At 33.4% G+C, this 203190-nt stretch overlaps 7 protein-coding genes and 1 long non-coding RNA gene across 12 annotated transcripts in view; 3 read left to right on the top strand and 5 right to left on the bottom strand.

Annotated features, from left to right (window-relative positions):
* The first annotated feature begins 3087 nt into the window (after window positions 1-3087).
* LOC115884042 (chitinase-like protein Idgf4) lies at window positions 3088-46064 on the top strand. 2 transcript variants are annotated; one of them, XM_030902486.1, is made up of 9 exons: window positions 3088-3271; window positions 4240-4251; window positions 28444-28703; window positions 33867-33999; window positions 35717-35887; window positions 37152-37320; window positions 40856-41106; window positions 42714-42824; window positions 45882-46064. In XM_030902486.1, exons 1-9 carry the CDS (start codon window positions 3136-3138, stop codon window positions 45992-45994), a joined length of 1356 nt encoding a protein of 451 aa, XP_030758346.1. In that variant the 5' UTR covers window positions 3088-3135; the 3' UTR covers window positions 45995-46064. The 2 variants fall into 2 exon arrangements, with proteins under 2 accessions (XP_030758346.1, XP_030758347.1); XM_030902487.1 differs by lacking the exon at window positions 4240-4251 and having other exon boundaries at window positions 3091-3271.
* Window positions 46051-80104, bottom strand: LOC115884041 (exosome component 10). Its single transcript, XM_030902485.1, has 13 exons — window positions 79930-80104; window positions 79456-79857; window positions 79200-79387; window positions 70667-70997; window positions 65913-66260; window positions 64044-64192; window positions 61727-61889; window positions 61425-61664; window positions 61143-61370; window positions 60374-60672; window positions 60265-60311; window positions 52697-52884; window positions 46051-46249 (listed from the first exon to the last, which is right to left on the bottom strand). Exons 1-13 carry the CDS (start codon window positions 80020-80022, stop codon window positions 46181-46183), a joined length of 2745 nt encoding a protein of 914 aa, XP_030758345.1. The 5' UTR covers window positions 80023-80104; the 3' UTR covers window positions 46051-46180.
* On the bottom strand, window positions 56777-58628 carry LOC115884044. Its single transcript, XR_004050489.1, has 2 exons — window positions 58462-58628; window positions 56777-56903 (listed from the first exon to the last, which is right to left on the bottom strand). It is a non-coding gene; the product is annotated as an uncharacterized LOC115884044 (long non-coding RNA).
* A 2364-nt stretch (window positions 80105-82468) lies between the features above and the next one.
* LOC115883998 (ATP-binding cassette sub-family F member 2) lies at window positions 82469-116528 on the top strand. Its single transcript, XM_030902426.1, has 11 exons — window positions 82469-82612; window positions 82841-83003; window positions 83092-83332; window positions 85148-85302; window positions 93285-93552; window positions 93619-93817; window positions 94419-94612; window positions 97977-98103; window positions 98160-98351; window positions 112889-113092; window positions 116269-116528. The coding sequence occupies exons 2-11, from the start codon at window positions 82844-82846 to the stop codon at window positions 116392-116394; spliced, it is 1866 nt and encodes a 621-aa protein (XP_030758286.1). The 5' UTR covers window positions 82469-82612; window positions 82841-82843; the 3' UTR covers window positions 116395-116528.
* LOC115883999 (transmembrane protein 98-like) lies at window positions 116525-117651 on the bottom strand. The gene is made up of 3 exons (XM_030902427.1): window positions 117280-117651; window positions 116794-117229; window positions 116525-116736 (listed from the first exon to the last, which is right to left on the bottom strand). Exons 1-3 carry the CDS (start codon window positions 117432-117434, stop codon window positions 116668-116670), a joined length of 660 nt encoding a protein of 219 aa, XP_030758287.1. The 5' UTR covers window positions 117435-117651; the 3' UTR covers window positions 116525-116667.
* A 289-nt stretch (window positions 117652-117940) lies between these two features.
* LOC115884032 (uncharacterized protein C18orf19 homolog A-like) lies at window positions 117941-119431 on the bottom strand. The gene is made up of 2 exons (XM_030902471.1): window positions 118730-119431; window positions 117941-118672 (listed from the first exon to the last, which is right to left on the bottom strand). The coding sequence occupies exons 1-2, from the start codon at window positions 119119-119121 to the stop codon at window positions 118243-118245; spliced, it is 822 nt and encodes a 273-aa protein (XP_030758331.1). The 5' UTR covers window positions 119122-119431; the 3' UTR covers window positions 117941-118242.
* A 2137-nt stretch (window positions 119432-121568) lies between these two features.
* LOC115883988 (GATOR complex protein WDR59) lies at window positions 121569-178838 on the top strand. Of its 3 annotated transcripts, XM_030902412.1 has the most exons (14): window positions 121569-121819; window positions 121936-122072; window positions 122278-122413; window positions 122469-122736; window positions 126283-126496; window positions 128330-128628; window positions 132240-132876; window positions 134811-134946; window positions 136251-136396; window positions 142995-143115; window positions 143242-143271; window positions 156560-156781; window positions 167857-168137; window positions 178655-178838. In XM_030902412.1, exons 2-14 carry the CDS (start codon window positions 121966-121968, stop codon window positions 178683-178685), a joined length of 2628 nt encoding a protein of 875 aa, XP_030758272.1. In that variant the 5' UTR covers window positions 121569-121819; window positions 121936-121965; the 3' UTR covers window positions 178686-178838. The 3 variants fall into 3 exon arrangements, with proteins under 3 accessions (XP_030758272.1, XP_030758273.1, XP_030758274.1); XM_030902413.1 differs by lacking the exon at window positions 143242-143271; XM_030902414.1 differs by lacking the exons at window positions 156560-156781; window positions 167857-168137; window positions 178655-178838 and adding an exon at window positions 144844-144972.
* Window positions 178839-192252: 13414 nt separating this feature from the next.
* Window positions 192253-203190, bottom strand: part of LOC115884028 (kelch-like protein diablo) — a 25639-nt gene continuing 14701 nt past the window's right edge. For both annotated transcript variants that reach the window (XM_030902468.1, XM_030902466.1), the window contains exons 6-8: window positions 202174-202314; window positions 197351-197552; window positions 192253-192816 (exon numbers count right to left, since the gene is read on the bottom strand). In XM_030902468.1, coding sequence (XP_030758328.1) covers window positions 192625-192816; window positions 197351-197552; window positions 202174-202314 — 535 coding nt within the window. In that variant the 3' untranslated portion in view covers window positions 192253-192624. The remainder of the gene's footprint in view (window positions 192817-197350; window positions 197553-202173; window positions 202315-203190) is intronic.

Genomic DNA, 203190 nt, shown 5'->3' with positions numbered 1-203190 from the left:
TTCCGAATTTTTCCGAAAAGTTTTTTTTTTGCGAAAAAAAAAACCTCATAGGCGTGTTTCTGGGGATCAACTATACTACCAGTTAAAATACTAGCACTTATTTCTGGGACACCTTGTATTAATAAATAAAATATGTTTTTTCGTTATGGTCATTTTGTTTTTGTGGATTTGGGCCGGTTGTCTGTTTTTCCCGGGCCGGTTTCAACTTCCCCATCCACCCCTGGCTACACACATAGATTTATTGCATTATTGCTAAGAAAATACATAATAGGTACCTAAGTGGTATGTAATTACGCATTTATGTTCATCTTGTAGATAATTAATGTAGGCTAATAATAGATAATATTTCAATAATCATAATTTACCTTGTATAACTTGCTTTCAATTGCTCAAAATCACCGATCAGTCTTTAAAATAGAGATACGGAAAAATTCTTGGCAAAGCATATCCCAAAATCCTTGGGTCTAAACCTAAAAATGTATAAATACAGTTAATATCTATATTACCTATTTTTACATATAATATGGCCCATACTTACTACACGCAGACACGTCGATTTCATCATTTTCTTCATGTAATTAATATGATATATACTTTATTAAAGTGTTAGCGAGGAACTTTAAATCAAAAAACATCTTTGTACTTCTATCTTCTATCAATCAAATCTAAACGACAAAGATTAAAATGGCGCCCGACCTTGCCAGAGACCTCGGGAGCAGATACACAGACAAAAGAAGAGGACGCCGACGTGCATAAAAATGTTCCGTAACAGAAATCATAAGAAATATTAAGATTTTTGTCTAGGACAGTCTAGACCATAGAGAAATATAAAATAAAATTTATTTTAGTTACTTTATGGTCTAGACCATGCTTTCTGCTTGGGTAGGACAGCGCCAGAACTGCTTCCAATTTTCCCAACGACTTCCAATTTTCCCGATTCCCCTTTTTTCAACTTTCAAAGTCAAAACACACTTGTTAATAAAACTTTTAGGTCGTATTTTCAGGGCTGGTAGATCTCGATAAAAGACACATATTTTCTCTTTACCGTTTTTCAAATAAGTCCAAAATAACCGAGTAATTTTACTTTGAAATGATTTTTTGCTTAATTTTTGAGAACCACTGAATCTTTTGTGGGTTTTCTTTCTTGTAAATTTAGTCTATGTAGCCATATTATCAAGAAGTTATGTTTTTTAACTAAAAAAAAATCCAAAAAATTATTCAAAAGATTCCAAATTATGAATTTTTTCGCAAAAAAGCCTCATAAATAATCGTGTTTCTGGGGTCGAAATATACTACCCCTCAAAATATATTTGCACTTATTTAAGACTCACCCTGTATAGTTATAATGCATTTCTGAATAGGATGGATGCATTTCCTTAAGCCCACTCAAAACAATAAACATTTTAATGGTGTAATAGGATTGAAGTTATTTATCTATTTAATTAGAATTCATAACACAATACGAAAATAACACTATAAGACGGTACTATATAAAGTCTATTAAAATTAAAATTTTCAAGAAAGGTATAGTAAAAAGCGATTCTTCTTTTTTCCTTATTGTTTTATTTATTGTTAATTCGGTTTTAACTAACTCACTGTCTTGGTATATAGACCTTCAAATTAATTGTATGTGCAGTCTCATTTTAATTAAGTTGATCGACTAAATTTGGAATATGTATGTAATAACCTGGTACATAATCTCAATTTTTGTCTTAATAGGTGTATTCATTTTCATTCAAATATATTCTAACCATTTGCTTGTTATTACAAACCAACATGAATAATCAACATATCAAATTCCTGTACTAACAACAAAAAAAGATGAATTTCATGAGAATAACAGTTATTATCATGAAAATATTATTGTTAATATAATAATTTTAAGGGTAGTGTAGTCAGTTTTCCAGCAAATCGATATTTTAACTGAGAGTCTAAACGACCCTTAAGATGAAAGAAAATATACTTAGGTATAATATACTAAAGAATGAATAAATACTAGAAAAATGGTAATATATTATACAAGAATTGAATGAAAGGGGACAAGAGAGCGACATGCTCCCTAGACCCAGCCAAAATGCCAGAGGGGTTTCCCCCTGGCACCGGACTAGGAGCTTCCCCACCAGCGACAAGGTCTCGCATCTCTTAAAGAAAAAGGGAAGTAAAAGAGAAGTAAAACGACTCTAAGAAGCGTCTTAACAAAAACAAAACCGGAAACTATTCAGAAATTATTACGATTCTATATAATCAAACAATGCGTCAAGCTACATTCGCAATCAATTCGCTGGCCGAGTGGTACTTTGGCACGCAAGCTTATCATATGTACTTCAGTGTAATCATTCACAACAAAATTCGACGCCAGAGTGCAAGTTGAAGTTGGATTGAAAGCTTGCAAGCTGCAAACTTCCACTTCAGCACGGAATTTTCGTTTGACAATTATGACAATTTTGACATTTAAATTTTAATAATTATTTTGTTTGTGTTGTTGTTACAAGCCATTTTCCTGTGGAAAGTAAATATTTATTATTAAAAGAAAAATGAGTGAAGTGGACGCTATTCCTATTTTATCAGGACTTGTGGCTTTGCTGTTAAAAAAACGGCAATTATTGTTGCAGCTCAATAATTCGCTTGATCGTAAACCAAGGGGTTTACCAAAATCTAAAAAATGGGGCGTCCGACCCATATTAATGGCGAGAAAAAGTTTTGGGTGCTACGAAAATCTTTTACTAGAAGTTCGCTTAAGCAATCCCATAGTTGAGACACATTTTAGAAAAAAATCATCACTAAATGACGTTCTTGTTTCCATTTTTCTAAACATAAAAACTTGGAAAACTTAATTAACAACTGTTCCGGATTTTGCCTCTTCCATATGCTCTTCCAAAATAAAAACAAACAACTGACCTAAAAAAATGTGAGGAGACGTTTAAACACGCGTGCGCAAAATTCGACTTGAAATTTGTTGTGAATGGTTAATTTCGTGCCGACTTTAATGTCGAATTGCCACTTGGCCAGCGAATTGATTTCGAATGTAGCTTTACGTGTGCGATCTCCTTTATGTTGCCCGTGGCAGCGTCTCCACATAACAAGAATTGGTTTTGTTTGTTGACCGTTCATTGTTGATTCAGAATTCGTCCGAAAATGATACCGCTCGCGTCGGTGTTTTTGTCCGTCGCGATTTCGGCAGCGCTGGGTGCCATCTCACCACCGCCGTTACCCCTACCCAATAGCAAAGTGGTCTTTTGCAATTATGAGACCAAATCCCATTTAAGAGAAGGTAAATGAATGGCTTATATTATGATTTTATTGTCAATAATTAATAGTATTATTTTTCAAAATTTAATGTAATACCAATAGTAATGTTAAACCAGTGACCACTATCAAAAAATCTTTATTTGTTACCGGTTTCGGCTATTCAGCCATATTGTTCATTTTATTATTTTAATAGAAACGTTTTAAACAAAGCTTTAAAAAAATTCACTAAATAAGAAATAGAATTGCAACACTGCAAAATATACTACTCAAAACAATTATCGCATATTTTCTAAAAAAAATATTAATTTGAAAAACAAGACACTTTAAATTCCCTGAGGGTGCAGCCACACTATCCTAAAAACGGCGTATCGGCGTAACGGCGTAATGACCTTGAATAGATTTCCAGTAATTCTATTGGCTAAAACATTCATCTGTCAGAAATTTTATCTGTCAAATTCATCTGTCAAAAATTTCAGCCAATAGAATTACTGGAAATCGATTCAAGGTCGTTACGCCGTTACGTCGATACGCCGTTTTTAGGATAGTGTGGCTGCACCCTGACTTACAAGTTTAAATACACACACCGGAAAAGTCTAGGGATATTACAATTTTATCTAGCCATCGTCAGTAATTTTATTATTTGCATTTCTGATATAATAAAATTAAAATAAACAAATAGTTTACAGGACGTATTGCAAATAAAAATGCGAAATTTACCGAATTTTTCAAATTTACCTTGATTTTTATTGAACTCAAAAAAATACACACATTTTTTTTTATTCTAAACTGTGAATTAAAAAAAAATTCACAGATTTTGCAACATGCGCAACCATCATAGGCGTATTGAAAATACCAGATACAAGTCGGCGGTTGTCGAAGAAAAAAACTTTTTTTTACACACCCCTTAATTTTAAATGAACTTATTCGATACTTTACGGTCACCCTTATAATGTTTACTACTGAACTGTGATATTTATTTCTTGGTTACAGAAACCATGCAATGTAAGGTCGTGGCGGTAAGCAGCAAAAATAAATTACATTAATAAAAATTAATGTAAAAAGTTTTTATTATTTTTCTAAAGTAATAACCATAAATATAAAATCTTGACACTTAGTGATGATGGTTTCATTATGTTGTTTTTTGCATTGGACTTTATTAATTAAATATAAATCTGAAACAAAATTTCAGATTTTAACGGTAGGTACCTATAATTTTTTAATATTAATTCTGAAAAATAAGAAAGTAAACGTAATAATAATTAATATCGGTTTAAAGGTCGAAACTACCAGTTTGATTAGATTATCGATGTATACTCTGTTTTTTTTTCTCAGGTAAGACAGACGATGACAAGAAAAGCAGATGACATGCCATACCAACCTATTTATTTTACTAAAAAAAGTTTCCAATATTTTTTAAGTTAGCTATGGATGGGTTTAAATATAAATCCGTCATGCGTCGTCTCTTGTTGTTTTTAACCAGTTTTATTGGTTTATTTCAAAAATGACAGATAATATTTCAATTTTACTGGTTTGACCAGGTTTGACGGAACGATGAACGACAAACGGACGCCGGATTAGGATTCTAAGTCCCTCAATTTTAATATCTTTGACATGTGTGCCTGTCCAGAGGCCTGTCAAAATATTTTTGAAATGCTGTGAATAAGAAACTTCTTATTTCTTATGAAAATCATTTTTTATTATCTTGGCTCTCCGAGACGTTTTCCATATCCGTACATACACCAGTGGTAAGTCACGATAATATTTATTAACCATATTCATATTAGGTATTATTACTTACCTTCCTGATTTATATTTCCTTTTGTCTCTGATGGTCCTTCAAAATCTTCCAAGGTCGAAGAAGTACCGATTGTAGTTACTGATAAAACTTTAGCAATTTCTTGCGATTTCTATAGGCTCGACAACGTTCGACGTTTAATTTAAGTTTTCTAGCTTTTTTTTCATCTTCTGTAGTATTTAAGATTTTTTTTAACGAACATTCAGTTAATGAACGATGAACCGTTTCGCTTATCCGGCATTTTTAAAAAGGTACCACAGACCACTTGATTCGAGTCATCACGTGAACTATTGGATTTTATATTCATATATTATATTTGCATTTTATATCCGATTCAACTTATGACTTCCGATCTGATTACTCCTACACTGATATAATCTGTATTACGACTTATGCTAGGTTAATTAAGGAAATTTGCGACCAATTTTGAATTAAGTTATACTGCAAAGACTAGCATAGGCTATGATTTGTCGTTGTCAATTATAATTTAAAAGTAAAAATACGTAAAAATATTATTTTTATAAAGCCACAAAGGAGAACAACAAATTCATAATGATTAAATAGACCATCCAAGAGATAATGAAATAAAACAAAATAATTAAGTAGTGGTAATAATTTACAAGGAAAAAGCAATTCTAGCATAATTCAATAGGTTCAAAATTTACACGATCATTAGTTTTTACCTTTTCGATAAGTTATGAGATCGTTGGGATACGAGAGGTACTTAGACATTTTCATTTTCAAAAACGTCTTGTATTTCGAAAATGAATTTTACTTCGAAGTGCAAGTAAATTAGTGGATATACCTAAATAAGCCAAATAGGTATCTTTTTTTCAAGTAATTATGTTTATGAAATAGGCGAGTATTGTTTTAACAAATACTTATACGTATATTACGTCAAAGTGCAGAGGCAACAGTTGATGTCGACTGTAAAATAATGTAGAAATTACGGGAGATATAAAAAATGATATACAAATACATAAAACATGATAGAAAGTTTAGCAAATATTATATTACAATCAAGAATAACATACATGCATACATATAAATTTAAAATGTGGTAAAATACAAATATGAGGTATGGGTGCAAAATATGATATGTGCATTGGTGGCTTACACACTGGATAAAATCAAAGAAATTGCTAATCAATTCAAAAATGCAATAAAGAAATTAGCGTCTTTTTAACTTATATTAATAACAACTAAAGTATACTGAAATCAATAAATTTTACAACTAGACAATTCCATAATTTCGGAGAAAAAAGAATATTATCATATGTATCGATTTAGAGTCTAAAGCACTTCGCTATTAAACTCTTAAGAAAATCAAGAAATCAAATTTAATTAACTAACCCAATCCCGTAAGGACGCAACTGAAATAAAAATTACAGAACTGTTTTTATATGAAAAAATACATCTTGATACATGGAAGACGTGTACTAAATTTTATAAAGATATTTAAAATAGTATCAGTGTTATTATAAAACAAACTGATTTCCTGAAAACTTTACCGCCCTGTATAAAAATGGGAGGCAACATTACTTTTGATACTGTTAAATAATATGATAATTAAGAAATATATAAAAAAATTGTTTACAAATACATTAAACAGAGAATACAAAATTATACATATACATACATATAAAATTAAGCGTAAGTACCATACTAAGGATAATACCTTATTGTTTACGAATAGAGTGCGAGCTTACAAGACTCACAGTTACGAAAAAAATAAAATGAAATATTCATGAAATATAATACACACCCTATTAGCTTCACGGCTTATACAATCGAATAAATCAAATAATTCTCTCACCTACATACTTGACTTAAAACTCAAAAAGTACACACCAATATCTTAAACCTAACAGATTTTAATCAATTTTCAACACTTTTAACACTTCGAAGCATATTTTAACACTATGGATCATTTTATTTACGACCTCTACCTTATTTCGGCCTTCGGACGACCTTGCCCTATTCCATATTCCTATAACGCCGGCTAAACTATCGACGTGTTGACAGGCAGGTTATCGAACCCATGCGGCTCAGCATGTCGTTTTTTCAAAGATGGGTCCCATATAAACGAGGCTAGAAGTATTTTCAATACTAAAAGATAAAACCATTTTTACTTACTGTTCATTACAGCCCTCCTCTACTGTTCATTACAGCCCTACATCGTCTCTCCATGCTCCTGATCAGGTTGTCGATCTCTTCTTGAGGTACAGCCTGCCACGCTGCATTCACGGCCCGAACCAGATCCCTACGAGTTTCACGAGGCATACCCATTCTCAAAATTCTTTTTTGGACCGCGTCCTATACGTGCTCGATGGGGTTGAGGTCAGGAGATTGTGCCGGCCAGGGTAAGATGTTTAATTGATGAGCATTGATAAACTCACTTACCACTCTGGCTGTATGAGGCCGTGCATTGTCATGCATGAGAATGAAGTTTCTCCCAAAATCATTGGTATATGGTAACACGACAGGCTCAAGAATTAAATCAAGATATGTGATTCCTGTTAGAAACCTTTCAAGAAAAACGAGATCGGTTTTCGGCCTAACTGGACTCCTCCCCAGACCATAACTGATAAGGGTGCACTTCCTGAACATGATCCAACCGAATAAGATTTCCCGGTTCTCTCCATACCCTAAGCTTTCTCGAATCCGGATGAATTCCAAAGCGTGACTCATCCGTGAAGAGAACATTGGCCCATTGTTCATTCGACCACTGAACATGATCTTGAGCCCACAAATATCGTACCTCTCGATTTCCTCTCGTTAAGGGTTGAGCTCTCCAGGGGCGTCTGCTTCTTAAGTTGACCTCTCTTAATCTATTGCGAACAGTGTCAGGACTAACGGTTACATTATGTGTTTCCTGGAGAATTAAACTAAGCTCTGGTGCTGTAAGAGTCGGTCGGCGTCGAGCATTTAATTGTAAAAAATGATCTTGCTGAGGGGTAGTAATGCGGTTTCGCCCTGTGTGCCTTTCAGCAACATCACCACTTTCACGGTAGCGTGCACTTAATCGCGATATTACACTTTGCGTTGTATTTAATACTCTAGCTACGTCGATTTGGCGCATTCCAGGTTCGAGCATACCCTTGGCCCTTAGCATTTCGTCTCTGTTAAGATGTCTACGCTCCATAATGTCGTTTAATACTAAACAGAGTTATTTGAATGAATTCTGGCCAGTTATCATAAAAACAACCAGTACAGGTTAAATTCGAACAATTGATGCTAGGTGCTTTTTATACATTTGACAAAAAATGCACAAACACTTCTACAAATATCCCAAATTTAGAAATAACTAGTGTGACCACTTCGTTTCAATCGAAGTAGAAAGAATCGGCCTACAAATATGTGGTTGTTTATTCAAAACATTTATTTTTAACTTTAATAAAATGATATCCCTAAATTTTTCCGGTGTGTGTAGTATGGATACTGTGAAGGGGAAATTCGATACAATAAGCCTACGCGCTGACCTGTAATTTTTAATCGGCCGACTTAGTTGCAAAAGTGAAAACAATACATACTTATGAAGTCGTTCAACCGACTATTTGATTGCATGTGAGCGCGGCTCCATAAGGATATATTGGTTACAAATATACAACATACAACTATATTATAGTCAGCTGACTAAAAATTGCCTGTCAGCGCATAGCCTAAACCTACGCAATGTAATCAAATATTGGGCCGATTGGCTCCATAAGAATTTATTGTTTTCACTTTTGCAACTAGAAAAGGAAAACCTTTTCCTAACCTTGGAAAAATAGATTTGATCGTCTAATGTTTTAGTGTCTTGTCCTGGGCGGTTAAAAGATGCCCAAATCGTAATAAATCGTTTTAATCATATCTCATTTTTTTCAAATGGAATGAGGGTGGCTCATTATCATATTTAGAAAAAGGATTATTTTGCGAATAATTTAATACCACACACTTGGTATTTCGAGTCAAATTTTTGTGACGAACCGCATGTTATAATTTCAAATAAACAATATGCGAAAATGTCAAAAGTTGACATATGACATTCTATTCAGAGTGTTATTTTCTATCAAATAAATTAAAAAAATACCAAGGGTGCCATTTAAAAATCAAAAGTTGTAGTCATTTCCGGTGAAACAGGAAGTGACTGAAAACAATTGAATACGTCAATCAATCCTAATTTATGTCATATACTAACATACCAAATCTCGTTTTTTTTAACTGAAAAAATAAAAAAGTTATAGGGGGTGAGCCACTTTTGAGACGCTCCGGTATATACTTTTAATAATTCTTTAATTTCTTTTATTATCAATCATGGCCTACTAATAAATATGAACTTTTAATAAAAACTTTTAAATTAATATTGAAGTAAATAGTGAAAATAAATATAGAGTGATATATATATATATATTATTAAGAAGTTTATGGCAAGCCAGATCATACAATTTTAATGTCATAACAACATACTTTATTTTGCTAATAAAATATTTATCAGTAATTGTCTCATAAATAACAAACTTTTTATTATACAAGAATTGGTTCAAAGAACTTATTCAAAGGTCCCAATTGGTCATCAGTAAACAACATATGATAATATGTGATAATAATTTACAAATTACCACAATATTACTTAATAAACAATTTCTGGAAATATATGTTTATAATTTTATAAAATAATAATTTCAAAATAAACCAAAAAATACATAATAAGATTAGAATAAGTATTTAAAAAACTGGTTATCTTGATATTGTTTTATTTATTGTTAGCACTAACATTTATTTAGCTGTAATATACAGGGTGAGTGTTATGTTGAAATAACAACCAGAAACAAGTCTATAAGGTTGATTTTCGAGAAAAAAAAATTGAGAATTTTGTTATTTTTTATAGTTAGAAATCGTAATATGTATCTTGATAATATGGCAACATAAATATAATATGCTTGCTTCATCTACGTTACCGTAGATGGAGCTGAAGGCTTGGTAGGGTTTATATAAATAAACACACAATTTTTGCTTCTTGTACTTTGTTTTATATAAATATAATAGTAGATTAAATTTAGGAGAACGAAACGCCAGAAAAGATCCAGTGGTTCTCAAAATTTAAGCAAAAAAATATTTTTTTTTAATTAATTTTCAAAGTCAAATTAACTCGATTATTTTGGACTTATTTGAAAAACTGTAAAGAGAAAATACACTACTCAAAACAATTATCGTATATTTGATAAAAAGTAATTCTTACATATTTCTAAATGAACCGTGTCTCTTCTGAGTTTTTTCAGTCGGCCGACTATTAAGTTGGAAAAGCGCAAACTCTACATTCTTATGGAGCCGATTGTCCCATTATTTTATTGCATTGCGTAGTTGGGTTATTGTTTCGAATATTCCCTTTCAGTATTCAAACTATTTAAAAACGTGATTCAGGGTGTCTTGTTTTTCAAATTATTTTTTTTAAATATGCGATAATTGTTTTGAGTAGTTTATACCGGGTGCGTCTCAAAAGTGGCTCACCCCTATAACTTTTTTATTTTTTCAGATAAAAAATCGAGATTTGGTATGTTAGTATATGACATAAAAAAAATTGACGTATTCAATTGTTTCTGGTCACTTCCTATTTCACCGGAAATGACTACAACTTTTGATTTTTAAATGACACCATCGGTATTTTTTTACTTTATTCGATTAAATCAAAGTCATTCTATTTAGTAGTCAAAGTCATTCTATTCAAAATGTCATTTCAAATGTCAACTTTTTTATGTCGACATTTTCGAATATGATTTATTTGAAATTGCAACATGCGATTCATAACGACAATTTGAGTCGAAATACCAAGTATGTGGAAGAACCGAAATATGCATAATATACATACAATATCCCCAAATTGAAATGTTGCTTAAGGTATATTTCCAATTTATATTCATTTTAAATTTATCCTTCTAAAAGTTTTGTTGATGTACAAAATTGTTTTTTCCTTTGCCTAGTAATCCTCTTATCTTTCGTTTTTGGCATCGTGTAGAATACTGAAAATTAGAAACTTGAATAATTTGCACTAAACGGCTTAAATAATTAAATTAACGAGACGTAGGATGGGATCATATGATTACCAACTAAAAATAAACAAACAATGACTAACAAGGTATAAAAGCTAATGGTTTCCTTCACTTTGTCTAATTTTTTACACGCAAACCGGCCTAATTTGCGCCTTTAATTCATCTGTTCAAGTTTATTACGGTTTCGTAATTTTTTGCTTATTCTCATGTTAATTTGTATAATTTATATTTATAAGTTTAAAGCTTCAATAGTTCCTCCCTATATTTTTGAAATGAAACTTCTTTACGCGCGTTGAGGGTAATTCAAGGTTGTGACACTCGACCTTGAATGACAGCCGCGAGACGGCCGTGACATGCGAGAGGAAAAGTGATAACGGCAGTGTTGCCACAGCGACCCCATTCAGGGTGGGTCTACCCTTTTGTAAAACAATTTAACCCCGCTATCTCGTGATAATCTACCCCGATGAAAAATAAGCTTGTGGCAATACTGGGATGGAACTCTGTAACAAAATCGCGATCGGTAGCGATAAAGAATACTGTCGCTTGCCGTTTAGTTTGTACGGCCAAGGTCAGTATTCTTCATCGCTACCGATCGTTATTTAGTTACAGAGTTCCAGCCCTGGGTAACGATCTGTCTACTCTTTGGATCTGTGCCATACGCGGCTAAGAAAATCACTATTGTTACGTTTTTTTGGTTCCGTGTGGATAGAAAGTCACAATTTATTTAAACACTATTTATTTAACACTAATTAACAAAAACAATAACGATAAAAGACTTATAGAACTATTTACAAACGATTTATAACTAAGAATTTATTTTGAATTTTAGCGCGTCAACTGCACTGGTATATTTATAACTGCCCCCTGTAGGCTGCTAATTTTTTGTGTGAAGTATCCTTTTGTGTAGTCATTGTGAAATAGTCATGTCTGCCAGCGCGATCCCGGGGCTTAAAGCGGAGGCGGCCAATCGAAAGGGTGAAATTTTGACACTAAAAATATTATATGGTACACGAGTTGTAATTGCCACATAGCTTTTATTTATTATGAGGAAACGTGTAAAATTGTTGACAGACATTTTTCTCGTGGCTGAAATGCCGACAGACAACGCGAAAGAGGCATAGAATTTTGACAAAAGAAAATCATCGCATACATGCATGTCGGTTGGTGGAATGTTATGTTTATTGTTAATTATTTTAAAAAGCCAGTGCAATTTTCCATGTTTCTTAATAATAAATAAAAGCTATTTTCGCAATTATAACTCATGTATCTTTTTGGTGTCAAAATTTCACATTTTTTCGATTGGCCGCCCCCGCTTTAAGCCCCGGGATCGCGCTGGCAGACATGACTATAGTACATCTGTCCGTTCTATAGCTACGGGGTATCCGTGAGAGGGGAAAAGATATTCTCTCGATGTTTTTCGTAAAAAATTAGACGACGCGTCCCATCAATAAAAATTCGACAAATTTGCACGTAGCCAATAAAATGAGTGGGCGGAGCGATTTGTGGTGACGTACTCGTCAAGTCGACGTATAAAATATATTGCTATTTATTTAAATGTTTTTTGTCCGCATTCCTTTCATAGACACAGATCCAGCAGACGGACTTTATTTCATAATGGCTACACAAAAGGATACTTCACACAAAAAATTAGCCATGTAACGATGATAAGGTTTTTTATGTAGCAAGCTCTTAGACTATAAAGTATCTAGCTCATTTGCCAGCTCAGAATTAGAATTTAGAGTTAGTAACTTGCATTTTCATTGGAGGACACTGTCATATTTATTTCAAACCAATAATCAAGGAGAATATTCGTATAATTTAATAAAATTACTGTAAATCACTATAAATAATTAATTGTTTTTAATTGAACTGTAATTTCTGTATTATTAATCCGGTAAATGATGGAGATAAACAACTGAGATTGATTAAAATTTTATTTTAAGATGAAACTTTTGTTAACAACATTCTGAAAATTCGAATAATGAATTGAGTAATGACAAGTGACAACTGTCTAAAAAAGACAGCGATTTAGAGTGGCGATTTGGTTATGTAAAATTTAGAGTGACAATTTTGATTATGCAAAAGAAATACATATTCTGAGTTAACGATTTACATTAATTTAAAAATATATCCCCAACATGAATAATGAACAAAACATTTAAACTAAAACAGACCACAAACCACACAAAACAAATTGTTGGTTAGTAGCAGTTAGTAGTAGTCAGAAATATAATATTAACTACCAATGTATTCACTAGGGACGTGCATATGGGTTATCACTGGAATAGTTTTCTATACATGTGCACCACTGACTTTTTTCTCTTGTTAACAAAATTGTGTAGGCCGTTTAATGCCGATGAAAAGTCGTATCTTGATAAATATCAAGAAGAGATTAAAATCTTCAAAATTGAATATTCAATCTCTTTTAGATAAAAGTAATTATACACTTTTAATGACATTAAAAATTTTTAAAGGTAACTTGGATTAGGGTAAATTAATAAAATTGCGTTTATCTCATCAAGGACACCGAAATCGACAAAATGTCAAGAGACATCTTTTAGCCTGCATTAAACGGCCTATACAGGTCCGGTAATAGGATATCTAGGCATAGGAATTACATGCATTGGAATGAAACGCCTATAAAAAGTCGAAGCTTAAACAGAGATGGACAACAACTTCCCCGTTTCCACTTCCACTACGACTGTCGAGTTAGACAAACTCCAATAAGATAACAAATTTTGGAAATTCCGCTGCCTCCCATCCACCCATGATACCCATCCACCTGCCCTTTATCGCCTCCGCAAAACGCCATCATCTCAGACCATCACAGAGTTGCCAGGTCTACCGGTTTCGTCTGTAAGCTACCGATCTACCGATTTAAACAAAAATCTAACGATATGTTCAACTGCGTCTTTAGTCTAATCTGACTTTATTATTGTTTATTAAATTTTATTTAGTAATCATAGGTCATCGTTCTGTCTAGTTGCAGAGTGACAAATATATTCCTACAAATCCTTATTACTCTTTATTAGGCGCGGTATTGGCGATATGCCAGAAGAAGTTGATATCTCTTGAAAAGATTTTGTTTCAATCATCTACTAAAGTTAAACCCATATTTTCCCCAAAAAAAATATAAACAAAAAACAAAATCTAAGTTAAGAAACAAACTGAATACGGATAAATATTTTAGTGCTTTTCCTGTCAAGAAATATATTAATATGAAAAAAGAGTTGAGAGTTGCTACAGCTTTCGCATTGAAATGAAATTAAGTTTAGATATCACTGATCAAAATTTGTACAAAGGTAAAAAGTGACTGCTATCCCTACTTGTTATAGTTTTTATTAATAAATTAATATTGTTTAATTCAATATATATTTTTTTAATATTAAATAATATACCTCTACCTCAACCCGGATTCATCCACTCCTGGATATAGGTCTCTCCAATCCTTTTCCATGACTCCCTGTTTTGTGCTATATTTAACCACCGTTTACCTGCCACTTCCTTAATGTCACGCAGGGACGTGCCCCTGCCCACGCGAGCCTTATAGCTTATCTCCCAAGACCATACTGGGGAAATCACTGTCCCATCCCATTCTCATATCCAAACCTCAAATTTTTCTAATCAAAAGCGTGGCCTTGAAATTACCAAACCTCTAAACCACGAAATGTCGAACCTTAAAACAAAACTACCCCAGGCGAGTATAACGTATGATTCAGAATCTCGCACTGAATATAATATACCTACCTATTTCTAATTCTTGTTGTATTTACTACATTTGTATTTTATTTGAGTGATCTAGTATTACGACACATAGGAATGCTAATTTTGGACTTACATATTATATTTTATTTTGTTTCTGTACTTTTGATTTTTGTTGAAGATCTACCGAGAATTTTGTTCTCGTATGGAATTATAATCTAATAAACCTGGCAACCCTGTTCGGCTACTCCTTTATAAAGTTTTTTCGGCCTTCTTCCTTTGTCGCCGCCGCCGACCGACCGGTCGGTGTGGGGCGACTGGAAGGAAGATCGTACAGTATTGCCATTTCATAGAATTGCACTTGCTATTTTAGAAATGATTTCAAAGTTCTGCATGTTACTTTTTGTTTTAGAAAGAAGTTGTTATGTGCCTAGAGAAAACATTCTTAAAATTGTTTTGTACTTTATTTAATATTTCATTAAGTAGGCAAGATATTGGGATTAGAAGATTCGGGATTTAGGATATGCCAACATAATTTTGATTTAACAGAATGGCAACACTGTCCTTCGTCTTTCTATTTTTCCATTCTATTCTATTAGTAGCCGGTAGCCCCCACACAAGCGTCTTAAAGGCCCGCCTCCTCACGCAGAAACTCTCTCGTCGTATCACTTCTATGATCACTTCCCCTATACAATGGTAGGGAAAAGACACTTTATCCGTCTCTGTTGTACTGCAGTGTATTTTGCAGCCTTACCATCTTTTTTTATCGCATTGAAAAGCTCCTATTGCTAATGAAATTTTGCCACACGTGTATAATTTTGCTAACAAGAGAAAAAAAGTCAGTGGCCTACTTCTTTTTTTTTAGAAAAATATTCCATTGATAACCTATGTGCACGTCCCTGGTGAATATGTCGACACAATTTTAGCATTAAAATATGTGGCACTTATAACAATTTTTACACAAAATTTCATTCGAATCGCTAAAAGCACTTAAATTATAATAAATCGACTTTAACTCCCTGTAACTACTAAACAAAGCAGAATCGGACCTATGTTGATATAAAAAAATCTAATTTTTACATGAAGAATCTCCCTACGAGAGATAGCACATGTTTTTCGAAACACCCTGCATAGTCACCTACAAAGCTTTTAGTAAATGGCGAATGTATAGTATTTGCTTTATATTTTTAATTTTTTGCAAATTTATTTTTATTTTTGAATTATAATTTTATTTTTATTTTTATTTATTATTTTTTTTTGAATTATGCAAAAATTAAAAATCTGTAACCAATCACACAGGGTATTGTTTTCTTTGCAAAATTAATTTATTAATTCATTTTTACTCTCAAAAGATAAAATTAAAATTAAATCTATCATTTGAATTGATCCTGTGTTTTATTTATTATATCTTTTATTATTATTTAATAGAAAGCTAAAAATTATGGAAATTTTCTAAAGTCTAGACTTAAAGTTGCGAAAAAAGCGCCACAATAAGAACACAATAATCAAATTGGTTGAAAATATCGCCTTGTTTACATTGGTATATTGTTGCTATTTTTCTTGCTGACCTCATATGTAAAGTGGTATTGTCCTGAATTTCAATATGGATTAGTTGTCAAATGATGTAACCTCGGTTAATGAACAACAACTTATGTTTATTTATTCGAATAATAAATAAAATCAAATAATAATAAATAGGAATAAAGTGCAAATTATTTAAAGTAGTTCATAAATAATCTAAACTCGTACAAGTCTGGGTTATTGATTATTTTCGTAGAAAACCTTGGTAAAAATGAAAAGCCTTGAAAAACTATTATTTATTTTAATCTTGCTACTTTTTTATTATCTATCTATACTAATATATAAGTGACTTAAGTGACTGACATACTGATTAATCACGATCCTGCTCAAACCACTCGACTTAAGAAGCCCAATTTTGGCATACAGATTGATTCTAGGGTGTAGAGGTTCGATAAGAAGGGATTTTTCGAAATTCCAGTTCCAAGGCGGTGAAACCACCCCTCAAATATTACAGTATTTTTTATTTAAAAAACGGCCTAGTTTCCGAAAAAAACGCGTAAACACGTATATTTTATTTTGTTTTTTTACACATTTTAGGATTTTTTAAAAATGTATACAGGGTGTTTCGAAAAATCTGGTCATTGATTAATCACGATCCTGCTTAAAGCGCTTGACGTAAAAATTGATTAAAAAACTAAAACTGATTTTTGGAAAACAGATTGACTTTAGGGTGTAGAGGTTCGATAAGAAGGGATTTTTCGAAACTCGAATTCTAAGGGGGTGAAAGTATCCCTCAAATATTAAAACATTTTTTATTTAAAAACCGGTGAGTTTTTCGGAAAAACTCTTAAACACCTATATTTTATTTTGTTGTTTTACATATTTTAAGATTTTTTATAAATTTATACAGGGTGTTTTGTAAAATATGACCATTGAGTAATCACGATTCTGCTTAAACTGCTTGACGTTTAAAGCTGATTTTTAGCAAACGGATTAACTGTGGGGTGTAGAGGTTCGCTAAGGAGGGGTTTTTCGAATCTCAAATTCCAAGAGGGTAAAAACGCCCCTCAAATATTACAATATTTGTATATATGTTAAAACTGAGTTATATTAGCCCCAAAATGAAACAATAAACCACCCTAGTTAACAACTTTTATTATTACGTCATACAACTTGTATGTTAAATAGAGACGAGTACGGTCGTACTGCTGTTCTCGTACTGCCGGAGTTGACGCCGTCGCGACACCTCTTCCTGCAGTGTGTAGCTCGTAGCTTCGTAGCCTCCTGATCCACGCATACGCGGAGCAGTTACTTTGGCTCTGGATCGCTTCGGTCTTCCTGATATCGACTGATATCTAACATATATATTTAAAAAACAGTTAGTCTTTCGGGAAAACGCTTGGACAAGCAATAATTTATTTGTTTTTAGTATTGAAAATACTTCTGGCCGCGTTTATATGGGACCCATCTTTGAAAAAACGACATGCTAGAGCCGCATGGGTTCGATAACCTGCCTGTCAACATGTCGATAGTTTAGCCGGCGTTATAGGAATATGGAATAGGGCAAGGTCGTCCGAAGGCCGAAATAAGGTAGAGGTCGTAAATAAAATGATCCATAATGTTAAAATACGCTTCGAAGTGTTAAAAGTGTTGAAAATTGATTAAAATCTGTTAGGTTTAAGGTATTGGTGAGTACTTTTTGAGTTTTAAGTCAAGTATGTTGGTGAGAGAAATATTATGTGATTTATTCGATTGTATAAGCCGTGAAGCTAATAGGGTGTGTGTTATATTTCATGAATATTTCATTTTATTTTTTTCGTAACTGTGAGTCTTGTAAGCTCACACTCTATTCGTAAACAATAAGGTATTATCCTTATTATGGTACTTACGCTTAATTTTATATGTATGTATATAATTTTGTATTCTCTGTTTAATGTATTTGTACACATTTTTTTTATTTATTTCTTAATTATCATATTATTTAACAGTATCAAAAGTAATGTTGCCTCCCATTTTTATACAGGGCGGTAAAGTTTTCAGGAAAATCAGTTTTTTTTATAATAACACTGATACTATTTTAAATATCTTTATAAAATTTAGTACACGTCTTCCATATATCAAGATGTATTTTTTCATATAAAAACAATTCTGTAATTTTTATTTATTTCAGTTGCGTTAAATCGATACATATGATAATATTCTTTTTTCTCCAAAATTATGGAATTGTCTAGTTGTAAAATTTATTGATTTCAGTATACTTTAATTGTTATTAATATAAGTTAAAAAGACGCTAACTTCTTTATTGCATTTTTTAATTGATTAGCAATTTTTTTGATTTTATCCAGTGTGTAAGCCACCAATGCACATGTCATATTTTGCACCTATACCTCATATTTGTATTTTACCACATTTTAAATTTATATGTATGCATGTATGTTATTTTTGATTGTACAGTACGTCTGTCCGTTCTATAGCTACGGGGTATCGGTGAGAGGGGAAACGATATTCTCTCGATGTTTTTCGTAAAAAATTAGATGACGCCTCTCATCAATAAAAATTCGACAAATTTGCAAGTAGCCAATAAAATGAGTGGGCGGAGCGATTTGCGGTGACGTACTCGTCAAGTCGACCAATAAAATATATTGTTGTTTATTTAAATGTTTTTTGTCCGCATTCCTTTCATAGACACAGATCCAGCAGATGTACTATAATATAATATTTGCTAAACTTTTTACTATGTTTTATGTATTTGTATATCATTTTTTATATGTAATATTGGTAATTACATAGTAATTTTCACATTATTTTACAGTCGACATCAAAAATAATGTTGCCTCTGCACTTTGACGTAATATACGTATAAGTATTTGTTAAAACAATACTAGCCTATTTTATAAACATAATTACTTGAAAAAAAGATACCTATTTGGCTTATTTAGGTATATCCACTAATTTACTTACACTTCGAAGTAAAATTCATTTTCGAAATACAAGACGTTTTTGAAAATGAAAATGTCTAAGCACCTCTCGTATCCCAACGATCTCATAACTTATCGAAAAGGTAAAAACTAATGGTCGAGTAAATTTTGAACCTATTGAATTATGCTAGAACTGCTTTTTCTTAGTAAATTATGACAGTTAAAACTTAATTTTTTTTTTTAATTTCATTATCTCTTGGATGGTCTATTTAATCATTATCAATTTGTTATTCTCCTTTGTGGCTTTATAAAAATAATATTTTTACATATTTTTACTTTTAAATTATAATTGACAACGACAAATCATAGGCTATGCTAGTCTTTGCAGTATAACTTAATTCAAAATTGGTCGCAAATTTCCTTAATTAACCTAGCATAAGTCGTAATACAGATTATATCAGTGTAGGAGTAATCAGATCGGAAGTCATAAGTTGAATCGGATATAAAATGCAAATATAATATATAAATATAAAATCCAATAGTTCACGTGATGACTCGAATCAAGTGGTCTGTGGTACCTTTTAAAAAATGGCGGATAAGCGAAACGGTTCATCGTTCATTAACTGAATCTTCGTTAAAAAAAATCTTGAATACTACAGAAGATGAAAAAAAAAGCTAGAAAACTTAAATTAAACGTCGAACGTTGTCGAGCCTACACAAATCGCAAGAGAATTGCTAAAGCTTTATCAGTAACTACAATAGGGTTCCCAACTTGAGCATCGGCGATTCCGGGACAATTATTTTTAAGTTTTTAAATAATTGAAACAAAACATTAAATAATAGAAATTCAAATATATTATATGTAAATGTGATTTTTTTGGTCCCGGCCAAGGCAAAATTTTCGCCGGGACAAACTTTCTGATTCCTGGTTAATCCCGATCAAATCGGGACGGTTGGGAACCCTAAACTACAATCGGTACTTCTTCTTCGACCTTGGAAGATATTGAAGGACCATCAGAGACAAAAGGAAATATAAATCAGGAAGGTAAGTAATAATACCTAATGTGAATATGGTTAATAAATATTACCGTGACTTACCACTGGTGTATGTACGGATATGAAAAACGTCTCGGAGAGCCAAGATAATAAAAAAATGATTTTCATAAGAAATAAGAAGTTTCTTATTCGCAGCATTTCAAAAATATTTTGACAGGCTTCTAGACAGGCACACATGTCAAAGATATTGTTACGTTTTTCTTCGGTTCCGTGTGGATAGAAAGTCACAATTTATTTAAACACTATTTATTTAACACTAATGAACAAAAATAATAACGATAAAAGACTTATAGAACTATTTACAAACGATTTATAACTAAAATTTATTTTGAATTTTAGCGCGTCAACTGTATATTTATAACTGCCTCTCTAGGCCACTGCCGCCGGCTTTTATACCGACAGGTAAAAGAAATCTAAGAATAGTCCAAAGATCGTTAGGCGCATAGAGAAGGTTTTCGAATGTTCTCGTATGTACGAGTCCATTCTAGTGGGTCTCGATTCTTCTCGAACGAATGAATCATTGCGGTGTCTGTGCGATGTTAAGGTCATCCGAGGGCGGGCCATATTGTGAGGTTAGGTCGAGTCCACACCGGCTCCGCAACACTGCCCCTTCTTAGGCACATGCTCGTCCCGAGATGTATACGGTGAATGAAGGTATTTGCAAAGCTGGCCCCTGGTACATTGCGAAGTCTGGTAGAAATAGCAGTCTACAGTTTTCTCTCCCGATCTCAGCTTTGGGTTGTAGCAGCAAACGAGGATCTCGATTCCCGTAAATCTGAACAAGACTTCAATCATGTTCCGGATTGTACGCCAACTCAAACCATCGAGTCCACACGCCAGCTTCGGAATGGCTAATCGTGCAATGTTGTTGTTTAGCAGGGCTTCTCTCAGTTCAATCAGGGTCTTCCATAGATTGAGATAAGTCGGCTTACTCGGGGACCATTCCTTGGTGACCAGGTAGAAGATGTGCCTTGCTTGACCATGTGCATTGTCGGTTAGCCTCAAGACGCTTCCAACCTCTGGATCCTGTCGGCGTAGTTCTCCGACACGCCCAAACTTCTCATTGAACGTCGCAGCGATTCCTCTGGACATCCGCAAATCTCGAGCCACACAATGAGCGAGCGAATAATCAGGAGGCACGGAAAAGAGGTCTCGTTGATCTTCTTTGGTTACACCATAGCGAGCCTTCTCACTGCTGTTGTATCGGGCCATGAAATCGTCAAAGGACATCTCCGAATCAGGGGGATCAAAGCTGCAGGTTCTCACGGTCCCAGCACGATCTTCTATTTCGCCTTGGTAGGGGCTCAAACGGTTGAAATGGACTACCCTCGGTTTTCCTTTTGGCAATTTTCTGATACGGTATACGACGTCATTAATTCTATCCATGACTTCGTATGGCCCTTCCCACGAGGATTGTAGCTTCGGAGATAACCCACGACGTCTCTGCGGGTTATATAGCCACACCAACTTCCCTGGTTGGTATCCTCCATGCTCAGCTTGAATGTCGTAGTGTTCCTTCATTCGGTCACTAGCACTTTGAATATTTAGGCGGACTCTCTGATGAATGTCGTCCATCCTTTGACGTAGTGTGTGGACATAATCTTCTCCGGCGACTTCTTCTCCCGGTCGGCAACCAAATTTCAGATCACAGGGTAGGCGCACTTCCCGTCCCATAACGATGCTGGCTGGAGTTTGCCCTGTAGATTCTTGGACGGATGAACGGTAGGCCAACAGGAACAGGTGAAGAAATTTGTCCCAGTCTCTTTGGTGGTCAGAGACTACTTTGGCCAGATAACGGTTGATAGTTCTGTTCATGCGTTCAACCATCCCATCGGATTGTGGATGTAGAGCAGTCGTCCTGGTCTTGCGGATGTTCAGGACTTCACAGACGCCTTGGAACAGATTGGACTCAAAGTTTCTTCCCTGATCTGAATGAAGCTCCATGGGAACACCAAACCTGCAGATCCATTCTTTAACAAGGGCATCAGCAATCGTGGACGCTTCTTGATTTGGCAACGCGTAGGCCTCGACCCATTTGCTGAAGTAATCCATTACTACCACAATGTATTTGTTGCCATCGTTCGTCTCCGGGAAAGGACCAGCCACGTCGATCGCTATTCGTTCGAAGGGACTACCAACATTGTACTGGCGCATAGGGGCTTTACCACGCTTTTGTGGCCCATTAATGGCTGCGCAAATGTCACATTTCTTACACCAGGCCCTCACATCTTCTTTGCAGTTCACCCAGTAGAACCGTTCACGCAGCTTGCCAAGTGTCTTGGTAACACCAAGATGTCTCCGCTGGTTCCATTGTGAACTTCCTCCAAGACTTCTGGGACCTCTTCTTTGGAATGACGATCTGCCTTCTCTTCTTGTCCCTCCGGTCTCTCGATCACACGGCGAAGTAATCCGTTATCTATTACCAAGGAATTCCACTGGGCCCAGTACGACTTTACGTTCGGCGAATATCTGCAAACTTCTTCCCACGTTGGTCTTTGGCCTGTGTTTTTCCAGTTAATTACTAAACCTAATTCTGGGTCACTGGTTTGGTCATTTGCAAGATCTTCGGGTTGCCAACTATCATTAACCACAGTTGTTCTTAGGAGTTTCACTTCTTTCTCTTCTGCTCGGGAACAATGCTTACAGTCCTTAGCGCAAGGTCTTCTGGAAAGTGCGTCGGCATTTCGATGGATTGCCCCAGCTCGATGTTCTGTGTCGAAGTCAAATTCTTGTAATCGTTCAATCCATCTAGCTACCTGCCCTTCAGGATTCTTAAACTGCAACAGCCATTTCAAAGCAGCATGGTCTGTTCTTAACAAGAACTTTCTTCCATAGAGATACTTGTAGAAGTGTTCCACTGCTTTAACTACTGCTAGTAATTCTCGTCTGGTTACACAGTAGTTCCTTTCCGGTTTTGACAAGGTCTTACTAAAATAACCAATGACTTTTTCTTGACCATCCTGGATCTGAGACAGAACAGCCCTAACGCAACATTGCTAGCGTCGGTATCCAATATAAAGTTTCCGTTGCCAAGAGGGTAGCTAAGTATGGGCGCACTAGTCAGGGCCTTCTTCAATTTTCGGAATGCCTCGTCAGAATCTGAGTCCCAAGAGAAACGCCTCTCGCCTTCGGTAAGTCTGGTCAATGGTTTTGCGATGGTGGCAAAACCCTGTACATAGCGGCGATAGTATGTGCATAGTCCCAAAAAGCTTCGTAGTTCATGTTTATCTTTAGGTATCGGCCACTCTTCCACTGTCTTGGTCTTCTGTGGATCTACCGCAACTCCTTGGGAGGAGACTACATGGCCCAAGTAGTGTACCTTTTCTTGACACAGATGACATTTCTTGGGGCTAGTTTCAAACCAGAGCCCTAGTCGCTTGAAAACTTCTTCCAAATTCTTCAGATGATCGTCAAGCGATTTCCCCAACCACTATGATGTCATCCAGGTACACTAAACAGGTAGTCCAGGATAGTCCCTTTAACACAGACTCCATTAGTCTCTCAAAGGTAGCTGGCGCGTTGCACAATCCAAAAGGCATGACGGTAAATTGCCACAGTCCGGAGCCCACCGAGAACGCTGTCTTCTCTCTGTCTTTCGGCGCCATGTCGACTTGCCAATATCCACTCTTCAGATCTAAGGTAGAGAATATAGTCGATCCCGCCAGCCTGTCTAGAGTATCGTCTATCCTCGGCAGGGGATAGCTATCCTTCTTGGTAACATTATTAAGTTGCCGATAATCAACACAGAACCTGGTGGTACCGTCTTTCTTCTTTACTAGTACTACCGGCGATGTCCACGGGCTGTTAGATGGTTCGATGACACCCTCTTCTTTCATTTCTCGAAGGATTTTGTCAGCTTCTTCACGTTTGGCGAGCGGCAGTCTACTCGGATTTTGTTTGATTGGTCGTGCATCTCCGGTGTCAATTTTATGTTGTACTAAATTGGTACGACCTCTATGTCCTGCTTCTCCTTTATCAAACACATCTTGATACTTGATTATCAGGTTTCTCAATTTTCTACTATCTTCGGGAAATAATCCCTTAACGTTTACTAACTCCTTAACCATTTTGTCCGGAATTTTTGAAATCGAAACTTTGGAGGCTTCCACGCTTCGAATGACTGAGGAGGCCGAACAACAGTACCCTAACAGGGTTCCCTTCTTCAAGGATACAGAATGATAATTCGTGTTCATTACTCTTACCGGTACAGACTTCTTCGCTCGTAGCAGGGGTTTTCCAACAGCGACCCCTCGTCCTATTTCGCTGTCATGGTTCCTTGGCTCCAACAGAATAATACTCCCATTATTCGTTTTACCTTCCAGGCGACCATCCAAAAATATCTCACAGCGCTCAGGGATCGAAACATCTTCTGCTACTACCACGCGAAGCGTCTCCTCACATTTTCGATGTAGAACCACTTCTTCTTCATTTATTTTCAAAATTTCTTGTTTGAGGTTTAGTTCAAAACCTCTAGTGGTCACGATGTCCATTCCGAGAATAAGTTCATCTTCGATGTCTGCTACTAACACTCGATGATTAAAACAGGTGCTTCCGATAACAAAATTAAGATCTACCTCTCCATGGATGAGAGCGCAGCTTCCTGTAGCTGTACGTAGTCGCCATTGTGTTGTTTTAATCCTTTTTGATGTTTTAAGGATATCCGGCCTGATGATCGTTTTGGTCGCACCCGTATCCAACAGCATGGTCCGTAACTCTCCATCCACGAAACTAGCCACAAAAATGCTGTTGAACTTGTGTTGTAGCGATGCGACTTGAACAGTTTTCGTTGGAACCTGTTGGGTACTGCTCCATATGTGTCCCTTTGATTCGACACTTGGCGAAACCGAGTCCACGTCTTTTTCTTGACAGTGACTTCTTACGTGTCCTGCCTGGCCGCAATTCCAGCAACAAGTCGGTCCTTTCTTGCCCATGTACTCCTCCATGACTTTCCGTACAATGCTTTCCACGGATTTGTCGGAACATTGGTTGACCGCCCGTACTCTCACTAGAGACCGAGAACTGTTTCGCGGCCTCAAATTCTAGGGCACGTGCTAAAGCATCCACCAAGCGCGTTGGGTGGGCTAGAAGAAGCGCTTGCCTTGTCTCCCTGTCACGTAAGCCATCGGAGAATGTCTGTACTGCCAACCGCTCCATAACATTCTCGGGCGTAGCAGGATACGCAAGGCGAACCAGGCGGGCTACGTCGGCTTCAAACTCCTGCAGAGACTCATTTGACTTTTGAATGCGATTTTTTAGCTGTGAATGATAGACATGTTCCAAATGAGCTTGGCCGTACCTCATTTCTAAATGTCGTACCAATTGCTGATAATCTCCCTGTTCCGATGGTGACAGTGTCTGCAGGATATCAGTGCATCTCTCGCAGTGCGACAGTCAAAGCGGTAACCTTTTCAGCGATTGTCCATCCGTTCGCTCTCGCAGCGGCCTCACACTGGCAAAAAATAATTGGCCCAAGCGGTTTTTCCGTCAAACGGTGGAGGTTTTATAACTGATTTTGAGGCATACCTATTTTCTGACTAGTTTCGGTCCTCCGATGTTTCTTGACATTTTGGTGAATTTGACTTCGCTATTTCTTCTTTTAAAATTTCGATTTTTCTGTTAACATCGTCCTCAATCTGTGCTATTTTGTCTTGTGTATCTATTATCTTTTTCTTCTAATTCCTTGGAGTTTTCTGTTATCTTGTTGTATAAACTTTGTTCTAAATTCAATATTTTATTATTGAAGCTGGCCTGTATGTCTTTAGAATTTTCTGAGATCTTATCTTCTAAATTAACTTCCAAGTCAGTTATTTTACTATTCAAATTGTTGAAGTTGTCGTCTAATTTTTGTAAGGACGAGTCAAGGTCACCTTCCAGCTCAAAAGCAAAATGTGTCAGGATCCTCACCTTCCTCAATCAAAAACGTCTCTCAGTCTGGCTTGTAAAATGCTTTTCTTTCCATCTGTTTCGCATTCCCTCTCTTCCAATACGCATTTTAATTCCGACACTTTCAAGTCTTTCAACAATTTTTTCGGAGCCATTGTCTGTCTTTTTATTTTCCTAGTCTATCACACACGCCACACTTGACACCAATTGTTACGTTTTTCGTCGGTTCCGTGTGGATAGAAAGTCACAATTTATTTAAACACTATTTATTTAACACTAATTAACAAAAACAATAACGATAAAAGACTTATAGAACTATTTACAAACGATTTATAACTAAGAATTTATTTTGAATTTTAGCGCGTCAACTGCACTGGTATATTTATAACTGCCCTCTCTAGGCCACAGCCGCCGGCTTTTATACCTACAGTTAAAGTTTACTAGAATAGTCCATAGATCGTTAGGTGCATAGAGAAGGTTTTCGAATGTTCTCGTATGTACGAGTCCATTCTAGTGGGTCTCGATTCTTCTCGAACGAATGAATCATTGCGGTGTCTGTGCGATGTTAAGGTCATCCGAGGGCGGGCCATATTGTGAGGTTAGGTCGAGTCCACACCGGCTCGCAACAATATTAAAATTGAGGGACTTAGAATCCTAATCCGGCGTCCGTTTGTCGTTCATCGTTCCGTCAAACCAGTAAAATTGAAATATTATCTGTCATTTTTGAAATAAACCAATACTGGTTAAAATCAACAAGAGACGACGTATGACGGATTTATGTTTAAACCCATCCATAGCTAACTTAAAAAATATTGGAAACTTTTTTTAGTAAAATAAATAGATTGGTATGGGATGTCATCTGATTTTCTGGTCATCGTCTGTCTTACCTGATAAAAAAACAGAGTATACATCGATAATCTAATCAAACTGGTAGTTTCGACCTTTAAACCGATATTAATTATTATTACGTTTACTTTCTTAGTTTTCAGAATTAATATTAAGAAATTATAGGTACTTACCGTTAAAATCTGAAATTTTGTTTCAGATTTATATTTAATTAAGAAAGTCCAATGCAAGAAACAACATAATGAAACCACCATCACTAAGTGTCAAGATTTTATATTTATGGTTATTACTTTAGAAAAATAATAAAAACTTTTTACATTAATTTTTTTTAATGTAATTTATTTTTGCTGCTTACCGCCACGACCTTACATTGCATGGTTTCTGTAACCAAGAAATAAATATCACAGTTCAGTAGTAAACATTATAAGGGTGACCGTAAAGTATCGAATAAGTTCATTTAAAATTAAGGGGTGTGTAAAAAAAGTTTTTTTCTTCGACAACCGCCGACTTGTGTCTGGTATTTTCAATACGCCTATGATGGTTGCGCATGTTGCAAAATCTGTGAATTTTTTTTACATATTTTGAAATTTTTTAAAAATCATACAGGGTGTTCCAAAAAGTTGGGTAATTTCTTAACCACGATTCTGCTTAAACTGCTTGACGTAAAAAGCTTATTTTTGGCAAACGGATTTTTCGAAAGTCAAATTCCAACGAGATGAAACTACCTCTCAAATATTACCAAGTTATATAATAATATCGCCATATTGTTTTTTCTCATGCTGACATAAATGTGAGAAAATTTTATCCAGTTTGTATGTTAATGGAAATTCTTGCTTTCCTTTATCATCACCATTACAAATAATTAATTCGACGCGAACGAAGGCGCTGGTACACGCTAGTAAATCATAACAGAATAAGAATACCATACCAACTAAGTGAAATTAGTCAAGAAAAATAAAAATTGGCTATAACTCAGTAATTTTTCGAAAAAAAACATATTATAGCTTACATCGCTGAAAAGCTTTAAAAATGGCGCTTTTTATGAAGTAATGGCCAAATATGGTTTCCATTTAAAAAAACATATGTTTGTGTACGTCAAAAATTACAGGCTTTAGAAAAAATCGGAGAACACAAACTCATTAGGGATGTGATTATCTGCAACTTTTATCTGAAAACTTTTTGTCTAAAATAGATTATAATGGAATTATGGACAATTTTTAAAATATCCGAAATTTGTTTTTTTTTTTAAATATCTAGTAAGCCATAACCTTTCTCAAAGATCTGAAAGGCGCATATTTATGACCCCACAAAATTGCAATTCTTTCCCCATTTAACCGACTCTCTATCTTCAGTAGTTTCCGAGATACCCACAGAGAACATCGTAGGAAACTCAACCTGTATATAACTTTTCTGTATACAAAGTTTACACATTTTATTGTTGCAGGTCAGGGAAAATTCGAACTGTCCTTTTTAGAACCGGCCTTACAGTATTGTACTCATCTTGTATACGGTTATGCAGCTATAAACGATGAAAGCTTAAAACTTGTACCTCTGAACGAGCAATTCGACGTTATCAAAGATAACTACAGACACGTAACCAGTTTGAAGAGCAGACATCCACAACTCAAAGTCCTTCTTTCCGTTGGAGGTAACGACGACATTAGTGGAGAAGGCCAAGAGAAGAATTTAAAATACAGAGAAGTAGTAAGTTGTAATAGTATAGGTTATTATACAAGGTGTTTCAAAAAACATGTGCCATCTCTCATTGAGAGTATATTCTCATTCTCCCTCACTCATTCTCGTAAAAATAGGTTTTACTTTTCATATTAACATAGATCCGATTCTGCTTAAATGTATTATAAATTTTAATAAAATTTAGTAATTAATTAGGTACATTAATAGCTAATAAAATAGCGTTTATCTCATCGAGGAGATCGAAATGGACAAAATATCAAGATACAAAAAAATATCTATACCTATGTAGCGGATTCATCTCTCCAAAAAATCGTATATGGGTATTTTGCCACTGCAAGAAAATCTACAAAATAAAATAGTTATTCTTTGTAAACCCTTCTGATTTAATTCCAAACGGAAACTACTAGCACAGCTACTAGTCAGAAGTTCGGTTTACAGATATACAAATTTTCCTAACGAACAAAAAAATGCTTAACGTTTCGGAAAGTTTATCATATTGTTACGGATTCCGTGGGTCTACTAATTTAAACTCACGATAAAAATACTTAACGAATTTGATTTCTCACTTTATAATACACACAATTTATACTGATTATAAAACACAATTTATGCAACTACTATTACTCTAACTTTCCTGGCACCTTTGCCAATTAATTCACAATTTAAAACGCGGTATTATCGAACTTCAAACTGTCTTCAACTACCGAGCGCTTTATATACTCTACTGACTGTTTCTCGAACCTTCTGTAATTTTCGATACTTTTCTGCCATCTACTAGTAAATTCTATTGTCTGATTTGCTTACTTGTCGACTTCATTAAGAGATGGCGCCTAAAATGTCTTTTGCTTTCTGGTGAATGTAGGCAACCAGCAATACACGTGTTAGTTACTTGCTTCTCCGACAGGTGGCGCCTATCATATAAACTTTTTATAACACCTTTTTTACATTTATACGAGATTAGATGTGAAACTTAAGTATCTGCTATCTGTGTTTGTGGGTTTTCTGTAAACATCTAAGATTAGTTTATTTTAAAACTTTGACACTAAAACATCAAGAAATGCAAACCCCAAATTATAGACACAATGATACACACAATATAATATATACAACTTACAATTCCATATATACGAAGCGTTTTGAAAAAAATAAGAAGGATAGGAAAACAATATAACATACGAACATCTTTCAAAATACAAAATACACTTAGATCCATTTTATCACATACTAAACCAATGAATACAGAACAACAAACAAAAAATGTAATATACCAAATACCATGTGAATACGATAAATTTTACATTGGTGAAACATCTAAACCCCTAAATGTTCGAATTAAAGAACATAAAGATTATTTAAGAAAGGGAGATTTTCACAAATCTAAGATTTGTCAGCATACATGGGATACAGGGCACAGAATAAATTTTAATAAAGCCAAAATTATAATGAAAGAAGCGATAGTCTCTAAAAGAAAAATAAAAGAGGCTTTTTAATACAATCTAATAAAAATAAATGTATTGATCATGCATCTGTAGATGTTAGTAATGTAGGGCAATCGTTATTTTTTATTTTAAAGAACATAACACACTTAAAAATTAAAAATAATCATACAGAAAGTTTGGGGCTTTTTGGTTTTACCTTATTAAGTAATTGTTATCAGGTAGTAATTATTAATTTTGAAGTTTAACTTGATATAATGTCATTTTAACAGAACGTCAATGGTTTTTGTAGACGTATCTGTTTTAAAAAAACTAAAGTGTTTTCGAATAGTTGAATTTAAATATTTTAAATAGCTGTTTTCTATATTCTTTGTATTTTTTTTTTGCTTCCGATGACGGAAAGAGATAAACTTTCCGAAACGTTAAGCATTTTTTTGTGGGTTAGGCAAATTTCTATATCTGTAAACCGAACTTCTGACAAGTAGTTTCCGTTTGGGATTAACGCAGAAGTGTTTACAAAAGATAACTATTTTATTTTGAAGATTTTCTTGCAGTCGCAACCCATATAGGATTTTTGGAGAGATCAAGATACAACTTTTAATCGACATTAAACTGGCCTACACACTTTTGCTAATAAGAGGAAAAAAAGTCAGAGGTGCACATGTTTTTTAGAAAAATATTCAAGTGATAAGTCCTATGCATGTCCCTGGTGAATCTGTCGACACTTTTATAGAATTATATCTATATCACTAATTTATATCACTAACTATCATAATTATATCACTCATAGTAACTTTTACCGTCCAAATTTCATTCGAATAGCTAAAAGTACTTGGAAGAAAATTATAATACATCCAAAAAAGATGAAGACTTTAACCCCCTGTAGCTACTAAACAAAGCAGAATCGGACCCATGTTGATATGAAAAATAAATCTTATTCTTAGGTGAAGAATCTCCCCATGACAGATGGCACATGTTTTTTGAAACACCCTGTATACAGAATACGGGGTTCTTCACACAACCCGTTCTTTAAAAGCTTTTTAGAATCTAATTTAGATAAAAGTTTGGATGATTTAGCTTTATAAAATATTAATCCATTGTTTGGTTTTCCAAGTGAGTGTTATTTCACTTTCTCACTTGGAACACAGAGAAGTAAAGATAAAATATTAAGGTGGGTATTCACTTGCAACAAAACACTCCGAACGAACCAAACGCGCCGCGCGCACTGTGACAAGTTTGTGTAGTCAGTACGTTGCGCCGCGCCGAACCGAACCAAACGCGCCAAACATTTTCCGAAGCTTGTCGGTAAACGGGATTTGCTCAAAAGAATTTATTCGTTGGCCGGTGTTCGGTGGATACGACAGTTTTGAACGTTCGTTGTGTTTGTGGTGTTTCTAAACTGTACCTAGCTATATATGGAGTGGAACAGAGAAAAGTGTTTAGAGTTAGTTGATGAGTTTGAAAGGCAGCCTATTTTATTAAATTAATTAAATTTTTAATATGCACATAATCTAGGTCACTAAGTAAGGCCATATTTTGACGGCGCAAAGAGAGGCGTCTTGCTCATATTTTTCGTATTTTCCTTTTTTGTTACCCGCTAATGCCTCTATAATTAAAAAAAACACCAGCGGCTATGGTAATATCAGATGCATCCATGTCGACAAACACACTAACACTGATTACTGGTGGGAATGCAGCGAACACAGCAAACAGGCGGAACGCTCCGCGCAAAATGTTTTGTTGCAGGTCGTTCGGAGCGCGCCCTGAAAATGTTTTGTTGCAGATTGATTGGAGTGCGCGGCGCGTTTGGTTCGTTCAGAGTGTTTTGTTGCAAGTGAATACCCACCTTTAGATAGAGAGCGTTTATTTTCTTGCGAACCCAAGCTGCTTTTTTTGTGAAACTGTGATACTAAATATTTCACAAAACAAAATCATCTTGGTTTCCTTTTTGTTGTATACAGGGTAGGGGCGGATACAGGAATTTATTTTAGGGGGGGGGCCAAAGAAAAAAAATAATGTAGAATATGCTTTTTAGGTCGCCATTTTTAACCCAAAAGCCTAATATTTAACCCAATTTATAGATTTTATGGGGGCCGGGGCCCCATGGGCCCCCCCTGTATCCGCCACTGGTACAGGGTGTAACCAACCCAAAAAAAGTTATGATAAGGTTTAATTTTTTTTTAAATGAGTTGAGTCACCCTTCATTTTTCTATACAGATTTGGATTCAGCATAAAATTCTGCATATAGTACGCTATTTTTATTTCCAGCACTCTGCTCTGTTGCCATTCTATTTCACATTTATTGAAAGTTTCTTTAAAAACACTATATCCGAAAAGTGGTTACAAACTAGAGTAAATTCGATTTTATTAATACTTAGCCATATTTTTTTTAAACAGCAAGGATAACAGAATAAACCTGCGAAGGAAAATTTACATTATCTAATACAAAGTAATTTTTATGGCGTCCCCAACATCGCAATGTTTAAAATGCTATTTCTCAATTTCTTTAACCCAACACCCTGTATATTATTTTACTTTTAAATGGAGAATTATAAAATGAACATTTTGTGTATTTAAAGTATTTTAAACTGTTTAGCGGTTTCGCAGATATTCGGGGTATTATATTACATATGGCTCTTTCAACTTCAACAGTAAATTTTTATCAAAACCACCTAAAAATCTTTATCTAGTATTTTACTGTTGAAAACCCCATATGTAATATTTATAACACAAAAAATATCTGTGAAACCGCTAGACATTTTAAAATACTTTAAAATAAATAATAATATTTTTTTTATACTTAAAGGAAAAATTATATACAGAGTATTGCATTTAAAAAATAGAGGTATAACATTTTAATTATTGCGACGGGCAACGGCCCAGCTACGTCGAAACACCGGTTCCCATTAGAACACCGAAGTTAAGCGAGGTAAGACGATGCTAGTGGATGGACGGGTGACCAGTTCGAAACTTTGCATCGTGATGTTGTCCAAGGGAAAAGTGTAAAATCTATTGATACACACTGCTCATTCACGCCGGTTCGAGGCCGGATGAGATCGGATATCTCGTGAGTAAGAGTTAATTTAGACACTTCCCAAGTCGGTAGGCCATTGACCATGATATGGCCGAGGACCGCGGTTCGGATTCCGCGTAAACAAAATAGGTCCCGTCCAGTTTAGCCATTGCAGCAGAAAGGAGACGATAACTTGAACCTCACAGACACAACTATTGCGATATTGGCGACCGACGCCATAAAAAATATCCTATATAGGATAATGCAAATTTTCTTGTGTGGATTTATTCTGTTATTCTTGGTGTTTAGAAAAATATAACTAGGTATTAATCAAGTTATATTCACTTCAGTTTTTAACCACTTTTCGGATATAGTGTTTTTAACTAAAGTTAAAGTTAGTAAATAAAAAATAGAATATAGCGACACCGCATACTGATTCAAACAAAAATAGTGTACTATATGCAGAATTATTTTATACTGAATCCAAATATGTACAGAAAAAGGGGAGTGCAATTTAAAAAAACTTAAAACTTCATCATAATCATCTTTTTTGCACACTCTGTATACAACTAAATATTTTTAGGATATGCACCATTATAGACCATTCAACATCTATATAAAACTGTTTTTCATATATTTGTCAACAACGACAATATTAGACTTCTAGCACTAATGGGCCACCCTGTATACGTAAATATGTGAACAATTACATTTAAATTTCAGGTTGAATCTTCAGCCCATCGTTTGGCCTTTATAAACTCTGCTCACACATTAGTTAAAAGTTTCGGATTTGACGGTATCGACCTTGCTTGGGAGTTCCCAGAAACCAAACCGAAAAAAATCAAAAGCGGATTTGGTGAGTACAGTAAATAAACGGAGTAGGTATTATTAGCATAGTAGAAGGAAAAGAGTAGTTGCACTCTCCCAAATATTTTTTGAAAGTTTTTACAATCTGTCGAATATCGGCAGATTGCAGAGCGTTTCAGTTGAGGTCCGTCCGTCGACCTGCGAGGTTCGAGCGTTGCGTCCCAGCACAGAGACGGATTGACAAAAAATGAGTGCCTTACTGTTGAGACCTACACGGGCCGAATTATTGACCGAGGCCCGGGTTCGGGCCTGAGGCCCGTTCGGGCTACCCGGCCCGTGCAGATCTCTACCTTACCTTGTGACCTGGCCTTGTGTGCTGCTATTGGTTGTAGTAATTTGTGCTTTGAGTTTTTTTGAGAGTCATTTGTGATCATGTTTGTGTTCAGCTTAATTTTCTCATGACTGATTAGGCTTGTTCCAAAGACCGGAATACCGTTTTAACACCGGTGTTGGGCTGACACCGGTGGCCAAATATGGGCTATCCGGTGTTCCGGTGTCGACACCGACACCGGTGTTCATTTCGATAGCGGTGTTCATCTACAACACCGGTGTTCATCTCGACACCGGTGTTGGTCTGGATACCGGTATTCATCTCGATATCGGTTTTGACTACAACACCGGTTTTGGTATCGACACTGGTGTTTGGTAAACGGGTTAAAGAAGAAATAATGTTAATTAAGAAGTTCAAAATAAACCTGATAATAATAATGTCGTATCGGTGCTTATTTTTATCGTTTATTAAAGCGCACCGACTTTAATTTGAAGCTTTCAAATTTAAATATAATTTTTTTGCCAGACTAATCACTAAAATAAAGTGGAAACGTCTGATAAACAACTATACAGTAAAAAATTGTTTAATCAAAAACAAATAGAAAACAAAACAAAACATAAAGAAACAAAAATTCGTAGCTGTAAAATTAACTAAAAATATTCCATTAAAAAAAAAACAAACGACACCATCGACATCGACACTGGTGTTGATCTCGACACCGGTGTTCATCTCGATACCGGTGTTGAGAGAAACACCGGTGTCGAGATAAACACCGGTTTTGTAGATGAACACCGGTGCTGAAATGAACACCGGTGTTGAGATAAAGACCGAACAGGTCTATACTGATTACTACTTAATAATTTGGTATTATTTTCATTTAAACCTCAATATTTTATCGATTTTACTTTTGACAACCATCCCTTGCTTGCTGTTTAACTGCACCATCATTGAACAAAAATTTGCTAGTACCGAAAAAAAACTGGAAATCCCGGTTCCTTAGAGGCATGGTACCGAAATTACCGGTCCCGAAAAACAGCTCCGGTTCCGGAAACGCTATAACGTACCATAACCGTGAATCGCCCTATACAGGGTGAGTCTTAAATAAGTGCAAATATTTTTAGGGGTAGTATAATTTGGCCCCAGAAATATGAGGATTTTTCCGTGCAATTTTTTTTGAAAAAAAAAAATCTGGATATTTTTTTTAGTTTTTAGTTAAAAAACATAATTTCTTGATAATATGGTAACTAGGGTTCAGAACCGGAAATTCCCGGTTCTTTTGGGATATCAAGGAACCGGGACTCGAAATTATTAATTCCCGGTTCTTTCGGTACCTTCGTGACTCGATAACAATGACTAAAAAATTATTCTTTTATTGCATAAGAAAGGAGTGATGCTATTTCTCATTACTTATAATTGCTTTTTTTTTAAATTTCAGGAAAATTCTGGTCGGCCGTCAAAAAAACTTTCACTGGTGAAACCGTAATCGACGAAGATGCCGAAAAACACAGGGAACAATTTACGTCTCTTGTTAAAGAACTAAAAAACACTTTTAAAGCCGATAATTTACTGGTTACCTTAACCGTATTACCAAACATAAACAGCACAGGTACGTATAGATTTAAAAACCTATGGTAATCGAAAACAATTTCCGATGCACGTGATCAACTTTGAGTGACAAACGATGGCGACAGCGCTGCCAGATTGTGATGGATTTATGAGATAAATTTTTATTTAAAAGTGACAAACAATATATTTATTATATCATTTTTTTAAAGATTTTTACGCTTTATGTTTAATTTAATAACTAATATTTTAATAATTAATTGATTTATTTGTTTTATACCGTATGATCGAATAAAAACGGCGTCAGCGATAGCTATGAAATGAAGATCGCTGTCATTTTATACGTAAAATTATATGGGAAATGTCATCGATCGTCATTTCTAAGCCAACTGGACGCCGTTTTTTTTCAATCATACGGTAGCTTATTTTACTTATTACATATTGGCAAAAAATAGTCCATTATGAAGATTATTCTAAGCGTTATTATGGGTTATTTATTTATTTATTGATGTATATCTTACAACACCATAAGTGGTAATAACAAGTAAGAGGGTGCTATTAATGCACAAACTAATAATAACAGAATTTAATAAAAACTAACGTAGAAATAACTTTGAAAGTGGTGTAATGTGCTTATTAATCAAACTTACTTCGCTGACTGCAGTCAAGGGTAATAAAGGATCTTTATTGTCACGTTCTCGTTCAAAATAGTTTATCAGGGAAGCTATAAGCTCTTTGCTTCGACTGTTTAAATGCTTCGGCATATTTTCAACACACAATTTCAAGAAATGCAATACAAAAACTCGAAAATGTAGTTCTTAAAAGAACTGTTTGTGCTTAAAAGTACAATTTAAAAAAAAGACTATGAAAATAGGCAAAAACGAGAATTACTCGCTGAGATTTAACAACAACACGATATTATACAAAATAATGACTGACATTAGGATAATTGTCAAATAATAAACGACAACCTTGCTGAAAACGGCGCAATGTGGCCAACATAGCGATAATAAAAAATTCGGTTTAAACTAATTTTTGCAGCTTTAATCTAAATAAAATATCTGTTACAATCATTTTTCAAGAGCTGCTCGGTATCTTAATTAACATTTTTGCCAAAATTTTATTTAGTCGGGTTTATAGACTTTAGTGTCAGTGTTGATATGATTGATGACGTGCATCGGAAAATGTTTTGCTATTACAATATTTCAACTTCCCTGTAAAATCAACAGGGAAGCCAAAATTTGTATGGGATTTCTTAAGTTTCCAACACCGATGCACCACCCGGTATAATATAATTTTTTTCGCAGTTTACTATGATCCTAGGGCCTTAGCCCCCCATGTCGATTTTGTCAGTCTACACGCCTTTGACTTCTACACACCACAACGGAATCCTAAACTCGCTGATTTTCCAGCGCCATTGTATGACCTCATTGACAGAAGACCTGATGAAAATGTCGATGCTTGGGTCAAATACTGGTAAGTACCGTATGATCGAATAAAAATGGCGTCAGCGATGGCTATGAAATGAAGATCGCTGTCATTTTATATGTAAATTTATATGGGAAATGTCATCGATCGTCATTTCCCAGCCAACTGGACGCCGTTTTTATTCGATCATACGGTATTAGTTTTTCATGAAAATGTTGTTGGCATTTTATCTTAAAAATATTTATTTTGCGTTCCAAATACAGGGTGGCGCACCTCATTCGCCTCGGCTGACTATACGAAAACGGAATGATGTAGAAACAAAATATTTAATGGGTGTATGTGGGGAGGCAATGTGCACAATTTAAAATTATTTTGAACTATACAGGGTGTTTCAGAACTAAGATCCATACCAAAGTTATATTTTTTCTTATGGAACACCCGGTATTTTATTTCATTTGGATTCTTGTGCCCAAAAAAAGGTATTTATTTAGTAAGGGTTAAATATTATTGATAGGGTATTTATAATAGGGGTTAAATATGTTTAAAAATCTTTGGTTTTTGAGATACCTATTTAAAGATATTTAAATATGCATGCTACAATAGAATAGATTATCAACACCCTGTACATTACTTTTCAGAATTAATTCGTGTGCTGAGTTTAAAGGTAGAGAAATAAACTTTACTGAAAAATGTTATTGCTTCCTTATACAAGGGTACCAGAAATTGCTGATCTATACACAACCAAACTTATATGGAATCATCTATTATTTTTCATAATTTTTGAGAAAATTTTCTGTTTATGAATAAAACTCAGTCCTTACCAATGACTTTTAATGAAAAATAATCCATATAGCAATTAAAAAAATAATAATTTCCCAAAATAAACAAAATTGCATTTTTTGGTTTCTGAAACGAAATTAAGATTTAAATTTTTAATGGCCAAAAAGCATAAGTAAAAAGAAAATTGATAATTTTAATATTCCTTGTTGCCACCTCTAGCACTTATGCAAGCTTCTATCCGCGTTGGCATACTTCTTATTAAATTATCCACGTTGTCTTGGGGTATGTTTTTCCATTCTGCTAATGCTGCATCAATAAGCTGTGCGAGATTTCCTGGATTGTTTCGACGAGCTCTAACCCTTCTTTTGAGCTAGTCCCACAAGTATTCGATAGAGTTTAGATCTGGTAAATAGACAGGCCAGTCCAAAACTATGACACCTTCCGTTTCAAGCCATTCTCTAGTCACTCTGCTGGTATAGGCAGCAATTGCAGCTCTCCAAAGACTAACGAGTGGTTCTAGCACCAAATCAACATATCTCCGACCCGTTAAAATTTGTTGAAGTGGTAACAATGGAGTTTTTGCTCCTAGTATAATACCTCCCCAGAACATTACAGTTCCTCCTTTATATCTCGGTACAGATTTGGCAGCCTGGAGTCTCGCTTGTCTTCCTGGAGCTCTGAGAACCCGAATTCGATAGTTATCTGATCTTAGGCCAATTCTGGTCTCATCCGAAAAAAAGAACATTTTGCCAATTCTCAGTTGTCCAGTTTTGATGTTGAAGGCAAAGCAAATCAATTTATGTTATATCAATTTTTTCTGTGGGATCCGTAACTCTCTCCTGCTGTAAAACCCTTGTACACGCCTTTTTCTTATGGTTTCAACTGAAACGTTCACACTTGTAGCTGCCAGAAGTTGTCTTTGTAGCTCTGGATGGGAAACATTGAGATTTATTCTAGCAATTTGGCACACAAGGCGGTCTTGTGGTTCACTTGTGACTCTGACGACTTTGTCTGGGCCTATCCTTGTGTGTTCCTAATTCCAAGTATCTTGCATATGTTTTCGCTACAACACCCTGGGTAACGCGTACTATCTCTGCTACGTCTCTCTGGAGCATTCCTTGTTCGGTTAGAACAATAATTCTTCCCCTCTGTACATCTGTTAATCCAAAATAAGGCATTTTTAATTTTTTTTTGGATTGAATGAAAATTACCGGACAATCGTGATTTTTACTACTGAACATAAAATTCAAAAGAAAATAAATCGCAGCAGTCGTTTATTCTTTATTATCATGTTTATTTACAGCAAAAAGTTCTATCTTAAAGTTGTATACCAATTTTTATCCTTGCAAGAAATTTAGTCAGAAATAAAGAGTGATTCCATATAAGTTTGATTGTGTGTATTTTAAATATTTATTTTACATAAAAACTTTGTTATTTCAAATGCGACACCCTGTATTTTTTTAAATAAATCGAAGCAGATTTAAATGATCTTTCAAACTAACTGTACGGTTTCCTATACTTATAGCTCAGATGTTGAATAAAAAGCGATTTTTCAATAAAATGGCAATCAAGATGGCTGGTGTCGCCATGGCAATTTTCTAGTGACAGTCTGGTGACAGTAACTATTTTCAAAATGGACATTAATGTATGGACATTATTATTTAGATTTATATTTTATCAAGAAAAATAGAGCAGTATCTGCTGGCGGAACGAATGGGTATGTTACTAGTGATTTTATTTTGTGAGAAAAATTGCTTCTTGGCCTCAAGAGCTTATGCTCAAAGATATCCAAACAGAAATCTTCCTGATAAGTGTTCCTTTGAAAAACTACTTGTCTTATTTCACAGAGCTATGGTAGTGTGGTTTATAAAAAACCTATTAGGCAGAAACCTGTCGTTGGAAATAAATAAAATGAATTTGCCGTAATTGGCTCTTTTATAGAAAATGCATATATCTACAAGTCATCGTAAAATAAATCAAAAAACTACTTCTTCGTTTTTCTTCCTAGAAGTAAGTAAACTGCTATAAATAATTTAAATAAAGTCCATAAACTAATTTCGATTTTGAGAAAATAGCTACTAACTGTCACTAGAAACTTGTCATGACAACATCAGCCATCTTGGTTGCCATTTTATTGAAAAATGACTCTTTATTAAAATTCTGAGCTAGATAAGTATAGGAAACCCTAATATAGTTTGAAAGAGCATTTGAATCTGCTTCGATTTATTTTAAAAAGTACACGGTGTTGTATTTGAAATATCGAAGTTTTTATGTAAAATAGATATTTAAAATAGACCAGCAATTTTTGATACCCTGGTATACATTAAACGAAGCTATCAAATTTTTCAGTAAAGTTTATTTCTTGGTTGGGTTGGCTTAAAAGTCAACACAAAAATTAAATAAAATATGCGGGTGTTCTATAAGAAATAAACTTTGGTATGTATCTTCGTTCTGAAACACCCTGTACATACAAAATAATTTTAAATTGTGCACATTGCCTTTTACGAAATTTTACACTATTCGCTTTGGCTTTAAAATGTGTGTAAGAGTGCCAAATTTCAAGAGAAACGGTCTACCAATGTTCTTAAAAATAAACAAAATATATTATTTTGATTTTACCTTTCCGTAGGGCCGTAATTTATTCGCGAAGCATTTTAGGGCACATGTTTATAGAAACTTTTTGTTTGTGGAACTTTTGCGAAGTTCGATAAACTATTTTTTGACACCTTATAAGTATATCGTAGTGCCGTAAGATATAATAGTGTCGAATAGCATGAATAACGCCGTATATTGATCATTGCAGGTTGAGCAACGGTTTTCCAGCAAACAAATTGATCCTGGGCATCCCCACCTACGGACGTACCTGGAAACTGGACGACGACGCCAAAGTCGATAACGTACCACCGGAAGGTTTAGACGGGGCCGGTGATCCGGGCCCGTTAACCAAAGACGCCGGAATTTTGAGTTATCCAGAAATATGCGTCAGAGTACAGGGAGCCGGAAACGTTTCTCCTCAAGGATATAGGAAAATTGTTGATGTTACTAAAAGAAGAGGTACGTATACAGTGTTTTGCAACCATTAGATTAGATTGGATTCTACGAGGTGGCTATCGGCCTGATCCACTGCGACCTTTCCAAAACTATTATGGTCCTCTTCTGATCCTTAGGACACACCTTTTCTCCAGGCCTCCCTTCCTGGTATAGATATCAAAATAAAATAAAACACTAAATTACCACAATACGCCAAAATTTTACTTTTACACCGGACGCGCGTTTCGCTAACCATGTTAGCATCATCAGCAGATGATTAAAAACTAAACTAATATCTACAATTTGAGCGTTTATATACTCGCTCAGTGGGCACCGAGTTCAAATAACTACTAAGAGAACTAATTTTAAATAATTAATATCTGTACAACGTTCTTTATCAACAATATGTTGTAACGCAAGATTTATCCGGTCTACCATATCTTATATCTGAGCTATATATGTACTTTAAATCTAGTTAACATTAATCTTCTAGTTGGCCCAACATATTTCTGATTACAATCTTTAGATGAAATTTCATCAATACCCGACCTTTCTAGTGGAGGTATTTTATCTTTAGGATTGCCTAATAGTTGTTATAATTTATTATTAGCACTATATTATAGAAGTTTATAATTGACATTCTTAAAAATTCTTTTTAAATCACTGGATAACTCTTTATTAAACGGTATTAAAAATATTTTGACGTATCTTTCTCCACTTGAAAAGTCGAATTTTCAGCAATCGCAAACTTATACCTACGTTTTCTAATTATTTTATCCACTGATGAAGGAGCATTTCCATTTCACTCAGCTACATTCCTAATGTATTTTTTTTCTATTTCATATCTTTCGTTGGTAAGTGGAAAACTAAGTAATTTATGAACTAAGAAATTTAAAGCCATCGTATGTTCAACACTAAGAAATTACTCATTAGAAAGGTATCTGCATATGGTGGTATTTTTTCTAAAGATATCAAATTTCAGGCAATTAGTAGTATTTCTAATAACTAATACATCTAGAAATGGTAATCTATCGTTCTCAAATTGAGCAGTAAATGCGAAACGCGCGTCCAGTGTAAAAGTAAAAGTGTTTTGGTGTATTGTGGTGATTTAGTTTTTATTTTGCTGTGTAACACCAAAAGCTCCATCCCCCAACTGTAATGGTTGTTGACATGTTAAATTTGTTGATAAAGCTATACCAATACCTTGTAGCTGTTGCACCTAGCGGTAATGCCAATACCTTAATTATATTATATATAATCCTAATACCAGGGCTTATGTGCTGCTGACTGTGAATTCACCTGTGCATGCAGATCTGACTTCGCCTTGTATGAAAATATGTAGTGGTGTTAAGTTCAACAAAACTTCCAGCGCTTATGGGAGTGGTTAAGCTCTGCAACCATGGGCGGATCTAGACAATTTTTAGGGAGCCCAAGTTCGCAAGAAATGGAATTATTATTATTGACTAATAGACATGTACTTAATACTTCTTTTAAAAGAACTAGTTCGCGCAAAGGTTCAATGAACTAGTTCGTTTAGTAAACTTGTTTGTACAATATCGGTATTTTTATGCTTACCATAATAGAATCATCTACAAAGTCTGAATATTAAAATTAAACATATTTCGTTACAGGATCGTACGCTTACAAATTACCAGACGAAGAAAAGGACGAAGATGGAATATGGATTGGATACGAAGATCCTGAATCGGCAGCTAGTAAAGCAGCTTACGTTAAAAATAAAGGTATAATTTACAGTTTAAAATACCAGAAAGTCCCAGCTTATTCACTGTCTAGTCGGTCAGCTTCAATAATTTTTGAGTACCCCTGCTTCACCTGCCGTGTGCCTGTTGTCGTACACATGCAGGAAATCAGAGTAGTACCAGTCTTAGTACAGTACGTCTGTCCGTTCTGTAGCTACGGGGTATCCGTGAGAGGGGAAACGATATTCTCTCGATGTTTTTCGTAAAAAAATATTATCTTTTTTGTCCGCATTCCTTTCATAGACACAGATCTAGCAGATGTACAGTACATCTGCTGGATCTGTGTCTATGAAAGGAATGCGGACAAAAAACATTTAAATAAACAGCAATATATTTTATACGTCGATTTGACGAGTGCGTCACCGCAAATCGCTCCGCCCACTCATTTTATTGGCTACTTGCAAATTTGTTGAATTTTTATTGATGGGACGCGTCGTCTATTTTTTTACGAAAAACATCGAGAGAATATCGTTTCCCCTCTCACGGATACCCCGTAGCTACAGAACGGACAGACGTACTGTACTGTACGCAGAGTTCTACGGCGTTGATATGGAGTGTAGAGATGAGGAGAAATAGTTCTTATAGGACTTTATTTGAAAAAGTGGTCACAAAAATGGGAAGAATCAGGGTTCACGAAATGACAACAGTGGCGCTAATGACATACAAATCTAAAAAATGAAAAGTAACCATAGATAAGAGAATAAAAGTAACATAACCAAACATTACCCAAAAAAGTTTTGTTTTTATTTTTTAGAATATAAAACAATTATTTTCATATATAGAGGCCCAGCATATTGTTGCTGAATAAAAATCGATAATTTATTTCATGTGACATGAAAATAAAATTTGTATTTTTTTGAAACCCGCGCCTTCGCGTCAAATATGTATCTCTTTTAAAGCATTTCCTGTTCTAAAAATTTTCGGCGCACATTGTAAATTTTAGGTTTTTGTTACAGCAGCCATCTTAAATCTTCCCTTTTTTATGACCTTTTGTTAGTGTACGAAGATATTTCTCTTTACCCCTACACTACGTAGGCATTGGGAAGGCTTGATCTTGTGTCGGTATTTACATGTGTGGGAGTGAATTGCTTGGGGATCGGAGAGAAAAAATCGACGGTGTGCTATTGCGGCGTTGTCCCATTTACCGGAGATACAAGTGCGCTTTTTCCTGTCTAGTGGAGAGAAATCGAGTTATAATAATATCGTTTGGGCGTCTATTTCTTTTATAATGAAAAAACTTCATTAATCGCGGTAATTTGAAAACTCAACTTTTTAACACATAACACGTGATAACTCAAGAACCACTTTAGATATTGACACTTCTTTTTTATTTTGAAGTTCGGTTCTTCGCCAAAATGTTTAAATGATAAACTTATAGGCTTGTTTTTGTTTTCATTCAAAAGATTAAAAAACGCATCCTTCCACTTTTAGTGTATGGCAATTTTCAGCTATTGTGTTACTTTTTTGTTTGTAAAAATGTTGACATCTAAGGTTTACACACTGTACGCGAAGAAAGTATAGCAAAAACATTAAAAAATTTGAAAAAACACAATCAATTATTTCAAGATATCGATTTTTGAATTCAGAGTTTTAATAGCGCGACCACTTTCGAGCACCAACTCTTTGAGGACTTTAGAGCTGTTGTTTAATTTCTAACTTGCATTTAATAATATATAAGGAAAATTAAAACGAGTTGTCAATAATTAAACAAATAAAGTATAATGATACGTAATTAAATCGTGAAGCTAAACGCATGATGTACTAAAGGTGTGTAGTTCGTAAACGAATTAGTTCCAATGAACTATTCCGACCCCGGAATGAAAGGAACTAATTCCTTGTTTCTCAAAGAACTAGTTCCTCAGGACCTATTCCGGGATCGAGACTGTAACAACCGATATATAATAATATGCGACGGCGACGGATCAGCCAGCGCGATCGTAGCCCGATACTAGGCAGGAGTGAGGACATTAGCGTAACTAGCAATTTATCCTGGCCGGGGCCTGGGGGGGCCTGATGTTGAGCCCGGGAGAGGCCTGATGTTGGGCCCAGGGGGGCCTAGGGCTTTTGTTTTTTTAAAAATGAAAAATAATTTTAAAAAACACATTTTTTGAATAAAATGTTTACATGAATTTCTCTATCAATAAATTTCATAGACTTGGTTATCAAACCGTGTTCCCGTAGATTACTTAAATACCTACAAATTTTCTAAAACAAAACTAGAAAACGTCATTTTTACTACATCACAAGCAAATAAAAATTAATACGTAGCCAAGAGTCATAATTCAGGATTTCTCTGGGGGGTGCCCAGCAGTACCTGGGAGTGGGAGGCTCCCCTGGGCTCCCCTGTAGTTACGCCAATGAGTGGGGAGTGCCAGCCGTATGTTATCGGATCCGGACCTACAGGAACTAAATAAAAGACTAGTTTATGTACGGATCTGAACTAACCTAACTGAATTTTTAGACAAAAACAAAAAGCTTGAATGAGGAAAAAGACAATTTTTCGTATTATTTGCTCCAATTGATTGATGATAGAGTTTTTTAAACTCTGATTTGAGTTGCTATTTTATTTTTTTATCTGCAAGAAAACTTAGCTATATGTTTTTAACATACGCAAATGTCTCGTTGCGTACAATGTTTGACGGGAACTATTGTGAACTAAAGACCTAGTTCAAGGAACTAGAGGAGGAACTAGAAGGAGGAACTAGAATTTCCACCTCTATGATGTACTCTTCCCAAGAATTCTAAAGTACAGGATTTCAATTTCATGATTTTTGTGGCGCGACCATGTCGACCGCGACGAAGCTGCTATATCCCATTCCACGTCTCTTAGCGATGTGCAGTTTCTCGGTTTATTTCATGCCTTTGGCAACGTTTTCTCTTCTCTCTTTGTTCAGTAACATTTAATGGACTCTTGTTACATACGGAAATCGGGACCAAAAGCCGAACGTTGCTAGTAGGCTATGTAAATGACCGTAAGCCGACTGACTGTCTACTAAATAGGCTGTGCCAGAACTTAGATTAAATTATCTATTTTTTCAGGACTGGGAGGAATTGCAATTGACGACTTGACCTTGGATGATTTCAGAGGAACGTGCAGCAGGGACAGATTTGATAAATATGCCATCCTTAAGGCTGCAGTCGCTGGATTATAATTTTTGAAACAAACCCCCTAGTGTTACAAAACGTTATTATAATTAAATAAAACAACTTATATAAACAATCTTTTCAATCTTTTATTTCTAGAAAAAAAAACAAGATGTGTCTTTATAAACAAAAAATAAATTTTAAATCTTAATATATGCATTCAACAATTAATACAGGAAAGTAAAGCCATTTTCTTATATTCCAACCTTTTTTCCAAACACAGCTGATTTGTTATTTCCACGTTTATTTAATCTTATCTTGTTCTAAAAAAAACATATTAATTTAATATAATTAGCCAAATGAGCTTCAAGAAGATAAAAAATATAATACAGGACATCCGCGCCGAATGTTTTTAAAATATCAATATAAGCAATATAAAAACCGTATGATCGAAAAAAAACGGCGTCAGAGACGGCTGGAGAATGACAATCGATGATAATATTGGCGCGGTCAATCTCTACACGTCGTTTACTAAACATTTTGATACAAAACTTACCAAAAACTAACATTAGTTATAGAAAGATTAAAAAGAGATAGAAGGTTTCCAGGCACACGAATCTATCTCCAAAAAATTATTATAGTGGAGTGCTTTAAGCCTTTATGGGATACAAACCTCGGAATTCATTTACTGTGAACGAATTTTTATAAAACTTTTTGCATTGTATTGTTAATAAGATATATTATAAAGTTTACCCATTTTAAATGGGTAAATTTAATTAACAGATGGGGAATTTAATTCGTTGCTTTCACTTTAGTACTTAGAAAAAACACACATATACAAATGCATACATACAAGATGGCTCCGTATTCCGGAAAAGCTCTGTATCAGGATTCCTATTTGAAATTTTCACTCCAAACCTTTTACAAAATATGTGTTTAATGGTAGTCACATTTCAAAGATATTTTTTATAGATATACAGGGTAAGTCAAATATATATCTATATTATATATATATATATATATATATATATATATATATATATATATATATATATATATATATATATATATATATATATATATATATATATATATTTGTTTAGAAAGAAGAAAGCATTTATTGGGCAAACCCACAGCAAGATTAGTCATGAGACATGACTAAAACATGACTAATCTTGCTGTGGGTTTGCCCAATAAATTCTTTCTTGTTTTTTATTACAGTCCCCACGATAACATAGATCTTTTGTTTATATTTGTTTAGCTTAGTGAATTTGCTATAAAACTCCGGTTCCAAAAATACCTTAATACCATACTAAGTATGAGTATACTAAGTGACATACATACTGAGTATACTAAGTGATTTTTGAATTATAACCACGTCTATATATGAGGATGTCAATCTAGATGTCCAGTAACCTTCGTATGAGAACTTCTAATCGAGATGATCGACTTATTGTAAGTTAATCGCTAAGAAACCGCCGTTTGCCAGCTTTTCAAATTAATAATGAATTGCGCTTAAGGAACGTACATATTAACTAACGGACTATAAGAAGATTAAATGAAGCAAATCTTATGTCAAGAAGGCCTGCTTCGGGACCAGAACTTACTAGATGTGTTGACTAGGCCCAAAAGCAAAGGCATGGTCTTAATGTAAAAATTACGAAAAAATGTTAGTGTCTTCTTCAAAAGCGAATATATCCACCAAAAATGAGATGAACCAAAAAACAAACCATCGAGAAAGGATGTATCTAGATGATAAAATTATTTTTAAATTTTTTGCTGTTTTAACATATTCCACAGGATTTTTCAAACTTTCAACAAAATATCAACATTTTATTTTCCCTTGTATAATTAACAGATGGGGAGTTTCATTTTTAATTTAGAAAAAGATACTAAAAAGTCAAATAATTTGGCTACACACTGCTTAAAAAAATCATCAAAATCGGCCCATTAAAACAAAATATATATTAGCCTTTAAAATACATCAAAGTTTTAAGGTGCCCATTTTTCGTGCCGGTGATTGGAGTATTTCAAAAACTATACATTTTAGTCATATACTTTTCTAATGAAACAAACCTTTATTTTTTACCAGAATCCAAAAATCAATTAATATATAGGGTGTTCCGTTACAAAAAACATAACTTTGATGTGTAACTTTTTTTGGAGACACCCTGTAGAACTCTACATAATTTTAGAAAATGCTTTAAACAGACTTCCTACGTCCTCGAAGGCTCATGAGAGCCGCGTGACCACTGGTACTGTATGGCATCCAATGGATGGGTGTTATGCAGCTAACAGGAATAGGGCGAAGGCGAGATTCCGGCGCCTCAAAACCGGTTCTCTCGGCTAAGGATGGGCATCCCTACAGAAAGGCCCCTGGTCCTCCAGGTTGGGGGTTGAGGCAACGGGCTAGCGACCTGTTACTCGGAAAAAAACTTAATTGCTCAAAGAACCCTAAACACGCCTCGGAATTCGGACAGATATTCTTTACGACGACAACTGGCTACGAAACGGACTATGCGAATAGGAACTTGGAATGTCAACAGCTTTGTCAACAAGACCTCGGAAGTTACATCAGAGATGGCTAGGTTCAACCTAGATATAGTTGTTCTTTCTGAAACGAAGAAGAAAGGGAGAGGAAGTGAACATCTCGACAACTTCCTTCACTTCTGGTCTGGGATAGATAAGGCAAAACGAGCTCAAGCTGGAGTATCGGTACTGATTGCGAAAAAATTATCTAAATTTTACAAGAATTACAACGCTGTCAACGAAAGAATAGTAACTGTCACCTTGACCATTTTCGGATTGGAAACCGTAATAATAGGTACTTATGCGCCCACAGATGATTCAAACCAAGCGGAAAAAGACTCTTATTATGCTGCACTCTCAAAAGTCCTCACAGAAATAAAACCGAGCCAGGAAGTCTTAATCATGGGAGACCTTAACGCAAGAATTGGTAAGAAAGAAGATAGTAAAGTGGTTGGAAAACACGGTGAGGACGTCCTTAATGATTCTGGAGAGAGGTTAATTGACTTTTGCGAACTGAATGGTCTACGTATACTTAACGGCTTCTTCCCACACAAATTGATTCATCGATACACCCGAGAAAGGCCCTTTCTGCAACAAAAATCTATAATTGATTATATGATTGCTAAACAAATATCGAAACTCAAATTCAAAGACTGCAGAGTTAAGAGAGGAGCAAATTGTGGATCCGACCACCGTCTGGTCGTTGCAGAATTAGTAGTACCTTTCCAGAGCAGAGCCAAAAGTATAGAATACACAACATCACAAGAACTTGAAACTGAAGAATCTGAGCATATTAAGTACAAGCTTCATTTACTACACAATGCCAGTATTAAATGGTTATACCAGAGAAGATTAGATGTAGCCCTAGAGGAAGTGAAAGCCTGTAACGATGTAGAACTAGAGTATACCAACCTAAAAACCATAATTAAAAAAGTAGCTTTCGAAGTTTTAGGTGAACTGAACATGCAGAAAAAAAAAGATGAACCAGCTTGGATAACTGACAGCATAAAGGCCTTAATCAATGACAAACAAAAATTCTATCAAAGATGGCTCTCAGACCGAACAGATACTAACTGGAGTTATTACAAGCAAAAAATAGAGAGGTACGAGCCGCCATTAAGGTAGGAAAAACAGATATTTGGGAAAGAAGGTGCCAGCAAGTGGAAAGCCTAATAGGGGGCGCACGGAGTACTGAGGTATGGAGAACAATCCGACAAATGAAAACCAATCAAACGGACAAGCTCTTGAATAGAATGGATATAGAAAAATGGCGCAACTACTATGCAGAATTACTGACAGAAAACCGACCAGAATTCCAAGCAGTAGAAGATGAGAACAACCTTGCAGGCACTTTAATGATAAGCGAAAGAGAAATACATCAAAGTCTCAAAAGAATGAAAAATGGACGGCCACCAGGTCCTGGTAATATTGTAGCGGAATTGTTAAAGTGTGGAACCCAAAGACTGCGCTGGCGTCTGGCAGAGCTATTTAACCAGTGCTGCCTGCAAAGCAAACTACCCCGAGAATGGCGAGTGGCTCACATAGTGTCCATCTTTAAAAAGGGAAATCGTAACGACCCCACTTGTTATAGAGGCCTAAGCATTAACAGTTCGGTCAGCAGACTTTTTGGAAAGGTGCTACAGGGTAGGCTCAGGGACAGTATTGGTGACAAAATCTCGGAAGACCAAAGCGGAATCGCACCGGGGAAATCTTGCACAGATAACCTTTTTGTCCTGCAGCAGGTGATGGAAAAAAAGATAGCAGTAGATCAAGAAGTCCATCTAGCATTTATTGATTTGGAGAAAGCGTACGACTCTATTCCCCGCAGCAAGATATGGGAAGTCTTGAATATCTTAGAAGTAGATAGATCTTTGCTTAAGATAATAAAAGAGCTATATAAAGAAAATGAATCGTACGTTAAGATGGGACACAGGCTATCTAATCCAATTAACACCACAAAAGGGTTGCGACAAGGATGCAGCTTATCTCCCCTGATCTTCAACGCTTACGTCGAAGTAGCCCTTAAGGAATGGAAGACGAAATGTCAAGGTATGGGAATACCCATTGGGGACAACACACTATTTACCCTGAGCTTTGCAGACGATCAGGTCGTGATTGCGCAAGACTCATACGATCTAGAGTTCATGACTAAGAGGCTTTATCAAGAATACAACAAATGGGGACTTCAGGTTAGTCTAAAGAAGACCGAATACTTGGCTGTCAATTCCAACGCTTGTTTTGAAGTCTTCATTAATGATAACGTCCAGATTCAACAAGTAGACAAATTTAAATACCTGGGTGCTACTATCAACAACGAGGGTTTGGGCAAAGAAGAAATACAAACCCGAATTCAGAAGAGCAAAACAAGTTATTGGATGTCTTAACAGCCTCTGGTGGGACCGAAACTTATCTGCAACAACTAAAAAGAGACTTGGAAGAACATTGGTGGAGTCAGTTCTTTGCTATGGTTCAGAGCTATGGACTCTGAGTGCAGACGCGAAGCGCAAAATCCAAGTTGTTGAAATGGACTACCTTAGAAGAAGTGCAGGTATATCTAGGATGGAAAAAAAGACAAACATCGAGGTCAGGCGTATCATGAATGCATCGGAGGAGACAGTACTGGATCGAATCGAAAAATCCAGCAAAATGGTTTGGACATGTTCTGCGTATGCCGGAGAACAGGTGGCCAAAAAGAGTTTTTCAATGGGCTCCCCAGGGCAGAAGAAAGAGAGGTAGACCTAGAAAATCCTGGAACGGAACGGTTACGGAAGCAATGGAAGCTCGTAACCTAGAAGCTGATGACGCTCTAAATCGAAATGTGTGGCGTAGGGTAACGGGAAGGCAGCAATAGGCTGTAGTTGGAAATGAGTATTAAATATTTAAACCAAATCCCGTTTATATATATATATATATATATATATATATATATATATATATATATACATTCACAGTAATTGAATTCCGAGGTAAAAGTCTCTGGGCACTCCACTATTAATAAACTTCCAACTATACAATTTTAAAATCATTTGTATCCAATATAAAAATACATTAGCACCTTTTTAAGGCCAACTGGCAGTAAGCGCCATTAAAAAATAAAGAAGAGTACAGGCAAAGTAATGACGTCAAAATTATCATCGATTGTCATTCCCCAGCCATCTTTGATGGTTTTTTTTATCGTACGGTTCAATACGTTGTCCAACGTTGAATTAATAGAGAACAACGGCATACGGTCGAGTCGGCCGCTGCTGGCACGTATACGTAGAAAATAAAAAATATAAGAAATGCGCATGCGTACGTAAACGTTTACGTGTTTGTAGGCCGACTCGACCGTCTGCCGTTGTTCTCTAATATTGTTCAGCCCGGGTGTTTTTCAGTGTAACAACATTGTAAACGTACTGAATATTATGTGATAGCAATTTTTTTAGTGCACACTGCTGCCTTTAGTTCTTTTTTTTAATTTGCAATAAAAAGGATAATAAATAATTAGAGTAGTAAGGCAATGTCATAGATAATAAAAACATAAAACTTATATAAAGGAAATACAAATTAAAAACCGTTGCACGTCATCGAGCACATGCGTACATTTTAGACAGCATTGTTGCCAGATTGTAATAGAAAGAAAAATATTTTTGAAAAATGTATATCTAGATCTATTAAAAATTCTAAAATAAACTTTAAATTGTTAACAGTTTTAAATAGTTTAAGGCAGTGCTGCAATGAAATATTTTTAAACAAAACATGTTTTTTATTGTTTAAAACAATTTTTAGGCTAATTTCTACCAAACTCTTTATTTTTATGTTTTACCGAGTGTTTTACTTACTTCTCGAACCACCTGTAAGGGTAACAGTGATGACATTAATTCTTGGCACCGACTATTTAACTGCTTGGGAATTTTGCAAAGAAAAAACTAACTACTACTACAGAAAATATTCTGAAAACAACAGTTTCCAATCGCTAGATAAAGGTATTAAAAGCTGTAAAAAACACAAAACACACGAGACACAATTCTCAATTAACGTTCAGAAAATTCTGATAAATGTCAAATAAACGTGGCACCTCTGCAACCGCAGAGGTGCCTACTCCTTACTTGGCGTTGCCAACACAATATCGAGAGGGAAATTTAAAACTCATTAAAAACGTCCCATTAAGGCTATATTTGCGTAGTGGCAGCACTGCACACACTTATTAGCCTAATCGATAGCGGTTTTTATTTTGTACATCCTTTAAAAATAATATTTACCCTTGCTTTATATTTTGATTTAATCTGTCCTTTTGGTTCAATTCGGCCGGCACCTCCTCTAAACTGTCTGAAGTCGACCATAGAATAATCGTAAGAGCTTAAACCAGGACTATTAACATTTCCTTTTTTATTTGACTGTTGCTGATTTTGATTAGAGGCTAAATGTTGACCGCTAAAACTTGCTTCGCCTAAAAACAATAAATAGAAATAATTATTTTCTTGATCGAATTTATGTAAAACTTAGTACGTTCCACCGAGATTCGAACTCGAGACGTGTCAGCCAAGAGCCGATATATACAGTACGTCTGTCCGTTCTAGAGCTACGGGGTATCCGTGAGAGGGGAAACGATATTCTCTCGATGTTTTTCGTAAAAAATTAGAGGACGCGTCCCATCAATAAAAATTCGACAAATTTGCAAGTAGCCAATAAAATAAGTGGGCGGAGCGATTTGCGGTGACATACTCGTCAAGTCGACGTATAAAATACACTGCTGTTTATTTAAATGTTTTTTGTCCGCATTCCTTTCATAGACACAGATCCAGCAGACGCACTTTACCTATTGTTTTTCAAAAGTGGCTCACCCCCTATAACTTTTTTATTCTTTCAGATAAAAAAACGATATTTGGTATGTTAGTATACACTGAAAAAACGCATGTAAAAATACATGGAAAATTAATGTAAAAATACATTGATTTATCATGGAATATTACATAAATATTTAATAGTACTGAAGCTGTGGTTGGTTCCTTGTGAAACATCGTTAAAATATTAGTATTTTAATAAAACACGCTTTTAGATGTATCAAAAAACTTTTAATAAGAGTAACTTTAACTCTACATATATGTTTCGGCTTGTTAGGCCTTTTTCAAGAGTTTTTTAAGAACTAATCGTCTAACTATACTGTAACTATATATATATTTGCTATGGGGGTGGGTTCAGAGAATTTACAATAGGGGTAATAAAAAATGTGTTTAGAAATCCTTGTTGGTCATTAACATTATTTTCGTTTTTAACAGATTTTAGTATTTCTAACTGTTCAATGTAATTTAAACGTCTGCCTTTTGTTTCTCTGTGTAGTAACTTAATTGAGCTTTCATTAATTTTGTGATTATTTACTATACAATGAGTTGCAAGACCAGAACTATGCTGGAGATTATTAATAGACTTTACATGTTCTTTAATCCTTATATCTAAATTTCTACCTGTTTGGCCTATGTACACGGCATCACAATCATTGCAATCCACCCTATATACACCCGACTTATTTTTGACATTAGTTTTGTCTTTATTATGTAATAAAATTTGACCTAAATTTATTTTATTTACGTTAATAGTTTTACATCCTATTTTATTGAGATTATTTGATATTTTGTTAGTTAAATTAGGAATGTAGTTTAAATGTCGATAATTGCTATTGTCTTTAGAATTAGCGAAATAAAAATTTTTCATTAATATTTTCTTTTGTTTTTTCTTTAGCATATTATCAATAACGGAACACTTATATCCATTGTTGATGGCGATTTGTTTAGTAATATCCTTGTTTATATATTAATAGTTAGTCAATGTGCCTGTATAAGTCGATGCTGCCAACTGGTGGCAGAAATTAAAACGTAAAATGGGGCGGAGACTATTGAATTTGGCAAAGAAGTAGGGACTAGGAATTCTTCGAATTTAATTCTCGGTAAAGAATAAAATATCTTATCTGCTTTGAACCGAATTTTACCTCAAAGCGTTATTTACATTTTTATTTTTGGATATGGATTTATATTTATTTTGATTTTCATGGCCCCTTGTTAAAATACTAAATTATTATATTAGGTATATATGTATATATTTTATTTCTAGATGGATAATTAAAAAATATATGAAACTATACCTACCTACCTCTGTAACTTTGAAAAGTATGACGGATTTAACATAATGTTTTTTTTTAAATGTAACATCCTATTTTATTTTAGATCCTGCGTAAAATTATTACTTTTTTATGTATAATCCTTGTATAATGGTGTAACCTAAAACTAGTTTTCTAATATTTCAATTTGTTGATGAAGAAAAAATATTAGATACTATGTAGATATTTAAGGCAGATGCTACAGGGTGTTCAACATATATTAATGGTTAATTCTACGTATTTAAAATTAAAAAAATATCTGCAGACTCTTTCAATGACACAGCCTATACTGAGTGTTTTTTTTTAAAGTGGTTCACCTCTATAACTTTTTTATTTTTTCAGATTCCGAGAAAAAAACTAAATTGGGAATGTTAGTAGGTATATGACATAAATCGAGATTGATTCGTATTCAGTTAGTTTCGGTCACTTCCTGTTTCACCGGAAATGTATACATTTGATTTTTAAATGGTACCCTCGGTATTTTTTATACCGTAAGATCGAATAAAAACGGCGTCAGCGATGGCTATGAAATGAACATCGATGACATTTCTCATATAAATTTACATATAAAATGACAGCGCTTTTCATTTCATAGCCATTGCTGACGCCGTTTTTATTCGATCATACGGTACTTTATTTGATAGAAAATGACATTCTGAATAGAATGACAACTTTTGACATCAACAATCATATGTCAACTTTTGACATTTTCAATTAAATCAAAAATAGCATTTTAAAATTCAATCTAGTGTCATGGCTGTGTTAAAACCATTATTTTTTAATCAAGGATTAATCAAGGAGCTTTGGAAAAATTGATTTGGTCGTCTAATATTTTTTGTGTCTTTTCCTGGTCAGTTGAAATATGCCCATTTCGTATTTTAATCATAACTCAATTTTTTTTAATGAAACGAGAGTGGCTCATTAGCATATTTGGAAAAGCATTTTTTGATACCTAATAAATTTTGGTACCTAATTTTGGTAAATAATTTGGTACCACACACTCCGTATGTCGAGTCAAACTGTCGTTATCTTTACGACCGGTTACATGTTGTTTATTATCATGGCACTCTACTAGATTGAACTTTAAAATACTATTTTTTAAGTAAAAGAGTCAAAAGTTGACATTGAATTATTCTATTGAGAATGCCATATTCTGCAAAATAAAGTAAAAAAATACCGACGGTACCATTTAAAAACCAAAAGTTGTAGTCATTTCCGGTGAAACAAGAAATGACCGAAACTAATTGAATACATCAATCAAGCTACTTTTGAAAAACACCCGATATATTATAATTCTTTCTGATAGATTTTACAAAATCCTTCAACTTCTATTAAGAATGTCATATAACTAAATAAATCACTTTACTTAATGTTTAATAATAAATAATTTTTGTTTTGTCATATGGCAACTTGTTATAATGTAAATGAATTAAAAGAAGGATAAAATTCAGAACAGATTGCAAGCTGTTGAGTATAGGTGTACTTAATATACTTTCTTAACAAATGTTGAAAGGTTTTGTAAAATCACTAGAAAAAATAATAATATATATATCGGATCAGCCAAAAAAAATGTTTGAACACAGTGTAGCATCTAACTGCAAGTATTTTTACATATAAATATATTTTTTTTTCATCTCTGTAAAACACTCCTACCAAATTTGTGTAGTCCAACTTCGGAAACAACTGACAGTTAAGTAACATAGGAATAAAATTTTACTTTTTTTTTAAATTGTAAATACTTACTAACGTTATTTATAAAAAAAAGTTATAGAATTTTAGGCAGAATCGAAAATAAAATAAAAATGGAGTTTTGCATTAAAAAACATGTATCCGCCACATTTTTTGAAGCAACCAGTATACTCAAAAATAACATTTGAACTGTGTCTCTAAAGATTCTCTATACCCTTTTTTTTATTTTTTTGGAATTCCCAAAACAAACGAGATAATTAACTTTATTTCTTTCGTGATATCTCATTTTATAATATTTCGGAAGAATTAATCAGGTATCTTATTTTTATAATTATTAGAAATAAATCGGAATTAAAGGATAAGGGATATGTAAATATATACCATACGATAAAAAAAAACGGCCTCAGAGGTGGTTTGGAAATGAATATCGATGTCATTTGTACGTAAACAAATAGACGCCGTTTTTTTTCGCTCATACCGTATAAGAAAAAAAATTTAATAAAGCAAACGCATTTATTAATACATGTATATAGATTTACATGGTATGAAGAAATTCGCATTATGATCTCTGAAGGTCCCACCAATGCTTGGTTAAAGTGGCGAGTACGACCACTTAGCAGTCACACCTATAATAATTTAATAAAATATGAATATAATAAACAAACTTATTTCTTTTAGATTTTTTAAAAGCGAGTTATATGTGTTAAGTGGTTTTTGATTATTTTAGACTAATTTTTTAGACATATGATTATTTTAGACCAAATTGTCTGCCCACTCAAACGTCTTTCAAAATTATAATGTAGGAAATTCTTAATATGTTTTAATTGGGAATACTTTTAGAAAGTTTCATTTTCACCAAACAAAACTACGTGTGTATAATAAATTGCAGTATAATCAACTATAATGCACGATATATACTGGGGGCGTCAAAACTAGATGTTGGGTTTTTCTCAATTATTTCGAACAGAAGTCCAATTTTTGTCCAACTTTGTTTTGAAAAATAATTTTTAAATCCATAATCGATGTTTATACAGCAATGTCCTCTTTTAGAATAGATAATTATTTTCAGCTGCATCGATAAAATAAATCATATTTACTGATGCCAAGTAAAAAAATAATTAGGAAATTATTTTAGACATCTAATTCTTAATTTTTGTCGCTGATAAATAGATACATCACTTTTGACGACAAATCTACTAATAAAAATTGCGTAAAACAAATCATGTTTATTCGCAAAGAGACAATTGAAAACAATTTAATAACTATTAATTTGGGATATAGATCTTAATAAAACAAAAGTTGCATAAAAAGCTTTGTTGATTTATGATATAAAATACAGTGTTTCATTTGAAATAGCAAAGAAAAATATAATATCTAGTTTTGACTCATCCTGTATATAATAAACAATTTAGTCTATTTTAATATTATTATATGAATTATATAATTATTAATTATTAACTTAAATTAGTTCCAGTAAAAAACGTCGATATTACCTATTTTTAACTTAACTTAGAAAGAGAGGGCTTTAAATATATATTTTATTATATAAACAATAAAATTCAATCCAAAAAGGGTCAAAATATATTCTTTGGTCAAAATGAACTCTATACGACTACGACATTATGGTATTTTTTGGAATGACAATTTAATAACAAATCCACCAAGCAAAAATACAAAATATAGCCTTTCTTTTCACAAACTCATAACCTTTGCTCATAACTAATAACTTTAAAAGTAAATATATATTTGAATCATCCTGTATATCTATAAAAATACCTCCCTGTCAAATTTACGCTACTTTTGCAAGCATATTTTACAAAAAAATATGATTTGAGTGAAAATATAAAATAGGAAATCTGATATGAAGCTTTATCTAAACACAGGGTTGACTGTAGATAAAAATATTTTACGTTATCAAGTTATTAAGAAAATTCTCGGAAAAATTATAAAATACACAATATATCTGACAATTCCAAAAAAGCAAAGTGAGAAATGAAACAATTTATAGCATAAAATCAGTATTTTTTAACTTTTAAGCAAACTGGGCATTATCGTTTAATCTATCTATCAATCTATCAAATGTTTATTATTAAACTTATCTCAGACTCTATAACATTTTTCCCAAGAGTGATTTAAAACAAATTTATATGAATTTAGAAATAAATATGAACAGTATTTACTTACCTGTAAAACAGATGCTTTTTGCTTAATTAAATATGTTGGAAAATATTATCCAGTAGGTACAAATACACAACACTTAAACACAACAAAATAAACTAATAAAATAATAGTTTCTAATCCAAATTTCACAAATACTGTTTATGTTTCTTCGCGAGGGACGAAAAAACTGAATTTTTAATTACTCAGATATGCATTAAGGTATATTTCAATTCAAAAGCTTATAAATATTTATTTTTATAAGACATAACCTAAACGAAACGAAATTACAAGTCGAGAAAGATCAACAAAACTGCCGAATTTAGAAGCGAATATAACTTTTTTCCTTTTTTCTTGTCACAGTTGAAACAAACAAGGATAAAGCTATTTTCGTAAAACATGGGTGAAACGTGCTAATAAGTGGCCCAATAGATGTGACCTCGCGCCCTTCCATTTTTGAACGATGGGCGGGTTTAACGGATTCCCCTCAAAGAAAATCGTAGGGGAATACAAAAATTCAGAACGGGCAAGGCGCCACCTAGAAGACGGGCTTGTACTAAGCCCTCATTGTACATCTATTTATACATAATCAAGGGTAATATTTAACTCTTTTTTAAAATTCTCTGGGCTCAGTGGAAACATTACTAATCTATGAAAGGGTGACATTTTGATTTGCCAGGATTGGTGTGATTGACTATGTATTACAGTATCTGTGGTAGTGGGTTTTCTGTAAATATCAAATTGTAATCTATTAGACTGTTTTATAATTGTAATGTCAAGAAAATTGATGGTATTAATACCGTTTTCAATAGTAAATTGTATTCTCGGGTTAATTGAATTTAATAATGTTAAAAAACTGTTTAAATTTCTCTCGGTGCCTGACCAAATACAAAAAATGTCATCTACATATCTTGCCCAATTATTTATTTTTGATATTAAACTACCCTTGTTTTTAAATAGCTTCTTTTCAAAGTCTGCCATACCTTCTCGATGTATTTCGACAATGCCATCGACAGCCAAACGTTCACCAAAAGTGTCGCGTGTCAACTAGTAACTGCTCCTTTGTTCTTTGAGAAAAAAGTGAGAAAGTGCCGAGTTTGCGTCATGCAACGATTAAGCGAGGTTGCCATTGTATCAACAATTTCAAATTCAAGACACTCGAAGCAATCAAATTCTTATTAAATTTCAAAAATAAAACGGAGAAACATGAAAGGAAACAAACAAAACAAAAATGAATCGATTATTCGTTGGGCTGTTTTCGATATATTGAATTCTGAATTGCGACAAACATTTTAGGAATTTCTTTTTTGTGACCTGATTGTGAATAATATGATGAATCATTTTATTAAATTTATTCCAAAATAAAGTTACTCTGCAGCATAACAAAGATTTTCGTAAACGTTATAAACGTAATGTTTTTGGTGGTTTTTCTTAAGTTTTCATTGAAAGCGTAAGTACTAAAAATAATTAATGAGTTTTTTTTCTAGAATTATTAATAATGAGCACTGATAAAAGATTAAATTTAACATTCCTAATTTTTGGGTAGAAATTTGTCTGTCAAATTTATAAATATAGAACTATGTAGAATGTGAAACACTGCAAGGTTTAGATACTCCACAGAGAAATATCAGGTGAATAAACAAGTGGCACTAAAAAGTTTTTTCAAATTTCCCTGAAAATGTCAATGAAAAAATTAAATTTTCAACAATTTTTTTCCGCAAAAAAAACTCGTAGGCGTGTTTATAAGGTCGAAATATACTACCAAGTTAAAATACTTGCACTTATTTCTGATACACCCTGTATAAACATTCCAATTTACAAATATCTTACCTATGTCGGCACCTGAAAGAAGAGCCTCTCTTACGTCTATATTATTCCTAAAAAATATTTAAAATTAATTAAACAATTATATGGAATAAAAATAAATGGTTTTTAATACTTTGCTCGATTCTTTTTCTTCTTTTTTTGATTCAAATTCTTCTGTTCATTGTTTAGTTTCTGTTGTTTTCTATTTGGTTCGTTATTATGTTCTACATTAATAGGAATCAATCTGCTTGTATTGAGATTTGGTATAGGGCTTTGATAAGAAGTGGCCTGCGACTGAGATGGGGAATAAGTGACACCTGACATAAATTCTTCACGTTTCCTTTTTTTACTACCGCCCATTTCAAGCAGCGATTGCACTTTTGCTTTTTTGGAATTTGAATCTCGAGCTAGATTCATATAATGTGACCTTATCTGAAAAAAATACAGATTTAAGTTTAATACAAAACTAAAGTGTCAAAACGAATGGCAATGTCAGGAAATAAATAAATAAATGCGGCAACTTGGCATTTTTTACAGCAGAGCTACCACCTAAATCCCCAGCGCGAAATTTAAATTCCAGTTAGTCAGCACGGCGCCGAATATGTCCATGGTTGGCAACAATGAATTTAAAAATCGCGCCCTCGATTACGTAACCAAAAGTTTTTTTTGATATGAAATATATGTCAAATAAAATATTATTTCGAATTCTTAATACACCTAGTTTTGAGCATGCGCAAATCAATTTTGAAGTAGCATTAGCCCTAAGAATATAAAATATCCTATATTTCTTTGGACCTGTTAGAAATAAAGCTAATATTACTGTAAGGTTAAGATCGGAAGCATGAACCCACCATAACAGTTAAATTTTCATGGTCAAAAGGAAAAACAAAAAGTCTACTCACAGATTCAATTCTCTCCTCATCTGTACGTTCGACATTCTTCTCTAAAGGAACCAATACCTCTGTTTCTAAGTGGTTTGGAACTTTTTCTTCTGTTTCCTTTTCTTTCTCTTCAGTAACTTTTTTCTCTCTGGCTTCTATAAATGGTTTAACAAGCTGGTATCGATCAAAAGGACTTAAAAACTTGAAGTTTTCGCGAAATCTAAGTAATTTTGTACACGTACTTCTTTCCTAAAAAAACGACCTTACACGTTGTTCTAAAAGATTAAAAACATCTTTTTTTACTTGAGTTTTAAGACTGTTATTAAAAACGCTACAGACTGACTCTGACCGTTCAATATTTTCATACCCATCATTTTGAATTTCTAATTTTTTATTATTTACATCTCCTAACATTGTTGGTAGATCATCACGAAATTCTTCAGATTTTGATAAGTCATGAGGACAGTACAAAGGGCTGTCGACATTAATTTTAGAAACTTTCTTGGTCGTTCCTCTTGCACGCGTATCTTCTTTTAAAATAGGCTAAAACAATATTTAAATATAAAGGTAGTAATTATATTATTAAATAAAATATTCATTTGTACCTCTTCAAAAGGTTTTTCTAAGGCTTTTAATATAATTTTATGAAGGTCAAGTAAATTGGCGCGAACAAGTGGAGGAACAGGCCTACAACAAGCCAAAATGCCTTGCATTTCTCTTGGCAACCTCTCTGCTATTTCTAGTAACATATTATTGGGTAACACATACCTAGAAATTATATTAAAATTACTTATTGTAAGTATATCTATATATTTAATATATCTTTGGATCAATCAGTCGGGGTGTTTAGTTATCTCGATTCCCCGTATTCTCAATTACAATAAATAGAACCATTTTTTAAAATGCAATTTTAAATACATAATGTAATTTTGCGAACTGTTAATCCGATTTGAATCAGATTTTGTGTGTCTATGTTTTGCTAAGTGCTCTAACATTTAACTTTCACAAAAATCAAGAATATGTACGGGAAGGGAACTACCCCCACCCCTACATAAATTTTAGTATAAATATTTTCCACCTCCACCGACAGCCGATTTTCTTTTCGTAAAATGGTCCTTCTAGTATTTACTACACTTTTTGTCTCTTGCAAAAAAACGCCACCGTTCATAGTTTTTGAGGAAAAAACATTTTTCCAAAGCTGACTTCCAAAAAATGTTTTTGTCACATCAAGCTATGGAGACGCATAAAATCTATTATGCTCTAATAATCTACTTGGCGAAAATATGAAATTTTTTGTTAGTATCGCAAATTATATTTGACAATAATCTTCATGAAAAGCTTAAAAAAATTACGGTCGGGTTTATTTTTGATTAATGCCCTCTAACGGACATACAAAGCACTTTTGTATAAAGATAAATTATGCGCAATTAGTTTATTTATTATTTATTTGTTCCAAAAAATACGTAGTGTTTCTTTGTCCACGGAATATTGGAACTCCCTGTACATTTGATAGGTCTGCTTTAGAAAAATAAATTCTCTAATTTGTATGGTTCAAACAATCACATTTGAAGCAACTAATAAAAACGGTGATGGTCCACTTTATGTACGTCGTCAATCTTGAAGTTATTGATGTAAATTTGATATTAATATATTCTCCAATTAATGTTTTAACGTTAGCTTACTTCGGGTTTCCCCTAATACGTTTAAATAAAATATACGACGGCCTCCCCATAAGAGCAATGAGAGGATTTACGTCCCAGTATTGAAGGAGGACAGAAAATCGAGTCAAATGGTTTCACGACATAGGTTCATCCTTGTTTAGTCAAACCTCCTACAACACAAGGATAGACTTATGTAGGAAATGCATTGAAATTCTATAGTCATCCTTAAATATCGGGACAGGAATTTAAGCGGTACCCTCCGTATACTTTATTTTAAACGTATTTGGGTTTCTCTTATTATCGATTCTGAACCGTCCTAGAACTTTGATGCGTATGCGCAGAAGGAAATATGAAGACATTATTTCATTTGCGCATGCGCTGCAGAGTTCTAGGACGGTTCAGAATCGGTAATAACAAGAACCCGAACAAAGCTGTTTTAAGTACGGATACTCGGCTAAATGTTTGAGATTTCTGCAATAAAATTATTTATTTTTTGAGGTTAGAATTTAGCTTTCCTTATTAAGTTTAATAAGAGTGACAAGGAAGACCCAGATTTAGGTTTATTTGTCTTTTGTTCGCGTCTGCGTATATCGCTGGCGGTAACAATGAGATATTGAAAATCCGAATTTTGTTTTATTTATAACAGGTGGATGACACTTCTTATGGGAGAACTGGCAATGGTTCAAAACTTGGCTACAAGATGGCTACAAGCGATTTTCTAGGAATCTTCCATACCGATAAATTATTGACAAGAGTGACAGATAAAACCTTGACGTTCTTTCAGTAATTAAGTTCATCTCTTTTTCTTTCTAAAGCGTGCGTTGAAAGGAGACTTGTCACATTATTCTTTTAATTTTATTAATTTATTGTGGTGAAATTAATTTCTGTTGTATATTTGATATTGATATTAAACATATTTTTAAAAAAATGGTGTATTTTTTTGTGTTTTTATGTTGGTTTTTATGTATGTCATAATTAAAAATAAATAAAGAATTATTTTTTTTTATTTTTTTAAACATCCCGCCATACGTGACAATCTAGTCCGTAGTTCCTACAAGCGATATTGGGGGCGCTAGTAGCAGTAGACTTGTCAACAGTGTCAAATTTAAACGTCACTTTCCAATATTTAGCAAGGCGCTAGCACTTCTTCTAAGAAAATGTCATTATAAGTGTTCCTCTTCTCAATTCTGTATAGAAGATTTTGAAATTTTGACGTATCTAAAGTGGACCAGACCCATAAAAACTATTAAAATCTACTCACCCAGTGCTTTCATCCTCCTGCCTTGAAATGTTATCTCTCCATTTATAAAGTTCTTTCAAAGCAAACATTTGACGATTGTCAAACATTCTATTACATCTTCTATAAAATTCAAGGTGGATTTCCTCATGCCAAATTGGTTTAAAATATCTCTAAAAGCAGATTCGCTATTATAATATCAATATCTATACATATATTATTTTAAAATATAATAAAAAATGTCTATACCTATGTGGCGGATTCATCTCTCCAAAAAATCATATATGGGTACTTGGCCACTGCAAGAAAATCTACAAAATAAAATAGTTCTTTTTTGTAAACACTGCCGCGTTAATCCAACGGAAACTACTTATCAGCAGTTTTACAGGTAAACAAATTTGCCTAACGAACAAAAAAATGCTTAACGTTTCGGAAAATTTATCTCTTTCCGTCGTCGGAAGCAAAAAAAATACAAAGAATATATATATATACAAATACAGATAGATACTTAAATTTCACATCTAATCACAGTATAAGTGTAAAAAAGGTGTTATAAAAAGTTTATATGATAGGGCAAAAATAATATGTTCAGACGATATTTCACTAAACAGAGATATAAACCACATAAAAAATACGTTAATAAAAAATGACTATCCACCATACTTTACTGACAAAACATTAAACGAAATACAAACCCCAAATCATAGACACAATGATAACAATACACAATATATACAACTTACAATTCCATACATACGAGGCGTTTCAGAAAAAAAAAGAAGGATAGGAAAACAATATAACATACGAACATCTTTCAAAACACAAAATACAATTAAATCCATTTTATCACACACTAAACCAATGAATACATTGAATACAGAACAAACAAAAAATGTAATATACAAAATACCATGTGAATGCAATAATTTTTACATTGGTAAAACATCTAGACCCTTAAATGTTCAAATTTAAGGGTCTACAACATAAAAATTATTTAGAAAGGGAGATTTTCACAAATCTAAGGTTTGTCAGCATGCATGGGACACAGGGCATAAATTTTAATAACGCCAAAATTATAATGAAAGAAGCGATAGCCTCTAAAAGAAAAATAAAAGAGGCTTTTTTAATACAATCTAATAAAAATAAATGTATTGCTCATGCATCTGTAGATGTTAGTGTTTCTTTGATTTTAAAGAACATAACATAAATAAACATAACATATGTAAAAATTAATAGTAATCATACAGAAAGTTTGGGGCTTTTTGCTTTTACTGTATTAAGAAATTGTTATCAGGTAGTAATTGTTAATTTTGAAGTTTAACTTGATATAATGTCATTTTAACAGAACGTCAACGGTTTTTGTAGACGTATCTGTTTTAAAAAACTAAAGTGTTCTCGGATAGTTGAATTTAATTTAATTTAATAATAAATTTTAAATTGTTTTTTTCTTTATTCTTTGTATTTTTTTTGCTTCCGACGACGGAAAGAGATAAACTTTCTGAAACGTTAAGCATTTGTTTGTTCGTTAGGCAAATTTGTTTAACTGTAAACCTAGCTGCTGACAAGTAGTTTCCGTTGGATTAATGCATCAGTGTTTACAAAAAATAACTATTTTATTTTGTAGATTTTCTTGCAGTGGCGAAATACCCATATAGGATTTTTAAAATATAATCTATAATAGTGAAACCATTTAGGTAAAGGAGCCAAAGATTTTTTATCATGTATAAATAATTAAATATCAGTTCCAATATCAGATTTTAACAATAATGATTAAAGTCAATAATTAAAAAAAAAATCGGCACCAAAAGTATTTAATAATAAAAATACACTTTCAACACTAGAACATGACATCGCTAGTTGAGACCTTTTAATAATTTTAGGAATAAATTCTACCTTTTTACATAATTCCGTGCTTTCCTGGAAAACAGCTTGAATCAAATTCTTGTTTCCGTTTGCTTTGGCTATCAGTTCATTCTTCATGTTGTGATAGATGAAGGCTAAGTAATGTGTATCTTCTCTAGCATAGTTTTTTAGTTCCTGCGGTAACGGCCTGATTCTCCAATCCGCCAATTGGAATTGTTTGTTGGGAACAAAGTTACAAAACCTTTGCATTAAACTGGCTAGGGATAGGGACGAGTATCCTAATTGTTTTGCCGCAAAGTACGTATCAAACATATTAACAACATAAAGTGATAAGTCCCTTTGTAACCATAATATATCTGAATGAGCACCGTGGAAAATCTGAAATAAAAATTATTAATATGTCAGCGTCAAACAGAGAAATTTGTCATTTCCTGAAATGCCTAGTCAATTCAGGCAACGATTCAGGTATTGCCTACAAACAACGTAACTCTTTAATTGGTGGTACATCGTTTGACTGTAGATCTCAGTTGTTCCCTGTAATGACGGTATATACACAACCAAACTTATGTGGAATCACTCTTTACTTCTGACTAAATTTCTTGCAAGGATAAAAATTGGTATACAACTTTAAGATAAGGCTTTTTGCTGTAAATAAACATGATAATAAAGAATAAACGACTGCTGCGTTTTTTTTTGAATTTTGTATTCAGTAGTAAAATTACGATTGTCCGGTAATTTTCATTCAATCCAAAAAAATTAAAAATGCCTTATGTTGAATTAACAGATGTATAGAGGGGAAGAATTATTGCTCTCGCCGGAGAAGGAATGCTCCAAAGAGACGTAGCAGAGATAGTAGACGTTACCCAGGGTGTTGTATCGAAAACATATGCAAGGTACTTGGATTTAGGAACACACAAGGATAGGCCCAGACAAAGTCGCCAAAGAGTCACAACAAGACCGTCTTGTGTGCTAAATTGCTAGAATAAATCCCAATGTTTCTCATCCAGAGCTACAAAGACAACTTCTGGCAGCTACAAGTGTGAACGTTTCAGTTGAAACCATAAAAAAAGGCTTCGTGCACGAGGGTTTTACAGTAGCAAGGAGTTACGGATCTCACAGTTATCTCGGCAAAATAAAATTGACCGGCTAAATTGATGCCTTCAGCATCAAAACTGGACAACTGAGAATTGGCAAAATGTTCCTTTTTCAGATGAGACCAGAATTGGCCTAAGATTAGATAACCATCGAATTCGGGTTCTCAGAGCTCCAGGAAGACGAGCGAGACTTCATGCTGCCAAATCTGTACCAAGATATAAAGGAGGAACTGTAATGTTCTGGGGACGTATTATACTAGCAAAGACTCCATTGTTACCACTTCAACAAATTTTAACGGGTCGGAGATATGTTGATTTGGTGCTAGAACCAATCCTTAGTCTTTGGAGAGCTGCAATTGGGGATAATTTTAACTTCATGCACGATAGTGCACCTCCCCATACCAGAAGAGTGACTAGCGAATGTCTTGAAACGGAAGGTGTCATAGTTTTGGACTGGCCTGCCCATTTACCAGATCTAAACCCTATCGAACACTTGTGGGACTAGCTTAAAAGAAGGGTTAGAGCTCGTCGAAACAATCCAGAAAATCTCGTACAGCTTATAGATGCAGCATTAGCAGAATGGGAAAACATACCCCAAGACAACGTGGATAATTTAATAAGAAGCATGCCAGCGCGGATAAAAGCTTGCATAAGGGCTAGAGGTGGCAACAAGGAATATTAAAATTATCAATTTTCTTTTTGTTTATGCTTTTTGGCCATTAAAAATTTAAATCGTAATTTCGTTTCAGAAACCAAATGTTTATTTTGGGAACTGATTAATTTTTTTTAATTGCTATATGGATTATTTTTCATTAAAAGTCATTGGTAAGGACTGAGTTTTATTCATAAAAAACAGACAACACAAACAGACAATTTTCATACATCTCAAAAATTATGAAAAATAATAGATAGATAGTTTGGTTGTGTATATATTTCAGTGAACCATCGTAATTAACTAAATTATTTAAGTTGTCCTGTTGAGATTGTCATTGAATTTAAGACAGTGGGACAACGGCCCAGTTACGTCGTATCATGTTCCCGATAGATCACCGAAGTTAAGTGACGTTAGACCATGCGATCAGATGGACGTGTGATCGTGCTGTTGTTCCATGGCAATAGTGTAAAATCTATTGACACACATTGCTTATTCACGTCGCATAGTGGTTTTTTTTCAAAAAATTAGCTAGAAGTTATCGCGAAAACAGGTATCCCTTAATCCCCGAAATACTCTTACGGCCGTATTCATACTCGAGCGCCAGCCGCCCGCCGAAAAGAAGCGCTCGCCGGAGATTTCTCCGGCGAGCGCTTCGATATCGGGAGAGAAAAAAAAGCTCTTTCATAGTCGGCCGCCAGCGCACCGCTGGCTGGCTAAAATGACGGCGCGTCGCCGACAAAATTTCACTTCGGGTGGAGGGTTTTAACAACAGGGAACATGTTTTCTTCCTTTTTCTACACGAAATCGGTTATACGAACTTTAACATTCTCTAAATATTTAAATATTAATAATTTAAATATTTTATTGATATTGGGTAATTTAAATATTTTATTGATGTGTCCATTATTTTGTTATAATTGGTTTTAAAGTAATGAATAATATCTTCGTAATCCTTCACTTATAGTAAAAAGATTTACAATTTTTTATATACATATTTTTTTGGCTAGGTGTATTTTTGGGTCATAATAAAAAGGATATTAAGTTAATAATTTATATAATGGGGAATTCCGTAGGTCTGTTCGGTTATTTGAAAGTTTTATGAATTCGTTTTTATTATGTTTATAAATTTTTATAGACCTTAACCTTAACCTATTGGTGCTGTGTTAAGGATTTTAAAATTATCTTAAGGAAAAATATGACCAGTGTAGAAGTAATTTATATTTTTAAATTGGCTATATTTTTGTTTTGTGAATTTGGTATATTTTTTCCAGTTTGTGTAAATTACAAAGAGAATTAATGTAATAAATGTAAAAACCATAGGAAAAATAAAAAGTTATAAACATAACAAAAACAAAACAATAAAACATTTAAATGGTCAAATAGACGGACGGAATTCATATGCCTCAAATGTAATGAATAATGGCCTCAAAAATACGAATGTCATCGTTCCCGTCAATTTCTGCATTTAATTGTACATTTAATCGTCACGATATTATAAATATCCATAATTAATTCAGTTTGCTTGGTGCTTCTTTCAACTAGAGAAATAAACCAAACTAAACTGGCGAGCCGCCTGGAGATGGTAAGGACATGCTCCAGTCGCCGACCGAAAATCACCGGATGGGGTTTAAACTGCGCAAGTGTTCTTCGCCTGGAGATCGACTATGAAACGGAAAAAAAAAGTTTATCCAACCGCCCGCCGGCGAGAGAGCGGTTACTCTATATGACGGATGTGCGCACGCGTTACTCGGAGAGCGCTCGACTCTGAAATAAAAACGAAGAATTTCGGGAAAGCTCCGGCCAGCGGGCGGCTGGCGATCGACTATGAATGCGACTGTTAGCATTGCCTAAAGGATTATATAACCAAGTGTAATAAAAATATAGTTCTAACAAGGATAAACATAGCGGGGACGAGAGGATTATAAATAAAAACAGACTTGTTGAAACGGACTCGGATAACTCATATGAGTTCAGTTTTGATACTTATGTAATAATATTATTCTATTAATACGTGTGGTGTTTAGCTACCGCAGCTGACGTGGATGATTTAGTAGAAGGTGTGCCTTTTATTTTAAAAATATTTATTATTGAATATATTAAAAATTAGGGTAACCGCATGTTCTCAAACTTTCTGCATTTTTTTCACTAAAATTATAGGTATTCCCAAACTTATTAGACTGTCAAAGTTACGAATCACCTGGAATTATAATTTAATATTTATTTTTGTATACATTCACTTATCCTAAAAAATATAAAATTTATGAGATTTGTAAAGTGTCAAACCTTCATATTATTATTTTTAAACACCCTGTACACTGTATATTTGACCTAAAAATCGATACTGCCAAAATTGGTACTGCTTAATGCAGTAAGTTTTATTAAGAATACAATTTTCTGTAAAATCAGTAATAAAAAGTTTCCCATATATAGAGAGTTTAAGCATACACACTGTGTATGTATTGTTTTCTATATGTATTTTGTTCTGAACATCAATTAAAAAATTATTTGTTAATATAATAGTAACTTCCATCTAGTTTACCAAAACAAACCACTGTGCGCCGGGTCGAAGCCGGATGGGATCGCATATCTCGTGATTAACAGTCGATTTAGACACTCGCCAAGTCGGTAGGCCATTGACAATGATGTGGGCGAGGACCGCGGTTCGGATTCTGCGTAATCAAAGTAGGCCCCGTCCAGATTAGCCTAAGCAGCAAAAAGGAGGCGTTAACTTAAAATACATTTTTTAAGACAGTGTTGCCGGCAATACGTGAAACAACTAGGCACTTCAGGAAACGACGGATTGCAGTATATAACATCAACAAATTTACTACTTAATACTCATAAATATGTCATTAGTAACTATAAAATCAGTATTTAATGAAGAACGAAAATTAAAAAAATATATTACACATAATTTCAATTCTTGAACTACATTCTAACAAAAACCTTTGTTTTGCTTAAGACATTTTATTTTCAGATGCATTCATTATTCATAAAATGCTGATTTTTTTCACACTCACATAAAAAATTCATACCTTAAGAATATTTGGTTTAGTGAATACTTCATTTAAAATGTAAAGATCGCTTCTTAATGCTAAAGTGTCTATTAAATAATCAGTATCATACGTGGAAATCTGCATTAAACAAGTTATGCCCATAAATGTCCTATATGAATGATGTTCTAAATCGACTGCAATTGTATCATATTTATGTAAATCTTCTACTAAGGATGGTAGTTGTTCAGGATTATTTATTTCTATAAGGGGTGTATCGCTTATCAACTTGGGACGAACTATAGAGCCCTTAGTTAACAAATTTTCGGGCAAGTTAAATCTTTCCAGTTCGTATAAATATGGATGAGAAAACCTAAAATATAAATATTAATTATGATAATATAAATTATATAAAGATATTTTTCCTCTTAAGGTAAAAACGTAAAAACATAGTGGGGCAGTTCATGCAGTGGTGGTCTAGGGGGTGGAAGGGGCGGTCCGCTCCGTGCCCCCTCTTTTAGGGAGCCTCTGAATCTTAATAAGTAATTTTTTATTTAACTGGCAAACAAGGCCAATATGTGTTCAGTAGTTATAAAGCACTTTGTAGGTGGAGTATGCAAACCATATACATATATATATATACGTATACGCCAACTATAAACAGTATAAATGGAAGCAGATATTTACTTAATTATCAATTATGAGGCCCCAGTAATTGTCAATGGCATTTTCTATTTAGGCCAATAAAGCCAAACTAAACCAATGCACAGCATAACTTGTATTCTAGCTTCATTACTGATGATGAGCAGTGAAGTAGTATAACGGGGGTCACGGGCCTGAGACAGCGAAGGGGCCCCTCGGATCTTGGAGGACTTACAAAATCGCGATATTTTGTCGCGGTATTTCCCTGCAAGCATTTTTACGAAAAAAATTGTTAAAATTTTTGGACGAAAAAAACGACCTGTCAAAAAAATTTGTAGAGCCTAAAAGTCAAATTTAGTGATTATCACAGCCCCTGTGACATAAAGAAAAGACATGTGGCTATCGATTTCAAAAATTAAATTGTTCAAATGTCATATAATAATGGCGGTAGCTGTCATGGAATTGAGCCATTGAAAAATTATCATAAATATTTTTTTTTCAAATAGAAACCCACTTTTTTATTTCACTAGTGAAAATGTTTTCCAATTCGTTACGTTTTAACTAGACATATTCCTATACCTAAAATAAATCGTTTTTAAATTATTTAAGATTTAGTTTGAAAACGTATATTTTTCTTGATTTTATCTAGCTTCCTTTGACATTAAGTGTCAAACAGTCAGACAATTTATTTCCATCTGCTGATTAAAAGTTTAAAAAGTGTATTTATATAAATATATCTCCGTATTTTTGTTCTTTAGTGATCTAGTTGATATTTTAATAATATACCGTACGATCAAAAAAAAAAACAGCGCAAAGTTAGCTTGGAAATAATGATCGACAATATACTGTCATAGGCTACTGGTTAAAATCAAGAAAAATATACGCTCTAAAGCTAAATCTTAAATAACTTAAACGATTTATTTTAGGTACAGGAACATGTATAGTCAAAAAGTAACAAGTTTTAAAAACGAAAGTAACAAAAGGGCGATTCCACAAACAATACATATTTTTGTTAATTTTAAAATGAGACATTTTTTAAAATATTTGTACTTTTATTTGTAGTATAATGTCTATAGTACAAAACAAAACTAGAATAACTTAACTTTCTAATCTAGTGCTCCTTGAAAATAGTCAGAACAAATTAGTTTTGGTTTTCAAAGTGAAATTCCAGAATATCGCTTTGTTTTATCAAGGTGGCTATGTATAAAAAAGCTGAGCAATGCGCTAACGCTGTCAGTTTTGTTTGCGCTTCTGTTTGAGTGATAGAATTATTGTGTTGTTACTCTTTCCAAGTAAGTATATTTTGTGATAAAATATTATAACTATATCTAAATTTTAAGTCCCGTTAGTAAACAAAATATACAATAAATTGATATATAGCGATACATCAAGCCAAGAGATTTTTTCATAAGATAAAAAATATAAGTTTTGTGTGAACAAATTCTAATGTTTTAACTGTTTCTTTTTTAAAGGTTCTAGCTTTGTTGTTTTTTTGAATTAATTTTTGACCCGTTAGTAAACAAAAATTATATTTTAGGATGGGAAAAACTAGTTTCGAACGCAAACAAAAAATCAAAGCCTGTGTTTCGAATTACAGAAAAAAGATTTATGAAAATGAAAATTTAAAACAAAATTATTTGAAAAATTGTGCTAAAAATCAGAAAAAATACAGGGAAAACTAAAAGATTTGACCAAAAATAATATCGCATTGAAAGTGGAACTGAACATTAAAGAAAAAGAAAGAAAGAGGCGCTATAGGGAAAGAAAATGAGAACGGATTTTACAGAACAAAGAAAACATATTACCCTATAAAACGGCTCAAAGCCTTGGAAAAGCTGTAAGAGCGGCAAATAAATCACTTCCTTTAGATAAAAATAAGAAAGTGGCCGTTTTAAGAAAAATTCTGGAAAAAATTGAACCAAATTTAAAAATGCAAAATATTACAAGTTTACCAGTCCGTCAATTGATAACAAACGCAAATTATCACAGGAGACAATTGAAAAAATTCAAAAATTTTATTTACGAGAGGATATTAGCAGGGTGTCTCCTGGAATGAAAGACCGGGTGAAAATAAAAAGAGGCGATCATGTCGAATACGTTCCAAAAAGATACATGTATCTTACTATAAAAGAAGCCTTCCAGATTTTTACAGAAGAGAATCCAAATACTAAAATAAAACTAAGTAAATTTTATGAGGTCAGACCATCATGCATCCTGCTTAGCAGCGCAATGCCACATAATGTTTGTGTGTGCAAATATCACGCAAACGTTTTTTACATTTTGGAAGTTCTTCAGAAAAACATCACAACTTTTCCTAAAGACCACAAAAGTTTGATTTCTGAAATATCCTGGAATTGTACACAGGGATTGTGCATGTTGAACAAATGCAGTAAATGTAAGGAAATTGATTTAACCTTTTCCTGTTTACCACTGGTATTTGATGGAGAAAGTTCTGTATCAGTTAAACAGTGGATTACTATTGAGGGCCAAACAAAGCTTGTAATTCAATGTGAAACACTAAATTCCACAATTATGATGCTGGAAAATCAATTACCAGCGTTTAGAAGACACCATTTTATCAAAAATGTACAACAAACATTTTTTGATCTTAAGAGAGTTAATATCCCTGAAGATGAGGTTATTTTGCAAATCGATTTTGCGGAAAATTTTGCCCTGACTGCACAGGATGAAATTCAAAGTGCACATTGGCATCATGAACAAGTTACCGTCTTTACCGGGGTGGCCTGGCTATCTGACAAGCAAGTGTACTCATTCACAATAATCAGCAACTATTTAAGCCACGATAAATATTCCGTATTCGTCTTCATAAAAAATATTGTTTCTTGGATTGGCCAAAAACATGTTTTAAAAAGCTTGGTTATATTCAGTGACGGCTGTGCGGGACAATTCAAGAATCGATACACTTTATCCACGTTATGTTTTCTGCCTGAAGAATTGGACATACCTGAAATTACATGGAGTTTTTTCGCAACATCTCACGGAAAGGGTGCAGTGGATGGAGTCGGTGCAAATGTTAAGAGAAAGGTAGGGCCTACAATTAGATACATAAATAGATCTATAGAGCTTCATGGTCGGTGTTCTCGTCGAGAACCTATATTATGTAGCTAATTTAAAGTCTAGAGACCGTCGAGGTTTTTTTCCGATGCCAATGTGTAATAATCTGTCTACTTTTTACTAAGATCAACAAAATAATATTTTAGGTCTGGAATGATGTTAAAAGCAGGAAGGTTATAGTTAATTCTGCTAAAGAATTCTTCGAGTGCGCCAAACAGTTGGAAAACATAAGATGTATATATGTGACAGAGGATGAAATCAACGAAGTTAAGCCTTTTTTGGACGGAAAATGGCCTTGCGGAAAACCATTGCCAGGGATAGCAAGCTCACATTATTTCAGATCCGTTGATCAGCACCATATATTGATTAAAAAATACCGAGAATCAGAAAAAAATACAATTTTCAAGTGCTTTTAGGTTAAGGATTAGGTTTTGACAGTTTTTCATATATGTCGATATTATTTGGTCGCGTTAAATTAGGTAATTTTTGAACTTATTGTTTTAAAAATAATAATATATCCTGTTGGAAAAAACCGTCCCGTTAGTAATGTCCCGTTAGTAAATATAAATTACCACCAAGAACCTATACACCTGATAAGTAAATGAGAGTAATATGCTTAAATATTTTTAGATGGGACCTTTACTATCCTATATTTTTACATTTTGTGTAAGGCGTTCAAATTCACAGGTCTGTCTCTCTGAATTATTTGAAAAAATGTCTGAAGTTTTTTTTGTCCCGTTAGTAAACACATTTTTTTGTAATATTTCCGCCAAGCTAATAAATATTCAAGTAATATTTTTTTGGCAAATTATTACTTAAAATCATTGCTAACAAATATTATAAGGTCATTGTTGTATGAACGATATAAGTTATAAATATTTTTCGAAAACATTCTATTTTTCGTTCAGTTTGTCCCGTTAGTAATCATGGAATCGCCCAAAAGCCTTTTCACGAGTGAAATAAAAAAAGTGGATTTTCATTTGAAAAAAAATGTTTTATGTTAATTTTTTAATCGCTCAATTCCATGACAGTTGCGGCCATTATATGACATTCGGACAATTTAATTTTTGACATAGATAGCCACATGTCTTCTCTTTATGGTACAGTGGCTGTGGCAATCACTAAATTTGACATTTAGGCTATATACATATTTTTGACAGGCAGTTTTTTTCCTCCAAAAATTATAATTTTTTTTCTCTCAAAAACGGTTACCTTTAGGTATACGAGCCCTAACAACTATATGTTGGGACAAGGTCATATTTTGGAATTATTGCCCTGGTTTTTCAAAATGACTGAAAAATATATGTTTAATTTTTTAAATATAAAAATAGCCATATATCCTAAACAACTTGACAATATTTTTATGAATTTGTAATCAATCCATATTTACAGTAGCGGATTTTGTTCATAAAAGGACAAATTTGCTGACAACTAAATGTTGGAACAAGTATTTTTAAATAATTAATATCATCATAGGCGGCTTTGCTATAACCGTCATAAATGTCGCAAAGTGTTTACTTCAGCATTGACAGCTTGTAAGTGACTCGATACTTTGAGTAGTGAGATTTACTGTAAGTAATTTGAATTTTTTTAATTTTCAATTTTGTTAATTATTTAATTCAATGTAATGATCCGTGGAAAAGCTACAAATCAAAAACTACGCGAAATTATCATTCGTCAATACAGTACGGGAAAAACAATTCGAAAGTAGTATTCCAAAAACCACGGTCTTTAATATAATAAAAAAAATACGACGAATCTGCCAATGTAGACGTTAGAGGTAAAAGTTCGGGAAGGCAAAAATTGTATCTCAGAGAGATTTACGAAATTTAGTAAAAATTTGCAAGTCTGCGAGAAGTACTCTTCGCGAAGTAACAGTTAAATGGAATACTGTAACTGGTTTATATATCAAGAGAATGTTGCCGAAAATATATCCATAAATGAGGTCTGGGGTTTTACAAGGTAAACTTTATTTTGTGTGGATAATCAATTACCTGAAGATTATTGATACAAATTCTTATTTAGGCCAAAGAAAAACCGCTACTGACAGAAATTCAAAAGAAAAATCGTTACAATTGGGCAAAATCTAAATTATCGTGAACACAAAATGATTGGAATAAGGTCATATTTAGCGATGAATCTAAATTTGATGTTTGTGTTGGAGATCATCGAAAACGAATAATACGAAATAAAGTAGAAGCCTTTCATAAAGATTGCTTAAAAAGGGTTGTTAAATTTCCTAAGGGGATTATGGTTTAGGGTTGCATGTCAGCAAGAGGTTTGGGCAAATTAAATTTTATAGATGGCACTGTTAACGCCCAAAAATATCAACATATACTTGAGACCTCACTTTTGCCTAGTGCTCAAGAATTGTTTCCAAACCAAGACTATATTTTTCAACAAGATGGAACATCGTGCCATTCAGCAAAATCAACTAAAAATTGGTTCGGGAATAATAATATAAAAGTTCTATCCCATCCTGCAAGTAGTCCGGACCTCAATGTTATATAAACTGTGTGGCTTAAGATGAAGCAATATTTAAGAAACCACCTTCAACGAACAATTTTTGATTTGCGGACAAAATTGCAGGAAATTTGGTATAATTTTTCTCCTCAAATGTGCCAATCTTTGGTAAATACAATGCCATTAAGAGTTCAGGCAGTTGTTAAGGCGAAAGGTGATGTAACTCCGTATTAAACAAATTTCTTGTTATGTTGTCCCAATATATAGTTGTCAGCAAATTTGGCTTGATTTTGGCAAAATAAGCTATTATCAAAAGTGATTTGTCTGCAAAGTTATAAAAATATAGTAAAATTGTCTAGATCATATTGTAATATTTGAATTTAGAATAATAAACAAAATAAATTGAGTCGTTTTAACAAAAATTACTACTTTTATTGCAAAAAAGGCCTTGTTCCAACATATAGTTGTTAGGGCTCGTAGAGTGTTTAATATCAAAATTCTTAAATTTTACAGTGAATTTAAGTATGTAATAAAAAATGGGATCACCCATTTAAAATATGAAAGTTGCTGTCAACTTCCGGTATTTCCGAAAGTGCCGCCATTTTGAAAATATTTTTAATTGATAGATATCATTGTGAAACAATGATATGCACAAAATCTCGTATCTAGATATTGTAGTTCTCTAGAAACTTCTAACGCCGGCTCAGCCTGCTACACCCTGTATAAATACTTGAATTTTGTCAACCATTATACATACGTCATTCAATTTTTACAAAATGTACATTAGAAGTATATCATTATCTAAACAGACCGGGGGCCACATTTAGCTTCGTCGCCCCGGGCCCCCGACAGGCTTAGTCCGCCACTGAGTTCATGTTGCCGTAGCGACGATACCTTTTATACAGGGTGGCACCACCCTGTATAAAAGGAGAACGTGAGTTTATATTGAAATAAAATTTTGGGAGCATAATATGTAGGTTAATCGAAAGCATTTTATAAAAATATATAGAGTTCTAGAGCGTGTCACCAAAAAATGTTCAATGTCAAAGTTGGATTTTTTGTAATGGAACACATTAATTGATTTTCGGATTCTAGGCAAAAATAAAGGTGAATTTCAATAAAGAAGCATATGTCTAAATTGTAAGGATTTTGACATATTTCACATTTTGTGAAAATAAAGAATAAATTTTAAATTTCAATAACAGCTACCTAAATTGTAATTTACCCTGTATAGCCTGATATTTAATTACAATAACAATTGTATGTTAAACCAAATTAAAATTTGTCCCAAAAAGTTATACAGGGTCAGACAAAATTAATACTGAACATTGGCCACTTTTAAAAGCAAGTTACTCCTTTATTTTAAATCGAACACCCAGTATATTATGCTGGTATTCAAACAAATGACACTAAAAAGGTTTTTAAAATTTCCCAGAAATGATCAAGAAAAAAAAATGATCAAGAGATCACGATCCTACTTAAAGCGCTTGACGTAAAAAGCTGATTTTTGGAAAACAGGTTGACTTTAGGGTGTAGAGGTTCGATAAGAAGGGATTTTTCGAAACTCGAATTCTAAGGGGGTGAAACTATCCCTCAAATATTAAAATATTTTTTATTTAAAAACCGGTGAGTTTTTCGGAAAAACTCTTAAACACGTATATTTTATTTTGTTGTTTTACATATGTTAAGATTTTTTATAAATTTATACAGGGTGTTTCATAAAATATGACCATTGAGTAATCACAATTCTGCTTAAACTGCTCGACGTTTAAAGCTGATTTTTGGCAAACGGATTGACTGTGGGGTGTAGAGGTTCGATAAGGAAGGGTTTCTCGAATCTCAAATTCCAAGAGGGTGAAAACGCCCCTCAAATATTACAATATTAGTTATTTAAAAAACCGTTAGTCTTTCGGGAAAACGCTTGGAGAAGCATAATTTATTTGATTTTTTTACATATTTTGAAATTTTTTAAAAAATCATACAGGGTGTTCCAAAAAGTTGGGTAATTTCTTAACCACGATCCTGCTTAAACTGCTTGACTTAAAAAGCTTATTTTTGGCATACGGGTTTTTCGAAAGTAAAATTCCAACGAGATGAAACTACTCCTCAAATATTACCAAGTTATATAATAATATCGCCATATTGGTTTTTCTCATGCTGACATAAATGTAAGAAAATTTTATCCAGTTTGTATGTTAATGGAAATTCTTGCTTTGCTTTATCATCACCATTACAAATGATTAACTCGACGCGAACAAAGTCGCTGGTACACGATAGTATACCAGATATTTATGTTTTTACTTTAGAAATACCCATTTTTATATATAAAAACTATATAACAAAATTTTATTGTAAATTACAGGCTTAAATATTTTTTTTAATTATTTTTACTCACTGTCTGCCATTATCAGATTCCTCTAAAAATATTGCAAGAGGCTTCAAGGAATTCGGCTTTTCTTTTATCCTAGGTTCCCAGGGGTTGTCATTGCTATTGTCTATTTTATCTCTAAATAATTTTTGGGGCCTGATGATATTCTCTCCTGCTAGTAATCGAATTGTTTGAGCTTTGACTTGGTAGTTACCCTATAAAATAAAAGTTTTAACTAATGTAAAACTCGATTCTCAGAAAAATCTGTCTAAATAAAAGATACCTTTTCAGTAGTGTATGAACCCACTGAGAATGTAGGATTACTGTTTCTATTCCATGAACCATTAATATTAACAGGTACTTCTACACTAACTGTCTGTAATTTTACAGGATCGATCTCAACGTTTCTGATCCCATTCATCTCATCGATACTATTTGCAACTCGTTCCAAGATAATATCGTTGGCATCAATTAATCTTTCCGTTTTTGCTTCTAGATTTAAATTACGCATAGTACCTCCAGCCTCATTTTTATGCAATATACTATCAATGTTATCAATAATTTGATTCGCCTCTTTGTTAATTACACTTTTGAATGAATTAAAAGTGGTATAAAAATTCCAATCTCTTCCTGCAGGTAAAGAATTAGCTTGCTTTATACCATCCATTAGAATTTTATATCCATCCTTAAAAAATAAAAAACAGATGCAATTGCAAGACAGAAAGGCCTAATCAAACCTGAGTAAATAAAATATTACCTTTGTAAAATCTGCCAGAGAACTATAACCTGGGAAGAGAATAGTTTCTTCTATACTCGAAAATTCCATACTGTCTGTATTTTTGTCAGACATTATAAAAATTATAAAATATTCATAAAGTTCATCAAATATTTTTATTTCAACCACGTTCTAACCTAAAAATACTAAAAAATATATTTGTTACCACAGATCAATAATAATTGATAAAACACAGAGATATAGATGTAGGGTAAATGAGCATAAAGACAGAATAAAGATCAGATCCTTGGATCAGATCAGAGAATAGGTACATTCAGAGATCAGATTATGGGATCAGACCATAAATCACACAAAGATAAACAATGAAACTCGGTCGCCCAATCTCTATATCTCTGTATAGTGGTAAGTTTTCCTTAGTTAATTTATATGTTTAATATTTGTCGCCCTGGCTGCCATATATCTGTAGGCGTTTACGAAAATTATACCTTCGGTATTTACCGTTACCCAGCGGTAAACATATGTTTTATGTCAAATATGAATCTGGTAGAATATTTTTAAAACGAACTGGTTAATATCTTAAGATTAAATTTATTATACTAATTAATATAATAATAACATACAATTAATATAATAATAACAAGATTTTGTGCCACAACCTCTAAGCCTATAAGATGAATGAAAAGATGAATGAAGTAGATTCTTCATCCAATTCTCCAGTTAAATCTCTGCTGATATGTTCTTCAAAATGATTTTGAATTTCAGTCAAATCTCCCTCAAGACCACATACAGAGCATTTCCCCTGCTCAATTTCAAATACATCCATGTCCATGGCGATTTTCAATAATAGGTTTCTGATCTCTGATTTTTTAAACGCGTTTTAAACTCTTATAGGTTCGGTTTTCTCTCATAACGGTCATTTACCGAGACCTTACCCCGATCCATAATCTATAAACCGAATACATGCACCGGTAAATGTGTGATAAAATTAGAACAAGGAACAAAAATACCGTTATCAATTTCGAACGTAAAAAAGTTACCCGGTACCTACCGGTGCAATTTTCGTAAACGCCTTGTGATGTTATTCCACCACCACCTCCATACAAGGCCTTTCAACCTTTTCCAATATGGCGTAGATAGAAGTGCTTTATTAGGCGCGTATTTTAAACCCTGTTTTATTAAAGAAAACACTTACCTACCATAGTTTATAATTTACTGAACGTTTGATAAATATATACAGTATAGGTTTGAAGTCACTTGTCTTAGTAAAAGCCTTTGGTAAATGCTCTTGTAATTATAAACTACATTGGTTTGGGTCAAGAACAGTTAACCTAAAAAAAAACGACCAGTTTACCGTTCTTGGGTTTGGGTCAAAAAATATGGAATATTTTTTCTATGTTTTGCAGCATTACACAAATGGGAATAAATTTAAAATAATAGGTGAGGATAACTAAAAAATATATGTGTTTCAAGATTATATATAGAAAAAAAAACTAAATACCTTTTTCTAATAGTTTTCTTTGCTCTTTCTCTTTATTGGGTCTTTGTCATGTCTTTGTGGTAAAGACGTCATTCCTTTCTTTTGCATAGTTCTTCAATAAAATATTGGATATTCTGAACAAGATTTAAATAATAAATTCTGACATATGTGAGGGGCAATTGTGACCTAAAAAAAGACTTACATCCAAGCCATTTATATTTTCAAATCTCAATGTTGTCAATATCTTTCTGTAATCTTTTTGATGTAAAAAGCTTGATTCTTCTTCCAATATTTTACTTATAGTGAGGTAAGTGTAAGCAGTAGCCATAACTACATCCCCACTAGGGTAACAGAGGCTTTGACCTTTTTGAGACATATTTAATGCACTTCTTACCCGAGAACTACTAGTAGGAGTGAAATTATCTCTTTTAATAGCTGTCAACCATTTTTTACGAAGCTCGTCATTTTTTAGGGAATATAAAAGCAGAAACCTTGGGACCCCATCTATAATTCCCGAGACAATTTGGAACAGAGCATGTAAAAGGCATGCTACAATAAAATGTTAACCCTTTAATACCAATGTTTTGATTATTGTAAGTAACCATTATAAAGTACTATGCAGACTGGTGGTTTACTCATTTAGGTGTAATATCTTGATAAATACTTCTAGTTCTTACCTTAAAATAATTAATAATACAGGAGTAGGTACGACAAGCACAAAAGTTTGAAATTCCCTATGTGGAATGTCTGGTTTGGATTTTTATTACACTCTTATTTTATCACAATTTTCTGATCACGCATTGATACATCAACGCACTGAACACTAAGAACTAAACAAACGTGTTGCAGAAGCACAACAAACTAGAGACAATTAATTATTTCTGGTATGCAATCGGAACGAGAAACCACTACCAGCTTTTCAGGTTAAAGATAAACAATTATTTAAAAGCAATTTAATAATGCGCTGCCTTTGCCGCCATATTTGCCTTGTCCATATCATGTTGATTAGCCTTGAGTAGAGGTGGTGCTGGTTATTCCCGTGTGTTATTCTCAAATAATATCCCTAGATAATGACAGATAAATTCACTAGTCCACTGACAAATTCTAAAATTTCTCTCAAATTTTATCGGCTTCGTTAAAGATTTTTGCAATAAAAAGCTTTATAAACTTTATGATTTGTATTAATAAAAGTATATTTTAGCAGTATTCTTGATCTAGCAATATTTAGTGAGTAGTTTATAGTTATTATTGTGTTTAATTATTTATATTTGTTCTGCCTTTAAAAACATCTTGTGAAACTTAGGTTAAATTTCAGTGACCTTTTTTAAGATTTGCGGAAATTTCCCAAGTTGGACACAAAAAGCGTGAAAGTATTAGTTTACGTTTTAGCAATTATTTTAAAGTTTCTTAAGCACTAGTGAGAAATTAAATTAATTCGAAATACACTGTTATTAGAAAATGCCTTCTGATGCCAAGAAACGTGAACAGCAGCGTAAGAAAGACGCTGCAAAGGCTAGACAAACGGGAAAAAAGCAACAGAAAGGTGAAGAGCAGAATGATAAATCAACCACAATAACTAATGGGAGTCAAAATGGTACAACGGAACTTAGTGTTGAAGGTAAAATATGTTTTCTAGACTGTCCTAATTCAAAAGTTTTTAACATCAGTGTTTTATACATTGAAAACTATCTAATTATAATTTTCAGAGGCACTTTGTGCAAAACTGGAAGCCGATGCAAAACTAAATGCCGAAGCAAGAGCATGTACTGGTTCCCTTGCTGTGCATCCAAAATCGAGGGATGTTAAAATTGAAAATTTTTCTATTACTTTTCATGGTTCTGAAATGTTGCAAGATGCTATGCTTGAATTGAATTGTGGCAGAAGATATGGACTTATCGGCTTGAACGGTTGTGGAAAATCAACTCTTTTAGCTGTTCTTGGTAACAGGTAAAATATTGCTTTCGGAAATATTTGATTTTATCTATTAATACTTTATTTTTATTTTTGGACTGACATTATCTTGATTAAGTAATGTAGAGGATAATTTAGCAGGAACTTTTCTTTCATTTAGAAGTTAAAAATAATTGAAAAAAAAACAAATATATTGGAGTAAAATAATTTTTAAACAGTAATTTTTATTGTGTTACTTATTTGCATTTAAGAATGGTGTGATATTTAGATGAAAAGGGGCTAATTAAGATATTGCACAAAAAATATACTTACATTAATGTTAAGCTTGACTTGGTGGTAAAGGTTTAAAAAAAATTGTAACATTTATGGACTTTGTAACAGTATAAAACATTGAAAATATAAAAAAATGGTTATGAAATAAAATGTATGCGAACTTGTCTTTTTTGTTTAAATAAGGATTTGTCAATAAACAAAATAACATTTTGTTATATGTTATTTTTAACACAATATCTCATATACACATACATATTTTTAGTAATTACAGCTATTGTTAATCATTGCAAATAGTCAATTAATGTTTGGGCACAAATGGCATCATATGAATTGGTTCTCTTACAAATATATTAATATTATTTTTAGCCGACCATACCAACAGGTATGGTAGGCTATTAAGATCGGCAAAAAAAGTTTTTGTAATTTCACTCAAAATGAGTTATTTGGGTCATAAATGACCGAAATACAAAATATTTTCATGGTGTCTGTCTGTCTGTCCGTCTGTAACACGATAACTCAAAAACCGCTAAACTGATTTTCACGAAATTTGGCACAAAAATACTGTGGCACCTGAGAATCTGGCCATTAGTTTTTGGTGGGGGTGGGGGGTTGGTAAGGGGGTATGGGAGGGGGTTAAAAATTTAAAAAAAATCGTAACTCCAAAATTTCAGTAGCTAGCGAAACGCGGTTTTCAATTTAAGATTAGGAATAATATTTGCAACAAAATTTGTAATAACATCAAAATCAGTCAAAGTCGCAGTTTTTGAGATAAAAAAAATTGGGAAAATTCCTTTACTTTGAAACTAAAAGAAGTGCCTACCAACTTTTTATTAACATATTTTAGTATTGGCGGCTATACGTCAGCATTTTTTTAAGTTCATAGCCAACTATGATTTCTATTTGAAAAAATTATCTTTTATTATTCTGACAAAAAGAGCAAGCGTAGAAAAAAACTGACTACGCCATTGGATTGTGCTTAAAAAGTGCCTTAAGAAGGTTTTTACAGAATTTTATTATTCCGCAAAATACAAAAGTTAAGCACAATTTTCCAAATGGTAAAAAATTCAAAAAGACCCCGTATCTCAGTTGGAAGTGAAAATATCAACAGGTTGTTTATGTCATTAAACGTGTCTCAGAAATCGAGCCCATGACATCTATGTCGGTTTTGCTCTATCTAGTCAGGAAATAGGTTTGCCCTGTTAAAACAGACCAATTTCGACCACCCGGTACAGTAATTTCGTTAAATTATACTAATATTCTTGTTGATTATTGGTTTGAAATAAATATGATGATGTCCTGCATTATGCGAGTTGCTTAACTCTGAAAATTCTAATTCTGAGCAAATGAGCTAGATGCTTAACGTTATTCAGAAGCTACACACCTATAGATTAAAATATGCATGTGAAAATGCATATTTTAATTGTGAAAATCCAATGTTTTTATGTGCAAATCCAAATTTTCATAAAATTCCCTTTCACTAGTTCTCCATAAACTTCTAACCTACCATTGCCGTGAATCATCCTGTAAAAATTAGCTGTATGCTAGTTTTACAATAATTATTAAAATATTTTTTTTTAGAGAAGTTCCTATACCGGATCATATCGATATTTTCCATTTGACAAGGGAAATGCCGGCCTCCGATAAATCTGCTCTGCAGTGTGTTATGGAAGTCGACGAGGAGAGGGTACGTCTCGAGAAGCTGGCCGAATCTTTGGTAGCCTGTGAAGATGATGGTAAGAAAATAATATAACTGAATAAGTATTATATAATATATAATATATAACTAATTCAAAGGAGCTTGATCACACTGCAAAAACAAACAAAAAAAAAATCCGAACTTTTGCAACCATTTGTGCTGATTCTTATGTAAAATGATGTCTGGAATCCAAATATGGATCCCGTTTTCAAATATCACCCACCTTTTTTATTTTTATCATTTTTTAATCACTGTTTGATGATAGTAATTATTTGTTCGATAATAGCATTTAAAAAAATCATCTCGATCCACTCATACTTTTTTGAGCCACCCTGTAGAAGTTAAAATATTTTCCTGAAATAGATCCTAGTATATACTTTACTTTGGCACTTATACAAAATTTCTAAGTTTTTTATTGTAGGAGCTAAAGATGCCCGACGCACTGTTGCCGGGCTTGTAGGTAAAACTTTGCAACGTGGCAACACCTAGTTGCGGCAGTAGTTGCTATTAGCGGCAGGTTTTTGACAGACACCCTGTGAATAGTGTATTTTCCTATTCATAAATATACGTAAAAATTAGGTTTTGATTAAAAATACGATGAGCGTAATAATCATGCAGCCAAGTACTTTAAATTCGAAAAATATTCATTTTTTAATTCTCCATCTAACAAAGGAATAATATACAGGGTGTTCTATTTAAGAAAATAAACGAAGAAAAATGATTTTATATTTTAGTAAGTTTGGCATAGAATTTTGAACACCCTGTATAGTTTTAAGATTACGATATTTATAGCAAAGTAAGTTTAAACTATCTAAAGTAAATACCTAATATGGGACCAAGTTTTGTGACCTTCAAATTGGCGTACGTGACAGATCGCATGTTTATAGTAGTTTATAGTTATACTGAGAGAAATTCAATGAAGGCAAAAGAAATAAGAAAAGCCGTACACTGAAAAAAACATGTGTTCAGTAAAAAGTATATTAGAAATATTTAGGAATCATATTGAATAGTAACTATCTTTTAAGATTTAACACGGGTTTCCGCGATTCTAACCATTTTCAAACCTTCCTTTTAGAGGGACATTTTCAAATCGTATCTTATAATATTGTTTGCTTCGAAATTAATATTTGAAAGTGTTTTTTTTAATCAAAATGATAAATTAAACAATTTTAAGAAAAATTCGATTATTTACCAGGTGTTAACACAAGCGTTACAACAAACCAAAAAGTAAATAACATGATTAGAGTTGAGGGTTGGAACCGGGGTGTTACAACAGCAAAATAAAACACTAATTCACCACAATACATCAAAACACTTTAAAAAACATAATATCTTTATAATATGAGAACATAGATGGGGTAGATTAAATTTACAAGAAAGAAACCCCAGAAAATGTAAGCAATTTTTTTTTTAATTTTCAAAGAATCTCGGTTATTCTGGACTTTTTTGAAAAAACGGTAAAGAGAAAATGGTTTCATTTATCGATATCTACCAGCCCTCAAAATATTTACACTTATTTAAGACTCACTCTGTATATTAAAAAATCATATTTTACATAAAAAAAAACAAAAAATATATTATATATGCAATTTTCTAATAGTTTTAATTTTCTAAGTATTTTTTATTAAACCCTAACAAACCTGCATCTATTTTAAGTTTTAATAATATTTAGTTCTGAAAGTTAGTTCTTTCTTTAAGTACTATTATAAGGTAAGGATAAAATATAGAAAAAATAATTCAAAAAGATTAATTATGTATAGTACTAATCTTTTAAAGTTCCTCAATATGGCCGACCTAGTTACGAAAATTGGTAATTTTTTTTAATGAAAAATAAGTTGGCGTTAGCGAATTCAGAAATTGATTTACTCTTTGGTTAACAATAATATTTTTTAGGTTTGTCAAGTTGACGTTAAAGTTAGGTTATTAGGTGGTTGTCATAAATAAAAACATAGATTATTGAAATTATTTAATAAGAATAAAGGTATTTTACCGCAGATCTGAAGAGATTTTACTTAAAGGTATTTTACAAACTTTCTCAGTGAGAATATTAACTCCCCTGTTTCTAAAATTCCAGTTAAAGGGACGTAAGAACTATAGGAAGTAAATTTTTCTTTTCATGTTTTGACGATATCTGAGAGTTCCTAGAATTATCAAGATTATTGAATAATTATAGTTGTTTAATAAGTGAAATTAATAGAAGAGTGTTGGAAATAGGATGATGCTTTTCATGTTATAGTTGATAGATCACCCCATTTCTCTTAATTTGTTTTTATTTCAGTACAGTTAATCACAAATTGAATTGATGTATGCAAAACAGCTATATATTTTCAAACATCTTATTTAAATAGTTCTTTTATATATACAAAAACATCCATGCAAACTGTAATAATCAGAACATTATCCACATTATACCTTTATTAAATTTGTGTCCACACTCCTGTCAGGAAAGCCAGAAATGTTTGTTTAAATATTAACTTATTTTAAATTGCCCTTTGAATAAGAAGACTAACGAAGGAGCATATCAAAAATCTTAGATACACCGCGATGGGCCTCAAATATGGCCGACTTAAATTCCGGTTTATCAGTGTCGTTCTAATTTTATTTAAAAAATGTAAAACTATGATGTAGGGTAGACGTGGGGTAGACTCAATAATTTGTTGTTTTATTTTACGCTGTGAATAAATGTTGGTAGTTATTAAAATTGTTATAAAAATATATAATTCTAATAAAAATAGATAAGTTATAATAAGTATTTATTAACACAAACATCCGATACGCTACTGAAGCAGGTAAGTCAAATTAACGTATCTAAATTCTTTTGACATCTAATCTTTGACAAGTAATAAATAAAAGCTAAAATGCAAGAAAAATATATAATTTAGTTAATTTAAGTGAATTTCATAAATGATCGGTTTACTACACACGTATGTATATTATATAGTCACTTACTAGCGAAAAGTTGTTCCGTTATTTCACTCAATTTTTGCCGAGATCTACCGCACGCTACACAATGAGTCTTTTTCGATAAATCGCGATAGTGTCACTGTTAATTTAAGTTCTGCCACAATTTCCATCTAGATTTACTACCTTTATACTACTATCAGTAGTAGAATAAATAATGAAGAACATAAAATAAGCTCCGTAAAGACTGACAAATCCACAAAATTTCAAATCAAATTCAACTGTGTCAAATGAATCGTCAAACAGAACTGTCAAGGATCCCCACCCTAGAGAGCTTTTATGGTGGCTTTTCCGCCCACCATGCATGAATACATGGATAGCATTATGCTCCTTCCTTAGTCTTCTTATTCAAAGAAATTGCCAGAAACACATCAGAATATATCACAACCACAACTATAGGTTAATCAGTACTAAATTTTATACCTAGTAAGTGATGCGTTAACTAACAAGTATAGGATAAAAAACAATTATTAATATAGAGTGTACTATACAATGTCCTGCTTATTTATGAAATGACTTTCCCTTCAAATGTGAGGAATACCAGTAAAATAAAACAATTTTTGGTTTGGTTTCGTGTTTGATATTCTAACTACATCTATTACAAACCTTAAGTGCTTTTAGTGAGTAACTGTATTTTTTATTATTCTTTGTGTATCCTGTAAAGTAAAAAAAATATATATTTCAAGAAATATAAAAAAATGCAATAGATATCAAACAGATTCATAAAAACTACTTGCAATTATTGTACATAATTATATATTTCAAGTGTTATTTGATGTTTGGTCCCATTACCAACATTACCTTATTTAGGTCTTCTCTACTAACTCAACTTTTAAACCCGTTTTAAACCTTATTTATATTTTAAAACTGATTTACAATATTCTGTATTGCCCGCGCTGTTTCCTGAAATATAAGTTTTAATCTATTTATTATCATATAGTACATATTACAAACCTGAAAATTACTGATACGAGGAAACTTCTCAAAATAATTAGAGACCTTTTTACAAACATCTGGACTAATTTATTTTCATGAATTTGTGAACGAGTCAATGTTTTCTAATACGTTTTTAAGCGTTTTACACATTTTAAATATCTTCTAACCTATTTGTCAATTCTTGATCGGTGAAAAGATTATTTATAACTATATAATTAGTACTGCAGGTTGCAGGTTAAATAAAAGAACAAAATCAAGTAGAATTTGTGAATAAAAACTCAAAAAATAATGAAAATATTTAGAAAAAGGAACCGCAAACGTCAATGTCAGCCAAGTGTCAGAGTTCAATTGGATTTACCACAGATTATCAATTTGAACGATTTGAAGTACAGTCGATTCCAGTTTAGAGATTTTCGTTTTTTAAGCCTCCCATACTGAAGTCCGCCATATTGGGAAGTTTTAAATGAATACAAGTATACACAAATAAAAAAATAGTAAGATTTCAGGACTTTATATTAACAATGACAACGCTGGCCGTATTCCGAAAACACGTTGAGATGACAGTTAGCAGGTTTACCTACCCACTTTTTGGCGGGATTCGTTTTGTCGCTTCTCTACGATTGTTCTTCTCTGGCTGTACTTCCCCCTCCTGAAAAAGTTACCGCCTTACTACAAAGGTTCATGTTTTCAGAACACTTAATATCTCAAGTACCCAAGAAATGACAATGTAGAGGCCAAAATAATCCTTTTTCCTCCCACCAAACTATCGAAAAGCAGTAAAAATAGGTAGAGGATTTCCCTAAAAAAATAGGTGGTGATGGACAAAAGCGGAGGTCATATTTGGATTCGGGAGGTCATTTTACATAAGAATCGGCAAGACCAGTGTCATTTATTCGCATACATTCTATAATTCTATTTTTTGGTTTATTAAAAAAATAAATATTTATGTTCTGGTTTTGGGATTCATTGCTAAAAATTAATTTGTTGAATAGAAAATCCTAATCATGGTAATTGTAACATGAATAAATTATTATTAAAAAGGTAGGTACTGCTATGATGCGTGTAGAAAGAAGAAATTGACGATGCGCGTTTTATTAGCGTTCTGATCTTTTTAAATTTCTATAATACAGGGTGGTCCGAATTGTATTCGGGAAATTTCGGCAGCATAATCTGCAATAAGTAAAATTGTTTGTATAAATTTGTGTCCCAAAATGCTTCGTTTCGGAGAAAGAGGGTGTAGAAGTTTCATTTTTATTTCGGTTTTTTCTAAATAATTTTTTTGACATGAGAAATTCGATTTTGATGTCACTTCTACTTGTAGGGGGCGCCACCAACATATTTTTTTAGTGTTTTGAAGAGTAATAACTTTTCGTCTGTACCTGTATTAAACTACTGAGTGAAAAAATATATATTGCCGTCGTTTTTTTACGTTTAAAGGTTTCTTGGTAAAAATCGCTATGGTTTATTAATATATTTGGAATTGGAATAGTCAATACGACATAATCGACAAAAATTAACATGTTGACTAATGTAATCGGAAAACATTTTCCGATGCACGTCATCAATCATATCGAAATTGACACTAAAGCATATAAACCTGACTGAATGAAATTTTGGTAAAAATGTTTGAATTTTTTGTATAATTTAAGATACCCAGCAGCTCTTCATTTAACTTTATAGAGCAAATGATTGTAACAGATATTTTATTTAGATTAAATCTGCAAAATTAGTTTAAACAGAATTTTATTATCGCTATGTTGGTCACATTGCGCCGTGTTCAGCAACGTTGTCGTTTATTATTTAACAATTATCATAGTGTCAGTCATTATCTTGTTTAATATCGTGTTGTTGTTTAATCTTTGTGAGTAATTTTCTTGTTTTTTGCCTATTTTCATAGTCTTCTTTAAAAATTGCACTTTTAAGCACAAACAGTTGTTTTAAAAACAAAAATTTGGAGTTTTTGTATTGCATTTCTTGAAATTGTATGTTGAAAATATGCCGAAGAAATTAAACAGTGGAAGCAAAGAGCTCGTAGCTTCCCTGCTAAACTATTTTGAACGAGAACGTGACAATAAAGGTTCTTTATTACTCTTGACTGCAGTCATTACACTACCTTCAAAGATATTTCTACGTTAGTTATTAGTAAATTCTGTGATTATTAGTTTGTGCATTAATGGCACCCTCTTACTTGTTATTACCATTTATAGTGTTGTAAGATGTACATCAATAAATAAATAAATAACATATAATAATGCTTAGAATAATCTTCATAATGGACTATTTTTTGCCAATATTTAATAAGTAAAATAAGCTATAAAACAATTAAATCAATTAATTACTAAATTAAAAATAAAAAGCAAAAATCTTAAAAAAATGATATAATAAATACATATATTATTTGTCACTTTTAAATTAAGATTGATCTCATAAATCCATCACAATCTGGCAGCGCTGTCGCCATCGCTTGTCACTCAAAGTTGATCACGTCCATCGAAAATTGTTTTGCGATTACCGTATATAGTTATTAGATTGAAATAATAAATTTGAAATCTTTTTGTGCCAAAGATGTAACGGAAACTGTGTTATAATTTGTTCTTGCTATATTTATCATTTCAGTCGAATACCCATTTAGTCCATATCTAGTCAACATATGTATATTTATTTATTTTTTTTTTTTCATTAATGACATGTATTGACTATTTCCATTCCAAATATCTCGAGAACCATTACTCGTAGCGATTTTTACCAAGAGATCTTTTTTACGTAAAAAACGATGGAAATATATATTTTTTTATTTAGTAGTTTTATCAACCAAACCAACTCTCTCCAGTGGATGATATACCAAGAATTTACAACTTTGAGAAACACCTCACTGTAGTATTGAGTAATAAAAAGGATTGGGAAGGAAGAAACGCTTACTCAGCATATAAAAGACCATACCATAACGTGGTATACTGAAGCTTCCAAAACCAAACCAATGGGCACCTACCCCAGTATCCTTCAGGCAGAAATTTACGCTATCGAAAGATGTGTACAATTTATCTTAGATAGGAACTATCGAAAACAGGAAATTGCCATCCTATCCGATAGTCATGCAGCACTAAACGCGATCAACTCTGTAACCATCAATTCGAAGTTGGTCAAAGAATGCCTAAAGAAGCTCAACGAGTTGGGCAAAGAAAATAAAATCCTCCTACTCTGGGTGCCTGCTCACCAAGGGATAGAAGGCAATGAAAAAGCAAATGATCTAGCTAGGAAAGGAGCGAAGACTCCACTAACTGGACCAGAACCGTTCTGTTTTTCAAGCGGAAACCAACTGAAAGCGGAACTGAAGAATCGGGAAGACTCCAACCGCAACTTGGAATGGGTGTCCTCCAACGGTCTAAGACACTCGAAAAAGTTCCTCAGAACCTACGACCGAGAAAAATCAAAGGTTTTCCTTGATTTAAGTAAAAACAATCTTCGGATTGTCACGGGGTTTCTAACAGGACACTGTCTCCTCAACGAACACCTCAGTAGGCTGAAGCTGAGAAACAACGGCGAATGCAGATTCTGTGGGGAATATGGGGAAACACCAGAACACCTCATCACTGAGTGCGCCGAGACGACGACCATCCGTGCCATGAACTTTGGTACGGCTGATGTCAAGGATGGAGAGCTGCCCTCTGTGGAGCCGTCTCAGATACTGGCTTTTGTTAAAGTCTTGAGACTGTATGATGAGTTATAACTCGTTATAACTCAAGAAAGGGGAACACACAATAGATCTTTAAGGTCGCGGTGACTAACTCTCCTCCTAAATATTCTACAGGTACGGACGAAAAGTTATTTCTCTCCAAACCAGTTAAAAATATGTATGTGGTGCTCTTTACAAGTAAGAGGCATAAGACACAAAAATCACATTTATCATGTCAAAAAACTCCCAGACACCAATTTTCATCCAAATATCGACGTTAGTTGAAAAAATCGAAATAAAAATAAAAATTCGACACCCTATATCTCCGAATCGAAGCATTTTAGGGAATAAATTTATTCGAACTTTTATATTTATTTTTATCTGCAGAATATGTTGCTGAACTTTCCCGAATAGAACTGGAACCGCCCTGTATATGAATGCAATTTTAGAGTCACAAGAACAACTTATGGACATTTATGATCGACTCGATGAAATCTCTGCGGATACGGCCGAGGCCCGGGCCGCGAATATATTGCACGGTTTAGGTTTTACAAAGGAAATGCAACAAAAGAAAACTAGAGATTTTAGTGGAGGATGGAGAATGCGTATTGCCTTAGCTAGAGCCTTATATGTTAAGCCCCATTTGCTGTTACTTGACGAGCCGACGAACCATCTGGATTTGGACGCATGCGTATGGCTTGAAGAGGAATTGAAACAGTAAGAGCGTTTAAAGACTAGTAATATTAGATTATGTAATTGTCTGAAAATTATTTTCTCTTATAGCTATAAAAGGATTTTGGTGCTAATATCTCATTCCCAGGACTTCTTAAATGGTGTTTGTACTAACATCATTCACGTGGACAAGAAACGGCTTAAATATTACACCGGAAACTACGACGCTTTTGTCAGAACTCGAATGGAATTGTTGGAAAACCAGATGAAACAGTATAATTGGGAGCAAGATCAAATCAACCATATGAAGGTACCCTTCTTTGTTAATGCCTGTGAAATTTCATATAACGTAACATGTACCGAGTGACCAACTAAGAATGGACTCCGGCTGTATATCGCGCGCGGACTGGCACTGCGTATATTAGTATAAAAAGATACTAACTACCCTAAACGATGTGCAAACGTACACTTCTCATAAAATATGTAGAGACAGGAAGATACTAAGCTGCGCAGCATCTGATGTTTCCAGATTTTCGAATTATCGGGAAAAATAGGTACCAGCGGACTGTGAGTCCGCGCGCGACCTCCGTAGGGTTAAGATGTCAAACAGCGCCCTCTAGTTACCATGAACCAAATTTATATAGCAGATTATTAAGAAAGAAAAACTCTTTTAAACGAGCACCAGTTTGTTTAACCCTTTAACTCAAACCAGAGTTGTCCTTATTTTAATAAAAGCAAATTTAGCGTTTCCACACTTTATTTTATGAGATAGAGCAAAATTCGCTACACTACAAAAATTACAAATTTTCCATTGATTACTAAAGTAATATTTAAAATATGAATTTTGATATTAAATTAAAATATTTATTTATACAAAGTTATATTAAAATATTTATTTTTTTCTTCTATAGAACTATATTGCCCGGTTTGGACATGGTTCGGCAAAGTTAGCTAGACAAGCACAATCTAAAGAAAAAACTCTCGCCAAAATGGTCGCTCAAGGTTTAACAGAAAAAGTAGTCAGTGATAAAATTGTTACGTTTTATTTTCCAAGCTGTGGTACCATTCCACCTCCAGTTATTATGGTCCAGAATGTTAGTTTTAGGTAAGTTTCACCTTTTTTTTAATATGTCTTTAAAAATAATTGACTTTTTATATTATCAAGAATTTTCAATTTGGCGTTTTTGTATAAAATTATTTTCTTATTTGTGGCAAACCAAAATCCTAATCTTTATCTCAATCTCTGTACAAACGCGTTTACCAAGCAAAGATTAGAAAATAAAGATTGTAATATTATACAGAGTGTCCCAATGTTCCTTGGACATAGAACTACTACGTATTTTTGGAGTAAAAATGACTATTAGGCAGAATTTACCTCTGTACAAACCAAACACATTTTTTCAGAAATCTTAAGAACCGTTATTCCGATTTGACTGAAATTTTGGATGTCTAAATCTATGTTTTGCTAAGTGTTTTAACATTTGACTTTCACAAAAATGAAGAAAAGGAAAAAGTGAAAACTACCCCCACCCCTACATAAATTTTAGTATAAATAATTTCCAGTAGTATAAATATTTCCTTCTAGTATTAACTACATTTTTTGTCTCTTGTAAAAAACGTCATCGCGCATACTTTTTGATGAAAAAATTTTTTTTTCAGAAGCTGATTTCCAAAAATTGTTTTTTGTCCCATAAAGCTATGGAGGCGCATAAAATCTATTATGCTTTAATACTCTAGTTGGAAAAAATATGGAATTTTATCACAAATTATATTTGACAATTGGCTTTATAAAAAGCTTAAAAAAAATAATAAATTTTAAATTAATTAATGTTCGGATTTATTTTTTATTGATGCCCTATAACGGACAAACGAAGCACTTTTGTATAAAGGCGAATAATTAACTTATTTTGATTTAAAAAATACGTTGTTCTTCTATGTTCACGGAATATTGGAACTTCCTGTAGATTTTGTAGGTCTGCTTGGAAAAATAAATTCTCCAAAAATGTTTTTCTCAAAAACTATGCGATGTGGCGCTTTTTACAAGAGACAAAACATGTAGTAAATACTAGACGGGACCATTTTACGAAAAAAAATCTGTCATCGGTGGAGTTGAAAAATATTTACACTAAAATATATGTAGCGATGGGGGTAGTTTTCGTCCTTTCCGTACTTTTCCTTGATATTTGTAAATGCTATCACATCATGAAATGAAACATAGTTACCCAAAATCGCAACTTACTAATACTGATTTTTTTATTGTAAACAATTTTTGAAAAAATATAGTGTTATCTTGGCTCACACTGCATAAGCTAATAACTTTGTATGGAAACACCAAATAGAAAATTATATACAGAGAAGACCAGGCTACTAGTAACATAGCAGGTTGCCGGACGAATTTGCGTTTATCCGATTACGTATTACGTTCGTACTCGAACTCGAGATTCACTGCCGGCTGGTCAGGCAGTAAGCAGTTGCAGTTGTGCTTGGATGACCGGTCGTGACAGACTAGGAATACGACGCGAGGAGTGCCGTGTATTTATTATTTTCATTTTAAGTGTTGACCTTCACTTTCTTCTTCTTCTTCTTCTTCTAGTATGGCACTGTACATACTCTATATAGAGCGTCGGCTACCTCTCGCATGTACTTGTGATGTGTGTCATCAGTGTTTCATAAGTACACGGGACCTACAGTTTATTGCCGAATCCGAACGGCATATTTGAGAGGCTGTACAAGGCAAATATACTCAAGGTGGTTTGCCATTGCCTTCCTTGAGGTGGCGGCTTGTTGGTCGCTCTATTTAGATAAATAAATATTTTTATTTAAATAAATAAAGCGACCGTACTGGCTGGGGATCGAACCCAGTACCTTCCGCTCCACAGATCGACACACTAACGCTGGAGCTACGGCCGGCCACTACCTTCACTTAAGGTAACATTTAAAATGAAAATACTTAAATATATATTATTTGAATGTGTTTACAAGCCAAAACTTAAAATAAATAACTTCTTTAAACCCAAAACTGATTTCCAAAATTAAAAAATACATCAATAAAATAAAAAAAACTAAAATATTAATCTAAATAAAAAAAGTTATAACAAGTGTTCAAAAAGACCACCTTCTTGTGCTAGACAGAAGCCTAGGTGGTCGTAAAATCCCCGTCTGACATTGACTAATATATTAGGGCTAATAGTTTGGAAAGCGTCTCGTATTTTTACTTGAAGCTCGTCCAGATTATTAGCCCTATTATGACCATACACTTTGGATTTTCCATAACCCCACAAAAAGAAATCATTGGGAGAAAGATCTGGTGATCTAGCGGGACACAAAATAGTTCCATATCCACTAATTAAACGGTTGGGAAAAGTATTGTTCAAATATTCTTGAAAAATAGGGGCATTGTGGGGGGCAACCATCTTGTTGAAACCAGATATCGTAGAATCTTTCTCCCAATAACTCACGAATTCTAGGGACAATCTGCTGCTGTAACAAGTCCAAATACTTTGCAACAGTTAAATTGCCCTTTATAAAAAATGGACCAATCATATGCTCCCCTACAAAACCACCCCAAACATTTAGCTTTTGAGGATATTGCGTGCGTACCTCAAAATATCCGTGCAAATTTTCCCGAGACCAATATCGTACTTGTGTAGGGTTATGACGACTTAATAAAGGAAAACTTGATTCGTCGGTGAAAACTATACTCCGAATAAAGTTTTCATCTAAATTTGGTTTTTCTATTGGTCTTGGTTTCCATTGGAAATTGGTCTTTATGGAAAATTTCTTGAGTTTTGCGCGCTTTATACGATCTGTATCCATTCTTTTTAAGGACACTTGTAACCGTGCTAGGTGAAGAATCTGTTACTCAGCAATTTGATTACTTGAAAACGTGGGATTTTGATCCGCGGTAGCACAAATGAACACTTGCTTTAACTCCCGTTCTTCATTAATCAACACATCAGGCTTTTTGTGTTTTTGTGGGGACACGCACACATGTGTTTCAAAATTATTATTAGTAGGTAAAGATGGAATTGGCCTGTTTACAAAAGTTTGTGGAAAAATTGTTTGTATATCCCGATAAGACCTATTTTGGAAATACCATTTTACAATTTGAATTTTCTCACGAACTTCGTAAACATCCATTATTTTACTTAAAAAATAAATTTTACACGAGAGCTATCGCAAGAATCTATGTATTCGTTTTGGCTATTAAAACACGAATAAATACAAATTCTGAAACATTTTTATCACATATCTACCTATTTTTATTTTATCGCATTTTTTCGCCTGCTTTTTATCCGGCGGACCGGTATACGCTAATTCGTCCGAGTTCTTCTATGTTACTACTACAGTGGTCCAGTCTGTATAGAACAACTTACTTTTAAATAAGACCTCAATTTTCGTTCACACCATTTCCTCAATTTTTTCACACTTATTCATTTACACCCTGTGTTTAAACTCTAATTTTGCAGGTACAATGACAGCACACCATATATTTATAAAAATCTAGAATTTGGAATTGACTTAGATACTAGGCTGGCTTTAGTAGGCCCCAACGGTGCGGGCAAAAGTACGTTGCTTAAATTACTTTATGGAGATGTAAGCATATCTGTCACATTTTAAATTTCAAACCTTAACTAACATTTTTTTCGAAGCTTCATCCCACAGAAGGCATGATTAGGAAAAATTCTCATTTAAGGATCGCTAGGTATCACCAACATTTGCACGAATTATTGGACTTGGACTTGTCTCCTTTGGAATATATGATGAAGTGCTTCCCAGATGTCAAGGAAAAAGAGGAGATGAGAAAAATCATTGGTCGATATGGGCTAACGGGAAGACAACAGGTATGGCTGTTTTTGTTGACTACATTAAGTCTTTGTTCAAAGGGCTGGCAAAGGTTAGTTTTGGGTCGAGATTTCCATATGTAAGAAGAGTACAATGCGTTTATAATCTACTGAACAAAGAGAAAACAGTAAAAACGTTGCCAAACGTATGAAATAAACCGAGAATTGCTGTCCTCCTTTCACGCAGTTGAGCAGCTCTGAACTGTTCAAGAACAAGATACTCTCACTCCATTTAATTGAGTCATAAAGTTTCAGAACTGTTCCGCGCCATATGGAGGCACCAGGCTATCGCGCACCGCTCCTTTCAGAACCGTTCTCGAGTAGACCTCGTTCTCGAGTAGGCGTAAAGCCCGGAACTCGAACTTCGCGAATGGAGGACAGCAAATATGTGCACATTGTTAAGAGACGTGGAAGGGGATACAGCAGATTCGTCGCGGTCGACCTAATTAGTACTGAAAATTCTGGAGAAGGGTGTATATCATGCGTTTAGCTTTACGATTTAATTACGTGTCGTGATACTTTATTTGTATATTTATTAACGAGTCGTTGTAATTTTCCCTGTTCATTAAAATATTGTATCCTATGTTATAGGACTTGTTTCTCTCTACAATTTCCTGTCTCACAATGTACCATTTGTGTCGGGGAAGGGTTCATAATTTCATAGTTGTCGATTTTCGAAAGAAATCAGTGTACATATTGTTACGTTTTTCGTCGGTTCCGTGTGGATAGAAAGTCACAATTTATTTAAACACTATTTATTTAACACTAATTAACAAAACTAATAACGATAAACGACTTATAGAACTATTTACAAACGATTTATAACTAAGAATTTATTTTGAATTTTAGCGCGTCAACTGTATATTTATAACTGCCCTCTCTAGGCCACTGCCGCCGGCTTTATACCTACAGCAAAGAAATCTAGAATAGTCCATAGATCGTTAGGCGCATAGAGAAGGTTTTCGAATGTTCTCGTATGTACTAGTCCATTCTAGTGGGTCTCGATTCTTCTCGAACGAATGAATCATTGCGGTGTCTATGCGATGTTAAGGTCATCCGAGAGCGGGCCATATTGTGAGGTTAGGTCGAGTCCACACCGGCTCGCAACACCGCCCCCTTCTTAGTGTGCGAACACAGTGCAAGCAGGTTTGCCGCTTACTGGTAGTCAGCGCCAATCTGGGCACCTATTCTTGACATCGTTCGCAACTTTGCGTATACGCATCACGTGTATTGTTATAAACAGGGTATCCCAGAAATAAGTGCAAGTATTTTAAAGGCTGGTAGATCTCGATAAAAGAAACATATTTTCTCTTTATCGTTTTTCAAATAAGTCCAAAATAACGGAGTTATTTTACTTTGAAAATTTCCAAAAAAAAAATATTTTCTGCTAAAATTTTGAGAACCTTCTTCTTCATGTGCCTTCTCCTCATCGGAGGTTGGCGACCATCAATTGGAATTCCTTCCTGTCTTGAGCCAAACGGATAATTGCACCTCTCCTATATTAAACCACTGGCGCAAATTCCGCAACTAAGAAAACCGTTTACGCCCGATGCCTCGTCGTCCTTCAATCTTTCCCTCAACGATCAGCTGTAGGAAACTATATTTGTTATTTCGAAAAATATGACCAAAATATGCTGCTTTCAGTTGTTTTATTGTAGTCGATAGTTCTTGGTCCACACATTCTTTCCAATACTTCGAGATTTGTTTGAGAACCACTGGATCTTTTCTGGATTTTCTTTCTTGTAAATTTAATCTACTACCTATGTTGCCATATTATCAAGAAATTATTTTTTAATAAAAACTAAAAAATTGCAAAAAATTCCAAAAATATTTTCAAAAATCCCGAATTTTCAAAAAAATTATTTAGAAAAACCTCATAGGCGTGTTTCTGGGGTTGAACTATACTACCAGTTAAGTTAAAATACTTGCACTTATTTCTGGGACACCCTGTATATGGTTACATAGTAGCGCCGCGCCGCGCCGCCTCGCGCTTATAACCTTGAAAAATTAAAGCGTGTTATCAAATCGGCTAGTTCACAGTGAAAGCAGGCAGGCACCGTCAACCAGCGTTCATCGGCGTTCTCGCTTTTACCGGAACGAAAATTTATTTATTTCTGCTTTTGCACGCGCCGACGGCGCACAGGGGGTATTAAGAACTAAAAGTTGGCCAAAATTATGTTTTATGATTTTTTTGCTTTTTTGCTAGTAATATTAATTATTAATTAGAGGAGAGGTTGCTAATATGGAACCCCATTTTGTTTTTCCTACACAATATTTTTTCCTCTACTCTGAAACCCTTTCCACCGATCAAATAGGGCCATTCTGTGCAAAACCAAGCAATTGGATGAGGATGCTAGAACAAGAAAGTAATTTGTATATTATAGACGATATTTGAGCGAGGATGGGTGTTAATAGGGTAAAGACTATTTCCTTTAAGAATCTATTTAAATCAATGTTTTTTTTGGCAGTGGCAAATATTGGCAAGATTTTTGTGCATATTCCAATGCTGGAGACTTTAAGCATTGAACGGATACTAATTTCCATGCGGAATATTGCCGAATAGTCTTACACCTTATAAAAATGCCACTGATTTTTTAAATATAAAACATTATAAAAAAATAGAATAGAAGGAAACGTTTCAAAATAAAAATATGGCATAAAACAGAACAGAGCCAACAAACAAAGCTGGCTCTGTATCCATCATGACAGTTATTATGAACAATTTGCAAAAAAAGCACTACAAACAATTCCACTATTTTTATAATCTTAGAAATATTCAGAATACACTCAAGATAATTCATACTTTTAACTGAAATATATTATTTATTTGATAGTCAACTTACGACTTAAAAAAGCTAATAACTAATAAACGTGCTTACATTTAGTATTTATAGATTTGTATTCAGTTAAGATAAAAAATGAAAATAAAAAAATATCACTTTTGGCCAGGTTTATAGACCAAATACACCTATGTGCGACCCCGGCGAGGCGGGCGCGGCGTTTGAATATAGTTTGGTTAGGTTAGGTTAGTTAATCAGGTAAATTTCCTCTTAATTATCTACTTCCGAATCCTTCTCGCATCTCCGAAATAGCCATATACAATACATGTGATGCATATACGCAAAGTTACGCATCTGTGTATTGTTATATGGCTTTTTAGGAGATGCGAGCGATATTTGAAGATGCGAGTGGTCAAGAATAGGTCCCCAGAGACGGCGCTGGCTGCCGGAAAGCAGAAACCTGCCTCCACTATGTTCGTACCCTTAGGCACATGCTCGTCCCGAGATGTATACGGTGAATGAAGGTATTTGCAAAGCTGGCCCCTGGTACATTGCGAAGTCTGGTAGAAATAGCAGTCTACAGTTTTCTCTCCCGATCTCAGCTTTGGGTTGTAGCAGCAAACGAGGATCTCGATTCCCGTAAATCTGAACAAGACTTCAATCATGTTCCGGATTGTACGCCAACTCAAACCATCGAGTCCACACGCCAGCTTCGGAATGGCTAATCGTGCAATGTTGTTGTTTAGCAGGGCTTCTCTCAGTTCAATCAGGGTCTTCCATAGATTGAGATAAGTCGGCTTACTCGGGGACCATTCCTTGGTGACCAGGTAGAAGATGTGCCTTGCTTGACCATGTGCATTGTCGGTTAGCCTCAAGACGCTTCCAACCTCTGGATCCTGTCGGCGTAGTTCTCCGACACGCCCAAACTTCTCATTGAACGTCGCAGCGATTCCTCTGGACATCCGCAAATCTCGAGCCACACAATGAGCGAGCGAATAATCAGGAGGCACGGAAAAGAGGTCTCGTTGATCTTCTTTGGTTACACCATAGCGAGCCTTCTCACTGCTGTTGTATCGGGCCATGAAATCGTCAAAGGACATCTCCGAATCAGGGGGATCAAAGCTGCAGGTTCTCACGGTCCCAGCACGATCTTCTATTTCGCCTTGGTAGGGGCTCAAACGGTTGAAATGGACTACCCTCGGTTTTCCTTTTGGCAATTTTCTGATACGGTATACGACGTCATTAATTCTATCCATGACTTCGTATGGCCCTTCCCACGAGGATTGTAGCTTCGGAGATAACCCACGACGTCTCTGCGGGTTATATAGCCACACCAACTTCCCTGGTTGGTATCCTCCATGCTCAGCTTGAATGTCGTAGTGTTCCTTCATTCGGTCACTAGCACTTTGAATATTTAGGCGGACTCTCTGATGAATGTCGTCCATCCTTTGACGTAGTGTGTGGACATAATCTTCTCCGGCGACTTCTTCTCCCGGTCGGCAACCAAATTTCAGATCACAGGGTAGGCGCACTTCCCGTCCCATAACGATGCTGGCTGGAGTTTGCCCTGTAGATTCTTGGACGGATGAACGGTAGGCCAACAGGAACAGGTGAAGAAATTTGTCCCAGTCTCTTTGGTGGTCAGAGACTACTTTGGCCAGATAACGGTTGATAGTTCTGTTCATGCGTTCAACCATCCCATCGGATTGTGGATGTAGAGCAGTCGTCCTGGTCTTGCGGATGTTCAGGACTTCACAGACGCCTTGGAACAGATTGGACTCAAAGTTTCTTCCCTGATCTGAATGAAGCTCCATGGGAACACCAAACCTGCAGATCCATTCTTTAACAAGGGCATCAGCAATCGTGGACGCTTCTTGATTTGGCAACGCGTAGGCCTCGACCCATTTGCTGAAGTAATCCATTACTACCACAATGTATTTGTTGCCATCGTTCGTCTCCGGGAAAGGACCAGCCACGTCGATCGCTATTCGTTCGAAGGGACTACCAACATTGTACTGGCGCATAGGGGCTTTACCACGCTTTTGTGGCCCATTAATGGCTGCGCAAATGTCACATTTCTTACACCAGGCCCTCACATCTTCTTTGCAGTTCACCCAGTAGAACCGTTCACGCAGCTTGCCAAGTGTCTTGGTAACACCAAGATGTCTCCGCTGGTTCCATTGTGAACTTCCTCCAAGACTTCTTGGACCCTCTTCTTTGGAATGACGATCTGTCTTCTCTCTTCTTGTCCCTCCGGTCTCTCGATCACACGGCGAAGTAGTCCGTTATCTATTACCAAGGAATTCCACTGGGCCCAGTACGACTTTACGTTCGGCGAATATCTGCAAACTTCTTCCCACGTTGGTCTTTGGCCTGTGTTTTTCCAGTTAATTACTAAACCTAATTCTGGGTCACTGGTTTGGTCATTTGCAAGATCTTCGGGTTGCCAACTATCATTAACCACAGTTGTTCTTAGGAGTTTCACTTCTTTTCTCTTCTACTCGGGAACAATGCTTACAGTCCTTAGCGCAAGGTCTTCTGGAAAGTGCGTCGGCATTTCGATGGATTGCCCCAGCTCGATGTTCTGTGTCGAAGTCAAATTCTTGTAATCGTTCAATCCATCTAGCTACCTGCCCTTCAGGATTCTTAAACTGCAACAGCCATTTCAAAGCAGCATGGTCTGTTCTTAACAAGAACTTTCTTCCATAGAGATACTTGTAGAAGTGTTCCACTGCTTTAACTACTGCTAGTAATTCTCGTCTGGTTACACAGTAGTTCCTTTCCGGTTTTGACAAGGTCTTACTAAAATAACCAATGACTTTTCTTGACCATCCTGGATCTGAGACAGAACAGCGCCTAATGCAACATTGCTAGCGTCGGTATCCAATATAAAGTTTCCGTTGCCAAGAGGGTAGCTAAGTATGGGCGCACTAGTCAGGGCCTTCTTCAAATTTCGGAATGCCTCGTCAGAATCTGAGTCCCAAGAGAAACGCCTCTCGCCTTCGGTAAGTCTGGTCAATGGTTTTGCGATGGTGGCGAAACCCTGTACATAGCGTCGATAGTATGTGCATAGTCCCAAAAAGCTTCGTAGTTCATGTTTATCTTTAGGTATCGGCCACTCTTCCACTGTCTTGGTCTCCTGTGGATCTACCGCAACTCCTTGGGAGGAGACTACATGGCCCAAGTAGTTTACCTTTTCTTGACACAGATGACATTTCTTGGGGCTAAGTTTCAAACCAGAGCTCCCTAGTCGCTTGAAAACTTCTTCCAAATTCTTCAGATGATGGTCAAAGGGTTTCCCAACCACTATGATGTCATCCAGGTACACTAAACAGGTAGTCCAGGATAGTCCCTTTAACACAGACTCCATTAGTCTCTCAAAGGTAGCTGGCGCGTTGCACAATCCAAAAGGCATGACGGTAAATTGCCACAGTCCGGAGCCCACCGAGAACGCTGTCTTCTCTCTGTCTTTCGGCGCCATGTCGACTTGCCAATATCCACTCTTCAGATCTAACGTAGAGAATATCGTTGACCCCGCCAGCCTGTCTAGAGTATCGTCTATCCTCGGCAGGGGATAGCTATCCTTCTTGGTAACATTATTAAGTTGCCGATAATCAACACAGAACCTGGTGGTACCGTCTTTCTTCTTTACTAGTACTACCGGCGATGTCCACGGGCTGTTAGATGGTTCGATGACACCCTCTTCTTTCATTTCTCGAAGGATTTTGTCAGCTTCTTCACGTTTGGCGAGCGGCAGTCTACTCGGATTTTGTTTGATTGGTCGTGCATCTCCGGTGTCAATTTTATGTTGTACTAAATTGGTACGACCTCTATGTCCTGCTTCTCCTTTATCAAACACATCTTGATACTTGATTATCAGGTTTCTCAATTTTCTACTATCTTCGGGAAATAATCCCTTAACGTTTACTAACTCCTTAACCATTTTGTCCGGAATTTTTGAAATCGAAACTTTGGAGGCTTCCACGCTTCGAATGACTGAGGAGGCCGAACAACAGTACCCTAACAGGGTTCCCTTCTTCAAGGATACAGAATGATAATTCGTGTTCATTACTCTTACCGGTACAGACTTCTTCGCTCGTAGCAGGGGTTTTCCAACAGCGACCCCTCGTCCTATTTCGCTGTCATGGTTCCTTGGCTCCAACAGAATAATACTCCCATTATTCGTTTTACCTTCCAGGCGACCATCCAAAAATATCTCACAGCGCTCAGGGATCGAAACATCTTCTGCTACTACCACGCGAAGCGTCTCCTCACATTTTCGATGTAGAACCACTTCTTCTTCATTTATTTTCAAAATTTCTTGTTTGAGGTTTAGTTCAAAACCTCTAGTGGTCACGATGTCCATTCCGAGAATAAGTTCATCTTCGATGTCTGCTACTAACACTCGATGATTAAAACAGGTGCTTCCGATAACAAAATTAAGATCTACCTCTCCATGGATGAGAGCGCAGCTTCCTGTAGCTGTACGTAGTCGCCATTGTGTTGTTTTAATCCTTTTTGATGTTTTAAGGATATCCGGCCTGATGATCGTTTTGGTCGCACCCGTATCCAACAGCATGGTCCGTAACTCTCCATCCACGAAACTAGCCACAAAAATGCTGTTGAACTTGTGTTGTAGCGATGCGACTTGAACAGTTTTCGTTGGAACCTGTTGGGTACTGCTCCATATGTGTCCCTTTGATTCGACACTTGGCGAAACCGAGTCCACGTCTTTTTCTTGACAGTGACTTCTTACGTGTCCTGCCTGGCCGCAATTCCAGCAACAAGTCGGTCCTTTCTTGCCCATGTACTCCTCCATGACTTTCCGTACAATGCTTTCCACGGATTTGTCGGAACATTGGTTGACCGCCCGTACTCTCACTAGAGACCGAGAACTGTTTCGCGGCCTCAAATTCTAGGGCACGTGCTAAAGCATCCACCAAGCGCGTTGGGTGGGCTAGAAGAAGCGCTTGCCTTGTCTCCCTGTCACGTAAGCCATCGGAGAATGTCTGTACTGCCAACCGCTCCATAACATTCTCGGGCGTAGCAGGATACGCAAGGCGAACCAGGCGGGCTACGTCGGCTTCAAACTCCTGCAGAGACTCATTTGACTTTTGAATGCGATTTTTTAGCTGTGAATGATAGACATGTTCCAAATGAGCTTGGCCGTACCTCATTTCTAAATGTCGTACCAATTGCTGATAATCTCCCTGTTCCGATGGTGACAGTGTCTGCAGGATATCAGTCGCATCTCCTCGCAGTCGACAGTCAAAGCGGTAGCCTTTTCAGCGATTGTCCATCCGTTCGCTCTCGCAGCGGCCTCAAACTGTCAAAAATAATTGGCCCAAGCGGTTTTTCCGTCAAACTGTGGAGGCTTAATAACTGACTTTGAGATATACTTATTTTCGACTAGTTTCGGTGCCTCCGATGTTTCTTGACATTTTGGTGAATTGGCCTTTTCTATTTCTTGTTTTAAAATTTCGATTTTTCTATTTACATCTTCCTCAATCTCCGTTATTTTGTCTTGTAGTTCCGTAGAATTCTCTATAATCTTATTGTTTAAACTTTCTTCTAAATTAAGTATTTTGTCATTGAAACTGGCTTGTAGATCTTTAGAATTTTCTATGATTTTATCCTCTAAAATATTAATTAAATCCTGGGAATTTTCCATAATTTTATCTTTCAAACTGTCTTCTAATTTTTGAGAATTCTCTGTGATTTTATCACTGATTTTATCTTCTAAATTAACTTCCAAGTCAATTATTTTACTATTCAAATTGTCGTTTAAATTGTCTTGTAAATTTTTCAATGACGAGTCAAGGTCACCTTCCAGCTCGAAGTAAAATGTGTCAGGATCCTCACCTTCTTCCACCAAAACGTCTCTCAGTCTAGCTTGCAAAATGCTTTTCTTTCCATCTGTCTCGCACTCTCTCTCTCTTCCAATATGCATTTCAGTTCGGACACTTTCAAGTCTTTCAACAATTTTTTCAGAGCCATGGTCAGTCTTTTTATTCTTCTAGTCTATCACACACGCCACACTTGACACCAATTGTTACGTTTTTCGTCGGTTCCGTGTGGATAGAAAGTCACAATTTATTTAAACACTATTTATTTAACACTAATTAACAAAACTAATAACGATAAACGACTTATAGAACTATTTACAAACGATTTATAACTAAGAATTTATTTTGAATTTTAGCGCGTCAACTGTATATTTATAACTGCCCTCTCTAGGCCACTGCCGCCGGCTTTTATACCTACAGCAAAAGAAATCTAGAATAGTCCATAGATCGTTAGGCGCATAGAGAAGGTTTTCGAATGTTCTCGTATGTACTAGTCCATTCTAGTGGGTCTCGATTCTTCTCGAACGAATGAATCATTGCGGTGTCTATGCGATGTTAAGGTCATCCGAGAGCGGGCCATATTGTGAGGTTAGGTCGAGTCCACACCGGCTCGCAACAATATATATTATTTCGTATATTTTTTATTTTATTGATTTTATGCAAAGCACTGTTCATTAAAATGTTGTATCCTGTGTTATAGGGCCTCTTTCTCTCTACAATTTCCTGTCTCACAATGTACCGTTTGTGTCCTGGAAGAGTTCATAATTTCATAGTTGTCGGTTTTCGAAAGAAATCAGTACATGTATATTATTTCGTATATTTTTCATTTTATTGACTTTGTGGAAAGCACTGTTCATTAAAATGTTGTATCCTATGTTATAGGGCTTGTTTCTCTCTACAATTTCCTGTCTCACAATGTACCGTTTGTGTCCGGGAAGGGTTCTTAATTTTCCCTATATCTTGTAAATTTTTAAGTGCAAGTTAGAAACACTTGCACTTTTGGTCAAAATAAGTGGAATTGAGTTAGTGTTCGACAGTGGTCGCCTTATTTATATTTATATATTAACTCTGAATTCAAAAATCGATATCTTGAAATCCATGAGATATAATTGATTGTGGTTTTTTTCAAAAACTTTCTTAATATTTCTATTATATTTTCTTCGCCGGCAAATCTTTACGCCGGAAAATCTTTACAAATAAAAAAGTTACATGATTGCTGAAAATTGCTATGCACTAAAAGTAAATGGACGTTTTTTTTTAATTTTTGCATGGAAAAAAACAAGCCTATCGATTTTTTCGCATACATTTCTCTTAAACATTTTGTAAAAGATCTGAACTTCAAAATAAAAAAAGTCAATATCTAAAGCGGTTATTGAGTTATAACGTGTTATGTGTTAAAAAGTTGAGTTTTTAAATTATCGCGATTACTGACGTTTTCTCGTTATAAAAAATATGGACACCCTAACAATATCCTTATAATTCCATTACAAATGCTTAGAAACATATCTAATGATTTAAATTGTAGGGGGCACCACCTACATGTGTTTTAACCTTTATTAAAAGTAATAACTTTTCGTCCGTACCTGTATAAAACTACTGGGTAAAAAAATATACATTTCCGTGACTTTTTACGCAAAAAATATCTCTAGGTAAAAATGGCTATGATCAACCGTTCTCAAGATATTTAGAAAAAGTCAATACATGTCATTATTGACAAAAAATAAACAATGCCGAGTAGATAGTTTTTTATATTTATAAATTAATCATAAATTTTTCTTTGAAAAAATGATGATAAAAAAGTTTCTGTTGAACTTTTGGCACAAACACATTTCAAATTTATGATTTCAGTTTAATAACTATTTAGTCATCATGTTTAATTAATGTCAATGACGAGAGGTATTAATAATTTCGATTCTAAATATCTGGAGAACCATTACTCGTAGCGATTTTTACCAAGAGATCTTATTTACGTAAAAAAACTCGTGAATGTATATTTTTTCACTCAGTAGTTTTATACAGGTACGGACGAAAAGTTATTACTCTTCAAAACACTTAAAACACATATAGGTGGCGCTCCATACAAACAGCAGTCATATTGACATCAAATTCAAATTTCTCATGTCAATAAACTCCCACATTGTTAAGAAAGACAATCAAAAGATTCTAGTATCGCTGTGTCTAGTTATTTTGATAGTCTAAGGTTAATATGGAGATAAGTTAAGTCTGTAGTCTGTAGTTGTCAAGAAGTGAAGTGCGTTGCTTGTTGCTTGAAGGCTTCGTTTTTTGTTCTTAGCAGTTCTTAGAGTTAATTAGTTTGTTAGAAGTTAAGAAACAACATTGTATATTGTATGTTCAGTTTATTAATAAAGAATATACACACTGCTCAACAGGTTATGGGCCCAGTCCATGCCTAGATATAAGAGTTGGAAAATAAAGTAAACCTATTCGAAGATTAACACAGTAACACAGTTTTCAAAATGGCGAGCCAGAAATTTGACTATTCAGTTGAGAAATTTGGAATCACGCAATTTGACGGAAAGAATTTTGATCACTGGAAATTTAGGGTTGAAACTGTTCTTGATCATTATGGAGTCAAGAAGTGCATAACTGAACAAATAACTTCTCCTACAGAAGAACAAATTAAGCTAGATAAAAAATGTAAATCAGTCATTGTACAGTGTGTTGCAACATATTTGGAATATATAAAGGACAAAAATACTTCGTATGACATGTGGAAGGCACTGAAAAAAGTGTCCTTAAAGAAAAGGAGTGGCAAGCTAACTTTTATTTAAGAAGAAAATTGCTTTTTCAATGAAATTTAATGCAAATGAAACTAGAAACTCATTTCACCAAGTTTGAAGAAACAATTAGAGAACTAAAGTCAGTAGGTGCTACGCTTGAAGAAGTAGGATATTGTCTGTCATTACTTTTAACATTACCGGGAAGAGTTATGATACTATAGTTACAGCACTGGAAACGTTAGAAACAAATAAACACTTGAGTTTGAAAGGAAAATGGTTTGACCATGAAGTTAAAAGAAAGAACTTTGAGGAGAGGAATGACTCTGATCTTGCAGCATTTAGTGGCTATCAAAGGAACATGAATACAAGAAATGCTGGTACAAGTAACAAGCACTATCAGAAGGAAAATAAAAGTGATACAAATTACACAAGACAAAAGGACAGCAAAGGAATAAAATGTCATAACTGTGGCAAGGTAGGACATTTCAGAAAACAATGCTGGTTCATATCCAAAAGGCAAGCAAATCAAGGTTTTACACAGAGTCAATTTGTAATGTTTGAAGACAATCAGTCCTGTATAAGGTTAACAAAACGTTGGTATCATAAAAGACTAAAACATATTGATGTTAAATATAATTTTATTAAAGATCTAGTTATTGAAAAGATGGTTTTAGTTGAATATGTGAGGTCTAATGAACAAATTGCTGATATTTTAACAAAGAATTTGCCAGGTGATTTGTTTATTAGACACAGATTTAACTTAGGATTGTTCCTATGTTAAAATTGTTCTATGTATTAGTATTAGATATTTTTGTACAAAAAGAAACTGTAGATATTGTGTACATGGTAGAATGTTTTGATTAAGAAGGGGTGTTAAGAAAGACAATCAAAAGATTCTAGTATCGCTGTCTAGTTATTTTGATAGTCTAAGGTTAATATGGAGATAAGTTAAGTCTGTGGTTGTCAAGAAGTGAAGTGCGTTGCTTGTTGCTTCAAGGCTTCGTTTTTTGTTCTTAGCAGTTCTTAGAGTTAATTAGTTTGTTAGAAGTTAAGAAACAATATTGTATATTGTATGTTCAGTTTATTAATAAAGAATATACACACTGCTCAACACATACCAATTTTCATCCAAATATTGACGTTACTTCAGAAATTATTTGGAAAAAATAGAAATAAAAATGAATCTTGTACACCCTGTATCTCCGAAACTAACCATTTTAGGACATACATTTATACGAACGTTTTTACATATTTTTATCTGCAGAATATGCTGCCGAAGTTTCCGGAATACAGTTCGGACCACCCTGTATAGTGAGTGTGATCTTTTGCAGGTTCTCTTTATTTTTGTTGGTGCAAGTGAATTTTTGCCTCCCCCAGAATCGTCGAGGCCGACTTTTTTCAAAGTGTGGGAGTTGACATTCATTCTACCCACCTGGGGTACACTTTCCTTTTCTGTTTTAGAATTCGCCATGTCTTTGGGGTTTTGATCCATAATCTTCCACTTTGGCCAAACGTATTGGAAGATTGGATTTGATACGAACTGGGATATTTTTAGGTTTGGACAAGGACCGAGGATAGGACGATGGTTTCCCCTGTATGGAATTAGGAGATAAACCAAGGCTCACGTAGGCAGGGGTGCATCCCTGAAGTAGATCTGTCACCTATCGGAATCATAAATGAGTATCTACTCGCTGCCTCTACCGCAACATCACACTACCGCTGTGTCTTGCCTGTCTTCACGTATGGAGCTGAAACACTTACTTTGACAAAAAAGAACATACATAGAATACAAGTCATGCAACGGAAAATGGAAAGGTCCATGTTGGGAGTTACACTTAGAGATAAAATACCCCATCATACCATACGAAATCCAACAAGAGTAAGAGATGCGGTGATGTCTGTCTTACATCTTAAATGGAATTGGGCAGGACATGTGGCTAGGATAACAGATGGACGGTGGATAAAGAGATTTGTGGAATGGAGACCAAGGCACGAGGCCTATAGAAGCAGAGGACGGCCTCCTAGTCGATGGACAGATGATGTTAAGAGAGTGGAAATTCAAGTGGCACAAAATAGAAAGAAATGGCTAGAGTTAAGGGAGGCTTTTGTTCAGCAATGGACGTAATAAGCTAAATGATGATGATGATGATTAAAGTACCAACGCTGTTGCGCTAATTTTGTTGATATGCTCCTTCCTTAGTTTTTTTACGTTGTACTTAAACTTCCGTTAAACGGTAGCTTACTAAAATGCTGTTAATAGGTATGACGTCGTTGATGTGACGCACTTGACGGCTTTATGAAATATAGGAATTTTATAAGGACTAACCAACGCTATCCACCCCGCCAAATAACCAACTTAACCAACACAACTAACCTCGACACTGGTAAAAAAATATAAAAAACAAATATAAATTAGTAAAAACCAACCAACCCCACCAAATAACCAACTAACCAATGAATTAACACCCTCCAAATAACCACGCTAACCAAGCCGCCAAATAACTAAACCAATCCAACCAAAAAGAGTGAAAGCAATGCAATCAAATCACGCTCTAAGCAAAAAAAAATATAAAAAAGTCTTGGTCCGGCGTAAGATTTGAACCACGGACCATTCGCTCACGAAGCGATAGCCTCAGTCACGGAGCCACAGGTGCTCTTGCAAAACTGCCGATAACCGGGCGTTACTTTCCGCCGATATCAACGACGTCATAATATCTATTAACGGCATTTTAGTAGGCTACCGTTTAACGGCAGTTTAAGTACATTGTTTTTTTTTATTCAATGTTATGTATTAATAACTTGAATTATTTTTTTCTTTTGTTTTGTATTTTTTTGTCTGTAGAAATAATGTTTCTAATTTGTTGGCATATTTAGGCAACTATTTCTGTTATACCGTATAATCGAAAAAAACGGCGTCTAGTTGGCTTGGAAATGAGGATTGATGACATTTCCCATATAAAATGACAACGGTCTTCAATTCATAGTCATCGCTGACGTCGTTTTTATTCAATCGTACGGTATAATGACACAAATAAATACCGTATGCTCGAAAAAAAATCGGCATCCGGTTGGTTTGAAAATGACAATCGATGAAAACTACTGTGATTTCTTCAGCCACGATAATTACCTTTATTTCTAACAACTTAACTAACAACAATGTTGTTTTGTAGGTCTGTCCTATTCGTCAGTTGTCGGACGGACAAAGATGTCGAGTGGTGTTTGCGTGGTTGGCTTGGCAAGCTCCCCATTTACTGCTACTTGACGAACCCACTAATCATTTAGATATGGAGACTATCGATGCTTTGGCCGAGGCTGTAAATGACTTTGAAGGAGGACTGGTACTCGTCAGTCACGACTTTAGGCTTATTAGTCAGGTAAACTTGATTTTGTTGATGCTTTGGGTATCATTGAAAATTCGTACTTTACAAATTTCATCTAATTTGGTGATTTTTTTAATGGTAGTACAATATTACAGTTGGGGATTGGAACCTTTGGTGTTACACAGCAAAATAAAACACTAAATCACCACAATACACCAAAACACTTTTACTTTTACAGTGGACGCGCGTTTGGCTAACCATGTTAGCATCATCAGCAGATGATTATACTAAACTACAATTGTCAAGATCTAGCCAACCGAGTCAGAACCCACCGAGCATAACAGTTAGATTTCCGCCACTAGAGTAGTAGGAACAAAGAACTTGAAGGAATTAGACCGTTGTCTCTGTTCATACTATCTTTACATTTATTAAGCACCAGAATTAACCCTGTGTGTCTGTTCATACTATCTTTACATTTATTAAGCATCAGAATGAATAAATGTAAAGATAGTATGAACAGAGACATCGGTCCCATTCCTTCAAGTTCTTTGTTCCCACTAGTCTAGTGGCGGAAATCTAACTGTTACGCTCGGTGGGCTCTGACTCGGTTGGCTAGATCTTGCCACGCCCACTCGGTACCCGGTACCCACTGAGCGAGTATATAAACGCTTAAATTGTACTTTTTAGATTAGTATTGATCATCTGCTGATGATGCTAACTTGGTTAGCGAAACGCGCGTCCAGTGTAAAAGTAAAAGTGTTTTGGTGTATTGTGGTGATTTAGTGTTAATAATACTAGTAATTGAAGGGTCCAGGGGAAAAACGTGTTTCCTTAAATTTATTTATAGTTATCGGTAATAGGCGTCAAATTTGGTATTGGCTATTCCATGCTAGTTTCTGTGTGTGTGTGTGAAATTATTGCAAAAGTGCATCAAGAATATCAATAACTCTAATAAAAGCTAAAAGCTGCATAAGTTTATTTTCAGTGCAGTTTGTTAAGATAACACGATGAAAGCAAAATTATCTGGTTAAAATAATGCTCCTGGTCGTAGTTCTCACCTTTTCAAAGTTATAAGATAACCAAGATACAGGGTGGCGCCTCTCATACGCCACGGAGGCTCCAAGGTTTATATTGAAATGAAATTTAGTGAGCGTGTGTAGGTTAATTCAGAGCACTTTTTAAAAATATAGAGAGTTCTTCAGGGTGTCCCCAAAAAAAGTTACATATCAAAGTTGTGTTTTTTGTAATGGAACACCCATATATTAATTGATTTTCGGATTCTGGGGGAAAAATAAAGGTGAGTTCTATATGACTAAATTGCTAGAATATGACTAAATTTTCTAGAAATAAAGAACAATTTTTAAATTGCCATAAAAGCTACCTAAATTGGGATTTACCTGGTATAGCCTAATATGTAGTTAATAAAAAAAATTATAAATAAATTTTATTTCAAATAAGATTAAAACTTGATCCAAAAAGTTATACAGGGTGAGACAAAATTAATATTGAACATTGGTCACCTTTAAAAGCATGTTACTCTTTTATTTTAAATGGAACACCCAGTATATTATTCCGATATTCAATGGAGAATTCATGTCTCTTCAAAATACAATTAAGGTGCCTACCCCTCAAACAAAGATTTTCCTAGATATTTTCATTTACACGATTTGATCTGAGTAGATCTCTATTATTTGATAAAATCTAGGTGGCTGTGATATGTTTGACGTTACTTCAACATAGCTGTCTAATTAGTCCAACTTTAACAACTAGTTATAATTTTGTGTCAGTTAAAACGAAAAGAAGAAAAAAATTCTTGAAAATGCAAACTTATCCTACATCAGAGAGAATAATTAATATAGAATACTTAAATGCTCATGATTTTATCTAGTCTGAGTTTTTTTATGGGGATAAAGACAGTGTTTACAAAACTCGACCAACTATTGTCGACAACATGAGAAAAATTATTGTAGCTGCTTTTCGAGGTAGAACTCTACATACGCCTTTTAAAATGAAAAGATCGTTTTGAAAAGACAATCATTTTATGCAGTTAACAGGAAAGGAAGCATTTTGAGCATATGATTTCATCTAGCTAATTTTTGTCACATAATTATAGGTTTATATCTAGTTTTAATTCTGTAATAATTGAAATATATTTTAAACGTGTATCTTTTTATTACCGAGTACCTGAGTATTTTACTCTACAATCTTTGTTAAATTGACAAAAGTTAAATCACAGCCATAGACATAGCCGTAGATTTTATCAAATAATAAAGATCTACTGACGCAAAATCATAAAAATTAAAATATCTAGGAAAATCTTTGTCTGACGGGTAAGCAACCTTAATAATATTTTAAAGATATATACATTTGCCATTGAACACCGGAATAATATACTGGGTGTTCCATTTAAAATAAAGGAGTAATTTACTTTTAAAAGTGACTAATGTTCCATATTAATTTTATCTCACCCTGTATAACTTTTCGGGTCAAATTTCAATTTGGTTTTAGTTCAACTAAAATTTAGGTAGCTGTTATCGAAATTTAAAATTAACTTTTCATTTTCACAAAATGTGAAATATGTCAAAATCTTTAGATTTTAGGTATATTCTTCTTTAATAAAACTTACCTTTATTTTTTTCCTAGAATCCGAAAATCAGTTAATATATAGGGTGTTCCATTAGAAAAAACGCAACTTTGATGTGTAACTTTTTTGGGGACACCCTGTATAATTCTATATATTTTTATAAAATGCTTATTTCAGTTAGGTTAGATTAATATGTAGGTTATATGCTGCCAAAATTTCATTTGGACATAAACTACCGTTCTCCTTGGAGCTTCCGCGGCGTATGAGAGGCGCCACCCTGTACAAAGAGGGTCGAAAAACGCAACATTTTAAAATTCGTCCTGTATTTCAGGATCTAAGAAGGCTAGGAGAAATCTGCATGTAGCATATTTAGTTTCATAAAAAAGTAGCGCAGTGATGTGAAAACCGCGTCTTTGTATCTCTACTCCATAAAACACGAAAATGGGACACCCTGTATAATAACCATGTAATTATATGGCAATATCTTCCTACTCTCTCTGTTTAGTGTTGTTATAAGCTGTTAATATTACAGGGTGTCCCATATTTCTATGTATACCTAGAAAAATATATAGGTTTATTATTAATAATTATCCTGTGTATGGGTTAAAGAAATATCAATATTATGATTAAAAATTTAACTTTTCAGGTTGCAGAGGAAATTTGGGTATGTGAGAAAGGAACTGTGACTAAATGGAAAGGAGATATCTTATCATACAAGGAGCACTTGAAAAGCAAAGTTTTAAAGGAAAATGAGAAAAATGCTAAAAAATAATTTATTGCACCATACAAAAACGGCAATTTCTCTAGACCTAACATGAAATGTCCATACACCATTTTAAGAAAAGAAAAATCCATTTTATAACTAATTTATTTTGCTTTTTAATAAATAAATGGTGTTCATATTTATCTTAAAAAGATTTTTATTTAACAAGAGTCATATACAAAATGTCATTAAAATATATTGTCAATATACAGTTCATTATAATTAATAGCTCATTATATCATTAATTTTGGGATTAACATACATTACACATTAAATACCATCTCACAATCCATTGGCAGTAACTGGAAACTTATTAAAGTTCTCTTGACAAAGAGATGCCTCTCTTAAAAACTAAAAAAAAATAATATTGTGGTACATACATGCTATGAATAAAAGTTAAATTATTACCATAACATGCCCATCCATTTCCTCTAACAATTTATCAATCCAAATTAATCCATATCTGTCTTTCTGACCACATTCATATTTAGCAAGAAGGGCAAGGTGAGTGACTGCCAAAGTTAAAGCAGCTGCTCTAGCTTCGAGAAGCCTAGGATCTAGAGGAGGATACATACTTCTTACCATATCATCTACTCTACTGGAGATTCTTTTAGCACTTTCCACAATTTGTGAAAAATTGCCCGATAGCGGAGTCGAGTTCATTGCTAATGTGGTCAAACGTTCTGTTAAAAACCTGCAGGTTTTTAATATTGCCAAACAGTGAGGTATTAATCCAGTTGCATCATCTATCCATTGTTCGTCTGTTAAAATCCCATCAAAATTGAGATTTACCTCTCCTAATTCGAGTTCTGGTCTTTCAGGTTCGATAAGCTGCTTTTCAGGCCTAACGTTAAAATATTGAGAAAAAAACAATTTCATCTCATAATAGCATACCTGGTAACATCATGGTGAGCATCTAGATACGTTCCTTTATAGACTAACCTTTGTCTTCGACATATTACGATGAGAATAACAAAGGCACTTACAAAAATAGCAGATAGTACGCCAAAGGCGATGGCTGCTACCATTTCTGCATATTCAGGGGACATAATGATTATTTCGGGATTTAAATATGAACTAAAAATAATAAAGATGCAAATATCTTCCTCTTTTCTACTGGTGTTAAGTATTTAAAATGTAAATAAACTTCATTTTGTTTGGTAAAAACTATAAATTTAAAAAATATCTAAACAAAAAAGACAGAAACACCCCCAAAAATACACTTTTATGACACTATCTGTCACAATCACCTGTTGCGTCTTGACCATAGATCTATTTTAACATTTTAAATAAATAAAAGATAGGGATGTATTTTTAAGAAACATCGATATCGATATTTATGATTTAATATTTATTCATTAACCGTTAATACCGTATGTTCGAAAAAAACCGGCTTCCAGTTGGCTTGGAAATGACGACTCCATATAATTTTACGGTAAAATTTTCGATCATATTGTAGATATTACCTGATATTACTTTTTTATCTATGAATGTAATCTAGCGATATAGATACTCTTTTTATTATTTTATGTGTTAATCAAAATAAATAAAAACAATGAAGTCCGAAATCCTTTTATTTTCAAATATGTTATGTATATAGATAACTTATATTTCTTAATAAATATAAATAAGTCATGCTATTTATAACAAGAAATATGTTGTAAATATACCTACATGCATAAAGCTCCATTAAATTCAAAACATCACCATACTTCTTTAAAAAAAATTTATACTTAAAACAAATTAACTCTTAATAATTTGAAAACAAAATCCATTATATACCTATTTACAAAACCTAAAATATTATTTGTCTGACGATGTTTCCTTTAAAAAAAAATGACTGAAAGTCCTACTATATTATGGCTTGCTACTTCTATCTGTACTCGAATGACTGATAACTTTATCCTTCATAGATTTTATGCTTGTACTTGATTTTTGTACACTGCTAACTATACTATCTCTCTTCTCTTGGATTCCTTCTTTTGTCTCCTTTACACTTTCTTTTACACTCACCATTAAATTTTCCTTTTTTCCTTTAATACCCTCCTTAGTATCCGAATACATTTTCTTTAAACGATCTGTCGGCATAGGTTTAATGTATCCCAGCTTTTTCAAGTACTGAATGGTGACTGTTGTTCCACCCAATGTAACTGCATATCTTAAGGGTGTTACAATTTTATAAAGAGCATATGCGATAGCAACATAGCCCATACTTGAATTTCGCATAGAATTAACTATTTTCTCACTGAAATTCATAAGTTCCAACAGTGCTGGAATATCAACACCACTAAAAGATAAAAGATATTTAGACTCTCTCTTTTGAATAAAATTATAATAAACATACCTATAGGCAAGATAGTAAAATCCACCAAACCATGCAACTGATGTTACTATGTGCACGGGTACAAGTACATACCAATAATCTTTATACATTTGCTTAAATCGTTGGAAAAGGGATAACTTTTTCTTATCTTCAGTGTCTTCATTATCATTCTTCTTTCCATCATCAACATTACTTGAAAATTGCCTTACTTTTGGGCTAATTGGGCTACACGTACTGTGTAGTTTACTTAGGCATGGTTTTGGTACATATCTAATAGAGGAATATGCATTTTCATTAAAATTCACTTTAAAATTGGGAAAAAGTAAAGCACAATACGGCTTCTTAATTCCATTAGTAAAAAGTTGAGCGCGAAATGTCCCTTTAAACAGTATTCTTGTTACAACTAAAGACATCTTTATTTTTAAACAATCACACTTAAAACCCCAACTTGGAAAAATATGTGTTACAAACGATTAAGCTCGTAGTTTATATCGAGTTAAAAACAAATTTAAATATGCAATGCCTATTATAAAATAAAATTGATCCCATATTACAGGATACCGCTATTATGACTATTATGTTTTGATATGACTTTACAGATTTTAACTTTAACTGATTTTAAATAAACTATTGAAATTAAATAATGACTGTGATAATGATCTGCCAACCGCATTGACATTATGTAGCAGTAGGTTATGTGTGATGTTTATATATACAGGGCGAAACAAAACTGCCTTTTATATTTTCAAATTTTCAAATAAGATCAATGAATAATGATGTCTGTGACTGAGTGTGGCTTGATATCAGTGTCGTCACTGTCTTCTGTAGTCTCTAGCATAGGATGAGATAGAAGAAGTTACTATAAAAAGAAGGACATCACAGAACCTGCACAGAACATAAATGATGACGCATCTATTACCCTGCTATTATCTATGAACTTATGAACACATGAACAGAGCAACGACTTTGTCAACGAGCAACAGATGAGCAACTTTTATTTTTAACTTCTATGTGAGCAACAGAGCTAAATGAAATGACATTTTTGTCCTTTGCATTTATATCTGATAATCCCAGAGATAATCTGATGTGTCTGTGTTCTGAGCCCACCAATAAGAACGATCTGTGTTGTGTGTTGATGGATGGTTTATGGTTTATGTATGGCACAAGTTTATGGTGTGTTGTGGTCAGCTCATGGTCAGCTCAGTCAGCCAGCAGTCAGCTGTGTGCTTTCGGGTAGTATTATCTCATTATTATCTTTTTACAAAGTACAGAGTCTGGTTCCAGTCAATATTACGGACAAGTTTTACTTTTCTATAGTTTTTCGTAATTTTTAACTCTATACTCTATGGTCTGTTGTCTACATGCTTCACATTAGTCCTATTCAGGGTGCAGCAGGGTTCGGAAAACTACACGTTACTTTTAAAAACTACATAAACTACATTACATGTAGTTAATGTAGTTTATGTAGAGGGTGTAGTTTATGTAACCTATGTATGTAACTTTCAAATGTCAAAGGTTTGAGGTGAGGTTATAATAAGTTGAAGCTTTAAAAACACATAATGTATTTAAGAAAACAGGAGAAATATGGCTTTAAAATATAATATTTACATCATATTATCTCTATTACACCTCATACAAAGGAAAATTATTCATAATATCAATACATAGTTTATTAACGTAGTTTTCATGTAGTTAATGAATGGGAAAAGACGTAGTTTTTGAAGAAAAACTACACGTAGTTAATCAGGTAAATTACGTCTTAATTAACTACTTCCGAACCCTGGGGTGCAGCCACACTATCCTAAACAGTGTTGCCGATAGACAATTTTTTTCCGAGCCACACAATATTGAAAAAACGAGCCACATTTGCATGCAAGTGAGGCACATTATTAATCAAGTTAAAATTTAATAAATAAAACAAAAATATACAAAATAATAAATATAACACAATAATATACACAATAATAAAACAAAAACTTAATACTTTGACTGAGCTTAATTGTGCATTTTAATTAAAAATTTAGGTTAGCATTAGAACTTAAAAATCGATATTTGTCGCTGGCCATGCATGCCTATGCTGAGAGATAAGAGAGTTAAACAAAGATGGGTATATGGTGACTGTGTGAATGACTGGTTGGCATAATGAGTAGGATATGACGGTATATTATGATGGTATATTATGACGTATTTTTTAAAAACCAGATACTTACTTATCCATCTTTGTATATTATGTACTTTTGATCATACGTAAGGAATAGAATTATTGATAGTAAAGACTTTTGATAATAATTAATTTATTGATATCTATTGATTTTTATTGATAAGAGGTATAACGGTTAAAAATTTAAACTGAACACTGAACATAACCTAACAATGTTCAAAACCACCAAAATCGTATCAAACGTCAAACGTCAAACGCCAACACGAACGCAGCAACCAGATACTACAATATAGGGAGGGATCAAATAATCGATACAACGATTCGTTTATTTTAATGACTAAACAATTTAAAATGAGATGATATTATGTATAAATTTATGATCTATGAAGAAAAAGGAATTATTATAATATTATTATTTGCAAAGAGCGGAAAGAGCCACATTTTGCAACGAGGAGCCACCGAGTATTTTTATGCCGAAAAGAGCCACATGTGACCCAATTGGGCCACTTCGGCAACACTGATCCTAAAAACGGCGTATCGGCGTAACGGGCGTAATGACCTTGAATGGATTTCCAGTAATTCTATTGGCTAAAACATTCATCTGTCAGAAATTTTATCTGTCAAATTCATCTGTCAAAAATTTTAGCCAATAGAATTACTGGAAATCGATTCAAGGTCATTACGCCGTTACGCCGATACGCTGTTTTTAGGGTAGTGTGGCTGCACCCTCCTATTAATGTCTGGTCTATCTGTCAGGATAATTCCATATTCCATAAACTGGCATAAGTTAAATAATAATTACAAATATCTGAAATAGATGAGCATATATTATAGGCATAGATAAAGGAGTAATTATATGGGTCTCTGGGACTTGTTTGTTTTTATGATGTTGGGCACGGATGTTGGGTTTAATACCTGTTCTTACAGGACCATATAGGACATTTAAAAAGGTATTTATTTATTTTATAATGTAGCTTATAAAGGTAATCAACCATAGTTTTGATAATCTATCAACAATGATCAGACTTATGTAATATGTGTATATTTTACATACATTTTCTTGTAGAATTGAATTGTAAAGTATATAAATTTAGAAATGTCTGGAGGAATGAATAATGATTATTATGTTGCATTGGAATGTAAAGATTTGCAGGCAAATGCTATGTCCATCGATTCCACAGGCACTTTTGTTTTATTGGCAGGGTAAAGCTTTTTTTATTGTACCTTAGAACAACTATAAAATAGTATTTGATGATATGACACTAAAAGAATTTTGAACTTATTATTGTTTTTTATTTGCTTCAACTTATTCAATGTTTCAATCAGACTGAAGTCCAATTTTTAATTAGTATCAATATTGAATCATTATCTACCACATTCAAAGAAATATTTCATGATATGTTTTCAGACGCAGGTGTATAGCTTTAAGAAACCTCGATGAAGAATATGAAAATATTATAAAATTTCCTAGACAAAGTAAATATGATGTTGGCGCCGCTGAATGGAATCCTACATCACATAACAAAGAAATATGTGTTATATCTGTAAGTGGATATGAAACAGATATATTTTAATTAAGTATTCATATAATTTGTCTAGAGTAATGAGAGGCTTGAAGTTCTTAGCTGGAGAAATGAGTCACTATCGGGAACATCTTCATTGCGTGCTCACACTCGTGTCATTACTGATATTAACTGGCATAGATCAAATCCAAGTCTTTTAGCATCTTGTTCAGCAGATACATTTATTCATTTATGGGATATTAGAGATGCTAGGAAGCCTACATTATCTCTTTCGGCAGTGGCTGAAGCATCCCAAGTCAGATGGAATCGGATATCTGAATATACTATTGCAACAGCCCATGAAGGTATAATTAAGTATTCTATTTTTAAGTTTATTTTATTCAGAAATGAATTTGACCATTTATATGTGTTATTATTTTTATACTTCTTATAATCAAAATATATCTTCATAATGAAAATAGTTTGCATCAAGGCCCTTGATGCAAAGGTACATCAAGGGTACCACTAAGGTATAAACAGTAAATTAAATTTTATATTTTTCACTAATTTAAAAAGGTACTTCAAAAATCTTCTATATCTATAGGACATTATTTACGACATTACTTACTATTAATATCTTACCACCTTTAGTAGCCTCAATCAAATATTATTTCTATACTAGTCTAAGAGGCAGTGTAGGTTTTCGGTACTTATTTTCCCAGTCAGCAAACACTGATCGAAGATGGAACTATTCAGTATGTTATTATAAGCAAGATAGAAAACAAATTTTTTGCAGTATAGGTATATAATAAAATTATATAAGGATTCTTGCCACTTAACTGCTTATATAGAAATTTAATTCTGTGTTTGTCATAATGTGGATCAACCTGCTCTCACTACCGGTTTCGGAACCCTACTCCATCATCAGGTGAGCTTAGGCGTATCCACAAAATGACAACCACAGCGCAGAGATAGTTAATTCCGACTTGTCAGAAAATGTCGGTTGGATATTAAGTCCCGAACGGGAGATAGCGGCCTGCGTGCAATGGTAGTACTTTCGTACCACCGGGGCGCAACTATCGATAGTAAAAGGTATAAAACTATATAAAAAACTAAATATATATTTTGAATCATGTTGTTGTAATGAACTGCATGTTACAATTTTAAATAAACTATATGCGAAAATGTCAAAAATTGACATATCATATGTCATTCTATTCAGAATGTCAGTTTCCATCAAATAAAGTAGAAATATACCAAGAGTTCCATTTAAAAAAATGGTTTGGTTAAAAAAGTGGTAGTTATTTCCGGTGAAACAGGAAGTCGATAAATCGCAATAGTGTCACTGGGCGCGTTCAGGGACGGTCAGCGGCTGAGTGGCTGAGTAAGCGAGTAAGCTGATCAGCGAACAGTCAGCGGTCGGTCAGCCGCTGTGTTCCCTGAACGCGCACACTGTTAATTTAAGTTCTGCCACAATTTCCATCTAGATTTACTACCTTTATACAACTATCAGTAGTGGAATAAATAATAAATAACATAAAATAAGCTCCGTAAAGACTGACAAATCCACAAAATTTCAAATCAAATTCAAATGTGTCAAATGAATCGTCAAACAGAACTGTCAAGGATCCCCACCCTAGAGTCCTTTTTCCGCCCACCATGCGTGAATACATGGATAGCATTATGCTCCTTCCTTAATCTTTTTATTCAAAGCAAAAAAAACACAAATCTGTGTGGCCGTGGGCTAAGAGATTTTGTTTTGAAGTTTTAACTATGCTATTATTATAAGTTGTATCCAAAAATGTTAAAAAATCATAAAAATAGAATATAGTAGGGGCTGCACCGAGTACCGAGTAGTTCGGTGCTCGGCCAGAATTTTAACCGAGTAATATGTACTCGGTGCTCGGCCTTACTCGGCCGAGTAAAATATAGTAGTAGAAACAATCCATTTATGCATGTCCAAAACAGATAGAAATGAGACTCACACAGTGGCAAATAATAAAATAAACAAAAAGTTATTCATTCATAACTTTAATTAATGTATTTTAGCAAAGTATAAGTATAAGTAATAACACAAACACAGTGAAATAATAATTTAATACTTATAATCTAAAAGAGGTCAGCACTGTCACTCATTTTAATATAACTTTAAAGGGTATTATTAATTGTTTTAATTATTTTTCACTTTTAAATTAGTTACACATATAAGATTTGTTTAAAACAAAATCAACGTCGCCACCGCTTAAAGAATCAATTCAGAATCCAGCACATTAGAAATATCAGTTTGAATGGGGAACCACAGAATAAAACAATATCTCCATAAGTAAAACAAACCAGGTCATTGGTTTGTAGTCGGGGAATCCTAACCGCTTGCCAATCATAGGCAAAAAAACAAGATCATTGGTTAAGGCCGGGGAATTCCGGGAATTTTAACTAGCTTTCTTTAATGTTAAATTATATATTTATATTTATATTATGTATGAAATATAATATTATTATGTTATGGTGTATAGTATAATTAGTATTGATAAAGGTCGCATAACTGTTAAGACTATTAAAAACCCGACAATTCCACTACTCGGCAGCCGAGTACTAGGTACTCGGCCATTACCTTTAGCCGAGTACTCGGTACTCGGTCAAGTTAAAAAACAGGGCTCGTTACAGCCCTAGAATATAGTGACACAAGTCTGTTGTGGAGCAGTGATCACTGCCAAAATTTGTTTGCCCTCTGGCAATATGCGGTATTCTGCCTAACGCTTCGTCCTACGTGGGAGACAAAAGCGAGCGGGCGAGGCGTGCGACAACAGAGGGCGATGAGCTCGACTCGCGCGACATATTTCAATCGCCTGCGATGCCGCTTCAGTCGCGCGACAGTCGCGCGCGTCTCCTACCTAGGACAGCTTCGTAAGAAAACCTTGTTTGTTAAATACTCGTCGCTCGCACCGCCCGAATCGCGCGTTTTTGTCTCCCACGTAGGACGAAGCGTAAGTGATGTCGGAGGAGTACTACTCTGAATTTGTGATGTTATATTTTGATTATTTTTTTTTAAATTGGAAAAATAAGAATACAAGTAAAGGTAGGATGTTTTACTTTTCGACACTGCCACATGCGATAACGACATGCGATAAACTGTGGCGACGCGGATTGCGGGTTTGCGACAAACGTGTTTCCTTACCATGCGACACTTCAGTTCAGCAAGTCGTTCGAAGCAGTGCAGTTTATTAAGATGAACGCTATTCGTCGTAATATTGCTGCGGTTCTTTTGACGAAGAAGAAGAAAATTTAGCTCTACTCTACTACTTCACGCTCCTGAACCTTTCCAGAAACATTCTGACATATACTCCGAGATATATTTCCATGCTTTGTCTTTGGCCACCTTATCCTTATATGAGTTTCTTTTCATCTCCCAGAGAACTGGAAATGTACGTACACAATCTACTAAATGTTCGGCGAAGTCATCATCCCATGTTTATGACATGGCAGAAAAAAAAAACAAATATTAACCGCCAAAAATTCCAAATAGACCGACGCCGCGGCCGCGCCGATGCGGTGGATGCTACAAAAGTACTAGCTGCGATGTCGTTCAGAAAATATTTTATTTTTCTCGACGACGTGCCGCAGCGACATCTGCGATGCCGCCATGTCGCTGCCGCAAGTCGATAGGTTAAACTACATACTAATTTGATTAGTGCTAGATTAAATTTACGGCACACCGCAGCGTCGCACGTCGTTGTCGCATATCGCAGTGTCGGAAAGTAAAACATCCTACCTTAACAAGATTTTATGAATATTAATGGTTATTCATAATAATAAAAATATTCTATATCGTCCGATTCGTTTTTTTATTAACTTTTTATTGTAACTAATTCATAAGAACAATTAAAATATTAAAAGTGTTTTTTTTGTGTTAGGGGATATTAAGGTTTGGGATCAAAGGAAAGGGACAGCGCCCATTCAATATATAGCAGCACATGTGGGTAAAATATATGGATTAGATTGGAATCCCAATCGTGAGGTTCAAATTGCTTCATCAAGCCAAGATAGTACTGTAAAGTTTTTTGATACATCAAATCCGAGAAAAGCTGAATTCGTTTTAAATACAAACGCACCAGTCTGGAGGGCAAGGTAAATATCTTCAGCCTATAAATAATGTCTATACTTTTATCATAAAATAATATTTTTAAATCATTTTGCGCATTACTGTCTAAGTCTAAGGAGGCCTTCACCAGCATAAAATTAAAGACGAACATCACTATAGAGCTTAGTACCATTCACATGTACTTGTGAATGTAACAAGTGTCCTTTTAAAAAACCGTGACAATCCGAAGATTGTTCTTACTTAAATCAAGAAAAATGTTTGATTTTTTTCGGTTAGGTTTACTTAGTCGTAAGTTCTGAGAAATTTCTTCGAGTGTTGGAGGATTCCCATTACAGGTTACTGATGGAGTCTTCCTGGTTTTTGAGTTCCGTTTTGAGTTGGTTTCCACTTGGGAACTGAAACGTAGTCCAAACTAAACTCTGCCCAAAGAAAAGATACATGACAATGACAGTTGTCTGTTATTTTATTTCACAGGTAAATTGCACTTTATGTAATTTTGTGGACGTCACCTGTCGAAATCTTCCCTGACCCATTGGACAGACTTTAGTTTTTGCGTATCCCCATACATACAGGCGTGGTAATCCTAAATTCTTAGATTGGATTTTAAAGTCGGAAAATGATGTAGATCCCAAGATATCTTAATGTAAAAATTAAAGATGTAAGAAAGAGACAAAAATAGTCTAAAAAATAGCTGAAAATATGAAATTTGCTGAAGATTATAACACCATTATTTATAGAAGAGTGGTCGCAACCAAAGAAGGAGCCAGGAACGTCATTAATAGCTGCGACTGCATAGCGACCGCACCTTGTTTGTGATTGGACGGTTCGGTGATTCATGAGTGCCAGCTGAGATTTTTTACGCTATAACAATATTTCGAATTATTTTGCTCGGCACACAGCACAGTCTAACGTCGAGAAGGCGTTCACCGACAAAATATTGAAGACGCTTGTGACTCCTTTAGTTGCGACCACTCTACTCCTTACCCGTGTCCTTAAGTATTCTCTTATCTACCATTGCAGTTAAGCCTTATAGTGGCAATTCTAGAAACTTATTATATATTACATTCTGAAAATAATTTCCAGTAATTTCTTATGGCCTCTTTGGTGATAAATATTTTTTCCGCAGCCTCTACGGCTAAAATACATTCAGAAGATACAGCCCAGAGCCATTCTTAATGGGATCCGATACATGGACGGTTAGATTAGAATAGCTTTTGCTAGTTCTCGCTGTCATTTATTATACAGGGTGTTTCAAATAACATGTGCCATCTCTTGTGGGGAGATTCCTCTCGTAAAAATAAAATTTACTTTTCATATTATCATAGGTCCGATTCTGCTTTGTTTCGTAGCTACAGGGGGTTAAAATCTTCATCTTTTTTGATTTACTATAATTTTCGAATGCCATTTTGAGGGTAAAAATTACTATAAAAGTGCGACATATTTTAACGCTAAAAAAGTGTCGACATATTCACCAGAGACGTATATATCAGTGGCGCACATATTTTTTTAGTAAAATATTCCAGTTTAATTTCCACTTTTTTAGCATTGAAATATGTAGCACTCATAATAACTTTTACCCTCTAAATTTCATTCATAGATTTCAGATCGCTAAAAGCACTTGGAAGAAAATTATAACAAATCGAAAAAAAAAATGAAGACTGTCCCTGTAACTATGAAACAAAGCAGAATCGGACCCACGTTGATATGAAAAATAAATCTTATTTTTACGTGAAATATCTCTCAAAGAGAGATGGCACAAGTTTTTTGAAATACCCTCTATGTATTTTATCTCTTTATTATCAATAAAGCCATTTATTCTATTAATATTATTTGAAAACCTCATTTTATTTTGTTTTCAGATATACGCCTTTCGGAAATGGACTTGTCACTGTAGTTGTACCGCAAATACGGCGAGGCGAAAATAATCTACTTCTGTGGAATATCGGGAATAAAGCCACACCTATGCACACTTTTGTGGGACATCGAGATGTGGTTTTGGAATTTGAATGGAGACCCGGGAGACAAAACGGTCCTAATTTCGAGTTAATTACTTGGTCGAAAGATCAGACTCTTTTGGTTTGGACCATAGAACCGTTCTTGCAAAAACTGTGTGGACACGAACCCGATGAACTTATCGATTATGAAGATACTAGTTCAGGTAGGATTAGTGATGTAAAATGACCGATAATTTATAAATCGGTAATATTACCGGTAATACTACGTATAATCTGTGAAACGAATAACTTTGAATTTGACAGTTCTCGCGGGCTTTTCTAGTGTTAGCAACTTGCGGCCATGCTTTTTTCTTTGTTGTCTGATATTTAGAAATGTCAAAAGCTGATGACATTTTACTTTTGACAATTATGACATTTCGTGTTGATTTTTGTAAGAAGAGGAAGAACTGTCACTTGTTTTATTATTTTCCTTTTCTATTTCACGAAAGTAAAAAGAGTTACCTATCTGATTCGTTCAGGCACTCAATTTAAAGAATATCAGTAACTTTTTTGACAGAGGAATTTTATATTTACCGTGTTTGTAAAAGATAACGGTCAAAATTCAAAGTTATTTATTTTATAGACTATAACGTTAAGATAACATTAATTTAAAAAACAAATTAATTTAAAAAAACAGCTTTTTAAATAATATTATCTTTTTATTTAAAAACTGTAAAAACATTACAAAAAAAGGACGTTTTTTAAACTAGTCAGAGTCAGAGTGGCCTATATATGTTATAATACTACACTAATTGAGTAGATAATAGTAAATCATCCTCAATCTCGTCATCTGGTTCTTCTTTCTTTTTCGTTAATTGAGTCAAGTCTATTACTTTGAAATCGATATCTTCTTCCATTTCTTCCTCAGCAGCTTCTACCACAGAATATACAGGGTGATCCGAACTGTATTCCGGAAGCTTCGGCAACATATTCTGCAGATAGTAGAGTAAAGTAAAAAAGTTTGTATAAATGTATATCCTAAAATTATTAGTTTCTGAGATACAGGGTGGAGAAGTTTCATTTGTATTTCGATTTTTTCCAAATAATTTCTGAAGTAACGTCAATATTTGGATGAAAGTTGCTGTCTGGGAGTTTTTTGACATGAGAAATTTGATTTTGACATCAATCTGACTCCCACTTGTAGAGGGCGCCACCTACATATTTTTAAGACATAGACGTTTATAGATGGTTTCATAATTTTCGAGATATAAGCGAAAAAGTTAAAAAAGTACGTACATATTTAACCCTTTCCCTTTCGCGAGCTCACCTTCTATCTTGACAACTTTGACCGTTTTGACACATATCAGACCAATTCTAGAGGAACCGTTTAAAACAATTTTTAAAACTCTTGGAATCTTTTACACCGATGGGCCTTTTTTAACTAATTTGCATTAAAAATGTGATATAATAGCGAATACATTTAACACCTACTTCACCAATATTGCTCATGATATAGTAGAATTAATACCACCATCTCAGGTTGATCCTCTTGAGTTCGTGCATGATTTTGCTGTCAGTGAGACCCCATTCTTTTTCTCTGGCGTATCACCTGTTGAGAGCAGAGATGTTATTGACGGTCTGAAAAATAAGCATAACTCTAATGTGTTTGGATTAAATGTAAAGCTCATCAAGTCGGTCAAAAACTAACTAATAGGTCCTCTAACTAAACTTATTAATCAGAGTTTCAGAGAAAACACTTTTCCAGATGCACTGAAGATTGCCCAAATAACGCCTGTTTTTAAAAGAGGCAACCCTGAAGATCCTGGTAATTATAGGCCCATCTCTCTACTGCCTATCATCTCAAAGATCTTTGAGAAGTGTATTGCTTCCAGGTTAACGCATTTCTTCGAGAGCAATAATCTCTTTACACTGTGCCACTTTGGCTTCAGAAAAAATAGGAATACGGTTCTTGGTATCCTGGACCTTGTGTCTTGTGTTCTGGAGTCTTTTGATATGGTGGGTTCATACAGCCAAATAAAATAAAATAAGAATAAAATAAAATAAGAAATAAGGAATTCTTATTTGTGTGCGTTCATACAGTCAAATAAAATAAAATAAGAAATATATATTTGCTCATGCGCAGTACGATGAGGCTGGATAAAAGTTAACTTTTACGATTGTTTATAGTAATTTTACTATTTATAGTATATTTATTTATTCGTTGCCTACTATATTATACATTTTACTTATGTGAAATTATAAAATAAATTAAATCCAAACTGAAAATATTTGTAGGTTAGAATTAAGCGTGCGCAAAGCCGTTTTCACATAAAATAAAACAAGAAGTTAAAAGATAAAGACTTCTTATTTTATTTGTTATTTTATTTGGCTGTATGAACGCATGTACGGTATCCCATATAACCAACTTTCTTATTTTATTTTATTTTATTCTTATTTTATTTTATTTGGCTGTATGAACCCACCATAGTCTTGACTTTACAGGGGCCTTATTTTGCGATGTGACTAAGGCATTCGATTGTGTACCACATGACATACTGTTACGGAAGCTTGAAAGGTACAATTTTAGTCTGGATAGTATTAATTTCATGCGTTCCTATCTTACTTCTAGAGTTCAGGTTGTGAGGGTCAGTGGGGAGTCATCAGCGATGAGTCATGTTAATATTGGAGTGCCCCAGGGCTCAGTGCTCGGACCAATTCTATTTTTGATATATATCAACGACTTACCATATATAGACTCAACATCTAAATTTACACTTTTCGCTGATGACACAACAGTGGCCTTCTCATCTGACTCATTGGAGGGTGCCATGGAGGGGAGTGAGGTAGTACGGGGCCATGTTGAGGCATGTTTTTGTGCCAATAGGTTGCTCCTGAATCCTGACAAAACGAATAGGATGGTTGCGAATTGGACTTTGATTTCTTAGGGACTTAGAAACAACAAACGCAGATGTCCAGAGTATTAGGTTTCTGGGAGTGCAGATTGATTCTCTGCTTCGGTGGCATGAGCATGTTGATCGGGTTGCGTCTAGGCTTAGAAGGGGATTGTTTGCTCTGCGTCGCCTTTCAGGAAGTGTTTCCGGGCCTGTACTGAGGACTGCATACTTTGCTTTGTTCCACTCGATTTTGTCCTATGCTATTCTCGCCTGGGGACATACAGCCCAACTAAAGAGGATCTTCGGCTTGCAAAGGGCGGCTGTCCGAGTCTTGGCTGGCCTTGGCTATCGGGCCGACTGTGGAGAGGCATTCAGGGCTGTGGGTGTGTTGACTGTCCCGTCAGTGTATATAATGGAAAATCTCCTTTATGTAAAAAAGAACCGAGACCTTTATAGGGTCCATGGAGAAGTCCATCACCATGAGACAAGGGGTAGGGATAGGCTTGTGCCAATCTACCACCGATTGACTAGGTGCCAAGATGGACCTGGGTACCTGGCAGTTAAATTCTATAATAAATTACCCAAGGAAATTGCGGACATGCCCCTCTTGCGGTTTAAGACTGAGGTTAAGGGCCTGCTGATGCGGTATTCCTGTTATCCCTTCCAGGAATTTTTAAATATTAGATTTTAGTGTTTTTAGGTTAATTATTGATGCCATTATTCTATTTAGTGTTTTAATGTCAATATACAACTATTTTTTAACTTAGTACTAGTAACTTATTTATGTTTTTAAGCTTGATTTTTTATTTCTTTATTATCCTGTGTAATGTGACCTGTGTAAATACTATTGTATGGCAACACCAACAAATGAATTTGAATTTGAATTTGAATTAATTTAAAAAAGGGTATCAAAAAACTACATACTTATATTTAATTTTTAGGTGCAGAAGAAAAACAAAACTTGCCGAAGATTCCAGTCCTCCAACAAGAATTCTCCCTGCTCAACGTACACATAATAAATCTGGAAGTTAAAAATATGAACGTCAATACGAGGACAGTAAATGTAACGTCGAAGGTTAACAATTTCACCGTTAATCTGCAAGTTACGTTCCCTAGCAGTTATCCGCATGGCGTACCACCCGTTTTCCAAATAATGTCGGGTTCCAACGTGAACGATTCAGTAAGCTCGCAACTGATGCACACTTTGAAGCATCTGGCTCAACAAAGGGTTTCGAAAAATCGAACGTGCTTGGAGCCTTGCCTAAGACAAATGGTTACCACCCTAGAGCAGCTATCGAGCGATATGGATAGCGATCGAGCTTACGAGAGATACGCGGAGCCCAGTAACGTCGATCACAATGATGCGTACATCCCATTTCCGAGAACGTCCGGGGCAAAATTCTGTTCTGTAAACGCTTTGGTGTGTTTCGGGAGGCCGAGTATTACCAGAAGGTTGGGAAATAAGAACGAATCGACCAGTACGCCAAGAGCCCTGTCTGCCCTGGAGGGGATGTTAGCAAAGCGGTCCACCGATTATATGACGGTTTCTGCCTATTATTTTCAAAAACAGAAACTAAAGTAAGTTAGTTTTATTTAACCTTATTTTATTGACATTTTATTCGAATTTTACTGACTTTGAGTTAAAAAAATCAACTTAAAACTATTTACTTTTGAGTTCTGTAGAGGCGTTCATACGAACGCCTCTACAGAACTCAGTCACCTGGCTCTCGGTCTTCCTGCGGATATTAATAGGTTATTTTTTATTTCTTACTGAATTAGTATTAAAGATTAATATACGCTTATATCGTCTTGGTTGCGCTAACTATAAATAGTGTCATAGCTTCCTTGGGACATTATAAAACGGAATTGAGATACCATATTTCCCTCTAGAATGTAGAATGTTTAGGAGGGGAGTTAATCATAGCGACCTTGCAGATCTATGGTGTGTTCCTCTTTCTTGAGTTATAACGAGTTATAAGTCATTATACAGTCTCAGGACTTTAACAAAAGCCAGTATCCGAGACGGCTCCACAGAGGCCAGTTCTCTGTCCTCGACATCAGCCGTACTGAGGTACATCAGCCTACTGAGGTGTTCGTTGAGGAGACAGTGTCCTGTAAGAATACCCCGTGGCAATCCGAAGATTGTTTTTACTTAGATCAAGCAAAATCTTTGATTTTTCTCGGTCGTAAGTTCTGAGGAGCTTTTTTGAGTGTCTCAGACCGTTGGATGGAGTCTTCCAGGTTCCTCAGTTCCGCCTTTTGTTGATTTCAACTTGGAAAACAGAACGGTTCGGGTCCAGTTTAACGATTCAGTAAGCTCTCAATTGATGCACACTTTGCAGCAACTGGCTAAACAAAGGGTTTCGAAAAATTGAACGTGCTTGGACCCAGAGTAGGTGGACTTTATTTTCTTAGCCTAATTTGTTCAGCTTCTCTATTCCCTGACCAACTTCGAATACGGTTACTGAGTTGATCGCGACTAGTGCCGCTTGACTATTGGATAAGATGGCTATTTCCTGTTTTCGATAGTTCCTAGCTAAGATAAATTGCACGCATCTTTCGATAGCGTAAATTTCTGCCTGAAGAATGCTGGGGTAGAAGCCCATTGATTCAGAGTATTTAGTTTTTGGCCCAAATACTCCTATCTCTGCCCCTGCTTTGGTTTTGGAAGCATCAGTATACCACGTTATGGTATGGTCTTTTAAGCTACGCGCACACTGACCAGAGCCGCACGCGCCGCATCGACCAAAGAAAAATATTGTTTGTGTTACTTTCAATGAAGGTGCGCACACTAGCCAGATCCGCACGAATCGCATCGATGAAAATGCGGCCAGCATTGTTGGGCCAGAATGATTTTCGGTCAGTGCGGCTGGTGCTGCTGACGTCACACGCAATTCATACCAGTGGGTAGCTGAATCAAACTAGCCGAAGCGAAGAGGAGATTAGAGAAGCTGTACGTGTTGACAGCCTCGTCATACAGGCGAGGAGACGTTATATTTCGAGAAACTATGGTTAAACTCGTTGAATTTGACACTTTATATCAATTTAATAACAAATATGTTCGTACTTTTATGCTTAGACGTGAAAATGCTTTACTTTTTTGTGTAGATGTTAAAAAAATTAATACTTTAGTGACATTTGAAAAAAGAATTATCTATGTACTACTTGAATTCTAAAATGTTAATGACTTCGGGTATTTATTGTCCTTCGGGCCATCGGCCCTCGGGACAGAAACTTTGCCCTCGGTAATTAACAACTCTTATAATTCCCTTGATACATAAGTAACTATTTTAATCGTCGTCATATTTTTAATTCTATGCTGGATAAAAATATTTCTTAAAGTCAAACAAAAAGAAAAATAAAGCCAAAAAAACGTATAATATTGTAGCTCTCTATAAGTTAACAATTTTTGCTCACCTTCTTCATCTTAAGTTGCTCAGTAAATTCAGAATATTCTGTACTAATCATTTTGATACAGAATGCTTTAAACATAAAATTATTTTACATTTTAGGTATAGAACTAAGCAATCACTAGCAAAATCTTCTAAAGCGATAGTTCATATTTATGACGCTACTAATTTGTTTTTGATCAATAAGCAGTTAGCAGAAGATTATATCTTAGAGGGTGATATTGCTACAATATGCAAGGTAATAAAAATATAGAGTTTGTTGGATCTTATTGTTGGATCTTATGATATATAGCTGTCGATATATGGATACATAAATTGTCAAAAAAGGATATTATAGTGAAAAACGTCGATCAGTTGATTGGAAATGACTATCGATGACATCCCCCATATATATTACATTCTAAGAGCTAGCAAACGTTAGTCTTGGGTCGAGATATTCGTATGTAAGAAGAGTACAATCCGTTTATAATGTACTGAACAAAGAGAGAATAGTAAACACGTTGCCAAACGTATGAAATAAACCGAGAAACTGTGCACATTGCTAAGAGATGTGGAAGGGGATATAGCAGATTTTTGGCGGTCGACCGGTCGACCCAATCACTACCTCTGTCAGTACTTAAAGTTCTAGGAAAAGGTGAACATCATGCGTTCAGCTTCACGATTTAATTACGTCTCGTAATACTTTATTTGTTTATTTATTAACGAGTCGTTATAATTTTTCCTATAGCTTGTAAATTTTTAAGTACAAGTTAGAAACACTTGCACTTTTGGTAAAAACAAGTGGAATTGAGTTGGTGTTCGACAGTGGTCGCGCTATTAGAACTCTAAATTCAAAAATCGATATCTCGAAATCTATTAAAAATAATTGATTATAATTTTTTCAAAAACTTTCTTAACATATCTGCTGTATATTTTCCGCAGACAGTATGTGGAAATCTTAGTATGTGGAAATCTTAGTATGTGGAAATCTTTATAAATAAATAAGTTACACGACTGCTGAAAATTGCTATGCACTAAAAGTAAATGGATGGGTTGTTGAAAATTTTTGAATAGAAAAAAACAACCTTATCGAATTTTTCTTATTTAAACATATTGCAAAAGATCCGATCTTCAAAATAAAAAAATAAGTTTCAATGTCGAAAGTGGTTCTGAAGTGGCGTGTTATGTGTTAAAAAGTTGAGTTTTTAAATTATCGCGATTACTATCGTTATAAAAAATGGACACCCTAACGATATCCTTATAATTCCATTTAAGATGCTCAGAAACATATCTAATGATTGTATCTAGTTATCTTTTGGAAAAAAAAGCCGTTTAAAAATAAGTGGTTTGCCATCGTGATTTTACTTTACTTGATAGGGAAAGGCGTACCGGCAACGCCGCAACAGTACACCGTCGCATTTCTCTCACTCTGACTTAATAAGATCCCTATGGGATTTACTTCCACACATGTAAATACCGACCCAAAAGTAACAGTTGCCAGCACGGTATAAAATAATCGATTTCCAAGCCACATTTTTTTTTCTAATGTATGTTATATTTCAGTATAATGCTGGTGCAGCTGCTGTAGTCGGAAGAAAAGATTTAGTTCAAGCTTGGACTCTTGCCGAATTAGTTCTAGGAGAAAGGCGTGCCGATGAAGATCGATTATGGTCATCTCATCCTTGTGGAAATAAGCTTATAGTTTCTCTGTAAGTTTTCCTTTGTCCAAAAATATTAAAATAAAGTAAGAATTTCTAATTTCTCGTTGATTTAATCGATATCAATCTGAAAAATAAATCCTATTTTTCAGATTGGTATTGATGTACAGTATTAGCATTTTATGTTGGACTACTTTTCACAGATTTTAACTTATTTATTTATTGATCTAGTACATTCATTAAATAAATAAATTATAGGGTTTATAGCCAATTAATGTGTAGCAGCTCGCAGGGTGAAGCAGGTAAAGTAAAATTTCACCTTAAAGATTATAGCACCCAAGAGAAATCTTAATTATATAAATGTTATAGAAAATTCAGTTTTTTCACTTTTTTAATTCGCCTAAATGATAGAGTATACTTAAATTCCGGTTTAACAGTGCCGCTCTAATTTTATTCAAAACGTGTTAAAATATGAAGTAGGGTAGACTCAATAATTTGTTGATTTATTTTACGTTGTTAATAAATGTTGGTAGTTATTAAAATTGTTATAAAAATATATAATTCTAATAAAAATAGATAAGTTATATAATTTTATAATATAAACATCCGATACGTTACTGAAGCAGTCAAATTGACGTAACTAAATTCTTTGACATGTAATCCTTGACAAGTATGTAGTAAATTAAAGCAAAAATGCAAATATACAGGGTGAGTCTTAAATAAGTGCAAATATTTTTAGGGGTAGTATATACCCCAGAAACAAGAACAGTTAACCTACTACTGCTCATTCAGCCGAAAGTGTCTGCCAGGTGCATGCGAAAACTCCTCGCTTTGTGACGTCATTGTAGTCCTTGTCATGATAGTGTGTGTATTATTGGTTGCCGTATGCAAAACATTCATTATTTAGTTTATTTATTTAAACACCCCATATGTATGCAGTATAGAAAATTAACTGTATAAATCGTATTAAATACTCGGATAATGCATTTTTAACAACAGTTACCAGCATCACATTTTGCAGACATTCTTTTTAGAGTACTTCCATATTTTGCTTTAAAATAATTAATAAACAATATCGTTGGCACTTAGTAAGCACTTAGTCACAATCCACAACACAAAATGGAAGGATTTATACACTCTATCGCTCTAAAAACTTTAAAAATATCTTTTTCACATTTAAAATCGACAAAATAATTAACTCAAAATTTCTCAGCTGTTATTTATATAAGTTTACCATAGGCAACCAATAATACACACTATCATGACAAGGACTACAATGACGTCACAACTGTCAGCTGAAGCGCGGGAAGAGGCGAACGTACGTCTTATGAGGATGAGCAATCCTATTAGTTTACCGTTCTTGCCCCGACTATGAGATTTTTCACAAAAAAAAAAATTTGAAAAAGAAATTTTTTGAAAACATTTTTTGGGATTTTTTAAAATTTTCAATTAAAAACATAATATGTTCATAATATGGCAACATAGAGAGTAAATTAAATTTACAAGAAAGAAAACCCAGAAAAAATCCAGTGGTTCTCAAAACTTAAGAGAAAAATATACATTTTTTTAAATTTTCAAAGAAAATATCTCGGTTATCTTGGACTTATTGGAAAAACGGTAAAGAGAAAATATGTTTCTTTTATGGAGATCTACTAGCCCTGAAAATATTATTTACACTTATTTAAGACTCACCCTGTTTAATTAGTTAATTTTAAGAGAATTTCATAAATGATCGGTTTAGTACACGTATGCATACAGGGTGTCCCAGAAATAAGTGCGAATATTTTACTGGTATACTTTACTATTAAACTGGTATAATTCGACCCCAGAAACACGCCCATGAGTTTTTTTTGCGAAAAAAAAGTGAAAATTTTATGTTTTTCTTGGTGTTTTCCGGAAAATATTGAAAATATATAAAATCAAATGAAAAGAGAGTCAGTGTTGCTTGCTAGCTGAACGATCTTGAGAAACAAGACAATATACGAGCGGTAGAAATGCAAACACAGTCACAAGTGCAGGCAGGATCACGAGCAAGGAGCAATGTAGACCTTCAAATATCGTTTTCTCTTACTTTTTTCACTTACTCTTAAAACTTACTTTTAACTTACTTACTTCACTTACTCTCAAATGTTCTCTGAACTTCCTGAATGCACATTAAACCATCTTACTACTTTAATTAACGAGTTGTTCCAAAAAGGAGTTTTTCCAAACTGCCTTAAGACAGCAATAATTATTCCTCTGTATAAAGGAGGAGATAAAGATGAAGCTTCGAACTATCGCCCAATTGCACTCCTGTCCACATTATCTAAGATCATTGAAAGATTGGTTAAAAAAAGGTTTCTATCTTTTCTCCTTAAATATAAAATACTTACTACCCATCAATTTGAATTTCTAAGTAACAGTTGCACAAATGATGCTGTGTTCGACCTTTTTAATAATATATACTCTAGCCTGAATAACCATCACTTTGCAGCTACAATTTTCTGTGATTTCTCTAAGGCTTTCGATTGTGTAAATCATAATATCTTAATTAACAAATTGCAATACTATGATTTCAGAGGAGTGCCGCTCGAATGGCTTAAGTCATATCTTGGCAACAGAAGGCAGCTTGTGAGGATTGATACGTCTATGTCTTCTTGTAAGCCTATAGAATGTGGTGTCCCTCAGGGTTCAGTACTTGGTCCTATTTTGTTTCTGGTGTTTATCAACGACATTGCAAATCTAGACATTAGCGGTAAAATCTGCCTCTTTGCGGACGATACTAGTTTCACTTGGAGCGGCCATTAAATCTTGGTGCGATTCTAATCTCCTATGCCTCAACCTATCAAAAAAAGTTTTGTCATATAAAAGTACTATACAACCTTTGGTACTTAATAACACCACTATTGACGTCGTGGACTCTGTGAAATTCTTAAGACTTGTTGTAGACAACTTGTTAAAATGGGACTTTCACATCGAAGCTCTATCAAAGAAACTAAACGCTGCCTGTTTTGCGCTAAGATCAGTTTCTAAGGAACTTAACTTCTCAACCTCTAGAGTAGCCTATTATGCCCTTTTTGAGTCACATCTTCGTTATGCCCTTCCATTCTGGGGTACTTGCTGCGCAACAAAATTTGATCGTATTTTCAGACTTCAAAAGAGAGCAGTTCGATATTTATTGGGACTGAACAGTAGAACTCTTGAAGAATTTCTTTAAAAATTTCAAAATACTGACTCTTCCTTCTTTATTCATTTTTGAATCCGTTTGCTTAATCCGCAAGCACATATCTTCTATTCCCGAAAGGCCATCTCATAACTATCCACTTAGGAATGCGGAGCACGATCTTTATCTGCCAACCCCGAGCTCAGAACTAGTTAAAGGTTCAATACTGTACAATGCCAAAAAATGTACAATCATCTGCCTTTGAATATCAAGTCGCTTTCATTCTTTTCCGCATTTCGCAAAGCTCTAAAATCATACATACTGGAGAGAGCCCTATATGCGGTAAACGACTTTTTTGTTGATTATGAACAATTTTGAATTTTAAAATTTTGATCATCTCACACACTGGTCAAAGGTCAAATATTTAATATTTTATAACTCTAAAATTATATCTATTTACTGCGTACTGTTCTGCAATTGTCCATGTATATTCTTTTTGTAATTTTAATGACTTAAATTTTTTTGAATTGTATTAGTTGTATTGTGTATTTTCTGTTGTTTGTATTTTTTTTGTGCTTTTGTTTGTTTTGTCAGTGCTTTGTCGATGAAGCTGTTTTGGCTTTTTGTACAATAAAGCGTTGTTTGTTTCTCACCTTTACAAATTAGAGTTATTAATATAAACTGTCTTTTGTAAAAGAGATATCAGGGATTCTTCGTTGGACACATTATAGCTGTGTAAAGTCTGTCTAATGAGTGAATACTTGACAGTGAGTTGTTGATTGTCATTTGAATTCATAGGTAAATTTGGATTTCTGAAGTCGGAGTCTTCAGACTCCGACTTCAGAAATCCCAATTCGTTGTGGCCAATGAAACTTATTTTTGTTTAGTTACCTATATTCTTAGCTTAGTCGAGTTTCACTCGCAGTAGCCGAATCCATTTATATTTCTGATATATAGGGTGTGCCATTTAAAAAAATATATTTTATAACAACTTTCACATTTGACGGCGTATGACAAATTTGGTAATGGATATTAAAGCTGGGCTAAAAACTCTGTAATTTCTTGTTAATAAATATTCTCGCTGAAAAAGTGTAGGCTGTTGAAAGTGGGATAAAATAAAATTCTAAAGCTTCATTCAGAACTTCGAAATAGACAAAGTTGAATTAATTAGTGGGTTAATTAGCGTAGAAGTTTGTTCATTTAATTTCAATGTAAGCATTCAGATTAGGAATCTAAAATCTAAAGCATTCAGAACGTCAAAATTAGTGGTAGTAATTTTCAGTAAGTGGAAAAAGTTAACAAACTTTTAACTTTTGCCACTAATTATACTTCAAAATTTGGGAGTAATGTCATTTTGAGGTGATGTAATATACAAGCTGGTCCGAACTGTATTCCGGAAACTTCGGCAGCATATTCTGCAGATAAAAATAAGTAAAAAAGTTCGTATAAATATATGTTCTAAAATGCTTAGTTTCGGAGATAAAGGGTGTAGAAATTTCATTTTTATTTCGATTTTTTCCGAATAATTTCTGAAGTAAAGTCAATATTTGGATCAAAATTGGTGTCTGGGAGCTTTTTGACATGAGAAATTTGATTTTGATGTCAATAAGACTCCTATTAGTAGAGGGCGCCACTTACATATTTTTTAACTGGTTTGAAGTATAATAACTTTTCGTTCGTACCTGTATAAAACTACTGAGTAAAAAAATATATATTTACGACGTTTTTTATGTAAAAAAGGTCTCTTGCACAAATCGCTACGAGTAACAGTTTTCGAGATATTTGGAATCGAAATTATCAATACCTGTCATTGACATAAATTAAACATGTTGACTAAATAGTTATTAGACTGAAATTGCGCTCTAGTTGCAAACACGGTACAACAATTACAAGAAATGTTGAACACATACTTGGGCATTCGAGGCTTTGGGCCTTAAGCTAAATATCAACAAAACTAAAATCATGTGCACTCCCCCGGAAGATCACAACAATGCTATAAAAATCGGAGGAGAACTATTGGAATATGTGGCGGAATTCAATTACCTTGGAAGTTTGATTTCGGAAAAGGCCAATATTGACTCTGAAATTCAGCACAGGATTAGTAGCGCCTCAAGAGCATTCTGGAAATTAAAAGACAGGGTTTTCTACAATCATGACTTGAGTACAAAAACAAAACTTGCAGTGTACCGAGCAATTATAATCCCCACCATGTTATATGGGAGCGAAACCTGGGTGCCGTACCGCCGACACACGAACGCATTAAACAAGTTGCAACCGAGACACCTTAGACCACTCTTAAGAGTCCGGTGGTTCCATCATGTCTCAAACGTATCGGTCCTTGAAAAAGCTAACTGCGAGAGTATTGAAGTCATGGTCACAAAATCCCGCTTAAGATGGGCTGGTCACGTATGCAGAATGCAAGAAAACCGCATACCAAAATCTCTGCTTTACGGTGAGCTTGTAGACGGTAAGAGGAGGCCGGGTGGACAATTTAAAAGGTACAAGGACATTTTCCACGAAAACTTAAAGGGAATTAACATGCAGAATGAGTGGAAAAAAGCAGCTCACAATAGAATTCAATGGAGAAGGGTTGTAAACTGAGTTAACAGCGGTAACCAAAAAGTAAAGAGGCAACAAAGCAATGAGATTTTTGAATGTCCGGAGTGCGGTAGGCAGATAACTTCACGTATCGGGCTTTTCAGTCACAGAAAAGCTCATGAAAGAAAACTCCTTGCGTGACCATCTTCTTTATGTGTGTCGAATACTCGTCAGCGAGTAACGGCTGTATGTATGTATGTATATGTAGACTGAAATTATAAATTTGAAATGTTATCGTGCCAAAAGTTCAACAGAAACTGTTTTATCATCATTTTTTGCAGAAAAATGTATGATTAATTTAAAAAAAAAAAAATTTCCCAAGTTTATTATTTCAGTGCAATAACTGTCTACTCAACGTGTTTATTTTTTGTCAATAATGACATGTATTGACTATTTCCATTCTAAATATCTTAAGAACGGAAGCTCGTAGCGATTTTTACAAAGAGATATTTTTTACGTAGAAAGTCACAGAGATGTATATTTTTTCACTCGGAAGTTTTATATAAGTACGGACAAAAAGTTATTACGCTTCAAAACAGTTAAAACACATGTAGGTGGCGCCCCCTACTAGTAGGAGTCATATTGACATCAAAATCAAATTTCTCATGTCAAATAACTCCCAAACACTAATTTTCATCCAAATATTGTCGTTACTTCAGAAATTATTTAGAAAAAATCGAAATAAAAATGAAACTTCTACACACTGTATCTCTATAACTAAGCATTTTAGGACATACATTTATACGAACTTTTTTACTTATTTTTATCTGCAGAATATGCTGCCGAAGTTTCCGGAATACAGTTCGGACCACCCTGTATAATTGAAACCACTAATTTATTCCACTAATGTCGAGGTTCTGAATGAGGATTAACACTGTACAATGTATTGCTAACGAATTTTATTTCTAGAATTCGCCATTATGCTTTACAATCGGACCTTCAAATGGCCGCAATGTTATGTTGCATATACGGAAAAGAACAAGAGAGTTCTTTAAGAAGAGAATCGCTAAAATGTTTAATGTCACCTATGGTAACTATAATTATCTAATACCTCACATAACATATTGTTATCATCTTATGACACATAGAGGCGCTTAACATTTACGTTTCTAATCTATATCATGTGGTATGTTTTACATCAACTGTTCTTTTATAGTTACTAGGACCCAGCAAAAGGTGGTTAAAGGTAACTAAACTAATTCACTTTACATTTTCTCAATTAATTACTCAGTGGCGGCTCGTGTTAGTTTAGTTAGAAAAGGCAATATTGACAGCTCGTTCATATTTCCCATCGTTGGTGGGGAAGTTCCTAGTCAGGTGCTAGGGGGAATTGAAGAGGTGGCTGCCATAACCAGGCAGCTACACTTTTTTACGAAAATGAGATTTTTACTTACTTACCCTTTAAAAATAGGCCGATTGTACCCTGCAGTTATCAGGCCACGTTGTGGAACAGTACCCATATGGCAAAGTTACTGGAGCTACCTTGCTTTCGGTTTACAACAAACTGTACAGCTGTTAGAACTGTCTGGTTTTGCTAGCAAAATTTGTTAAAATGGAGCTGCCTGGTTATTGCAGCCACCCCTTCAATTCCGTCTGGTACTTTGGCTGGGTCTAAGGAGCATCTCATTGTCTTGTCCGTAGAGAAGACGTATAGCTATGCCGGATGGGACTATCCTTTCCGTCAGACCATACAGACACTCTCTGTGGTCATGTTTGACGGGTAGAGGGTGTGAGGGTATCTTGGCTTAACCACTCAGACCAAGAGAAGACAACCTCACCAAAAACCTAATTTCTCCTATGGCGGGACCAGGCCAAAGGGATGCGTAGCTAGATAGATGACTAGCTTCTACTAGTTTCAACCTTGGGCACCAGGGGGTAACTCATTGTATTCTCGTCTCCCTTACTTCTACATGCGGGGCTTTGTACAAGTGGACCAACTAACCAAATTCCAATGTAAGTTGTTTTTTCTTCGACTCACGAGCCACCACTGGATGTAGTTTGTGTATGCTTAGTAACATAATATTAATTTTGGCATAATAGCTTCTGTAGTACCTTTGAACATAAAAGTAGTTGAGGCTGGGAAGTTATTTTGAATATTGTGAAGTATTGTAGCTTGCTTTTTATAGAACTTGACTTGGTTTTTGGAGTTTAATTATTATCTGAATAAAATAATGTATAATATATTAAGTAATGATTTAATTTCAAATAGATTAAAAGTTTATTATCTTATATTTAGTGTTCTAACAATAATATATAAATAACACCAAGAAAGAGTTGGTGATTCGCGATGGGAATGCTAAAGGATAGATTAAAATACGCAACCAACCGTCCAATCAGATGAAAGAGGTACGTACCCTATCGTTGGGTATTGTGCAATCACGTAATCCTCTTGTCGTATGACGGTTAAATCTTTGGTTAGAGTTTTTGTTCTTGTTTTACCATTTTTTGCCGAAGAGTTTTTACCTGTTTTTACATCATATTTTTCTATTTACATCAGATTTATATTTTGTAATTACCTATCAGACAATACGTATTTAGAAAAATAATAAGAATTAGAATCGTGTTTTTTTTAAATCCTGGATATTAATTGGAACCCTTGGTAACATTACTGCTTTTGATATAAAAAGTGCTTTTTTGATTATTTACTTGGGTTAGGATATTAAAATATTGGTTGGATTGTACGACATAAATAGATGTAGGTATGATTATTTATATATGTATGTATTTATAAAGCTTAGTATCTGTTTTGCATTTTCAGTTTTTGATTAGACCTTTTATTTTATTTGTGAAATGCCCACAAAAAAGCTTCCAATGATTCAACATCAGTGTGTTTGCTGCATAATGGATCATTCCTGCTGAATTTTTAGATCATTTGAAGACTACACGGGAAAAACCAGATATGTTACATTTTCATAGAAATTGATAGCGACACAACTTTATAGGCAAGTGTTAGCATTATTCGAGGCACCATCAAAGAAAGCAATAATAATACTCTTAGTCCAGGAGATAGTACAGCTTAGATATTTTGCCCTACAGGAGAAAAACCAGAGTAGTCCACTCGTAATTGCATTTTCTCGGCTCCAGTTAAAATGAACAAAACTGGTTTTTCCTGTGGTCTTCATTTGAAATAACGTAAATAAATGTTTATACATATGTATATGATTATTAAATTGGAGTTAAGGAAATAAAAAAGTTTTTCGATATTAATATATACCAATATATATGTATTTTGAAATAAATTACACTTTTAACAGTTTAATGGAATTTTTAAAGCCAGTTATAATATTTATATTTTAAAAACTTGAAATCATGTGGTTGTAATCACGCATTAAACCACAGAGTAGATTTTAGTGTTAACTTTATATAACTTGTAAGTAAAATAATAAATAAAACAAATATGAAATAACCAACAATTCTAATGTAGGTATATTAAAATACAGTACCATAATAGGTATCTGATACCCTCACTTAACATAGAATAATATTCTACCCAACTCAATACTACGTCCAACATGAGTTTCAAATATATTGGGCCCTAATCGTTCCTGAAAATAGTATTTTTTTACATTGTTATACCATATTCTAAACTATTTAATATTTCAGTCACTTAAAAAGTTAATTTGTATTGAATAATTGTCTACCATTAAAGCAAATTTGGACTAGTATTCTTCATGGGTATAATATTCTGTGTATGGAAATAGGTATTTTCTCCAGATTTTGCGTTCAACCAATTTATTCTCAAAACCTGAAACATCTACGTATAAAAAGTAGACAGGTCAATAATTATAATAAAATTTACCCTTAGAATTACTTCTATTACAAGTAATTTCCATTGGAATACTTTTCCATGACAAGTAATCAACTTCCTAACATTTTTTAATTGATGTAATACTTCCTCATGATGCGAAAGAAAATATTTTCGTTAGTACACAAAGGACAAACGATATGTTGGCTTACTTTCAGATTAGTTACTTTTCCATAGATATCCTCATGTCAATTCAAAGACGATGAAAATGATCATCACATGAAACATCACAAACTAAAAATCAAATAAACAAGTTGATATCGAATATAGAAATAAATTTAGTGTTCTTACCTATTATCGTCCAAATCCAAGTTAATAGATAATTATTTTTTTGGATTTTTATCTTTTATTTTTAAATATATTTTTCGAACTGCTGGTTTTAGTAATTATTAAATTAAACGAACTAAAAAGTCAAAGATAATAAATAATAAACAATTCTCAATTCTCTTGTCAATTAGTAGGTAATATATGAGAGACCCTCCTCCTCATTTCTGTGATTTTCCCTCCTTGTACCGTTATTCTACGACATTGAACTCTTAGCTTATAGGGACGTACAGAAATATCGATATACTACTTTTCGATATTTCATTATATTAAAAATGTGTATCTATTTAGATAATAACAAGTCGATTCATTCCTACTTTTTCTTCAAAGAGGGGGTGATATAGAGAAACGAAGATATTCTTATCCCCATTTATTTCTACCCCCACTATATCAATATCCAATCATATATAGTAAAATATCCAAAAGTAAGTATTAGTTCAGAATGACCGACGAAAATAATTTACAAACCCTCTCTCAACAGACGAGTTTTACTGTTCAACACCAATCTATACTTAGTGTATTACAATCTCCTCCTAGGGAAGAAGAAGAATCTAGAACCTGCGAACAAAATACAAAAGAAAATGAAGAGGAAATTAAGCGACAGTTTTGTGCTATTTGTCAAGACATGGTTGATTGCTACGAAACTTGTGTGCCAAATACATGTTCACACTTTTTTTGCTTAAACTGTATATTAACATGGAATGATGTACATTATGATGCAAAAATGACAACTAAGTGTCCACTATGTGGTTTACATTATAAATATTTAGCAGTTAGCAGAAAAAAAAAATAAACAGCAGTTAGAAGAAATGCATAGACATAATATTGCAATGGAGGATGTTTCTAAGGGAAAGGGATTATTTATTAAACCATATAAAGGAAAAGGACTTTTTATAAAACCGTATAAAGGTGGTAAACTTGGTATAAAAAAAAAGACCAAAAGATTAACATAAGTTTTCCACGTAGACCGCTTACAAATATTGACATTATTAAATATGCAAAGGTAATGAAAATTCCCAATTTCAGGGGTGTATTTATGCTTGATGAACTTCCAAATACAATGTCTTTAAAAGAGTGTGGTGTTGTTAATTTAGATAGGAACATATAAAATATATATAAATATAATATATACATATAAATATATATATATATAAAGGAACACATTGGACTTCATACATTAAAAATGATAATCATGTTGTATACTTTGATAGTTATGGAAATTTAAAACCACCTCTTGAACTTTCAAAATATTTTAATTCAAATGGTGAAGTGAAAGTATTTTACACATATGAAAATAAACAAAAAAATAATTCATACAACTGCGGACAACTTTCTCTAAAATTCTTAAAAAATAATATATAAGCTAACAACATGTAATAAAATAGCATTTACACAATGTCTACGACAATAGCAATATCAGGAAACAGTTCAGTTTTATCAGCTGATTTCAATCCACCTATATATTTGGATGATGAGAAACAATATTACTTAGGTTTAGCAGATTTTGAAACTTTTATGACTATACCCAATATAGAAAAGGGTCACAATAAACTTTATATAGGTGATAAAGTGATTGTTATTCCAGATGGAACTTATGATATAATTGATATAGAAACCTATATAAAAGACAAAGTTAAAACTGTGTTTGAATATGAAAACGTTGCTTTTTTATTAAAACCTAATACTAATACCCTGAAATGTACCTTAATGTGTAGCAAACAAATTGATTTTACAAAAGATGATTCAATAGGAAAAATACTAGGTTTTAAAAGTAGAATCATAGAAGCGGATAAAGTAGATCAATCAGATAATGTTGCTAATATAAGTAAAGTCAACGCTATTTGCATTGATTGTAATATCTGTGTTGGTTCATTTAGTAACGGAAAACCTGTTCATATTATTCACCAATTTTATCCTGCTGTAGCTCCAGGGTATAAAATAGTTAAATCTCCTTTACCCATATTATATTTTCCAGTCAGCGTTAAAGCAATTAACAACATTACAGTAAAAATTGTTGATCAAGACGGAGATCTTATCAGTTTCAGGGGTGAGACTATTACAGTAAGATTACATTTAAAAACAAACGGTTTATAAAATGGTTGTTAGATATAATAGAGGTAATATAAATTATTCTCCAGTTATTATTCCTAATACAATAAAAACTTATAAAAAGAGACTGACACAAAAATTATTCAGTGTCAAATCCAACACCAATCGATTAACACGAAAAAATCATAATTTTCTAAAATCACTAGGTTTTAAAGTCTTAATATAATGAGCATATTAAATGTAAACGAAAAGTTATATATTGATAACTCTATTGTTAGTTCAGAATTACATACCTATCAACCTTACATTTCTTCAAAATTTGATTATAATGATGAAATACGTATACCAATCCAAGAACTTGATGCTTACACTCTACCATCAGAAAGCCTACTTTACATCGAAGGAAAGTTAACAAACACAGAGGGAAATTATACAAAGAGATTGCGATTTACGAACAATGGTATAGCTTTCTTATTTAGAGAAATTCGTTATGAGTTAAATGGTATTACTATTGATACCTTAAGAAATGTAGGACTAGCATCAACATTAAAAAGTTATCTATCCAGTAACACAAATGAAAGTTTAAAACTGCAAAATGCAGGTTGGTTTCCACACAGAAAAGAAGAGGATAGAATTTTAGTTGATGATAATGGAAAATTCTCCGTATCTATACCACTAAAACTGCTAATGGGATTCTTTGAAGATTACAGAAAAATTATAATTAACATGAAACAAGAGTTGGTTCTTATTAGATCTAATAATGACTTAGATGGAGTTTTCTTTAAGGATGATGTAACAACTCCATCTACAACTGTAGAAACCCCAAAAGTTACTTTCGATAAAATCTATTGGAAAGTACCACATATTTCAGTTGATATACCACAACAACTAGCACTCACTAGAATACTGGAGTCAAATAAAGATATACTAATTGGATTTAGAAGTTGGGAACTTGTTGAATACTCTTCCCTAACTGAAACAACACGACACACATGGCCTGTAAAAACAACTAGCAAACTGGAAGCTCCCCGTCATGTAATAATTGCCTTTCAAGAAAATCGAAAAGGAGATGTTAAAAAAGATATGAGTCAATTTGACAATGTAGATTTAACAAATATTAGAATATTTTTAAATTCCGAAAGGTATCCTTATCATGACTTATATTTAAATTTCAAAGAGAACAAATATTCATCTTTATATGAAATGTTTGCCAATTTTCGTTATTCTTATTATGGTACTTCTAATGAACCCATTTTTAATCCTGAGAAATTCAAGGAGATTTCACCAATTGCATATATTGATTGTTCTCATCAAAAGGAAACGCTTCAAACGGGTTCTGTTGTAATGAGAATTGAGTTTGAAACAAACAGTGCAATCAAAAAAGACACATCTGCTTATTGTCTTATTTTACATGATAAATTATTTAGTTACAATCCTTTAACAAAGATTGTCAAACAATTATAAACTTTTACCCCCACCCTCATAGATTTAATATAAATAAGTAAACATAGTGTCTGTAGTAGTAGATATGTCATCAACACTTCAACTAGAAATACAAAATTTTATTTTTAAAATACAAAAATTGAAAGAACAAATTGCAAACTACTCAAGACAAAAAAGTTTAATTAAAAAGTTTAGTGAACTAAAAATATGAGGTTGATTGTGGATATACAAGGATTTAAAGATGAGAAAAACACCTTTTTACCTAAAGAACTTGCAGCTTTTGATGGACATAGAATATCACATTATATCTTTAAGAAACCCTATCCATTAGACTTTCTGTCACCAGAATGTCACAGACAGGCGGTATGGTTAATGAAAAACCATCATTGTATCAACTGGAATGATGGATTTACACCTCACCATTATTTTTCAAATATAATTGAAAAACTCACTGAAGAACCTGAAGTGGAATTTGTTTATGTTAAAGGAACTGAAAAAGCAGAATTTGTAAAGAAATATTCCAAAAAACCAGTGATTGAAATAGATGAACAACCTGCTTTGCCTATCGGAACACCAAAATGCTTTTATCATTCTAAGTCAACTTGTATGTGTGCATTATCAAATGTTTTATATTTGTATGATAATTTTTTTATGAATGAATAAAAATCTATATAATATTTATAACATCTTTTATTATTAAAATATAATTTTAACTAAATTAGTACTTCTACATCAACTAAGTTATTGGATGAATTATCCGGGTTAACTAAATTGCTATTTATGTTAGTGTTTACATCGTCTGTTACTTGTTCGTAAGGTATTCCCCGATCTTTAACAAATTTATTTAAATATGTTATTTGATTTATAAAGCCTAAGTCTATCATTACAGAGAATAATTCTAATGTATCATAATTTTCATAATATTGTGCACACGCACTCATTCCTTTTTCATATTTACGAATCATATCATAATATATTTTTTCCATCTGCCTAAGTTTTTGATAAGTCTCATGAAATGATTCATAAAATTCTTGATGAATACATATTACTGAACTAATTAGTTCAATATTCTCACTTGACATTTTTCACCTTAAAACAAAATATAGTTTTTTAAATATTTCGGAGCACGATATTGACGAAGAGGTCTATGTTTTCTTGATATTGTGCTTCTAACTTCTCCGGGTTGTTGTAACTTGTCTTTAAATCTTTGAAGTAACTGATCTCTAGCGTCATCCAAATGGAACCGCTCGAACACCTTTAAAATTTCTATTATAACTTTTGAATTCTTCGTTACTCTCAGGTATGGAACAATGTGTGTTAGTTCACTTGCAAAATATGTATGTCCCAATGCACGCACAAACTCGTAAAGATTAATCCTTTGTAATAGAAAATCAGCACAAAACTCAGTTATCCTATGACAATCTTCTTTTAGTGGCAAAAATAAATCTTTTTGATTAATTAAAACTATTTGATGAGAAATAGATTGATGGAAATCAGTATATTTTTGAATCAGCTTTCTAACAACATTAGTTATTTTTTTCTTATTGTATTGCATCACTCTCGATGAATAAGAGATTCGCTTTACTTTCTTCTTAAGACCTACCTTACAAACTATATAGTGGGGATAAAAGTAGTGGGGATAAAAGTAGTGGAAATTTATGTATTTTTGAAACGTATATTATATTGGTGGGAGGAGGTAGAATGAGGAGGAGGAAGTAGAAATAAGTGGGGATAAGAATATCTCTGTTTCTCTATATCACCCCCTCTTTGAAGAAAAAGTAGGAATGAATCGACTTGTTATTATCTAAATAGATAGACATTTTTAATATAATGAAATATCGAAAAGTAGTATATCGATATTTCTGTACGTCCCTATAAGCTAAGAGTTCAATGCCGTAGAATAACGGTACAAGGAGGGAAAATCACAGAAATGAGGAGGAGGGTCTCTCATATATTACCTACTTCAATTGTCAATTTTCTCCAGATACCGAACATCATCGATACCGCACGATCTACGACGATTACTTCTTTGATCTGATTGGACGGTTCAATGACGGTTGGTTGCGTATTTTAATGTATCCTGAATGCTAACGGCCATTGTTCACGAAGGCGTAGCTTCATAGACGCGTATTCGTCACTATACACACAACCAAACTTATATGGAATCATCTATTATTTTTCATAATTTTTGAGACGTATGATAAGTTTGTGTTTAACCCTCCGCCAGGCGTGTAGTTTAAAATCACACGACCAGGCGCGTGACGGTATTCCTTGCCGCATTTATATTTTTTAAGTATTCTGTAATTTAAAATATTTTATTGTCAAATTTAGCATAAGAAACAATAACAATCAACATTTTTAATACATATCTACTTTATTAACATATAAAAAAACTTAAACGTATTATCAAAAAAAGGAACCGATGGAAACATTTTTAGTATTCAAAATAAAAAAAAAATATATAACTTTGCCAACTCACAAAAACTAAATCATACCGAACATATTATAATAAAATAAACCAAATGGAACCTTTTAAATATTCAAAAAAATATTTTTAACCACTAGAAGAAGATAAAACTATCATCTAAATGTTTAATCTTCTTCTGTGTTAATGGTCTTCTATAAGTAGATATCTACCGTCTATCACTGTAGTTTTTGCGAATAAATTTGTTGCATTAGTTGCAAAAACTAGTAGTTTTATGGGTTTCGCATACATGGTAGGGACCAACTCGCTTCGTATTGTCTCTAACTGCTACCTTTACCTCTGGAGCATATTTAGCGAGGAAAACTTGAAAATCTCTGGGAAGAGTTTGTATACTGGCTCTTTCCGTCATTACTACATGTTATAAACATATATTTAACAGATTATTATAAACGCAATCGAAAAAATTAATTAACAATTTAGAATTACACTTACATATCCGGGCGTGTAGCGACACGAAGTACCGCAATTTCTGTAGTTGCCAGGTTTACCACAGAATTGCTACTAAACCAAAATCGCTGGATACGCAACTACTACGACCCAGGTTGTCAAATATCCATAAGTAAGAATAATTAAGGGTACAAAATTGCAGTACAAAATTCCGGACGCGCCCGCTCAAGGGTTAAGAATAAAACTCAATCTTTACGGAAGACTTTTAATGAAAAATAATCCATATAGCAATAGAAAAAAAATTAATCAGTTTCCAAAATAAACACAATGGTATTTTTCTCGTTTCTGAAACGAAATGAGATTTAAATTTTTAATGGTCAAAAAGCAAAAACAAAAAGAAAATTGATAATTTTAATGATCCGTGTTGCCACCTCTAGCCCTTATGCCTTATGCTTCTATCCGCACTGACATGCTTCTTATTAAATTATGAACGTTGTCTTTTTTGGGGTACGTTTTCTCATTCTGCTAATGCTGCATCAATAAGCTGTGCGAGATTTCCTGGATTGTTTCGACGAGCTCTAACCCTTCTTTTGATCTGGTCCCACAAGCGTTCGATAGGGTTTTCCCCGGCCCCACAATTTCCCTTTTAAGACATTCTCTAGATACTCTGCTGGTATGGGGTATGGGGAGATGCATTATCGTGCATGAAGTTAAAATTATCCCCAATTGGAGCTCTCCAAAGCCTAACGATTGGTTCTAGCACTAAATCAACATACCTCTGACCTGTTAAAGTTTGTTCAAGTGGTAACAATGGAGTTTTTGCTCCCAGCATAATACCTCCCCAGAACATTACCTTGTTCCTCCTTTATATTTTGGCAACCTGGAGCCTCGCTACTAATTGCCAGGCAATTTTTTAAATAAAAGGCTGCTTATTTCCTGGTCCTAAACTTGCAAACGCCATTTCATACATAACATAAGGACGCAAATCTATCACTCTATGGGAAATATTTTTCACCTTTTTGATAAGTTATAAAATAACCAAGATGCGAAGAGGTTCGAAAAATGCAAAATTTTCAAAGTCGTCCTGTACGAGTGTTTCAGGAACTAAGAGGGCTAGAACAAATCTGTGTGTAGCATCTCGTCGGTGAAATGTGATAAACTGCGAACTCCATTATTCCTAATTTTACAGGAGAGCAAAAAAACGGTACAAAAAAATATGTACACGTGGAGCATTTTGGACTTAATGAATATGAATATAATTTAAAAATTAAACTTATAATTCTTAGAAGATATGGTAGAATCCTTCCATGCTTATCCTATTTTTTTACAACGGTAGTAGACCGAGCTTGGAAAACAGTGCGGTCATTACAGTATGAAAACAGCGTTTCTACTTATTTTTTTAATTTTTATAAAGATTATGTATCATTTACGTGGAAAAACGTTGAAAAAAATAAAACTGATTAGGTATTATGGAAATTCTAGTACAAGTAAGTAATGTTATTTAAACTATTTATAGGACGCCGATGAATTGCTCATATATAGAGAATTTCGTTTTTCTCCTTACCCTTTACGGATACCCCGTATTAATATAACGGATCGACGCAGAGTCGGACAGTCGCGTCGGACTGGCCATATTATATCTATACTAATATATAAAATCCTTAAGTGACTGACATACTGATTAATCACGATCCTGCTCAAACCACTCAACGTAAGAAGCTCAATTTTGGCATACAGGTTGATTCTAGGGTGTAGAGGTTCGATAAGAAGGGATTTTTCGAAATTCCAGTTCCAAGAGGGTGAAACCACCCCTCAAATATTACAATATTTTTTATTTAAAAAACGGTAGTTTCCGAAAAAACGCTTAAACACGTATATTTTATTTTGTTATTTTACATATTTTAAGATTTTTTAAAAATGTATACAGGGTGTTTCGAAAAATCTGGTCATAGATTAATCACGATCCTGCTTAAAGCGCTTGACGTAAAAAGCTGATTTTTGGAAAACAGATTGACTTTGGGGTGTAGAGGTTCGATAAGAAGGGATGTTTCGAAACTCGAATTCTAAGGGGGTGAAACTAATCCCTCAAATATTAAAATACTTTTTATTTAAAGACCGGTGAGTTTTTCGGAAAAACTCTTATACACGTATATTTTATTTTGCTGTTTTAAATATTTTAAGATTTTTTATAAATTTATACAGGGTGTTTCATAAAATATGACCATTGAGTAATCACGATTCTGCTTAAACTGCTTGACGTTTAAAGCTGATTTTGGCAAACGGATTGACTGTGGGGTGTAGAGATTCGATAAGGAGGGAATCTCAAATGCCAAGAGGGTGAAAACGCCCCTCAAATATTACAATATTTGTTATTTAAAAAACGGTTAGTCTTTTGGGAATACGCTTGGACAAGCATAATTTATTTGGTTTTTTTACATATTTTGAAATTTTTTAAAAAATCATACAGGGTGTTCCAAAAAGTTGGGTAATTTCTTAACCACGATTCTGCTTAAACTGCTTGACGTAAAAAGCTTATTTTTGGCAAACGGAAAGTCAAATTCCAACGAGATGAAACTACCCCTCAAATATGACCAAGTTATATAATAATATCGCCATATTGTTTTTTGTCATGCTGACACAAATGTGAGAAAATTTTATCCAGTTTGTATGTTAATGGAAATTCTTGCTTTGCTTTATCATCACCATTACAAATGATTAATTCGACGCGAACGAAGTCGCTGGTACACGCTAGTATATAATATAACTATTAGGGGGCCCCAGCCTTCGCGGGCCCCCTTTATATTTCATTAGGTATTTATTCAACAATATTTGCATTGCATTATGGCATTTGCATTGCATTGGTTTACCTTGCATTCGGGTAGTTCAGTGATTTCTATACAGGGTGAGTCTTAAATAAGTGCAAATATGTTCAGGGCTGGTAAATCTCGATAAAAGAAACATCATATTTTCTCTTTACCGTTATTTCAAATAAATCCAAAACAACCGAGTGATTTCACTTTTAAAATTTCCAATTTTTTGCTAAAATTTTGAGAATCACTGGATTTTCTTTCTTGTAAATTTAATCTACTACCTATGTTGCCATATTGCAAACAAAGTATGTTTTTAAACTAAAAATTAAAAAAAAAATCCAAAATTGTTTTTGAAAAAATTCCAAATTTTCAAAACAAAAAATTCGCGCAAAAAAACTCATAATCGTGTTTCTTGGGTCGAAATATACTACCCCTAAAAATATTTGCACTTATTTAAGACTCACTCTGTATATAATAGGGAAAAATTGACTAAAACGTAAGGCGAAAAATACGCAAAAAAATCCACACGGGCCCCTCCTTACATTGCCACCCGGGCCTCTTTGGCCTAGTGCGACCCTGGCTCGATGTACTGTACTAAAGAAACATACGAGTAAGGATCCGTGTGTTTGCTTTAGAGTGATCGTAAAGGAAATTACGGAGATAGCAGAATTTCGGTGGCTATTTCAGATCACTGGGAGTTAACAGATATTATTGAGTTAAAATAGCAAATTTTCTTTAATGGGAAAATTTATTTGCTTTCCCTACTTATAGAGTATTTTTTCTCTTTCTAATGGTATAAAAAACTTATTAACGCAAAAAATGGAGTTAGCAGGTTGTCACGTTTCACTGACGATCTTTAGTTTTATAAAATAGTAGCATATTGATTGTGAAAACCGCATATTTGTATATCTATTCATAACCCGTAAAACACACGAAAATGGGTCACCCTGTACTATAGAAAATAAGTATCAATCTTTTCATCGACATTATTTTATTACATATATTGCATATATTTCTAATTATTAATTAAATATAGATCAAGTAGAGGTGCAGTTTGTAATAATACTTAGAATTATACCGTGTTGGTTTGTGCTTATACCAAGCGCTTCATCTTCTAAGCAGTTAACAATCATTTCAAATAATGTCACTAATTTGAATAAATTATTTATAGCCTACAGGATCGCCGTACCACACCATACCACCTGCAGATATAGTAGCTGATGGCTGGCTTCCCTTTCCAAAAAACACACGTTCCACTTCGCTAGATAACCTCAAAGTATTAATTGTCCCTCCAAAACCACTGAAGACTCCTTACGTTGCCGTGTATGAATATTATAAAATGGCGTACGCCGAGACTCTGCAAAGATGGAAGTTGCCGTATAAAAGAGCCGAGGTAAATTATTGATTTACAAAGTATTTTAGTATTTTTCATTTGAATATGAAAATAAAAGGAAATAAAAAAATTGTGCGAAAAAAAATTAGAGAGAAATATAAAACCGTATACTCTAGCTTTATAATTTTATGTTTTTTTTTAATTTTTATTCAAAAACGATAATTCTATCACTCGGCTGGATAGCCCCTCTGACTACTACTAACTGCTACTAACCAACAATTTGTTTTGTGTGGTCTGTTTTTGTTTAAATGTTTTATTCATTATTCATGTTGAGGATTTATTTTTAAATTAATGTTAATCGTTAGGCAACCAGAATTTCTTTTGCATAATAAAAATTGTCACTCTAAATTTTACATAACCAAATTGTCACTATAAATCGCTGTCTTTTTTTAGACAGATGTCACTGGTCTTGTCATTACTCAATTCTTTGTCAGAATAAAAGTTTCATCCATAGACAAAGAAATAAAAAGAGACTGGCAAATTAAATGGCAAAGAGAGGGACAACGTTCCCGTAGCGCAACTCAGAACGCAAAATTTCGTTCTATTTATGTTGATCTGCGCATTGCGTCTATTGGGCCCACTATCTCATTCTACTATAACAAGAGAGATTATTAATTAATAAATTAGAATATTAATTAGAACAATCGCCTTTCGTTTTCGTCGTCTTGACAACCAAGATGACAACATCATGACAATTCGTCATGTTTGTTAATTTTTCTTTTGGTGATTTACCTTTTTTTCTAAACTCTCCATTTTATTGACTTATGAATATGGGTAGGGAACAAATTCCTTTGTTCCATATAGGTATTTATATTTTATTACTTATAATTTTAGGTTATACTATTTGTTATTTTGTTTGCTGCAGGAGCCAGTATCATCTATTTTCTATATGTATTGGTGCCCCCTTTCTGTGATAGATATGTTAAAGACACTCGGTAAAATAAAAGTAAGTAGTTGAAAATGGTTCAGGATCATGATTCTCGTAAAGTATTCTTTGCTTGGATATTCACTTTGTTATTGGAATTAGGCAGTTTTTTCGAAAATGAGATTTTTAATGTCCTTTAAAAAAATTGGCTGATCGTTTCCTGCAACAGTCAGTTCTTCTGCATTTAAAATTGGTAGGTGGGTGGAATAAACACTGTTATTTTTTGTTATTATATTATAAAAAGTTTATTTATTTTTATGTATAAATAAATATGTTTATAAAACAGTACAATTTTTGCTTTTTTTATAATTTCCCTTATAATAGTAGTATTCTTTCGTTCTGAAAGAAACTGCAAATTTTTACTTAAACTGATTTATTCCCTACACCATGATTTTTGTTCCCTTTACGTGGTATAGGGAATAAATCAGTTTAAGTGAAAATTTTCAGTTTCAGAATGAAAGAATACTACTAATAATGGCTAATTTAAATTTTCCGCCAGCCAGAATGTGCGATAATGTCTTACGATACGTTTTATATCTATCTCTTTCTTTTTCATATAAAGCACACATAATAAAGAAAGATAGCAATAAAGACGTACGTCCTGCCATGGTCCTGCTAATTGGTTTCAAAATTGTTATTCTGAGTTGCGCTACGGGAACGCGGTCCCACTCTTTACCATGGGATTTGTCAGTCTCTTTTTATTTGTTTGTCTATGGTTTCATCTTAAAATAAAATTTTAATCGGTCACAATTGTTTATCTCCATAATTTACCGGAGTAATAATACAGAAATTACAGTTCAGTTACGACAAACAATTCCTTATTTATAGTGATTTACAGTAAGTTTATTAAATAATACGAATATTCTCGTTGATTATTGGTTTGAAATAAATATGACAGTGTCCTCCAATGAAAATGCGAGTTACTAACTCTAAATTGTAATTCTGAGCTGGCAAATAAGCTAGATACCGTCTAAAGAAGTTTCACTTCAAAAATATCATTGGTTCTATTTATCAATCTAGTGATGGGCATTACGGTTGTCTTTAGGCGGTGATAGCAAAAGATAAAGTTCCATAGTAAGTGTATTTTTTTTTGGAAAATGGATTAAACTTCCAACGTTAACTTTATTGTATTATGATTTTCGGTAAGCGAGAAACTTTTTTATTTGAAGGAATTTTTACATAGTATCTGCCTATGAAATAAAGTAACAATATTGAAAAAGTTTTTAAAACTTGGTACAATCTTCTATTGCTAATACTTTTCTAGTTATCCTAAATTAAATTTACGAATAGGCCGCGCGCGAGACCGCTCGGGCCTCGCCGCCCCGAGGTTCTTCAGTTTTATTTGGTGGCACGGCGGCGGCGCGGCGGACGCGAAGTTCCGTAAGCCTATTTCTGATTATGAGCATTGTACAGGGTGGTCGAAATTGGTCTGTTTTAACAGAGAAAACCTATTTCCTGACTAGATACAGTAAAACCGATATACATGCCATGGGCTCGATTTCTGAGACACGTTTAATGGCGTAAACCGCCTGTTGATATTTTCACTGCCAACTGAGATGCGGGGTATTTTTGAATTTTTTACAATTTTGTAAATTGCTCAAAACTTTTTTATTTTGCGGAATAATAAAATTGTGTAAAAACATACTTAAGGCACTTTTTTAAGCACAATCCAGTGGCGTAGTCAGTTTTTTTCTCTGCTTGCTCTTTTTGTCACAAATAATGAAAAATATAATTTTTTAAATGGAAATCATAGTGGTCTATGAACTTAAAAAAATGCTGACGTTTAACCCTTTTCAACGATATAAAGTTAGGGGTATCTATTTCTAAGAATGAGAGAAATATTAGGTTTTTTAACTTTATATCGAAGCGGGCCTTGATTTTGTGTTGACCTACATATGTGCCTAATTATTTTTTATCACAACTTAATATTCAATATTATTATTTATCTGCATAATTATAGACTTTTGGAAAGGTAAATTAACATGCTATATTAGTATTCGTAATTACAATTGAACTCAATACAATAAACAAAGAACAAGACTAAAAAAAACGTATTTTTTGTGTGGCGAATATAGTTTTCTAAAGAAAATCATCAAAGATGTTCAAACTGAGCACCTCCTTGTTGAATACACAATAAACAACTTTTCCGCACAGAGTTACAACGATTTATTAGGCGAACTAGAGTAATAAGTCCAAAAGCTTTCCTAGTTGCTTTCTGCAACTCTTTTCTCGTCCCAGTGGTTCTTCCCTTATAGATAAGGTCTTTTAATTTCCCCCATACAAAAGTTGAAAGGAGTTAAATTACAGAACCTAGCAGGCCTAGATATGGGGGCCAAGATATTGTGCTATTTGTTCCAATCCAATTCTCTCTAAATTGTCCATTTAATAGTGCAGTTGTAACCCTCGCCTTTTAATTGTAAATGGTAATATACTAATATAGAATGTTGATTTACCTTTTCAAAAGTCTTTAATTATGCAGATAAATAATAATATACAATATTAAATTGTGATAAAAAATAATTAGATTCATTAGATCAACACAAAATCAAGACCCGCTTCGACACAAAGATAAAAAACACGTAATATTTCTCTCATTTTTAGAAATAAATACACATAACTTTATATCGTTAAAAAGCGTTAAGCGCCAGCATTTTTTTAAGTTCATAGCCAACTACGATTTCCATTTAAAAAATTATATTTTTCATTATTTCTGACAAAAAAAGCAAGTATAGAAAAAAATTCACAGTCCTTTACAAAGATGCAACCGGGGGGGCATTGAAAATGATGAATAAAAACGTAAAAATATGATTAGTGTTAATATGAGTGTATTACATACATATGTTTAAATAACGAACTTAACAAAAAACAACAGATTTAAAGATTCACTGAAAAAGTAGTAATGTTAAGATTAAACAAAACATTATCAATAATAATTATGCGATCGCACCTATCCGTAAAACAAGCAAGCAAAGGAACCTCGAAAAAAACAAAATAACATACAAAACATCAGGTTAACATGATGACAGATCATGATCAATGACAGATAAAGAATTCTTACGGAAAGTTACACTTTACGATATAATTTTTTAACTGTTAAAGGCAAACCCCATTTAAGCACAAAACTTTAATACCTACTACTGTATCTAAAAGACTTTTTTTTTAAATTACTAAATTCTTAGCCACGCTTCTGTTTTTCTTGGCTGTTGTGCGTCACGTCACAGATTAACAGGCCCACGTTTGCACCACAAGGCGATGCTGCAGACCACTAGGTAGACCGGTCGTAGAAATTTATGTTATACAACTTGTAGTCAATCTACGCAAATATTATCAAAAACTTTTTTTCTTTTAAAATGTGTTCAGATTTTGTAAAACGTATAAGCCAAAATCGCAAAACTTAAATTTGATATGAGTTTCTTAGTTTTTAACTAATATAGTGGCGAATTACAAAAATTCCTTTTCAATGAAAATTAATGAGTTAAATAAAATAATTTAATAAATTACTAGCTTTTTCTCGCGACTACGTTCGCGTTACACCTCCAATCGTTCATGCATTGATTTAAATGATTTTTTACTTCTTTATAGAGAGCTAGTGAGCATATAGATGTTTTTTATTTTTCATCTTTTTTTTATTTATTAAGAGCACTAATACTCTCTTTATAGGTTATTTTTATTCTTTGAAGGATAATTGAGGAAGATATATTTCGTTATGATGTCACTAAATAAACCCTTGTATAAAATTTTATACTGTCTGGTTTATAATGTTATAGTATTGCATTTTCGTACAGCAAACTTTCTTTCCCTATTCTACTCCCTAAGGGTATAAATTTCATAAATTCGCTTTACCTTTGTGCCAATTTTTATGTGTATAATCCAGAGGTCACCAAGTTTTATATAAATTTTTACTAACTTTACCCATTTGGTTGATGAATTTCAAAAATTTCTTCTAATTCTTTTTGTAGGATTTCATTCTTCTAGACCAAATAGTAAGGAATTTTCATACAACAAACTGTTCCGAGATAATTTTACTCTCTAAGAGGATGAATTTCCTAAAATCGCTTTGTGTAGCTAATTCACTAATGTCGTTTAAACGAACCTTTGTGCTAATATTTATGTATCTAAAGCTGGCGGCATGAACTCACTCTAAAATATCTAAAAACGTAATATATAATCTAACTGACACACCACTGACAATGACAAATAATTTATTTCTGGAGGTATTGTGTGTAGGTGTTTTTCAGGTATGTTTTAGTATTTAGTCGTTTTACACAAAGAAATAGCCATTAAGCACTATAAAAATACTTCATAACAAATCTACACATATATACCTTTCATTTAAAAAAAGAATCATCAAGATTGGTAAAGCGGTTTCGGCGGGATGGATGCAACAAAAAAACCCTTTGAGCTTTTATATATGTATGGATTAATTATTTTTCCAACATATTTTACTTTGCAAATTTTTATAAATATTCAGACTCGCCAATATCGTACTCCACCGTGTCCAGCCTGTTTAGCCAAACGTAGGCCGATTCCTCTTCGGCGGCGTCGTGACCCTGGCCGAAGGAAGAGTCTTGAAGACGCTCATCCGCGCATAGGAATAAGTTGACTGCGTAGCGTATTGCGTATTAATCGATTCTGAAACTTTCTATCTCGTGTATAACATGTTACGCAAGTTTATTATTTTAATCTCGATTTTAATAGATAAATGTGTGAAATGCCACCTGAATATCTTCCGCCATGACATGTTTTTACTTTTTTGTTATGGTAAAGTGATTTGTATAAACTTTATTCAATAACGTATATTTTCCTCCATTTGTGATTTTTTAATTTTAAGCGAAAATTAAGTATAACATTTTAGGAAAAAGAAACACTGTAATATTTAAAAGAATAAGAAGAAATTAGTCTTATTTTGAAAGGAAAATATAGAAAAAACTCTTTCTATAGAAAAAGTCTTTATACTAACCAGAATCCGGTGACATATACGCGGTCTCACCGGAAACATTACTTATTACTTCGCATAACTTGAAGAATATCTACTTTTAATAATGAACACTTCAGAAATACACCAGTAAAAACATTTATTATTTGAGATTAAAACTCGAATTAAATTATAAATATTAGTTACCTATGTTGTTATAGCTTTTATAGGCCTGTTTAACGACTTAATAAGTTACCTAGCGAAAAAATCTGTGCGCGTACCTACCACTATTGTTACAGGTTAATTCGTTAAAGAAATATGTTACACAAGTTAAAAACGCTAAAATTTTAATGGTATTACTTGTGCATTATTGGCCTTATAATGTAATTTGTTGGAATTATATCTTCTTTAAATATAATTAGACTTTTTAACGACTTTTAAGTTACCTAGGAAAAAATCTGTGCACGTACCTACCAGTATTGTTACAGGTTAATTCGTGAAACAAATGTGTTACATATTATTCGTGGTATTAGTGGTATTATATTGGAATCAGCTTGGCATTAGTGGGGCATTATATGAGAAATTTTGGTATTTAATTTGTATTTTTGGCATTACTTTGGCATTAGTATACAGACATTTGTCAGCGGTTTACTCCTTGTAGATAATCAAAAAGTTTTTTGATAAAATTTGCTTTTCATGTCAGATCATTTCTATGAAAAATTACATTAGATTTTTATTAAAGACGCTGGGTAATTAAAACATTGACTAATAAACCTTGTCCACTTTAAATACGGGGTCACGAAATATCCTCCTTGGAGTGTTTGGGTTAAGGGGTGTATAATAAATTAATCGTTGTTTTATAATAAAAACCATAAAACATTTATTTGTGAGTAAAATAATGCAATGGTTGGATATCTCTCCTTTATAATTCGGTGACTAAAAATACACTAAAATAATTAGAAAAAAAATCTTGTACTTATTTAGTAATTACGTCAATATTAATTAATTGACTTTCTAGTCTATTTTATTTTATGTACAAATATATTATTAAATTTTAAGCATTAAGTAATAAAACACTTTGTGCCCTCTTATATCGTAAAAGGTTACGAAATATACTCCTGGTTACACCCCTTACAGAAAACAGTGTAAGGGGTGTAAATAAATTGTATAATCACTGTTTTTTATAATAAAAACTATAAAATATTTCTTATTTGTGAGATTAAAAAAACAAAACAATGCATTGGTTAAAATAAGTACATTCAATACTGTTTTCAATTGTTAATTCAATAATGTGTTATAACATAATATAGCCATTACTATTATACTATTATTATTAAAATAATATGTGTGTAACATATTTCTTTAACGAATTAACCTGTAACAGACATTTATATGCCCAGTATATTTTTGTTTAACAAACCAATCAGGAAAAATCCAAAACCTACCGTTATAGGAGGTATAAGACGATTAAACTTATATAATGACAACTACTTATCGGATAACAAATTAATTACTACTGTCAGCTAGTTCAGCTACTGTCTAGGTAGAATTTACCTAGAGTACCTACACCTACCTATGATGATGTAGGTAGATTAAAGCTTATTTTGACGTTACCTCTCACTTCGGTGTCACAAGCTGAATTTTTCAGGGATGGAAGTACAGTACATCACAGTACATGATATGGGGACCCTTATTCCGAAAGTAGTACAAAATTAAACAGGGTAAAAAGGCACTATCATCAAAAATCGATATATTAATACCACCGTATAGAGAAAACAAATACTTATTTTTTGATCCAGTACAGAATAAAGTCTTCGTAGGGAGTAATTTTTTATAATTATTTACAAAAAAACATTTCCATTAGCGCTTATGACCAAAAAAAAACTTTAAACATGAATAATCATTTCAATCATGCGAAAATTTGGTTTAAAAATAGAGATTTTTTTTTAATATAACTTTCATTTAACGAAAAACGAAGGCCTAAATGAAAAAAAGAAACAATTTAAAAGTTTCGCTCATGTCTTGACAAGGTATCAAAGCAAACCCCATATTTTTTGCTTTTAAACTAATAAAGATATATCAATAAACAATTAGCGATGTAATGGTTTTTGCGCGCGCTGGCCGACTGCCGCCGCTGCGCCGAGATTTCCTATACCCTTGTATATATGACGTCATGGTGTGGCAAATGTAGCATTTTAATTCGATTTGGGCTCCCTTATATAGGATAACAGAAACATTTTCAATGTTAAAAAACTGACTACGCCACTGGATTGTGCTTAAAAAAGTGCCTGAAGGACGTTTTTACAGAATTTTATTATTCCGCGAAATACAAAAGTTATGGTCAATTTTCCAAATGGTAAAAAATTAAAAAAGACCCCTATCTCAGTCAGCAGTGAAAATACCAACAGGCGGTTTACTCCATTAAACGTGTCTCAGAAATCGAGCCCATGACATTTAAGTCGGTTTTGCTCTATCTAGTCAGGAAATAGGTTTTATCTGTTAAAACAGACCAATTTCGACCACCCTGTACATTGTACCTGCAGTTTGAAAGTTAGTAAATTCGGTACGTTATAAAGTATTTAGTTATGGACTGTTTAATTTGCAGAAAAACTATAAACGAAAATGATAAGTTTTTTATTAAAAATCCTACTATACGAGACTTAAAAACTATCATAAATGCTGTGAAAAAAAGGCAAGATCTAGGCCTAACCTAACTGGACGTGTTTTTGGTAGGCTCGCCCGACTGCGAGACATTAGCTCTGATTTATAAATTTCGACTATTTTGACTAACTTAACCTAAGCGATCACCGGGTACTTTTTACTACTACCAGCGACCAGTCGCTGGTTAACTTAGCTCAATTGATACGCCGCCGTACGTCTATTAAATAGTTGCAACGTTTCCTATGTTCCTTTTGGAATGTTTATTTAATATTTAATATGACTATATGATTATATCCCGTTGCGAGAGCCGCTCAAATATTCTTATTTCTCACATAATAAGTTTATATCTCTGTTTATATTTTTATTGTATTGATCTGTGCTTGTGAACGTGAAAAAAATTATGAAAGTGAAATATAATTCTATAAGAATTTCAAAATAAAAGTGGAGATATGTAAAAGTTTAAAGGAAGAATATAAATTACATATTTTTAATTGAAGCAAGCATTTTTTGCCTTTCTCTTGTGAACTTTTTTAGGATACGCGAGTACGCGCTGATAAGTAATTTTTAGTCGATCGACTATTTAGTTTCAAAAGTGAAACAATACATTCTTATGGAGCCGAACGGCCTAATATTTGATTACATTGCGTAGCCTTAGGCTGTGCGGTGACAGGCAATTTTTAATCGGCCGACTGTTTAGTTGCATATTTGTAACGGATATATCCTTATGGAGCCGCGCTCACATGCAATCAAATAGTCGGCCGACTAAAAATCACAGGTCAGCATAGGCTTATTGTATTGAATTTTCCTTCACAGTATCCATACCGTAAAATGGGGTGAATAGAAACATAGTGGTGAATAGAAACAAAATTTCTGAAAAAAATCAAATCACGATTAAAAATATTCAAAGTAAAAAGAGTCGACATATCTAATTTTTCTATCATTGGTAATACACAATAAAATGTAAAAACTATATTTTTATCTGTGGCAGCACTGTTTCTGTCAATCAGCTCATCAATAAATGTGAGATCGATTTATCACCTATTTTGTATGGCGCGAAAACTTTATAAATAAAATATTTATTTTTAAAGTAATACATAAGCCGGTACATATAAATTGTTATATTATATGTATTGTTAATTATTGTTAAACCTACTTAAATATGTAATAATTTACTGTTTCTAATCACCTTGTTGGAAATAGAATAGATAAAAACCTTAACATAATGTGTGTTTCTATTCTCCCGAATAGCAGGTGAATAGAACACAAATGTTATTTTTATTTAATATTTATATGCATATTTTTCAAAAATCAAATTATATGTATACGCAAAGAACAAACAAAGACCCATGTTTTAAAATATTCGGGAAAATAATACCACATTTTTATCAACCGGTATATCGCTAATAGCCTACGAAACTGTTTCTATTCACCCCATTTTACGGTACTATTTAAAATCGTAAGTCAGGGAATTCAAAGTCTTGTTTTTCAAATTAATATTTTTTTAGAAAATATGCGATAATAATTGTTTTGAGTCGTTTATTAATGCGAATGCCTGATTACAACTAATATATATAGTTACAATTGAATATAATTATTACAAGTCTGTGTAACATAAATAAGAAATTCATAATTCTTTGTTTAATTTGCCCAATGTTAGTTACATTTTTCATTTTTTTTAAACATTGATATTTGCAAAATTCTATTAATTTTCTGAATGTGAACACGAATAAATCACTAGTACGTAATAACATGTAATAATTACCTTATTATACTTATTTACTAATTTGAAATTATGAACTATAAAATTTACGGGTTGCCTGTACAATATAGACAATATACCTTTAAGAGTTAATTTATAATTAACTTATAATTTATTTTCATTACATTATACAAAAAATTGAAATCTGATTATTCACAGTTATTATCAAAAAATTAATGTGCATATTATAATCAGTAATATTTCTGTATTTCCTATTTACACAAAATTCACATAGAATTCCGTTATTTCTTTTTGAATCTAGTGATTTTTGGGCTGGTAACACTGGGAACGCTGTATCGATCGGTTGAAGAAAAGCGTTTTATAAATTTTATTAGTCATTTTATATTGTCATGATTGTCATATTCTTTGTTTATTCTCAGTAGCTATTATTAATGTTTTGATTATTGCATTGTTCTTTAAACCTCAATTATTTTACGTGTTTTTTGTTTGTTTTTTTTAGAATTTATTTGGTTTAAATTTTCGTATTTTGGATATTTGTTCTGATATTTCGCAATGTTTTGGTATGTATTAAATATCGTTAATTTACTTAATACTCTACAATCAAAAAGTGTCTTGTATAATCAAGGGGGCTTTGATTATGACAAAGCATGCATGATCATTGATCGCGATGTACTCGTACTTTAAAATTAAAGTAGATGTGAACCTTATGTACTGAATTCATGAAATAATTTATACATATATTTTTCATTGGTTAAATTATTTGAAACTTATTTTAAGTACTAATAGACAGTTCTGATATGTTAGGCACATTGTAAGCAATTAAGTGTTTTTTTACAGTCGATATTTTTTTTCAGGTTATGAAGTATATGTCTAGTCCTTTAGAAGTTCACAAAGGTGTAGAATTCAAGAGCGATTGCAAAATGTGTCAGAACCCAACAACTTTTTCTGTCTGCAATACATGCAAGAAATTTCCTATACATTGTGTCATATGTAATATTTCAGTAAGGGGTTTGGCCAACACGTGTCTTGCTTGTGGCCACGGTGGACACACTGCCCATCTAAACGAATGGTTTAAAACTAGAAAAATCTGCCCAAAATGTGGTTGTTCTTGCTTAACAGAGACTGCAATTATCGTGTATGACTAATAGAACTGTGATTAACCCTGTAGCTGTGTTATGCTGGATTCGGAGTTCTGTAGCCGTAAAAGTTATAGTATAGGTATACCGGGTGCGTCTCAAAAGTGGCTCACCCCTATAATTTTTTTATTTTTCCAGTTAAAAAACCAGATTTGGTATGTTAGTATTCCTATGACATACTAAATTAGGATTGATTGACTTATTCAAATGTTTTCGGTCACTTCCTGTTTCACCGGAAATGACTACAACTTTTGATTTTTAAATGGCACCCTCGGCATTTTTTACTTTATTCGATAGAAAATAACACTCTCCATAGAATGACATCATATGTCAACTTTTGACATTTTCGCATATTATATTATTCGGTTTATTTGAAATTATAACTTGCGGTTCGTAACCAAATTTAACTCGAAATACCAAGTGTGTGGTATCAAATTATTCGTAAAAAAATGTTTTTTCTAAATATGCTAATGAGCCACCCTCATTCCATTTGAAACAATTGAGATATGATTAAAAATACGATTTGTGCATTTTGTAACTGGCCAGGACAAGACACTAAAAACATTTGACGATCAAATCTATTTTTCCAAGGCTCCTTGATTAATAATTAGTGTTTTTAACATAGCCAACGATTTTTTATTAAGCGAGAATGTCAAAAGTTGACATATGATATGTCATTCTACTCAGAATGTCATTTTCTACCGAATAAAGGAAAAAGAAATACCGAGGGTGCGTGCCATTTAAAAATCAAAAGTATTAGTCATTTCCGGTGAAACAGGAAGTGATCAAAAACAATTGAATACGTCAATCAATCCTAATTTATGTCATATACCAGCATACCAAATCTCGTTTTTTTATCTGAAAAAATAAAAAAGTTATAGGGGGTGAGCCACTTTTGAGACGCACTCAGTAGAGCAAGCCGTATCGTTAAGACGTAAAGGATATCGATCTTCACAATCAAATAACTCCATTCATAGATATCCGTATGCCGTAATACTTAAGAAATAAACAAATTTTAATTCTTACGTTACATCTTATAGATCTTGTCAGCTAGGTTCAGTTTTACTCGGTGGCCATTTCTACAATATTTATAATATACACTCACCGGGCAAAAAAAACCGGCCACTAAAAACTAGTCCCAATTTCAAAATTGGATTTCTTGCGAACCATTCATTAGATTTTGATGATTTTTTTTTAAATTGTAAACTAATTCCTTCTTAACGGATGCTACGTCAGCAATTTTTATTCTGAATTTATTTTGAGCATACACAGGGCACAACAATATGATGAAGTTTTTTGCCTGAACTTTGTAACACCCTGTAGGGTGCAGTGCAGCAGCTGTAGTAGCTATTGCTAAATCAAATCACATTGTAGCCTCATCTTTTGTGAGTATTTTGTTTTTTTAATCACGACATTATCTCTGTTTGTATTGAAGATACGCTGCTTTAAAACAAGCGCCTCGAAAAAAGCTTTAAAAACAAATCAAACATCAAAACGTAGGTAAGTTTAACCTGAAAACTAACTAAAACATGAAAATTAAAAAAAAAGCAAAGAAATTTTAAGGGACTAATATCTAGGTCCACTCGGCTGGTGAGATTTCCCGTTTCCGGAACGGGACATAACGGAGACATAACGTTGACTTCGGCCATCCTCAATTAAAGCCACAATACGAACAACATCCGTTACAGATGACATTTTTTAATTTGACAACCGTTTTTGTCATATTGCAAATATTCATAAATCCGTTTTCGCGTATGTCGCCTTGATTATTTACACAAAACTTTCTGCCTGCGAAGAATTTTCGGAGACGTTCGTTTTAAAACACCATATCTCTAATACAAAAAGAGATAATGTGGTGATTAAAAAAACAAAATGCTCACAAAAGATGAGGCTACAATGTGATTTAATTTAAAAATAGCTCCTACCGCTGCTGCACCCTACAGGGTGTTACAAATTTCGGGCAAAAAACTTCGTCTTATTTCTGACATAGCATCCGTTAAAAAGGAATTAATTTACAATTAAAAAAAAAACATCAAAATCTAATGAGTGGTTCGCGAGAAATCCAACTTTGAAATTGGGTCTAGTTTTTAGTGGCCGATTTTTTTTTGCCGGTGAGTTTATTTCACTTCGGCAACAAAAATCGTATCGTCCGTCCATTTTAGTTAAATTAAATTAATAATAACAAAATAAATGAGGAATATTATAGTTCTATTCACAACTCAAACAAGATAACCTATTAAAAACGGTAATGCGCACGCTTACGGTTTTCTCATCGTTAGTCTTACGGCAACTATGAATCACTTTCCTCGCGTCTTAAGTCTTACGGCTACCAATACGGCTTACGTCTTACGGCTACGGAACTCTGAATCCAGCATTAGTTGTACATTTTGATCTAAAAGTTTTATGATCAAATTAATCTTACAGTTAAAAATTTGAATGATGTTTCCTATAAGAATTTATCATCATCAAAAAGTGCAAATGATAATAAAACGATTTGATCATACTGTATACAGGGTGTTTTAAAAAGCCTGTGCCATCTCTTGTGGAGAGATTCCTCTCGTAAACGTAAAAATAAGATTTGGAAAATACTTCACTAACTTCACTTTAAGACCTTTTTTACTGGGCTGTTAGTTTAGCCCGTTGATAAATAAATAAAATAAAAAAAAACATAGGTCAGATTCTGCTTTGTTTCGTTGCTACAGGGTTGGGTTGAGTTAAAGTCTTCTTCTAAGTGCTTTTAGCGATTCGAATGAAATTTTGAGGGTAAAAGTTACTACATACATATAAGTTCGACATATTTTAATGGTAAAAAAGTGTCGACATATTCACCAGGGGCGTGCAGAGGGGTTATCACTGGAATATTTTTCTAAAAAAAAATTTGCGCCACTGACTTTTTTTCTTTTGTTGGCAAAATTGTATAGACCGTTAAATGCTGATTAAAAGTTGTCTCTAAAAATTTGGCGATTTCGGCCGTCTTGGTGAGATAAACGCAATTTTATTAATTTGCATTGATACAAGTCTAGCAACCTTTAAAAACTTTTAATACCATTAACTTGCCAAAATGTTAAATAAGTACTTATTGATTCCTCATCAAAAAATATAAAAAAAATCATATAAACATGGGTGCGGAAATGCATAGTTTTAAAGTTACAGGATGTTAAAATTTAAAAAAAAAAATAGACTTTTTTTAATTATACAATCATTTTTTGGGGGAATTTGCTAGAGATGGCACTCAGTGTTATAAAGTTTAATAAAATTTAGTAATAAATTACATTAAATAACTAATTTGTTAATTTAATTTTTATTTTAATTATATTGTCATTAATAAAATTGCATTGATCTCATCGAGAAGATCGAAATGGACAAAATATCAAAATACAACTTTTAATCGGCATTAAATCGCCTACACACTTTTGCTAATAAGAGGGAAAAAATCAGTAGAGCTCATGTTTTTTTGGAAAAATATTCCAGTGATAACCCATACGCACGTCCCTGGTGAATCTGTCGACTCTTTTTAGCATTAAAATATGTAGCACCCATAGTTCAGATCATACAGATTATAAACTTTGTTTTTTCTTCATTGTTTTTCGTGGTTCCAATTTTCGGAATCGGGTACTAGTTAGGTTACTAGTTTGCGCACATAGCACGCTCGCTTATGGCCTCTAAAATTGTGCACAGCGCCTGACCGGCACAGTTATTAGAGAGATATCGGAAAACCGAATAGCGTCATGCAGTATTTACGCGTACCTTATCATGGTTACGATATGCGCGAGACAACACCCGCTATTAACGTTACCGTCTGACGTAATTTGCGGATCAATTACACCAAGCGCTATTTCTAAATAACGTTTAAAAATTGCTTAAATGGGCGATGTCTTTTATTTTAGGTTATGTTTGAATTGTTTTGAATTATTACATTAGTTTTATTAGGTAATTTGATATTTAAGTAGCTGGGATTAGTTTTAATTTAATAAATATGGCTCAAAATATGGATTCCACCTCTTCCAATATTAAAGAACCTATAAAGAGGCTTAGGTTTACAGCAGATGACGACTTAGCCCTTCTAAGAGAATTTGTTGCTTGTTGCCCTAAACCCACTGACAGACGCTGAACAATAAAGTACCGGAAATAAGCACTTTAGCCCTTTAGTTTTAAAATACCTAGTAAACAAAACAATTTCAAAGTTTTAAATTCAAAGTTAGGTTAAGTTTAAATGGCGGACGCGACGCGAACAGAATTCTTTCCGATCCGATAAATCCGATATCAACTATAAATGAAGAGAGTTAATACCACCTCACGTAAAGGAAATAACACCTGGCCTTATTAACGTCCATGCACGCTATTCGGTTTAACGATATCTCTCTATTATGCTGTTTATTGTTATTTTACGCGAATTTATTTTTGCGCACAAGAAATTTTACTCGTTTGCACATCGTCATAAAAACAATTTTCGTTCCACGAATTAGGGATAAGATTTTTATCTGTATAAGTTTTGCCCTCCAAATTTCGGAAGAAAATTATAATAAATCGAAAAAAACTTTAACGATGGTAAAAATCGATAAAAAACTTTAACACCCTGTAACTACGAAACAAAGCAGAATCGGACCCATGTTGACATAAAAAATAAATCTTATTTTTAAGCGAGGAATTTCCCTACGAGAGATGGCACATGCTTTTTTGAAATACCCTGTTTATCTAGTACTTATCAACCCTGTATATACATTATTAATACCTACAGGGTGATTCTTAACCTATACGCATAAAGTTGGAAAATTATTGCTGATGACAAATAATGACTAATAATAATGACTAATCATTCAGAATCAAATAATGACTAATAGTTCAGTCATTTTGCTTGAAAAAAAGTCCGGAAATTTTGAAACTTTGCAGGTTTATAGGTTATGGGGTTCCTAACTAAAATCCATAAAATGCACATTTCCAGACTTGCCGCCGGCGCGGCGCCGCCATCTTGCCAAGATGGCGCCTAAAATCGTTATTTTATAAATATCTCCAACACTATGCGTTTTCCGCAAAAATTTGAAGAGAGCAAAATTAAAGAGAATAAAATTTTCTATAAAAAAGGTTCTATGAAAATTTTCGCTAAACTCAACCGTTTTTTGTGCCTAAAATCCCTGGAAATTTTACAATTTTGCGTAAAATATGATACCTATATGTATAGTCGATTTTCCGAAATCATATGTCGATTAGGGTTCACCAAAACTAGTTTTAGTTTAGTTTCTTCAATTTTGTCATGAAACAGTGGCGTAGCGAGAATTTTCATAGAACCTTTTTTATAGGAAATTTTATTCTCTTTAATTTTGCTCTCTTCAAATTTTTGCGAAAAACGCATAGTTTTCGAGATATTTACAAAATACCGATGTTGGGCGCCATCCCGGCAAGATGGCGGCGCCGGCGGCAGGTCTGGGAATGTGCATTTTATGGATTTTAGTTAGGGACCCCAAAACCTATAAACCTACAAAGTTTCAAAACTTCCGGACTTCTTTCCAAACAGGCCCCTTTTTTGATCGCCAATGACTGAACTATAATAATGAAAAAAAAAGTTCGTAAAATATTTTTATTTACGGAGATAAACTATTTGAAATAAAAACAAAAAACGTTAATTCCATTAAATTGAATGTGCATTTACTGATAAAGTTGATAAATTTTTGTGAAAAAAAACTCAAATTATTTCGGAATCTAAAAATATTTTACTGACACTTTTTTTCATTATTAATCATTATTTGTCATCAGCAATAATTTGCCAAGTTTATGCGCATAGGTTAAGAATCACCCTGTATACAGGATTGTTCACGCTATTCGACACGGAGTATTGTATCTGATGGGATCATTGAAGGACTAGCTAGAAAGCTATAATTTAAAATTATTTTCAGCATACAGGGTGCTACAAATTCGAGGTACGAGTATTGGTATCTCGGTAACCGTAATAGATACGAACATGGTTAAATTGCGGCAAAGTTGCGTATTGGGATATTCACCAAGATGCCATCAAAAAAGTTTTAAAAATTTCAAGGATTGCTGAGTTTTTTTGGAAAAGAACTGATTTTTTTATTTTTTCCTGTCGTTACATTTTAGAAAATCAAACAACTAATTATGTATTCTCATAGCCACTTTATTAGGGCTATCTGATAGTATTTTTAGATTTTCAAATTAGCTGATAATTTGTGAGATACAGAGGCCAACTTAATTTTTTTAAATGCGGACCTGCATTTTTTATTTCAGGTTTTGAAAGAACTCGGTCTCCTGAATACAATGATGTGCTACACTTTATACTTTTTTTTGTTTTGGGTATCTTAACAGCAACAAAACTATTTAATTATTATTTAAAATAATTTCAAGTCCGACTCTGGTTTCTTAAATTATTTAATCTGATTATATTCATCGCAACAATATTGATCAACACTAATTAACATTGAATAAGGAAAATCGAGCCAATTGGAAGATTGAAATAAATAAGATCGAGGTCAGAAATTCAAAGATATTATTTTTAACTTTTTTTATTGTGAATTTGAAATCTCAGTGTGCGATCTAATAATATGTATAATATTAAACGTAGTTATTATAAATTAATCAACTTTTACAAACTAGTTTCTAATGTTCTATGTGCTCGAAAGGGTTACCACCCAGCCTATATTGCACATATTAAAACTATATACCTATAAACTTATTTTTTGTTCAGTTTTATTTGTAGCTTTTTGAACTTTCTTCTTATACTTCCGAATGCATTTTGTACCTACCTTTATTGTAAATGTTGAGATGAATTGATTTCACTTTTACAAATGACGTCAAGTAATGTAGCCCCTTGGGGATAGGTCCAGGAACCTCGCTGGTCATTATATTGCTCCACCATTTCCAATCCATCTTCCGGGAAAATGATTTGATTGTTTATATTATATTATATTTATATTAATTATTTTTTATTTTATATTATTTTATTGCATTTGATTTTCCGTATACAATGTTTTACCCCACATTGTTAAGTTTGAAACCTTATCAGTACTGTATCGATGAATAGATTAAATATTGAAAAAAAAACAGAGCCGGACTTGAAATTAGTTTAAATAAATTGTGTTCAAATGTCAAAACAAAAAAAATATTAAGTGTGGCATATCATTGTACTCAGGAGATCGAGTTCTTTCAAAATCTGAAATAAAAAATGCAGGTCCGTATTTAAAAAAATTAAGTTGGCCTCTGTATCTCACAAATTGTCAGCTAATTTAAAAATCTAAAAATACTGCCAGATAGACATAATAAAGTGGCTATGAGAATGTGTAATTAGTTTTTTGATTTTCTAAAAAATAACGACAGGAAAAAATAAAATAGATTTTCAAAAAAACCAGTTTTTTTCCAAAAAACTCAGCAATCCTTGAAATTTTTGAAACTTTTTTAATGGCATCTTGGTGAACATCCCAAGGCGCAACTTTGCCCCAATTTTCGAGATACCAATGCTCGTACTTCGAATTTGTAGCACCCTGTATAAATAAATAATATCAAAATTGAATTTTTTTAAATTGAACGCCCTGTATATTATTATATTTTTAGTTTCTACGATTAAAATAAAGGTAAATTTGATTAAGGTCTCTTTTGAAATATTTACGATTTTGTGGAAAATGGAGTAATAATAATTTTAATGCTTTATTTCTCTAGGCGTATTTAACTTTTTAAAGCCAAATATTGTACTTAAGTTTTTCTATTTACTAAATATTGTGTTGCATTAATAAAACTAATGCTACCTTATACAGAGCGTCAAAAAATATTATAAATAAAAACGACAATAACTTGTTTAATATAAATGGAACACCCTGTATGTTTCACTTGAATCAGATGCACAATATAATTGTCTATCAAATTTTATTACGCCATTTTTAGTTATTTCTTTGGATTTTCAATAATTCAAACTTTATTAATTAACCATTTGGCTACAATACGCCGGTGTCGAATAGCGTGAACAACCCTGTATGAACCAAATAATTTATTAGTATATAAAAAGTGATTTGCAATTAAAGAATAATTATTTGTAGTTGTCTCTCAGCAATCATTCGTGTCATATTATTTCAAATACGTTTAAAACGTATTTGTATTATTTACTGAAAAGTTAGTTGTTGAAAATACTGCTTTTTTTTATTATTTAAGCATTGGCTAAGTTTTAAATTTATATAAAGAAAATTTGATGTTAAGTACATGACAGTTTTAGTAAATTTTGTCAAAAAACTGTATAGTCAATTTATTTTTAAATAAAAATGGTAACTGCTATACTGCGTAATATAGAGGGTGGTCCAAACTGTAGTCTGGAAACTTTGGCAGCATATTCTGTAGATAAAAATAAGTAAAAAAATTCGTATAGATGTATGTCCCAAAATGCTTACAGCGCTTTCAGATGGAGCGGACCGTCCGTGACTTCGAGCAAGTACCATGAGTTTATATGAACAATTTCACATGCTCCGTCCGGATGATCTCGTCCGACGGCTATCTTGAAAAAACACGCGGACGAACAGTTTAGTTTAGAAGTTAGTTTCGGAGACACAAGGTGTAGAAGTTTCATTTTTATTTAGATTTTTTCCAAATAATTTCTGAAGATACGTCAATATTTGGTTGAAAATTGGTACCTATCTGGGTTTTTTTTGGCATTAGAAATTTGATTTTTATGTCGATATGACTCCTACTTGTAGAAGGCGCCACCTACATATTTTTTAACTGGCTTGAACAGTTAATAACTATTCTTCCGTACCTGTTTAAAACACTGAGTAAAAAAATATACATTTAAGACGTGTTTTACGTAAAAAAGGTCTCTTGGTAAAATTCGCTACCAGCAACCGTTCACAAGATAGTTAGAATGAAAATAGTCACTATACAGTATGTCTCCGATTGTCTTTACAAGAGGGAAAACCTTTTTTATTGACATTTTGAGAAAAATGTATTCTTAAAAAAAATTTGCTTGTTCTAAAACGGTTAATCCCGTTTATATTTTTTTACCCAACCCAGATTTTCATACCGTTTTAGAGAAAATTAAGAAAAACATGAAAATATGGTTGAATTTTTTCAAAGTTCTAAACATCAAAAGGCGTTTCTATGGTTATATAATTTCGGTTTCATTCTTTGATAGATGGTTATTATTAAATTTGATTAACATCATATTCTTTGCTGTTGTTAAAGTATCATATTTCCGATAATTATTGTCACCCTTACCGTAGCATTGAAGTAAATAAATTTTGTACTTCTTTAACATTTTAAAACAGCAAAAAGTGTTATGTTAATTAAAATTAGACGAATAACAATCTATAAAAAAATGAAAGTCACTTTATATTACCATATTACCATTCGAAATGATGATAGAACAGTTTCTGTTGAACTTTTGGCACAAAACCATTTCAAATTTATGATTTCAGTTTAATAGCTATTTAAGCCGGAATCTCATGCATCCGAAATCCGATGGTACGACATCCGAAATTTGAAGTTATCCTGTGAAATAAAAAAAGCCTGTCACATACATCCGAAAGTTTATTCCGAAATTTGACACTTTAGACATTTTTCTGCTGCACTGAATAGAGATTCATGTCATGTTTTATTGGAGAAACACTTATAAAAATAACTTCCTCGCCAAATATTCCGAAATTGCCCACTTCCCACTAAACTTGTTTTTAAAAACAAATGTTTTCAAAAAAAGTGAGGTTTAAAAAACACACGATATCGTACAAAAGTTAAACAAAATTTAACTTTATACGACGTCGGACGATTAGTTAAAATTATCGGATAAAAATTGGTGTCAAAATATTTCGGCCAATAGGAGCACCGTCGGATCGTCGTGTCATCGGATTTCGAATGCACGAGACTCCGGCTTTAGTCAACAATTTATGTCAATGGTGACGTATTGATAATTTAGATTCCAAATATCTCGAGAACCATTACTCGTAGCGATTTTTCCCAAGACTTTTTAAGTAAAAAACATCGTAAATGTACATTTTTTTTACTCAATAGTTTTATACAGGTAAGGACGAAAAGTTATTAGTCTTCAAACCAGTTAAAAATATGTAGGTGGCGCCCTCTACAAATAGGAGTCATATTGACATCAAAATCAAATTTCTCATGTTAAAAAACTTCCTGATACCAGTTATCATCCAAATATTGACGTTACTTCCGAAATTATTTCAAAAAAATCGAAATAAAAATGAAACTTCTACGCCTTGTATATCCGAAACTAAGCATTTTAGGACATACAGTTATACGAACTTTTTTACTTATTCTGCAGAATATGCTGCTGAAGTTTCCGGAATACAGTTCGTACCACCCTGTATTTCGGCATTAGATAGACTTTATTGTGACAGATTTTGTACCAGTTAAATTTGTCATATAAAGTAAATTTTGTGATATAACATCAATTATAGAAAACTATAAAAACCTGCTGTTTTTGAAAATAATAAATGGATGTAGTATCTAAATTTTTAGATATTTTATATTTTTTACAGAAAAAAAACAAAGATAAAAATGTATTTTGTTTTAGGGATTACTTACGTTGGTTGAATTCAATTTAGATTGGAAATATTGTTAACGTAAAGAGAGTATAAGAATGAATTACCTAGCATAGGTAATCAATTTAGATGACCTAAGCAAATGTTTTTTATGTGAGATAATGAAAATCAGTGTTGTAGATTAATTTTGTAATTGAAATATACAATTTTGATTTATATTGATTTTTTTATACCGTTATCAGATCAAAAAAGTTGTCATGGAACAACAGCAACACAGAGTTTCCAGGACTGTCCGTCTACTCGCAACGTCGCTTAACTTCAGTGATCTATCAGGAACCAGTGTTTCGACGTAAACGGGCCGTTGCCTCGGAAAAAATGCGTCAGAGTTGGTTTGGAAATGAAGAGCGCTGTAATTTTATATGGTAAACTAGCGTACCCCCTGTGACTTCGTTCGCGTCGAATTAATTTTTATTGTTAATCTAAGGAATTAATCATTTGTAATGGTGATGATAAAAGCAAAGCAAGAATTTCCATTAACATATAAACTGGATAAAATTGTCTCACATTTATGTCAGCATGAGAAAAAACAATATGGCGATGTTATTATATAACTTGGTAATATTTGAGGGATAGTTTCATCTCGTTGGAATTTGACTTTCGAAAAATCCGTTTGCCAAAAATAAGCTTTTTACGTCAAGCAGTTTAAGCAGAATCGTGGTTAATCAATTACCTCACTTTTTGGATCACACTGTATGATTTTTTTTAAAAATTTCAAAATATGTAAAAGAACAAAATAAATTATGCGTGTCCAAGCGTTTTCCCGAAAGACTAACCGTTTTTTAAATAACAAATATTGTAATATATGAGGGGCGTTTTCACCCTCTTGGAATTTGAGATTCGAGAAACCCCTCCATATCGAACATCTACACCCCACAGTCAATCCGTTTGCCAAAAATCAGCTTTAAACGTTAAGCAGAATCGTGATTACTCAATGGTCATATTTTATGAAACACCCTGTATAAATTTTTAAAAAAACTTAAAATATGTAAAACAACAAAATAAAATATACGTGTTTAAGAGTTTTTCCGAAAAACTCACCGGTTTTTAAATGAAAAATGTTCTAATATTTGAGGGGGGTGATTTCACCCTCTTAGAATTCGAGTTTCGAAAAATCCCTTCTTATCGAACCTCTACACCCTAAAGTCAACCCGTTTTCCAAAAATCAGCTTTTTACCTCAAGCACTTTAAGCAGGATCGTGATTAATCACTGTCCAGATTTCTCCAAACACCCTGTATACGTTTTTAAAAAATCTTAAAATATGTAAAAAAACAAAATAAAATATACGTGTTTAAGCGTTTTTTCGGAAACTTGACCGTTTTTTAAATAAAAAATATTGTAATATTTGAGGGGTGGTCTCACTGGTATTATTTGAGTTGTTGGTTTCACCCCCTTGGAACTGGAATTTCGAAAAATCCCTTCTTATCGAACCTCTACACCCTAGAATCAACCTGTATGCCAAAATTAAGCTTCTTACGTTGAGTGGTTTGAGCAGGATCGTGATTAATCAGTGAGTGAGTCACTTCAGGATTTATATATTAGTATACAGGGTGATTCCTGTAAGTTGGTTATGCTTTCGAGGAATAGTGGGGGACGTCGAAATATTAATTTTGATATAGCACACTATGGGTCGGAAATGCCTCTTACGCAAGATACAGGGTGTTAAATTTCTTGAAAAATTAAGATATTCTTTAATAGTTTTTTAACAGTTGAAGGTATCGTTATAAAATTTTATTATAGAAGTCTACCTAACAGAGACACCTTAAACGTAAAAAGAAGAGGTTTTAGTTTCAACCAGTGGCCTAGATGTCATATGCATCGGGTAATTTTTTCAAAAAAAAAATAGTACGCCACTGATAAAAATAAAAATTTCAGAGTTTTTTATTTACTTGGTTTATTTCCAAGATAAAATGTCTCTTGCAACTTCCTCCTATCTAACACCATTTTGTCACAATTTAAAAATAAATAACACAGGCCGACATGATTTTTGTAACACGAGTCAGTTGCAGAATTTCTTCATAAAAATATGCTTCTAATAACAGAAAAAATACTCCTGAAGCTCCTACACGTACCACTTTTCAGTTGCCTAATTACGCCTCTTTTTTGCAGGTAGTCAATTTTATAGATGTCAGGTATTAAGTCTAGGTAGATTCGTTTACATACAGGTAAATTTTATGATGGGATGATTGAAAGGGACGCATTTTGTGCACTATAATATATTGTGAAAACATAAGAGAGTTCAGTTTTCAGTTGATTTTCGACGTGAGTTGTTCTATGCGTGTAGATAAATAGTACGAAAATGTCAAGTCAAACGCGCCGCAGTTGTAAAGTGTCTCCTGATCGATTTTGTTACATTTGTGGAGAATTTATGGTGCAATCACAAAGCCAGACCATTTTCTGAAAATGTGAAGAAAGCCTACTTCAAGTATTTTGGAGTTTTGGTTGGAGATCAAGACAAGCAGTGGGCTCCTCATGTGTGCTGCGTTACTTGTAGCGTGTCGCTTGTGCAGTGGATGAAAGGGAAGAGGAAAAAAATGCCATTTGCGGTTCCAATGGTATGGCGAGAACCAACTAACCATTTTGACGATTGCTATTTTTGCCTGACGAAAACTGAAGGTTTTTCCAAAAACAAAAGCACAAGATCGAGTATCCCAATTTGCCGTCTGCCATACGACCTGTTCTTCATGGTGCAGATCTCCCAGTGCCGATCGCGCCCTTAGACTGGCAAGGTATTGTTTTGGGAAGATAAGGAAGATATTGAATCAAACAGCTCTGGAGACCAGTGTACTGATCCTACCTTTACCCCAGAGGGCGGTTCCGACAAGCCACATTTGATTGTTCAAAGCGAGTTGAATGACTTAGTGCGTGACTTGGGGTTATCAAAGCAGCAGTCAGAACTTCTTGGATCCCGGCTTAAGGAATGGAATCTGTTAGCCAATGAAACAAAAATCACCACTTTTAGAAAAGAAATGCTCCGTTCTCTGCATTCTACAGTATGGAGGATTCGTTGTGTGCATGTACTGATATCGATGGCTTAATGCAGGAACTTTCTATAGAACATTCTCCCTGTGAGTGGCGCTTATTCATAGATTCGTCGAAATATAGCCTAAAAGCTGTGTTATTGCATAACGGAAATTTAAAACCCTCTATACCAGTTGCCCATTCAGTGACAATGAAGGAAACTTATGAAAATATGCGCATGCTTTTAGATAGAATCAACTACAACAGGTATAAATGGCAGATATGTGGGGACTTGAAAGTTATAGGAATTTTAGTGGGACTTCAGGGAGGATTTACAAAATATTGCTGTTTTCTTTGTTTGTGGGACAGTCGTGCAGTAAATCATCATTATGTACAGAAAATTTGGCCAGAAAGAAGTGAATTTCAACCGGGTTCCCAAAATGTCAAGTATATCCCTCTTGTAGACCCCAAAGACGTCCTCCTGCCTCCTCTTCATATCAAACTTGGCCTCATGAAAAACTTCGTGAAAGCTATGAATAAAGAAGGTGATGGATTTAAATACCTAAGGCAAGTCTTTCCCCAGTTGAGTGATGCCAAATTGAAAGAGGGTATTTTTATTGGACCACAAATCAGGAAATTGTTGGACGACACAAATTTCACAGACACGCTTACCAGGCAGGAACTCAGAGCATGGACCTCATTTGTTAGTGTAGTGAGGGGATTTTTTGGAAACAATAAGGATGCGAACTACGAACAATTGGTTAATGAGCTTTTAGATGCTTATAAATCGCTTGGTGCCCGAATGTCTTTAAAATTCACTTTCTCCATTCTCATTTGTCATTTTTCCCTGAAAATATGGGTGCTGTCAGTGATGAGCAAGGTGAGAGATTCCATCAAGACATAAGGACAATGGAAATTCGTTATCAAGGACGATGGGATCCAGCCATGATGGGTGATTACTGTTGGTTTTTGAAGAGAGAAGACGCGGTCCCTCATAAAAAGAAAAAGTAAAAGTTTTTGTTTATGTTTTGATCTCGTTTCGATTGTTTTTGTACTTTTTAGGTATAAGTAATGTTTGAGGAGTGTAAACTATAAAATATAATCGGTATATAGGCTTAAGAAGTTCTTAAATCATGTTTTGAATAGCTATCTTAATATATTGAATATTGTAATATTGAATGATGTTTTATTAATGTAACAAAAAAACCTTACGTGTTACGACTTTTTTTTTGCCACTTTCGTGATTAGATAGGTTCATTCTACCACAATATCCTATTGAGCTTTGTGTTACATCGAAAAAAATTTTTTTTGTCGGCCTGTGTAATTTTTTTAATGAAAACCTTAAATATGCGAATTATTATAACTACCTTAAAACTAAGAATTTTATTATTAACAATAAAAAATTTCTTGTGTAAATTTATAATTTTTTAAAAATGTATTTAAGGGGCTAAACGTTGGCATATCTAAATTCACCTGCAAGTGATGAAGGGAGCTGACAATGCACATCTCTTGTTATAATAATTCGCTGAATTTAAGATACTCATTAAAAAATGTATTTATTTTTAAACTGTGACAAAATGGTGGAGAAAGTTGCAAGAGACATTTTTGCTTGGAAACAAACCGAGTAAATTAAAAAAAACTCAGTGGCGTACTGTCGCCACTGAGCCTACTTATCAGTGGCGTACTATTTTTTGCAAAAATTACCAGATGCGATCTATGCCACTGGTTGAAACTAAAACTTCTTCTTTTTACATTTAAAGTGTCTCTGTTAGGTACTTCTATAATAACATTTTATAACGATACCTTCAACTGTTAAAAAAACTATTAAGGAATATCTTTAATTTTTCAAAAACTTTAACACCCTGTATCTTGCGTAAGAGGCATTTCCAACCCATAGAGTGCTATATCAAAATTAATATTTCGACGTCTTCTATCATTCCCCGAAAGCATGACCGACTTACAGGAATCACCCTGTAGATGTCGATTGTCATTTTTAAGCTCAGTTGGCGCCGATTTTTGCGATCACGCGGTACATTAAGTACCTGCGGCGCCTTAATAAAATTACTGATTTTTCAAGTACAGTACGATGGAAAAAAAATGGCGTCAGACATGGTTTTGAAATGAAGATTACTATGGGGAATGTCATCAATAAGTTATTCCTAAGGAAACTTGACGCCTTTTTTCGATCATACGGTACTGTAGTAATCAGTACCCAGTGATAATGCTAGAACTCTTGAGTTAAACAACGTTAGAACTATGTAACAATGTGTTATAATACACTACTGTGTACTGTGTAATAATTGTATAGAATGTTCAGCCATCGTTCAACGTCACGTCATATATTGTCGAACTCTCTCAATCACCAGATGAAAGAGATTGGTGACGTTATTACGGCATTTCTAATACGGATGGCGCGTTAAAAAAAACGAATAAATGCTATGATGACGTAACGGCGAACGATGGTTGAACAATCTTTTTATGTAAAGGTTTAGGTAAATTTATAAAACAATACTCACAGAATATGCTATTGATTTTATTATAAGAAATATTTTGGAAAATGTAAAAGTGTTTGAACATAATTTAGCTCTATAGGAATAAATTTTATTCAAACATTTTAACAGTGACAGAATATATATAAATACTTTAACAACTTAAAAAAGAAATCTTTAAAAACAACATATAAAATACCTTTTCTATCAATATTTGTTTCTATTCTACTATAGATACTTTAGATAGAGTATTTATATCACAACTAATTATAGGATTATTATAAATCGTTTAAATCTTAACAAACCCAGTCACAACAAATTGATGATTAAAATGCAAAAATTATGAGTCATCAGTGACGCGACTGGATCCTTCTTAAAATGCGCCCACTCTAGTAAAGTTTTTGCGTCTATTTTGATTATCATTATATTTATTAATGTATACATAGGGCTTTAATTCTTTAAAACTGTACTTATGTATGTCCTCAGATTGTTTTTACTACAGGAACAAAATCTTCTCAAAATATCAATAAAAGTTTGTCCTCTTACATAAGTATATTACCCCAAAATGGAAATAATTTTGAGATTCAATTTCCCGCAGGAAATTTAAAAAAATTCTACAAGTTTCCTTAAATATTTCAAAAACATTTAAAAATATTTTACATACATTTTAATCATCAAAGTAATAAAACTGCCCACGTCTTTTCTTAAATATTTCCAAAAATTTTTAGAAAATCTTCAAAAACTTTGGAATATTATTTTGAAACAGCAGCATATTTACATCTTGGTTTTTTGTACTAGATTCTTCTGTAAATACTGTCACTGTGAACAAACACTAAAATAATTAACTATTTAAATATACATCTCTCTGAAGCCGGGCTCAAACGACTCGTGTACTTGGCAAGTACACTAATGTTTGTGTACTTGGCAAGTATACCATCTTTGTAAAGCCGAATTCAAATGACTCATGTACTTGGCAAATATTTCTTGTTGGTATACAGGATCCGGCAATAGTGCGTCGGACATCTGTAGCTACTATAATAAACAACTTAGAAATTTTGTATAAGTTCAAATCTATATAGTATGTACCGTATGATCGAAAAAAAAACGGCGTCCAGTTGGCTAGGAAATGACGAATCGATGACATTTCCCATATAATTTTACATATAAAATGACAGCGATCTTCATTTCATAGCCATCGTTGATGCCGTTTTTATTCGATCATACGGTATTAGGATGTATATCAGGAAAATATTTTAACTTCTACAGGGTGGCTCAAATATGTGTAAGTGGATCAGGATGATTTTTTTATCTCACAATACACTCTATATTATTGCATTTTTGGCTTCCTTTCTGATTCACTTTAGTAATCCTAAGATATCAAAAAATGTTTTGATAGTTTCAGAGATATTAATATACAGGGTGTCCCAGAAATAAGTGCAAGTATTTTAAGGGGTGGTAGATCTCGATAAAAGAAACATATATTCTCTTTATCGTTTTTCAAATCAGTCAAAAATAACGGAGTTATTTTGCTTTGAAAATTTCCAAAAAAAAAATGATTTTTTGCTCAAATTTTGAGAACCACTGGATCTTTTCTGGATAGTCTTTCTTGTAAATTTAATCTACTACCTATGTGGCCATATTATCAAGAAATCAAGTTTTTTAACTAAATACTAAAAAAATCCAAAAAATTGTTCAAAAAATTCCGAATTACCAATTTTTTTTTCGCCAAAAAAACTTCATAGGCGTGTTTCTGGGGTTGAACTATACTACCAGTTAAAATACTTGCACTTATTTCTGAGACAGCTTGTATAAAGACGTTTTAAAACAAATATTAAAAATATAATTAATGTCCTGAAATGAAAACTATAAATTACATACTCTACGTTACATATATACTTTTGGTTTGCACTTATATAAAATTTCTAAGTTGTTTATTACAGCTACAGATGCCCGACGCATTGTCGCCGGACCCTGTATGCCAATAACAACTGTTTGTACACGAGTCGTCAGAGCCCGACTTAACAACGATGGCAAACTTCATGGCAAGTCACACAACATGGCAAGTATAAGCCAATAGCAAATGTTTGCCACGAGTCGCTTGAGCCCGGCTTAATAACATCAAAATAACATTAAATAAAAGCACAAATATCAATTCTAATGAAACCATGAAAGTGATATTTGATTCTACAGCAAATTTTTAGGTAAAATGGAACATTTAATTTTTAAAATGTTTGGTTTCGTGACAATATTCCCAGAAGAGTCAACTACAAAGTGAACCAGCTCTAAAGCTATAGAATAACCTCTTTCTTATTTACAATTGACGCCACTTTTTGTCTAGATAAGAGTAGTAAAGTAAAAAAAAACATTACGTGGTATACAGGGTGTCAAAAAAAAGTGTATCTAACTTCCATGGGTGATTCTACAGATAAAAATAAAACAAAAAATTCTTATGAACATTAAGGTAAATTATATTATCAAAAAATACAGTATGTATCATAGAATGAATTACCAACTTTTCTACTTTATACAGGGTGTCATAAAATAGTGTATCTAACTTCCGTGGGTGATTCTACCGATAAAAATAAAATAAAAAGTTTCTATGAACATAATATGCCCTAAAATGATTCCGGAAGAAGTTACAGCTCTCGAAATATTAAATAAAAATAATATATTTTGTTTACTTTTTATTTAACATTTCGAGGGCTATAACTTCTTCGGAAAGCATTTTAGGGCATATTATGTTCATAGAAACTTTTTATTTTATTTTTATCGGTAGAATCACCCACCGAAGTTAGATACACTATTTTATGACACCCTGTATAAAGTAGAAAAGTTGGTAATTCATTCTATGATACATACTGTATTTTTTGATAATATAATTTACCTTTAAATAAAGAAAATAGGACTTGGTTCTAAAAACTATCCCAGTACCGAATAAGATGACAGAATCTCATTGCTAAATTACTATTGAAGTTAAGAATTAAACATCAGATTGCATACATTTAGTTAAGTCTTAAAAAGATAGTGACTTAAAACGTCTTAATATAAATCTAAATTAACAAGTGTTATTTATAAACTAACTCTCTAACTACAAAAACTTGAAATATTAGGTCCAGGAGACTAATTATAACTCATTCCAGTGATCAAAATTTATTTTGGCAAGTCCAAAGATAACGATTTAGAACATATTTTATGTCGGTGCAATAGTCTGGCAAATGTGCGATTATTTGTACTAGATCTGAAAAGGTCGCAGTGGATCAGGGCTCGAATTCTGGAACTTTGACATAAAAACGTTACGCTTTTAAAGCGGTAAGCGAAAGTATTTGATTAGTGGAACGCCAAGCAGTCGATTTTGGTATTTTCGTTGCCGTGCGAATCGTTTTCTGGATACGCGTTGAGCACATATTGACAGCATCGTAAGTTCTCACGTTTCTAATAGTCAAATGTGGCATAAAACAATGAAAAATGTCAATGTTTATGTCATTATTCTTATTATACCAGGGGAAATGTTGAAGACGCTTCTCAGCATTTTCGATGTTTTGAACAATACTTATAGCTGCCAAGTCGTAAATTATCAATTACTTATTGAGGAATTTATAGAAGTAGTTTTCACTAAAGAGGAAGAGAACGCACAAAATCACATTTTTTTGGACTTTCACTGACAGTTTCGCAAGCAAAACGATCCTTTAAGGTAGCCGTTCTCGAATCGCTTAGTGCAAATCGGTAGTTAAGTGCACGCTAAGCGAAAGTTAACGTCATACACGCTGAACGTCTAAAAGCGCTTAGTGATTTCTGAGTTAGAGAATTCGGGCCCAGACCGATAGCCACCTCAATCAAATCTCATCTCTCATAGAAAAACTCCAGTATCAGATTTTCTGTTTCAAATTTTCACTTCAAATTTTCACTTCAACCTTGTTTGCAAAATATGATAGCAATATTATAGAGCTGATGTTAAGAAGGTGCTTGACGTTAAGAATGATGCTATAGAAGGGTCGTTTTTATCGTAGTTTAGAAATAAATCGAAGTAAACCAGAAACTTTGATAATTGATGAACAAGAAACGCCTGAAAACTTTCTATCAATCTGGGATATATTTTAGAACAAGACTCTGTAGTAAAGTCCCTAGATAAACAGAGTAACGCAATTGGTTTATCTCCTATTTTGAAGTCACAATGAAATCATGAAATTGTATTTTTTCAATAAAATGGGTTTAATAAACTCGTATATGAATTTTTTTTCTTTGGTTCTTATACAAGGTGATTCACGGCGACGTTTATGGAGAACCGGTGATACGATTTTTTTAAAAATCTGGATTTGTGCATAAAGGAACTGCTCTATCTGTCTAAATCATAGACTTAAAATAAAATATAGACTGAGCATCTCATTCATAAATAGCTGGAAGATGCGGTCAGACAATGTCTTGTTGTTGTGTTATTGTTTTAGGCTCTAACGAGTGCGACACGAGCGATAGATATGTTGTCTCCGTCGTAACGGTCGTTCCCTGACGACTCTGACGAGGAATGCAACACTGTCTTTCGTTTCTCAGTACACCTGAACTCTCCGTACCATAGCCGGGTAATTTTTTATTTTAATGAAGCTATAATTCAATTAAAAATATATCTAATTTAACTTTTTTATATTTTATTAAGATTTAGGAGAGGGTTTTTAAATAAAAGTTTAGAAAAAAAAAACGTCCAAAAGCGATAAAAATAATAAAATAGATGTTATAGAAAAAATGTAACAATCGAAATTATCTATTTAATTTTTGAAATTAATAAATTAATTATTAATTTTAGTCAAACATTTACAACCCTAATATTAATCAAAACAGGATCTATTCTATAGATATAATAGAATCGGCGATATGAAAGAGAAAAAACTTCATGATTGTTGTAATTTTTTTTTCTGGTAAGTGATGTCTTATTATGTAAATTAGAGACAACAGAGATCTGTTTCATTAAAGCAAGCTTTTAGGAAGTGGATAAAATGAAAACTACATTTATTTAACCCAGTACTGTCTATTACACCGCCTGCGTCTCAAAAGTAGCTCACCCCCATAATTTTTTTATTTTTTCTAATAAAAAAACAAGATTTGGTATGTTAGTATATGACATAAATTAGGATTGATTGACGCATTCAATTGTTTTTGGTCACTTCATGTTTCACCGGAAATGACTATAACTTCTGATTTTTAAATGGCTCCTTAGGTATATCTCTACTTTATTCGATAGAAAATGACACTCTGAATAGAATGACATATCATATGTCTACTCTTGACATTTTCGCATATGGTTTAATTGACATTGTAACACGCGGTTCATAACGACAATTTGACTCGAAATACCAAGTATCAATTCATAAAAAAATGCTTTTTCGAAATATGCTAATCAGTCACCCTTGTTCCATTTAAAAAAAATTGACATATGAATAAAAATACGATTTGTGCATCTTTTAACCGGCCTAGACAAGACACGAAAAATATTAGACAATCAAAACAATTTTTCCAATGCTCCTTGATTAAAACTTAGTGTTTTTAACACCGCCGTGGCACCCTGGATTGAAATTTATAATACGATCTGTTTTTAAGCGACAATGTCAAAAGTTGACATATGATATGTCATTCTATTCAGGGTGTCATTTTCTATCGAATAAAGTAGCAATATACCGAGGGTGCCATTTAAAAATCAAAGTTTTAGTAAAAGGAAACAGGAAACAGGAAATGACCAAAAACAATTGAATGCGTCAGTCAATCCTAATTTATGTCATATACTAACATACAAATCTGTTTTTTTATCTGAAAAAATAATAGAAAGTCATAGGGGTGACTTTTGAGCCGCACCCGGTATATTAAAAAATATTGTTTCATAATGTAATATCATTTTAAAATTCTTGTATGTTATTTTAGATTCTGAAGATAGCTTTAGGATAAACTGGAATATATTTTTAATAAAAACATGATTAATTTTTTAACCGATGCCTTGATATAATTTATCTTGTATAATAACAGGGTTATAATTATGGTTTTGTTACAAAAACTTTTATATAAATGATTATGTAATAGAAAAAAATCAGATTTTACATTTTACTAAAATATTATCTAAATAAGCGCCTTTCTACAACAACGCCACTGACTCCCAATTGGTAAATGGAGAGTTGCCTACCGGTCGAAAGTCGTTTCGAGACTCAAATGGATCATTTAAGTCAAATTTCTTGCAAATTTGGCACTGGCGAACCATATTTTATAGAATTTTCCTTGAATACAAAAAGTAAATAAAATAAACATTTAAGGACTACAAACTAAGAAAATGCAATAATTCAGCTAGAGAGAAGTAGCGGCAACAATGCTTTACTACACACGTGCGACGCGTACTATAAGATAATAGAAGAATGAATAGGCGACCTCGCCTCTAATCGGTGTTGCCATATTGTAAAATATTTATCCTTTTTACATAGTATTCGACTTATAATAAAATAGTATAAGGACTATTTAATACATCTATGGAATATTAAAACCTACTTTATTAAAATGCAGTATTAATATCTCAATATATGTGTATAATAAGTAAAAAAATATTGATTGAATATTAAAGACGTGACAACATAGGCTGGACGAGGAAGGTTTGGTCGGCTGCGATCGAGTGTACCCAGAAGTAAACATGTGTACAAAAATGATTGTTTGACCGCGTGTAGATGTAAATAGTGTAGTCTATATTTTAAGTCTATGGTCTAAATTATTTTCAGCATTACAGTGTTGCCGCTTCATAATAAAAGTGGTAGTATGTTTTTTAACACCCGGTATATTATTACGTTTTTCGAAACTACTTTCATATTTCAAAATTTTACTAATATACTACATATACCAATATTATGAGATTATGAAAGTAATTTCCAAAAATGTAATTATATACCGGGTGTTCCGTTAAAAAAAGAAAGATGCTACCACTTTTCAAATGATGCGGCAACATTGTAACGCTAAAAATATTTTAGTTAGATGGAGTAGGTGTCTTTATGTAGAAATCCGAATTTTCAAAAAATCTATCATCCGTTCTCCATAAACGTCTAACGTACCATCGCCGTGAAACACCCTATTTACAGGGTGCCCAGGCTGAGCGTGCATTAGAAGGTCTAGAGAACTACAATATCTAGATCGGAAATTTTTTGCACTACATTATTTCACAATGAGATTTATAGATTAAAAATATTTTCAATATGGCGGCACTTCCGAAAATACCGGAAGTCGACAGCAACTTTCTTATTTTAAACGAGTACCTCCATTTTTTACATATTTAAATTCTCTATCAAATTTAATGAATTTTTATATCAAACATTCTATACCTAACATTAACTGTTTTTGAGAAAAAAATATTTAAAATATTTGGAGCACAAAAACTGCCTGTCAAAAAAAATTGTATAGCCTAAACGTCAAATTTAGTGATCACCACAGCCACTATGATATAAAGAGAAGACATGTGAGTATCTATTCCAAAAATTAAATTGTTTGAGTGTCATATAATATCGGCGGTAGCTGTTATGGAATCGAGAGATTAATAAATTATCATAAATCATTTTTTTCAAATGGAAACATACTTTTTTTATTTCACTAGTGAAAATATTTTTTAATTTATACTTTCTTAAAAACAATTTATTTCAGATATAGGAACATGTATAATCAAAAAGTAGCGAATTGAAAAACCTTTTCACCAGTGAAATAAAAAAAGTTAGTTTCCATTTGAAAAAATTATTTATAATAATTTTTTAGTCTATTCCATGACAGCTAGGGGCAATATTATATGATATTCAAACAATTTAATTTTTGAAATAGAGAGCCACATGTCTTCTCTTTATATCACAGTGGCTGTGGTAATCACTAAATTTGACGTTTAGGCTATACAAATTTTTTTGATGCAGTTTTTTCCTCCAAAAACTTTAAATATTTTTTTTTTCTCAAAAGCGGTTAATGTTAGGTATAGACTGTTTGATATCAAAATTTATAAAACTTTTCAAAGAATTTAAGTATGTAATAAAAAATGTGGGTATTCATATAAAATAAAAAAGTTGCTGTCAACTTCCGGTATCTCCAGAAGTGCCGCCATACTGAAAATATTTTTAATCAATAGATCTCATTGCAAAACAATGATGTGCAAAAAATCTCCGATCTAGATATTACAGTTCTCTAGAAACTCCTAATGCACGCTCAGCCTGGGACACCTTGTATATGTATATAGGGTGATTCTATAACTATATTATGCTCTCAATTTCGAATTTCCCGCCTCTAAACTAAGGTAAAATGAATATAATTGCAGTACTCTATAATACCTAGGGACTTGAGACAAAATGTTGATTATCGTACTGTCTTCTCTGGCAGGTACTCATCTCAGTTATCTGACATTATCGGAGTAGACTTTGGAACGGACAACTTCCATTCGAAAGTCCAGCTACCACCGTCATACCTCGTCGTGGAAGTAGAGAAAGTGTGGCGTCAACAATCGCGAAAACTACCATATGCGATTCTCCGTTTGCGGGGCCCGCATAACGCCGACTCCGCCACCCAATCGCCTGTAGTTCATAGAACCGCACAGACGCCACTGATTCTGCTCCGTGTCGTAGAATTCGATCGTTTTCAAGTAAGCTGTACCGTCGAATCCGCCCACGGCGTACAATTGGCCGTTGACCACTGCCAAGCCAACCTGCAACAAATTGATTATGAAAAATGCGGAATTTGTACAAATAATGACAATAAAAAGCAAGTATTAGTGGATAAGACGGATTTTGCTGCAGTAACGTAACTTGTAGTGAATTTTATATAGGGACTAGCGTGTACCCGCAACTTCGTTCGCGTCGAATTAATAATATGTAATTGTGATGATAAAGCAAAGCAAGAATTTCCATTAACATACAAACTGGATAAAATTTTCTCACATTTATGTCAGCATGAGAAAAAACAATATGGCGATATTATTATATAACTTGGTAATATTTGAGGGGTAGTTTCATCTGGTTGGAATTTGACTTTCGAAAAATCCGTTTGCGAAAAATAAGCTTTTTACGTCAAGTAGTTTAAGCAGAATCGTGGTTAATCAATTACCCAACTTTTTGGAACAATCTATATGATTTTTTAAAAATTTCAAAATATGTAAAAAACAAAATAAATTATGCGTGTCCAAGCGTTTTCCCGAAGACTAACCGTTTTTTAAAAAACAAATATTGCGATATTTGAGGGGCGTTTTCACCCTCTTGGAATTTGAGATACGAAAAACCCCTCCTTATCGAACCTCTACACCCCACAGTCAATCCGTTTGCCAAAAATCAGCTTTAAACGTCAAGTAGTTTAAGCAGAATCGTGATTACTCAATGGTCATATTTTATGAAACACCCTGTATAAATTTTTAAAAAATCTTAAAATATGTAAAACAACAAAATAAAATATACGTGTTTAAGAGTTTTTCCAAAAAACTCACCGGTTTTTAAATAAAAAATATTCTAATATTTGAGGGGTGGTTTCACCCCCTTAGAATTCGAGTTTCGAAAAATCCCTTCTTATCGAACCTCTACACCCTAAAGTCAATCCGTTTTCCAAAAAAAAAACCCTTTTTACGTCAAACGCTTTAAGTAGGATCGTGATTAATCAATGACCACATTTTTCGAAACAACCTGTATACATTTTTAAAAAATCTTAAAATATGTTAAAAAACAAAATAAAGTATACGTGTTTAAGCGTTTTTTCGGAAACTTGGCCGATTTTGAAATAAAAAATATTGTAATATTTGAGGGGTGGTTTCACCCCCTTGGAACTGGAATTTCGAAAAATCCCTTCTTATCGAACACACCCTAGAATCAACCTGTATGCCAAAATTGAGCTTCTGACGTTGAGTGGTTTGAGCAGTGATTAATCAGTGAGTCAGTCACTTAAGGATTTTATATATTAGTATAGGCTTGGTACATTTCAGTTAATTTCTTTGAATAAGAAGACTAAGGAAGGAGCATATCAAAAATCTTAGGTACACCGCGATGGGCCTCAATTATGGCCGACTTAAATTCCGGTTTATCAGTGTCGTTCTAATTTTATTTAAAAAATATAAAACTATGATGTAGGGTAGACGTGGGGTAGACTCAATAATTTTTTGTTTTATTTTACGTTGTGAATAAATGTTGGTAGTTACTAAAATTGTTATAAAAATATATAATTCTAATAAAAATAGATAAGTTATAATAAGTATTTATTAACACAAACATCCGATACGCTACTGAAGCAGGTAAGTCAAATTAACGTATCTAAATTCTTTGACATCTAATCTTTGACAAGTAATAAATAAAAGCTAAAATGCAAGAAAAATATATAATTTAGTTAATTTAAGTGAATTTCATTAATGATCGGTTTACTACACGTATGTATATTATATAGTCACTAACTAGCGAAAAGTTGTTCCATTATTTCACTCAATTTTTGCCGAGATCTACCGCACGCTACACAACCAACTATTTTAGAGTCTTTTTCGATAAATCGCGATAGTGTCACTGTTAATTTAAGTTCCGCCACAATTTCCATCTAGATTTACTACCTTTACACAACTATCAGTAGTAGAATAAATAATAAATAACATAAAATAAGCTCCGTAAAGACTGACAAATCCACAAAATTTCAAATCAAATTCAAATGTGTCAAATGAATCGTCAAACAGAACTGTCAAGGATCCCCACCCTAGGGAGCTTTTATGGTGGCTTTTCCGCCCACCATGCATAAATACATGGATAGCATTATGCTCCTTCCTTAGTCTTCTTATTCAAAGGTTAATTTCAACAAATTCCGACCGCAGCGCACTCTACGGCTGAAATCAGAAGTAATCAACAATATAGTTTATGTTGCCGTCATGTCCATCGCATTAAAATAATATTGAAATCGAGGTTTTGTCATAATATTTCAGTATTTTAGTTTTTTGCTAGTACCATTCAGGGGGGTGACAGTAAACCGGAAAATTGGAAACAGTTGTGGCGCGGTTCTACCCAGGCAGAAAGCATGGCCTTCTAGACTGTCCTAGACAAAAATCTGAATATTTCTGTATGATTTCTGTCAATTTCTGCTACGGAACATTTTTATGCACGTCGGCGTCCTGTTCTTTTGTCTTTTGTCTGTGTGTCAGCGTCAGCTCCCGAGGCCTCTGGCAAGGTCGGGCGCCATTTTAATTTTTGCCGTTTAGATTTGATTGGAAGGTTGTTTCTGATATTTCGGCTGAAATTTATAAGTACAAAGATGTTTTTTGGTATAAAGTTCCTTGTTAACACTCTAATAAAGTATATATGATATTAATTACATGAAGAAAATGATGAAATCGACGTTTCTGCGTGTAATAGGTATGGGCCATATTATATGTAAAAATAGATAATATGTTAACTGTTTTTATATTTTTTTAGCTTTAAACCCAAGGATTTTGGGATATTCTTTGCCAAGGATTTTTCCGTATCTCTCCTTTAAAGACTGATCGGTGATTTGAAAGCAATTGAAAGCAAGTTATACAAGGTAAATTATGATTATTGAACTATTATTAGCCTATATTAATTTTCTACAAGATGAACAGAAATGCGTGATTACATATCACATAGGTACCTATTATGTATTTTCATAGCAATAATGCTATAAATCTATGTATGTAGATTATTTTTAAAATACAAATGAGGTATTAGATGTATATGTATTATATTTTTTATTCATTTTATTTTCATTCAAGTCCTGTTTGATTTAATTCACAAAAGTCTTATGTACCTATATTTATATTTTTTACATATTTTTTTGATTCCAGGTTTTGTGTGGGTTCCGGATGCCTTTTTCCTGCTTCCAGTTATTTAGTTTTATGCCCGTGAAGCTGTGAAAACATTTATTTATCTTCAAGTTTCTGTAAGTCAATGCACTGTTACTTTACTAATTCAGTTTAACACAGCATCTCTGATATTATTTAAATATTTGATATTGATACAGTAGTTTATTGGTTTATAGCTCTTTAATTGTGTTGATTTGCATATTTACATTGTTCTAAATTCCAAATAAATATTTTTGAGTAATTTTGTTGTATTATTTACTACTAGAAAGAGTAAAAAGTATATTAACCCTCATTTAAACCTCCTGAACAGCCCGCCATTAAAAACCGGAAACGGAAATAAATTTCATAAAACTGAAATTGTCATGTCTATGTCATGTCAAATGTCCCAGACGCCATATCTGAAAATTAGTTACCCAGGCAGCCACGCTGTTTCCATAATTTAACATTGACTTGACACTTCTTCTTGTATTTATTATTTTATGCTGCCATTATTGATACTATAAAACACCCAGGTACGAGGTTTGTGCGATGTAACGCTGTTTCGGGTAGTAAAAAATAAGTGAAAAAGAATTCAAACTAGGCGTCTTGTTATGTTGTGACAATTTTAAAAGTTAATAAATTGCCTAAAAATGTTAATGCGCAAAGGAGAGCGTAATTAGGGCATTGTTGGGTGCATTAACATTCAATAACTCAACTTTCCCGGATATTCAACTCTCCCGAAACATTTTATAGTTTCATAATTTCTTACACCGATTTGATCAATAGCAAAAACGGATTCAAGCAGTTCGACGAAACAAGTGAGTAAACAAAGTGTTCGTTACATAATCAAAAAATTAAATAGACATATGTATACTATGAGAGTATGAAATATAATTTGCAATATTAATGATATACTTTTTTAATCAACTAGTGATAAATGTTTTATCAACATCTTCTGAAATTATAATTATGTACCTTTAAAAAATTTCGTTGTAGACGAAATAGCTCCAATTATGTTCCACTAGCAAAACCGGTGATAAACTAACTACCGTAGTAGAACTCATCTAAAAAATTTTTTAATTGGAATAATAAATTATAATGCAAGTTAGACCTTCGGAAGATGTCAAGATATTTACCTTTTTATGTTTTTGATTAGAATTTCCACAAATTACACTTTCTAACACTTTTAGAATAATTATATACTAATTTTTTCGTTTACTCGCCATTTAAACCCGTGTATTTGTATGTGTTCGTTATTTACGAGTTCTCCGGTGGTGGTAGCACCGGCGGAGATTGCGCCAAGCCTATAGATAAAAATGTGGCTACTAAACAAACAAACATAGAGACATTAGGGCTTTGCGCGGGAAGCGGGACTTATGATCAAAATCGGGACGGGTGGCAACCCTGGAAACTACCGTGAATTACTTACCCCACTTCTCCTCGAGGTCATAGCCACTATTGGACTCCACGTATTTGTATGTGGATTGTATCTTTCGGCGCTACTCAGTTCCATACAATCATCTCTACCGCCAACAGCATAAATTAAATTGTTAAATACAGCACAGCCTAAATGTTTCCGTCTGGTAGACATAGGACTAACTAGCGTCCATTTGTTGTGACGCGGATCGTACCTGTAAAACATTACTTCAATTATCAAAACAATAATAGGGAGCAAAATATATTTATTAAGCACTAAAATGTGGTATAGTCTGTGAAACGAATAATTTGAATTTGACAGTTCCCGCGGACTTTTTTAGTGTTAATTTTATTAGGTTAGCAACTTGCGGCCATGCTGGCGTAATGCCGTCTCTAATAGAACAGCCTCGGAGTGAGATTTATGACTAGTTAGATACTACGGATTAATAAATATGTTGTAGAATACATGGAAAACATAATTATTCCTTGTATTTTTGGTTTGTATTTTAAAAATGATATAGTTTACATGAAATATACATAATATACAGTTAATAAATACAATATAATGTATTGTATTCTAAAACATTTTCTGAAATCGTACTCCATAGTCAATGTAAATAGTTTTAGTGTTAAAAATAATAATTTTAAAAAATATGTGGTCATCTTTTGACAAGTTTATATTAGTTTATTAATTGCACTAAAACATTATGTGGTGTGTGGTTTGAATATTTTATATGTAATTTTTTGGATTATATTTGACACTATTTTTTTCATATGACACAACACTGATGAATGCTATAATGTTAGCCGAAACGTTTTTTTTTAAATCAAAAGAAAAAATAATGAAGAACTAAATGAAAACTTAATCAGCGTTTTTTCCGTACCTAAATCCCAAGAAAATCAAAAATTTTAGAATAATTTTACATATAAAATGACATCGATCTTTATTTCATAGTCATCGCTGACACCTTTTTTTCTATGTTATTGTATTATTTGCAAATACAATTTTTCGAACATTGATACTTGCAAAATATAGATATAAATTTTGTGAATGCAAATAATAATACATCACTATTAGTAGATATTGAATGTTTTTTGTTAAATTAGATCGATTTTCAAACCCCAAAATTTAAAATATATTTTACATTTTATCCATTATCTTATGTGCCTATTCATTATTTGTATGTTGTAAAACATTTGCTGCATTTGTATGGTTCATAGTTTATTTGCCAAAGTATTTATTACTATAAATAGGTATATATATTGTATTTATTAACTGAATATTATATATATTTCATGTAAACTTTATCATTTTTAAAATACAAACCAAAAATACGAGGAATAATTATGTTGTCCATGTATTCTACAACATATTTATTAATCCGTAGTATCTAGCTAGCGTGATGTCATAAATCTCGCTCCAAGGCTGTTCTATTAGAGACGGCATTGGTCTGATATTTAGAAATGTCAAAAGCTGATGACATTTTACTTTTGACAATTATGACATTTCGTGTTGATTTTTGCAAGAAGATGAAGAACTGTCACTTGTTTTATTATTGTCCTTTTCTATTTCACGAAAGTAAAAAGAGTTACCTATTTGATTCGTTCAGGCACTCAATTTAAAGAATATCAGTAACTTTTTTGATAGAGGGACTTTATATATTTGCCATGTTGGTAAAAAATAACGGTCAAAATTCAAAGTTATTCATTTTATAGACTATATAGAATGTTCAGCAATCGTGCATGTCATATATTGTCACGTTATATATTTTGTCAAACTCTCTCAATCACTTGTTAACCAGATGAAAGAGATTGGTGACGTCATTACGGTATTTCGTAAATTAGTGCATATTCTTTTTAGTAATTGTCATTGTCATCTGATTGACAGCTTTGACAGGTAAAGTGTCATAATAAGAGTTTATGCGGTTCTAATGTTACCGCATGCCACTATTTACGCAGAGAAAACGCCATGCAGCTTTTTACATTTCAAAAACGTTATGTTATCGATTGACATACTGTATTTCTACAAAAATATAAATGTTAATTAATATATAAAATATATTTTTTTCTTAAATATGACAATCAGATGTGGTATATAACTTAAATTTATTATTTAATATATTTTGTTCTTATAGGAAAATTATGAATACAGTTGTGTTCTTCTGCTTCACTTATTTTAAATTTAAATAATACTGGAGGTAACCTAAAATTACTACTTCAAGGGCTTGCCTGCTCTTTTGTATATAGGTAAAATTAGTTTAAAGCTATTAAATTACGAAAACCAGCAAAGCAGAAAAAATAAAAATAAAAAGTTAGGTTAAGATCTGTTTTTTTCAATGCTATTTTGTGGTGTCCTAACTCTAAACTCAACAAGTCCAGGGTGAGTCTTAAATAAGTGCAAATATTTTCAGGGCTGGTAGATCTCGATAAAAAAAACCTTTACCGTTTTTCAAATAAGTCCAAAATAACAGAGATATTTTACTTTGAAAATTAAAAAAAAAATGATTTTTTGCTTAAATTTAGCGAACCGCTAGATCTTTTCTGTTTTTTTTTGTAAATTTAATCTACTTTCTATGTTACTATATTCCTTTGAATAAGAAGACTAAGGAAGGAGCATAATGCTATCCATGTATTCATGCATGGTGGGCGGAAAAAGCGCCATAAAAGCACTCTAGGGTGGGGATCCTTGACAGTTCTGTTTGACGATTCATTTGACACATTTGAATTTGATTTGAAATTTTGTGGATTTGTCAGTCTTTACGGAGCTTATTTTATGATATTTATTATTTATTCTACTACTGATAGTTGTATAAAGGTAGTAAATCTAGATGGAAATTGTGACAGAACTTAAATTAACAGTGACACTATCGCGATTTATCGAAAAAGTCTCTAAAATAGTTGGTTGTGTAGCGAGCGGTAGATCTCGGCAAAAATTGAGTAAAATAATGGAACAACTTTTCGCTAGTAAGTGACTATATAATATACATACGTGTAGTAAACCGATCATTTATGAAATTCACTTAAATTAACTAAATTATATATTTTTCTTGCATTTTAGCTTTTATTTATTACTTGTCAAAGATTAGATGTCAAAGAATTTAGATACGTTAATTTGACTTACCTGCTTCAGTAGCGTATCGGATGTTTGTGGTAATAAATACTTATTATAACTTATCTATTTTTAATAGAATTATATATTTTTATAACAATTTTAATAACTACCAACATTTATTCACAACGTAAAATAAAACAACAAATTATTGAGTCTACCCCACGTCTACCCTACATCATAGTTTTACATTTTTTAAATAAAATTATGATAACCGGACACTGATAAACCGGAATTTAAGTCGGCCATATTTGAGGCCCATCGCGGTGTACCTAAGATTTTTGATATGCTCCTTCCTTAGTATTCTTATTCTTATTCAAATATAAAAAAAAAAAAAATATCTTATTCAAAGCTATATTCATTTTTAATTACTAATATAATTATGGATTTTAAAAAAATAAAAAAAAAAGTTGGCGAAAAAACCTCATAGACATGTTTCTGGGGTCGAAATATACTACCTCTAAAAATATTTGCACTTATTTAAGACTCACTCTGTATAACTCAAAACTCGTAAATATCAAAATAAGTTCAGTGCAGTGGCAAAATACCCATAAAGGATTTTTTTGGAGAGATAAAAATAAGATCTGAACTAATAGCGGAATTGTGGCGATATTGAACTTTGCCATATGTAATACAGGGTGTCCGGAAATTAATGCAACAAAATTTGGTCATAGATTCATGAAAAAAAAATAGGTGACCCGTATTTTTTATTTCTGGCGAGTGGTCCCCCTTTTCGGATTTACGGCCCCCTGAATTTTGCCCCTAAAAGGAGCTTTTTTTTAATATCTCGGGGCCCTGTTGGACGAAAATCACTAAATTTGGTACACGTTGTTTTACCATAAAATGACATTTTTTGATGCTATTAACTTTTTTTTATTTTCATCAGTGGCGTCCCTACGGCATTTAAACTAAATATTATTGAAGAAAAAAATGGTACGCCACTGTTTTTTTTTAATAAAAAATATTTTTAAAATCTACATTAAATTTGGAACAAATTTCATCTCTTGACTTTTTTTGGTACGACGCACCGTTTTCGCGTAAAAAAATAAAAACCATTTTCAAGCATGAATAAATCGCTAAAATTTTACCGTAAATTTCAATGGCAAAATTTTTAAAACGGCATAATTAAGTTTAAAATAATTTTTTATTTTCGAAAATCTTGTTTTTATTACCTAAGTGCGAACCAAAATGTCCAAAAACCTAAATTGCCGTTTTTTAAATTTTGCTACGAAAATTTACATTAAAATTTTAGCGATTTGGTCATGTATGAAAATGGTTTTTATTTTTTTACGCGAAAACGATGCGTCGTACCAAAAAAAGTCAAGAGATCAAATTTGTTTCATATTTAATGTAGATTTTAAAAATATTTTTTATTTAAAAAAAAAACAGTGGCGTACCATTTTTTTCTTCAATAATATTTAGTTTATATACCGTAGGGACGCCACTGATGAAAATAAAAAAAAGTTAATAGCATCAAAAATGTAATTTTATGGTAAAACAACGTGCATCAAATTTAGTGATTTTCGTCCAACAGGGCCCTGAGATATTAAAAAAAAACTCTTTTTAAGGGTGAAATTCAGGGGGCTGTAAATCCGAAAAGGGGGGCCACTCGCCAAAAATATAAAATACGGGTCACCTATTTTTTTTTAAAGAATCTATGACCAAATTTTGTTGCATTAATTTCCGGACACCCTGTATATATTTCTATTATCGGTTTGTTAAATTACCTTTCAACAGTATTTAAAGGAGATTGTCCATCAGAACCACCTATAGCATACAGATAGCCTCCTAAAACTGCAACAGCTACGCCTAGTCTTCTGGTAGTCATTGGCGCCACTTTGGACCATTTGTTTTCTTTTGGATCAAATCTAAATAAAATACAATGTTTAATCTAAATAAATAATATAAAGTCGCGTTAGTTACACCATTTATAACTCAAGAACGGTTGGGCCGATTTCAATATCTGATTTGTTAGATTTGTCTTTGCACCGAATAGCTATTAAAATATTTTAAAAAATCATGATTAAAAGAAATAAAAAATAGTTTTTAAATAAATTATGTTTGGAACTCCGCCATCTTCCGCAATTGACAGCTCACGTCATGCCCGCTTATAGTTTAATTGTAATAATTGATGTCCACTCCAAATTAGTAACATACTAGACATTATAGAATAGAAATTCAAAGGAAAATAGTGGAAAAATAGCATCTTCAAGCTTAGAAAGATATTGAAATATACATATATTGAAAAAAAAATTGAATTGACACACAAACAAAATTATAGAGAACGAATGACAACAACTAACAAATCGATTAGTCTGAATCATTCCAGATCATTCAGGGTGTATTCCGCTGCTTACCTTGGTTATGGTTTTATGTTCCGTTTCTATCGGTTTCCTGAAAGTTTTATTACAACGGAACACGGTTCCTGAAAAATTCGGTTATAACTGTCACATGATTGTCACCAAACTAACCAGCGCGAGCAGGCTGGTTTTTCTGGTTTTGTTTGTCAATCAATGTCATTTATATGAGAGAAATCAAGCAAATATTGGAAGTTCGAGTGAAATTTTCATTTAATTTCTAAAATTTGATATAATATTTTGTTTTTATATCCAAAAGCAATGGAGGTAGGCAGTAAAGGTAAATACATTACATTAACTAAATGGAATGACTTTTTAGGACCATTTAAACTTATCATGCAGCCATTGTTTCTTAAAGTTAGGAACATTTAAAGAAAACATGAAAAA

This window comes from Sitophilus oryzae, unplaced genomic scaffold (genome assembly GCF_002938485.1).
Source record: "Sitophilus oryzae breed Bouriz unplaced genomic scaffold, Soryzae_2.0 scaffold_2008_pilon_pilon, whole genome shotgun sequence".
Taxonomy (NCBI): Eukaryota; Metazoa; Arthropoda; class Insecta; order Coleoptera; family Curculionidae; genus Sitophilus; species Sitophilus oryzae.
Note: the sequence above shows the minus strand (reverse complement) of the source record. Positions and strands in the feature narration are given on the sequence as shown.

What these genes read in the sequence shown, in the direction of transcription:
- LOC115884042 (XM_030902486.1), top strand. Translation starts at nt 3,136, where the DNA reads ATGATACCGCTCGCGTCGGTGTTTTTGTCCGTCGCGATTTCGGCAGCG. An exon ending in ATTTAAAATACAGAGAAGTA is followed by an intron (nt 28,704 to 33,866) that starts GTAAGTTGTAAT and finishes TTTAAATTTCAG; the next exon opens with GTTGAATCTTCAGCCCATCG. An exon ending in AAAAATCAAAAGCGGATTTG is followed by an intron (nt 34,000 to 35,716) that starts GTGAGTACAGTA and finishes TTTAAATTTCAG; the next exon opens with GAAAATTCTGGTCGGCCGTC.
- LOC115884041 (XM_030902485.1), bottom strand. Translation starts at nt 80,022, where the DNA reads ATGTCTGACAAAAATACAGACAGTATGGAATTTTCGAGTATAGAAGAA. An exon ending in GCACGGAATTATGTAAAAAG is followed by an intron (nt 64,193 to 65,912) that starts GTAGAATTTATT and finishes ATCTGCTTTTAG; the next exon opens with AGATATTTTAAACCAATTTG. An exon ending in CAGGAGGATGAAAGCACTGG is followed by an intron (nt 61,890 to 64,043) that starts GTGAGTAGATTT and finishes TATAATTTCTAG; the next exon opens with GTATGTGTTACCCAATAATA.
- LOC115883998 (XM_030902426.1), top strand. Translation starts at nt 82,844, where the DNA reads ATGCCTTCTGATGCCAAGAAACGTGAACAGCAGCGTAAGAAAGACGCT. An exon ending in GGTAGCCTGTGAAGATGATG is followed by an intron (nt 85,303 to 93,284) that starts GTAAGAAAATAA and finishes ATGCAATTTTAG; the next exon opens with AGTCACAAGAACAACTTATG. An exon ending in GTCCAGAATGTTAGTTTTAG is followed by an intron (nt 94,613 to 97,976) that starts GTAAGTTTCACC and finishes CTAATTTTGCAG; the next exon opens with GTACAATGACAGCACACCAT.
- LOC115883999 (XM_030902427.1), bottom strand. Translation starts at nt 117,434, where the DNA reads ATGTCCCCTGAATATGCAGAAATGGTAGCAGCCATCGCCTTTGGCGTA. An exon ending in GCTCACCATGATGTTACCAG is followed by an intron (nt 117,230 to 117,279) that starts GTATGCTATTAT and finishes TTTTAACGTTAG; the next exon opens with GCCTGAAAAGCAGCTTATCG. An exon ending in AAATGGATGGGCATGTTATG is followed by an intron (nt 116,737 to 116,793) that starts GTAATAATTTAA and finishes ATTTTTTTTTAG; the next exon opens with TTTTTAAGAGAGGCATCTCT.
- LOC115884032 (XM_030902471.1), bottom strand. Translation starts at nt 119,121, where the DNA reads ATGTCTTTAGTTGTAACAAGAATACTGTTTAAAGGGACATTTCGCGCT. An exon ending in TTTTACTATCTTGCCTATAG is followed by an intron (nt 118,673 to 118,729) that starts GTATGTTTATTA and finishes TTTATCTTTTAG; the next exon opens with TGGTGTTGATATTCCAGCAC.
- LOC115883988 (XM_030902412.1), top strand. Translation starts at nt 121,966, where the DNA reads ATGTCTGGAGGAATGAATAATGATTATTATGTTGCATTGGAATGTAAA. An exon ending in TTTCAAAAACAGAAACTAAA is followed by an intron (nt 132,877 to 134,810) that starts GTAAGTTAGTTT and finishes TTTACATTTTAG; the next exon opens with GTATAGAACTAAGCAATCAC. An exon ending in AATGTTTAATGTCACCTATG is followed by an intron (nt 143,116 to 143,241) that starts GTAACTATAATT and finishes GTTCTTTTATAG; the next exon opens with TTACTAGGACCCAGCAAAAG.